Genomic DNA, 288,358 nt, shown 5'->3' on the forward strand with positions numbered 1-288,358 from the left:
GTACTTAAACTTGTAGTATAATTTTAAATAAAATTTTAAGATCTTAATTTTAATGAAAATAAAGTTAATGAACTGCAAACAAATCAAATGATTATGTTTGTAATTTTAGAGTAATGACAGATATGTTTGAGAAATTAAATTATTCCAAAAAGTATTGTAATTCAGTGTGGAATGTCAATAAACTGAAGTGTCAAGATGAATAAGTACAATAACAAAAACTATAGAAAAGAATATGTGATTAAGAAATGTGGAAAATAATGAGGGGAAAATAGATTGAACCAATGAGGTTGAATGATCAGCTAATAGAAAAATCTGAATCAATTTTACACCTTATTTCTAAATACATTATAGTAAATTAAAATTTTAAATATAAATATCAAATCATAAAAATGAAATTTTGAGAATAAAATTTCTGTTTAGTCAGTGAAAAAAAATGGCATATAAAGTCATACTCGCTATAGGAAAAGTTAAACTGAATGTCAACAGTGTTGTAACCGTTATTAAAAGGTGTAGAAATATTTACAATGAACAGAGTTCATTCAAGGAAAGGTGGGAGACAAGGGATACTTGAGTAAAGGATATTAGAGATAATTAATGAAGGAAGAATTTCATGTAGTAAATGTATAGAAAATCTGACTACCAAGAGTAGTAATTGAAAGACATTTTAATTCATTAAAATTAAAATCAGTTTTTCAACAAATAGATTTGGAAATATTTTTAGAAGTCCTTTTGTAAGTTTTTGAAGAGAAGAAGTCTCAACCATTGATGGAAGTTGTAAACAGAGTACAACATTTATGGGAGGCAATTTGAAAATACATGTCAGAATACATATTTCTTTCATGGCGATCAATAACAAAGACATAAACTGAAACATAAATATTTATGGACTAAATTCTTCTTCACCACATTAGAACTAAAATGGGACTAAGTTACATATATAATATACTATTAACTACACAAAACTATGTTAGAAAATGGTGGAAGGTTTTATAAATGGTAGTTAGTATTAATCATTCTTTATATGAATCAAAATATCCATAATAATTTGAATTTTTCTAGTGCATCATTTTATGTGTCTATTTTCTATTAGTATATGTTTATTGGTGCAATGTCTTTTTAAATATTTCCCCATTTTCACTGAGTTATTATTTTTATTCCTGGAACTTTAATTCTCTTTAATTCCTAAAGTTTAAATGTTGCTTATATTTTCTGAATAATTGCACATAGTGAGGTAATACTACACATCAATTAGAATGGCTATAATCAAAAAGAGTAACCATACCTTGTGTTAGGAAGATGTGGAGGAACTAGAACCCTTATACCCTAATCCTGCTAAAATAGTTTGACTTGCCGGTGCTGTGGTGTATGCCTGTAATACCATTGACTCAGGAGGCTGAGGCAGGAGAATTGCAAGTTAAAGGCCAGCCTCAACAACCTAAGACTCTATTGCAAAATTAAAAAGAAAAGGTCTGGGAATGTGACTCAGTAACAGAGTGCCCCTGGGTTCAATCCTCAGTACTGCATAAACAGTTACAAAACAACAGCAACAAAAACCTCATAAAACTACTTTGGAAAACAGTTTGGCACTTTCTTAAAATAATTACCATATTTGTCACACTATTGCTAGTATTTATCCAATAGGAGCAAATTTACATATGTATAAAACTTGAACATGAATGTTTATAAAAACTACTTATCAGAGACAAATCCTGAAAACAACCCAAATGTCCTTCAATGGATGAGTAGATAAACAAATTGTGGTAATTCCATATAGTAGATATACTTCTCAACAACAAACAGGAATGAACTACTTGCTAACAAGCAATGATGTGGCTATCTCTCAGAATATTTACACTGAGGGAAAATCCAGGTAAAAAGCATGCATATTTCATTATTCAACTTGTATACAATTTTTAAAGTAATCTGTAGAATTAGAAGAGGTGGACTGTGTGGTTGTGAGAAAGGGTGGGAAACAGGAATTATTCAGGGTCATGTGAATACTTCAAGGAGTGAAAGATATGTTCATCAAATTGATCCTGTTGACAGATTTACAAGCGTATTCATATGTCAAAACTTTTCAATATGTACATTTTACATATGTAAGTTTAATATGTCATTTATACTACAATAATGCTATTAAAATTCAAAAATATGTGTGTCTTATTTTTAAATGATTTTCTTTATTCCGGGATGCTATATGTGCCCAGTTTCTTGTAGCAATCACATATTTGATTAAGAGTTTCCAGCAAGGAACAGGTTCTAAAGGGGAAGTTCTTCATGAGACAGAACTTTACACAGAAGTCTTTACACAGAAGTGTTTCTGTGCAATTGGGCATAGTAAGAACATAGGGGCAAATAGGAAAGAGGCAGAACAAAGACAGAGGATAAACCAATAAAAACAAGGGTGAGCTGGAGACATGAGTCTGTAACAATCCACATACACTTGATACCAAGGTCAGTAATCTAAGACCCAAGAAATTCTCCTCATTTGGATCACCTACCAGAGGGCCTTGTTAGATTTTGGGGGAGAACCTAACATACCTTATTACACTGCGGTAACACAAGTGACACATCTATTCTGAGCTAGAGAATGAATTCATGTATTAAACAGAGACTTCTTAATGTCTTCTCCTCAAAAGAAGAAAATTCCCCATATTTGACTAAGAAAACATTATTCACATTATGTAAAAATGATTTTGCTGATGAAGTAGAATTGTGACTAGAAAGGAAGGCAAGTGAACACTTTCTTTTCCTACTGTGTATATAAAATAATTGCTCTTTGCAAAAGTAAAATCTCAATTTAGCGATAATGCATAGGGATTAAGATATTCTTTTTAATTGAATTTTTTATTTATACAATCATTGATGACAATTATAGAATTTCACAGCTGGAAACGGCCTCAGAGATCATTTAGTCCAACCTCATTTTATAGATTAGGTAACGGAGGACCAAGAGGTTAAGTAAATGGCCCAAAGTGGCAATCAATTAGTGACAGAATGGGGATTATTTAAGAGAATTTTAACTAGAACATGTTTTTTCTTTCAATTCTTCTGATTGAAAAATATCTCTGCCCAAAGTGTGTTCATCTCCTGAGATGATTTGGTATACAAGAATTTTGAACCTACGAGAAGTTTCTGTTTCCTATGTTTTCCTTCACTACTTCACTTAACTATCATTTATACACTATGTATTATGTGCTGGGCACTAATTAAATTCTGGTGATAAATAAACCAAAAGTGCAAATATCTCATAGTCTGCGAATTGATAGAAAGCACGTGCAATGAATGCTGTGATCATAGGACATGGAGTCTGAAATCAGATCACAGGGACATCTGCAGGGTGGAAAAAAGAAAAAAAAAAGGTTGTTACAAGTATTGCATTGATATAAATAAAACATTAATTAGGGACACACCTACGGCAAAACCTTGAGGAAAACAAGGAAATGATTATCATAAAATATAAGACAGCAGTTACCTCCAGGACAGAATAAGGAAGAGTAGTGACAGAAACTCATTCAATTAGATGTAATTATCTCATTCTGAAACATGGTGAACATATACATGTTTATTGCATTATTTAAAAATCATATATATATATATACATGTGTGTATATATATATATACATTATGTATATATACGTATATATATATATAACTTTTGGCTTAGATGCTATCTTTTATAGAGAAAAAATGTAATTGCTTCAGATGTATTGAAGTAAAATAAGAATGAGCGAAAAACACAGTCCCTCTCAATAAGGAAAGGTAAGAAAAGAGACCACAGTTTTTCAAGGGGCAAGAAAGGTAAAGAAAGGAAACACTAAAACTTATCTGTTTGTCAATATGATATAGAAAGTTGAAGACTGGAAATTAAAGATGAGAACAACATCAATAACTATAATTATGAAAAGTTCAGAATAAAAGGGTTGTTCTTAGGTATGGTTGCAGACACTTCTTTCTGTTCACACACACACACACACACACACACACACACATGGGGATGACTAAATTTGATTCAATAATAAGAATGAATGCTGGTATTTCAGGGTACTCTCCTCAGATGTCCATGATTCTCTTAGTAAAATAAAGAGATATGTTCCTGACTTGCCAAAAGCGTAAGGGCAGGAGGTAGTAAGAGAGTAATAGGAAAGCAGAATGAGTGGCAAATGAGAATGAGAAAGCAAATGGAGCAGAATTCTTAGAACCTGAAAAGGGTTGAATGTGTGAAAGTCTCAAATGGATAGAGAAAATACTATCAAAGTCTGTCTGAGGGGAAAAAATAAATGCAGAGTTGAGTACATTTTGCAGTCTTATGATTTTGTTTGGTTTGGTTCCTTAAGCAAAGGTAAGCAGTCTGGCAACAGAGGTTGGAAGATCAGGATACTTAGAATAACAGTGTCCTGAGGAGTTGACTGAGGGGTCAAAGAAACATAGGAGACAGGTCACACTTCTGACTTCATGTACAAAGTGGAGTTTCAATCAAGGAAAGAAAAGAGTGGAATGGATGAAGCCTCTTGGACCTTAATCTAAACCCACCAGGGTGGAACAGGTGCAGAGAATATGTTTAAAATGCAATAGTAAAATTTATTGTGAGTTGAACTACAAAGAGCAATTGAAAGGGGAAGGGGTGTAGGAGGTAGTGTGAACCATGAACAATGTTAAAAGAATGTGAGAAACTCAATTTGGATTCAAACAAAAGTCAAAAGGGGGTTTTCAAGAGCAGGTGTTAGATCCCAGCAGGAAGGCAGAGCACAGCTATAATCTGGTTGATGGCCCAGGAAATTTGGGGTGGGGGGGAATGGTCAGTATGCAGAAACAGGTCTGTAGGTGGAAAATAAGGGACCAATTAGTAGGTGAGTGTTTTGAAGCAACACTTTTGTACCTGCAGAAAGGGGTAGAAAGAAGAGAAAGGCTAAAAGGAAGTGACTTATTAATTAAACCTGTTCTGGAACTGGATCCCCTGGGGTAGGAATAAGTGTGACTGAATTCTACATCCTACAGCCTCTGGCTACAAAAGTAACAAAGAGTAAATATGTTCAGATCAGTGTCTTGAGCTTTTCAGAAGTTCTTTCCTAGCCAATCCCACAAAACCAAAGGCTGAATGTTTTCCCTGATAAGTGGATGATGATAGATAATGGGGTTGGGGGTGAGAGAAGAATACAGGAACTTTAGATTACCTAGAGGGAAATGAGAGGGCGGAGGGGAGAATAAAAAATGGTGGAAAGAGACTGACATCATTAGTCTATGTACAAGTTTGATTACATGAATGGTATGAATCTACATTATGCACAATCATAGAAATGAAAAGATGTACCCCATTTTTGTACAATGAATCAAAAGGCAGACTAAAAATCTAAAAAAAATTTAAATAAATAAATAAAAAATAAAATAGAAATCTAAAATTAAAGGGGGAAAAAAGTTCTTTTTTTAGGATGATCTGAGAAGTGGGGGATTATGGAAGTGTATTGAATGTGAATCAGTTCCATTAGTGAAGTTGGAACAGTAGAGAAAGAGAACTGATGTAGGCCCTGAGAAAAAGCACAACAGACAGGTTTTAGTAAAAAAGGTTAGCATCTGGTCTAGACGACTGGTAGAATGTAGGGCCAGCAGTCAGAGATTCTGTAGTTGTGAATGTAGTTTGTTCGTCTAGAGGTTTCAGACTAGTTTATTTCTCCGCCCTGATGGTACCAAATAATATATAGTCACCTGTATTTCTTCTTACAGATGAACTTCAGTACCATGGTCATTACTATCACATCATGACTTGACTTTCAAAGACTTGTGTTATTCTTTGGAAATCTAAAATATTCCCCAAAACATACTGGCACCAGTGCTGCTAAAACTTCTGTAGTATACAAAAGTGCCAAAGAAGGGAGGGAAAATCCCACATCTGATTAAAAAGTTCAAGTAACTTCACCCACAGACCATACTTAGAAGAAAACTGACAAACAAGAGTCACTGACATTGAGATAGTGGAATGTGGTCATTTGGGAAGGTTAAAATAGAAGACAACTTGTGGAAAAGATTTGTCATTTGAAAAAAATTTTGAAAAAAGTGATACTAAATGAATGTAGGAAAACTTAAAATAGAGAAATTAAAGGTATATATATTCACTTGAGAATTTTTTTCTGTATTAAAGTGTATTTTAAAGTTACTTCTAAATATTAAGGATTGAATCTTAAGGAGATATGGATCCTGCATCACTGCAAAATTTTCCACTATAAAGAACATTAGAGAAGAAGAAAGTCTATTGGTCACCATTTGGGGAAGAATTATTTAGAAAATTAGCAATAGGTTCTTAAACAAATTTCATCTTTAGGCAGTCTCACAGCATGAATGGTGAGTGCCTTGTTTATACAGTTCCAGTGTTTATTTTTATTTTAATGCTTTGGAATAAAACTTAGAACAATTTCCTCAGAAACCTAAACAAATTATACTAAGAATCCATGGTGCGGGTTTTCTTTTTTTTTAATTCTGTTTCATAGTCTAAAAGATGAATTAGTTATGTCACTAACACACTATTGGTAGCATCTTTCATTTTTGCCTTTTAAAGAGTATATATAAAATATTTGAAAACTTTCAAAATTATTTATAACTTCCTTACTACCGATATCAATTATAATCCACAAAAAAATTTCAAGGTAGTTTTTATTTTTTAGGCATAAAACTTCCATGAAAGTTTTTTGTATACTTTGTTTTACCCTATGAAATATTTTAATGAATTTTAACTGATTTATGTGCTTGAATAAATAATGCCACTTAATAGGAAATTATCTTAAAATATAAAAGTTCTTCAATCTACATAATTTTGAACTATGACTTTGGAATAAGTACATTTTGCAAAAATACCATTTTTCACTTTTAAGTTAGTCTTGCACACATACTTGCCTACGGGTGAACTAAACTTATCACTGTACAGTAGTTAAAAAAAGATAAAGCGATTCTTACTCACTTCGGATTTTTGTCTGTAGAATAAGAACTCATGGAAATAGAAGAGAATTATATGAGTCAGGTCCCCAACAAGAAACAGATGCTGCAGTCAAATCAGGATAATTCCACAAGCCACTCTAATATGGAACTATTTACAGAGATGGGAGTGTAGGGGAATCACAAAGCATAGTACACTGAGTCTGGTTCAAGTAGTAACTGTGAAGCTTCTGTACTCTGACCTAAGGGAGAAGGCAGGCAGTGATTACTGGACCACTGTAGAGAGAACCAAAAGAGCAAATACCCTGACTTCATTCTCTTCCCTGCCTCAGATCTTCCAAAGGTTCTTCCTGGGCCCAACACAAGGGCCCTATTGTTGCCATACAAACTGTTCATTTCCTCAGACAGAGAAAGGGGAGTGGAAGATATGAATAAAAAATACATAATTAAAATTTTTTTCTCTTGAACTACTATGCAAGGTGTTAAATCATAAAAATTATCAAATAACATTCTTAATTACAAACATCAAGTACCTGGTTGAATTATTTCTAATTTTAATTACCATGGTTGATATGGTACACAATCTGGCTGAACCCAAATCTCATCACTAGATCACAATTACAGAAGTTGCTGGGGTTTTATTCACTCACATATTCTCTCTCTCTCTCTCTCTCTCTCTCACACACACACACACACACACACACACACACACACACACCTTCACTCACACATATTTTTAAATTAATATATTCAACAGCTAGTTTCATCATTCATTCTTTCAATCATTAACATGCACTCTGCTAGACACTAGGGATTTAAAAGGAGGTCTCTGCTCTCCAGAAATTCACAATGTAATGAAAGAGACAATTTTAGCAAGTAATTAGAATATAATGTAAGTGAAAAGTGGTTAAAGACCTCAAAACTGGTAAGTCTTCACTAAAAGCTAACTTTTGACCTTAGGCTTGAAGAAAGAATTGCTCTAGAAAGGGAAGTGAAGTTATGCAAAAGCAAGAAGCAAGAGGGGCGGATATGTTTGGAAAATTACAAAGCACTCATATGGGCACAGTGAGAAAGAACACGAGATGCAGATGAGACACAGAGGATGAATCAGGACCAAATTATAAAGACCTTGTATGTTATGAAAATAGCTTGAATTTTGACCTTACGATAATGCTGTTGAAACTTTTTGCCAAAATAATAATAAAGAAACTGGAGTGTATTTTATTACCATTGGTCTGTCAGCAACATCTGCAGGAAAGAAAAAAATGAAGTCTTATACTTTATTGTGAATATTAATGAAAAATTTACATTCTATTCTTTTGTTTGTAATAACATGAAAGGGATGTTTTGATTTAGTTGCAAATGAGTAAAATGGATACTACGGGAAACTCAACCATGGTTTGTTGGGGTTTCTAAAATTCCCTTGCATAATCTAAGCATGCTCTTCCCAGGAAGTTTGAAAAGAAGATTTGATAAGTCCCATAAGGTAAGAAAGAGCCAACAGAAATTTAAATGCATATATAAATACATACAAAATAAAATTTCCCAGAAGGAAATACTTTGATCTTGCGGTGGGGGGGGGGGGCAAAATGGTATTTAAAAAGTAGAGAAACAACAGGGACAGTGATAATAGAGAAAAGAGTACTGGTTCCAGCAGGATCCAGTGTCTGGAAACTCTGGGAAAGGAAGAGAAAGAAGACAAAGTTTCAAGAATTCTATTTCGGACAATTGGTCTCAAGGGTGATGGAATTGTTGAAAACCAAGAACAAAATTTGGGAATAAAGACAGTGATTATAGTTTAGGGATATACTGAGTATATCTGAAGAGAAAGCCACACAAATGAGTAGCGCTTACAGAGGAATGACATAAAATGAGGTTTAGAGTTCCAAAAATAAAGTTTGGATTAAGGATTAAAAAATTAGCCACCCTGAAGTCAAACTGGAGCTCTCCAAGTGTTTTGTTTGCCTTTCCAGGTGTTAAAATACTTTTTTTCTGAATGAACATTTAAATATTTGGAGACCAATTTCAACTCTTCTTAACATACAATAGGTTCACAGGACCATGGATCAAGTTTCCACATGACAAATATCCCACTTACTAGAGGAAGTCTGCCCCCCTTTTTATTTGCTTTACTTCACTGACCATTAAAGGAGGCACAAATGCTTACTTCCATCTGTCTCACTCATGTGTATTATCTGGTAACCTGTTGATGTTTAAATTTGAAGTTGCTGGTCTAAGTGAATTTTAATGCATTTATAGTTAATGAAATCACTTCTAGGAAAATAAAAGAGGGGAGAAAAAAATGAGAAAAAAAAATGATAAGAAGAGAAAGAAAAGGCAAAGAGAGAAAAGGAGAGGAGAGTGGAGGAAATAAGAACAATGCTTTCCCTCAGTAACATTTAAGAATTTGAAGCAGAAAGTAGTACCAGGAAAGGATTGTAAAGATGGTCAAGTAAGTAAAAAACAAAACAAAACAAAAACAACAAAGAAACACCTGAGGTTGTGCTGTCATGAAAGCCAAGGGAGCTGAGATTTCTAATAAAAAATGAGAAATTCCATGTCATGAAAATTTAGTTCAAATGAATTTGGAATTTTGGAGATCACTTTGGTTTCATCTGGGGAAGGTTACAGTATAGTCAGGACAGTAGAAAATGAGGGAAAAGATACAAATAGTAATGAAATGCTTTTAGCCAGTGATTATTTGTACTTTTGGAAAAGTTTAGTTCACATGACAGAGTGCTCTAAAATTATTTTTAAATATTTCATAATTAAATGTTTAAAAAATATTAAAAACTAATATCCTAGATTGTAAATTTTTTCCTTAAAATTGAATGTACATAAATGTTATTTCCAGGATTCACATATCACAGTGAAAAATAGTTTGATGAAGGGAAAAATGATACAGACTTTATTTTGGAACATTACTCCAATACCAGGATAGGTGAAGACTAGGAATAATTGCTTCGAGACAAGGCTGTGATGACTTTTTGCTTTTACATGAGCTTGATACTGATTCCTCCCTATTTCAGAAGGAAAGAAATGTTAGTAAAACACGATGGATTATGACCATCTGATTTATCAAGTCATCTTCTCACCCAATTACTAACTCAAGAATCTGTGGAGCAGCAGGCAGACTGTTCCCAGCCAACGCCTTTCTTGTAGCCCACTTGTATCAGTTAGGTTATTGCAGAAAAGCTGAGATAGACTCAAAGGGAGTCTGTGACTGAAGAGAGTTCTCAGAAGAGACTGTTTTATAAAGATTTCAACAATTATAAAGGAAGCAATAAAAGCTGGTAAAGAAGTGTCCAAGGGCTCATGAAAGGCAGAAGCCCAGTCTGAGGCCTGAGTAAGGAAAGAGGAGGAGGATTCACAGAGCCCAGGGTAGCCATGTAATTGTAGGAAAAGGAACAGGAGAGGAGTTGTGGACTTCAGGACAGCAATAGCTAAAGCCAACATGAAACCAGACACCAAGTTTCTAAGGACACAAATATCTCAAGTCATTGTCCCCTTCTTTTCCAACTCCTGGCCATTATCTCCCATTCTCTAAACCCACCAAAAGATAAAGGAGATCAGTTGATGTAACAATAGAAATCAGCCTCCCTGAACACCAAGCAAGGTAAAGAAAGTGAAGCCAGAATTAAGGACAGGCAGTTAGTGTAGAAATAGGGGATCCGGCCAAATCAAGGAAATGAAGCCATGAAGCCATCTGCCTCTGGAAGTTGGAGACTTCCCCTGGAAGAATGGAATGTCGAGGATCTCCAGAGCCCATTGATTACCAAATTTACCTGCCTTTATCAAGGACTGCAAGCAAGGGGCTGCTAATTATTGCCCCCTGGGTCCTTACCTGCCTGAATCACCTTGGCCCTCCCCATGCCCATTGCTTCTCACTTTATGCAAAACTGGGCCTAGTCATGTAGGCAGGAAGGAGAGATAAGCAGCGGGGAGAGAACTGGAGAACAAAAGAGACCTTAACCTATAAAAGATGTAGCGTGTGCTCACTTCTTGGGACTTTAGAACATCAGCCATGGCCCCCTTCTCCCTCCCGGGAGGAGAAGTCTGTATTATTACTACTTTTAAATAAAACCTGCTTAATATGCTTACCTTGGCATGCTTCTCTAGTGTTCAAACTTCAACATTACAGGGAGCAGAACTTGTCACAGGTAAATGGCAGATTCCAAAGGACAGAGAAGCATTGTTAGCTGAAATGTATCTTCCTTCATCCTGGTGCCCTGGCGCCATATTACAGCATATTCTTTAAGCAAAAATGAGATGGATTTTCTATCCCGACAGCAGTCATGTCTCATTTTCTTTGTTACTGTTTGGGAGATCTCCACCTAATGTAAGCATGGCACTGTAGTAGTTTGTTTAGTTTGTTTGTTCTTATAGCATTCACCGGCTTTCCTTTTATGAGAGGATCTGCTGTTGCTTGTTGTCTCTGTGGAGAGTTGACTGTAAAAGCCAGAGCAACAGACCTTCCTCTTCCTGCTCTCTGCACAGTAAGCAAGTCTGTGTATCTACAGGGTTTGAATGAGATGTGTCCCCTCCCCAAGGCACTAAATTTGCAGAATTTACTCTAGACAGAGGACACCATGCTCATTTTCTTTGTAGTAGTAGCAGTCTGGACAGGTAATCTCTACTAAGAACACTTGTAATACTTCCTATACTTTTATTGCTGGGAAGTGCTTAGTTAAATCCATTCCACTAAACTAACCTTCCAGCTACTTTGTAATTATACAAGCTCAAAACTTCCCACAAAATTCTCAGGTTAGCTTCTGTTATTTGTACTCAAAAGCACCTAGTATGTATGAATTCTGCTTGCAGCATAAGTCACATGCTGGATGACACCAGATTTTCCCAAAGATTAGGTTTAGTCTTTCCTTGGCATCTGTAAATTGAATGTATCCCAGTTTGTCCTGTCGTCCTGATCCAGCAACTCTGTTCCCTTCTGAGTGACTCAATTAGGCTTCCTTTTGTGGTGGCTCTGTCTGCTCCCTTCCCTTGATTTTTTAATCAGTAGCTCTTTTAAAAAAAACTCAATCCTTTTCTTTGGAAATATTTTAGTGAATTCATTTAGATATGAAAAACCAGTAGAAAGAAGTTTGACATAAAAACCAATTAAATTTCAGATATCAGAGACCAGCAATTAGTTGAGATACTTGGTGAAGAGGAAGACCATCTTGGCTTAAAAGTCACAGCAGTTAGATGCCTAGCTATTCTGCTTACAAATTTCCATTCAAAGGAAGGTGGGGAAATAACATTTCACACTTGCCTACTGTGTCAACAGCTCTATGCTTGCCACTTTTTGAAACATCTCCTTTCATTCTCACATTAAGAGTTCAGAAAACTACCCAAAATCCTGGCTATTCAGTGACAAAGCTGGGAACTGAACCTGTGACTCCCACCCTCAGCTCCTGGCACACCACCACCCTGCCTAAAATAGACAACTACCTCTTTACAGATCTTGACACTAAAATATGAATGTGAGGGAATTAGTGGCAGCACTCAGTTCAGTGACAAAGGTACAAGAAACTATATGGCACCTCAAATTTCAAGAATAATTTTTGACAGCACAAGAGGCACTTTATTAAGAAGTCATGAATTTCATTGGGTTATGCTTGAAACATCTACAGTACTAGAAAACTATTTCTTAACATTACCATTTTATTTTCTGCAGTATTGATGGAAAGGAAATTGCATAATTTGCTCATGTGTCAGAGGTAGTCTTCTTGTTTACTGTTAATGATAATCAAAATATCTGACATTTAATAATGTTCTGGTAACACTTAAATCAAACTGATTATATTGGAAACCTAATAAACAGTAACTACGGAGTTTTTTAATATGCTTCTGGCTGTTGAAGTACTGCCAATCTGTAAAATATTTAAATTCCAAACCGCAAATGGATGTGTATTCGATTGTATAATCAAAATAGAGGAAATAAAAACACAGCTTTGAATGAGTACCCTTTTAACATGAAATTAAAGGAAAATAACTGAAAATCATAAAAATATGCTTCATTTGGGGATGTTAATTTTGGGGAATTAATATTGTTTCATGAACAAGATGAGTTTCTTCAATTTAATTGAATTCTTTTTGGTAATCGGGTTTCATAGGTGTGACTGGAAGCAGCTGCAAAAGCAAATCAAGTTTGTGCAGAAAGAATATTAATGGCATTCTGAAATTTTTTATTCCCAGGAGGAGAGTAAAACTTTAAGCTAAATACTTGAAAGAATACACATTTTACATGTTTCTTTTATTAGTTATGAGAGTTGCTTATTAATCAATGTTTAACAATGTAATTACAGCTGTTTTAGTCTCACCAGATAACACAGATTAATAAATGACCTGCAACTAGTGAAGTGTGTAGAAAGGGTAATGAATTCTTTCCATCAGCACATTAATTTATTAGTAATAAACAAAGACCATGATGAATTAGGAGAATTGTAGGGTTTCTGAATATTGAAATCACATTTCCAGATGAAAGCATTTAATCATTCAGTTTTCCTTCATTTATTTCTCTTCATGTCTGATAATGGGTTGGAATTTGCCTTTCTGGGCTGCATTAAGTAGTTCATCTAAAGCTCATCTCTTTTACTATTTGCAAGTTTACATTGATTCAACTTTTATTGTTATATATTAATTGTACCTAACATTAAAAGTAATATAACTTTGATTTTGACTAATCGAATCACTTAGAAGAGTTCCTTGATAGAGCTTAACAAAGCACTACTGGATTAGCCCTGTTTTTGTCAAAAGTGACTTGGTCTATTCCTGTTTGGTTCCTGTTTGAAAGTCCCAGCTGAAGCAAAGGAGAAGGAAAGAAATGCATATGTATTATTGTAAGTATTACCAAAATCAGACAATGAAGGGAAGTTATTAGTCATAAACATATCCACAATTAACATTGTATAATGTTGAAGAGTCATTTTATAAACATTTTCAATTCTAGTTTTCTTTGAACTTTTTGTGTTAAAGAGTTATTCAAATATGAGTATATAGCCTGTGGCATACAGGCATTACAATATGTTTATTTAGTCATCACCAATTTGGGGTGGGAGGGTGAAACAGTGAAGAAGGAACAATCTAAATCTGAATCACTAAATTAGAAAAGAAATTTTGCCTAAAATAAAATAATTAGAAGTATGTGATTCAGAATATTAAAATATACAGAAGTTACTTTTCTTAAAATCTATACATTTTAACTGTATTTTAAGCTGTGATTCTGAAAGAATGCTATAAATCCTTTTAAGAAATAGAATGAAGAGTAAGCTATAAGAAAGAATAGTAAAAGGATGAGAATTGGGAGGAAAAATTTTTTTTTATACTAACTTCTTGCTCAGGATGGAAATGAGCAGAGCAAGAAAATTATTCTCTTCTTATGAGAAAGGGTAAATTATAATTCTTTGAAGACCCTGAGGGTTGACACTGCCTCCTGTCTGTACCCACATATAGCTAGAAATATCTTTCTCATTCTAGTTCAAGTCTAACCTAGTTGTGCAAGGAAGTTTCTTCGCCCCTCCCCCTTTTCTATAAAAGAGGCAAATAAGCAGAGGGAGAACTGATCCCATATGATCAGGAAGTTACTTAGTGCATTTTCTCCATAACTTATAAGAAGAATGTTAAAAGTTTCTTTAAGACTGTAGAAAGCAGCCTATAATTGCTTTTAATGCAAAATTATTCTGAGTTCTTAGAGATTAAAATAATAATAAATGCATTCCTCCTGAAACAGTGCTAAGCCCAACTTGTAGTCTACAAGTCTTTTCCAAATTTTTGCAAAACAATCTCTTGAGTTTTCCTGGAAGCCCATGTTATACTCTATCACACTGTGCTACCTCTGCTCGTAACTTCACCCACTGGGACATTTGCATGTGTGATCCCTATGGTTTGCTTCATATAACAGCTCCTCAGTTATTTGTTAGAGGCTCATAGAATAGCTTATATTTTTCGTACTATAGTAGATGAAATAGCAGTTGCTGGTCTAAACGTACAGAATAGTGATGGGAAGGAGAATGTCTCTTTGGAGGCTTACAAAACTCACTGCCAATATAGCATCAAGCTGCAGATCCAATTCATTTTTCTCTTTGTCTGCCCAGCTGTGACACTTGAGCTCACCACAAATAGCAGGTTTAGTTTCTTGAGAAAACTAAGTATCCGAGAGGCCTATTGAACCATTAGTGTCAGAACAAGAACATTAAAATTCAAGTCTGTGAACATTTCCTGGTGTGGAGCACTTTGCGTCATAACAAAAGTCTGCTAGGCAGATCAGAGTATTAAAGAAGGAAAGGCATTTAATAAATATTCAAATATTGATCTGACAAGTAGTAGTGACAATCAGAGAGGTCAACAGGAGGAGGCCAAGCTTTATGAAGCACAGCCATATGCAGTGAGGCATGGTTGTGAATAAAATGCCAAAATAGTATGGGAGACAGAGCAGACTCTGATGCAGATTAAAGACACAGAATTTATTTATTTGTTCTTTCTTCACCTCATTCTTTTTTTTCTTTCATCAATTCTTTATCAAGAATTCTTGTCACCTCCATGTCTAAGATACCTCTATGTCTATGATTGTAAAGCATAAATAGCCAGGGATAGGATTAATTGGAGAAGGAATTCATTCAATGATGTATAAAAAATTTCTGACACTATAATCTCAACATTGGCTCTACAACATGTGCTAAAATAATTGATAATGAGACATTTTCATAGCACTCTGTTGTGATTAGTGTTTAGTTGTAAGTCACAAGATGTGTATTCAAAGGTTGCTTATGTCCCAGTGGAGAAGACTGTACCATTTTCCTTTAAATTGAGATAAGAATTAAGAAACAGTCTCAGTTGTTGGTTATTACGAGCTCCAAAGCAGAACACAGGAAGGAAAACTTTCTGTCTCTATCTCTCTGTTTTTCTCTCCAGAGACAGGGTAAATTTACAAGAATAATATCAATGTCTTATAGTTGTTCCTTGAGACGTTTGCAGTTCTAAATTCATCAATCACTTAAAAATCACATAGGGTGCTGGTTGCGGTGGTGCCCATACTTTCAGTGACTTAGGAGGCTGAGGCAAGAGGATCACAAATTTGAGGCAATTTAGCAAGGTCCTAAACAAATGAGTAAGACCCTGTCTCAAAACAAAAATGTCAAAAGGACTGGGAATGTGACTTAGTGGCTGAGTATCCCTGGATTCAATCCCCAGTACCAAAAAAAAAAAAAAAAAAAAAAAAAAAATCAGTGGAGTTAAACCAGTGATTATCTAGGGAAGAAAACAGTCAACTAGCAGTTAAATGATTTGGCTGCAGTTACAGAGCTGGAAAACGAAGTAGGGAATAGAACCCTGACATGTAGCTCTTGGGTTAACACTGAAGGTTTTTGGCCAAGGATGAAATTCATCCTTACTAATAACCAGGTAGAAGCTGGAATAACAGATCCATATAGAGAGCACTGCAATGTTCAGTTACAGAATCGAAGGGCATGAAATGCAGAAGATGAAGAGAGAAAAAAAAATTAAAATTTACATGCAAGTTAAACTAATTCTGAGGAATTCTAGAGCTATCATATGAAAACCTCTAGTTATTTATCTAAAGACAGTAGAGAATTTCTTAACACAAGGGAAAACATAGAAATTCTGGTAATCAGGAAAGAAGCAGCTTGGGAAATGGTAAAAAAAAGCAAGACTTTTGTATCATTTGTTTTTGAAAAATGACATGAAACTCACTGACAAATATTATTGGCCCACAGAAATTTGGTGAAAATTTTGAGACAGTTCACAGAAGCTAATAGTATTTAGGAGAGAAATGTGCCCAAAGCATCAAAAGGACCAATTTAGTAAATATAAAAGCATATGGCAAATCCAGTCTAGTTCTAGAGAAGTTGAATTCTAGATAACCACAGAAGAAATAGCAATGCTGAACAATGTTATTTAAACTACTCAAACAGGAACGCACTCCAATTTAATTTACGTATATGTCATAAGCCAGAATGTACACATAGCTCAATTCACTCACAAGTGTAGATTTAAAATAATTAAGTAAAATATTAACAAATTGACTAAAACAGTATAGTAAAGCATATTATCAAAGAAACAAATTTGTTGAGAGTGAGAAAATCGAAAAAATTAGAGCAAATAGTAATTTTATAGAAAGATGGGATCACTATACTAATAATACAGAAAATAGAGATTAAGAAAGGATTTGTTGCAAAGACATGGAAGGACATGAGATAATGATAAAAGGAGCTACTCATCAAGAAGCCATGACATTTGTAAGCATTGACGTAAATATATGAAGCAAATATTAGCAGAATTGAAAGGGGAAAGATTTAAAAACAATAATTAAATATATATATATATGTATATGTATATATGCATACACACACACACACACACACACACACACATATACTTATCACTCTACCCAGTGACAGCAAAATACATACTCTTTTCAAGTGTACATGGAACATTCTTTAGAATATGCCACATATTAGGACACAAGTCTTGATGCATTTAAAAAATAGATATCTTCTAATTTCTTCTTCAATCACAACAGGAAAGCAACTAAAAATCAAAAATGAAGGAAAATAAAAAATTCATAAATAAGTGGAAATTAATGCACATTATGTCCTTAAAGAACCAATGGATTGAGGAATAATACACAAGGAAAACTAGAGGAAAATTTCAAATGATAACCTAATATTATACCTAAAAATAATAGGAAAAGCAGGACAAACAAAACTAAAAGTTATCAGAAAGAGGCAAAGAGTAAAAGGGAAAGAAGAGATAAATAAAATAAAGATAGAAAAACAATCCAGAAAATCAAGAAACCAAAGTTTAAATTTTGGAAAGATCAACAAAATTGACAACCCTATCTACACTAAGAAAAACAGACACAAATAACTACAATCAGGAATAAAAATGATGATATTACTACTAACTTCACAAAAATAAAAAAGCCACATTACATGTGATACACAACCTTAAAAAAAATGGACAAATTCTAAGAAACACTCAAAGTACTAGAGAAGAAGAAAAATCTGAATATATGTACAGCAAGTAGAGATCAAATTAGTAATCAAAAACCTCCCAACAAGGAAAAGTCCAGGATTAGATGGCTTCGCTGGTGAACCCTACCAAATATTTAAAGAAGAATTAACATAATTCTTTCTCAAACTTGTTCAAAAAAATTAAAAGAGAAAGGAGCACTTTCTAACTCATTCTATGTGACCAACATTACTCTGATACTAAAACCAAACAAAGACATTTCAAGAAAAGGAAACTACAGATGAATGCTTCTGGTAAATATTGATGCAAAACTCCTCAACAAAATACTAGCAAATATAACTCAACAGCATATTAAAAGATTACATATCATCACCAAGTGGGATTTAACCGAATAAGGCAAGCGTGGGTCAACATAAGGAAATAAATCATTGTCATATATGAGACTAATAGAACAAAAGGAAAAAAGATATCATCATCTCAATTGATGCAGAAGAAAACATTTGGCAAAAATTAATACCATTTCTTGAGGACAAAAACCCAGAACACTAGAAATAAAAGAGAACTTTCTCAACATATTAAAGAGTATATATGAAAAACCTATAGTTAACATCATCAATTCAATGGTGAAGGACTCCAGGTTTTCTCTCTAAAATCAGAACCAAGACAAAAGGGCTCATTTTAATCACTGATAGTAAATAGTGTACTGCAAGTTTTAGCCAGAACAAGTAGGCACTGAAGAGAAATGAAAATCATCTACAGTGGGAATGAAGAAGTAAAATATCTCTTATTTACAGGTGATATAATCCTACACATAAAAAATTCCAAAGAATGCACACATAACATCCCACACAGAGCACAAGCACACACAAACCAATCCAGGCAAAAACAAAACAAAATAAAACAAAAACAAAATACACAACATTTAAAAAGAAGACTACGATTAGAGCTAATAAAAACCAGCAAAGTAACAGGGTACAAGATCAATGCACAAAAGATTTTTTTTTAAAAAGCAAAAACCTCAATTTGATTTACAACAGCATCCAAAACAATGAAATCCTAAAGAATAAATTTAATCAAGGAGGTCAAAGATTTGTACACTAAAAAACACAAAATATTGCTAAAAGGTCTTAGAGAAGACCTAAATAAATGGAAAAACAGCTTGTGTTCAGAGGTTGGAATAATTAATATTAAGATGACAATATTGTTCAAAAATGATCTATGTGTTCAAATCAGTCTCCATCAAAATTCCAAGTGTCTTTTTTGCAGAAGTGGAAAAGGCGGCTTAATTCACATGGAGGTACAAGGACTCTAAATAGCCAAAACAAAGTGGGAAACAAAACCAAAGTTGGAGCACACACACTTCCCACTTTCAAAGCTTATTATGAAACTACAGTGATAAAAACAGTGCAGTATTGGCATAAGGACAGCCATCTAGACAAGTGAAATAGAATCTAGAGTCAAAAAAATAAGCCCATACATAAGCAGCCTATTGATTCTAAAGAAGGGAGTCAATACCAAATAATGAACATTCACATTAAAGAGAATAAAGCTGAACTTCTACTCATACCATATACAAAGTAATTCAAAATATAATAATGGTCTAAATCTATTTTTCTTTTCCTTTTCTTTTGAGATAGGGTCTTGCTGTGTGGCCTAGGTTGGTCTCAAATTCTGAGACTCAAGCCATTCTTCTTCCTCAGTCTCCCAAATAATGATGGCTGCAGCACGTGCTACCTCACCTGGTTCTAACTATAAAATTCTTAAAAGAGAATACAAGAATACATCATTCTGACCTTGAATTTGACAATTTTTCTAACAGTGTGGTCTTAGAACTTTGTCAAACATACAATACTGAACATTAATTATTGAAAAACTGTTAAGGAAAATGGAATGATGGCAAATGGTGAGATAGAAGAGAAAAATTATTATTAACTGCTGTATAATGGCATTATAGGAAATAGAGTGAATGCCCAGAAAATTTAATAAAGCAGTATTTTAAGCTATATGATAATACAACTTATATCTGAAGAAGTGACAAAATCTGAGGCATTATATGGCAATTTCCTTTGCATTGAGAATAAGTCACGCATACTAATCAGAAATTTACACCAAACACCATAAGTCCTCCTAGGGATATGACATTAAAACAGTATTTTTTTCTCCAGATTGTCCACATAGTATACACAAAAGATCATTAGTTAATTAAATGCTGCTTTTTATCACAAGTACAAATCTCAGTATCTTTATCTTCTAAAGACAATGGTATTTTTATAGCATTTGCAGTTGTAATCAACCAAATCAATTTGAGTTCAAACAAGGAAATTAAAAATGACTCATAAACTGTGGGATCAGCAATATGAAGAGAGAAATGATTTTACAGGTCTCTCTTTGGAGGTTTAAACTGTTATAGGTTAAACCTTTTAAAGGCATGTAGCACAAAATTCTCTGGTCAACTGAGGATATATTTAAGTGCATATGTGTGTATATATACTTAAGAATATATGTATACATATCTATGTATGCATGAAAGTACATGACTTCTACCAAAACACAAGCCTCTGTAATAGGCTGAAAAGATCTTGTTCCATCAAGTTCTGACAGGCAATTCTTCTGGGAACATTAGCCTCACATATTTCCTTTTAAAATGTTCTCCTTGCAAGAAACTTCAGTCTTGTCATGGCAAACACAATGGAAGTTTGTCAGTAGCATCTGTCCATCCGTCCATCTTATATCTCAAGGAGGATTGAGTTATGAACTAGGAATGGGACTTAATGTAATTTTAAATAGCAGTATGTTTTCAACTTTGCAACTACTTTCATTTTTTTTTATTGTAAACAAATGGGATACATGTTGTTTCTCTATTTGTACATGGAGTCAAGGCATACCATTTGTGTAATCATAAATTTACATAGGGTAATGTAGTTTGATTCATTCTGTTATTTTTTTCCCATCCCCCCACCCCTCCCACCCCTCTTTTCCCTCTATACAGTCCTTCCTTCCTCCAATCTTACCACCCTCCTTATCCCTAACCCTAAACATAACCCTAACCCTAACGCTAACCCCTCCCACCCCCCATTATATATCCTCATCCGCTTATCAGCGAGATCATGCGTCCTTTAGTTTTTTGAGATTGGCTTATCTCACTTAGCATGATATTCTCCAATTTCATCCATTTGCCTGCAAATGCCATAATTTTATCATTCTTCATGGCAGAGTAATATTCCATTGTATATATATGCCACAGTTTCTTTATCCATTCATCAACTGAAGGGCATCCAGGTTGGTTCCACAATCTGCTATTGTGAATTGAGCAGCTATGAACATTGATGTGGCTGTATCTCTGTAGTATGCTGATTTTAAGTCCTTTGGGTAAGGGCCAAGGAGTGGGATAGCTGGGTCAAATGGTGGTTCCATTCCAAGCTTTCTGAGGAATCTCCATACTGCTTTCCAGAGTGGCTGCACTAATTTGCAACCCCACCAGCAATGTATGAGTGTACCTTTTTCCCCACATCCTCACCAAAATTATTGTTGCTTGTGATCTTGATAATCGCCATTCTAATTGGGGTGAGATGGAATCTTAGGGTGGTTTTGATTTGCATTTCTCTTATTACTAGAGATGTTGAACATTTTTTCATGTATCTGTTGATTGCTTGTACATCTTCTTCTGTGAAGTGTCTGTTCATTTCCTTAGCCCATTTGTTGATTGGATTATTTGTATTCTTGGTGTAGAGTGTTTTGAGTCCTTTATAGATTCTGGAAATTAGCGCTCTATCTGAAGTATGAGTGGCAAAGATATTCTCCCACTCTGTAGGCTCTCTCTTCACATTACTGAGAGTTTCCTTTGCTGAGAGAAAGCTTTTTAGTTTGAATCTTTCCCAGTTGTTGATTCTTGCTTTTATTTCTTGTGCTATGGGAGTCCTGTTGAGGGAGTCTGATGCTAAACCAACAAGGTGAAGATTTGGACCTACTTTTTCTTCTATAAGATGCAGGGTCTCTGGTCTGATTCCTAGGTCCTTGATCCATTTTGAGTTGAGGTTTGTGCAGGGTGAGAGATAGGGGTTTAATTTCATTCTGTTGCATATGGATTTCCAGTTTTCCCAGCACCATTTGTTGAAGAGGCTATCTTTTCTCCATTGCATATTTTTGACCCCTTTGTCTAGTATGAGAAAATTGTATTTATTTGGGTTTGTGTCCATGTCCTCTCTTCTGTACCATTGATCTACCTGTCTATTTTGCTATCAATACCATGCCGTTTTTGTTACTACTGCTTTGTAATAGAGTTGAAGATCTGGTATTGCGATATTCCCTGCTTCGCCCTTTCTACTGAGGATTGCTTTAGCTATTCTGGGTTTTTTATTCTTCCAGATGAATTTCATACTTGCTTGCTCTATTTCTGTAAGGTACATCATTGGGATTTTAATTGGAATTGCATTGAATCTGTCTAGCACTTTAGGTAGTATGGCCATTTTGACAATATTAATTCTGCCTATCCAAGAACATGGGAGATCTTTCCATCTTCTAAGGTTTTCTTGAATTTCTTTCTTTAGTGTTCTGTAGTTCTCATTGTAGAGGTCTTTCACCTCTTTTGTGAGATTGATTCCCAAGTATTTTATTTTTTTCGATGCTATTGTGAATGGGGTAGTTTTCCTAATTTCTCTTTCTGAAGATTCATCACTTATGTATGAAAATGCATTGGATTTATGAGCATTGATCTTGTAACCTGCTACTTTACTGAATTCACTTATGAGTTCTAAAAGTTTTCTGGTGGAATTTCCAGGTTCCTCTAAATATATAATCATGTCATCAGCGAACAGGGATAGTTTGAGTTCTTCTTTTCCAATTCGTATACCTTTAATTTCTTTGGTTTGTCTAATTGCTCTGGCTAGAGTTTCAAGGATGATGTTGAATAGAAACGGTGAAAGAGGGCATCCCTGCCTTGTTCCAGTTTTTAGGGTGAATGCTTTCAGTTTTTCACCATTTAGAATGATATTGGCCATGGACTTAGCGTAGATGGCCTTTACAGTGTTAAGGAATGGGTTATTTTTGTCTTCCTCTTTTTAAAAATATTTTGTTCCACATGTTGAAACTTATGATAAAGAGGCACATGGGTAAGAGTTTCTTTGGAGGATAATTTAAGCATTAAAGAGGTAAGCTAAATTTATATAGAAAGACATGTACACCCCTTAAACAGATGCCTGATTTTGGTCTTAAATATGTTCCTGTAGTAGTTTCATTTTAAAAACCATTTCTTAGTTCTTTCTATAGGTATTTTAGGCACTTACTATAACAACATGGCTACCTGCTTTGCAGAGACATTCTGTTTTTATTAAAAGAAAACCCCAAAACCAATTATATATACATACACATATATAGGATGCACACACACATAGCAAATATATATGTTGTATGTAATGTTTGAGTATGTATAAACATTTTTACGTCCATTATGAGGAAGATAGAGCAAGTTTCCACTCTCAAGTATCTTTTCTATAGGTAAAAAAGGAAAAATAGTTGAAAATATGTATTTTTTTAATTCATGAGGTCTTGGTATTGTCCCCATCTATTGCAACAGGACCCTTATCTCCTTACAATCACCTTTATGCACAATGATCACTGTGCTCAGTCCTGCAGCTGCTGATGGCACCCCTCACTTTTATTTTGTTTTTAATACATTTTATTGTTTTTATTACAAATAAATAGTTAATGTTAACATTAACCCAACAATCTTAGTTGTATAATTAGATATTTTTTATTACAATTATTAATGTATGTTTATTGTACTAATTATGAGTTTTGCTATCATATTTACATATATGCATATATTTATGCTGATCTTGCCCACTCTTCTATCCTCTTTCCCTCACCACTGTCAACCCTCCTGTTCTTCCTTCCCTTCCCAAATAGTCCCTCTTCTACTTCCAAGTAATCTGTTTTTGTTGTTGTTGTTGTTATTGTTTTCAGCTTCCACATATGAGGGAAAACCTGTGATATTTGTTTTTCTGTGGCTGGCTTATTTCACTTCACATCATGTCATCCAGTTCTATCCATTTTCCTACAAATGACATGATTTCATTCTCCTTGACTGAGTAATGATTAATTGTTCATATATAGCATATTTTCTTTATTCATTTATCTGCTGATGAGCACCTAAGCTGATTCCAAATCTTGGCTATTGTGAACATTGCCACAATAAACATGGGTATGCAGATATCTCTTCTGCATGCTGACTTCATTTCCTTCAGATAAATGCCCAGAAGTGGCATAACTGGATCATATGGTAGCTCCACTTTTTAGTTTTTGAGGGACCTCTGCACCTTTTTCCATAACGGCTATAGTAATGTCTATCTTCACTAACAGTGTACTAGGGTTTCTTTTTCTGCACATTTTCATCAGTGTTTGTTTTTGTTTGTTTGTTTAACAAGAGCTGTTCTCACCAGGATAGTTTTGATTTGCATTTCCCTGAAGGAAAAAGATATTGAGCATATTTTCACATATTTATTGTCTACTTGCATTTGGTCTTTTCAGAAATGTTCAATTCTTTTGTCCACTTTTGATTGGATTCCTTGTTCTTTTGTTTTTACATTCTTTGAGTACTCTACATATTTTGGATATTAACCCTGTACCATATGATAGTTGACAAAGACTTTCTCCCATTCTATAGATTGTCTCTTTACTCTGTTGATTGTTTTCTTTAATGTGTGGGAACTTTTTAATTTGAAGTAATCCCATTTGTCAATCCTTGTTTTTGCTTCCTGTTTTTTTAGTTTTACTCCAAAAATTATTGCTTATGCCAATATCTTGAAATGTTTTCCCAATTTTTCTTTTAATATTTTCAAGTTTAATGTCTTAAATTAGGGTCTTTGATCCATTTTAGTTGATTTTTGAACACGGTGAGAGATAAGGGTGTAGTTTCAGTCTTCTCTGTGTGGATATCCAGTTTTCCCAGCCCCATTTGTTGAAGAGCCTGTCTTTTCTTCAATGTAGGTTTTTGACATTTTTGAAGATGTTTGGATTTATATCTGGGTGTGTTATTCTATTTCATTGGTCTATATGTCTGTTTTTATGCCAGGACTGTGCTATTTTTATTATGATAGACCTGAAGCATATTTTGAAATCAGGTATTGTGATGCCTCCAGTGTTGCTCTTTTTTGTTCAGAATTTCTTTTGGAATTTTTTGCTTCAACATGAATTTCAGGATTTACCTCCTAGTTCTGTGAAGAATGCCATTGGTATTTTGATGGGAATTGCATTGAATCTGTAGCTCACTTTTGGTAGTATTATCATTTTAAGAACATTGATTCCCATAATTCATGAACATGGGAGATTTTTACACCTTCTAGTGTCTTTCATTCCTTTCTTTAGTGTTTTTATTTTTTTTAATTCTTAAAAATTTTTACAGACTGCATTTCGATTCATCGTACACAAATGAGGTACTTCATTTCATTTCTATGGTTGTGCATGATGTAGATTCATACCATTCATGTAATCATACATGTACATAGGATAAAGATGTCTGTCTCATTCCACCATTTTTCATATACCCCTCCCTCTCATTTCCCTCTACGTAATCTAAAGTTCATTTTAGAGGAATTTTACCTTCTTGGTAAAATTTATTGCTAGGCATTTTAATGTTTTTGAGGCTATTGTGAATATAATTGCTTTCCTGATTTCTCAGTAAGTTCATTATTAATGTACAGGAAAACTGACTTTTGTACATTGATTTTGTATCCTGCTACTTTGCTGAGTTTATTTATCAGTTCTAATAGTTTTTTGGTGGGGTCTTTGGATTTTCTAACTAGCATCCCTGACCTCTATTCGTAGATCCTGTTCTCATTCCTGTGTCTGCACATCAGAGGCTTTTCGTTTCTCCAGTTTCTCTGGGTGGTCTTATATCAGGTTCTAGGACTCTGTGTCTACAGCCTGAAAAACATCTTAAGCAGGATTAGTAACAGGAAAGTGGCCATTTTATTATTTGAATTCAAGAGCTTTGCAATGATACATTCTCTGGCTCCAGTTCATCCTAAAATGAGCTCCAAATCTTAAATTCCTTATATGATCCTATAGTTTCAACCCCTTTAAGATATGTTACTATCACTTTCCAATCTTTTTTTGTTTTGTTTTGTTTTTTGGTACTGGAGATTTAACCCAATGGTGCTTAACCACTGAGCAACATTCCCAGCATTTAAAAAAAAAAAAAAATTTATGTTAAGACAAGGTCTCACTAGGTTGCTTACAGCCTTAAGTTGCTGAGGCTGATTTTGAACCTGAAATACTTCTGCTTCAGCCTCCTGAGCCCTGGGATTTATAGGCATGTGTCACTACACCCACCTGACTTTCTAATTTTATGTGTGCCATAATATCTCAAAGCTTATCATGAAGTTGAAATTTTCATCTTTTGCTTCCATCCGTCCTTCAGACAGTAGAATCAACGACACAAAAAAGATTCTGACTCACCACAGAGTACCTATGTATGAGTATTTTTTTCACTTCCAAAAAACCTTTAATCTTAGGAAATAATGATATTCTATTCATAACTACACAGTGTATATTTGTGTAATCTTCAGCTATTGACAAATCTATGCCTTAGTTGCCTTTTTGGTACCATAAAAGTAATCATACAAATTAGCTTTGATAAAGTCATTAACAAACTTTATTGTGTAAAACTCAAGACCACTCTCTGTGCGACTCAAATTCTCACTGTGCTGACTGACCTCTTGTCAACATTTGGGAGAGCCAAGCATTTTTGAATTAAGTCAGAGTTCAGGCACAGAATCCAGTTAGCGTAAGGGAGAAAAAAAAAACACCTCATGTCAATCTAATGACGAACTGGTTGGGGACACTCCCTCACCACAGTACACATTCATTCAAAATTTGCATATATTTCCAAGGTATTCCTGAAGAACCAGTGCTCAAGGCAGTTTTACATGATTTACTTTAAATAAAGTGGGTTTTAGAGAATAGTTTCTTTATGTCCTTAGACCTAGGCCTTTATTCTAACACCTCATTTCTACGAAGAAAAGGTGGGGCTAGTGTACAGTGCCCATCTTGCTTCTGCTAGTGATGATTTTTTAAAAAAATTTACTAAGCATTTATAATGAGAACTTATCCTGTTTAATTCTGCCTATTTCCCTAGTAATTATCTTCTATATTTTAATATTTATAGCTCTCTTTAAAAATGAATATATATCCTCTGATATATTTTCCCTCCTTTGAATTTTATATATTAGCTATTCTAGTAATCTGCCAAGATTTGAATTGTTATTACTAATGGCACTGCCAAAAATCTTGCCTCCAGATAATCTAGACAAGAGAAAATGTCCTTGTCGAACATTTCTCTAGAAGTAACCCTAAAAACCTAATTATAAAGCACATGGTGAAAGTAATTGAAAACTATCTATTCATTTATTCAACTACCAAAAGCCTGATATGTATTTAAGCATTGATCTGGGCACCAGGAAAACAGAAATTTAAAATCCCCTGTACTCATAAGTCTCACATTCAAGTTTAGAGAGACAATGAACGTGGTAAGTGAAGGTATAATGTATTGAGTGGCTATAAAATCTGTTGAAAAGAAAAAAGGAATAGAGAAGTCCAGGTACAACTTTTAGAGGAAGAGACAATCCAATAGAACTGAAAGAGGTGACAAGGTCACAAATGCTGATACCAATCAAAATCCTGAGAGAAATAATGCCAAGTGCCACAACTTCTGAAAGATCGAAATTCCTAAATATAAAATCTCTATGTCTAAAATTCTCAAAATTACAGTCCTGAAAGGTTAAAATCCCAATGTTGAAATCTCCCAAAATACAGTTCTCAGAGGGAAACAAAAACACAAACAAAACAAAATCAAAACTATAAAAGAGGTATAGGAAGATGAATTCTGGAGAATAACTGGTGCATTTTCAGTTGTAGGAAGAATAGTTACATCATTTTAGGTGGAGTGAATATTAGAAACCTTGGCGCTTCAGTGCGTCTGTAAGGGTGTTTCCTGAAGAGATTAGTGAATCTGGTGGACCAGGCCGAAAATGAGTGTGAACGTATTATGAGGTAAGCCATGCCCTAAAAGAGAAAAGCTACTCTTCAACATGAGGCAAGATTTCAAAACATAGCATAAATGTTGGCCAGTTCTTATGGACTACCTTTAACCAATTGCCCACAATCTATCATTGTAATATACATTTTTATTTGTTGAATTTTTTTTCTTCGTTTCCCCCCACTACTTTAAATTGTTAGCTTTGTATTTTTACAATTCACTATGCTGTGTATTTCATAATCACATTTCCAATACTGGAGGTACGAATTTGCTAACTATTAGAGAATTCCAATTTATCTGATGTGTTTCTTACAAATTTTACTCTGTGAAGAGTGCATTATTACAATGTTGACCTTATTGTAAGCAACGTGCTTATATGTAAAATTGTAGTAACTTTCTCAGTAAGTGAAGAGATGTCTTCTCAAATACCTGCAATTCTCGAGAGATTAAACTTGCTTAAGATCTCTACTCCTTGGGTGACGACATTTGCAATGGTGACCCTTTAAATTCTTGAAGGATCTTGTCAAAAGAAGAGCTCTCTTTGGCTATACAGTATTTCTGATGACTGCAGTTATAAAGCTGTGTACACTTATTATCAATCACAGTGGTATGCATTTGTATATTTCTCTTTTTGTCCTATTTCTTTGTAAATAAGGTCTATTTGCTCAAAGCTGTTGCACCTATGGGACTGCCCTAAGTGGTTCTTTTTCTGAATATATGCATTTTATTATTGCCTATTTTATCATACAAAGTGATTTCTAAAGTGTTCTGTCATGTTTTGTGTTTTTCAAATAAATTCTTTTTAAAATGAAAATAAATGTCTTTTAAAGAATTTTAAATTTTTTTCAGAATTCCATTTTTAGGATTTTGTGCTTTGGGAATTTTAGACTTCAGAAATTTTAGACTTAAGGGATTTTAATCTTTCAGGATTATGGCATTCAGGATTGAGCATTTGGGGATTATGGCCAAACTTAAGGAATGATCTATGCAAATGTCTAGAGGAACTACATTCCTAGTGGAAGGGATTCAAACATCCTGAGGTAGAAGCAGGACTGTTTTGTTAGAAGAACTGAAACCAGCATGGTGAGAAAGGAGAGAATGGGCAAAATAGAGCAGGGGAAGTGTTGACAGCTTAGTGAGACTGTGTGAGCTGTTAATGAGCTTGACATTCACTCACAGGTGAGATGGGAGACACTGGAGTGTTCTAGAACAGGAACAATGCCTTCTACTCTGGCTGCATGGGCAGTGTTCCAGGCAAGGAGGGTTAACAGACTCATCCAACATCTAGGGGTTAGATAATGGATTTTAAACTTAAGTGCTGCATTTTACACCTAAATTTCTGAGTCACTAATATATAGAACATAATTTTTTGAAGTTCAGTTAGCAGTCACTTAGAAAATGAGGCCTGTCACTTTGAATGATCTTAGCAATCTTTTGAGACCTAACAGTGACATATTTTTTTAAGAAGCAAAACTACCCTTAAACTTTAGTGACCACAGTCCAGACTGACATCCTGGTTGTAACCTTTGAGGGACCCTGAACTAGTGGACCCAGCTAAGTTGTACTAGATTCCTGGACCACAGTAACCATGAGATAAAAAATGTTGGTTGTGTTAAGCAGCCTAAGTTTGGTACTAATTTGTTATGCAGTTATATATATAACTAATACAAGAACTTTCACAAAGTTTTGTGAGTATCTTATTATTCAAATTTAATTCCTTCAGCTTAAAATGCCTAAGGTCACTTCTGTTTCTTCAAATAAGTGTAACTTACACACTCCCCATTGTGCACTTTACAAATTCTCTTGCTGTCTGAAATCTCCTTTCCCCATAGCCTTTGTCTGACTAGCTATTATTTGCCACCCAACTTCAGTATAAAATACCAACTAAGGATGTTCTCTGTAGTCTGATTTATTGTTCTGAATATACTTACCTAAACACCTATCTCACTTAAAAAGCACAATCTGTTAATTGTGCATATTTCTGCCACATACTAAAATAAGTATGTTGAGGACCAATAGGGAAAATACTTCTTATGCAATTTTGCATACCAGTACCTAGCCTAAAGATAGCAGAATGTTTCTATAAAGTTAATGAATTGAGGAAAGGAAGGCATTAAAATAGAAAAGAATGAAGAAAGAAATGAAGGGAGGAAAAAAGTGCCAACTTAATTCTAAACCAGACATTTTTTCTATTATAGTATGATGATTGCAACATGATTCTCTAAAGCCACAGCCACTAGATTGTGATACTCTAAAATCTGATGTTAATGCATAGTCTGGTACCATGATATGGAAGAAGCATTGCTGGCTAAATATAAAAGAATGGACTAGAGTAGAAGCCCGAGCTGGAATGAGTTATATGGAGGCTTGCTAAGAGGAATACCCAGATCTGTATGTAATGAAAGTAGTTCAGAAAGGTAGGTGGCATATTGTCCAATGCATATTTTGACAGGAAAGAAATGGTACTGCATGAAAATGGTGGACTCAGATAAATTCAGGAAAAAAAAAAAAAAAAAAGAAAAAGAAAAAGAAAAAGGCAATGATTGTCAACAGATGGCAGGAAAAGTCAGGCATTGAAGAGCAGTTGACACCCAGTAGATGGCAGACAGTTCACACCAAGAGGGTGTATCAGCAAGTAGAGAGGCCTAAAGCATACAACTAATATCCTGGCAGGGTAGCCATTACAAGGATGTGGGTAACTGGAAATTCAGCTCTGAGGGCAGAAATAAAATAGGGAATTCAATACCAGTTTAGGAAAACCTAAGAGAGACCTTGATTTGAGAACTAAACTATGGTCTTCTGAGGATGTATGTACCGCATGTTCCTTGAACGTTGCCTTCCCAAGGCTAGGTTTAATTTGGATAGGAATAAGATGGAGACTGTTTGTCATCTAATGGGTACAGAGAAATATACGAAGCCTGTGAATCACATAGATCTTTAGAAACAATACATGGCATGGGTATGTGGTCAGGTAAGTATTCTTGGATCTATGTTTGAGATTCAAATCAGATATGCTTAAAGAAATAATTATGACATGATAAGCACTTACATTTAATATTGGAATAAACACCTTATAAAGGTGAACCCTGAAACAAATACATTTTGAATTAATAGTGTTACTAGAGAACTTATGTCATAAAATCTATAAAATGCATTATAATACATTTTGTGCAACAGTACAAAAAAGTACACTGTTACACTAAAATTTCATTTAGAACTTTAAAAGATCTTTTTACAAGATGTCTAACATTAAAATTTAATTTAATTAATGCTTTTATTTTCTGATTAAAATGGATTTTTAAGAATTAAAGTTGCTAAAAAATTAAAAAACTGGATATAGAACATTTTTTGTTAACATTTTTCATATTTTGAGGTGTTTGAATAGGCAGACTTCTAACATTTATTTTATACTTGTTACTTCTTTACTTTTCATTCAGAATCTTTCTTTACAACGGTGGTTTATAGCCTTGAGAACAAGTTTAAGTGATTGAGTCATAACATTAGTTATGCAAAATGGACACATCTATGAATTTTCTCAAATATGATGATTCACGGCATTTTCCAAAAAGCACCTGAAAGCATGCATTTATCATATCATTTTCAAACTTGGAAAATAATTGCATCCTCCAAAGTTTAACTCAAAGAAATATGCAAATATACGACTAATTGTTAAAGACAGATGTGATGAGTAGAGACAAATTAAATTGAGATCTAAGAAAACTCTCATAAGAGGTCCTGTCCTTCTTCATTGGAATACAACATGGTTTCTCCTTCCAGTGTACTTGTGAGATCAATAAATGTCTTTATGTTTTTCATCTGTCCTTAAAGGAGGCAAATTTTGTCTGTCTGTCATGTTATTTAAATTTTTCAGACTTGCCATCAAAACCTCCATGTTAAAAGACTGCTGAGAGAGTGACTAGCAGATATTAAAATATTTAATTAAAGGAAGATTGAACTCAGTCATATCATCATTGTAAAATCAACTAGAGAATGTTCCAGGCTACTTCTGTAGCTTTTTCTACAATAAGGTGTCTATGAAATCAAACAATGATAATAATAACCTCATAGAGTCTGAGATGGATTGAAAATTTTCATGAACTTTTCTATGTGAACTGAGTGGAAAGAGGGAAAAAGATAACAACTTTAGACAAGCCAGATGACAAAATCTTGATTGTACACTAAATCATCTTGTGACTTATGGCCAATAGAGTGATTAAGAAGATACTATTATTGTTGATAATGTCAAAATTAACACATAGAAGAACTGGCAGATTACCTTTTCCTGCTATGCACATGATCTGCTTCCTGTTTCTAAAAGGAAACATTGGTCACAAAGACAACCTGATGGGTGTTATGTCTCTTGAGTAAAGGGTATGCTTTATTTATTTGCTGATACTTCCAGTGTCTTTTTAAATACCTAGTAAATGCTTGAAAGTCCTATTTTTAAATTGAGGTCAGTAGTCTGAAATATTATGTTATTCAGATTCTGAATCCCTAAATGATTGACTCACATCATTAAGAAAAAATACAATTACTCATCTTTTTAAAGTTGGCTTGTTTGGAGGCAATCTAACATCTTTCTTCTGAGGCTTTTCCTCTCCTTAATTGTCTAAGAAACCCTGGGAACATACTGAGTACAAAGGGATCAGATTTCACATGTTCAGTCTAGTACTAACTTTCTTAAATTTTGTCACTGCCATACTGTATAACTTTTAAAAATTGCCTTCTGGTAATACTACCAGAAGGATAACTTCTTTTGTAGACCCCCTCCTCAGTGTAATGTAAGTCCACATATGATTCACAATAGTACAGATAGCTCTTTTCATTCATATTTGCATAATCAGCACAAGCACTATAGCTGGGTTGCTGTGTTTCAAAGGCCTTCAAGTCTTAGGCACATGTCTTCATTCAACAAAATTTAAGCTCAGAATTTTCCTTCCCTCAGAATGAGCACTTCTCTGAGTGTTCATCATTCCCAGCTCAGTGAGAATCACCCTCATCTTTTGGAGTTTCTAATATTGTAGAAACTCAAGTGGGATTGGGTCAGGGTTCTCTCTTCCTAGCAAGGTCCTTGTCTCTTAAATTTGTCTATTCTCCAGAGAGAAAAACTGCATTCCAAGTCAAGGGTGCTATAAGGTACCACCTTTGGTACTGCATAGAATTGTTCCCTGGAGATGATGCCAGTAGCTTTAAATTTTCAAAACAAGTAGGGGGCACCAGTCATGCATTTCTTTCTCCTTAAGTTAAATACTTCTAAATTACTATGATATCTAGAAACCCCTATTGCTTGAACTCTTAAAATGCTTTGAGATTATTCAGGCAATTTTGACATAATTTAATTTTTAGTATTAACTGGAGTAGGAGACTGGGATGAGAAGTGGTCTCTAAAATATTTCTCAAGATAGAGAGTTATGGGAAATTCAGAGGATGGATTCTTATAATGAACCAGTCCTAAGCTCACTCCATCCCTCCCTGGCCCTGTTTCCAGGATAAAATACTTTAGGATAAAGGTAGAGAGTTAGGAAGATAATACCTGAGATCTATCTGGAAATTCAGAATTATTCATATGTTTACTTAAAAAATTAAAAAGAACTTTTCTGAAACATGTTTTATCTTTTTAGGTGCCTTTGAGCCCATTCAGTTCTAGAATTAAGTGGTCATATCAATTTTTATACAGGTTTTTAACAGGTGAGCATAAATGCAGAGAGGATATGAAACTCGAAAGTATCAATGAGATTAAATATTGTATTTTCACAATATATACATACATATACATGTGTGCACACAAAGGCAATTCCATAATTAACTCATCCTTATTTAGTGTGCTCTTGATTGGCTGGGCCACCCAGAGGTCTGGCGCCCCCTGGTGGTCACTGAATCATCACCGATCTCTTGACACCTAAAAATTCACTGGATAAAGAATTGAAAAATTGGAAGACCAGAAACCATGAAAGCATGGAGAAGTAATTTGCATAATCTAAGCCAGGTCTTCTAATCGGCACCAGTGATTTACAGAAAAAGTAGTGTAGGTATTGGAAACAAAGAACCTTCTCAGGCAAAATCAGCTTTGAAAAAAAAATTAAGAGTACTAAATATATGTTAAGTGATTTTGAGTATCATAAGCTGCATTTCCCCACTCTTATTTATTTTAATATCAATCTAACAATAAAATTTGACTCAAAGTTGACATTTTAAGTGATCAAAAAATTTCAAAGACTTTGAAGAAAATTCTTACAATTTTGATAAAACTAATATTTTATTTATTTAAGCTATATTAAATTAACTCAACAATTGCAGTTGAAGAGTTATGACAATAATCTTTTGATCTTTGCCCATTTATCTGACCTCACAAAAGTGGGTGAAATTTCATAAAGACACAAAACACAGTCATGACTTTTTATTTGATTCCTGATTTCCAATTTCCTACACAGTCAGCTAAATCTGAAGCTGAGAAAAATAAGTATATCTTATTATAAGATATAGCTAAACTATATCTTTATATCTTTATCAGTTTAGATTGTATATAGTTTTTACATGAAATTACAAATAAATATTTTATATACAGTACATAAATCATACTAATGTAAATATGTAAATGATTTTTCTGCACAGTGGAAATATTGTTTACATTTTGACTGAAATCACAAGTACAGAACCCAATTTTCTATAATATCCATTAACTGAGTCATAATGTTTCTTTTCCGTTTATAATCAGTTTATTCTACACAATACTTTTCCTAATTCAGTTTAAATTACCCCTGTTTCTGTGATGAACTTGCATTTTCACATTTACCAGCTGTGAATACATTTGGACAGAAAATACAAAAGTAGTAGGTTCAGAAACAGCCCTTTGATTTCATTGCTGCTGTTGTTGTTAACTGTTTACTTTGAGAGCCTTGGATTTGGAACTTGCTGAAATTTCCAGTTGTTTCTTTACCCTCTAAAGGGATATTACTACACATACACACTCACATACAGAGACAGCCTGTTCTTTTATTTGAAAATCCATAGAACTTACTCCCTGAAGTTATTAACTGCTAAGTAACTATTCCTGTCATAAAATCATAGGATATTTTCTAGAGGTACACACATAGTATGGTAAATATTAGTGTTGTAATAAGTTAAAAGAAAATAACAGCTGTACCCTCATTTGGGATATATATCTTGAATTTGACCCCTTATATTTACATGTGTACAGTTATATATAATTAGTAGTAAAGGTACAGAAAAAAATGACACAAAGGACATATAAATTGGGAGAATCTTCCTTGCATCAGAAGACAGGCATTTTTCATCCTTCCAATGCATCTTTATGATAGATATTTTAAAGGAGGGGATATAAATTGAAATATTTAAGTTTCAGAATCTTTTTCCATTTTTTAAAAATTTTCTAACTGTATGTTGGCTTTATGAATTGCATTGTACTATGAATGCATAAAGACTAAAAATTGTTTTCAGAACTTCTGCTTTGGCTCACCTGTGTTGGTAGTATACAACATTTGGTATCACTCAAGAAAATGGATTATTTTCAATTCATTTTAAACATATACACTTTACTTTACTCAAATTTGTTCTAGAAATAATCTGCTTAAAACCTAGATATTAAGCTAAATAAAGTGGGTTTTTTTCAAATGATTTAAGAAATCCACTATTGTTATTTGAAACATTTTGCTATCATTTTTTATTTAGGTGACTTTATATAGAAATAGGTTTATACGTTTTACTGCTAGTCAAATACAGTCTAATATAAATTTGTATATTAAAACATGTTGTATAATACTGTATAATCTACAATCTATTCTTCATCTTTTTTTTATTCAAATGCTTTAACTTCCTTATAAATATACTGATACATTACAAAAGAAAGAAAGGAGTTTGGTAAACGTAAAACTGTACATTATTGTGCAGTTCTGCAGTGAGAATAATCTGGCACATGTACAGTTAATGAGAAGCTTCTTGTCTTTAAAAATAAAAGTGGGTCTGCACATGCCTCTGTGTCTGACAGAGAGGAGACACAACAAGGGGACTCCCACTACCACTTACACCCATTAGAGAAGAAAAGGATATTACTTGTTTTTCTGATTTTAATGGAAGAGTATTTGTATTCACATCACTGAGTATTAGTCATTCAATAGATGAAAGGAATATTTTAAACTTTAAAGGCTATCTTGGTGTCATTCTAAGAAGTGGGGATGAGACCCTAGGGGAAGTGTTCAAGTCCTAGAGAATTTATTTTGAATGTTAGAAGTGGTTTAATATTTGTAAGTTTGTGGTTCTGTGAGTTTTAAAGCCTGTGTGTAGAGATTTATGCCTTTAATTCTAATGTTTTAGCTTACAATTTTTACCCTATTTGGGTAAATTGTGCTTCATCTTCTAACAAGTGTGCTCTGCCTACATTGTTTTGTCTGTTTCCAAGATTACTCTATTAAGCAGTTTACATTTTCTATGCATCTTTCAAAGGGCATTTGGGATGCTTTTAGATACATTTTCTAAAATATTTAATAGGTGTAATGGCTAGGAATACGTAACATTTAAGAAATACAGACTCAAAGAGGTTAGAGAGGGAAATTTCATTTCTCTCCTCTGTAATTCAGTAGGCAAGTAAAAACTACAGGGACAATCTACCATAAAATAAAATAAAAATATCTGGGGACTGACGTCTCTGAAAAATCTTTAGTATACATATCAAAAATAACTCAGTTTAGTTAATATTTGTAAATATGTCAGATAGAAACAGTTTGGAGTCTTAGGCAGGATCAAACTTTGTGTCTATCACAAATAAAGGTAAATAATAAATGAATGAGAAATTTTTTAAAGGAAGTAAGTATAGGATAAGAAAGATGCTCATCTTAAACATATGATCAAATTACTCAGTGACCTTTGAAATTGATGATTTGGCAATTAAGGTTTTAAAGTTCTTTTTCTTATTATATTATCCACTTCTTTTATGCAAAGTGTCCAAAACTGTCTAATGGAAAACAGATTTCTCTAGGCAGTTATCCTTTCTGTTCGGTTTGGATGAATTCAAGAGGAAATGGTTACATTTTTATTCTTAGTTTTCTTTTGGAACATCATTATAGAATAATCACCGTACGATTACTGAAAACAGTAAATATTTGAGAAAAAGGAAGGTCTTGCTTTATGAATTTGATCTATGGCAGCTTTCTTTGAAATTAAGAATAATTTGTGCAGCGAAATGGGGAACGATCAAAGTGGAAGAATCCAAGAAAAACCTCAGAAAACGATAAAGATGTAAGAAAAATGATACGAATTCTGTGAAGATTCCTTTCTAATGTCCCACTTCAGTCAACCAAGTATTGTGAAATGATAGAGCGGAGATGAAGGGAAGCTTAAAACAAAAGACTTCCTTTCTTTATGCCTGTTTCTTTTGCCAAGGGTTGTTTCAAACTCTTTAAAACATTGTTTAAACATAATACATTTGATTACTTTTATTATTCCAGGGATGGTGTGTATGTGTGTGTGTTGGGGGTCGTGCTCAAAGTTGACTGCCCTTGGAGTAACAGAGAAAGAGAAGTCGTAACTTTTCAAAAATGGCAAAAACCAAAGTTACCCGACTCGCGGAGGTTGGAACAAAAAAGTAAGACACTTTACTTAAAGGCACAGCTCATTTCACTGTCCGGGCTCCACGCTTGGTAGCTGAGAGATGGCTGGCTTTGCGTCTGGTTTCTAAAGGACCGCGAGGAGCAGAGCTATGAAAAGGATTGTAAACTGGGAGCGTTATTCTAGGATTTATTCTGCTTCACAAAAGCTGCTGTTGCTAAAAGCAGAGCGCCCACAGTCGCACACCCCTCGGCTGCCATCCTCATCCTCCCTTTCCGAGCATCTAGCGCGAACAGAGCCAGAACCTGGAGGGAATCCTGGACCCGCAACCTGATTCCGCTCTGCGCCGATTGGCTCGTGTTTCGGACTCCGCCCCCGAGGTTGAGGCTGCCGTATCGCTGGGACCCGCCCCTCGGCCCTGGGAATCGCCACCTGGCAGGCCGGTTGTGCCTGCCACTCAGTCAGAGTGGCGGAGGCTCTCGGATCGGAGCCCCGCCTCCTCCCCCCTAATTGATATTATTGGAGTGTGGAGCAAGCGGCCGGTCTGCAGTCGGAGACTTGCAGGCAGCAAACACGGTGCGAACGAACAGGAGGGGGGAAAAATAAAAAAATCTAAACGTGGAGCAGCCGGCCTGGACCGAGAAGGGGAATCGATGCAAGGAGCGCAGTAATTATAATAGAAACCCACTTCGGAGCAGACAGCATTTTAAAAAGCTGCGACTCAAGATAACTGAAACCTAAAATAAAACCTGCTCATGCACCATGGTTTTTCAAACTCGGTACCCTTCATGGATTATTTTATGCTACATCTGGCTGCTCCGCTTTGCACACACAGGGGAAGCGCAGGCTGCGAAGGAAGGTAAGGCGATGGGAAAGCAAAGTTTGTTCTGACTTATTTATTTAGCTGTCTACCTGCACGAGCCGGCTCGTCCGCGGCGCTGCCGGCCGCGCCTCCGGCGCCGGTCGACCCTCCCCCGCCGGCTCCCCGCCCCCTCACCGCTCAGGCAGCTCCTGGAAGACTGGCAGGCAGCTAGCCACGATTACTCCGAGCCTTCTGCAGCCCCGCGCCTGGGGCGTTCTATCTGCTGGGAGCGAGATTTCGAGCACTGGCAGTTCGGAGGGCAGCAGCGGCTTCGGAGGGTGCAGGGGTGGGTTGAAAGGGACTGCCAGTGAGCTCATTCCCTAGGACCTCTGGCAGGTCACATCTCTCCCTTTACCCCTCTCCCTTCTCGCCGTGTTCGCCTCCTGTGGGAGCTGCGACCAGAGTTGGGTTGGAGACTGAGGAGCGCAGCTCCTAGCGTTCCGACCAGCCCTCTAGCGAGCGTCAGGAGCCTGGAGCATTCCCAGAGTGCCTGAGACTTTTGAGAGCTCGGAACATTCGGGTTACTAATGAAGTGCTCACTGCGTCGGTGGAGGCGGCGCGGGCCTGAGGTTGGCGCTTGGCCGTCCGCACGGAACAATAACGCCTGGAAGGTGAAGCGGGGCGCGTGCGCCCCGCGCTCGGCGGGCGGGGATGTCTCCATTCAGGGCGCTAAGCGCGCGGGGCCCAGTGTCCTTAGGGCAGCGGCAGCCCAGCGGGCACGGTAGTGCTGGGGAGGCAGAGGGGTGGGCTGGAGCTGTGCAATTTGTAATGAGATGCCGGCTGGGTGACTAGAAGTCTCCCATCATTTGACCCACAGTCCTGCAGTTAAGGAGTCCAAGGGACCAAGCCTTGGGGAAGATCCAGGGTTAGTTCTGGTTGGAAAGATCAGGTTTCATTTGGCCAGCTAGACACGCCTGTGTATAGTTATTATTATTTTTTTCTTCATCTTCTTTGAACCATTGACAAAAGGTAAAATACCTTTCGGTGCCTGTAGTTGGAGCTGAGGAAAAATAAATCCTGTCAGTGGAAGTGTCTTGCTTCTGATCAGTGTCACAACCCCCCACCCCATCTTCCAGGCCATATCCGTGTGCGATCTCTCTCTCTCTCTCTCTCTATATATATATATATATAAACAAAATACGAATAATTGCTTGTTTCTGAAATGTAAAGTGCAAGAATCTGTTGGATTTAGGTCATGGTGGTAATAAAAAGGGGAGTAGTATTGACCCTCGCTTCGTCTATTCCTGAAAATTGAGTGATTTAGACTGCTCTTTTTATTTTCTTCGTGCACCCCCTTCGTTCACTGAACACCCCCCCAACCCAGTGCCATATTCTACTCTTTCAAATAACTTGACCTTGTGACCCCAGTTTCCACATCTGCATTCTGCGTTGGCGCTGAACCCATTGAGAGAAAACCCTGCCTCTGAGCTGATAGTTACGTGTTTGCAAAGGGACAGACCTCTAATACAAATACGCAACCATACATCCCAAAAGTCACATTTCGATTCTCTTGATATTAGCGATCAGAAACATGCAGTCCTGCCACCTTGTCGCGATTCCTCCAGAGTAGCCGGACTGGAGGAAAAGTTTACATCGCCGCGGCAAAGACCAGCGCGCGAGCACACGCAGACTCCAGCAGGAGTTTGAGCTATAAATAACTGCATCACTAGGGGGAGAGGTTCCTGCAGCCAGAATGTCTCGCTCGCTCGCTTGGTTCTTCTGGGTGCAAATTACGTGGAGTGGATTCTGATTCCAGGAGCCTGAATTTTCTAAATGAAAGAGTGAGATGTTTTAGACAGGTGGAGGGAATTGCTCTATGGTGGGTGGTTGGTCAGTGCGCCTGACTTCTCCGTATCTATGCTCCCAGCGCTCAGTGGCGATCAAGAGCTGCCGTTCTGGGAGCAAACAAGCCCCAAGGTGGCCCGGGGCGTCGTGGCACCCAGGGGTAAGCGCCGAGAAGCGCCTCGAGGAAATATTCAGCTTCTAGGATGGTTGGAGGTGGCTGGAAAAAGAAAAGGGATCCCCTTCTTACACTTTCCCCACTCACTTTCTCTTGCGGAGGTCAGTTCCCGCTACTGGGAATGTAAGTCAGGGCGGGTATAAGTCAGAGTCTGACGTCTAGAAACGAAGTGAAGCTGCTCCTTTTCTTTTCTGTAAATGTAACCGTCACTGATCCCTCAGAGGAGACGCTTCCCGAATGTGTCTCTCCAGCTACCCGCTCTTTCTGGAGCAAGGGCACCACGGGCTCCCTGAAGTGCCAGGTCTGGCGAAAGCTTAATGGATGCTTGGCTCCGCGGGCGCGCAGGTCTCCAGCCCCCGCCCCGCCCCGCCAACGGCACCGCCCCGCCCCCGGCAAGCCACCGCTGCCCCGGCGGCCTTTGACTGGCTTGGTCTCCGCGTACCCGGCATCTTGCCTCTGTGCACTCGCCCACGCCGGCCTGCGCGGCAGGTTGGGGAGCTCAGGAGCCCTAGACCTGTGTCCCGCGTCTGGATCAGCTGCAGGGATGCGGCTCGGTGGCGAGAAGGGAGGATAGCACTCGGTACTCTCAGCAAAAGGGAAAAAGCGCGCACTTGTTTTTTTTTTTTTTTTTTTTTTTTTTTTTTCTGAGAGTGGACCGGGGGAAGTGATACACCGATCACTTGAGACTGCTTCTGATTAAAAACTCTGTGGTCGTTTTTTTATTTTGTTTTGATACGTTGGTTGCTCTCTTGTTTGTCATCACCGCCCTACTACGGTCCTTTGCTCCCACCACGGGGCTGATCTGAGGGGTGATGGAATGGCAGTGGCAGTAAACGATAATCTCAATGTTAATTTCATTCCCAGAAATCACCCAAGAAGGTCACCTGAATTTTGAATCCAGTTGTCTATTGTCAGTGCGGAAGCAGACAGTCTCAAAAGAAGAGTACCAGGAACCCACAGTTTCCTTGTGTTTCATTTCTCTTATTGAGGGCACGAATAACTTTAAATATGTCTTTTCACTTAATGTTCTAGTCCAACGATTTGTTGATGTTCCAAATGGAAATACAGATTGATATGTTGTAAGTGTGTGAATGTTTCCTAATTGAAAGGAAGTCAAATGTTTGTGGTTAAGGTTTTTTTTGTGACATAGACTCTTAAGTGTAAAATATTGAAACAAAAACTGATGTTTCTATGTCTTATCTTCAGTTACGGGAAATAACTGAGGAGTGCGAAGCAGTTGAACACATAATCAAGGGCTCCTTTGTTTTCTTAACACGTTTTCATTACCTTTCAAGTAGTACACATTTTCCCTCTAGTGACTGAGAATTGTTCAGTATTTAAAAGATCATTCAACTACATATTTTGAAGTCAAAATTTTAACGGTTTGCTAGGGTTAACGTTAACTGTATTTACATACCCAAAGATATATGTTCATATGATTTCTGCCCAAATTAATGCATTTACTAAAATGCAGTATTCAAATGAATATTTTTAAAGCACATAAACTTATGTAACTCCTAATTCAGTTTGATCCAAAGAGTTGTGCTTCATGACAATAATTGTCCAAAATGCAATAAAATATATCATATTGGAAGTAATGTGTATCAATGTACAATATTCTAATGCATTAAATTATGAATTCTATTTGCAATATTTATTATGCTTTTATAAATATTTTAATTGCATTCTGGCTTTTGGTAGCAAAAAGTGGAATACAGCTGGTTTTGGAAGTCAATTCAGAGTTTAGATATACCATTTTGAGAATTTGCTAATCCACCGAAATATTCAGAAATCTAAAAAAAATAGTGAAAGCTGATGTTTGATTAACTCAAAAATATGTCTTGTAGATATTAGTCAATTTGTTTTCCTCATAATATTGCTTAACAGTTTTTAATATCTATAGGTTCACTTTGGCAAGAGAGAAAATACTGAAAAGTTTTTTTTTCTTTTTTTAATAAACTCCAGTTCTCAAGAGGGAGTAGGAAATACAGTTGGCAGAATATTATAAATTAGTGACTGACTGAAGGGTAATATGGGAATTGCACCTTATTATATTCATGATGTTGTATTTGAGAAAGTTTGGAGAGTTCAATGGTTTACAAAACTAAAACATGTAATTGCTATACAGTCAGTGTATCAAATTTCAACTTTTTACTCTCACTTTTATGTTTTAAAATTTATCATAACATTTTAATTAAAGAATACCAAATAACATACTGGTATTTACTATTCCTTTTCCTTCAGAAAGTATATTTTTATAAAGTGACTATTCTTTGTGCTATTCATTTTTAAAAATAGTTATCTGAATATCATGTCATAAAGTGGTAATTATATAAAAATTAGATTCATCTTAAAAATGCTTATAGACATGTTCAAATTTTTCATGTAACATTTGGAAATAAAACTTTCTTTTTCAGTACTACTGCTGGATTCTAAAGCACAACAAACAGAGTTGGAATGGATTTCCTCTCCACCCAATGGGGTATGTACTTCTACTTACAAAATACCACTGTTTATTTTTTAAAGTAAGAAACAAAACCTCCCTCTGTTCCCCAGGGGAATTATTCACATTCTTATATTTAAGTGTTTTAATTCCAAACATGTTGTTCAATGTTTTGTTGTGTTATGAGACTCCAGTTCTTTGAATATACAAGACATACTTAGAACTTGGGGAAGTGGGGAAAATTATCCCTATAACCATAGCTTTTGAGTTCTTATTGTGAGTGGAATCATACTTCAGGGTCCAGGCTATAAATACTAGCTAATTATAGGGGACATTCCCTTCACAAACTCACTTAAACCTTTGTTTTTTGTTGCTGTTGTTGCTTTACACTTCTGTAGTATAATCACCAGGTATCTTGAGTGTAATTGCTTAAAAGGGTGTATAATCTCTTATACTCTTTAAAAATTAGTTTCAGCATCATTCGTAACATACTCTAAAATGTAACTAAAAATGTAGTATGCTTAACATTGAGGCATAAGATTTGCTGTAAAAATTCTCCTTATTTATATCATATGCTATCTGCTGTTATTAATCAATAGTAATGGCAGAATGACCACATTAGGGTAAAAATCTGCTGCAGTAAATGTAGCAATAAAAGTCTATCAGAACAGAAATAAACTTTAAAAGTGTTGACAGTTATTTTTCATGTATTTAGAGAAACATTATTTACGTTTTGTTAACTACCCGTGACTTCCAGCTTATTTTTAATTGTAGGATAGGGCACATTTTTCATCCCTTATTCAGGCAGAGTGCTCCAAGAAAAGTGAACCTACCCCAGTGTTACTTAAGTTTATCTTCACCACATGAGGAAATCTGGAATCAAAAAAACTTGAATTCTAAGAGAGAATATAAATTCTGTTAGATACTGCAAATAGAAGAATGAAAGTCTGAAAGGGACATTTCAGTACAAAAGCAATATTAAAATCAATATGTCATGAACTGAAAGTTAGTTTTAGGAATGCACAATGTGGACAATTTTAATCTGCCTAAAACATTCTAACTTTTCATTACATTAATTTTTGAGAAATTGCTTCAGATCACATTTTAGTCATCTGTAGTAGTCACAGTAAACTATGAAAAAGTGACAAATATTTTACAGATTACATATTGAAGTGCACTGAGTTTGAGGTATGAATGTAATACTTTCCCTGAAAGTGAAGTAATTTCCCTGAGTAAAATAATGTACATAATACAAAGATATTGATGATTAAAAATGAAACACTTTTCTTGCCAATGACAGATTTTGTTCATTTTCTACAATTCATCAATTAAAATAAACAGAGATAGAGCATGGTTTTATCTTTGTGAAGAAGTAAACTAATATATGATTGTAGTATGTCACACATGTAATCCACAAAATGATAAAATATGACTTTCAAAGTAATCTTGGTCTCAAATGGGTATTTTATCAGTACAGAGAACATTGAGCTAATAATTAAACATATATCACAGTATGAACCAATAGATATTATTAGAACATGAGGTTGACAATATTTTCCATATATGACAGATTTATTCATGTGATTAAATTGAAAACTGGACAGACATTGTTATTAACATGTTGAGAAAATATTTTACAAGCATGCTATAAAAACACTGGCTGTATTAAGATATCTTTCCCAATAGTGTCATTTGAGAAATGATTGCAGTTTTAGATCATAAAGCAAGAGTTGCATTAAATGTATTTATGTAGTCTCACTCTTTGTTACCTATATAACAGTTTTCTTGATCATTTCCCCTCAGAAATAAAAAGTTTTAAATAAAAATAAAAATTAAATGGGCTTCAAGGAAGTTAAATTAATTTTTTATGCATAGAATAAAAAGTTATTCTTGAGGTAGATACAGGAATTCTTGAAATGCATTGCCTCTTAATAATTAGCCTTGGTTTCTGCAAACTGAGGAATTGTCAAAAACACATTTATCTTTGAGGATTTTGCCTTTTTTGGTTGATTAAGATTACCAATTTTACTTCATTTGATAATTTCAATCTAATTGAGGGACCAAAATTGATTCATCCAAATCTATTAATTTTGTATATTTGGCTGAGTGCCAAACAGACTATAAGCAACTAACTGAAACAAAGGAAAAAAATGTGAGTACTGTTGACTAGTTCAACAAAATTTGTACTATGTGAAAGTGCAACATGAAAATTGGTTCTTTACTGTATTTGAATTTGAAGACCTTTGATAATACTAGCTTGTTACAATAAATTGTAGCTTATATTATAGAACTATTATGAGAAATTTCTAAATTGTAGTGCATTGCTAACTTGTCAGTTCTGTTAATTTTCGAACAACAGTTTTAAAAGAAGATAATAATATTATACAAAGCAATTAAATCGATAAATCTAATGTTTAACAAATAAAACTCATTATCAAATACTTTATTTTCCCATCTTTTCTTGAAACAATAGTTTAAATATTACATACTGATTTTGAACTTTCATACTATTATATTTTTATATTTGACTATTGATTTATATTTGAAACTAATGCAAGCAGATGTGTTTTAGTATTAAGGTATCATAGATGTAAAATAGGAAATTTCCCAATAAGAGTAAGAAAGATCAGAAACTATTCTTATTTTAGTCTTTTAAGGCTATTAGATAAAATGATTTCTTTACTACTGAGCAGTAGGTAATACTATATATGGTTCAACAATCTTTGAAATTGTTATTAAACAGCCTGTTCTTTTGTTTTTTGGTGAAAACACATAATATTGGTTGTAGTGTATATTGTGTCACAATATGAATAGACATTTTTAAACTTCTGATGTTTCCTGTCAGAAAGCACATTACTAAATGGGGTACCTCTTGCTGATTTGTCATGTCTATTGAATGTCTATTGAAAACAATTTTTATAAAGATGAATCACTTTTGAAACTACTTATTTATAGTTGTGTGGCTTTATGTACAATATTAAAGCAATACTTCATATATAAACAACTCTGTAAAAAGCTACTTCCTTATACCTCATTTTGAAAAGATCGTAATATATCTCGCATTATAAATAACATGTCATTGAATACTTTGTATATTTCACTACTCTTGGCATTTTCTCCCCCATGTTTTTGGGTAATCTCTAAGTTGTAATATAATATGGCCGCTTAAAATGTCAACTGAGTTTTCAGAAATTCTGCTATGCATCCAAGTGTATATGCTTTAAATGGTAATTTAAATAATTGTGAGTCTTAGTCTATAAAATTGTCATCTCAGTGAAGAATATAGATATAAGCAAACATGCAAAAAGAAATGCTAATACACTAGCAAACAGATATTAAACAAAATGAAATATTTATTGTATGTTCAAACAAAGCAAGCAACATAAGTGATGTTCCAAGCTGAAGTGGGAATCCTTCTTTCTCTGGTTTGCAGTGTTTGTTGGTATAAGAATCAGCATAACACTTTCAACGATCCACATTTGGGATATAGTATAAGATTCTTCATGCACTTTGAAAAGCAACATGTTATCATTCTTTTTTTTTTTTTTAACTGAATAACTGATGACCTTTCTTTAAAATTTTACAGTGGGAAGAAATTAGTGGTTTGGATGAGAATTATACTCCGATAAGAACATACCAGGTGTGCCAGGTCATGGAGCCCAACCAAAACAACTGGCTGCGGACTAACTGGATTTCGAAAGGCAATGCACAAAGGATTTTTGTAGAATTGAAATTCACTCTGAGGGATTGTAACAGTCTTCCTGGAGTACTGGGAACTTGCAAGGAAAACCTTTAATTTGTACTATTATGAAACAGACTACGATACTGGCAGGAATATAAGAGAAAACCTCTATGTAAAATAGACACCATTGCTGCAGATGAAAGTTTTACCCAAGGTGACCTTGGTGAAAGAAAGATGAAGCTTAACACTGAGGTGAGAGAGATTGGACCTTTGTCCAAAAGGGATTCTATCTTGCCTTTCAGGATGTAGGGGCTTGCATAGCTTTGGTTTCGGTCAAAGTATACTACAAGAAGTGCTGGTCCATTATTGAGAACTTAGCTATCTTTCCAGATACAGTGACTGGTTCAGAATTTTCCTCTTTAGTTGAGGTTCGAGGGACATGTGTCAGCAGTGCAGAGGAAGAGGCGGAAAACTCCCCCAGGATGCACTGCAGTGCAGAAGGAGAATGGTTAGTGCCCATTGGAAAATGTATCTGCAAAGCGGGCTACCAGCAAAAAGGGGACATGTGTGAACGTAAGTAATATGTGCTATTACAATTCTACTTTGAATTTTTTCCTGTTTCAAATGTCAGACATTTTAAGTAATAATAATTATTCAAACAAGTAAATCTGCTCTATCCCAGCTGTCGAATTCAGTAGATCTGACACAAAGTCACTGTTGAACTTAGCAAATGCCTACTGTGATATCTGCACTAATGATATGCAGTAAATATTGGTGATAATGATATTTGTTAATATAATTTAATTTGTCTGATATGGAACACAACAGTTGTACTTTGGGCTATGGAGTTTAAGAGAGGAGACCAGATAGGTGGGTTAGAATTAGGAGGATTAGGTGACATTAATCAGGATTTAATGAAATGTGATTCCTCCTATTTTTAAGGCCTTTTAGTAGTAGAAAATAGAAGTTTAAGAGGACTGCTAACAAGAGCTTTACAGATAAGCAGGGCATAAACTAATACATTTACAAACTTTAGAAATGTTTATTATAAATAACAAAGCTTTGACACAAAATCATCAAATTTCACTTTATAAGTCTGCATTTACTTCTGCCAAAGATGTAATTCTTTCCTGAACTAGATATTAAAATGAGTGCTCTTCTGATAAGTCAAGTTACAGTGGACCACATTTTTTGTGAAAGTGGGCCATAGTGAAGTTTTAGTTATCTGCATATCAGCTGAATGTTCTCTATTTTCAGACAATACTAGCATACGAATTATTAAATCTTTTCTTTCCTTTGAAAAACAAGATTTTCTCTTGTACAGCATTATGTGGTCAACTGATTGCTAGTATTTTCATTTTAAAACAACATCACATGAACCTTCCAAATTGATAGATATTGTTGTACATGTAGGTCCTGAAAAAATATCTTATTATAAAATTATATTACTTGAATTACTTATAACTTATAATACATAATATATCACCAAAAAAACTTTTGTATATTCTTTTGATCCTATGACAACAGCGTTTTAGGTAGTTAGAGGGGACTAGAGCTAATAATACCTATTATAACTGAATTTCTTGATAACTTATTATTTTCATCTACTATTCTATGTGCTTATCATATTAGCTTACTTAACAAGGTAGGTATGATTATCATGTCTATTTTAGAATGTAGAAAGTTGAATCTAGGAAGAATTAACTAACTTGCTTGGTGTTATATTCGTAATACTTGCCTTTTCTTACATTCAAAGTAAAGGCATTCTGACTCTGCAGCCTGGGCTTTTAGCAGCAATATTGCTACAGTTTTTATCACAAAATAAGAAGAGTCATAGTGAATGTTCTTTTATATTGCTGAAGTTAAACGTTTCACATGTATCATGTGGTGCCCCCATATACAACATAAAAATCATGTTATTTCCCCATAAATTTTTTATTCAGTAAAATACTCAAAGAAGAAATAACAATTTAAAAATATATTTAGATGTGTGATATTCAAAACAGTCATGTGTAGCTCTTTGCATTTTGGGAAGTGGCTACTCTGAATTCAGACATGTTGTAAATATGAATTGCAAACTTAATTTCAAAGGCATAGTACAAAATAGGATGTAAGATATGTCCTTAGTAATTTTTTAAAATGTTTGCTGCAAACTAAAGTCATATTTTAGATACATTGGGTTAAATTTAATATAATATCAAAATAAATTTCAACTGTTCTTTTTACTCTTTTTTAATGTAGCTACTAGGAATTCAGAAATGACACACATGGCTCACATTATATTTCTATTGGATTAACTTTTTTTGCTAGAGTAACTGCAAATATATTTTTCATACCATTTGAAGAGTTAAATTCTTTATTAAGATGGTGCTAAGTATAAAAAGTACTGTGGCTCAAAACTTGATTATTTACATCTTACATGACAATGTAAAGTGAACTCTGAGCAAAACAAATGGAGGTGCTATAGGTCAGGTCCCATAGAACAGCTTAGCAGCTTGAAGAAGCCGAACCTGTTTCCCACTGTCTTCTTTCTTGGTCCCTCACTAATTCAGTAGAAAATCCTGCAGGTCCTACAGTGTATGTAGAAATCACTGCTAGTAGGTAGAATGCTGTTGCACAGAGTATGTATAAAAATATATCCACAGAAGAAATTCTTTCTAGTGCACTACTCATTTCAGTGAAAGGCTTATTGATTAGAAATGATCAAGAGTTACTTGAAAGTGATAGTGGCTTTAACGGTAACTTTTATTTTGAATTTTTAAGAACACTACTACATTTTTGTTGTAAAAGCAGCCAGTTTCAATATTTTTCAGATCTTAGTTGATGTGGAAATGAAATTTTAAAATTTCACACATTTAAAAATGGGAAAAATAAGAACAGACATACATATAAAAGTACACAATTAAATTTGTCTAAGAAAGGAATAGGAACTAACATCCAAAGGTTTGCTGTTTTAAAATTTAAATATTGTGATGCAAATCATAATAATTTTTTGTTTCATTTTATGTAATTTAATTCAAATGAGTTCTACATTTATTTGCCAAGAAAAAGAAAACAGGAAGTGTTTGAGTTCTATACATCTAAATAGAAAATTTTTAATAAGAAAAAGGTTTTAACCACAGTAAACAGATATATTTACTATGCAAAAAATTTCCCAGTTTCTTCCAAATGAGCAAAATCATTTCTTTAAAAGTGGTACTGTTAAAATTGATTATTTTAGTTTTAAGAATTGAAACCACATTTGAATACCAAGATTATTGCAAGCAATATAAAGTACCTAAAAATAAACTAAAATTACTCCACTGTCATCGACATCAATGCTGCCTTGGAATAGATGGAATTTGGTGTTTATAGAGAGAGTCTATTTTAGAAAAAAAAATGATTATAGAAGGCAGGATGCCTCCTATTGTTCCTTATTGTGTGCATTGCTGTAAGTCAGGTAAATTGTTTATGACATAACTTTCTTGTTTTTAGACTTGGTGATGTTGACAAAGGAATTAAATACCTTAAACTTAACTATGGAACCATGTTCATTTGCAAAAGCACTTCTCTCCCTGGCATAATTCCAGTGCATTGCTGTAAGAGTGCTTGTCTCTGGATTCAATCCAGGCCTGCCTTTATAATATTCCTCCTGTTTCCTTTCAATGATTCTGTTAAGAGTTTGAAAACAAATCCAGTACCATATTGAGGAAAACTAATGTTTTGAGAGAGGATGCTGCTGAGTCCCTAGCCAAATGAGGGTGGTTAGTCACTTAAAGGCAAGTTTATCTGGGTACTTCCTGATGTGGTGACCCATTGTATGTTTGACAGAGGATAATATAAAATATGAGTAACAATGAAAACTGAGCACAATTTTAATCAGTTGATATAAGTGATTTTTTTTTTTTTTCATGAGCTTGAAAAAGAACTCAGTTTTAAAAGTCAGTCATTTCTCACATCTACTATTTGGAAAACTTCTAATTCTTAAATATAATGTTTTTATGAGGATACTTCTTTACAGTAATTTTAAAATATATAATTCCAGTTAGTAGGTTTTTATTGTCACAATTTATTTTGAAAAATTTACCCTTAAGTTGCAATGTGTAGTCAAACTAGCCAATACATTTTCCTAGATTAAAAACATGGTCCTTTTAAAAACAGAGCAGATTGTTATGTTTTACATGTACAGAAAAGTTTTGAGAGCACTAATAAATTGTATACTGAAATATATTTTAATTTTTTATAACTTCAGTTTAATTTTATTCAAATTAAAAAGAATGGTGTTTGCAGAAGTGTAGAGCTGACTATTATAACTTGAATTAGTGTAGGAAATTCACAGTCTGTGCTGAACAATCATGTTCATTTTCTCATTTAATACTTACCACATCATTAAAAGATAGAAAATTTTATGTTTTTCTCTCTTTTTCAATATATAAAGAAATCAAAGTTCGGAGATATTTATAAATGACACAATTAGATGAGAATTTAGAATCCTGATTATCAATTTGTCTTTTTTCCCCACCATACTATACTGCTGTGCTACAATTTGTTCTGGAATTCTACTAGTAGATCTTATTTACTAAACAATTAATGAAACATTATTTTTAAGTAGAGTAACCAAATGCTCAGTTTGCCTAGAATAATTGTTTTACTTGTTACCCTTGCCTCTTTTCACTTTCAAATGTGTTTTTTCTAATGATATGATAAATATAGGATCATTCTAACTGCAGAAAGTTAAGGATATAATGCAGTTTCATGCACATATTTCAGAACATAGAAATGTGAGTCACTGTCCACATTTATTGCTCAATTTTAAATTTTGTGAAAACTAAAACACAGAAATTTCCTTTTGGAGATTTCATGTATATAGATGTATAATGTTCATTATAAGAAATTTCGTTAATAGTCACTAATTATTTTCCATTAATAAGTTAGCAGTTCCATAACTATTTTAATAATGTAAAGCTATACACACATCACATATATAATTCTATAAATTAAAATATGCATTCAACCTAATAGCAGTAATAATATTTAAACTTATTTTGGAAATCATTATTTTTTATAGACAAGTAACATGTAAATTGTACCATCAATTTTCATGATAAAAATAAGTGTTTAAAATGCATAGTATTCATAATTAAATAACATTTACAGAAATGTAAGATAACTACATGGAATTGTGAGTTTTAAATAGAATTTCAAAATTTTTTCTCCACAACTTACCAAGTACATAAAGTAGGACAACTCTCTAAACTTTAATTTCTTTAAGTATAAAATGGGGCTAATAAAAATAGTACCTCCCTCACAGGGTTCTTGTCAGAATTGAATGAAATAATAACATGTTGAAACCCTAAGAATAGTATCTGGGACATAGCAAATAATCAATGAATACTTGCTGTTATTTTATTATTAATAATGCAACAAGGAGTTTGCTAAGAAATTTCATAGTAATGAATGAATGAATGTATATCTCATAGACTACAAATAGTTAAATATCCTTTAAACCTGAAATTTACCTGAGATATTTACTTAGGAGGACACTCAAATAAAAGAACTTCTGATCTAGGCTTTTTTCTCTCCAGCAATGTATATATCTTAAAATATTGGAAACAACTGGAATGTTTGAAGTTAAGGTGTATCACGTTAATTTAATTTAGTTCTTAAAATATCAATGCTGCCTGTCAATGATAGGAATTTTGAATTGTCTTAATAATATCAAATGAAAAAGAAAATAAACTTTTGCATATATTGATAGAGTCATGCATAATACACCCAGAGAAAAAATAAATGGGTCATTCATATAACAATGAATATATTAGGGTGAGATTGTGGGTGATCTTTCTTTCCTCTCAGAGATTTTAAAATATTGAGAAATTAATTTTTATCTTTCAAAATTTAATTTTTACTTATAAGTAACCTGATAGCCCATACAAATACAAGGTGAATTGTACCTTCAAAGTATGGGTTTTTAAAATTATGTTAGTTTCTGTATAAAGCAGGTAATGAAACTGCAGTAAATGGCAAGCATAGTTTAAACAATATAAAAGTGGAGAGTTTCAAGGCTTTTGATAGGATTTTATTCGTTTGATAGATTTTATTCATTTGATCATTAGTTATTAATACATAGCAAGCTCTATTTTAAGTACTTCCATGTATAATAAATTTAATCTTAGAGGAAGGTGTCACTACGTCATTTGGCCTAATATATATGCACTATCATTACACAAATATAAAGCACTACTTTAATTGAAATATTAATAAGAAACCTCAATAGTAAATAATAGCTTGCATACATCACCTGTATATGATATATATAAACTTTGTTTTCAATGTAAGGAAACCGAAGCATATGAAGATGGGTTAAGTACTGACTATCAGAGTGGCAGCCTCCTATTTTTGATCAAGGTGTTCTGGCTTCAGAATCCATAACCAGTTTCCTGGTTTTTTAATAGAGGAGCATTTTATCTATTGCAGATTTTTGGGAAAATGTAATTTCAGAATAGGCTAGAAAATCAGCAATACTAATCTGAGCATTTTCCTTCACTTATAATTATTTCAACATTTTTTGTCTCTGTCTTTCCTAACATTCTATTTCATCTGCTTTGTCATTTTCTTTCCTATTCTGGTTCTTTAAGTAGCACCCAGAATGCACTTTGTAAATCACAATATATATGAGATCCCTTGTTATTGAGAAAATGCCAGCTCTTAATTGTCCACAGAATTCCCCATTTTTTAGGTTAGCATTCACATCTTTTCATCTTGATCCGATGATCTCTTCTAACTTTCAGTCACATATTGTCCTTGAAGTCCTTGCTCCCCTGCCTGGCAGTGGTCTTGCTCTACCTTAAGCATATTTGTAGATATTTCTGGGATGCCCTATTATTTAACATTTGGCCTCTAAAACCAGGAAAGCTAATTAAATGCTATGCCTCTCATGTTCACTTACTGTACTGAAATCCTGCATCCTGAAAGAAGCTTCCCTGCTTTCTCTGTGGACTTCTCTAGACTGAATTTTGGTGGATAGGGTCAGTACCATTCTGTGTCTATACCATGCCTTGATTATTTTCTACACCTGTACTTTATCTTGTAGTGCCTTACAATACAAAGGGTAACTTAGGTTAAAAATTTAGACCTTTCAAATTAGATACTATTTATATCCAGTTTGACTAATTTTTCCCTTTTGATTAGTTGTTCTCTGCCCTCTCCCCATCGCAATAATGGCATGGTATTACATTTATTCATATGTACTTCCCTGATACACTGTGAGGCTTTGTAACACCCCAAACTTAGGCTTTCTACTGACACACCACGGTATCTAGTGTGGTTCCTTGAATGAATGACCTTAGTCTTCCAATAAATGTTTATCAGATTTCTTAATATTTACTCATAAATTACCCACTGAAAAGGCAAATATTTTCTTACTTGCAATTCCTGTCATTAACTTACTTCTGTACATGGCCATTCTCTAGGAGTCGTCTTAAACTTTGGGAGCACAAGAACTCTCCAATTGCGTTCATTTTCATTGTCACATAAAGGAGGGTGATGTGCTCTCAATACAAATATGGACAGCACGCTGATACAGATTTGAGAAATTATTTCTATGAAAATAATTGTTTGCCTTCATTGTCTGTTACCATTTCCTGTCTCTGCCGATTTTCTTCTTTCCAATTTCTCCATCTCCCTCCTCAAATGAAATAAGAGGTGTTTCACCTCTTATCATTGTATACGTCTTGGCAAACAGAGCCAAGAGTCTGAAAGCATTTTCTAAATCAAGGAGGTCTGGAGATGGTATTTATATTTCTTATATGGAAAAATAATTTTTCTTCTAAAATTATCTTGTTTTGGTTCTGAATTATGTATCATAAATATTTTAATTGCAAAACAAAAAATAGAAATAAATATAGAAATTATTCCCTAAACTAATATGATATTTTCTGAAAAGTAGAAAGTAGGTATGTTCCATTTTTTATCAGAATGCAATTCTAGTTTGAATTATACCTCTTTACCTTTATAATTTCCCCCACACTTCTTTAAATTATTCACATTCAGAAGCACAGAGTTGTGTTAAGGCATTTTTGAGTCAGTAATGGATATGGAGCAGTGTCATCCCCGTGGTCCAGGACCACTGACATCTATTCCAGAAGCATCTGCTGTTATCAGTTTCTTATGTACTTTGCAGAGATAGCTGCTCATATATTTTTTTTAAATGTGAGGAGATATAATTGTAATCTTTTTAAGTAGAATCATTCCACAATTTCCTTTTGAACTTTGTATGTGTCTTAACATTATCCTACTTTTTTTTTACTCATCTTCAGTTATCTTTTATGTACCCACAATACATTGAGTATGGTATCAATTAGTAAATAAAGAATAGAAAGAAGGAATAAATAAACCAATTGTCCACAGAATTCCCCATTTTTTAGGGTTAGCATTCACATCCTTTCATCTTGACACCGATGATCTCTTCTAACTTTCAGACACATATTGTCCTTGAAGTCCTTGCTCCCTGCCTGGCAGTGGTCTTGCTCTACCTTAAGCATATTTGTAGAACCAATAAAAGACAGGAGAAAATAAGGAAGGAAATGTGAATTAATGTGTCTGATTTAGTTTTCTTCAATTTATTTATTATATGATTTCGAACATTTCTAATTAAGCTAATATTAGAAAGTATATGGTCATTTTTTTATATTTCTAGTGGAAGCTTAAATTAGCTTCAATTCCTGCCAGGTAGTATATAATATAAATCAAATATTTTGGATTTAATTTGATTTTCTATATAATTTACAGAATTTTCTCTAAGATAATTATTAATAATCTGTAAAACATTTTATTACAATGATTTTATCTATATAAAAGTCTGAAATATAGCTGTATTATATGAAAATAATATTTTCATGAAGAAATTTGATTCAGCTATGTATGTGATATTTTTCTCTATGTGCCTAAAATATATGAATCATAGAGGAAGATTTCAGAAAATCATTTTATTTCAATTTTTTTCACATTTAAATAATTTAAAATTAATCATTGCTGCAAAATAACTCACACATTTAATTTATGGACTGGATTTATATCTTCATTAGGTCATTGATGTAAAGTCAATGTGTAATAAGTTAAGGTCACATACACATATAATTAAGGTTTATTTAAAATAATTCAACTTGGAGTTTAGATAAAATTAATGATTTATAGACTTTTATTTCATTTTCTACCAATGGTCTAAACTTTGTTAAAAGTAATTGAATCTGCATGTCACAGTGCAGTATTAGTCTCAAATGACAGCCTTTCTTTAGGAACCAAAATTTGGTTCATTCACCTTAAATTACTTACTTACTTTTTTCATTGTTGTTCTATAATTTACTGGTTGTTTTTAATTTTTAATTTTTGTTTGTCTAAAATTAGTCATACATGACACCAGAATGCATTTCTTTTCATTGTACATGAATGGAGCACAACTTTCCATTTCTCTGGTTGCACTCGATGTAGATTCATACCATTTGTGCTTACTTTTGACCATACTGTTTTCTCTTGTCTTCAAAGCATTAGGAAATAAAGCAGCTTTGAAAGGACACTCACTGTGCTTGCTCTATATCTTTGCCTCATGTGTCACCTAATTTAGCCCCTTACCTCTGGTCACATTCGTTCGCCTCAGACCTGTATTAAAGTCATTAGCACTGAATTATAGCTTTTCCTGGAAAACCCAGATCTGGAGAAGGGGAGTACCCCAGTACCATGGTGGTTTTATCAATAAAGTATAAGGTTCATCAGATATAATTTTAAGTGCATATCCTGCATTTAATATTTTTATAAAGTTGAATTATCAGTGATCTTTTATATTGGTATATGCTTCTCTACACTTTAAGAACATTAAAAAAACTGCATGAGGAATTAGAATAGAAGTGTAGAGGAGTAGAGTGTGTCTAAAGAATATGCTGTACTTACAGCTAATAGATGTAATAAAGTTTATTTTGAGAAAATAAGTGAAAGATTAGTAATCTCACTATATGACTTTATATTTACAGTGATTTATATAGTCTGTGTCTATTTTCTTAGTAGTTTACTATTATTATCTAAACTACTTCCCATCCAGGTAATTTTACCTAATGACATTAATTACATTAATTTAAATAATAGTTAAATGAATAAACCTAGCGGAGCTTTAGAAATCTTTCTTTTTATCTACTTTTAACAAACAGAAATAAATTATGTTGCATACTGTTCCTAATTAAGTTGATATTTTCCTATAACATAGTTTTATCCTTGAAAAGAGACAGAATGTAGGATTCACTACTTGCCCACTGAAATATCATGTATTCTTTATGACAAAGATACTTTATGGAATACATGTACTATTTAAGGATAGAGGTTTCTTACAAGACAATTAGAATCATAAATCTTGGAATGTGAGTGCACATCATTTAAGATAAATTAGAGGGTTTTATTTTTTATGGACTTTTATTTTTGTTTTAAATCAATGGGAGAAGTAAAATCCTCAAATGTAGTTCTAATAATTAATCAATGAGAGTTCCAAAATTAAAACCACAGCTTTCTTTTTCTGTTTTTTTTGTACTTCATCATCTCATGTCTACACAATAAAAATATACTTACACATATATATATATATGCCCATAAGCACACATATGTATATAAACATGTTTACATGCATGCATACATATAAATATTTATACATATGCACATACACAATCACACACACACTCAGCACATCCCTACACCCATCAAGAGGAAAAAACACACAAGTGGAAATTATGGAACAAGGAAACAAAATTTATTTTTCCCCTTGACCCATTTTTAAGTTTCTAAATTGCTGTGCACTAATGCCTCTATTTATAAGTTCTTAAACAGTTAAGATTTTCTTTTCTGTGGATGTCACAATTAATAATTACGAATAGGCTAAAAATTTCTGTAGAAAATTCTTGAATTATTACACATGTAAAAAAAAAAGAAAATAAAGCCACCACCATAATGTCTTTAAATTTGACTTCTCAAGCCGAAAATTTACAAACAACTTTTAATTGTGAAGTAACTGCTTCAAGGATTTCTTTGTCACATGTAATACTTGAAGACTGTGTCTTGGAAGAGAAGAAAAATAAATTTCACTTTTACTTATGCTGTATTTCTATAATAGTTTAGATCTGAAGAAGATGAATTTTAGCAATAAATATATGATTGTAGTATTATGGCAATTGTGTGTAAATAGGTTTATTTATTTATTTTTTAGTTTATTTGAAAATGAGAATAGTGGACATCTCTTACCTCTCAGACACCTAGGATTTGAGCAGGAACAGAAACTTTGCCATTGAACAGACAGTTTCTGACTAGAGTTCCACTGTGCATCTTTCAGATTTTAGCCTCTCAGCCCTTGGAATGGCAAATGGACAGTTCTGCAAATCCGTTTTACAAAACTAACTCTTAAATTTAGCACATGTTAAACATTCGGGGAGGGAGCTGTAGCTGGAAAGCATGGGCTCCAGGTTTATAGTGAGGTCATTATTCTCATTTGAAACAAGGAAAACTGGCAAGAACTTTTTTAAATTTCATTATAGGCCACAATTCTTTCTGTGCCTGAAGTTTATTTTCCCCCTATATTAATTATACAAATCAAATTTAGATTTCTGTGTTTCAATAAAGTATAAAATTACAAAATTTAAAAAGTCATGTATAGAACTGTGTTTTTTGGGGGGATGAGCATAACGATTTGATCATTTCTCTACTTTGAAAACTTCTCCAGTATGATAGAGTACTGCAACTCTAAATTCAAAGAACTGTCCTATGGACTTTCAGGATTATTAGGAGAATATCACTCCTTATGTACCTAGCCTTCTTTTTAATACAGCTTACCCATCACTAAGGTAGAATGGATTTCTTTTCCATTCCTGCTCCCTCTGGTTTGTTTGTTCATTCCTTCTTTCCTTCCTTCTTCTCTCCCTCCCTTAATCACTGCCTGCCTGCCTGCCTGCCTGCCTTCCTTCCTTCCTCTTCCTCCTTTTTTTTTCCTTATTATTTCTTTGCATCTTCTCTAATAGTGGTTTAGACTTTGGCAACTGCTTCTTCTATTACTTACACTATTCCTTGTTTAAAATTTTTAGGACATACCTTCTCATTTATTAAATGGATCAAAACAGTGAAAGTACATCTGCCTTTCCCATTCTGTATCTTTATTTATTGAAATGTAAGTTTTTAGCTGATAACATTTTACCTTTTTGCTCTCCTTATATGACAGCCATCTTACATGTTCAGTGTGATGCATATTAATAATCAAAAGAAGTAACTGAACATTTTTAATAATTGTTATTCTTTATCATTGCAAAGTTTTGATCTAATGATGACATGTATCTCTGTTTTAACTACCACACATTGCTTTATGTTTTCTAGTAGAACTTCTTTTTGGGGGGGTGGTACAAGAAATTGAATCCGGGGGTGCTTTGCCACTGAGCTACATCCCTGATTTTTTTTTTTTTTACTTTTTATTTTAAGTTAGGGTCTCCCTAAGTTGCTTAGGGTCTTGCTAAATTGATGAGGCTGGCCTAGAACTTGCAATCCTCCTGCCTCAGCCTCCCAAGTCACTGGGATTACAGACCTGTGCCAGTGCTCCCAGCTCCAGTAGAATTCTAATTAGGTATAATAAGAAATGTAATTTTGCCTCTTAAAAATCAATAGCAGTGTTCATGATTTACCAAACCTTGTGAAATTAAGCTTATAAAAGAGTTTAAAAAAGGAAGATGAAATGATAAATTTAAAAAAAATCACAATCACAATACTGTAATTTGAATTTTGAACTGGTTTGTAGATTTAAGTAAACCACACACTTAATCAGTGCTGAAGTTTATAGTCACTTTTGTAGTATTAGAACTGTGACTGTATAATCAGAATGACCATCCTTAATTTTTTAAAGGAACACAGTCAGTTGTGCATATGAGTGTTCAAAGTTCTTAAACCTTATTCTTTCAAAAATGTGTAACAGTTATATTACAGTATGCTTAAGCTGGAGGAAGAGAAATGGAAACTTATAAGAAGAAAGAATGTAGTAATAATTTAAAGTTTTTTTGCTGCTGGAAAGGAAGATTAGGGGTGATTGTGTAAGGAACAAGGTTAGAATACTAACACAACTTCTTCTGATCTTTAGTTTTTAAGGATTTTTCTATCATTGTGTACTCTGTTGCAAAGAAAGCAAACTACATTATATCCGTAATAGAGCATAAATATCCATGAGCCTTTAAGTACAGCTTATTTAAGCTTATATGATATAAGCAGAGACTAAGTTTAGGCTGACTTTTTGAAAATGAAACACTGATGTATATTAGAATTCACATTAAGTAAAGATGTTTTATTACACCCTGTTTATTTTTTTTCCTCCTTCTCCTTCCTTCTTGTTTCTTCTTTTTGGTATTTTATAATGTATATGATGAAAATAAAAAAAAAAAAGAAAGATGGAAACAAAAACCAGATCAACTCTTGCATGTGTAATCTACACCAAACGTAATGTACATTTTATTCATATAAACCTAAAGGGCATGGTTATTTATTATTCATTAATGTCAGTAGATAACTGATTGTCACTTGCCAGTCAGAGTTGACTTTGATAGAATGTGGCATTGATTGATGAACACATTTATGGAAATACACATTAGCAGACTGCTTAGGTCATTTGAACATGTACCATCCTGATCTCGAATTTGGGGTGAGGAATTTTCTTGCTCTTATTAAAACAAAAGTGTACGTAATGAATAACAACTGATTCTTACAAAATTTTAGGTTTTAGTGCCATAGTTATTTAAAAAATAAAATTTCATGAGTGCCTGATATATACATCTTAGAAGACTTTTGATTTGTTCTGTTTTGTCCAAAGAAAATTCTAAATTGATAGTTGTGCTGCAGATACTAACTTGAAATTATCAGAAATTTTCTTGAGGAAAAACTATTTACTCAGACAATAAAAAATGCTCTGTTGATGTACAGTCTATATGATGTTAAAAAAATGAAAGTAGCTATACTCCTGCATTGCTCTTTGCATGACTATAAGTATTGTATGTTTTCAGTGAGCTTACCCATCTCAGTAAGTGTACTTGTTTTAATTATAGTTGATATATTAAGAACAATGTGTTGGCTACAGAAATTTTAATTTATAATTGCTTTCAATCATAATTTGCTAATTTCCTCAACCTAAGTGAAATATGCAGAACTACATAATCTTTTAATCTAGGCTTAGTCACTTTTGTTTCATAGCAAAGGAAAATGATCACATTATATTCTGCCTACAATCTAATGAAAGAGTTAACATAAGTTAGAATTAGTATATTCTTATCTTTGTTTTTGTGAAATCTACTTTTATTTTTGCATTCCCCTTTTATAATGATGATTGGTATATATATACATGTTACTGGTTAACTGTGCAAATATTTTAGATCATATTTTGCATGGAATAAATAATTTTAACAATTATGTATCATAATGTTTTAGAGCTTCTGAATTATAAATTCATATATGATTCAAAATAGTAATTTTCTCTAAAATGTGTTATGTATAGATCTGTTTTTAAAAACTTGTAGTCTTTTGAGCATATGCATTTTTGAACATTGTATCAGTAGCAAATCTCCAACATATTAAGAGAGCTCATGGTCAACATTTGAAGGTAACGTGCTTGTTCTATCGTCTTTGTTCTAGATAGATCTTTGTTAGATATTCAATATTCTGTGTGCTTTTTATCACATGTTCAGCAACTACACAATAGGAAAATATGATTCTGAATATCATGTGGACTGTTTTTAGCTACATACATTAAAATATGTTTGTTGAAAACTTTATTTAAATGAATGGGGAAGCATTTTTCCCCTATATTCTGAATAGTTCTGTATAGTAGTTGTACACATATTAGTCATCAAAAGGGCATGGGAGGTTGAATTTTCCATTTAGAATTATACTCTGAGATTATTTCAGGGTTAATTTCAACAGATAAATGAGAAATCACTTTTATTAAAATGACATTGGGAAACTGAGCTGAATAGTTCAGCATTTTCTGGCTGACACGATATGTTTGCTGTCTGATTACATCCTTTCCAATAGGCAGCAGAGAAGCAATTACGGAAAAAAAAAAAAAAAAAGACATCTGTGCCAAGGTTTAGCTAGCCAAAAAGGGCAAGATCTTGTGTTTAAAAGGTAGAGAATCCAATCGATGAAAATGTCTGGATCTGTTAGCACCAATAAAGCTGAAGGCCACTGGGAAGCTCAGAGAGGGTCTTTTGTTGTAGAGATAGAAAGAGACCCTAACTATGACACTTTGTGGGGAGCAGGGTCAGCAAGGAAGATCATCCATCTTCTTCAGTGGCAGCTTTCTGTCAGATTCTAACTCTGTTTAGTGGAGGGACTAAGCCTCTACGTTGACACCCACTGATTCTCAGCCAAGTGTAAATGAAGCTAATATTCACTGACCTTATGCATAGCAAATGAAGCCCTCCCTGTCATTTGAGAAATAATGTTATCTGACACTTCAAAAAGTGAGTGATGGACAGAGAGAGAGAGAGAGAGAGAGGAGAGAGAGAGAGAGAGAGAGAGAATGTGTACCAGCAAGTTTTTCTGTGTTTTGGTCAAATAAGTGAGGATATATCCTTCAACCACTCCATATTTTCACTTGTTAATCACTGTAGCTACAGACTTACCAGTTTGACATAAATTTAACTTTGTAGTGTTTTCATCTACATGGAATGACATATTACATGACAAGCTTGGCCTTGCTGTAGAATAAGTTCTTGTTAAGCTTCCTCCAGTCTTTAAATTCAGTGTTTGGTCACAGAAAGAAAAGATTTAGTTTCCGCTAATAAAAGCTGTAACTTTTAAAGACAGTTCTGAGTTCCTTGTTTACATTCAAAACATAATGCAGAATATACTAATCTTAAAAAATGGATTGATCTTATTAAAGAGCAAGACAAAGTTTGTATTTTGTTTATAATTTTAAAGCAGGGTCTAAAAGGTCCTTTTCTTTCTATAGCAATGTCTGTTGCAATCTAACAATTGTTCTTCATCTCTAAATCAAAATTTTCATAGTTTATTCACTGAGGATAATAATTTTTTACTACATATTTCTTATTATGAAGGAATTTTCATTATTACTTTTTAAAAAAGTCTCACAAAACGAGGGTTAAATGCAGCAGAGTCCATAAATATCCATTACATTAATGATATAAAGTAGTTGCTGAGCAGTAAAGTCTTACCAACGACAAAAAAGAAAAATTGTTGTGGCAAATATGAAACAATGATTTCAAAGAATGTGTGGAATGTAAGGATTTGAGGAAAAGATAAGTTAAAGCATACCGTCACATTTTCAAAGAGTTTCATGGAAGGTGATTATCTGCCATGGTGGATTTCATGAGAATCACCAGAACAGATCTGCATCTAATTGACATCAATCATGTTTAAACTGAAAATAAACAGTTGTAAAATTTTTGGAAGCTGTCTATTGATTTTTGTTCACCTCATCACTCTTGTTTATTTGTACTTATTAAAGGATGTGAACATGTTTCTTGTTCTATTGAACTTAAAAAGACAGCATCTGATCCGTAAGATATTTTCTTCTCAATTCTTTTTTACAAGTAACTAAAATCACATGAGATCATGCACAAAGTTACCTCTTGGCATTATTCCTGAACCTAATCATACAAAGACACTAAACATGTGTTTAGTCAATTATTCGTATTTTTTGTCCACATTTTTTTCTGAGTCTAAGCACCCTGCTGAGTAAAATGATGCTCAAAGACCAAAGAGAGATTATCTGTGTCGACAGTAACTTCACTGAATTCTTTCATATCTTTCTCTCATCAGTTGTTTATCCTCTGCAGAATTTAACCATTATCTATATACCAAGTTTCAGAGTTGTGCCTTTGTTTATAAATTACATGCACTATCTGCACAAATAGATATTAAATTCTGTCAGTGGAGCAATTACTTTTGGAGCAGAATTCTGACAAATAATAACAAGTATTATTGCTAGTGGTGGTGTTGGTAGCAATGGACTAAATAGAGCTTGGTTTTCAAATCTTTTGAATTATAATAGCTGGTTTCTATAAAATCTTTGAGGTAAATCTAATGGACACAAACACATACAAATATATCTACTCCAGAAATGAGAAGTACCTCCTATTCTGGAGATAAGTATGGACGAGTGACTTACGTTGCATAAGTCTCCTCATAAAAACTTGGTGGAAAAGCTGTCTGATGCAAAGATATAGATATTTTGTGAATTTTTACATTACTTTGTCATGAATTTTTAAAAATTCTTCAGAAATTTCAATGAAAGTGTTTCCATAATGCACAGAAAAAAAAGAAAATTGGTTTAAAAAGCTATGGATTTTGCTTCATGGAATCACGGGTTAATGGATTTAGCCAGGTGTTTGAATCTACATTGAAAGACCAATTGTACTTTATGATCTGCAGAAGTCATATTAGATTAGTAACACTGAGGTTCAGAAACCAAAATATCATTTTATGCTGCTGTTAAGTAAGTTTCACCCTCTTTACCCTTAGAATTTACATAGTTCAGTCCAATTCAGTCCTGCTAACCCAGTGTAGGGTATTTTTATGCAAATCAATGTATTATGGTGTCTTAAAAACCTTCCAGAAACTTTAAAAAATTATTCCATGTGGAATCATTTCAACAGTGATGTTGTCTCATAGGACTTTTTGGTTTATTCTTAGATGCATTGTTTTGTATAGAGACATTTGAGCCTAAGAAGGTACTATTCATGTTCTGTTTTAACAATCATTGCACTACCGTACTTAATATTATTTGGTTCTATATTCACATGAACAATGATTTATATTTCATATTTTTAGGAACTAACAATGTCTTAAAGTGAGTTTTAAGAATCTTTAAATTTATTCAGACTATAGAATCAAAGCACATTATTCAGAGTTCATTGCAAGTATTGCCATAAATGATTATTAGTACAATGACATATTTTGTTCTAAGTAGCATTAATTTCTTGGGGCTGTATTAAGAGATTGCTCTCACTTATTTAGTAAATAAATGTATATAAATTTGAAATAATTATTCCCAATAAAGAATTTGATTCCACTTAGTTTTTAAGAAATAATTTAAGTAAATTTTATTTTACCTTTTATGTTTTTATATTTAAGCTGTCACCTGGAAAATATATGATATCAAAATATGTGATAAAGACATCATGTTTATTGTTTTTACAATAATAAATGATGGTTTATTGTCTAATAGATAGGGCTTGGCATGCTTTTATATTTAAATGTTAAAGTAATCATTTCACATTTAAGCCAAAATGAAAAGAAGCAAGTCTATTCCTTGGCAGGCAATTTCTATGCTAAGTGTATACTAAATGTTATTTTGTGTCTTCAAGGATAATTTATAAGAAAATAAGTTAAATAGTGTTCGGTTTCAAATGTGTTTTTGCTTTTCTGTTGAAAAAGTACAGAAAAAACGTGAGACAGATCCTTGGTAGTATAATCAATTGGAGAATCATAGAGTGAATAGTGACATTCCTAACTGAGACCCATAGAAGTTGTTGTCTTTTCCTTTGTCTGTCTGGAGGGAAAATAAACTAGAGTTCCAATATCTGTTCTGACTCCCCCCTCTCTTCTGTTTAAGGCAGCCAGGAAAAAGCACTGGTGACAACTGCAAAGGTAACCATTCCTTTGAGGGCAGGGTTGATTTTACTTTTGATTCTAACTGTGCTATAGGGGTCAAAGATTTCTGGAGAAGATTAACCTATGTTTGCTGTCAGGAAAAGTAGGAGATTTTCCCTTTCTATACCTGCAGATCTCTGAAGTCATGTGTAGATTGGAGTTTACTCTGTACTGCTTTGTCAGCATAGCTCTGGCTTTCTTTGACAGATGTAAAAGAATCCTGAGATGGGAGGAATTGAGCATAAAAATTGCCTTGTGTAGAGCAGTGGAACATAGCATAAAATTTTAAAAACTTTGTATTCTACCATATATATGTATGTGTGGATACATGTATATATGGTTATACCATTTTCTATTTAAGGAATTCAAGTCAAAAATCTGTCTGAATATATTCCAAAGTATCAACATTATGATGAATTAAAAACCAACTGCAGTTCAGATCTTAGATTTTCAGTTTTAGGGTTTCTGTTTCCAAAATCGTAAAGAGTTATGTTTTATTCTATTTTTAAAAAGTTGGAAGGTAAATTAGGAAGTAAGAGGTTAGTAAAGTAGATTATTTTATTCTGTTACCCTTATCTCTTTGCCAGTTAACAAAGGAAATAGTTAGCTTCCTCCTTTCATATTTGTTTCCTTCATCCTTCCTCCTTTCTTTCTCTCACTTACTTATATTAATAAATATAAGTAGGCAGTTCATAATCCATACAAGTATATTCATAAATATGTAGAGAGTTTGCTCAGGTTAATAGGCTCTGCAGTAAAGGCTTCTTACATGAAACTTTTTCCTTTGTGACTTGCCATTGTCCCTTGAGTTTGCCTGTTCAAACTGCTTCCCTTAGAGTCTCCTGTGTCCTCCCTATGAAGGAAGAATGCTGATAAAAAGAGTTCAATAAGCAACAGTTTTTCTTACTAAAACCATAAAACTGTTTTACCATCTGAATATGGGGAAGCATTTTCCAGTTTGCTTTTCCTCTGTTGCCAGTTGCCTGCTTTTGTTTACTTCTTATACATTGGTACCCTAGTAGAAGGTAAAGATGACACTGAAGTTTCCATGTACACTTTTATAATTATAATGACCTTTCTTCCTCCCAAGGTGAGATTCATGTTTAGGAATCTGTTTGAATCTCTGGAGAGCTGAACCCTGGTGCAGAATTCTGGAGGGATTGTTGTCAGTAGAGTAAACGCAATAGGGCTACAAGTACAGTTCAGCTAGATAGATATTTGTTGGCAATTTAAATCACACCAAAATGTAATGCATTTAACTGAGGAAAAATGATGAAAGTTACAGGAATATAATATATGAGGGATTAGGCATTCTTCAGTGGTGCATGGCGAGCAGAAGATCAAATACAATAATAATATTAGCATTATCAGTACTAAAAAGACTTAGGGAAGGGTGTTTATAAAAACAATTCAATATAAAAATGTTCAACAAACATTTCTTGAATGCTTTTGTTTATTGATACCTATGATATGTTTCTTGGGTAAAGGTAAGTTTACATGAATTTGTAGTTTGGCAAAGGCTCCTAAAATTAATGCTGTTTACAATACAATTAGCAATATGTTTTTAACATTTGAGAAGTTAAATTCTACCTTACAGTCTTCCCCTTTAAAATACCAAGCCAACAGAAAACTAGAAAGATTAGTACGAACACCCTAACATCTTCAGACTCTGTAATTGTTAAAAACTTGCCATATTTATGTAAATCACCCACCCCCTCTGTGTGTGTGTTTGCAGATGTGTGTTTAACCTTTTTCTTTTCTTTTTTTTTTTTTTTTTTTTTTTTCCTGGTTGAACCGGTGGACAGGTAACTGTCAGATATCCTGAGAGTTAATTTCTAAAGATTCTAATAATAAAAAATAGAATTCCAAAATAAAAGAATGTTAATACTATATTTCTAACTCAAGAAACTTAAAATCATTTAAATTTTATCTTATTTTATAGTCCTTATACAACTTCCTAGTTGTGTCAAACTCCTTTTATAGATTTTTTTTTTTCATAGTCCATGATCCAGTTAAGGTCTCATATTTGTTTTGTTGCCATATTTCTTTTCTTTCTTAATTTAGAATTTACCCTCACTTTTTTTTTTTTTAAGAATCCAGATCAGTTACCTCTTAGAATATGCCATGTTCTAGATTTGCCTGGCTGTCTGTCCTCATTGCCTTATTAGATTCAAGTTAAAATTCTTGGTGGATATAGACACAGTTGATGTGGTTTACTTTCCATGGCAGCATAGTACTTTGTCTCCATATTTTTAAAGCAGAGTTAGATAATTTGGTTCAAGTTAAGTATGCCATATTTCTCTATCACAAATTTACCAATGTTGCTGATATTTAGAGACACTAATTGATTTTATAGTTTCATGGCAATCTTTTACTCAGGTCTTTATCATCCATTAGTGTCAATTGGAAACACTTATTACATTGATAGGTACAAAATGTTCATTTTCTCTTTTCATATTCCTTTCACATGTAGTAGTTTATTTATTTATTTATTTTTTTTATTGTAAGAAAGAGGTTTTTTTTTCTTTCTTTCTTTAGTCCCAATTTTTTTCAATACAGCTATGGACTTATAGATAGTTCTTGAATAGAGCTATGGACTCATACTAATGAAAGTATAACTTTATAAAAAAAAACCTCACAACTAATTTATTTTCTACTTGATTAAGAATGAAATTGAATATTAATTATATTCACTTTTATGTCAAATCATAACTTTTCAGATTGAAATTCCAGTTGGTTTATTCCAATCTTGGTTTTATTATAAATTTTTCCTCTGAAGGGAAGTTTAATGCAACTTTATTTATAAGAATTGAATAGATATTTTATTTTCAGAGAACTTTTTGAATCATCTTTTAGAGTAACACCATTACTCTATTGAAGTAAATAAATAATGACTAAGACTATTTCTTCAGACTTGATATGGAAGTGCCAGGCTATCTACCATCTGTTTAGCTGTGTGAATGGGCTAGCTGCATAATCTCTGAAGGCCTTCATCTCCTCATTCTAAGGAGGGAAATAGTAACAGAATCCTCCTCCAGAAGTTTTCTGTGGATCAATGATAAACAGACAACTTGTATGTACACATACAGCTGTGTGCATGTGTACATACACACACGTACATTTGTATGTATGTGTACATACACACACATGTGTACATACATACACATACAGTTGTATTATGTGTACCTACAATGTAGCTCATAGACACTGGACAATAAATATGTATAAAAATGAGATGATGATTGTAAAGCATTTGACAGAATAAATGTTAGCTACAATTATTGTTATTCTAAAAATTGCTTTCTATGTTTGTACCTTAGTAAATGTGGCTGGCAATGATCCAGAAATCTTATTGATTTTTTTCCTCCATAAAAATCTCTAATCTATCCTATCTCTCTTCATCCTGCTGCCAATATTGTAGTTTAAGTCTTTGTTCTGTCTATCTTAGAGAATATCAATAGTCCTTCATTTGTTTGCATTTTATCTTGTTTCCCACCAGTATTTTTAATCACTCATGATTCACTTGTTTTAAAAATGCAAATTCAAAGATTCCTTTCTTTAAAATACAAAGATCTTCCTTAAGGTCTGATTGAAAATCATTTGTGACCTACCTCTGCTTATACTGTTGCCCACTATCCAATGATCCTGAATAATCTGAGATATACTAAATGTTTTATTTCCCTCTGTGATTGTTTCACAGTAAAATTTTCTGCCTCCATTGTCATCTCTTTCTAAGCTCATCTCCTACTCTGTTTGTTCCCTTTCCAATGAGTCCACAGTCATGCTTGCTAGATGGGTTTCCAATATGCATCAACTTTACTCTAACATGTCCCATTAGAATATAGGTTACTAGAATATAAAGAAAACATATCCTCTGCATTTAGTGCCTTCCTGACTAACCTACCAGAAGATCAATTAAACATATAAATGAACTTATTTAGTTCTATAAGGCAGGAAACAGAGAGTACATTTTCTTATCCAAAGTGCAACTGAGTGCCAGCAAGTAATTTTGATGATGACAATTTCATGATAGTAGGGATTCTTCTCAAAGCAATAAAATGTCCTTTTACTCTTGAAAAGAAAATTCCAACTTAAATCTTCACGAATAGGGAACTAAGACTATGAAAAATATCCACATGGCAAGATGTTTCAGACTCACAGCGTTCATAATATTAGGCTAAGTAAAAATGGAACCCTAAGGATTTGTATGTTTTTAAAGAAAAAGGTGAGAAAACTATACATGACATTGTTAATGTGGATCATCTGTAGCTGCTGCATTTTTTAGAAATTTTTTTCATGCTTTCTGCATTGATTATATATACTGCTACATATGCATTGAATGTATGAACATACCTATATCTACTTCTATCTATCAAATTCATTATGTATAATTTTAAAGTAAAAAAAGAACTGTAGGAGTAGAACATGACAAAATTAACACTATTTTCCTTGTTTTTCAGGATACAAGAACTATTTTTGGTTTTATTAAAACTATGGAATATCTTTACAGTTAATAAACACAGGGTTCTTTATTTTCAGGAACTTCTAGTATAAATTTAAAAATGCAGTCTGAATCAATTTAAAAAATGCATTACCATACATGTCAAGAGAAATTGGGGCTTTGGGGGGGTTTAACAGTTTGAAGCATTTCATTTTTATGATTTCTATCTAACTGCTTGATATTCTATCTAACTGCTTGCTCTATATTTTATATAGAAATAAACTATTTGAATGTGTTTTAACATATAAATAAATAAATCTGTGTATATGTGCATACATAATGTATTTTACTCTACTATATTACTAATCTTTGAGCCATAGCTGTACTAATAAGCCATTATACCTTTTCAATCAATTGCTGTGCATCATAGCAATGAATATCATTTATAGAATAAGCTGCAAATGAGTAGCATGGCTTCTAATAGTTTTATATATTAATTCCTCAAAGTTAAGTGTGTCTCTTTGTTTAAGGAAGTCATTGGTATATAATTACATATTAATTCCAAAAAGGAAACCAGATTAATTATATAGCTTAACTCTAAAAGGAAATGACTACATTGTTCCAGTCTTCTTCAATGCAAACTGAATCTTGCTATCTTGTTTATTATGTAGTATTTGTGTTTTTAGCACAACTAATTTTTTTTGTTCGTCAGATATTGCATATTCAAAATCTCTGGGTTTCTAAGCTTCATCAAAAATACAGTTTTTAACTTTCATGCCATTCGGTGGGTTTATTTTAAGGTACTCATACTAGACTATAGGAAATATTTTAGGGGAAAAATCATATGAGTTTTACAATAGCATCTAATTTAGAACAATTTTTTTAAGGATATATAAAATGTAACCTTTCAGCTCTGCTTAGTTCTGTGTGATTTTTGGTAGATCAGCCTTCTCTCCTTAGTAGATAACTATAATTTCAGGATCTCATTAGAAGATTCAGCAGCACAAGAAAACTTGTGATTGGCACATGAAATGGAAAAAACTACCAAGAGTCAGTGTTTTCCAATCACAACTGCTGTTGAACAGCATAAAGCTTCCACCACAAAAACCTCTCCCACTGGTCATCTTATCCCCAATTTATCTCCCAACTCATTATATGGGGAAAAAAAAGCCAGATAAATGAACAAAACTGTATTTTACATATTTTCTGTATACTTCAAATAGACTTTATATCTACCTCAAGTATAGGTATTTTAAATAACTGGATAGAAGATAAGTCAGGAAAAGGTAAATTGTATGTGGATTTCAATTGAGGAAATAAATTTCAGCCAGAGAAAAAATAAGGGAACCCAGCAGATAATGCATACATTAAGTTTTTATATACAGATGTGAGAGCTTACCAAGGCATACAGGCACAGTGACATGACAAGCAATGGTGGTCCACCAAGCTGGGGTTTGTATGAGAAGGATGGAGAGATACAGCTGGGAAAATAAATAATTTGGACTGAATTCTGCAGTGCTGTATTGTGGTAAGGAATAGTACTGCTGTTTGTAGTTATGGAAGAATCATCAAGGATTTCTAAGGAGGCACATAATCCAAGTGGAGCATCAGTGATAACTTTAAGGGGAGCTGAAGACTAGATTGGAGAAGGGAACAGACTGAAGGCAACAAAGCCTTTCAAAAAAATCTCTAGGTAAAGACTGGTGAAAATGGGAGGGAAGCAGGATGGTAGGGAATTGTTATTGAGGTAGAACTATTGTCCATAAAAACAAGATATGAAGGGTTACACATTGTGATTTTGAGCTTATCTTTTACTGTCTTTTTAAAGGAAACTTCACTTCAGCCAACTTTATTGAATCAATAAAGTTACTATTTTTGATTGTGCATGGTTTTATTATTTTGACAATGTCTTCTCTCTCTCTTCCTATAGTATTCACATATTGTTTGTTCATCAAAAGTCCAAATGTTACTTCTCCAGGAAGTCCTCTCTGATTTTCATGGTGAAAACTAGTATTTCTTGTCTTAGAAGCCCCAGAATACTTTACATGCATATTTTATATAAGAAATAAATTATTACCCAAGATATGATGTTTAAGTGATGAAACACAGGAGCTGAGGAATCAAACTCTAGGTTACAACATATACCAGTGATGATCTTGGTCAAGTTACAGTCTCACATAACTTCAGTTCTTCATTTTCATTTGGGACTCATGATAAAAAAAAAATTCATTGAGTAATATACAATATTATTATTAATACATATATACTGATGACTAACATTGCTGGCCAAAATCAGTGCTTGGTAAATATAAGTGTAATTATTAGGTATTTTGTAAGATGATATTTATATTACATAGAAGATTTATGGCAGTGGGGAATGATATCTCCTGTCAAATGATGAGCCAGTCTAATTGATCACTCCTTATGAAGGTGTCTTGAAATGGGATAAAACCTCATGATTGTGTGCAATGGACAAAAAGAAAAGAATAATTCCAAATACCCAGTTTCCCTAAGATCTCTTTGTTGGCCAGGACAGAAAATGTAGCAGTCTGAGCTTCTGTCATAGTGAGTGTTGCTATACGTAGTAACCAGAATTTTAGTGATAGATCTTGAGTGTGCTGGGACATTTTCAGAGACATGTTTGAAAATTGTAGTGATAGAAAAATCTGAGGAGATAAATTAGATTATATTCTGGTAGATCACAGATACAGGAGGATTCACGAGGATCACAAGTTAGGTCTCAATTTATCGCATTAACAGTGGTGAGTGCAAAGACCAAACTGGAGTGAACCAAGGAGAGGATGATAAAGTGGGAAGATGACTGGAATAATAGTTGGTGGGAACAGAAGAGAAATGACTAAGTAAACCTTGTTAGCAGAGTAAACAAAAGTTTAATTATTTGTATGACCCTTATAATAAGGGTTTTGTCCCTTTTGGAGGGCTGTCATAATAGAAGTTTTGAGAAGTTAATATTAAATAATTTTTCTATCTGAAGTTTCAGAAACTTATTTCATCAATAGAATATGGATAGGAGAATACCTACATCCATGAAATTCCTAGTAGTATTTAGAGCAACATTTGCAAACTCATTTGGGAAAATCATCACCAGCATTATAGTGAGAAAGGAACAAAATATAAGGCTGAGATCAAAGTGGGGAATTTCAGGTTTTGTGCCTGGGAAATGAAAAATTCTGATTGTTGATGATAGCTTAAATATTGTTTTGCTCATTGACAGATGGGAATGCTATTTTGTCTCTTCAAAACAAAGAGGAATTGAGGTGAAAGGGACACAGGTATAAGAAAAAGAAAAAGGGGCTGGAGATGTAGCTCAGTGGTGGAGTGATTGCCCAGCATGCTTGAAACCCTGGGTTTGATACTCAGCACTTCCCCCAACTCCCCAGCAAAAAAAAGAGTACTTTATTACAGAATTTCAGAATGTAATTATCTTTCCCCTAATTTATTAATTCATTGCTTTCAATAACCAACAACCAAAGATATAAAGTTTCTAAGCTTTGTAATTTGTGATTTAATTTGTGATTAATTTAATTTGCAATTAACTTGCTTATGTTTATTAATTATCTAGTTTTCAGAATTATTAAATACATGTGTTAATAATCACAGTATCAAAAGAAGCAGCTTGTTTGCATTATAGACTAACTGAAAGGTACTAGTTTTTAAGGACATATTTTGAAATAGAAATTTTTTTAAAAATCTGTAGTTTGTTTCAGAGAAGATGATAAATAAAACAGTATGAACTTTAGAAGGCATACTGAATTAGATCATACATGTTCCTCCACATTTCAGTTCTAGATTTTTGAAAATGACATATGCATTACTTACATATCTGATATCTTAAAATAATAATTTTTATTGCTTAATTTCCTTACAAGTTAAAATATATTGGAATTTTCTGTTTGCAATTGTGTTGTTGAGAATAGATGTACATGAAGCACTGAAAATAGATTTTTGTATAAAAATGTGATCCTTTGAGATGAATATACCTGTAATAACACTAAAATTTTTCAGAAAAATCTACTAGATACTGTTTCTAAGGATGACATCATTATTTTTAAAGAGGATCCTTTCTGAAAATTTTCAGGAAGCATTAATGGCAACTGAAGCAAATGAAAAGCAAATGGAAACAAGGCAGTCACCTTCTGGGAGCTTTGAATAGTTTCAGTGAAAAATTAAGGACCACCTGCCATGTTGAATTTCATAAGTATGAGTGATGCAGAGGTCCTTGCCAATGCATTCATGAATATGTGAAAAAAAGAGGGATTTTATATAGTAACACAAACCTTCAAATGGAGTTGAAAGACAAGGCTCTTCTTTACTGGGCGAAAGTTATCTGCTATATAGAAAGGCCTACTGAATGAAACATTTGTCCTCAAGGTCCTTTTAATCTGCTGTGAGGTTCTGCTTGTTACCTCACTTGGAATAATGTGCCAATTTTGTAAGGATAAAGAGAATTTTATCCTTTTTTCATTCCTTTAGCTTCTTGATGCAGCATTTCCTTGAATTTCACAGTACCTGCCTGTTTTTAGCAGCTCTAATTTCAGACTATCACTTTCCTGGACAAAAGTGTAAGAACTGATATTCTCATCGACTTGATGGAGAATATTCAAGAAATGCAATCCCAGTGAGAATGTCACTTACTAATGGATATTTCTTTCTGCAGGCATCTTGAAAAATTCTGTTACTATTCTCCCTCGCTAATACTCTTATTCAGTACAAAGACGGATTAAAATGTCTGTTATCCAGGGACATTTGCTAGTGTGGAAGCATGTTGCTTTTGTATTATGAGTGCTTATTGTTCACATCTCATGCTTTTAATAGTGTGAGTTAAACTATTTTCCTTCCACTAACAAAATATTTACTTTGTCCTGTGATAGTTTAGAACTGAAGAGCAAGAATTATGAGAGATTTAATTGGATTTGATCTGTTTTGCTTTTACTCTTTACTCCTCTAAGTTGAAGTTGAAAAGGGTTATGTGGAAATAATATTAGATTTTTTAATCTTGTTAAAATTGAAATCTGGTTTATAACTGGGATAAGGAATCCAGGTTCTTATCACTGGACAAAAGTGCTGCAGTTAGTATGGAGGACTGTTAAAATCAAGCAAACAAAATTTGTTTTTAATTGAGCTTTAAGCAAATTGTTATTGTGAAATTTGTTGATTATAACTAATCAATCATAAAAATATTGGTTGAAAAACTAGTAAAATTTTATAAAATTTTCAGATATCAGAACTTTGGTGTATGTCTAGGTTATACATTTAATTTAGTTATATACTGAAGTGAATTTTATTTAAGAGACTTAACCATCCAGGGTTCAAGACTCTTTAAAAGTCCTCTTCGCTTTCTTGGTATCTCATTGTAGTGATTAAGGTGACACTTATTCTGTTGCTATTATTAATAGCTACCTACTCCTTCACTCTTGAGAGGTCCTACTCCTTCACTCTTGAAAGGTCCTGTTTGGCTGTTATGGGGTCATCTTCCATTTAACTATTTTGGTGGGAAACAAATAGAAACTCTGATTTTCTGTCATTGAAAGAACAAAGCAATGACAATTTCATATTTTTTTTCTTTTGAAATTTGAAGTAAGGGACAGTGATATAAAAATGGATAATAAAAGTAATCTACCAACTTAAATCTAGATAGCACATTCTTAGATTGTTTAAAAGCTTTCTTGTTCACAGAATTATTTCAACAATATTACTTACCAAGCATATTAGATAGGGAACTTCAAAGAAAAACTAAATTTTTGATGAACAGGACTAATGTTCCTTCTAAAAATAGGTTTTGTTTATATTTAAATATTTTTAAAAATTGAGCCATAACCCATATTTATTTTGCTTTATTTGAACTGGGTTTCATCAACCTTGAGCATAGGAGAACAACTTATATCTACTTGGTAGTAAAGCAGGTTTTCTTATCAACTGTACTGTTGACATTTTGGGCAGGATAATTGTTTTGTTATGTTTGATATCTGCCTACTAGATGCCATTACCAGTCCCCTGGTTTATGATTATCAAAAACATTTCCAGACATTGCCAAATTCCTTTTTTTGGGGGGGGGGACAGAAAATGAATAATTAAAAATTAAAACCCTAGATGCAGAGATAGGAAAACTTTGTACTATATTAGGCCTTTGTGATTCCCATGTGCGTTATTTCTGTATTTTTTTTCTTATGGTAGTTTTTAACAAAATGTATAGCATCAGGATGATTTTTCTCCAATACTGTCAGAGTGGAAGTGCTAAGGTCTCTTTAACTGCTTGTTTCAAGAAGCAAAGACACCTAAGTAATAGGTCATAAGAACTTAAGATAGAAAATTACTATATGTTTTGAAGATTTGCTTCAAAAATGAAAGGAGAGAGTGCATGAGTTTTCCAGAATCTTTGACTTGGAGCTCAAGATTGAAGCATTAGTGTCCTTACATAGCCTCAGATATGGAACTTCAAGTTATTTGGTGCACATTTATGCATATAGTATAATTTATCTTTGTTCAAATATGTTGATATGGAAGAACTTGGATGTCTACTCTATAATAAAGAACATGATTTTCCAGAAAATCTGTAGTATATTTTCCTGTGTTATCATATGTTATGATTTGTGATATTCCTAAAGGATTCTTCTCAGTTGTTTCTTTGCAAACTACCAGTGTTGAATTAGTATGTGCAAATGAAACCACAAGGGGAATCTGTTCCCTGATTACTGGTGGTGATGGTAAGACATGTCTTCTTCAGCATGTCCTCTCTCCTTCTCTTTGTTTATCTTCAGGCTCATTTAGTAATGAAAAGGTGACCCACCCCCAACTATTACTATATACCTTCTCCCATATCCGTGTATCAAAAATCTTTCATGATGAAACTTTTGTGGACATACTGACTAAGAGAAATAACAATGGAGGAAACCCTAAATTATTATTGGTTTTTTTCCCTTATATGTTTATGAAGGAAGAAATTGGGAGCTTTCATTTTTCTTAGTTGTTCTTAGAAGAAAATGGTGAGATCTTATAAATATGTGTGGAAAGTAAAGTGATATCATATTGTGTGTGCATCTCTGTTAAGGAAAGCAAAGAAAAAGCATGAACTACCTTGAATTATAAATCATATTATCATAGAAATCCATTCTTTTTTCATTAATTTTTTTCAAGTATTTGATATATGACAGCTGCCTACAAGGTCCTAGAATTTTCCTTGGGCCTCCTAAAAACTTCTCTGACTTTTTATCAGTCTTCATTATTTTCTTTTATTTGAGCAATACATGGAAGTTACAGTCATATGTTTGTACTGTTTTCTTGCATTGTAGAGTAAAAGTACAGTTGTACCTCTAACAAAATAACATCGTAAATGTTATGGTTTGGATTTTTAATATCCCCTCCAAAATTCATGTATTAGGCAATGCAGGAATGTTTAGAGGTGAAATTATGAGATTATGAGAGATGTAACTGCCTCAGTGAATTCATCCATTTGAAGGATTAATAATTTGAATGGATTACCTAATGATAAATGTAATTGGGTGGAGTATGACTGGAAGAAGTTCATCTCTGGGGTCATGACCTGGTCTATATCTGTCCTTGGCCCCATGAGCCAAAGTAAACCTTTCTCTTTCTACATTGTTTGTGTCAGGTGTTTTGGTTATAGCAATGAAAAGCTGAATCAACAAAATAAGTTTACCCAGACCAAAACAATAGAAGGGAAAATAGGTTAACATTCAAATGATTTTTTAAAACGTGCTATTATCTTAAAGGATCCAATATACATTATTTCTTTAGTTGAATATATCAAAGATGTTTTAAAGTTGAAACTTACGTGCTTTTAGCTACATAGCTTATATTATGAGATAGTTACAGTTAAAGAAAATATTCACAAAATATTAAAGAATATTTCCAGAAATTTTTGCATGGTTTGAAGAAGCAGTGTTATTTTAATTTAAAAATATATTGTTCTTCACTATATTACAATAAGTGACTGATATAAAGTACTTACTGTATGCTGGAAACACAAGTTTTGAAATTTAGTTTTTATCTCAATCCTATTAAGAAACTATGTTATGCCCCTACTAAAGATGAGGAAACTCATGTAATTTCCTATTAGTGATTTAGCATTTGAAGTCATAATTTGAACTCAAAGTATTTGACATCAGCTTCATAGCCTGCAGCCTGTTGCAGTATCTTCTACTATTATGTAAAGGTTTTATGATTCATCAATATGACTTCTTATAGTTAGGTAAACAAAATTATAATCCACATAACTATACATAAAATACCAACAAGCTAGGTGATATAAAAGATTTGCTAATAAAACATGACACATTGCAGGAAGACTTCAAAGACATAAACTCCTGTAAAATGTAAAGAAAATACGTTTGACACTTTAAAATTTAATTGCAGAAATATGGTAACCTTTTTGCATGATTGCAGTGCAGGTGTAATGTACTCAACACGATAGATAGAATCATATCTATATTCTATCTCTAACTGTATAATGGGAGAAATGGGAAGATAAAGGTAGGGCTTAGTGATCAAAGCTGGAGTTCAGGTATGGCTTTACTAAGGAAGTGATATGATATGAAATTTAACCAAATATACCTATAATGACTTTCAGGAAATTCAATGCCACATAGCTTATCATTTAATGTAATCTTCTCTAGATTTCATGATGATTTTCTTAAAGATCTAGTTAAATATTTGTTGGAGTACTCCATGTCAGTTTGGTGAACTCTCTTTTGACTAGGAATTCAATACTCTTCTCTTATTAATTATTCTGATGTTTGATAAATTTATTTATTCTTATGCTGTTTCTCTGTGAAAGTTAATATAAGTATTTATAAAATACTAATATGTAGTGTGACAGAATTTATTCATTCATATACTAGTCTGATATTAAATGAGCTTTGATATTCTACAGAAATAACTTTGAAGATACTGGTGAATCCTGAGACCTAAAAATACCACGGATTTTCATACTGTGGTCTGATCTCTAATTAAATTGTTTCACATAACGCTATGTGATAATTTTATGTGGTAAACAGCTGGCAAATTAGTGAAACATCAAATTTCAGAAAATCAGTAATGTATGTTAATGGCAAGAATGATAATCTATTCCATATAATTTCCACAAATTATATTAAAAAAGAAATATGATTTAAATATACTACATGCAAGACTTCATCCTGTACCAAAGTACTAATTGAAGAAACTTAACTATGGGACTCACTATTTCTAATAAATCAAGCATTTTTTTTCATAGTTGAGACATGTTTGTTTTTCTGTTTACTTTTTTTTTTTTTTGGTAGTGAAACCGTTGGAACAGTTGTAGAAGAAAAGATAGTGAGAATTAGTGATCTGAGAATTTTCTCTTAATTTTGATTTTTTTGACTGTTCCTATCAAAGGGCCAATGTAGAAATTTCTATCATATTAAGAAAATTAGATATAATGAACTCTATAGAGAAAATGTCATTTCTGTTAGTTCATTTCTAAGCGATTTACATGTCGTAATATAGAAATCCAAATATAAATAAAAAGATGAGTGAAAGGAAGTCTGTTAGATTAGAGGAAGACCAATCGGGGAGGGGAAGAAGAATGAAAGGGAAAAGGGGAAGCAAAAAGGGGATCATGAACTGAAATTGATTTTCATGCATGTATGAGTTTTTTGAGATGCACTCAACTGCATAACTATAATGCCCTATTAAAAATATGTGAGTAAATATAAAATACATATATATTTTAATATATAGTTATGTGTCATGATTGCATGTTAAATAGAAATATATGTTTATACATTTATATATGTGTGTGTGTACATATATATATATAATATATATATATATAAGATCCTGATCTAATTGGACAATTGTTGTAAGACATATGCCCTAAATTGTAATTTTATATATTTTAATTTAGAGTACAGCAGAACATTTTGAGAATTCTCTGCTTTCTTTGCAATATAATTTTACTTGAAAGGGTAGTGGAAGAAGTAATTCAATAAAAAATTAATGAAATTGTCACATAGATATTACAGCAAGGTCAGTATATGAACTTGTTCAGCTATTTCATTTTTTATGGGAAAGTATGGTGTTTAACCAACCACATTAAATACCTCTTAGGCTATTAGAGCTACAGGCATCATTCTTCACAGTTAGATATGCAAAACATTTAATGAATGAACAGAAAACCAACTCCTTTGAATGTTCAGGCAAACTATTATACAGTTGAGAATATAATTCAAATGGAAAATGAGTAAAGCAAAGATATAATGGCGATAACAAGAGCAATACATCTTATATTGTATCTTCTGAATTCTAATTTTTGAAAAATTTTTATATCACTCAACACAATTTGTATGATAAGAGAAGAATTTCTGTCTGGGAAAATCAAAGAACTTTAAAGCCTTTATTGACACCATGTCTAGACATATTCCTCTAACATCTGTAGCTTGAAAAGGTTCACCTGCTAGCCTCTTACTTAAAGGACTACTAATTTAAACTACAAAATAATCACGTTGGAAAATGTCAAAAGAAATACTCATATCCTTACAAAGCTGGGACTCTCCCTGTTTAATTCTTGGCATTCAGCAAGGATTACCCTTAGCCTTGTCTTGCCTCAGGTATTATGTTCATTATGGTGACATGAAAGCACAATGGAAAATTTTAAGTGTCAGGTACCTTACTTTTCCACTGGTATTGGTACACATGCAAACTGTCTGCTTCACAAATTTTTATACAATGCTTGATTATCACTCAATTACACAGGACTAAACTGGTCACAATTGGCTTTTCTGTATTCTGTTTATTTAAACACATATACTGTTTCTCTTATCAGTCTTTTGTTGAACATTTACCCCCCAAAATATTTCAACTTAAACTGTGAAACAAATCTATTCTAAAAATATTGCTGGACCCATTCCACCTGGTGTCCACCTGTGACAGCATGTCTTCACAATCTGTCATCTGCTTTTCTTCTGTATGTTCTTAACCTCTTTGTTTGGGTACAATTTTTGAAGTGCCATTTTCCCTTATTTTATGCATTCTAGTTAGTAAAAATTGACATTTCCAAATCTTTAGTCAGTTTCTCGGATGATTTGGTACTATATAATTAGGATGACTTAATGCCCTATCAGTTCTCTATACATAATATTATTTTATAGCACTATTAGTGTAGAGATAAAATCAATCATTATATTCTAGTTTATCATTTTCTTTTTGAGAACTTTCAACACATTTTTCATTTGGAAATGTGCACATTTACATTATTATCCTTTTCTGTGAAAACATAATATTTCACTTCTAAATTCCCAATTATTTTAGATTCACATATATTTGTGTACATGTTAAGTCTAGTATTATGCAGTGCTTGCCATTACTTTTTCTGGATTTACTCTTAATGTTAAGGTACTTTATACTTTTGTCCCATTTTTGTTCAATTCAAGTTTTAGCTTGAAAAACATGAAAAAGTATAGGTGCATGTAAATAGTCTTTGACTCATAGTTTATCTTGCCCACGACATGGATCAGATGTCAAATAAATTAATTTATCTTGAAGATATATAAAATTAAAAGGGAAAACACAAATGCACAGAACAGCGTGTGGTTCTATACGTGAGTTTGTGCTCATAATAAAAGATGTAACAGCCCATTGTATTCATATTAATTTTTGTTTATAGTAATTGCTCTTAAATTTTGAAGAGAATCAGTAAGAAATAAATTGAGATGATTTTTATAAAAAAGGCATTAATTGTATTCTAGTGTTTTCTAATATAAATGTTAATTATAAAAATTTTTTAATAGCTGCCCGTATAATTACAAATGTGTATGGAAATTCTAGTTATCCTAAAACTAGGAAAAATATATGTATATATTTCAGTTTGGATAGGTCATATCTTTAAGGTAAAATGGTATTTTTTAAAGAATCCAGAGCATAAGAGAACTATTATTGCTTAGTGCTTTGGCTTGGAAAAGAACACTATGGTTTTATTATAACTAAAATTCACAATGTGGTTGTTTCCCTCTCTTGGACTTTCTTCTATGTTGAATGGAGCTGTCATTTATACATTTCTTTATGTTACTATATTGAGGATGCTGATGCAATCATGTTAGAAATCATCTAAAGCATTATTCTTAAATTGACTGTGCAATTGCCTGCCTATACAGTGTAGCAAGTAACTCTTCTAAGAGTGAAAGCCCATGAAATGTCTCTCCTAACTGATGTAGCCCAGGCTACACTGCCCACCAATGAAAATGGGCTGAATGGGCCACATCAATGCCATTATTGATTATCATGAAAAATTTAGACTTAGTGAATTACTTGTGTTAAGTAGAATGATATTGCAAAATGCACAATGCTGTCGAATGAATATTCTTCATTCTTTCATTCCATAAGTGTAGGTTAATCTATGGGGTACATGTTGTGTTAGGCAATAGGAATTCTTGGATATGTATGGCCCCAGGCCTTCAGGGGTTCATTGTGAGCTAGGAAAAAAAAAAAACAAAGAAATTTTTTAGCAGTATTAATGTCATCATTTTGGTATGTTTCACAGGGTAAAACTGTTCTCCTAAGTACCTTAGAAGGTCAGAAAAAATGGAGGATATAAAGCTTTTAACTGATATTTAATGGGAGAATTATTTATTGAAAAAAGAATGAAACTATGTGGAGTGTCTATTTACATTTCTAACACAACGACTTTTTCTGATAAATTTATAAAAAAAAAACATAATTAAGTGGTATTTAACAAGTACCTACATTGTCTTTTTGCAAAATACTGTTAATTCAAAGTGAATGCAATCTGCCTAGAGCTGTGTGAGATTATTTGTTTGGCATGAAAAAAAAATAACAATTATTTAACTAGTTGCTATTACTAAGTAGAAAGTGTGAGAGTCTAATCATAGGATATTAGTGTTTTGTTTCTAACAATTATATTTATGTCACAAGTTGTGCGTGTATGCCTCTGTGTGTGTGTGTTGCCTCTTTTCTTTTTTCTCTTCTTTTCTGTGGCCAGCTCCTTTTTTGAAAAAGAATGATTGACTTCAACAACATCATTTTTTGTAAGAATTTATTTTGCCTGTTATTACATTTCTAAGAATTAAGGATTGAGAATATCCTCATTGTCCTGATGCATCTTTTTTAAATGTCATGCTTCAGGGTAAACTGATTTCTTTATGATCTTGGAAAATTTTCCACTGACATAACAGAAATGATTATTTATCTCCCTACATGTTCAAACTGCCTTATACTGCTTCAGGGTTATTTGCTTCACAAGACTTAGTATTGATTCACATTTTATAACTGACTAAATAAGGCAAATGTAGTCTTCACAAAATAGCTAGAAAGATTGCTTTAACTTATGACTTTGTTTTAAACATTTTTTGAAACTGTTGTAGAAAATTGATGATGAGAACCATGTTGAATGACTTCGCAAAGTACAGCTCTTTATTTTATAAAATTAAGATAATCTTTCTTTTGACTTTGGATTCTGCACACATTTTTCTACAAATATGTAAACCTAAGTATATCGTGGGATGAAAACCAATCTTTGAGGAGTCACTCAGAAATTTGAATTGTTTGTACTGAGTTAAAAATATTTACTAAATATACCGAAATCTCAAACATTTGTGTATTTGTTGTATTTCTTGTTCAGTTGAAGTTTTTTGACTGAGACTAACCTGCCCTTGTACTTTGCTGTTGTTGGATCCACCAATAACCTCACTGAAAAACAGTCCAGTAACTGCCACAAATAGCTTTCCAGTTTAAATATAATTGGTTGATAATATGTTCCTACCCATACATCCTGCACATCTAACCTGTGCTGTGTAGTTTTCTCACTTCACATTGATGAGATGCTGCAGCTTTGGCAGGAAAGGTGACTTTAGAATCTATGTTCACCATTGAAATTGAGATAATTAGGCAGTTGTGAAAGATAAAAATTAAGCACAATATTTATAATTTATAGAAGTAATTTCCTTTGAATAGCAGGAATTTAGCCTGAGGTCATTCAACTAGTTATCCATACCATTTAACATTACTGATCAAAATGATAATGTAGTTTTTAGGCATTATTATATTGTTTTTTAGGTGATACCTTTTTAGTCCATTGCCTAGCACTGATAGATAGAAAAAGTTAGTTATGTGGTTAGTGGATGCTTCGTTTGGCTATATTTTGTTAATAATTAACTTGCCTTTCTACTACATATACATTTGGTTGTGGGAACATGGCTCAGAGGTTGTCAAGGGTAGAAATACTAGGGTAAGAGAAAAGATATTGCGTGAGAATTGACAGTGCAAAATAGTCATGATAGTTAACTATCAAGTACTTATTCTATGCTGGGCACTGTGCTATGTTCTTCTTTTAAGTATATACTCTAATTCACAACAATTTTAGGAGGTAATCTTATTCCTTTTTTCATTTTATATATGGGAAAACTTGATTCAGAACTTAAGAAAATTTACATAAGTGACACAGCCAGTAAATTCTAGAAGAGAAACCAAACTACTCATTTATAAAAAGAACAAGCTGTACTGCTTCATTGAAATTAGACCTTAATGCTATGATATTAGCCATGTTTATCACTCAAAATATGAATATTATCTTTTCAGAAATGTTTTTTAATAATTGTGTAAAAACAAGAGTACTGATATTTTAAAGATGAATATTCATTTGTAAATGTTGTTGTTTTTGTATGTAAAACCGATATTGAACTTTTAGTATATTTTCATAATGAATGAGTAATAAATTTTTCAAAATGTGATATTGTAAAGAATATTAGAAATATTTGAAAATAAGCTTGACAGTGGCATAAATTCTCCACTGTTTGAAATCTTCCTAATGCAATTGCAGTTTAAGAAACCTCTTCATAGCAGACTCCTCTTTATAATTGCATGTGCTCAAGATAGTTTTTTAGTACAACAAAATATTGCTGTCACAAATAATCCACTCTTGTAGTTACTAAAAATATGTAAAATAACATTTGAGTTTGCTAAGCTTGCTTCCCTTAAATTGTTTTTACAGATTTGCTCTAGATTTGCATTAGAAGTAGTATTAACTTTCTTTAAATTCTTTTCTAGTGCAGTTACTAATATCTGAGATTTCCTAGTAAATTCATTCTTAAAATATATATGGGAATTTTATATACATATTATATATTTTAGTGAAACACATGATTTTCACATGGTTTTAAAAACCCATGCTGGATCTTTTTCTACATGAGTCAAAATGAACATGCACATCTTTGAGAAACCCATCTATGCAGGATTTGACAACAGTGTTACAGGAGAGCTAGAGATGAATCCTAGGCAGAGGGAGAGGTAGCTGGCACTGTCAGAGATACCAGGCATTCAGGATGGCTCTTGAGGAACCTGCCCTTACACACTTGCTGAGGCACTATTGAAGGACTAAGTGGGTATATTGCATATTTGTTCATGGCCGTTTTGTGGGTTGAGTTGGAGTAATAGGATATATACACAGTTTAAAAAATAACTTTCTCTCTCTCTTTCTCTGTCTCTTTTCTTTTGCTTTCTGTACTGAGGATTGAACCCAAGGATACTGTACTACAAAGCTACATTCCCAATCCCGTGGTTTTTTTTTTTTTTTTTTTTAAAGTTAGAGTCGCGCTAAATTACTGAGGCTGGCCTCATCTTGTGATTCTCCCTCCTCAACCTCCTGAGTGCCTGGGATTCCAGGCGTGTGAGAGCTCTTCCAGCTTAAAGATAGCATTTCATTTAAAACAATCTTTGCATAGTTTAACAGTTACTTGAATGACTACTGTGTTACTGTTAAAACAACCTTTTTCAGATTGAAACAAATAACTATTTTGTCCTTAGTACTTTAGAGTTAATAACAAGGACAAAAGGAAATTGAAAGTCAGTGTGAATTTTATTCTATGAAGCGGTGGAGCAGATTTGAACACAAATTCTTTAAGTTAAAATTCACTTCTCTTTTTATATTTCACATTACTTCATAATCCCAGCCTAATATTTATAAAACAAAATACGCAGGACAAGAAAAGACAGGTAGAACTTGACGTCTTTTCCTCCTTTAAAAAAAATCTTTTCAACAGTAACATCAAAATTATGATAATGTTCTGGTAAAAGAAAGAGTGGTTTAACTCAGGCCTCAAGAATATTCTTAGCATATTCCAATTTGATAGTCTACATAATGCTTTTTTTATATCATTTTGTATTATAAATCTTAAAAATAAAACTTTTAAATGTTTCTTTTTGTATCTTTCATTTCCACCATGTATAATATCAATAAAAATTAACTACTTAATTAAGTAATGAAAATAAATAACAAATACATACACACAACACACATTTGTAATGCTCTGAAATGAAATTTTATTTTAGATTTTAAAATTCCCAAACTGTTTTCAGGAACTTGACTACCAAGTTTCACAACCTGCATGATTTCTAAGCTCTTAGAAGTAAGTTACAGGGTAATATGGATGGTGCCTTACAAACTATAATACAGTCATTACATCATGTTGTTTCTATCCTCCCTGCCTGCTGTTCATTCTCAATGTGAAAAATCATAGCATATCAGCGACAGGAGGTCTGGATTTTAGACGGACTTTTGTAATTATTCCCACTGGGGCACTGTCAATAGGATTAAAATACAGATTCTGGATCTGTCCATCCCAGATGAGGTCAGCACTTTGAGCAGTGGGAATACTATTTCTACAAGCTGTGCTCTCCAGTCTGCCTTATAGAAGCACAGATATTAACATGACAAAAATATTTGAAAACTCCTATGGAAACAGACTGGTTTTGCCTGAATTAAGTAAAATGTCCATCTGTAATAAATAAAACAACAGCATTCATTAGAATCCTCAACTATGTATGTATGTAGATTCTACAATAACATTAAAGCCCAGAAAGTTTCAATTACAGAACAATCCACTTATAGTTCATAATTAATAAACTCTTTGCAGCTGTAGAACTGTGGCCGGAAACATCTGCAAAGCCTCATTTTTTACACAGACATATATAATTCCTCCAGAAAAAGTTCAGTTGTGCTTAAATTCACAGGTCTGGAGTTTGAGTAAGACCCGAGGAAGCTGAGTCTCTTGTATTCAGTTAACTCATGGGGAAGGGAGAGTGGGAGTGGAATGGGTGAAGGAAACCACCCCTCTGACAAAGTAATATTCGTAAAAAGTAAGAATGTTTATGATCTAGCCAGATATTTAATTACAACTATTTTTATATAATGAATCAAAAATCTCTCCCAAATAAACGCTTAGTATTGATGAGAAGCTGTTTTTTTTTACATTATAAAACTATTATTCCTCAGATAAAAGATAAACTATTACTTATACAACTATAAAAATACACACCAAATTAATAGAAGAGTAATGACAATACACTGATATTGTTTCCAAGTTTTTAAATTAGTCACAGGTAATTTTTTACACCTAAATACAACTTTATAAAAATAGATCAATAGTATACATGTTAGAAAGATACAGTAATAGATAAGATTGCTATTTTCTTAATGTTTGTCTCCTTAAATGTCAGTTTTGAAGTAAAATTATTAATTGGACTTGTTATAAAAACTTTATTGAAATGTAATTCACATACCATAGAGTTCACCACTGAAGTGTACAATTTAATGGTTTTTAGTAGTCATAGAATTGTAGGACCATCACTGCAAATTGATTTTAGAAAATTGACATCACCCTGAAAATAAACCCTGTACTCTCTAACAGTTGCTTGCCAGTGTTCCTTACATATCCATCTCCCAGTAACCAACAATCTATGTTCTATCTGTATAAATTTGCCTATTCTGAATATTTCATATAAATGGAATTATACATAATGGACTCTTTGGTGATGAAATTCTTTTTTTGCAGTCTGTTATCAAGGTTTGTCTGTCCTCCTGTGTGTGGTTATGCATCTCCTTTGCATTGTTGAATAATAGTCATCCATTAGTTGATGGATATTTGGTTGTTTCCACTTTTTGTCTACTATGAATATTCCCGTGTGACATTTTGTGTGAATATATACTGTGATTTTTCTTATATATATCAAAAAGTGGGATTGCTGAGTCTTCTAAGAACAAGTTTGGGCCTTTTGAGGAAACTGTCAGTCATTTTCAAATTGGGTACACTAATTTACATTCCAACCAGTAGTGTAGGAACTCTCTAATTCCTCTTTATTCTCTCCAGTATTTGTTATTTGCTTTTATATTATATCCTACTAAATGTGGTTTTGGTTTGCACTTTCCTAATGGAAATGCTGAGATGTTGAGTGTCTTTTTATGTGCTAATTGACCATTTGTATATCTTTGTGGAGGAACACCTATTCAGATTCTTCACCTATTGCTGATTAGCTTATGAATGTATTTTAATTTTTGTGCTATTGTTGTTCTTAAATTTTTAATTTATCAAGTTTATTGATATTATCTCATTTTACCTTAAAGTTTCATGTTGCTGACATTTTATTATCATTCATCTTTAGAGACTGTCAGTTTTAAGAAAAGATGTGGCACCTCCAGGATGTTGATTCAGAACACCTGAACAATTTTTAAAATATGGAAATGTTCAGACCCTAGTAATAATTTAATGATTGTAATTGAGTCAAGGTAATTTTTTTTTTTTTTAAATGCCGGGGATTAAAACCAGGGACATTTAACCACTAGGCCACTTCCCCAGCTCTTTTTATTTTTATATTTTTATTTTGAGACATGGTCTGGCTAATTTACTGAGGCTGGTATGAACTTGCAATCTTCCTCTTTTAGCCTCCCAAGCTGCTAGGACTATAGGCATGCACCGCAGTGCCTGGGCAATAATGTCTTCTCAAGGATTCTCTGGTGTGCAGCTATGGAGAACAGCCAAGTAAGATATAGATAATCAGAGTCTTCATGTCCAGGATAATGTCAAGGATGTTGGTGATAAAAATTGGAGCTTAAGATTTTTAAAGTTGAGAGCCTGTTGAGGGTCAGCAAATCTTTCTGGGGGGACTGTAGAAGAAATCTATAGTTATGTAGATTTTCTAGGACAAGACTGTGGGAAGAGGATCATTAGAAATAATAATCACATAGGATATCCCCCAAGCTTACCCATATGAAATAGGCATGTCTGATTATATGCATCCCCATTTAGGAGGGATGATCAATGTTACCTAATTATGTATCCTAGAGGATTGAAAATTAGTGTGCCCCTTTTCAGATGGTCTTTAGAATGTTTAGTTAGAACACAGTTGTTGCAACAGTACCATGATTGGTCCACTGATGCCTCAAGCCTGAATAGATTCAGAGATCAAATAACTGTGGTTTTAATACTTGTTATGCATTGAAGGCAAGTGTGGAATATGTGATTGTTAGAAAGAAGAGTTTAATTGAAAATTATAATATAAAGTTTTAATATTGATTTTCTTACATATTTAAATATTTTTGTACTCAAAATTTTGGTGCAGTATTATTTTTCTTAGGTCCTTGATTTATAAATAGGATACTCTATTGCCTTTTGTGTAAAGAATTTAAATATTTAAATCCCAAATATTATTTGAATCAATTCAGTTTTATAAGGCAAGGTATTCTTAATTAGAAATAGTTTAATATAATGATTATAAGCTATTCCTATCACAGTAAAACTAGCAGATCTTGTAGTGTGCTGCAGTTAAATGTATTACATATATTAGAGTGGATGACATTGTTACTATTATACAGAAGTTTCATGTGTTTCCTAGATTCTCTCCCCACCCCTTTTTTGTGTTTTTTTTTTTCATTTAAAAAACAGAATAAGCAATACCTTGCTTACCATGTGAAATCTAAGATTACAGCTCATACCTTTAGGATAACAAATTTATTTTATGCATTAAGGCCCTAAAAACTGAAAGAACAGTCAAAAGACTAAATGTCAGGCCTTTGTGTTCACAAAGAAAGAGAGCATTCTATAGCAGGGGAGAGATTATTTTTTACAAAAGTAATTAAATATTTGAAACAAATTTCGTACATATCCTCAATTTTCATCAATATAGCACAATGTTAATATTAAAGCAATATGTAGATTTTAAAAAAATCAAAAAGCATCTAAAGGCAGGAAGTTGAAATGTTACATTTCTTATTGTACTTTACTGTAGTGAGTGGTACATGAATTAAAGATCGCTTCATGTGCAAGTGCTGTTGAGCAATTTGAGAAATGTAGCAAAGGATGAAAAGTTTGTAAGGCTGCTGTTGCACAATTCCTAGAAAGATTTTCTTATATACTTAATAATTATGTGTAAAGGGAATTTATCTTTGAGGTTTTGGAAGGCATTTACCTCTAAGGACTTTTTCCTAATACTTTCTGGAAAACCAGCTGCATTTATAGAGAAGAAATTGTCTGGATTTCCGTGAAGCCTTTTTGGGAGCAATTGGAGAGCTGATCTAGCGCTCTCTTATGTGTGTGACTCTCAGATATGCTGCTTCACCCAGTTTCTCTCATTGAGTACTGGCCTCTAGCTCTTTCATGTGGATATCTTATCACAGATTCTAATTTTAAGAGCATCTGTTTCTTCCTTCCCAAGATTTCTACCACCCAATTGCTCACTATTATCCTAAGAGACAGTTTTTGTCTTCACATGTTCTTGGCTTCACTCTTAACACCCCTGCTCCAAAGATTTTGTACTTATTTTTAATAACTCTAAATTGGTAGTTTCCTTAGAGGTTAAAATGAAAACTGGCTCGTTACAACTTATAATTTTCAATATTAACTCAACAGCAACAGAATATTACTTCAAAGAAAATGTTCAAGACTTTTATGGTATTGCCTTTGTCTATTTAATGATAACCACATATGTACTCCATAATTTTGCAGGCAATAATCAGTGCCAAAGTTCATAGTGGAATGGAGAATGCCTATTTAATATCTCTTCTTAAGGTGTGCTAGGATATTATTTTATAGTTTTCTAAGTTAAAGTAATAGATTTTAAATTAGTAGAAGTGCATGGTAAAAGATAATAAAGATCCATTGAAGATTATTCTAGAGTTAAAAAAACCCTTGATACCCATTAAATGAATGCCAAAATTTGACTCATTCTGCAGTGAATAGCTTACGGTTGTCAGTAGTCCTGTGTCCTAAATCCAATTTTAACCTATTCATGTGGAATTATTTGAAGAACTCAGGTTACTTTTTATTCAAATCTGTTTTCCCATCTATTAAAAGGGGAAGAGAATGTAATGTAACTTGAAAATTGAATGATAAGAGTTTTATATTTCTCAACATTAGGTGTCATATATATGGAATATGCATACACATATGTGTATAGATATTTTTGAAATCATTTAAGTTAAACATTAAATGAACTCCCTAATTTGAGGGGGAAATGGAGATTTGCCTTTATTAAGAGGTTTTATTCAATGATTCCACTGGAAAGCATTAGTTTGCTACATACTACTTGTGGAAACCTTTCCTAATAAATGTCATGTTGCCATTGCGGTTCTGACTCCCTGCTCCTGCTCCCTAAGCTCCCTAAAATGTAAATAAATACACATGTAGTCTCATTAAATACTGACAATGTATCTTTTCTCTTTTTCTCACTCTTTCTGTTCTGTGTCTGTCTCCTTTACATTCTCAAACCCTAAAATTTTAAGCCCCAGGTTGTAAGTAAAGCATTACTTTCTCCAATTTTTGGCTCGGGATCTTCGGTCTTTGAATATAGATAATGCATAAAATAAAATACTGGAGGTCTGGGGCTGTAGCTCAGTGGTGGAGCACTTGCCTCCCAGGTGCAGAGCACTGGGTTCGATCCTTAGCCCACATAAAAATAAATAAATAAAGATGCTCTGTCCTTCTACAACTAAAAAGTATTTTTAAAAGAGAAATCACCATTACAAAATAAAAGATACAGTGGATATTTAAAGAATAAAGATTTTTCATCTGGAGAAATCTAAGCTAAATCCTTTGTCCCTCTCCTGTTAACCATTCTCTAATGTAGCAAGATCCCATCTGCAGGTGTTATAGTTTTGTTATAGTATTTTATAATTAATCTCATTGTTTTCTTTGCATCTTAGATTTATAGTAATTGTTACTGAGAATATGTGAAAATGCACTATGCTTCTTTATCTAATGTGTTTGTGATTGCTATCCATTTGTATGAATTGAGAAGCCAACAAAAGGCATTTAGCAAAGTGGCTTCTGAGGACAGTACTGGATTATGCATTTACAATGAAGTGGTTGTAGTTCTGTATATCTATCTATGTATCCATGTATCTATCACATTATAACTTATGTCTAATTAAGTATCTCTAAGTTATATAATATTCCTGTAAAACAGTCTTCTTACAGCTTAAATAATGATTTTGAGCTCTCAAATATATTACAAGTATGCATTAATTATTCAACATGTGAGCAAAAGTAAAGAATGACTCAACATTTTTTCTGAAGATTGTGCCATCTCAATGAGATGAGATTTTTTCCTACTTCCTACCCTCTAAGAATGAAAATGTAATTAAGTTTTTGAATAACACCCAAGTAAAGGATATTAAATAAACTTTCAAACACTAAGTTAAAATTTAAAACGGAATTGTTAAAAAATATTCACTACCTCTTCTTTGTAGATATGTGTTATTAAGTTTCATAAACTGTGGAATGCCATCAATTAATAAAATAATAAAATATCAAAAATTTTCAATGTGATTATATTTAATTGAAGATAAACATAAATCTATAATATGCAGGGATATTAAATGGTGCATTGTTAGCTAATTGAATATCAGAATCTAAATAAATAAGAGCAGCTTCATTAGGAGATGACAGAAACATTAGTACCTCAGTTCACTGCTGAGAGCAGTTGCTGGGTCCATGTAACTGAACCCTTAAACTTTCTCAGCAAAGAGAAAGCGTCATCATCTCTCTAGCATGGATGACTCTCCCCATTTCTGGTGGTGTAGCCATCTGCTCTACATAGGATTTTGTTATTTTTTGTAACAAAAGATATGCACATGATGGAAAGAAGCCTACCTGACAACTTGCATGGTTCAAATTGTATCTCAAAGTTCTTGAGAAGGTGGGCACAGCTAGATCTGTCATATTTAGGTAAAAGATTTTACATCATCATTACTAATTTGTTAATTAAAATTTACTAATATTTTTCAACATGAGCCAATATAACACTTTAAAAAGTTAATTTACAACTACAGGAGACTAAGGAAATGTGAATGTGCTAGGGTAAATCAACAGTTAATTATTGCTGAAATCAAAGTTGAATTGGACTTAAATATCTAAAGTAAATATCCTAAGATTTTGTCTAAATAAATTATGCTAATATTCAGTTTTGCACTGTAGAATTTGGGTTATTGCCAACTAAAGGTGCAAGTTTACTATATTATTTTGTTTCTATTATTTTGTTTTAAGATTTATCATAACATTGAGTCATTGACATATACTAAAACATATCTTGAAAAACTTGTTTTTTACAAAACAAATTTGATACTTATTTGTGGCTAAATATTTCTATTTTATTTAAACAGTGTGTTTACTCATATGTTCCTGTTTTCACTTTCTCTTGCTCACCCAGCCTGTGGCCGTGGGTTCTACAAATCTTCCTCACAAGATCTTCAGTGCTCTCGTTGCCCAACCCACAGTTCCTCTGATCGAGAAGGCTCCTCCAGGTGTGAATGTGAAGATGGGTATTATAGGGCTCCATCTGATCCACCGTATGTTGCATGTACAAGTAAGTTCATGATGTGAAAGCAGCAAAGGGCTTCCAGAGCCCTTCCACTCAGTTGTACCATTGTGACATGATTGAGAAAGCTATTGAGTTTGTAAACAAAATTGTTCACTGTTCTTAAACATTCTGGAAACTTTTCATAAACATAGTTAAGTAATAATATAAAATAGGTATATCATATCATTTTCCATGTGATATTCATTTCTCCAAAATTAAAATGTTTTAATAACATTTTCACATGTATTTAATAGAATTCAGAAAATTAAAAGTTATTAGAGCCCTAAATGGATATGAAATGTGATTAAAATTAATGTTTTCTGAATTAAAATCATATTGCTAAATAGAGCAAATCTCACATTGGTGCTTCTATTAAGAATGTTTTAGAGGTCCAAATTCAAAGCCAGTACTGCACATTACTATAAATCATTCCTGAGCAAATTATGAATGAATAAATGTATTTTTTGTTATATGGCTAAAGGGAAACTATTTCTGAACAACTGCACAACTGTTTCTTTAGGTGCCTTAACTGTTCTTTTTTTAATTGCTTGGAAGAAAAATAGCTAAAGACTGTGGCAAAAGTACAAAGACAGTTGTTATCCTGTTTTCGTTTTGACATATTAAATGGAAAATAAATAAAGCCTCATGCCAAGTGAATTCAAGGAGGCTTTTATATAGCTTTTCTAGTAAAGGTAATGAAATGTTTATATGAAAGAAAGCATTTCAGCTAGTGTTCTCTTTGGTAATTAGGCCACTAACTTAATATCCCCACATAGAATTTGTCGTTCATTTTATTGTTTTTTTTTTTCTATTTTTGTTTATTTGTATTTTTTTTTTTTTTTTTTTTTTTTTTTTTTGGTTTCTAAAGGGCCTCCATCTGCACCACAGAACCTCATTTTCAACATCAACCAAACCACAGTTAGTTTGGAATGGAGTCCTCCTGCAGACAATGGGGGAAGGAACGATGTCACCTACAGAATACTGTGTAAGCGGTGCAGTTGGGAGCAGGGCGAGTGTGTGCCCTGTGGGAGTAACATTGGGTACATGCCCCAGCAGACTGGATTAGAGGATAACTACGTTACCGTCATGGACCTGCTAGCCCATGCCAATTACACCTTCGAAGTAGAAGCTGTGAATGGAGTTTCTGACCTGAGCCGATCCCAGAGGCTCTTTGCTGCTGTCAGTATCACCACTGGTCAAGCAGGTACGTGTTGTGTTTGTCTTTTCGGAAGGAATAATGTGTGTGACTGTATAAATAAGGTAGAGCTTGTGTATTTACTTAACACTGCTTGATTTCCCAGCTCTAATTATTTACACCTTGAACTTTTTTTCTCCTGTTGCCTATCAAGCCATTACTGTACTCATTAACACATCCCTAGATCTTGCCAGAGAAATAAAAGGGGATAAGTTGTAAACCAGTTGAGACTGCCGTTAAGTCAGACAACTTTGTTGAAAGGTCTAGAGAAAAGTGAAAATATTGGTCAGAATGAGGTGAGGGATGTTTCTCGAATTTTTACCTGTTGTGCATGGTACCTGCTCATAATCATAATCTACATGATAATTAGGAATAATGAAAGAGCTGGCTCGCTGACTTATATGATGTCAATAAGCACTATTTTACTGCACAGAATATGATCTTTGTAACATATGACAAGTCTGCATTTAAATATTCATGAGGAGATTTTAAGTTCCTCAGTAGGTTTGTGATTATATAAATGTCCATAATATTGGAATTAAGTACTTGGCAAATATAAGGGTTTCAAAAAATGATAATGATAATCATGAACTTGTAACTTAGTTTAAAGTAATTATTTATTTATTTTTTACTAGTGTTTGAGTTGTTCTCCCTAGTCATTCTTTGTTATGGTTAAGTAGTTTTAGGAAAATAATACTGGGAAGGAAATTTCAGAATCTGGAGACTTCTAATCTTCAGAAAATCATTAGTACTTCAGCAAGTTTCAGAAATAAGGCTATCTTAGTCTTTTGAAAAATTCTTGCAGCTGAAGAATGAGGCTCTGTAGCAGATGTAGCCCAGTGCTGTCTTACTGTCTTGAATAAAGTTGGACTTAGACTAGAGTACAGAGTTGTGTGAGCATGCTGGTTAGGCTTATCAAGAGGTCTTCTTGGTCTTTGGCTGTCTGTCTTAAAACATACAGTAATAGCCCAAATTCTTGGGAGAGGACTAATCTATTCTTCATTTCTATGCCAATTTTAACAAAATGTTGCCTCTTTAAATTACATCTGCAAAAAGAATACTGTGCATGTGTTCTCATGCACCCACGAGTGGGTTCTTATTCTAAAGGTTTCATTCTGACATTTATTTTAAAAGACTATTTCAAGTCTGATCTCCTGTGTAAGAGCAGATACATGAGATCAAACACAGAAACTTAAGACTTTAATAATGCGACAAAAGAAATAGCTGACTTAACTGATGTTTGACTTATTCATTTTGCCAACAATATTTGCACTCTTAATATTCTGTTAACATGCTTTCCTTAGTAGATATTTTCACCTGTGTTGAATTATATTGAAACTTGTCATCTAAAATTTATAGTGAGTGGGTTTGAAGCATTCTAGGTTTTTGACATTGACATTAGGGCTATCTTTTGGAAACATTGATAGGAACTATTGGGTCTATTTAGCTAGAATAAATTTGTTTTATTCCTATTAATATCAAGAAGTGATATTTTTGTATGTATGTATGTATGTATGTATGTACGTATGTTACTAGAGATTGAATATGCAGCATTGGGCCACTGAGCCACATCCCCCAGCCCTATTTTGTATTTTATTTAGAGACAAGATCTCACTGAGTTGCTTAGCACCTTGCTTTTGTTGAGGCTTGCTTTGAATTTGTGATCCTCCTGCCTCAGCCTCCTGAGCTGCTGTGATTACAGGTGTGTGACACCTTTCCCGGCTTATTTTTTATTTTTTAATATGACCTGAAGATATTGAACTGATACAACAAATAGAGTATGTAAAGTTGTATCCTTTGTTTTGGGTTTTTTTTCTTGTTCCTTAAGTATCTGCTGCTTAATTTTTTCTAGTTAATACAGCATGGGCTCAAAAGGTCATAGATTTTCCCCAACTTCTCATATCAAATATTTCCCAATAGTAAGGTTAACATCTTTGGGTGTTGATTCTCTGCTGAGTAGGAACAAACTTGGGTACAAATACATCACAGTGAAACCCATTATTCTGTATGATTAATATGCACTTGGAAAAGAACAAATTAGGTTTGGTGATTTTGGTCTTTTTTGTTTGTTTGTTTTTAATTTTGATTTGTGTTTTTTTGGGGGTGGTTGGTAATTTAAATGTGAAAAATTAGATTATGCAAATTGTACAGTTCTGTAAAGTAAAACATTTAATTTTGTCTTAAAATGAGTGAATTTTGTGCTTCATAACTTACAATTCAAAAAATAAGTAAACATGAAAAATATAAATTTATGAAAAGAAGAAATATAAAGTTTAAAAAGATAGGTATGTATTCTTATACTAAAATATTAATTAATGATTACTTAGTTTCTACTATCTCTCAAATGCTAAAACCCATGAATTTATACTGTTAACTTTCTACTTTGAAATAAAGCACATAAATAAGACAATAAATAATTTTATTATGTTTCTATTAGTACATTATGATTTTACATAATGATAATATTTAAAAGATTTTTAACAGAAAAAATTGGGATATATTTTTGATTGTCATTCTATTCCATTTGTATATTGCCTACTAACTCTGATATTTTTGCTCTTTATAAAAGGAGGGATGATTTGGAATTTTGTCCAAGTTTATGGCTATCCAGAAAAAACTGCATCATCCTTGAAATTCTCATTCTCCATGAAGCAAACAGCATTACTTTAACCTAGTTTATGTTGGTTGCTGTTGCTTTGATTATGAATTTAAAACTGGATCCTTGGTGATTCACTTCATCAGCAATCCACTGATGCCTACTATAAAAAGGTTTTTTAAGAGTATCTCCATGTGTTTGGGAAAAGTTAAGAGTAATAATGAAAAATAATTAGACAGTGCTTGAGACATACTGTGTACAGTATGTACTGTGTACAGTATGTACTGTGTACAGGAGGGAGAAGTTGATTGTGGTTGGCCTGTAAATAATAAGACTATTATTTGTCACCAGTTATCTTAAGACTGAGGTGCCTACTGAAATCAATACTTTTAAGTTTTCCATGAGTCTCATAGAGAAGCATACTATGTAAATATTCTTATTTACATAATTTACGTATTTACTTATCTGGTACATACGACTTACAGATTTGCTAAAACATAATTCTTTTTGACGTTGTTTTATTAGTAATTGTCACAGACATCAAGCCTATGTACATTGGAGTTACTTTTTAATCTATGTAAGTGAAGAGGAAATCAGATGCATTAGATTTCTGGTATTATGATCTTCATGCTTTCTTACATTCGAAGGCTCTCTTAAACAAATACATAAGAATAGTAATGACTACTTAAGTTGTTAAGGATTATTGAGTGTTACTTTTTATTTGCTTAGCCTTGGCTTTTTAAAGATAATCCGCTGCCTGCACTGTTTTTGAATTCCTGGGTTCAAGTGATCATCCTCTCTTAGCCTCCTGAGTATCTGAGGCTACAGGTTCTCACCTGGTGAATGCTACATTTAAAGACTAATTGAACCAACCATTTTAAGTATCAAGGGTGTGAACACCATCAGGGAATGCTGAGGATAGGAAAGCAAAGAATAGTCCTTCCTTATGAGTCCATATTGCAGCAGACATGCACTTACACAAGTAATAATACTAGCCTTGACTGTATGTAATACATATTGAGTGAACTAGAGAAACCCTGAAGATAGGTTTCTTTCTGTGGAGAAAGCGGAGTTACTCACAGAAGAAGATGCCAGTTGATCTCAAGTTTTAGGATGGATATACTTTTGCCATATGAAGGACAATAAGTCATACTCAGGATATTAGGAGAAACATGCCGTTCACCCAATTACAAGGTTGTAACTGCTACTGAAAATCTTCCACAGACTCAAGTACTGTAGCACACAAAAGGTTTGCAAAAGTATGAAACTTAATAAAAACAGATCACCTGAAAATTATTGCCTTTTTCTGTTATTTTGTCATTCACTTCACAATTACTTAAGCAGTTAAACTTTTTAAAAAATTGTTAGTAAATATGATGTAAAATTATACAATGTGATCTCTCCCCAGAGGAATTTAGGGGACTTTCAGTTATCCTTCACATCTGAACTGTGTTATGTTTATCTGTGTTACCACTATCTAGCCCAATTCTTTCCACATATACACTGTAAAAAGAATATTGTTTAATTAAAACCAATGGGAAACCTACTCATACACAATAAAAATTAAATGATTATAAAAGAGTGAAAGCTTTGGGACATTAATCTAAAGGACTTTTAGTTTGATGTTAGATGACATAATCACATGAATTTAGACAAGTTATTTCTCTTCGAACTTGAATTTTTCTCCCCATATCAATGGCATAATAGTATTTGACCCTACATATTATAAAAACTGTGACTCAGTAATGATTATAGTTATTAAACAAAAATGGGCATGTCATAGTATTATAATAATTATAATAGCAATAAAAAGTTACTATTTACTGAACATGTACTATGTCTCTGATACTTTTTAAATATAAATTGTACTTGAAATGAGTGTCAAAATTGAGTCACCTAAATTCTATGGCCTCAAGTAGTCTCCTAGACAATCAAGAGGCATAAGATAATACTTAAGACCTTGTCATACAACCATAACAAATGGACAAATAATGATACAATACCAATTATATCACTGTGCAATACAGATGTCACTGCAAAATATTAATCAACTGAGTAGAGTGTGTGCATATGCTATAATTTTTAATGGGATTAATAACTGCTAACAAGTTCTGAAAGCTTTGGGAAGGAATTGGGATGAAAACTTAAACTCCCTGAAATAGGATATGGATGGTTTCTCAGACTTGACTGTCCTAAAACCAAACACCTAGGTGAAGGTCCATGAACAGGAATTTCATTAAGAACACTTGGGATCAACATCATCAGCACAAAAGGAAGGAAAAAAGTCTGAGCAGAGGGGAAGTTGAGCTGTGCTGTAGTCTCATTGGAATCTTCCACCGTCTCTATGGGGGGGGTGCTTTCCACCTGTAATAAAATAACCTCTGTATTGTCCAGACATTGGTTGCAGGATTCCCTAGAAAGTGTGAGGTGTTATTTTTTACATTAAAAACATTCTAAAGGGGACAAGGAACAGAGGCCTGCTTTCTGGCAGCTATCTCAACACCTGGGCAAATAATTATTCTTTTCATCACCAAGAAGAATGTGTCCACCATATCCCAACATCATTACAGATAGTTACATCATGAAAAAGAATAAGGAGGACAAGGTTCAGGAAAGGAAGACAATGATATAAGCTGTATGAAATAAGCAGGTTTAGTGGGGGAGTTTATTTTTAGGAAATCAGACCTTTCTGATAGATAGTAGGGGAAAATCGGATGTTTTGGATAGGCAAGTGACATAATTGATCTGATTGAATTTTAACTTTTACATATCTTCCACAGCACCTTTGAAGTATTGTTTATAGCCATTTGTTTAAAAATGTTCTGCATAGATATAATTTCTGGACATTTTCTGGAAATATGAAACAACATCAGAAAATCTTCCATTATGATATGGACATTCTAATTCTCATCAGAGATCTAGTCTCTGTAGGAGGAAAAAAATCTTTTTTATTCCCTCATTATCAATTTTGTTGTATATGGATGAATGGTTTATATAGCATTCACCTATTATGCCATTATATTTTGGAGTAAATTTGTGAAGTTAAGACAAATTCTGATACTATTTAATAGAGTTGAGGTGAGAGTATGTGACTTTATAAGGGACACAGAGTAAATTATATAGTGATAATCCAGATTATTGCAATCAAGTCCACTGCTTACCTTCGAATTATTTAAAGTGTTTATGTAAATGTATCATAGACTGTTATCATAAAGAACTTAGTTCTATAATTTATTACATAGGGGATTTGCAAATTGATTCAGTCATCAGGAAAAAGAACTACTAAGTGAAAAGGAAACCTTCTAAGAAATATTATATTCTCAGGATATTAATAACAAATATAATTTCTGGGGGATAAGATTGGTAAACATTATATTTTACATCTGCTTACAATTTTATTGCCCTTCTAGAAACTTTAAAAATAGCCTTGCATATTTTAATTTGACTAATATCCTTATCCTTTTCAGTGCCCAGATCTGATTTCTCAGTTAAAATAAATATTTGTTTTAATGTTCCTTTTTCTTTGATTTGTAATGTTTATAAAATGTTCCAAATGAAATATAACCATAGTCATATGATATAACCTTATACACAAAATATAAAATTATACCCCAAAAGACAGTACCAAAAAGTCATTTCCTTTATTTGTCAGAAGTAGCTTCATTCACATGAATTAATGAGTCAACTGTGCCTATTTTTCTCATAAATTAACCCAGATCATCTCTTTTCAATGATTTAAAGTGAACACACATCAAGTTATGTGTCCTTTAAATAAAATGAATTTATTCCATTTCAGTTTGTATATTTTAACATTTCTTGGGCATTTATTAGCTTGATTTATTTTTTATGGAAATATGATATTAAGAAAATACATTTTCTTGTTTCAGGGCATTTACCGATTATATAAAGTAATATATAGCATGAGGATGTGTCAGTGGCAAAGTACTTGCCCAGCATTCATGAGGCCTTAAATTGAATCCCCAACACCAAAAAACAAAGCAAAACAACAAAAAGACTAAATAAATACATAAAATAATATTAAATTCAGCAATCTGCACAGGGTGAAACACTATATAATTTCTTTACCATTAAGTTAAAAATGATACACACACACACTCACACTTTATAGAAACAGTGTAACTATTATCCAAACATATATGTAAGCACACCTGTGCCATATGCAGCAGAAAAATCAGATAAGCTAATGATGTGGCAGGAGCCTACAGTGTACCCTTGGGAGGCTGAGGCAGCAGACACTTGAGTCCAGAAGTTTGAGACCAGGCTGAGAAACATAGTGATATCCCCTCTTTAAAGAAAGGAAAGAAAAAGTAAAGTCAATTGAATCTGATTCCTTTATCAGTAAACTGTTTAAAATATCCAGTTCTGTATTTGTAGTCAGTTTTTAAGCCTAAGGTTTCTGAAAGATCAGAAGTCTTGTTAATTTATGCCACTGGCCACAATATTTTAGTAATTCATATACTTTGGCTAACAAAGAGGAGTCTTAGAATTTATGAAATTAAATTCTTAAATACATAAGTATTTTTGTCGCACTAGTAATTTAAAAATATATATTTTGATTCACTTCTATTTTTTTATTCAGTAGATATTAGTCATTAAAACATATATTTGTAAAGAAAAATCTTTTAGTTACTACTTTTATAGAATTTAAGTAGAGGAAATACAGCCATGTTGGCATAAATACAAATAACCATTACCTACTGTTAGTTCATGCTATATGTTCCTAGAGTAACTATTGTATGTATTTATAGCATTCATCATGTACTGGTTGTGATATTTTTAGCTTCCCTGTTAAACATCACTTCCTAAGAATATAGTAGTATCTTTTTATTTTCTATTTTAGGATTATAACATATTGGGTCCAGGGTAGGTACTTTGGTCAATATTTATTGAAATTGAAATTCTTTGTATAGTATAACATGAAGATACTAAGATGATCTAGATTATTGTAGATAACATTAATTTAATTAAAATGATAAAGTGTTATTTAAATTATCCAATGAATATATAAGGTAATAACTTCAAATATAGAAATTTTGTGCATTGATTCTTGAAACCATATATATATTTAAAATATTAAACTGAGTTTTTACTCATATCTTGGCATTTAAAGAGAAATTTAGAACAACAAAAAAAGTGATCGTATAGAATATTAAAGATAAGTAAACTTTGTGAAAATTTTGTGATTATCCATATTTTCAAAAGTTGCTGAAGATAATTAATTTTGATCTTAAATGTGAACAAAGGCCAATATTGGAAATTCTTTTGAAAATGCCCAGGATACGTGGTGCCAACTTTTTATACATCATTTCAACATTTTGGTAGTTTTTGTAATTTGGTAAAGTTGTAGTTTTAATAATTTTGTAATTTTTGTAGTTGTGTGGCAGGTTGAGACTATAGTACATAATTGTGATATGATCTTTGTCAATTAAAATATATATGAGGGAATGTCTCTAAGCAAACTGCTCCCATCCTCACATCTTCATCTTTCTATCTCAACACCCATTCCTGAGTCTTAGTATCTTTCTGATTTCTCAAATCTACCCTATTCTTATAATGTAAATATTTTTAATATACTATTTATGCTTATGTTGGGCCGAGAGTAACTAGTGAATCTATATATCGTTCAGTAGAGTGTCTCCGTTTGGACATTTGCAAGAAACCTGTTGGATGTTCGAAGTAGCCCCTCACATTTTCAATTAATACCTCTGTATCTTTCTTATAATCATTTGCTCTCAAAATTGCTACTTTGTGAGTAATGATGTTTAAGTATCTGGGAAGCAAGAGTTACTTGGCAATAACCCAAATATATTACTATGTATGTAATTATGTCCTCCCCAAATCCAAATGTTGAAGGCCTAACCCCCATGTGACCATACTTGAACATTGGATCTATAAGGCAGTGATTAAAATTAGATGAGGACATTGCATGAGGCTCTGATCTGATAGTGTTAGTTGACCTGATATGATGATACACCAGAGTGCTGCATTCTCATTGTTTATCTCAGTTCTCCTACTGAGAGGCCAAATGAGCACACAGTCAGAAAACAGATACTTACTAGCCAGGAAGAGAGGCCTTTCTCAAAATTAAACACTGTTGGACCTTGTATTTGGGCTTCCAGCCTCCAGAACTGTAAGAAAATAAGAATTTTAAGGCAATCTGTGGTATGTTGTTATAGCAACTCATGCAGAGTAATATGACTATTCATCCTTGAAAAAAATTGCATTCCATCCTATTACATTGAGGGTAAGTATTTTCAATATGCCTGAGATAACTAAGGCATGCAAACTGTTTCCTATTGGACAAGGAGGGGGAGTTGTGTAAATTTTCTGTGTACCCATGATTTTGTTCCTTAAAAAAACTACTAAACTTGCTTAGTACCGTTCATTAGTAAGTGCAGGACTGACCAATATCAATGTTTTGCTTTCAATATCCAAGATAGGTTTTTGTTTAATAGAACTTATTTATTATCTAGTAAATTATAGAAGGTGCTGCATTGATGGTAGCAGAACATCCAGTACAAAATTAGTTATGCATTTTTGTCATTGAGTTTTCAAGCTTAAACAAGTTTGTCATATTCTTGGCAATTTTAATCTAGAAATTTGTACATATTTCTTAATAAGTCCTGTTTTTAAGATTGTAAAAGTTTCTAGTTCTGTACTTTTGAGACTTAAATTTATAACTTGCTAAATTTAAACTTCTTCTTTTAAGAAAATTCCAGGATCATTACACTGGACTAGTTCATAATGATGGAATTATGTAAAATAATTCTTCTAACATGTGTTGCCCTTAATAGAAGATCCTTCATTTGATACTGTGAATTTATTGGATAGAGATTGTAATAAAGTGAAATGCATTCACTAAAATAATATTTATAAAGAAATAACCAATTTATTTTTAAAGTAAAATTTAAGTGAGATACAGAAAAATTCTGTTTTAACTAAAATGCAACTGACCAAATCACTCACTCTTTACTTTTATGGGGAAAAATACAAAAAACAAGTTCATAGCAGACTTAAATAAAATATGTGAATCTTTTCAGGTTACAATCTTTGTTCAATGTATATTGAATCCATCCTCCTTTTCTGAAGATACTAAGCTATTATAAGTTATAAGAATAGCAAATATCTTATATGACAGGGTTACTATGCAAAATCTACAAATTAACATTTGTAGAAAGTTGCCAGTATGAGTTGAATCCAATTGTAATTTTAGTTTAATCTTTCTTTGACCAAAACCTGTGACTTAAGTTATTTGGTTCTGTTGTACAACAAGGTTTTGATCCATTAGAAATGAATCAGTTCTTATGTAGCAAACCATCATGCCCAAAAGCAGTATCACTGTGGAAACAAATATACAGTTTCAGAAAAATGTCATTTAAGAGCAAGAAATCAATAAACTGCATTTCAGAGAATGAAAAGCCAGTGGAAGATAATTTCATACATTATTTAATGTATAGACAAATACACATAATGTGATTGGTAATAATGATGATGATAATAATAAAAAAACTTGGGCACATAAATTTGAAATACACAATTTTCCCTCCAGTCCCAATTCCTGTGCACTGCTAACCTCAACCATGCACACCATTTTAAACCTTAAATCAGCTGAGGGACATTGCCTTGTGAAAAGGAGATAATCTTTAAATTGATAAGCGTTTAGTTGTTGTTCTGTTTTCAGTTACCAGTGTACTGAATAAGAGAGTAAGTGTTGATTATTTTATTCCTTGCTTTGTTGGTGATGAATTGAAGCAAATTTGATTCAGACAAGCAATCCGGTGGAATGATGCAGAGCTATCCAAAGAAAACATCTGTACTAATCCACCAATGCAGCAAATTAGAGCTACAAGGAAAAGACATTGATCCACAAGGATCATTAACACTTTTAACCAACTGATCCAAGTAATAGGGTAAAGGAGAGAACACTATCAAGATCTTGCATTTCATATCTGTCGATTACAACTGCAAAAGCCTGACTGTGACTTGTTTCAATTTCAACTCTTTTTTTATGACTTTGGTTCACTTTGCACTATTTGAAGGAAAGAACAGGATCAATTAAGAAGTAAAGACTGCGGGAAAAATTATCCAAATTTCCTGCACTTAATTTACAAAGAGATCAATCACAAAGCAAGAGATAATTGCTGCAACCCAACAAAATTAATCGGGGACAAGTCAGAGTGGATGATGTATGTTCTGTGACAAAGTACATGGCAGAGATGTACATACAGACCTGGAGCTGCTTGCCTTAAGATACAGTGACTAGAGAGGAGATTTGTGAAGAACAATTAGCATACCTTTAAAGTATGCAGTTCTTAATTATCCATAGCATGTTGACATCAGATAATTAGTGTTGCAATTTTTTAATAATATTTGGTCATTAACTTCAGCATATAGAAAGAGGCAAATCATAGAGCATAGCATTCATATTGGCAATTGTATATGATATTAAAAATAAACATACCGGGTGAGCCATGTCTTTATTGTACTATTCAAATGTTGCTAATACTGTTAAATTCAATGCCCATAATTCTAGTTATGTCATTTTATACTATATGTGATCTATTGTATTTATTGTATAGACATGTAGATAGACAGTAATAAGTATTTATATTTGACAGAAAGGTTTTGAGAAAACCATCTGTTAGGAGAGAGAAGAATACCAACAGCACATGACGAAGACCAAAATGGAATGGAGAGAACATGTTGGATAGGAGGGCTGTCACACTCACCAAAGAAGGAAAGTTTTCTGAGTCAGTTAATCAAAGAATCATTTATTACAGGAGGTTGTTGTTAGAATGAGGATAGGAGAAGAGTAGAGTGGATTTGAAAATTCAGAGCCATGAGAAATAGTTTAGAAAACCAGAGGTAGAAAATATCATAATAAAAATCCCATACTTGGAAACAAATCCTGCTGTGGCATATGTGGTTTAAGTGCTCAGTGTTGGCTGAAGTGAACTGTAATACATTACTCTTTATGCTGATTTCATACAACATTTATCAAACTGGTAAAGACTCTTAAGACCGAGAGTAAGTCTGAATTTTCGTTGGAAAAATTACTGCCTTTGTTCTTTTCTAATACATTATCATAACCTTGTTTTCTCCTTGTTTCGCTATCTCATCCTATTTTCTCACATGCCTGACGTCACCAAGAACCCAAATTTAGCCTCACATAAATTTCATTGTTAAGATCCTGATAATTTCAGAACTAGAGGTCATAACGAAAGGAAAGATTTTAATTCTATAATGATAAACTATGCATTTATAACATTTCTCCTAAGTTATCATTTAATATCATACTATAAAATCAACATACATCTCATAGTCTAAGTCTTTTTCTATATTGGAAATATACATATTTAAATAGTTTTTATTATGTTTTTAAATTTTATTTTCATGTCTTTTCCTGGTTTCTCTTTTTCTTTCTCCCAAATATTTTAAAATACACCGCATGCTATACACTCACCTCTTTAAACAACAGTAGAATTAGGTTAGGGAGGTAGCACAATAGTGGCATGCATACTTTATATTATGTGGGGACCTAGGTTTGATCCCCAGCATGCTCACGCACACACACACACACACACACACACACACACACACACACAAGCACACAAGTCGAAGAATCATCTAAAAGTTTGGAACCTCTATTCTTGCTATTTTCAGTATTTGTTAATACTTATATATTCTCTTTTATCTTTAATAGTTACATAAACAATGAACAGACATCCATGTTGCTATTTCAACAAACCCTGGATATTAATATAATTTGTAAATCACTTCTGGTGCACCTGCTGCATTAAAGCTGGTTTTAGGTTCCAAAGGACACTCACTAACTGACCTTCTGTAAACTGCTGTCTGACTACTTTGATGTTTCATTATTTCTTCAATCCAGGGTTGAAATGGTTGAATGAATTGTAATTATAGTATCCTGGTGACTCTCTTTCAGACCATTTTTCTGGACAAGCATCAGCTAATCTGACAAATCATGAGCAGTTTACTTTATAGTTCGATTGGGATTAAGTTACTAACTGGAACCTGCAGGAACATAAGAGCAGTGTCCCCTGATAAAATACATGGGATGTCTGCAACGCTTGTTTTTACTTTTAATCTGTAACCTTTAGGAATGGATAACTATAAGCAGATATTTCTTTGTCAGATGTATTCTTACACATTTACCTATTGCATTTCAAACACAAACCCAGTATATGAAATTTACCTGTTTAAAATCTGTAGTTCATGTTTACCAGTGATTTGTTTTTCTCACTTCTGAAGTTACCAGCATGTGGAAAGTACTATGTAAAATTTATTTTAATTTAAGTTTTATATATATTTCCTTATTAGAACTGCATTAAAGCATTTATAACTAGCCTTCAATTGCTGATAGGCAATGGTGAAAAACAGTTTTCCTACTATGATTATTTTTTGAAATATTTTATGTGATAATGGGATAGATGGATTGTTGAAGTTATTAGAATTTGAATTTTGTTCTTTTTCAACTTTAAATAAGAATTATACATTTTTAGAAAAGTTACTCAATTATTTGAGTGTTTATATTAGTGAATTAATCTTAAAGTTTGCCAAATAACAAAAATTTTCAACCTTTCTGCTCAAGTTACTATGATCTTTTCTAACAGCAGTTGTCTTTTTTATGAAAACCGTATGCCATCTACCAGATCAAATGGGTCTCCTGCTCAACATTAAATTTGTTCTTGTAGACAAGAAAACCGTTATGAGTGTTCTTTATAGAAGTCAGTAAAAGTAAGATGTGTTCATTAGTTAGAGCGGGAAAGCAAGTGAGCATGTAAAGCCATATTTTCCAATAACTATCATTTAATTGGACATTTTGTTTTATCTGTCTGCTCTTAGGTGTATAATAAACATATCCAAGAGAACTCAACATAGAAATTAGATTTAGTATCCCTCTGGGTAGCTGAAATTACTCTGCCATTGTTATAAAACATGGTTTTTTATTGTTCTTAGACTGTAAATAAATGTATTGACAGTAAAGAATTAACAACACATCCAGGAAGACTTTATTTAATAATGATGATGTAAAATACTTCTTGTGCCATTCGATTTATCTAATTTATAACTCTGTTTGATTGCCACAGCATGCCTTTCATCTGTAAGAATTGCCCCCTGGGGACCAGTCAACTTATTAATTCATCACTTGCCTTCTTTTATGGTTGCAATCCCCATTATACTGTGAGCAGAGTGATTCTCTGTTCTGAAAGCCGCTAGTCAACTGGTTCCAGTCCTGCTGACCTTTTGTTTGTAACCATGATCCTAATGGTTTTTTTCTATTGGCTTCTTTTTCTAATAGGTTACATTACAGTCTACCTTTTTGTCTTAAGGTATCTTGATGAGGATAGGCCAGCAAGAGTGAATTCCACACCCCAATTACAGAGCTTTATAAAGAGGAAAGACCTGCTTCAAGTTAACCTGTAGGCTTTTTTAAAATGCCTTTTGATTTATCTGTCACTTGATCCATCAGCAATGAATAATTTTCATGGAAGGTGCACTTTAATTACATTCCCATTTGACTTGCATTATCAACCCCTATCTAGGTAATTAATCTCACCAAGTATCCAATTTCGGCCTTTATTGCTGGCAGGCAGACCTCCTGAATTATGTGTGCTTGAATGGGTCTTGGGTCTTTTACATCAAGCAGACCCTGAAAGAGATCTGAGGCTTCCCAATCCTTGAACTGTGCCTTAGAATTTTTTTTTTCTTATATAATGTGAGTAAATTTAATGCAGGATCACAAGTGTACTTCATAACCAAAGAAACTTTTAGATTTTATAATCATGAAATTGATAAAACTGCATCACTTTTCCTTCTCGGTGTAGGCAATCTACATGTCATTTAGTATGTGAGGGATGTATGTTAACTTGCTAAGTGCAGATCTGTTTTAAGTTTTTCATAATTACCCTCTAAAATTCCCCATTTTTTTAAATGCAGGTTTTAAGATTTATATGAATTGATGTGAATATTTGGGTTGAAGTTCAAATATTAGATCAAAATTAGAAACACTTAAAATTATTTTTCTTCTTTACATTCTGTCTTCTACAACTTGAATATTCTGAATTAAAAAATACATCACCTTTTTCCTATCTTTGGATTTTGATCATTTCATTCCTTTATTTCCCACACAGATTAATGCATAAGATCAGTAATTTTACTGTGGTTTGTATATACACATACAATAAGTTTGAAATATATAACTTGCCTTTTCATTATGGTTTTGTTGTAATCTGGTACAAAACATGTATAAATGATTTACACTTTCAGACTTGGAAATTAAAATTATACTATGTGTGTTTGACTTCTGTACTCATAGGACATTTTGGAAACATGAAGAGTTTCTTGAAAATCAAATTAAAATACAGAGTAAACAAATTGCCTGTCTATATGAAAGTGATCTAAATATACAACATTATTTTAAGGCTTGGAAAACAGTTCAGGTATTATCAGGCCAACTAGGTTATAATGCTGTAATATATTTTTGGAAAATTTTAGCTGATGATACTGGAGAAAAGCATGAGCACTTTTCTTTTATCCCTCCTACACAGATACTCTGTCTCTTCCTGTAGTCCTACTCTGTCTCATGAACTCCTACTTGTATCTTCAGATTACAGTTGAATGTATAAGTATTCCACCATCAAACCAAACTCTGCACAGCAAAATCTAACTCAATTTTCTTTAAATTCTTAATGTTTAAATTGACCTTTAGTTTTTTTATGAAAATAACTGAACACATTTTAATGTTATATCTAAATGTAGAGTCCTAAAATATATAACATCAATAATTAATCACATATAGCATTTTTTCTAGTTAGTATCTTCCTGTTATTTTGAAATGAATATTCATTTTTTTACATCAGTTTAATTGCAAGATTATATAGGAACATTTTACTACCTTAAATGTTTCTAGAATGAAATGTGATAATTTAATACTACTTGTATTAAATAAGTAGATAATAATTGTTTACAAACCACATAGTATTTTAAATTAGAATTGAAATAGGCCAGGAAGATTCATTATTGAATATTTAACTATTGTTAATTCATCAGTAAAGTGAGTATGAAAAAAAAATGGATACACATGCGCACAAATGAACATTCAGATATGTTTGTCATGTTGTACAAATATCTATGAATTTTTATACTTTTTTAAAGAAATTTTCTCTATAAATATATTATTAACATATACTCCTTTAATAATTAGGCATATGTGCCAAATGAAAAGCTTATGCTCTTTAACTTCTATGTCCCTGTTAATCTCTTTTGGAACATCTGAATCTTGAAAGTTTGTCTGTTTCAGGACTTGTTATTATTCCCTATAAAATCATTTTAAATAAGAATTTAAAAGTATAGTTAATCTAATCTAATGTTTAGAAATTAAGGAATTGAAAATAAAATAAGAAAGATATCATCAGACAGTGAATCAATACAGTCTATTTTAGAATTTAAGGAATATTTGATATCTAGAAACATCCTACTTGAATTATTTTGCTTTCCTTCTATATATTCTTTTGACATAGTTGTTTTCTTAGTGTATTGACATAGCAAAAATGTGTTGCTCAGGCTGGGGATGTGGCTCAGTTGGTAAAGTGCTTACCTTGCAAGCACGAGGCTCTGGGTTCAATCCACAGCACCGCAAAAAAAAGAAAAAAAAAGAAAAAAAATGTGTTGCTTGGGCTATTTAACACAGTCAATATACATACTGAACTGAACTGAGCAGATTATTTTCCTACAGCAAAACAAAGTCAGTTTTTTTCTGTGGAATAATTTATCTAGAGAATAAGAGACCTAAAATACGTATCAGACAGTTTATGCACTGAATGTTGTTGTTTATCCCTCTAGAATTTGAAAAGTAAATTAAGTGATAAAAAAATTCCTTATGTGAATATATATGAAGATATATGTATATAAAATTTAACATTTATTTAACATAAAATTTAATTCTCTATATAATGTTTACAACATATACACATAGATGTATTTTTAGTTCTTTATCAGAGTACATAATCTGTTCCACCATTGCAGTCAATTTATATTGTATTTTGAGGGTTAGATTATATAAAATTGGAAGGTAATGATTATATAAGAATAACATTAGGAAATTCTGAAGATCAACAATCTGTAGTTACTTAAGTTTTTAAAAGATATTCTGTATCTATCTGCAGTAAACAATAAGAAAACAAAATGACCTATTTAGGGTTTTGATTACTATTTAACATCAGTAATAGTTGACAAGTTTGAGGAAATTTTAAATATTATGGTATACATTATGGAATATATTATGGTGTGTATATATATATATATATATATATATATACACACACACACACACATATATATATATATATTTGAATGGAAATATATATATGTATTTAAATCCCCTTACAGCCAAAATGGGTATGAGAAATATGATTTATTAGAATATCAATTTGGAGAAAAAGGTGAAGTTTGATGGTTCAGATGCGGCAAAGGATCAAAAGTAGAATATTCCACTTTCTAGTTCTGCAGATGCTGACTGTGTACCCAAAAAGTTTCTCCCATTTAATATATTTAATTGGTGTTTATTTTTCCTTTATCTCTTTCTCTGTTGGCCAGAAAGGAGCCTTAAAATACACACACACACACACACACACACACACACAATTTCTTTAATTACTTGAAATTATTAAATGAAAAAAGCAAGAATTAGGAAGCCAGTGTATGTAAAACACAAGATAAAAGAGGAAGGACAGCTCATGATTTCAAGTTTGCAGAGTAAACAGATGACAACAGGTTCTCACCATCCTTTATCTCAGAAAACTACTTTCTCACCTTTTGCATTTCTGTTGGAGGTACTCTCAGATGGAATTATTTTCAACATGACAATATTCTTGGCTTTTATGCTCTTTGTCTAGTTACCTCTCTTCTTTTCTCTCTCAGTAAATCAATCTTTCTCTCTCTCCCTTTTTTTCCCTTTCTCTCTGTTCTTTTCTTCCTGTTTCTTGGTAAGCAACTAGATGCAGAGGAAAAAGCAGGCTACAATATGAAACCATAGCGCTAATGTCACAAGAATCATATAAGTGGTGACAAAGGACAAGTTGTTCCCTGAGAATTTGTTTCTTTCCCTCTGGAGTGCTGCTGCTTTTTTCTTTCCATGATATTTACTTCCCTTTCTGAGGAACATCCAACTTAAGAACTACGTATTTTAAGATCAGTGATGAGGGTAACTATAGGTTTGTCTATGATGTTCTACTGTTTGATATGAAAAAAAAAAATAGACTGTTTTCTTTTCCCTGCCAGTAACAATAGGTTTGTCTATGATGTTCTACTGTTTGATATGAAAAAAAAAAAAATAGACTGTTTTCTTTTCCCTGCCAGTTCCCTATGAGAGATAGCTCTCAATTATCTACTGGATAAGTTTATACAAATCTGAATAAATTTATATTTCTTAAAAGAAAGAAGTTGTTTGAAAACAGATCTCACCCCAGCTCCAGACATTAAAAAAAAAAAAAAAAATCTCTCAAGTAAAACACAACACAAAGTCCAAACTGATTTTACATTTGTAAAGCTAACTTTTTCTAGGGGAATTGGTCAATGAACTACTCACAGAAAAAAAAAAAAAAAAAAGGGTCCATACTCCAAAGAATGAAAACGGAATCTTTTCTTATGACCTTGTTCACTCAGCGTGTAAATGCATTCACTTACTAAATAATCTTGTGATTCTGACCTTTTGGAAGTGATGTGCATTCACTGGAACCTTGCTTTTGATCACTGGTAATCTCTGACATTATTGAGCAACCTTATCCTCCAGGATCTTTCTCTAGTGTTCTGGGTCAGTCTCCCATGGGAGAAAAGTATGGGTTTGAATTGTGAATTTGAAAACAAAGCAGTATCACAGTCTCCTGTTGTTCAAATGCTTTCTGTGAAAAATCTCATGCGGTGAATGTGCCTTCAACCAAATGGGCGGAGCATCATCAGTTCCCTTTCAATTACTCAATTATACTTCACTTGTGTATCTCTTTTGTAACCACTTCCAACCCCAACACCTAATGGTGGCAAAAGATAAACAAACAGGTCGACCAATATAAGCCTCTTTGTTTTCCTGTTATTTTTATAGTGTTTTCTAAAAGGTATCCAATTTGTACTGCTCTAAATGTTCTCCTAATTTGTAGGAAAATTTTTAAGTTGGAAGAAGAATGCCTTTCAAGGAAGGAGTTACTCTTGGCTACTTGGGCAGAAGCTGGGGACCTGGTGTTGGGGTGAAATTGTTCACTCCTATTTTTATAAGGTGGAAAAGACTTTGAACAGCTGTATATTTGACTGCCTTCTAGACTTTCAAAGTGATGTACACACTACCTCCTAACAGCTTGTAACGTAAGGCATATGAATAGAATCTGTAACTTCCGTGGATATATTGTATACATGATGTTAACTAAAGAGAGTGTAAGGCATAGTTCTCTGGGCAGCCTTAAAAATCAAGCGCATTATTGCACATAAAGTTATGTGATAGTTGTATATAATTTTTCTTTCATGTTTATTTGGGTCTTTTAGTACTTGAAAAACTTAAGTTTTGGTACTCAATGCATAACATGAACTATTTTTTCCTTTTATAATTCTACATTAAAAAAAAAAAAAAAACTTCTAAAATATTTACATCATGCCAAACACTGTGGTTCAGGTCTCTAATCCAAGTAACTCAGGAGGCTGAGAAAGGAGGATCACAAGTATGAGGCCAACCTTAGCAACTTTGTGAGACCCTGTATCAAAATAAAACAAACAAACAAACAAAAAAGACTGGGAATGTAGGTCAGTGATAAAGTTCAATCCCCAGTAATAACAACAATGAAAATTAAATTATGATAAAACATCCATTTTTATTGAGTAGCAAGGATCATATTTGTGCATCTTTTTTTGATGTTACCGCAGCAAAGATAAATAATGTATCTCATATGCTATATACATGCTCATGTATCTATCCAACAATTTCTATATATTGTCAAGTAATGAATAAGGAAGAATCCATTGTGCTTGCTTTAAATGTTAATAATTTTTCCATTGCTAAATAAAAAATTCTCTTTTTAATATTTTCTAAATGCAATGAAAACAATTTAGCTTGTAGTTATTTATATTTTGGTAAGAAAATATTGTTATAAGAATTCAAAACTGTTAGTAGATTTTCAGTCTCCATTTTAATTGCTATAGATACATAGACATGAGATTTTAAAAAAGTATATAATTATTGCAAAGTCACCAATTATTGCTATTTAACTTACAGGACCAATAGATTTTTCCATCTTGCTCCTCTCATTTTTTTACTACTCTGTATCCTTTCTGCTTGTCTCCTTTACAAAGCACAGGTGCTTTGAAAAATACGATTATTTCACTGCTTATTAAAATTGCACTCCACTATGTCTTTAATGACACCCAGATCTTTAACAAATCCTTTGGAAATATAATGTAAATACCAATGAAACTATAAAATTTTAAAAAGAATTCATGGCTCAAGTTTGGTCAGGGTAAAAAGCTTATATTACAACTCTAGACAGATAATATATACCATATGTTAATGATTATGTTTTTCATTTTAATACTAAAAACAGAAGTAGGGAGAATTTTTACAATTTTTCTTGAGTGTCCCCATACATACTTAGAGGCAGAGAAATTGAGACTGGAGTTACACAAATGATCAAACCATTCAGTCCTGCCTTTTAACACTTTATTGACTCCTAGGAGTCAGACTTGGCTACAGTTTAGTGTGAAAAGTGTTATTGTTCAGAATGCAGGTAGAGAAGATAAGCAATTTGTGCAAGGTGATAAGTTTGTAAAGTGGTTTTGTAAGACTTCTGGTGAGGTTGGACAGGTCTTATGGCCCAGGTTATTTATCTTTACCTATCCTTGATTTTTATGGTTGTGTTCTCATATATCTGAGAAAAATGAACCAATTCTAATAAAATATGGAGATACTTAGGATGAAAATTTTAAATACGGGCTACATATCCAATCCATATTAGTATTGGTTTAAGTGTTAAGGTGAAGCATGCAAATATATTCATGGTTATCAGCAAATGAAATGGATTTGCATCACACTTTTAACCTTGGTGTTTGTGATTCTTTTCAGAATAGTCTCTTTATAGTGCATGCAAAAGTCACAGAGCATACAGATTTCTATGCAGAGTAGTAGAAATGATAACATCTTAATATGATTCTTTGGATATTTTTCTAATATTGTACATTAAGTTTTGCTCTCTAGGAGCTGGACAGTGTTTCAAATTTTAGGTATTGTATATGGAGGCTAGAAAATTATCTCTGGACATATAAACTTAATATAAATGGAATTATAAAATTAATTTCTATTCTTTTGATGAATTTCAACCAGCACTTTTGTGGGTTTTTTTCCATTTAATAGTTGAATTAGGATTCATAACACTGAAGGAAAATGCTATTGATAAGAAAACTAACAAAAAATAAATAACATTAACCAAAATGAATTTCTTTTCTTTGTGATAAAACTGTGAAAATAAGTAAGATCATTTTGAATCTTCACAGGTCTGAAAGGTCAAAATTATAACATTTTCATGTGTAAATTAATCCATGCACAGTTTACTTGCTTTAAATATTTGTCTTATCACATTGCTGACCATATCAGTTTATTGGAATATTTGAAGTTAAAAATATTCTGTATGGTCATTTTATTTACTTATATTGAAAATTTGAGGTACTTTCTGGAATATTTCTTGTTTTTGTCTTCATAACTGAAGATACATTAATAAGATATTCATAAAACCCATACTAAAGTTTATACAGACATTCTATTTCTCATCTCTCATGAGGTCCACTGAGCTCCACTCTGGTATACTTGATCTTAGTCAAAAGTATAAGAAGCAATTATAAATATATTTTGAATATATTTGAGAATATTTTAAACACTTATTTTATTAAAAATCTTTTAAAAATTCAAGCACCTAACAATGGCAGGTGTAGAATACTAGCACTATATATATTTCTTGAAAAAAAATAGATTAATGTTTTATTTCTATTGATTTGAACTATTGAGGTAAGGTGACCTGATGTTGTCTATTTGCCTTAAGGCAGAATTGTGTAACGAGAGCCTATTCCTTCACTTTTGACTGTGATGCTGCAGAACAGATAAAATGACATATTGGTTTACAATGTCCACTGAAATGTAGAAAATAATATATTTGAATATATCATTAATTGATGTACTCAACAGGTTGAATGACTGTTTGCTATACACATATGGATTACATTGAGGAAGTTATTGGTTGAGAAAGTAACACATTGCCTCAATTGTGTGTGTATTTCAAGTGAAGTATTCTTTGTCCTCTGTTATTCTGATTATTTCTTTAACTCTGTGATAATATTTTGAAAAATATTGTTCTGTGCATTTGAATTATATATAATGTTCATTTTAGAAGGTATCTCTGCTTCTTAGTACGTTGCATATGAAAAAAAAAAGGATCAAGGTCAACATTTTATTTAAAGGAACTCAGAAAATTCTTCTTATATTGGTTTTCTGCTGAAATTGTAATTTTCATCTTTCAGGAAGGTGTATGGTCAAGCGTTTCCAAATTTGGAAAGGGGTTAAAGATAAAATAACTGAGAAAAAAATACTATGGATTTAGATAGAAAGGATATCATTGAAGACCTTAAGAAAATATGGTTCATTGGAGTGGTGTGACTACATGTGTAAAAAATAAAACTAGGGAAAATCTGTTAGGCCATCTTAGTTCACTGCTTTTCCTAAAATACAGTGACATTCTAAATTTATTTATAGTATTGTGAATTACACATTCTTTGCAGTTATGCCTAAGCACTTACCAGTCTACTACATTCCCATGTTGCTTATTGAACTCTCCATCACCTGCAGGACTTTTCTCCAAATAGCACATTGCTTTATTGAAATTTTGACATGTATGCCTACACTTGATGGTAAACCTGAACAGATCTTAATGAAAGGCCACTTAATACTCTGTGTTGTGGCTAGGTATGTCTTTCTCCATGCAGCAAAGTTCTAAGATGAGGTGCATAGTGAGGAATCGCTGGCTGCTTGAAACATTTTAAGATGCCTTCTTAGCTGGTACACCCATGCTTACATGGAAGAGGGAAGAATAATTATCTTACCCTTGTGAAGATGTTATTGATTGCCTCAATTAAGAGCCACCTTCTTCCTGTGATCACCCTTTTAGGCATTGTTTTAAAATTTTTTAATCGTTATGTTTAACAGAGTATATTAACTGGGACATTAGTCTCTATCTCCTCTGAAGGTAGGATAAAAGGATAGATCAACTAACACTTTAGATAATAATTTACATTGCTTATTATTTAATTCATTAGTATCATTGCTCAGTATCTTCTGCTTCAAGTATAAGTCTTTTTTTCTTTTTTTTTCCCCTTTGGTACTGTAGATTAAACTCAGGGACATAACCACTGAGTCACATCCCCAGCCTTTTTATTTTTTTATTTTGAGACAGGGTCTCCCTAAGTTACTTAGAGCCTCACTACGTTACTGAGGCTAGCTTTTGAACTTGTGATCCTCCTGCCTCAGCCTTCCAAGTCACTGGGATTACAGACATGCAACACCATTCCCAGCAAGTCTTTGATTTTTCTAAATGACACTTCAGCTGTTAAGTGTAGTTGGAGAAAAGAACTGTGGTTTATCTTTCTAGTTGGACCACATTTTCATTGTATGAAATATACCATGCATAGAACAACATTAGTGTATCCATATTAAAATCAAAAAAATGTTCGAGATGACAAGATTGTGTGAGAATATCTATAAAGTCACTAAGTTTATTGAAACTCAACCATACCTTTTGTACATGAAATGTATGATTTAGGAGATGACCCCTTATTTAAAAAATCTACAAAGAATTGTTGTTTTGGAAATGTATTTGAAAAATCAAATATGTGAGGACTGATAGTTCTTGGTACAGCACTCACATTCTTTATTAGGCTCCAGTAAAATTCTTGGAAGGGTTGTTGGACCATATGCTGTTACTGTGTTAGCATGTCTAAAAATGACAAGTTTATTTCCATATTTTCATTAATATGGCTTATAATCTGACTTAGATGTTAATTGACAAAACCTTTCAAACTTTCATGTTTAAGGTAAAAACTAATGATTGGCAATTAGCATATTCTGGACTTCTGCTTAAAAGAGGTATTATAAATGTTTAGTAGCCAGTGTCTCAATCAGAATTTCAGAGACATGCTTTACCATTATTTCTTAGATGTGTATAACTCATGTCTTCACAACAGATGTGAAGAAAATATTCATTTAATATGAATATAAAAACTCCTAAATATAAATATTCCTGAAATATAAAATCCCTAAGGAAACAGAAGTGAAGTTACCAGGAATTTTAAGAAACAGCATTACTTCATTTCCTTGAGTTCCCTGAGGAGTTGGTTCCTCGTATATGTGTGGCAGTGAGAGTGCATCCTTATGATGTCATTGTTCAAGTCATTTTGATGATGAAAGATGAACATGGTTTTTATGACATTTTGGTTACTTTATTATACAAAATATGGCCTTGATTTGATCTTTCTTCTGTTCCTTTCTCAATATTTTCATCTTTAAATTAGAAAACTCAGACCTTTGCCTATTTTGTTGATTTTATCATATAGTCAGATTATTATTTGCCGTATATAGTATTCCTAAAGCACCTGCCATCTCTGATCCCTCTTTCCCCCAGTGAATTTTTCTCCTTATTGTTTAAGTTGTGTTCTTAGAGAGGGCATATTGAGTACACAGGAGTTTCATGAGTTTCTGTAATGAGACTATACTACTCCCCAGATTCAACAGTTTTCTTTTTAACCTTTAAAATTGCTATATCTCAGTAATCAATGTCCTAGGGGATTCTATCACACCAAACTGCTCCTAGTCAGCCAACACTTGAAAATCCATCAGTGAAACATTTTCCCTTAGAACTCTTATTCATTCTTGCATCATTCAAAACTATTTATTCATAATTCATAATTTCATACATTATTCTAGGTGCTGGGGAAATGCAGTAGATTAAAAAATCTATGTCCTGAAGAAGTTTCTAGCACAGGCGAAGTGGGAGTGGAACAGACAAAACTATGTTAAATATGTAAAGTAAAAAGATTAGATGCTGTTTTTTGACAAGTTATCTAAGAATGGCATGAACAGACTGTCTAGAGGGATTAAAGGTTTATAAAGTTAGGAAAGGTTCATGGAGGAGATGATGTTTGAATGAAGGCCTGCATGGCATATGAAAGCCAAGTGAAGGAAGGTTGTTCAAGATAGAAGAACACAGAAGGTCCTAATGAAAGAATCCATTTGGCATGTTCACTGGGAGATGGGCCTAACTGGCATGGCAGTGAAAGGAAAAAACAGAAGAGAATTGAAGTGGGGTTGTTGGGGTTGCAAAACATTGTGTTAGGCCTTGTAGGCTTTAGATGGGGATGGAAAGCCATTGGAAGGTTTGAACAGAGGAGAGACTTGAATCTACTTCCATTTTAGCAGTGTCACATGGCTGCTATGTTATAAATAGATATGAGGCTTAGGAGTGGAAGCAGGAGATTTGTCTTAGAGGATATTATAGTAATCTAGAAGAGAGTAGGAGGTGGTTTCCAGTAGGGTGGTTGCAGTGGAATGTCAAAGAAAGGTCAGTTTGGGATGCATTTTGAATATGCAGTCAACAAAGCTAACTGGCTGTTGGTGGTGTATGACAGAGAAAGACCAGGTGTGGTTTGGAGTATTTTAGTCTGCGAAAGTGAAAAGATGAAATCATTAGTAATTTAGAGTTAGAAGTTTGTGCGAGGGATAGGATTGAAGAAATTTAGGAACTCCATTTGGGCATGCTAAGTTTAGAGTGCCTCTAGCTGGTTACAGGTTACACCTGTCTATAGTTCATGCGCAACTTCTGGGTTAGTGATTTGAATCTGGAGTTCTCAGAGTAGATATGGAATTTAAGTATAAACTAAGTGAGATTTGAAAAAAGCAGGTTATGATCTGAGTGCTACTGGGTGATGAATAACACTCAAAAAAAAGGTGAAAATGAACAGCCAGTAAGACAGGAAGAAAAAAGGTAGAGACTAATGCTCCAAAAGCAAAGGAAGTATTTAAAGGAAAAGGCATTGATCTGTGTCCACTGTTGCTGACAGCCCTGAAAGGTAAGAAATAAGAACAGAATTTTGGTTGTCATCATCTCATTATGAGTCTCCTGGCCATCACACCATCTCATGTGTTTAGGCTGCACTAGTCTATAGACGAAGGGTGGCTGATGGTCAGCTCTGCTCCACAGATGTCACCTCCAACTGGGAGTATTGTGCCCGATTCTGGACACCCTGGGTGAAAAGCAATGCAGACACATATTTTAAGACATTGAGGAATGTGAGGAAACACACTTATGGAATTTGATGGAGGTTGGAAGAATGGGTTGGGTTAATTTAGAGAAAACTGAAGGAGTATAATTGTAACCATCCAAAAATTCTGCAGTTTCATAACTTAAGAAATTCTTTCTTATATTAAGTTGCACTCATTCATTTATTTAATAAATATTGATTGTGAGAGGCAAACTCTGTGCTAGCTGCTGGAGATGAAGTATTATGTATGCAAGATATGATTTATTATGTTAATCAGTAGATTTTTGGATTTTGGTGCCATAATGACATCCCAGGTCCTCTGGGCATTCCATAGTAGCAGGCAACTGGCTCATGGAAGCTAATGAGTATAAAAGAAATAATATAGTCTTACCTCAAGAATAAAAGAACAAACCATGTGTTAGTTTCAAAATCACTTTCTGTATTTGCTTCTACTTAAAAATTTCAGTGAATGACTGGAAATCATCACATGTGGATGATTGTAGATCACACTCTGGTCAGTTTTCTAAGTTCTAGTTGTGCTATTTGTTAGATATTGAGCTTTCATAAGAAACTGTCTCGCTCTATTTTATATCAGCAAAGCATTCACTTAAAAATTGCTCTTTCACATATTAAAGAGGACACTCTGTCATGTATTGTCATACTGAGATGCGGGTTTTGTTTTCACTCTTCTGTTAAATAAATATCGATTGAATGTCTGTGGTATGTCAGGTAATTTGCTCATGGCTGGAGATTAAGTGGTGAAATGAACATAGCCTTTCATGGACCCCAGACTGCGGAGAGAGACACAAATACCATTCTCTTTCCTTTTTACTTCTGCTTGTACTATAACATTAGTCTTGAATGTTCTTATGAGATTTTTATTATCTGAATCTGATCTATGAATAGAATTATCTGTTACATAGCTAGTGTTTGGTGAAAACATCAGGCAGTTTGTAAATCTAGAATCTTTGATAAATCTCACTGATGGCAAAGAGAGGATGTTGTGTCATTTCTTTCAGTAATCATAGTCATCAGCACTACATCCATCTTGAGCCAGAAGAGAAAATGAATAATTGTTTAATCGCATGTGTTTGATGATAACCATTTTTTTGGCAAATTCTTGGCAAATTCAATTCTCAAATTAAGCTAGTTTACTTCATTGATGTTCCCATGACTCAAACTCCTTTTTTTCCCTGACAATTAGATATATTTGGATTCTTCGAATTGTGTCTAAATAAATCTAAAATACTAAGTGCACCAGTAGATTCAAAACATTTTTTACTACAATCAAAATTGATTAATGTATATGTAATTATAGTGTTAAGGAAAGTAATAGTTCATTTTATTAAGATATTTTAAAAATTCTCATTTGGTTTGTCCATTTTTAAATTTTTTACCAAGGTACTTGTAGGTGTGGAGGGTAGGAAGCAATATAGTTGCAAAATGCATCCTTTTACCATTTTAAACAAAGTTTTCAGTTACAGAAACTTTTAGATAATTAATTCTAGTAGTAGTTATTTGAATTAATTAACCATTACTTGTTTTGTTTATTTTACCCTATAGCTCAGTGTCCTGACATTTGTTTTGATAAAGAGATAACTCTCTTTTTAGAAGGATAAGATGATGAACTTTTCACTCAAGAGAGTTTTGGTTATTAAAAGACAATACAGTAAGTGAGATAAAGTTGAAATTTCTATGATATAAAACCATTTAGGACTAATTCTTTCTAAATTCCATTGGTCCTCTGCTTTGAATTTAAAATTAACATTGAACCATATTTCATAACAAACATTTCCCTGTGTGCATATATCATTCCTGAAAATTCTTAATTTTTTAAGTTGCCAAGACATTAAAGCATATTTTGGTTTATACCAAAATATGGTTTGGAATATGTATTTATTTTTGCTTCTTCCTGGAGGAGGATAGAAAAGGAGGCTCAAAGGCGTTTCCCTATATTTGTCTGAAGTAAACCTCTATCTCTGTTCTCCATCTTTATCATTCTTCTCCCATTTATCCTAGTTTTAATAATACATACCCCCCAAATGAATGCCTTTTCCCAGAATTATTATGTATTAGTAGAGAATAGAGCAAGAAGTGGAAAGTCTCTGGGTAAAGGCTTGCACATATGACTTCTTCCTCCTAAAATATGAGATTCTTTTATATCTACTCTTGTTTGAGCACACAGAAACATTTTCCTTTATTTCCTAATGTCTTGATTTTTAAGAAATTTCAAAGTTCTGAGTGCATAGGTGATCTTAAAAAAATTAAGATTTATTTCTGTCTGTGTACCTTTTATTCACCATTGATTTCTTCTTTTCTTGATCATGTTTCTCAAATCTGAAAGAATGGACCTCCCTACATTTACCCCAACATACTCACATACATATTTATTAAAATGGAGTGACCAGTGTTACTTAGAGGTAGTGTACACAGTTCTGACAGGTGAAGTTCTTTGAAATTTTCCTTGTTATTCACTAAGGTGTTATGTGAGTTCTGTGGTTCTGTATTTGCCTCAAGGACAATCCTGCTGCATGCTTGTATTTCATGACTGTCATCTGCTCTTAATTTTCCCAGAACCTAAAAATGATTTGTTGATGATTCTTCCCCAATCTAGCATATCTAATAACAATTGAGGTTTATGGAATATTCCTTGGCACTACTTTAGATGTCTAATTTTCAGGTTGAAACTTAAAAAAAAATTACTTGAAATTTTCTTTGTCAGTCTGCACACTTGGAGCCCTAATTCAAAAGAGCCCTAATTCAAAAGTATCAAATAAATATTATCAGAATTTGATCACAAGCATATTTTATGAGAGTTAATATATAATATATATAATTTATATATATATTATATGTTATATATATATATGAAAAGGAAGTTATCCTGGGACCAACAATACAGATTTTTTTTTAAAATTTCTATTCATTAGTATTAATTTTGTGTAGTTTTTTTTCCCTAAGCAAACACATCAATATTTCTGCTTTAGGTGAAAAATCACAGAAATGTTTCTTGTGCTCAAAAGAGTTCATCTTCCCCTTTGTGGATGAATTAAGATAACTTATGTCCATTTAAAGTGGACCACTGATAATACTTGGAGGTAGTTTTGTATTTGTGATTAAATACATGTGAAATATGTGAGTGGAAGAACTCCTGGAGTTAAGATTTTAATATTTCAGTTGTAGATAACTCTCTTTGAAAACATAGCTTTTTATACAGATTTGGTGTGAAAATGTTTAGTTGAGCAGATGGAGATCCAGCTGGTAGAATATATGTTTGTCAGGGTATCTGGCATTTAGCTACATCCAAAAATGATATCAAACTGAAAGATGCTAAAGAGCAGCACTGTATGAAAGCCAGTGTGATCGGCTAAGGGTAGAGTGCTTTCTTTTTTGATTTCCTAACCCTGAAGGAATACATTTTAATACAGATGGAATTTTCAATTTTAAAAATAAAATATGAGAAAATGTAAATAAAATTGTCAAAAAGCTGCCTTTCCAAAATCTTGATGAAGTATGCCAGGGAAAACATGCTACTTTGTATATTGAAATTTAGTACCTAATGAATAGTATATATCTGTAATGTACAATAAACATGTACATTTCCTGGAACTTTATATTCCATATACTTAAGATCATTATTTTGGTTTCTTGAGCTAAACTGTGAGAAGTAGTGAATGATAATGAGTAGAGTGAGAGAAAGGAGGACTCCATCTCCATGTGTGGAAGAAGGACAAGAGCTCTAAATACAGAATTTTTTGCCCCGTGAGGCACCAGTATTTAAGCCCCCACTGAAATGAACAAAAGGTTAAGGAGGAAAAATAATTGTGTTTACCCCTGAGTTTTGGAGCTTATCAGACCAATCATCAAATCATACCAATTTGATCAGCTGCTATTATGTAGGAGCTCTACATCACATTAACATATTAATTCACAGAACTAGTAAAACATACTTGTGGTGGGATATGAAATGTCCCCTGAATCCTTTGACTTGCTTACTGCTGAGTGAAAGTATCTGTAGGTGACTTTTGGAGGGCTTGGATTTATTTCAACCACTAAATCCAAAGAGAGTTTTGATCCTGATTTGATTCAGTGACCTCATGAAGATGGGTTCTAAATTAAAGGTATAATCAAAATAAAATAATTGCTAATATGCCTCTACGATTCTACCATTGATATAACCGAAGCTAAATGCACTGCTTTAAAATATCCCCTACCAAAAACTTGGACTGTAAAAAGCTGTTCCTTAATGAACATAATTTAGTAAATTTAGACTTTAAAATCAATTAATGAAATGTGTAAATCTTAGTACTCTAATATATTTGGCAGAAAATCATTCCTTCAAAATAGTAAGTCTTTTGGCCTTCACAGAAACATTCATGTCTTATAGAACATTAAAAAAAAAAAAAGATTATAGACTAGCAATAGACTATAAATGATACTTGCTTTTGATTTTGTTATAAAGCATTATTGGAAGATTTCTTCTTAAATTTTAAAAAGAATACCAATATGATATTCCCTCTTTCCAAATATTCATCTTAAAATTTGCTTGCTCTATAATCCTTTCTTATGTATACATTATATACAACACATATTATAGATATATAATACAAATTACATGCATCGTAAAGTATAAATATATTTATATATTATGTCTTCATGTATTTGTGTGTATATATATAAAATGTGTAAGTGTATGCATCTGTACAGTGTGAAAACCTGTGTGTTTGATTTGTATCATACTGATTCCTATAAAAAATTCTTTGCATTCCTTATATCAATGAAACCTCACAGTACCCTGCAATGTTATTAATGTAAATTTATCCATTTTATACATAAGAAATAAAGATCCAGAGAATTTGAGAAATCCAAAGTTGTACAGAATCAAGACTCAAACCTCAAATCATATATTTACCTGAGTAACTGACCAATTACTCTAACAGATTACCGAGCAGCTAAGTGATCAGCGTTGAGGTTAATGTGGAGTTGTGTAGCCAATGGGAACCTGGAGAGGGAGTGACCTCTCTGAAGCAAGAAGTGGGCCTCACCTTTCTCAATGAAGACACTCACTTTTCTAGTGGGGCCAGATAGGCAAATCCCAAAAGGCAAATGAAAAATCTGGATTTTTCAGTGAAATCTTCAGATTTTACAATATTTGTCTAATAATTAAGCTTAAAAATAATCAGCATCTTCACAGTCTCAACCAGATCAATATACAGGATTTTGAAAAAAAAAAATCGTATATGGGCTCAGCCATTGCCAGACATTTACAAGTCAAGTTCCAAGTATAAACAGATTCTGATACAGAGATATGTATGTAGGCAGGAATTTTATTGGTGACTGCTCTTGGAATCAACAATTCAAACACTGTGATTAACATAGGCATCACTAACACATAATGTATAACTATTGCCCATTATTTGATTATCCCAGTATCTGTGTTTTATTCTCAAACTTCATTTTAGGTGCTTGTTTAACAAATGCAGATTCTAGGCTCACACTCAGGAAGTCCCCATTTTGTAGGTAAATAGGTGGCTCCAGTTATGTATATTTTTATATATATACAGGTGGATTCTAATGATTTTAATATGCATGACAGATATAGCAGTTTGAGATATATTGACTTAAAAGAGATACATAGAAATACACATTCTTCTCTTTTCTGCATGACATGGGTCATGTATCCCACAGCTTTTTTTCTCTTTTTCTTTTTTTTAACTCTTCCAATAACACTTGGCAAGTAAAACTTTACTGCCACAATTTTATTTGTTTATTGTTGCAGGAGACCAAAACACACAAATTATTTTGTGAACCAAGGGGCATTTTTAAGTAAAACTATTTTTTAGCTAATCAAAATAATTTTTAAAAACTTTTAAGTTACTAAACTCCTACCATCCAATTTCCCAACATTTTAATGCTGCCTCAGGAGTTAGCTAATTGCATTGGGCCATCTTCTCTCTAAAGCAACTAGCAAAGCTATGTAAGCTTTAAATATATTTTTCCAAATTATATTTTACAAATAATGCTTATGAAATTTCATATATTAAAAAAGCATAATAAATATATTATATATCTATCTCCTTCACCTTTAATTGCACATCTTACCTATGTCTAATAGCATTTTTTTAACTATGAAAGAGAATGGTTACTTCCATAGAAACTGTTTATTCTGGGTACCTTCTTAAATATATTTACTGAATATAGAAGGGAATTGTTTTTTCCCAAATGAAGTAAAATTGCGTTTCTAATCATTTTGTGCTAATGATTGTATTCTTTTAGAATAGCATGCATGTTTAGTCTCTGATCATTTTGCCTATCATTGTAATATAATGTTAATTTTAACAAATTCTCTTTTGGAATGAAAGAACTAATATGCTGAATCTTTATTCAAATTTTACTTACATATTAAGAATCTGTGCTAAGCTTTTGTTAAATGTTCAGAATATTCCAATAGGCTGAACTGTCTTAGTATTGAAATGTGACATCTATTAAAGCAATTTTGTGTAAAATAAAAACAGTAATGAAAACATAACATCAGATAGTTTCTGTGGTTTTAAAAGAAAGTTAATCGGTGAAATGGATTAGTAATCTCTCTTCTTTAAATGAGCAATCCATTACTATATATGCTAGAGATTCACCATTGGGTCACATCTTTAATGATCTTCCCTACATTTTTATTGCAACATTTCACCCAGTTTAATACTAAATATACAGTAAATATGTGCAAGTAAAAGGAAGCCTTAACATAGAAAATTTATTTTACATCTTAAAGGAATCATGGAGTGGGAGAGAGGAGAAAGCAGGAAAGTGCTCAAGAGTAATATTGGACAAATAATATTGTTAAGTTGTGTGCATTTATAAATACTAACAACAAATTTCATCATTATGTATAGCTATAATACACCAATAAAAATGTGGAAAGAAAAATATTTACACCTTATCACAGAAATTGAAAGAATTATAAAGTGAACGCTTTCTCTGCTTGATAGGTATTATTTTCTATTATATTTGTAATTTTCAGTTATTGGTTATTAAGGAGGTTATAATATTTTATTGTTTATATATATAGCCTCTCAGAAAATATAACCGAATCTCACCTCAGCATATTTACAATAGATGTGATCTGATCACTTTCTTTACTTGCACAGCTAACTAACTCCAGCATTTCTTGCCTGCATTACTGCAAAAATTCCTGTTATATCTCTGATCTTCTACCTTTGGTCACATAATATCTATTCTATATCCTTTATTAAAGCTTGGACTATTTCTGTCCTCTGCTCAGAAAGCCACTCATTGAGATTCTGCATCTCATTTACAGAAAGTGTGAAAGTTGGCCTGGCCTTATATGATCTGCTTTGTGTCCCACCTCCTTAATCTTTGTGGTCCCTTCTCTTGCCTTTCCTCCCTCATTACATATTCTAACCATGTCATTCTCTTTGCTGGTCCTTAAGACACACCAGAAACGCACCCACCTTCAGGCCTTTGTTCTAGTTATTCCCACTACTTCACAATTGTCTTCACCTGGCGTTACGGTTTAGATATGAAGTGTCCCCCAAAGACACATGTGTTGAAGGCTTGGTCCCCAGTGTAGCGACATTCAGAGGTGGTGGGGACGTGTTTGGATCATGACCTCAACAGTGGGTTAATCCACTGATAACTGTATTGACTGCTGGAGGGTGGTAGAAACCAAGCAGGTAGGGCATGGTTGGAGGAAGTAGGTCACTGGCAACTTGCCCAAGGAGACTGTTTTTGGCCCTGGCCTCTTCTTCACTGTGAACTTCCTGGCTGCTATGTACTGAGCAGCTTTTCTCTGCCACACCCATGGTGTTCTGCCTCCTCTCAGACCCTGAGCAATGGAACCAGCCAACCATTGACTGAAACCTCTGAAACTATAAGTAAATGTAAATCTCCTCCATTAACATTTTTATGTCAGTTGTTTTGGGCAAAGCAACAAAACACTAATTAACACACCTGGTTATCTTTTTGGTTTACTAATTTCTTTCAAAAAATAATCACCCTACATTCTCAATGAACTCTGTCCTGACAGCCTAACTTAATATGACAATTTGTAACAATATTCCAGACCCCCTTAAGGTACTCTGTTTCTTCTTTCTCACCATCTTCAATATGCAGTTTTCTTAGTAATGATTTATTGCATGTTTTCCTTCATGATCATGTTTGCTTCATTAGGACAGAGATGCTTCTTTTCCTTGATTTCTTTTCCTAACATTTATGATGTATGAAGCCCTTAATAAGTATTTGTTATTGAATTACAATTGAATTCTAACTTGTGACATTACTAGGAAGACAAATTATTAAATGTATATCATTTGTGTTTAAAGATGCAGTTCTGTTTTTAAACACAGCAAAGATAAATAAATTGAAACAAAAAAATTTGCTGTACCTATGGTAATAGGTCACCATTTTTTTTCTTAGTTATATTAATGGTTTCCTGATTCTAGAATTTTACATGTCTTTAAAATTAAAAAGAAAAACATATTTTTAAAAATAAGAGCTATCAAGTGACTGTGACCTGTTAAAGTTTTTTTTTTTTTTCTTTTTCACAAAAACTGCATGAAGTTTTAATAACAAATCTCATTATGGCATCATTGCTATAAGGGTATAACATAGACAACAAAGCAAAATGTAACAAAACAAAACCAAAAAACCAAAAAGACAGTAACTTTCATTTTTACTGTTTCTTAAAATTACATTTAAAACCTTTTAAGCAGAAAATACAATTAAAACATTAAGGACATCTTTTTAAATTAAATACACTTACCTTTATTAAAATGCACTATTTTTTTGCCTCATCTGCCTTCTTTTTTTTCTGGTGAAAATAACATTAAAAAAGTTGTATGACTGCAAATCTGAACTTAGATGCCATGAATTAGTGAACTCTTTGGCTTCAAAATCCTATTCCAAGTAGCATTTTCTATGCATATCTTTCACTTTCTCACCAAACAGATGGCAGCATAGTGGCAAGCTATGGAGACATGCAGGCCAATTTATTCTGCCATACACTGAAAACTGTGCTAGAATTTGTGGGCAAAATAAAAGCAAAAGAAGGAAACTGACACTCCTTAAGAGCCATATTATATATCAAGCGCTGTGTTAATGTTTTCATATACACTATTTCATTCAAGAAATCCTTGAATTAACAAGAAAGATATGTTAAGACTTAGGAGTACAGCATGCCTTATAAGTACAGATTTCTTTGGATAAGAGTAGTGCCTTTAGTGCGTTATTCATTTGAACTTGGACAGTGTGTGGAGGAAGTGTAGAGCATTCCAGATATAGAAAATGATTATGAAGGTGTAAATGAGAACTGTGGTTATTGGATGGCTATCTTTAAGGATGGTGAGGAGTTCCAACTCATATGTAACCTTATTAGATGTACCACTTCATCTCCTTCTGTAGTTAATGATTCTCCAAGGATTTCTAAGCCAGCTGTGATGGCAGCAGGAGCCAGTTCCACATACTACAGGTGCTAGACATGGTCAAGGATTTCCACTTTTGTAGCAGCTGAAGGAGTGAGGGGGCTGGTTTGAGTCAATATGGAAGAATGCAATTTAGCTGTTTTAATTTTTATAAAATTGGGTCTGCCCAAATAATTAACCACACAGTTAATATTTAAACTTGTGATTATTTATAATTCTGTGACCAAGTTTAAATGCAACTTAAGATTAAGTCTCTATATGACAAGATATCCTTAAAAGAAAGATCATAGTAGAATTAATCAATTTATGAATATTAAAAGAAAGTGACCTGAGAAATGTACCGGCATGTCCAAGGTGACTTATAATTCAAATATAAAATGTTCCAAGGACATCACAAATCTAGATCCTGTAAAATGCACTCTTCAGGTTAGTAGCTTTACTACTTGAACAGTTCTTCCCCCACCCCAGGCGAGTTAGAATTGCTACTTACATCGTGAATTCCTAGGACACACTTCTAAATATCAGATATAGGGAAATACAGATTCATTTTTACATTAATTTATAACATAATTGAAATAGTAAATCTTCTTTAAAATACTTGTAAAAGATTCAAAATCACTAAACTGCAGGGTTTCTGCAAGATTATTTTGTATCAACCCAGGAAAACAGACATCTTATAACTCAGAAATCCTCAAAATCATTTACCCCTAAGCTTGCTTTCAAACTAGCAGAAGGAAAAAAAGAGGAGAGAAGAGAAAAATTCAAAATGTTCAGAACAGTATCTTATGTTTAGAAGAATAGCCAGGGAGAAATGACCCTAGAAAACACAGCAGGTAGTTTTACTAAACATGAAGTATGAAAAACTTCATTCCAATTTAGGACTGTGGTCTCCTTATCCTCTTGTCAAGGCTAATTATTATTCTCCATCTGATTTCTAAATATTTTCAATATTTGTATACTTATATCACTTATACATTTACAAACCATACTTATAGAAAATGCATACAGTTAATCTGAAAAAAACATTCAATTTACATAATATAGAAACTCAATATCAACCAGATAGTCTTGAAAATATAAACTCCTTCTAAAATATAATCAGATGTAGTAAGAATTTATGCCTTAGGTTTTCTCACTCATTTTTTCATGTTAGTATAGAAATCGTGCAGTCGATATTTTATGTAAACGATTCATTGTATGTCACGTAAGCAGATTGCTCCTGATGTGTAGACATTTAAAAGTGTACAGTCTAGAAATTCTATAAACATAGTATGTAATTAATCACCAGCAATATTAGAACAATAGCTTCCAAGGTCTCTGAAGATATCTGCAGCTCCACAGAGAAAAACCTAAATATTTTCATGTTAATTCTTTAAGAGTAAATCCTAAGCTTATTGACATATTCAGCTAATAAAAATGAAAGACTTAGATTTACTTTTCAACATTAAGTTGTTAGAATATAAGAAATTAGACAGTATGCTGTTATTCTTAAACATAGATAAGCTGCTGTATATGCATTATTAAATACAAAAGATTTTTTTAAAATCAACTCCTGCCTGCCTTACCAATTAGTTTCTCAGAGTGAAGCTGGCTTCTTTTAATGATCTGGTGGCTTCAGTTTATTGTTAACTATGGCAACATAGAACCTTCCTTATGTTAGCATAACTAAATCATTTGCTTTCTTTAAGTTGTGCATTCTCATTATACCATTTGATCACTTGCAAAAACTGACTTACCTTACCTCTTATATGACTAAGAGGAACTTTAATTTCTATAACAGGACAAATGAAATTGATTTTTCCTAAACCATTAAATATGTATTTTAGGGTACACATTATAGAGGACCTAGTCCTACAGGAAGATTCATATAATAAAACATAAACTGTAATTTCCTAAAGAAAGTACCAGAAACTGAGAGTAAATGATTAGTGTTTTTATTGAAAGTAAAGAATACATTATGAAAAGCTTACAAGGATTCATAGCCATGAAATTTGTAAGACAAAACAATACTCCGTGGGTAAAAAGTAGGACAGGGAAAAATTGGCAGACAGTGAAGTTTTGATTTTAGAGTTTAGGATGGGTACTTTGAAAAGTCTCCAAAAGTCAGATTATTTATCTACAAGAGGAAAACTAGATTTCTATAGATTTTTGAAGTACCAGGAAAAAAAAAAAAAAGAGAGAAAGAAAAGAAAAAAGAAAGAAAACAACAACAAAAAAGGATTGATCATTGGTTTTCACAACCAGAGAAATTAGTCCAAACCAGAGTAAGCCATTATTTAAAAACAAAGTTTGTAGCCAGTGGTATATGGTGGTATATGCCTATAATCTTAGCAAGTGGAAAGACTGATGGAGGAAGATGGTAAGTTCAAAGCAAACCAGAGGTAACTTGGCAAGATCTTGGCTCAAAATAAAAAATAAATTGGATGAAGGATATTACTCAGTGGTTAAGTGCCCCTGAGTTCAATCCTCAGTACCAAAAAGAAATGAATAAGTAAGTAAAAGAGAAATTTGTAAATATTTTTATCATTTAGGATTTTTAAACATTAAGTATTTTCTCTTCAAGTTTTCCTTGAATTTGCATGATTTGAACCCTTTGAAGACAAAGATAGACCACAAAACTGTTGAATATTCCTATCATGATATTCTTTATTTTGTAAATTGGTTACACACCTTTGAGATAGTTGATGCATAGTTTAGAACAAATTGATCTGGTTTAATTTTGAATTTTCAATGTCTAAGAAATTCGGAATTTAATCAGAAACCTAACCCCATAAAAGAATTTAATATTCTATTTTATCAGAGTTTGAAAATATGTATACATTAATAAGCATTTAGTACATTTAACTTAAAATTATTATCAATCAGTTTTACTGTAAACTTTCAAATTTTAATTTATAAATATCATAGTGACTTGTAATATTTTAAGAAAAAATTGCAAACACCATTACAGTATGTATTACAAAGCTAAACTACACCATTACAATCTATATTATGAAGCTAAAATATTTAATAAAATCCATACATCAATTTTAGGTATTACTAGTTAAAATGTATGTATTCAGTTTTCTTATATGAATATGTTTTTTTTTAATCACCCCCATACTGGTTATGTTTTTCAGAATGAAGCCTTCTAATATGGTTTTCAAGTTTTGCTCTAAGTTAGGTCATGGCTGTGGGTCACATTCCTAAGATGAACTCGCATCTATGTTGGTTGAACTTAAATCTCTGTAAATGTTCAGTAGATGAACAATTAAAGGTCATGTGGTAAGTTAGGAGAGACATGTCCAGGCAGGCATGTCTGGGAAGTATCTGCCCCTTTACTGTCAACCATTCCTATATTACTTTGTTAAATATTCTACCCAAGACTGGGATTCTTCATCTCTAATGTAGGAATCACAATAGTAATTAGGATGATTATTATGCCAGGCAAATAGTAGGTAAATAGATAAATAATAGGTAAATTACATTTTAAATAATATATCATAAGGATATAATAGTGGAAATTGGTGTATTACCTATTTTTTTCCACATAATACTTTTCAAAAGAAAAAAATTCAATTTCTCAATATTTGTTCTCCAATATAACTCATTTTTTAATGATATAAAAATCTCAGATTATTTTATGTAATTTCCTTAGTGAAAAACAATATTTTCTTTGTGATATTTGGCTTAACCTCAGGAAAATATATGAACACAATATGATTGCTTCAATATGACTGCTTTTTAAAACAACAGAAATAACCTGCACTCCTGCTCATTGGGGTAGCTCTTCTAGCTATTGCTAAATGGAATTAATGTCTTATGGAAACAAGATGATGGAAGCAAATGGATGAAGGAAAATATAAAAAGGTTGATGGAATGGAAAATAATAGAGAAAAATCATGGAATGTAAGATGTAAGAAGAAAAGAAAGAGAGATGAAAGGAGTGATAGAGTAAAATAGAACTCAGAAGTAAGGAAAAGAAAACAATTTAAAATAAAGAAAGAAGAGAAAGATTATCCCTAAACTCCTCATTATTCCTGATGTTTTTGCTGCCATCTTTTATCTGACTGCTAGTTAGTGTCAGAATGCCCCAAATTTCCCTCTTTCCTAAACAAAGACTACCTTTCGTAGTCTGGTCCTCTTTCGTAACTATAACCTCGTTAAGGATGAACAACTTCTGATTGAACCATCACACTGCTTGTGCCATCTCTTTAAGGAATACTTGACATTGATAATTAATAACTTAAAAATAAAACTGTGTTTCTTGAAAATCAGAAGTCAGGGTTGAGGTTATAGTGTACTTGTAGGGCACTGGCTTAGCTTGCACAAGGCCCTATGTTCAATCCCCAGCAACAGAGCAAAACCAAATTAAAATAAAAAATAAAACAAAAACAATCAAATTGTATGAAAAATGTCTTGCAACTAGCTTAGCAATCTTAAAACATCATATTTGTAATTGCTTAAAAAGTGAATTATTTTATTCTGCTTAGGAAGTCATATTGAGTTTTGTTTGTATCTTGATTATATGAAATAAGAACATTTTTACTAAGTTTCTTTTATAATAACATTTAGAATTTTAGAAGCAATATATATTTACTATAAAAAAAGAGGAGAACTACACATGTAAACTACACATGTAAAATGTAATGAAAAGAATAATCACCATTAAAACTTTTCCTAATTTTCTCCACATAGTATCTTTGATTTTATACACTACTTTTCTCCAATGCCACATTATATAATTTTTCTCATGAAACAAGTTATTTCTTGAAAACATTACCATCAATGTATTTATAACATAGTGTGATACACACAACTGTTTGTAATTCCTTCCTTTTTTTATTTTTTTTATTTTTTTTAATGAATTTTAAAAATACCCTCAATATTTATTTATTTATTTATTTTTTTAATTTATTTTTTTATGTTTACATGGGGTAATGATGTTTATTTTTTTCCCTTCCCCCCCACCCCTCCCACCCTTTTCCCTTTATACAGTCCTTCTTTCCTTCATTCTTATTAAAGTCATACTTTTTACAAATTGGCATCTATTTCAGATACATTTACAGATATTTACTTACCCAGAGACAGTACTTATTGTTAAATTACTTTACAATGAAACTTATTTCATTATACATTGTAGTTAATTGTATGATGGAGACCACCTATAGGGTTTTTGTTTGTGTTTGTAACTTTATAAGACTACAGGGTGAAACACTGTATAAAAAAAATTGATGTCATCTCTTTGAGGCATTTTCCCATTGCTTATTTCTGCTTGATTTTCAAGGTGAAACTGAAAATTTACTTTTGGTTAGGTGGGGTACTACTTTCTGCATTGAGGCCATAAACAAAATTGATGTAAGCTTGACTTCTGACATAAGCCAAATAATTTATTATGAAATATATGAGCACCATGCAAATTCAATTCATTTAAATAATTTGTCTTTACTGAAGATTATCAAAAAGATATAGCCCATTTTAGTCTCAGGATTTTTAAATGTACTTATTAGATGACTGATAAAGCAATAACACAAAAAATTATTAAGAACCATGAATCAAAATTAAAATTATGAGAGTAATTAAAATCCATCTCCTACACAGTAATTTTCAATGCCCCTGATCTTTCTTTCTTTGATTGCCATTTAAAGAAGCAAAAATTGCTGAAAGGCACCTGTGCTGGTTCCATATTTTGCTGTTGTGAATTGTCAGGTGCCCATCAACAGATGAATGGATAAAGAAAATGGGGTATATGTATATAATGGATATTACTCAGTCACAAAGAAGAATGAAATTATGGCATTTGCTGGTAAATGGATGGAACTAGAGAACATCTTGCTAAGTAAAATGAGAGACTCAGAAAGTAAAGAGTTGAATATTCTCTCTCATATGCACAAGCTAAACCAGACTAACTGGGAAAAAACTTGTAGAGGGACCCATGAAAAACAAGGGAGATCAGGACTAAGGTTGTGGCTCAGTGGTGGAGCACGTACCTAGCACGTGTGAGTCACTGGGTTTGATCCTCAGCACCACATAAAAATGAATAAATAAAATGTATTTGTAAAAATAGGACAAATAATTTTGAAAGAACAGGCCCAAAACCAGATTATAAAATAAATAAATAAATAAATAAATAAATAAATAAATAAATAAATGACAGAGATCTGTGAATGGGATAGACAGGGAGGGCAGAGGGACAGGAAAAGGGAGGAATGGTGGAATGAAATTCACCAAATTATGCTATATACATAAATGAATATACCACAGTGAATTTTGCCTTTACATATATCCATACAGTAGCAATTAAAAAAAACCCAAAAAACTAAAAATGAATAGAAAGAAGACCAGAAGAATAGAGGAAGTAGAACAAGGGGAGGAAGGAGGAGGATAAAGAGAAGGATGGAGACTGAAGTGGAGCCAATTATTTTCCATGCATATATATCAATATGAGCCTCAGTATTATATATAACAATAATGCACTAATAAAAGCATAAAAAGAAACCTTCAAAAAAAAAAAACAAAAAATCTGAAAAAATGTTAATTTTACCTTAATGAAATTAACATAACATTTACTATGTTGTTTACTTAATTTTGCAACTATTCATGGTCTTTAACATAAAAAGTTATGTTAATGATTTTAATTGTCAGTCTCTATAAGAACATTGTTTTTATTTGTCACCTACATTAATGTCAAGAGTAAAACATCTTATCCTATAACATTTTATAATATTATTATAATAGGTACCTGCAAATGCATTTCACATATATTTTATTATACAAACTATATAGTATGAGATTTAAAAAATAGATTTCTTTTAACCTGCATATTTATTAAAGATATTTTAATTAGTGTTATTGTATAGCAGGTTATGTTTTTAATACTTAAATAAAAGTGATAAATTCCTTCTAAGGCATTGTTTTATATCTAGATTAGTTTTTCAATTACAGCATCATCATGATGAATGCAGAAAAATATGCTGGTTCAAAGAATATTGAGTATACTTTTATAATTATGAAATAAAGTAATTTGGTTCAGAGAATATTGAGAATACTTTTATAAATTTTATAACCATAATACTTTCTTATTGGCATTTTAAATGTTTTACATTACATTTAATAATTATATGTGTTTATATACAGAATTCATTTTTGAAATAGCCTGCATGGCAAGACAAATACAGAAATTATTTTATGTTACCTTTCAAGGAAAATAAATCTCTTGTGAATTTATTTGATAAACATACTTGAATTATTAATAAGTAATTATCAAACTCACATGGCCTTTCTTGTCTAATATGTTTAACTTGCTATAAACTTTATGATTAGATTTAATAGTGCATCGGATTCCTGATGTAGAGCAAAAATAATATATATATATTTTTTCCTTTCACTATTGAAATCTATTCCATAGCAGCCAGAGATGTGTTGAAGGGCCTCTGTGCTCTGATCATCAAGACTTAGAGAAAAGGTTCTAGTGTTTTGGCAAGAAAGGAAGGTGATGGTTAGAATCCTAGAGAGAATTTGACTTATTATGTAGCATGTCATTCAATAGAGCTTAAAACCTCAAAAGATTAAAAATAGTCAGCATTTCATTAGGTACAAAGAATATGCTTTCTGTTTGGACAGCGTCAGGTTTCTGGACTCTGATACTGTTGATACTGTTGGCTCATTCTCTTCACTGGCTGCTCTCCCAGCACACACCCTTTAGCAAGAACTCTGGAAAATGAGAGGATTCAGGATCACATTCTCTCTTTATTCTGATGGTGATGACATCTGAACAAAAATGCATAAATTCATAGTCATTGGGGGAAAGTTTTGATATTTAAGAACTAAGTAAAAGTTGTTTACTACTATCACTATTTTCAAGTAATAGAATGTGCTTTTGTTATTAGTAAGTCCACTTGGTTTCATCCAGGCTCAAATCACGTATGACTTATGTTTTTCCCAGAATGAATAGGACAAAAGGTGTTCACACAGCATTCAGGGGATGAAAAAAACAGTGATTCCAGTTGGCCTATGTAGCATGAGTGCATGCATAGTTACCATAATAGTTTTTTCACTGTCTGCTTCACTGCTTGACTTTGGTGATATAGAATTTAATTTGTATGAGTCAGCCTAAGTAGAGTACAAATAAACTTCATGCAGAATTGTATACTTTATAATGTCATATTAAGGAAGCCGTTTTTAAATTTTCATCAAGTAGATTGATCTTTTTAAAACTTGCCCTTTTGAAAAGAAAAAAAAAAGTGTGGGTTAGGTTAAATAGTCTGCTATTTTCCATAATACCCATTCCTAAAGAAAATGGAAATACTTAATAATTTGGTGCAGAGAAAGCTGGAAATTATTGTATAAAGTTTATTCAGATAAATGTTACACGAACCAGAAAAACTATGTATTACCTACACAGATTTAAAAGTTTATTATTTTGTATTTATTTATCCTAAATGGTGGGAGAACATTTTTTTGAACCAGAATTATGTGGTTATATCTACCATAATAAAAAAGATAAATTTTATATCTTAGTAGCAGATATTGGCACACTGATTGACTTTCTAACAGAAAATATAGTGAGTCTGATATGTGATCAATAAAATGATGTTATCCTTTTGTATTTTCTTCATAATAAAACGCAGATTTTGTATACTTGATACTTGACAAACTGATTCTATTTGTATTGGTTAAGTTTTAGTCTTTTGTTCAAATATATTATTTGGAATCATAATTTTATACATAGTAATCTTTTATTAAGTTTAAATGAGGATATAAGCAATTCTATATGTGCCGACTATGAAATAGTCTGGTATAATAAATTATAAGGTCTATTAAAATTATTTAGTCTAAATTTTATAAAATTTGTTCTTATGGTCATTATTATCCAAGAGAGCATTGATTTATTTTGCCTGATGAACCAAAACCTACTGTTCCCACAGTAGGCCATAGAATTAAACTGATATTTTAGTCTTATGGGAATGAAACTGAGGGCTGATGGTCACCTATTTTTGAAAATTTAGAGTATTTACATAGGATATATATCATTTACTTATATAATCACCTGATTTAAACTAAACTTGAAATTTAACTTCGAAGTCAGGGAAAGAGCGTGGCATGGTGGCACATGTCTGTAATCCCAGTGGTTCAGGAGGCTGAGGCAGGAGGATTGCAAGTTTAAAGTTAGCCTCTGAAACAAGGGCCTGAGCAACTTAGCAATACCTGTCTCAAAACAAAATTTAAAAAACAAAATGGGCTTGGGATGTGGCTCAGTGTTTAAGTGACCCTGGATTCAACCCCTGGTACCAAAAAAAAAGAAGAATAAGAAGGAAAAGAGTATTCAATTCAGTATAACACAGTTTATGTGAAATACCATGTCACTGTGGCACTGTGGGTCTTAGTTTTACTCTAAGTCTACTACTTAGATCATTTTTAAACCCATGGTACTACACCATGTACACATTTTAGAGGTTGACTATTTCAATACAAATCGTTTTCTTTAATTAAATCCATTTGGATATTTGATACATATATTCCTAAAATTTTTAATACTTTGTATAAATTTGCTACTTAGGAAATCACCTCAGAGTATTCTCTATATTTTCACTTCCATAGAAACTAAAATTGTAGTTCCTTCATCCCATTAAATGAGATAAACTGTGGGCTTTTCAGTAGAATTCCAACAATATCAACAAAATAAAGAATCATTCATATGGGATTCCTAGGAAAGTTTATTAAAGTACAGAAAAATTGTAGGCTGCTTCCAAAATCCTACAGTTAAATCTTATATTTTAAAAAATTGTTTTAGAGGTAGAGATTTATTTAGACTACTTTAGTTCAAATAAATATAATTCTTACATAATCATTTCCACATACCTTTTTCTTTTACATGAAATTATTAGAAGCGATTTCTACTTTTTTAGATGAAATAGATTGTATTCTGATATTCTATTGTGATACTCATTATACTGACCGAATTATTATAAAGCAAAAAGTTTCAAATAATAATTGAATATCTATTAATGATAATAGTAGTGACTGTATTAAATGCTGTTACATCTATGTGAACATTCAGGGTATATGAAAGCATGTTTTCTTTGAATCTTCTATTTCCTGCTGTAATTAAAGTTCACGAAGATGGATTAATGGACAATATCAACAATAGCAAACAAACCAAAATCTGTTCCCATGCATAAAGAAATAAATTAATTACCTAAGGTTTTCATTTGTTTGGGAGTTTAGTTTATATTATTTTTCACAATAACCTAAATATGTCTAGTAAGTCCAAATTAGCATTAAATTTTACTGAAGAATGAGAAACCACTCTCAGAATCTTTAGATATTGGTCACATAATTGCATGTGTTATGGTTTTTATGGTTACCAGAGCAGATTTTCTCTCTCACATGAACACTTTGGTTAAAATTGCCTGTGTGAATTTTAATGTTTATAGAAAAGAAAAATGAAGGAGTAGTGATTCCTTTTAAAAAGTGGTTTGTAAACATCTAGTATCAGGCATTATAAAAAGCTATGAAATTCTCTACAGCAGAACAGTTTCAGTCTCTCCTATCATTCCTTGGACTATTACTTGTACAATTTCTCTTTTCACTGTCATCACCTTTTAATGTTTTCTTTGCCTTTTATTGTTTTTCCTGGTCAATCAAATCTCTCCACCTCCTTTAAGGTTTAGTTCATCCTTTTCTTCTACATACTATTTCAATTGTGCATTAGTTCTACACCTGTGCATTTTATACCAGAAAGTAATTAAAATTATGAAAACACACACACATACACACACACACACACACACACACACACACACAGAATAAAATTACAGCTCTCTGTAGCTGACATTCTAGTGAGATGGGGAGAAAACAACTAAATTAATTAAACAATATTATATTTTAGAAGGTGATAAGAATGTGGGTAGGACTGGGGTGGTAGGCACAGGTTTGATTGACAATTTTAAGCAACATTGTGAGAGTTATGTTTAATCACATGGAGGAAGAAAGGAGCAAACTATGCATACCTAAAGGAAGAATGTCACAAGCAAACATAACACTGCATGGGAAACCATGAGGTTGTAGCATAGTGATGATCTCTCATGACAGTAAGGAACCCATTGCTGAAAATGCAAGGGAGAGAGAAGGAGGCAGTGAAGTGTCTGTTGTAGGAATTTGGGCTTTTCTAGTAAGGTAGTTGGGAAGCATCAGGGGGTTTCAACAGAGCAGTGACACAATCAGACTCTACAGCCATGATATTCATAAAACCTATCATTTTTATCTTATTTTCTGCACTTACTTCTGACTCTTCTAACTTGATTATATGCTCCTTTTAGTCGAGGCCATGAGATATAATCAATCATTTTATATCCCCCTGAGCATCTAGAATAATGTAGGTGGATAAAGTGGCATTTGGTAAAGAATCATTGATTTGGTTTGGGAGGAGAATGGATAAAATCAGCATTGCTAGCGGCATTGGCAGATCTTGAAATTTTTCTGTATGGATCTGTTAGTTTACCTTGTAAATACAAATAATCCATAGAAATTGCCCTTCTGTCTTTAACCTAGAACCAAGAATAAATCACAAACCTTCAAGCAACTCTCTTTTATCTTTCAAAATATGTAATTTGAGCAAGTACCCAAAATTTGGGACTGTGACCTAATGGCCCCTCCATCCTAAAATGCCTACTAGTCCTTTACACTCTTCCTGAGTCCGTGTTGTAATGAGAACATTTTCCAATTCTGCTTCATTTGAGTGCAGGGAAGCCTGTCTTAAACAACAGATGCAAAACCATCTTTCTCCTATTCATTTCTCAGACATTTATGTCTTGCAGCATGTGAGAAGCATATTAAGTGGTATTCAGGTAATAGAAGAAAGGTTTCTACAGATAATGCTTGACAATTCAATCAGAGAAATCAGGGGAACAATTTATGGGAAAACGTGGCTCATAGAAGAAAGGTGGAGTTTCTGTGGACATTTTTAGAATAAAAAGTATGACCTTTTGCCTTGATTTTTATATTACAAAAATAAAACTTCACCCCACATTTTTACAGAATCATAAAATCACTGATCTAATGATGAAATTTTACCTCTTACTAAAAGTTTTTATTTCAATTTAATTTAAAAATGCAGTGTGGATATATATGAACATGTCTATTTCTTTTTCATTTTGATATGGAGGAGTGTATGTTAATGTTTTTATACCTTAAGGTCATCTATCTGCTAGGTCTAAATTGCAGTCATTACCAACATTTTCTCAACCGAGTTTTATTTTTCCTCTTTAGTTCTTCTTCTCTATTAACGTATGGATTTTACTGGTTCATCTTTTTTCCTGTTTGTCCCACTCTCATTAGGATGTAAGATACTTGGAAGATCAACTTTACTGTATTCAAATGAAGGTGGGAGCAGGGTGGCATGTAGTGCCATCTCTTAAGGTCAGGAGAACAGGCTGATACTGTCTGTATTTGAAGATTGAATCAAAGGGGTTTGGTGATGATTCATTGGGTTGTAATAAGCTGAGAAGTGTTAAAACTCAGCATTTTCTGATCCATGTGACTGTGAAGATGAAGTTTCTATTGAGACGGTAGTAACTATAAGCAAAGCAGATTTGACTGTAGGCATCTGCAGTTACATTTCACATGTGATAAATGTGATCCAACTATTGATACCTAGGTAGTTCATGGCTTTGTGCTCTTTGATCCATTCTTCATGTTTCCTTTACTCAGCATGTAGTGTGGTACTTCACCCTGCAGGTATTATTTTCGAGGCTGCCTTCCAGCTGTTTATGCTGCTGTGACCCTTGACAAATGACAGACCCTTGAAGGTAGATGAGGGCATAAGGTCAAGCCACTTCTCTTCTTTCTCTGGTTTATGTGTGGTCTCCATTTGCAGCTACATCTCTTCCATGACTCCAAGTCCGTCTATACAGCCAATTGCTTCTCATTAATCCTTTCCCAGAAACCCTGCCTTCTCTCTTTTTCCTTCCAGTCTAAGGATGACAAAACATCTACTGTTGCCTGAGATTTGTCAACTGTTCTAGCATATGTAAAAAAAAAATCCATTAATTAACTTATCTGAATTTCAGATACATGTTTTTGGCATTAGATCTAGATTTAAACAGTTTACAAATAGAGATATCAGGTAAAACAGTCTGGATCTCAGATAATTTTATGTGCCAGAGCAGATGAAGAATCATGACAATCAGGATTCTAAAGGGAATGAGATGAAATGATAGGAAATCAGAAGGAGTTGGGAATTGTGACTATCAAAAGAGTAACAATGAAGTCAAAGCTATGACTTTCATGAGACTGAGTGGTTGAGATATTTGGAGACAAAAAACTGGAGAACCAGAGGTCAAGGAATCCAGTGGTCAGAGTTTAGTAAAATTATCTACCTGGACATTGACATTCATAAACATTATGACAAGAATAGAATGAGTAAAGATGTCAGTAAGCCAGGGGCTAAAATCTTCCAGGAATAAGAACTCATCTAGAGTCTGTGGATGACAACAGCTTGGAGGGATGGAAGTCACTTAAATCTCTTGCCATGAATATAGTAGCTATGAAGTTTTATGTCAAAATCAAGAAGTGGCATGGTTTTCAAGATTGTGGAAAAGAGAAGAAAGGGACAGAATTACCCCCTAATTCTGGCCCAGTGGTAGGAGAAACATGGAAGAATAAATAGGGCTAAGGAACAGGCTATATGAGTTCAGACATAAACTCAGTTTATGGATTTTAGAACAAGAGAGGTAGGGATGTTCTAATGAGAGGGTGAGGAGTTTGCTGATGACTGAAGACAGAGTGACACATTTCAATCTATTTTTAAATTATTACGTGGACTTTAGCTGGTATTCATTTAATAACTTGGAAGCTGATTTACACAAATTTTAATGTTTAATTATTAAATACTTATTTCCCAATTCATAAGATAGGTTTTTAAGGTAGAAAATATATTTTAGATTCTAAAATCTTCTGACTATATATTTAAATTCTGTGAGTTGCTTCTTCAACTCAAGGGTATATTCTTCTCCTTTATTAAAAGAAATTAATAAATTTTTAAAAGCAAACTTAAAATTTTGCTTATGTTTTGTGACTGAAGTGTCTAGATAAATTTGAAATATTTTAAAACTATATTATTTAAATACAAAGGTCATTTGAAGAGTTTTCATATTTTATTTGTTTTATAGTTAAAAAGCTACAAGTTATTGAAGTAATTTCACTAAAATATTACTAAACATGCAGGATTCTTAATTATTTGCATTGATTTATAATGATTATTCTTATTAAAACAGATGTTCAGAAATTCATAAAAATAGAGAAACTTGTAGGAAAATAACAATAGACCTAAATTCTGCAACATATATCCTCATATTTCTTTTTGTGTCCTCACTCTTTGCTATGCCTTTATTTTTGTTTTTATTTATTTTGACAAAACTGAGACCATATGTGTCCGATTTTTATTTAACAGTATCTTCTGTGTGTTGCTTGGACATTCCTAACCTCGCTCCAAGTGCATGATCTCAACAGTCATTCAGTTGTATTCTGCAGTTGTCCATTATTTATTTAAATATATCAGTGTTGTGTTGTAGATTGCCAATTGTCCTGGAGTAAAGATTGAACTGCCACGAGCCCTCACCAATTCTGAGCACTGACCTTTGTTTTCTAGCCTTGACCAAAGCGAATGGCAAAATAACATCTCATTTTAAAACCAATATTTCTTAATGCTTCTAATACTTCTAATAGTAAGGCCTAAGATTTTCATGTGCTCCCTGGCCATGCATATTTATGTGTGGAGTAGATCAGTGTGCCTTTTTAGGCCTTTTATCTAGTTTAAAAGTTGAGATACTCTGTTTACCAAATATTTTGCATCTGGAGATATAACTGAAGTGGTAGAGCACTTGCCTAGCATGTGAGACCCTCAGCACTGAAAAAAAAAATGTATAAAATCTTTGAATATTTCCATTTTTGTTTTATGTACATATATATGTTTATATATTACATATATACACAGATTTTTATACTTATCTTTCAGTTCTCGTTTTATATGTGCTAGTTTTTATGAGTCGTTTGCTTAATGGTTTTCAATATGATTTGAAAAGCCTTATCCATAACAATGTTAGGGAATACTTATTCATATGTTCTTTTATTATTAAGTGGTTTAAAATTTTTGTTAAAATTTTAATTAACCAAGAATTTATTTTGTGTATCATATCAAGATGTTTCTGTACCAACTAATCTTTTTAGTCTCTTTGATGCTGTTTACTGTGAAATGCATGCTTCCCACAGTCTTTTGAAATGCTAATATTTTTTCCAAGGCTATGTAGAGACTGAAGCTTATTTTTGGACTTTCTTATCTTATTAATTCTTCATTCCTTATTTTGTCTGGTAATAAGACATTGTCTTAGTTTTCATAGATTTAGGTGTTTATATTTTTTAATTCATATAAGGTAATTATAATTGTTTTTCTTAATTTTGCTAATTTTACTGAATCATTTATTTGAGAGCTGTATTTTAATTTCTCCTTGTTGAAATTTAAGAAAAAAAAAATCTTCTGGGCCAGGCACAGTGGCACACACATATAACCTCAGGAGGCTGAGGCAGGAGGATTGCAAGTTTGAGGCCAACCTCATCAACTTAGGGAGGACATAAGCAAGACCCTGTCTTATAATAAAAAATAAAAAGGGCTGAGAATATAGCTCAGTGGTAAAGTGCCCTTGGATTCAATCTCCAGTGCTAAAAAAATTAAAAAATCATCTTGGATTTGCATTTAGTTGTCATTTTATTAAAATTACAGATTAATTTGGATATAATTTGTAACTGCCCAACACTGAGTCTTCCCATCAAAGAACATAGTGTATTCCTGTACTTAATTAGCTATGTCTCTCTGCAGCCCAGTGAAGGACAATTGTTTTCTTCATGTAAGTCCTATTGATTTTGTACTTTTATTTTTAGGTGATTATTCTCAACAAATTTGTATGTTTGAAGGAAAATAAAATTGCTGGTGACTTTCACATTTGTAAGACTAAGTCTGAAATGTGAAACCCAATTTTGTAATTTATAGAATTTACAAATATGTGCTGTGCTTTAAAGATCATAAAATAATTCACCATAAATAATTGATAGTCCATTCTTTCTCAGTCAATTTATTCAGCTAAGGGCTTCAAATCACAGTGGTTTGGGTTTTTAAACCTTGCAACTAAAAAGCACCTAAAAGTGGGGATGTTCTCAGTATCTGTCTTTCGGGGTTTCTAATCCACGAATCAGAAAGGTATCGTCATTTGGCTGCCTAGTTAGGAGCGATTTGACATACTAGAAAACACTTTACCCATAACACAAGAAAACTGAATCCTACTCACTCTCGTGCCACGTTACCGTTCACCTGTGACATGCCACCTGACTTCTTGGAGTCTCAGTGTCCTCGGGCATCAAACTCAAACTGTTGAGAAGATATTTTAATTCACTGTATCCGCTCCCATTGTAGTCCCACTGTTGGTCCTTGTTGGATATACAGCAATCACAAGACAAAGTCCCTATCTTCACCTGATACAGACTCTTGTGTGCTGAGGGTGACTCTGAGTCTAATATCATGTCTGTATTACAAGCTGTGAAGAAGCCTGGGGAAGAATCAAAGCATTAGTTATAAACAAGGAAATTATTGTAATCACTTGAATTCAAGCATAACAAATTCTCTGATGTCAATTTTTTAAGGAACTTACTACGTATTTTAAACTGTACTTTTACAGTTTTATTTCATTCTGCTTCGCACAAGTCCATGCTAAAGTCTCACTAACCTTTCTGGTCCTCAGAATGCTCTTGAGTGTACAGGCTAAAATAACAACCATCTCACTGGTTTATTTTGAGGACTGAATGAGTTAATAATGTGAAAGTACTAATATGGCACCTCAAAGTTCTATGCTCAGTAAATGATAATTTTTATCCCCAAATACCCTATTTTTACTTTAATCAGAATTTTTTCATTATGAATTTTATCAGTCTTAATTCAATATCAAAATCACAATAGGTTGGGCTGGGGTTATAGATCAGTGTTAGGGTGTTTGTCTAGCATGTTTAAGGCCCTGGATTTAATCCCCAGTACTGCAAATAAAAATTTTTGAAAAAGAAAAAAGAAATATCACAGTGGGTTGAAAACAAAGAGACATAAGTAACAAGTAACAGAAGCAATGTCTATTTAATTGGATACTGTCCAATCAAACACCTCTTTAAAAAGAATCTCTCCTGTAACACATATCTAAAGCTGATGCTTGTTTAGTTGAGGACTAATTCTTTTCTTATCCAAACTAGGGATAATTTCACCTTTAATCAATGGAGAATTACATACAAAATATTATAATGGAAACAAGTTCTAACGAGTATTTTTGGCAGAGACATTTGCTGAAGTAGAAACTTCAGTGGCTTAAAAGGCAATTAGCTCAAGTCTTTGTAGTACAGCTTGGTGCAGACTTGGAGCTACAATATATATGGGCTTCAATTACTGAGTTTCTGTTTTTAGTAAATAGCTGCCCTGTAGGTCACTAAGTGCTATTTCTGACAAGGTTGTATATGAGAAAGCTTTTATTTTAATAACCAGTGGCAACTTGCACTTATAAAGAACCATCCATTTCTCGAAATTCTTCTTTGGTTCAGAACCACTAGACAGAATTGCAGTCAGCTTGGGGAAAGTAGGCCTGAACCAGTTATTAACAGAGGACTAAATTGAACATCAGAAAAGTTTTTGAATAGAGAAAGAGAACCAAAACTTACGAAATGTGGCTTGGGGTCTATGTGACTGTATTAAACAAAGAGAACTTAGTTAAAATTAACTCACAATAGCCTAAATACAAATCAGCTCACTTTTCAGAAAGAAAAATAAAGTATGCCTGGTCCTTGTGGAATCTACATTGTAGTTGCCACCTTTTAGAGTCATAGATTTAGTGATTTGGGGAGTTATTTAAATTCTTTTAACCTATTTTTATTGATAAATGGTGAAAATGCCTTCTCTTAAGATTGTTTTGAGGTTGAATTAGGAAATTATTTTGGATGACTTCTTCAGTGTAGCACATGGAAGTTGGGAAATAAAGTGTAACCAATAAATAAGCATAATTTTATTCTTTTTTTAAAGATTTTATTTTGTATGTCAAAGGAATACAACTTGATATTGTGGAATACATATAGATGGTAAATGTTTAGTATAGTGAAGCAAATTAACACATTCATCATTTCACACTTCCTCACCCCCTTTTTGTAGCAAGAGCAGGTTAAATATACTCATATAACAAGAATCCTAAATACAGTACAATTCTATTAACTATAATTCTCATATTGTGTATTAGGTGTCTTAACTTATTCATCCCACATATATGCTATGCTGTTTCTTCTGACCTACATTTATCCATTTCCTATCTCACCCTTGTCACTGCTATCCATATTTCTATTCTTTATTTTTTAGATTTCACATGTAAATACTATCATGCAATATTTTTCTCTCCGTGACTGACTTATTTCATTTAGGATAATATATTCCAGGTTTAACTATAATGTGGAAAATGGCAAAATCATATTCTATATATATTCCTGTATATGTATACACACAAACACACACACACACACACACACACACACACATACAGATATGTAGATTAAGACTCACGTGCCACCTAGACATTTCAGTCAGTCATGATCACTTGTGATGTTGATCCTATGAGATTATATTGGATCTAAAAAATTCCTATCATTTAGCATTGTTACTATACTTTTTCTACATTTAGGTATTCTTAGTTGTACAATATGTGCCTTTATGTCTTAGTTGTCCACAGCATATAATACTGTAACATAACATACAGATTTGTAACTTGGAGGCAAAATGTGCACTAGGCCATGTAACCTAATGTGTGGCAGCTTATACCATCCAGGTTTGTATTAAGTACACACATCATTTTCACACAACATATCTCTATTGTGTAAGTGACACATTTCTTTGTGTGTGTGTGTGTGTGTGTGTGTGTGTGGTGTTTACATCTGTGTGTAAGACTGTGCATGTACAACTTCATCAGTTAAGCAATCTTTTGAATTAAATAGCAAAGGGAAATGACTAGGAATAACTAAAACATTTTGAAGAAAATGATGTGATATAAAGCTATGGAATTTAGAAAATATCAGGAAATAGGTAAGTAGCACAGTACAACAGAATACTCAAATGTGGAAATATGACATATGATGGAGGTAATATGATTAAATCTTACTATAACATTTATTATAGTACATATAATAAATGAAAATAAATTCAGTAAAGACAATTTTGAAGATAATATCAAAGTCTATTGTGTGACTATTGGTAGAAGAAGGAATTCCCAGGAAACAAGCAAGTTCTAGAAGAAATATTTGATGAAATTGACCATAAAAATGAGAATATAATCTTCATAGTGGGAGAAAATATCATATGTATTTAACAAAAAAAGTAAACATAATACACATCTTTTTAGAAGAAATAGAAAACTAAATAGAAAACAACTTAATCAAATAAACAAACAGGAATGGGTAATCAGTCAATTAGGCGTAGAATACAAAATAGGAAATTTCATATATTTCTGATAAAACTCTAAATTTTTAAAACTGCTTAGGTTAACAACCCCTATCAAGACAAAATTTATCTTACAAATGAAATTTAAATACACAATTTCAAAATACTTCACCATATGATTTTTCTACAATCAATAAGTTATAATTGAAATTTCAAAGTTTTATAAATTTCTGGTAGAAAATTGAAATTTCCGGTAGAAAATGCAATGGGATATGTTTCTTTCCTTTTGTAGAATTGAGAAAAAAAAATCTTAACCTAATTTTTTCTAAAATTTTTACCTTGTCTCTATCTTTATCTCTCATCCCTCCGTTCCCCTGCTTTTCTCTTTCTCTCTTTCCCTCCTTTCTTTTCTTCTTAGTTTCAAAAAGTAATCACACAATCACACTGTAGAATTTGGAAGTTTTTTTCTCTTTAAAAAAATGTAAATTCAAACCCTTTAAATTATAAACTTTTAAAGAGATGACCATTAAACAATCTAATCTTGTTTTAAACAGATGTCATTTTTCAGAAAATAATAACATGCATACAAGTAAAGCAAATTTACTGATTGCATTCTACTTTCTGTAGCCCTCTGAAATATTGATTTATTATTAATACCATGCACAAATTCTTATCTATTAATATACTCACTGAAAAAGTTGGATTTAAACAGCGTATAAAATAATAGGTGTATTAATTTTGAAAGCTGATAAACAAGAATTAACATAGCCATAGCCATCATTTCCTATGATGATACACATTTTATTTATACATTTCTTTGAGGCAAAATCACTTCTACCTACAAATTTATAACATTGTCATCCTGTTTCTTTTAAATCGATATAGGTTAGAAAACATTTCCCTTAATGAGGATCAAACTAATTGTCCATGAAAATGATATATCTATCTAGCAAATTTTCTTCAATTCTAGGATATCACTAGTTCCATATGCATCAACTTTTGATATATAAAATGGATGGTCTTTACCACAATGACTGTTGCACTTACATTTAGACTCTCTTGACATATTGTCCCTGATAAAACTGCCCATTTACAGAGCAAGGAGAATCCTTACTACATGAAAAAAAAATTTACTTCAGTGTATCCCATTGGGAATCAATAGTTAAAACCCTAGCTATATTGTCATCTCCACATTCAAAATCATAGTGTATTAAGACTTTTTCCACAGCTAACATCCTTGAGGTTGACATCTTCTTGTGACTGAGTAGATAGCAGCAAGAAATTCAATTACAGCCAGTCGGCTCTGTCATTGCACCTGTCTGCTTGCACGGGAAATGATTTGTAAATTGGGCTTTATCTTTCCCATCCCATAAATCTCCTGTCCATAATTGACACTTGTCAGCATAGATGAATAGTGGGAGAAAGAAAACAGAAAGTAAATGAGTAGCCCACCTGGGAAAATGATGTCTTGTTGCCTTTGGGAATCATTTACAAACAGCAGTACCTACAGGCCAGAGTTTCTATCCACAAGCAGGTGGCAAACACTTTGCCATTGCAAAATACAATACCAGAGCTGAATCCTAACAAAGAAAAGACAAAGGAATGATAATAAATATATAACTTTTCTCATTGAATGTAGACATGCATTCCCAGGAAATTGAATCTTCTCTCCCCTGTTTGTGATGCTTGCATATTGCTGCTGCACATTTTTAAGTATCAGGTTGGTGTCTGACCTGTCAAAATGCATTCATGAGGCAAGCATTTTGGCTGTCTTGGGAGTTGATATTGTCACTTGTTACACAATTCAACATCAGTTCAAAGTTGTTTGATACCAATGTCGACAGATTGGTTTTTAAAAGACATAAAAATGATGATATTTTCTTTCAGATGTCAAAGGAGGAAACAGGGGATTTCATAAAGATGATCTTGGGAGCAAGTACTAACCATAAAAACATGACAGATAAACCTTCAAATCAAATTTTCCAAAACGGCTTATTTAACTTCACATCTCTTTCTGAAGTTTACCTCAAATAGTGGAACTCATATTTTAAAACAAATGAAAAGATTTCAGAATTTATTAATAACCGTTTCACATACCTAAGAATTATGAAAAATCTTTCTTAAACCAAAATGTTGACTATTTGAAATAATAAAAAAAACTGAATAAAGTTAAAGGACAGTATAATGAATATTTTTCAAACTGCATTATGAAATTTGAAAAAAAAACACTATATACATAAGTATGATTTCTACACCTGATTTTTTAAATAATTTAATACTTTAGTGTCATAATTTCACTATCTTTTAAATCATAAACTTTATATTGTGAAAAATTATTTTGTCATTTATTTGGAATTTTACAGGGTTATTTTTTATTCTATATGATGTGTAAATAGCTTCTAGTTAAAAGAATAACATCTTTCTCTCACATTCCTCTTTGCTTCTACCAAATCAGAATGAATAAATAAGAATGAATATTAAAGTTTCTATCTCCTCCAATATGAGAGAAGAAGATCAGAAATGGAACATGGTAGGAAGGACATGGCATTTATTTTGAATACTTCCCATCACTATCTTCTAATCTAGCTCCCATGGTTCAGTAGGTTGTTTGCCCATCTGGCTATTGTCCATAGAAGTTGTTAACATTATGTTATATTTATGCTATGAAATGAAAGTTTGTCCAGCAAAGTTAAGTTTCTTAACTGTAGGTTTTTGTTAGTGTAAAATAATTTATTTATGCCTGCTTTCTTATACTGGGCTCATAAGCACAGCAGGGAATTTCTTGGTTATTGATCTAAACAAAAGGTACTCATTGCATAATACTGAGGCACTTCCACAACCTTTTAACGGGTTAGCTTGGCCATGTGATAGCATAACTAAAGAATAACAACAAAACCCTTCCCAATACAAGGAGTGCTGCAGTTTTGCCTACCCATTAGCAATTTTACAATAAAAAGTATGTTTGATATTTTGTTCCAACTAGGATAAACATTCTCGATATAGATGTTTAAAATACTAAAGTAAAACTGAAAACTAGGTAGTGGTAGAATTGAAAATAGAGGTGAGTGCTTTTGTATTCACATGTGAAAACTTGTAAAACTTCTTGCCTGTCTCAATGTCATGAATCTTTCTGCTTCTTCCACAAACATGTATAAAGTACCTGCTCTGTGTTCACTACTGGGCAGAGTCCAGAAATGTAACCATAAATACAGTCTTGCCCCAGTGTGGAGGTCATGTTCTGGTAAGGGAGGAAGACATAAACAGGCAATTGCCCTAGTTGAGGAGGTCATACAAAGTACAAAACTCTGAGCTTTCAGTTCTCTTGAAGTTGTGAGAAAGGGTTTGCCAACAAGCTTGAGTGTAAAGATTTCCATGTAGAATACATTAAGTAACTAGAACCATGGATTCATAAAGTGGCATGACCAAGTAAAGATAAAAAGCATTATTTCCCTGTTAAGTAAACTCCAAAGCATTTTAAAATCCTAATATATAGATATGTGAAGGAAATAACAGGTAATTGATGCTGGAGAGTAAACAGTGGTCAACAGTATATCCAGGAGGGACTGGGGAAACTGTCTCTGTTGTGAATGTAGTTATTTATTATATGCTCACCAGGTTAAACACATCTCATGTTTTCTTGTTTAATGCTGTCAACAACCTGTCAGAGCTTGGTATTCTTGTTTCTATTTAAGAGATAAGAAAACTAATAAAAGAAATAATGGGTCCAAATCATACAATTTAAGGTATCCAACACTATAATTGTTAATTAGGAATTATTAAAGCACTTTAAGGCATCAGAATAACATGATGGTGTGGTTCATTTTAGAACAGTTATCATGGATGCTCTAAAGATGTATTAAGTTATGCTTTCAAATCACTTAAAAATATATCAGTCAGGAAAAAAGTTCAGGAAATGTTCCATTTTATAATTCATAACCAGCATTTACTGCAAAATATTTTATGTAGTATTATTATTACATGAGAGTTTGTATGCATAGTTTTACATTTTATGAAGCACTTGGTCAGGTTCTCTATTATCTCACAAAATGAAAATAAATTATTTAGGAAATCATAGTTATAAGAGTGTACTCTTATAATGTGCACCTCACCAGATGCCCAAGTGTATCTATCTCTGTGTACTTGAAATACTCAGGTCTTCAAATATATGGCATTTAAAATACTTATGTAAAGTTTTAAATTTTCAGTTTGCATTCAAATGAAATAATGTAAATGGACTAAATATAAATGCTTCTTGGTTTTTTAATGTCAATTTTGCACATTTATTCCTCCCTAAATGTCTTTCCTTTTAAGTAATGCATTTACTGAAAGATTGCCAATTGCTAAACATTTAAGTGACTTATGTTCCATATGTTTTCAAATTCTTTCAACACCCTTATAATTCCCATTTTACAGATGAAAAATATGTGACTCAGAGCAGTTTAGCAACTTGAGCAAGAAGCTAGAACTAATAAGAACAGTAATTAACATTTTCTGCATGATTTCAAGGTTTATGAAGAGACAAAGGGTCATCCTTAGCAATGCATATTCTTCCCTTCTGTTTACTATAATCAACTATATGCATATGAAACAATTCTCCATCATATATTTTGTTGCCATTGTTTAATTTCAAGTATGAGAAATAAAACTTAATCCAGATAGGTTTGAAATTTTCCTGCTGCCTCTGGTATCTAATGGAATTACAGAGTCTATGTTCATTACAAACATGGCATATATGAACATGCATGCAAATGTGTGTGTTTTCTTGACTAAGTGTTCTTCGTCACCTTATCTGAGGAAAATATATTGTTTGGTGTTCAATGTGGATCAAGGAGAAGCATCTAACATAGTTCTTGTTAAGTTTATTTTTTTTTAATAATTATCACTTGACACAAAAAATTGTATATATTTATGGGGTACCATGTAAGGTACATATTATAATGTTCAAATCAGGGTATAAATTCTATCTACTCATATATGTATTATTTGTGGTGAAAACTTTCAAAAATCTTTGTTCTAGCTTTTTGAAGTATATGGCACATTATTGTTATTTATAATCACCTTAGTTCTTATTTCATGAATGTATAGCCTAATAATCTGGCACCAGAAAACTATTACATATACATTTAAATAATATATTTTGCAACCTTTGTCAAATATTTTATTTGGTTGTATGATTATATGCTTAATGATAATTCTGTTTTGGCCTTAACTACAAAGCAAACAAAAATGCGTAAAACACTAGAATACTGCCAAATTCAGAAGTCTTTATGTTAAAATACTACATGAGGAAATTTCCGTTCAAAATAAATTCTTAATAAGTACTAACCATACAGAATATGCCTTTCATTTTTCATTTATATGCAACATTTTCTAAGCAAAATGTTACAGAATTGCTTTGTTTGCATCCAAGACAATTTAAAATAGAAATAAGTATAATGGAATTTTTCAGAGAATGGTGCCATTGGAAAAAATTTTATTACTGGACAAAATAGAAAATGCCCTCATTTTAAAGAGCAATTGAGCATTTGTTGGTCAGTGAGTTACAAATAGTAAATGAACATCTGCAGAGTAGTATTTGTAATATCAACTCTTGGGACTCATTTCAGTCTTACATTCATTGTATACAGGTGTGTGTTTTATGTTTTTGTTTTTCTGATGATGATAAAATGAAGATTAGATATGAATTAGGTACAGTTACCTTTCAATGAACCATTCATGTGACTTTTTGCCAGGCTACTCATCTTCAAATGCTAGGGCAGCAACATCCTGAAGAGCCTTGCTATGTCATTTAGTGAAATAAGGTTGATGTGTGAAATGTAGTGGAAAGTACTGATAGCTTACATTGCTTCATAGCTCAGGAAGCAAATACTGTTCTCAAGTTTTCGTGAGTGTCTGTGGATAGGTAACTGATTTAAGGCAAAAGAAATTTAAATTAACCTAAAACTAAAATTAAAATTAAAAGAAACAGAGGTGAGAGGTGGGAAAAGAAGGAAGACATTCTTTTTTTTTTTAATTCATTTTTATTGTAAATAAATGGTATACATCTTGTTTCTCAGTTTGTACATGAAGTAGAGACATACTGTTTTTTTTTTTGTAGTTTCACTTAATTTATTATATGGGAATATTCAGAGATATGCACAAAAAGTTACATTCAGTGTTCCTAATACCAACATTATTTAGAAGCCCAAAAACATGAAAACAATCTAGGTGTCATGCAGGTTAGATTAGTCAAATAAGATACAACAAATACTACATAGATATTATAAAACATATTTTCAAAGAATATTTTATGACATGGGAAATTCGTAAAAATATAAATTATCAAAAGTAGAGTACAAAATTCCACATACTCCATGACTCCAGTTTTGTTATAAAACAATAAAGATCACAAAACTATGAACTATCAGCATTGGTTGTAATTTGGTGGCAGAACTGGCTGATCTTAGTTCTTTTCTGTATTTTTCCTAAAAAAAGTTATTTTTGCTATGATTACGTTTTTATTTTTATTTTTTTATTTTTATTATTATTGTATACAAATGGGATACATGTTGTTTCTCTATTTGTACATGGAGTCAAGGCATACCATTTGTGTAATCATACCTTTACATAGGGCTATGATGTTTGATTCACTATTTTTTTCCCTTCCCCCCCACCCTTCCCACCCCTCTTTTCCCTCTGTACAGCCCTTCTTTCCTTCATTCTTACCACACTCCTTATCCTAAACCTTAAACCTAACCCTAAATCTAATGCTAACCCCTCCCACCCCCCAATATATGTCCTCATCTGCTTATCAGTGAGATCATTCTTCCTTTAGTTTTTTGAGATTGGCTTATCTCACTTAGCATGATATTCTCCAATTTCATCCATTTGCCTGCAAATGCCATAATTTTATCTTTCTTCATTGCGGAGTAATATTCCATTGTATATATATGCCACAGTTTCTTTATCCATTCATCAACTGAAGGGCATCTAGGTTGGTTCCACAATCTGGCTATGGTGAATTGAGCAGCAATGAACATTGATGTGGCTGTATCTCTGTAGTATGCTGATTTTAAGTCCTTTAGGTATAGGCCAAGGAGTGGGATAGCTGGGTCAAATGGTGGTTCCATTCCAAGCTTTCTGAGGAATCTCCACACTGCTTTCCAGAGTGGCTGCACTAATTTGCAATCCCACCAGCAATGTATGAGTGTTCCTTTTTCACCACATCCTCGCCAACACCCGTTGTTGCTTGTGTTCTTGATAATCGCCATTCTAATTGGGGTGAGATGAAATCTTAGGGTAGTTTTGATTTGCATTTCCCTTATTACTAGGGATGTGGAACATTTTTTCATATATCTGTTGATTGCTTGTACATCTTATTCTGTGGAGTGTCTGTTCATTTCCTTAGCCCATTTATTGATTGGATTATTTGTATTCTTGGTGTAGAGTTTTTTGAGTTCTTTATAGATTCTGGAAATTAGCGCTCTATCTGAAGTATGGTTGGCAAAGATATTCTCCCACTCTGTAGGCTCTCTCTTCACATTGCTGATAGTTTCCTTTGTTGAGAGAAAGCCTTTTAGTTTGAATCTATCCCACTTATTGATTCTTGCTTTTATTTCTTGTGCAATGGGAGTCCTGTTAAGGAAGTCTGATCCTAAGCCAACAAGTTGAAGATTTGGACCTACTTTTTCTTCTATAAGATGCAGGGTTCTCTGGTCTGATTCCGAGGTCCTTGATCCATTTTGAGTTGAGTTTTGTGTAGGGTGAGAGATAGGGGTTTAATTTCATTCTGTTGCATATGGTTTTCCAGTTTTCCCAGCACCATTTTCACCACTTCTATTCAACATCGTCCTTGAGACTCTAGCCAGAGCAATTAGACAAACCAAAGAAATTAAAGGGATACGAATTGGAAAAGAAGAACTCAAACTATCCCTGTTCGCTGACGACATGATTATATATTTAGAGGAACCTGGAAATTCCACCAGAAAACTTTTAGAACTCATAAGTGAATTCAGTAAAGTAACAGATTACAAGATCAATGCTCATAAATCCAATGCATTTTTATACATAAGTGATGAATCTTCAGAAAGAGAAATTACGAAAACTACCCCATTCACAATAGCATCAAAAAAATAAAATACTTGGGAATCAATCTCACAAAAGAGGTGAAAGACCTCTACAATGAGAACTACATAACACTAAAGAAAGAAATTAAAGAAAACCTTAGAAGATGGAAAGATCTCCCATGTTCCTGGATAGGCAGAATTAATATTGTCAAAATGGCCATACTACCTAAAGTGCTATACAGATTCAATGCAATTCCAATTAAAATTCCAATGATGTACCTTGCAGAAATAGAGCAATCAATTATGAAATTCATCTGGAAGAATAAAAAACCTAGAATAGCTAAAGCAATCCTAAGTAGCAAGAACGAAGCAGGGGGTATTGCAATACCAGATCTTCAACTCTACTACAAAGCAATAGTAACAAAAACGGCATGGTATTGGTACCAAAATAGACAGGTAGATCAATGGTACAGAATAGAGGACATGGACACAAACCCAAATAAATACAATTTTCTCATACTAGACAAAGGGTCCAAAAATATGCAATGGAGAAAAGATAGGAAGAAATTCTTTATATTGCAAAGGAAAATTTTAGATAATTTAAAGTTTTCAGATTTTATAACAAAATTTCTCTAATTTTCAGGAACTCAGTTCCTCAGAATTAGATGTACAAAATTATTCACAGAACTAAAGAAACTTCAAAAGCTGTTTCTCATATTTTGGGTCTCTATAGAGTGCTGAAAACATATTAGTCCCATACATGTATTGAACACAGTTCATTTTTATAAGACAGAAGTCAATACAATTTCTTGTCCCTCTTTATAAAGGAGAAATGTATTTGTCTAAGTATTGATTGTGTAATACTTTTCTGTAGTTACCACATTTGGGAATTCAGTAGCCACAGAATTACCAAATTATGTAGTCATAAATTGCTTTTGAACACAAATATGCATAAGTTTTTACATAAATGCCATGATATATCTGCATACACATATATGAAATGTTTAAGAGGAAGCCTTAGTTTAGATATTGTAAATGAAGAAATATGAGCATTTTATTACATGGAAAATTATTTAGAATAAATATTAAGATACACAATACATATAAATGTAGAATGCATTGATTTAGGTAAAAATGGTTTGTTCTTTCATAATTTGTGAATATTTTGTTTTCTACCCAAAATAGTTTTGAGGTCAAGGGAGTATAGTAAATGAAAACCCTTCATCATAATGACCATTTAAGTGAAAATTCAGGGGTATTGAAAATAGCATTTTTGATAAGCTGTGTTTTATTAACAAGTATACTGTGTATAACCAAAGATTTCATATGTTCTACTTGATCTTCAAATTTCTGGGCAGGTACAAATGTCATGAAAGAACTTGATTGAATTTAAAGTATTTGTTTAAAATAACATAAAAGAAAGCCTCAGAATACAGTTAGCATTATTTTAGGTACATTTTTAAAACTATCAGTTTAAAATTTGTGTAACTTACTAGTTTGAGTTTGCTGTTATCAAAATTTGTCTTTCTGATGTATTAAAAATCACTAAAAATTAAATTGCTGATATTCATTATTAACCTAACTAACCAAAAATACTTAGAACAATTTCTTTCCTTTTAAAAATTTGTGATGTTTGTCCCTTAGAGAATTGCAATAGCCATTGTAAGCACTAGTTAAAAATAAAAAGTCTGAGTTTTATTTTGTTTTTGTTTTTGCAGTTAAGGGGATTGAACCAGAGCCTTAGGCATGTCAGGCAAGTGCTTTAACCTTGAGCTACATCCCTAGTCCAAAAGGTATAATCTTAAGAGATATGTACAACTTTATAGAATTGTACAAAATAGTTTCATTTCTTTCCCTTGAGAAAATAACCTAGAACTTTAAAAAGTTTCTTTCCCATCCCAAATGAAAATATTAGATAAATGAGATTTGTTATTCATTCATTAAGCCAGAATTTAATGTGTGTTTAAAGGTGGGTGATGTGCTACACAGTGGTAATATTTTGGTCAGCAAACATGGCTACCTCCCACCTTCTTGGAATGCACAGTCTTGTGAGGAAATTTACTTTCATCAAATAATCATACAAACGAATGTCATTTTGCATGTTTAAAGTGCTACTAAGGGAGGTTTCCTGATTCCTGGGTGAATTTTACCTAGCTAGACAATTTAGAAAAGTTAGTTTAAAAAACAAGAACAAAAGCATAATGGCATTTCAACTTGGTATTCAAAGAAACTTGGCACTGTTAAGGAACAGAAAAGTGTGGGGGATGCACAGAACAAGGGATATTACACGTGGTGAGGCTGGAATGATAGTGGAATCAGATAATAAATTATGCTAAGGCTTATGGTTCTTATTCTAAAATTTATGGTGAATGGAATATTTTTAAACAGCTTACATTAGATATAATTAGCATACATTAAAATATATACATTTCAAATGTATAATTCAATGATTTTTAACAAATGTACTTAATTGTACCACCATCACCACTATCTAATATTAGAGCATTTCCATTATCCCAGTAAGATCTCTCATGAATTTTTATAGTTCCTGTTCCCACCCCTAGGGTTAGGAAACCACTATTCAGCTTCACATCTCTATAGAATGGCCTATTCTGGACATTTCTTATAAACAGATGCATTCAGTGCAGGTCTTATATATGTGGCTTCTTCTACTTCCCATAATGCTTTTTGAGGTATATCCATCCTGTAATGCATGGATTGTCCACTCATTTGTATTGATCTTGTAGTCTTGTATATATTTCACTCTATCTGTTCACCAGTTAATGAACTTTTGTATTGTTTCTACATTTTGACTATATGTATAACATTGCCTGTGTATTCATCTTCAAGTCATCAGGTGGACCTGTGTTTTTATTTTTTGTGGATACAAAACCAAGAGTCGAATTGATGTGTCATATAGCCATTTTACATCTAAAATTTTAGAAAATTTCTTTTCCAAACTGGCTTAACCATGAATTAGAGTTTTCCACATCCATGCCAACATTTGTTATTGTATATCTTTCTTATTAGTTATTCCAGTGGGTTTCAAGTGATATCTGAATGTGTGGTTTTGATTTCCCTAATAACTAATGAAGATGTGCATCTTTTCTTGTGACCTTGAGGGAATTTGACAGTTGATTAAGGAGAAGGGGCTTGCAAAGTGGACAAAAATATTAGATGACAGCTGAAAATCTAGAAGAAAGTATATCATGGAATCAGGGGAAAAGGGAAATAATGATTATTGATAATTATGTTACTGAAAATTTAAGAAAGGTAGGTTTCATCTGTACATCTTTCAGAATAGTAAGATGTAGTTATTTGTCATCTTGACAATAATTCACTTAATGGCATGAGATGGACTGAAGCCAGACTGGAGAAGGGTGAAGCTTAAATGACTTAAGATAGTGGAGAAAAGAAATCCAGACAAGTTTAGGTTTTTGTTTGTTTGTATTGTCATATTTGGCTGTAGAAGAAAGAAGTGAGATTCCCCAGAAGGAAATAAAAGATTATGAAACAATTTTATTTTCATGGAACAGGTTGAGTTCATTAAGACCTTTTTGGTAAAATCCACTGGACAGGAAGAGACTGGTTATGTAAAAGAGAAAAGACAATTTATAGTGCATTGAATTTATACATTTGTTTAATATTCATTAAGTCCCTAAAACATGCATAATGAATTTCTTACTAGTATTGTGAATCAATTTTACTTTTTTTACATGTATTTTTCAATTGTAAAATGACTTAATCAAGCAATGTTATTAGAAGTTGTTCTTTTTGTAAGTACTTTATTCATGTTAGTCAACACATTATTCGTGCCATCTAGTAAATGACTTAACTTATTGGAAATTAGTCTCAATCACCTAATGTGACTGGTTCAAGTATGACCTCTACCATATTCAAGTGTTCTACAATTACATGGTCCTACAGGGAAAAGATAACCTGAAATAACTCCCAGATGTGGCCAAACAAGGAAAAAATATTTCTCTCACCTTCCTTTTAAGCCTTGGCAGATGAAGGCTAAATAGTTCCATAAATATCCCTCCAAAATATTTCTTTTCGTCCATGATCTGGTGCCATCACTTAGGGAATGAGAATCAATCCCCCTGTTACTTCCTGTTCTAAATATAGAAAATAAATTAAACTAATGGGGAGGGGGTCAGGTTAAGTTCATAATCTCCCTCTTCCCTGCAATTGAAGGTAAGGATGGCAGATACTGCTAGTTTCCTTCCTAACATCCAGTGCTTTCTTTTTATATATTGTCATTTCTCTTTGAGTTGAGTGCAACAGTGCCCTCAACTTAGTTTTAAAAACTCATTTCTTAGCTCAGGAATGGGATGGATGAGCTGTAAACAGAAAACTGCCAGAGTTGACTGGAAAAATAATTTTTCCTACTTTACTTTAGGTCCTGAACATTTGTAATACCTCTTCCTTCACAATGCCTTCCTCCTGGATGGGATGGCCTTAGTGGCAGCAGAAGCAGCCTATTGCAACCATAAGAGAACAGCTGTGAGAATCAACTTTATAATCTTCAACTACTAAATGAACAAATTATATACCTATCTTTGGAATACTTTTTTTTTTTTGCATGAGAATAAACATCCTGTATTGCTATTTATTTAGGTTTTCTGAATTGCAGACAGACTAACTCAGAGAAAGGGAAACTTCATGAAATAAGTCCAGGAAATAAGCATTTCACACTCAGTAGATCATATTGTCCATTACAGTTCCTCAGCTCTCATGCTTTTAGCACAACAGCCGGAGAGACAAGTAAAAGGGTTCAGTTGTGTTCCAATTAAACTTTATATACAAAAACAGGTGGCTAGCAAGATTAGACCCATGGGCCATCAACTCCTGCTTTATCTGAGGAAAGGTGAAGCTGGGGATATTGTCTTCCTTGTTTTTATGTCCTAATTAATTATCAAGGTGAGTATTTGTGGCTGGAGAATATTTAATAGAAATGCAGTGAAAACTCCATATGTGGCAAGAGAAGGAAAGGAGGCAAGATTGAGCTGTTTCTGTCTCTAGCTAAGAGACACCATAAAGTTGAGAGGATTCAAGGTAATCTGAATTCTTGTATTGAAGCACCTGCATTTGATAGTAATAACAAACATATTTTATTCATTGTACTGTTTTTTTCTCTTTTGAATATGTAGTAGCTATTTTAGTCAGCTTTTTCGCTGCTGTGACTAAAGGACCTGACATGAGTAACTGTAGAGGAGGAGAAGTTTATTTGGAAGCTCATGGTTTCAGAGATCCCAGTCCATAGACAGCAGGCTCCATTCCTCAGAGCTAGAGGTGAGGGTGAACATCATGGCAGAAGAGTGTGGAAGAGGGAGGCAGTTCACGTGATGATCAGGAAGCAGAGAGAGAGACTTCACCCTCCAAAAACAAAATATATACTCCATACTATGCCCTCAATGAACCACTTCCTCCACTTACACCCCACCTGCCTCCAGTTACTGATCAGTTAATCACTGATGGGATAAATTCACAACTTAATCCTCTGAATCCTCTCACATTGTCTCACAAGTGAGCTTTTGGGGGACACCCCACATACAAATTATAACAGTAGTATTAAAACAGAACAGTTTTCAACACCTTTTCTGTGCAAATGTACAATATTTGAACAACATTCTGGGTCAAATTCATTTTTGGGGGCTAGTCTGGCAGTCTCTATCATATTGTTTCTTTGGTAAATGAAATTCAAGTTAGAAACAATAATAATGGATTAACTTTTGGAATAAAACTTACTCATAAATAGTAATTCTGCCTACTTGTAACTTTTCATCATAAGCCAGATATTCCCAGTGCATGAAAATAACTCCTGAGTATCAACTGGGGACTTCAGGAAGCTGAATTAATTTTCTTTTCATAATAAGATATTATATAGTACACCATATTGTACGATTGGTATCCTACAGGTTTCAGAAATTTAATGTAGTATTCACTTATGCCTAACCTTTACTTGGTAGTAGCTTATATATTTCAAGCAACAACTTTAAAATACGAAGTGTAAAGCTGGGGAAAATATATTTAGCAGACTATATGAAATGCTTAGATTCCAATAGACTTTTGTAACAAAGTAGTAAATCTTGATGGGTGTAGAGAACTTATTATTTAGCGTGCAAATTCATTAAGTTTATAAACTTTTAAGAAGAAATTCATTTAGAATACCTGGAGCAATTGAGATAACAGTTTTTAATCGCATATTTTAACTGAGATCTTAATGAGTCCATCTTCATTAGGTTCCCTTCCTTTTCTTCTCCTCCTCTTCCTGCTCTTCCTTGTTCAGTTACTCTTCTCCTCCTGTTCTTTTAAAATAATTTATCTTATAATAAGATGGAAAATTAAAATCAAATTAATTCTGACAAGCAGCAGACTGATGATTTGAATTAAAATAAGACAAAATAAAATGAGCAAACCACTAGTTAGGAATAATCTCTGCCACCCCCCCCAAAATTTTAGATGATAGTTTAAAGAGCAAAAAAGTAGGTAGGTTTGAATACATATCTGTGCTAGACCTAGAGAAAATATACTTTAAAAAATTCATAACAGAGTAGAAGAAACAAAGAATAGAAATAGAATACGTACAAAGAATAATGTAGAAAACATGAGATTACTGGTAGCCAAAATATAATGAAATTTGGGGCATTTTCTTCAACTATCAAGAACTTTTGGATGTAAATGATAAATAGTATAGTATGTAACTATCAAACATTTTTGTAGTAATTTGTGTCTTATATGAATTTTAACAAATATACATCACTCTGTAAACAGATGTATCCTCAGATATATAATATGAAATAGTGATTTTAAAAAAATCTTAAATGTATTTATTGATAGTAATTTGTAAATGCACATTATATATCTTTAGTACATCCATATGAACAAAATCACACATGTGAACAAAACCTAATGAAACTATACTGATTACTACTTGTGATGAATTCAGTTTTTATTCTATTTCATTCATTCTTTAAAATTTTTGGTTGCATTTCATTACATTGCTTTTGCAATAATGAAAAATGCTGGTGTAATGAATATTTGGGACGTTATGAATGGCAGTGCAGTTATACTGTAACACAGTCAGTATTTAGTAATGTATGTTTTAGTCAAACAGAAAAATATGATTTATTCAAAATGTGTATGATTAACACACTCCTATAAGGCAAACCTCACATCTCTCATTGATATGCTTCCCATTTACTCAGTCATTAATAATCAACCTGTATGTTGTTTAAATACCCACTTTACCATTCCTAAAAAGTAAACCAAATCTGTGAATTTCCACAGTATTGCAGGGCACAGTATGTGCTGGGCAGTATTTAAACTTAATATAGATATCTAGGAAGAGGAACTAATGAGCTTACTTAATCACATAATGATATATGTAAATTAATGTAAATATTACTGCATATTTATTATATAAAATTATTCATATTTTATGATATATATAATAGAATATAAATTAACCATATCTAAATGAAGATTACATTAATGCACATGCTGTAAGAAATTATACTTATACTTCATCAAATATAAAATAATTTAGAAGCATGTGTATATCATAGAAATTCACTATATAAGGAACTTAGCTCCAAACATTATAAATGAATGTAACCATACATAAATGTTTGGGCTAAATTAGCATCTCAAAAATTGTCTACCAGCATTACAATATTTTTGTGGTTGTGGTACAATATAATTCTCTTTTTATAAATAAAATTACTCTCTAAGGTCAGAGAAAATGTACACAACTGTTATTGCGATGGCATCCAAAAGGGGTCATTAATGCATGAGCACATATGTATGTGCATGTGCGCATGCGCCTGTGTGCATATATCTTATTTTATTTAAGGGTGCATTTCCGACTTTAAAGCAGGGAATGACAATGGGCATAGCTGCCCCATACTTTCTGGTAAGTCCTTACTGTAAATATTCCATTATTAAAGCCAGGCCACCGTCATGTAGTAGATGTTATAAATAAGATAACTTTTGGAATATTACAGCTGGAGCCAAATTACCTGATAGATGAAGTTTGAAGATAGTTTAAATAAATCACTCAAAATCTTAGTTCCATTAACAATGAAAAAAGAAGTTGCTTCATCTGTGTTTTTCACTACCTCGTATATTTATAACATTTTGAAAAGGATGTGTCTTGCTGGTCAGCTTCTCATTTCATTGATTTTATTTCCTTTTTTATAATGATATATCCCTTCTAAATGATTTAACATTAACATTTTACCTTTCTATCTAGCCAGTTTTATACATACATTGTACAAACTGATCATTTTCTGAAATAACTATTGAATAAAGACTGTCAATGTAATGTTTAGAAATCTAATATTGCCAGCATTCACTATCAAGTGTGTTTGAAATGATAGCATATGTTCTTTCCAAGCTTCAGAGGAATTGTTCTCAAAATCAGTTGTATATCAGATTTATCTGTACTACATTTGCAAAAAGGAATACCAATGCCTAAATGTGATCTTTATCAGAGGACTCTGGAATGGGTCCCATGAATCAGTAATATTAATGCAGACAAAATAAATACAGGATAATAATATACCAGTTTTGGAGAAAGTGTCACCATGTCCAGGGGTAGTTTAAGAATTTAGCAAGGATTTATACATTTAATTTCCATAGAAATTTATGAAGTGTGCACTCTGATTATCCCTATTTTAAAGCTGAGAAAATGGAGCATAGGAATGTTCATTTTCTTGCTGAAGGTCACACAGCAAGTAAGCAATGGATACCTTTGGGCCCATACTCTTTCCTGGATACTATACTCCTGCCTTTAAAGAACATCAGAATAAACTAAGGAGACAGGCATAACATAAATGAATACCATGCTATATAATACCATCACCAAAAAGAATTCTGTGTTAACTGAAATGGAGGAAAAATGATTCAAGGAGTTGTTATTTACTGTTGGAGGTCATTAAAGAGAAAATTATCAACTCAATCTTGGACTTGAGTCTGTTATTATCTGATGGACAGAAGGTTATCTCTTAGAGATTATAGATATGATGCCAACATTCCTAATAAGTAATTTAAATGTGTGGTTATACTAGTCAAACTTTGAATTACATTTTTTTTTCAAACAGGGAATTTTTTGTGTATTTGTGTTTTTACTGTCTCCCACGAATTTGATGGCACTTGGTTTATATTTTTTCTATGATATAGTTTTTGTTTTGCTTTCAAATTGTTTTGTAAATTTATGTTCTAACTTGTTTTCTGAATTATAAATCTTCCAGAAGATAGGAACTGAGACCTCATCATCTTTCTAATCCATAAAACTCTTTGTTTTTTACTATAATCAGTCATGAAAAACTTATATGTTAAAGTTATGAATGAAATCATAATCTATGATTTCTCATCAGAAATCTATAAGAATATCATTATAGTGATATTGCTTTCTGGGCATTTAGGTATAACAGTGAAGAACACTTAGGGCTACTACTAGAGTACTTTTAAATAACACTGCTACTCAAAATGCCAGGATATATAACAGATGAGCTGCTTATGTCAGAAAGAAAATCATGAAGCTGCAAATAAAAATAAATACTTCTTTCATTAAGAACTCTCACTAAGAGATTAATCAGCTGAGCAACACAAAAACATTCTTATTGAAGAGTGGTTGCTTTAGGGAAAGGTACCTTTGTAATTTGGGGACCAGATTGGGAGACAGTCTCATTTTTCCTCTTTTGTAATTTTTGAGAATTGTAGTATACATGTGCATTTGCCATTTTCAAAGTTTTTTTTTTTTTTTTTTTTTTTTTTTTTTTTTTTTAAATATCTGCTCAATTTATCCTCTTCTGGTGTCAGCAGGTTCTTGTACTTTGTCTACTCAGCAGATTCCTAAGGGTCTTTTCATCATTAAATCCCCAAACCTAACATTTTGGCACATCACAGATTCTCAGTAAATATTAAATAAACAAATGATCAGCTGCCTCCTTCTAGTATGTAATCTCAAGTGCCAGCACCTAGAATCATTGCAGTATAGTAAAATAAATAAATAAATAATAAAAAATAAATTTAAAAAAAGCTGGAAGTTTAGACTTTAGAACATGGATTGAATTCAACATTAACCCCTTTGTAAAAGGATACTTCATTTTTTTAAGGCTCAGCTTCTTTACCAATAAAATAGTACAATAGTATCTACTTCTTGTACCATTGTGGTATGGAAGAAAGCTCTAAGGAGACGACACAAACATACACACACATATACATATACATACATATATATGTGGAAATATATGTGAAATGTATTTATATGAAAATTTATACATGTGTGAAGAATTTTTGATACTCTTGATGATCTATAAAAATTTTCTACATATACTAACTGCCAAACAATTATTTGTGAAATAGTAAGTAAACTGTTTAGAAAAAAAGCACTGTCTATTGGCTGAAACAATAAGTAGCATGTACAACTCAATATCAGGGGCTCCTTATCCATTTTGAATTGCTATGTTAGATAATAATTTGCTTATTCCTCCGTGAATAGGGTAATGTGAATTGGACCTCTAGTTCTAGGAAGCTGCCTAATTTATATCTACAGTATCCAAATTTTTATTTATTTATTTTAATGACATTTAAGTTACAACTTAATTCTCTACCAACAGTTGCTTTCTCCACATCCCTCACCTCTGTGACTTTTAAAGCTATTTGTGTAGAGATTTTGCTGGGAAGTGCTACTCTTATAGTATTCAATTGAACGTGTAGACAGTTGGTTATTAATTAATAATCTAATGATAACAGAGAAGAAAATTTTTTCACAGAAAGATTTATTGTCAGACCATTGTTGTAATCATTGCTTTGAAGATCTGGACTTTCTTAGCAGATACAATAGTGGAGCAGTGACTTTTGTTGTTTCTGTTATTTGTTGTATTGCCCTATGTCTTAGCTTTTTTGCTGCTGTGATTAAATGACCCAACTAGCACAAATATAGAGGAGGAAGAGTTTATTTGAGGGCTCATGGTTTCAGAGGTCTCAGTTCATAAAAGGCCCAATCCATTCCTCAGGGCTCTTGGTGAGGCTGAACATCATGGCAGGAAAGGGTGGTGGACAGAAGCAGCTCATATCACGGTAAGCAGGAAACAGAGAAAGAGTCTCCATTCTCCAGATGCAAAATGTATACCCCAAAGCCATGCCCCAGTTCCAATCTTCTCCAGCCATACCCTACCATTTCAGTTACCACTCAGTCAATCCCATCAGGGTTTAATTCACTGATTAGGTTAATACTCTTGCAACTGAATCATTTCTCCTCTGAACCTTCTTGCATTGTCTCACACATGAGCTTATGGGAGACACCTCATATCCAAATCATAACACCCTACTGAAAACATATTGACTTAATTGCATGTATCCTTGACTAGGGCACCTATAAAGGATGCCTTTATTTTCCTGATTTGTCAGTTCAACATCATATTCCTTTTTTCATAGAACATTCAGATCTTATCTTTAGCTCTATTTAAGTTGTCACTTCAGTAACTATTCTTTGAATTTATTCTGAAACTCTTTCTATTATATACTCATTTATTGTATTATATATTTTATATTTTGAATAAAACATTATTATCATAATTGGTAGGTTAAGTAAGTAGCAGTGTAAATAATGTAATTTAATTTAGAAAAAAGGATGAAATTTTTCCCAGTTTTTTTTTCTACTAGCTATTACAGAATGAAATTTTCTTTTTTTGTAGCCACAAATCATGCTTCTCTCTAAACAGATAAATTGACAGACATCTACTGCAAATGGATCACTTCATCACTGCTACAAACTCAGTTGCTCCTAGTTCTTGTGCTTTTTTTCACTATATTTTATACTTATCATTTACAATATATTATTGACTCTCTTCTTCAAAACCTAGAAATTAAAGTTAAAATCATGTTAATGTTTTCATATGTATTTCTGCATATCCTAGAAATGGAATTGCTTGAGTATATGATACTACACTTGACCACATATACTTAAGGCCTTGTTTTTTGCTATTGAAATAATTATATATATTTTTATTTCTTTCTCCTGTATTGCAAAAATAAAACACCTGTTGGGAAAAGTAAAAAACCTAAAGGTCATGTATTATGAAATACTAAGTTCCTAATAATGAATATGTTTGTTATTTAAAAGGATGCTAAAAATAAATTCCATACCTAAAATGTCTAGCAAGGAAAGTGTTCAGTAAAAGACTATTATTCTATTATTATGAGACTTTGAGTTGATGGTTTTCCAAAGATGTCTTCATTTCCACTTTTTGTATTTATCTAATGGAAATTTAACAAATTTCAAAAGATTCAGTAACTTGACGTGCTTGCTGAAAGGTCATTTCATGTCCATTGACCCATCTTGCTTCATTGTATTGTTAAATAATGATATATTTTTCCTCTTCTTTTTTGCTGTGCTGGTGATTGAACCCAGGGCCTTGTGAATACAAGGCAAGCACTATACCAACTGAGCTATATCCGGAGCCCTCCTCTTCTTCTTTAACTGAAATTCAGGTAGAACATTCAAGTGTAGGGAAAATGATAACTAGTATAAATAAGTTACTTTTAAAAATCCCAGATCATTAAAGTTATGTCACATCAAAAACAAAATGTTTCTTTCTTATGAATGAATACTGTTTTGGTCTTAATTCATATCAAAATTATTTACATGTCATTTCTTTTTAAAAAAAACTTTTGTAGGTGGACAGCATGTCTCTATTTTGTTGTATTTTTTATGTGGCATTGAGAATCAAAACTAGTACCTCACACATGCTAGGCAAGTGCTTTGCCACTGAACTACAGCCCCAGCCCTACATGTTATTTCAATGTAAAATGTGATAGATCATGTTATTATAACACGAAATCATTAACCTTTTTTCATAGAATTCATAAAAATTTCAGTAGGTCTACTTTTTTTCTTTGCAATGTGTGTTAATTGTCTACTGCTGCTGTAAGAAATTACCTCAAAACTTATCAACTGCAGATAGGACTTACTATCTTACAGTTCTGTGGGCCAGAAGTTTGGGCACAGTGAGACTCAGCTGGATCCTCTTCTCACAGCCTCAGGAGTCTGAAATTCAATTGTTAGCTGGTCTGGACATTTTTATTTATTTTTATTTATGTATGAATGTATATATTTATTTTTGGTGGGGGCTGGTGTCTAAGAAAGAAACACTTCCACGCTCATTTTTTTTTTTTGGCAAAATGCATTTCCTCAGTAGGACTGAGGTCTCCATTTTCCTGCCTGTCAGCCCCAGCCAGTTTTTGATCCTCAAGGCTGCCTACATATTTTCTAGTGTTTCCCATGTGTCTCCTTCAGCAGTGATGGATTGAAGCCTTTCAGGACTTGAATCCCTCTGACTTTGATAGCATCTCTCTGACCTCAGCTAGAGAAATTTCCCTGCTCTTAAAGGTTTTTGTGGTTAGATTGAGCCCACTGGGAAAAAACCCACAATCATCTCATTATTTTAAGACCTATAACTTTTCTTGCATCTGTAGACTACCTTTGCCATGTAATTTACATATTCACATGTTTCCAAAATTAGGGTATGTGTGTCTTTGGGCTAGTCTGCCTCCTCCACCATTTTAAAATTATCTTTTTCCCCATTTCATATTAGAAAAACCTCCCATATATACAGGTGAGCTTAACATTTTAGGAAGGGAAAATGGAGCTCTTATAACTATATACTAAATTTAATTTAAATATAGCTTTGTATTTGGATTTTAATTGGAAATGATTAAGAGCAAAGATTGTGAGCGCTTCAAAGTTAAATATCTGTCAAGTGACTTATTGGTTCAGGTGTATACATAAACCCAACTTCCTTAATATCAATTTTTTTCTAATTCAAAATTTCATACTAAGAAAACAGTCTACAAATTTACTTTAATAACTTTCGTTCGATTTTTGGTTTCCTGTTTCATCATCTTTTTCAACTTTGTTGTTATGCTATTGATATTTGCCATGTTGAATGACAGAAACCATTTCTGAATCTCCTAAAATTTTATTTTATCTTCATTGTGCAGATTCCAAATATGATTAAGCATGTGTATCATGGCCAGGTGTGATGGCAAATACATGTAATCCCAGTGAGTCAGGAGGCTGAGGCAGAAGGACTGCAAGTTTGTGGACAGCCTCAACAACTTAGTGAGGTCCTAAGAAACCTAGGGAGAGATACTGTCTCAAAATTAAAAAAGTCAAAAGGGCTGGGGATGTGACTCAATGGTAAAGCAGCCCTGGATTAAATCCCCGGTACTTAAATAAATAAATGTGTTTATGGCTTAGTCTCTTTTATATTCTATTTATTTGTTATGTTCCCAGTAAGTCTTAAAGAGGTTTAAAGCCGAGATAGTTCCATCTATTTCTCTAGTTGAAATTAACTATCATATTTAAATATTTCTAATAATTTATGTGAAATTAACTACCATATTTCAATATTTCTAGTAACTGGTGAGAAATGAATCTGTGAATCATTTGTTAGACACCCACCTAAAAATATTATAACACCTTTTAGGTGTATAGTAATTGTTTTTCTACATTTTCTAATTCAAGGACTTTATTACTATTGATTACTATTTATTAGCTTCACATTAATTCCAATTGAAATAGACAATTTCATTTTTATAATTATAAATGTTATAATTTAATGTCATACCACCTAACTGGTTCTTAAATATGTATATAATTTAGCTGTATACATTTCTTTTTCAGAAATAACTTTGAGGTTATTAATTGAATATTTTGTGTAATAATAAGTGAATTATTAGTGAAATTGCTGCAGTGATGGATTTGGTATATCAACTAATATATTAATCATAAAAGTCATTGTGTTTTTACATTAGGATACCTTATGCCACTTAGATTTTACTTTAATATTTAAATTTATCTGTACATGATGGCCATGTAAGAATCTGTTGAGGTTAGAAATATTCTTGTTTACAATTTGTGACTTGTATATCCTTTAATGTTAAAGATACTTAGAAACAAGGGCAAGTATAATCAGTTTTTCTGTACCAAATCTTGCATTTCAAGGACATAAGACAAAGATTTCTCTCATCCTGCAATTCACTATTCTCAAGGGCCATGTGTACTTTTGTCTCTGACCCTCTAAAAATGTGTGACTGGATATAGTATAAGCAAGGGTTTAAAAGTAAAATAAACCATACCCCCCCCAAAAAAAAATCAGGAGTATATTCCCAGATACGGCTCCCTGTGAAAAAGAGAAAATGTGTTTCAGCACTGTGCACTGTGTGCTGTGCTATGAATTTCAAACTATTATACACTTCAAATATATTTTTAGGCACCCTTCTTTCCCCCAAATCCTCAATTACCATAATTTTATTGGTAAAAGTTCTTTCCCAGGATGAAATAATGAATGTAATTTTAGTGTGTAACGTGCACAAATCAAGTCTTATTTTATACTCAGCTCTTGCTTCCATGCACTAGAAACTAAATAAAGTAGGCTCAGACTCCACATCTCCTTCATATCTCAAAGAATTCAGTGTTCCTGCTTCTTTTGCTCTATGGTTTTGGGATAGAAACCAAGCAAAGATCTTACAGTTTACTTATACCAAAAATCACGTTAAGCAAGGTGCAGTATTTGAAAATGACCTGGAGACTTACACTTACTTCTCCCTTACCTGTTTCTCGCTAATTTTTTTTTTCTGATGGCACATTTAAGTCATGAACCGTGATGGGAGAGCAGCAGCTCTACTGGGTAGTGAAATGTACTGTCCTTGTAGCATTTTCTCCTGTGCTGCATTTTGTGTTTTTTAACCACAGATTTTTCTGAATGCCTTTATTAAGTGCATTAGAAATTATTTGTTAAGTGGAACTTCACCTGACGATTGGTTGGTTTTTTGTTTCCAAAGGCAGCATTCCCTTTAAGCATCCCACTCTGTGAGATAGATTAAACTTGTTCTGGTCAGACAGCGATCATGTTAGCAACCAGTTCTTCATTGCATAGGCTTGGATTTCACAAGTTGTGGCAAAAATAAGACTTCTTATTAGAAATGTGTTTCATTGAAGACATAGCTAAAATACATTTAGTCTGTAAACACAGTCTATTGAGTACTGTAGCGGCATCCCCTTTGAGGAAAGTTGTCCCACTTAATCTGCCTCGTTACTCTTTTTTTAGTAATCTGTGAGGAAATGGGAGTCATGAATCTTCCCCGTCCTTCCTTCAAAATTGCCTAGCCTGAAAGAAGTGAAAAATGTGTTTTCTAGACATTCATACAAGAAAATATTAAGTAGAAGAAACAAAATAAAGCCACAGGGATAAACATCAGAAGCTTGCTTAAATGGCTTCGGCCTCATATAATTGCTTTTCTGTCAGCAGGATTATTAACAATTTCGGACATCTGAAAATTAAATTAACAGCCTGAAAATATTTTACAGAATGAGATAGAGCATGATACATGAAACATAATGACCCCACTGAAATTCAGCCAAGCCAGCGCAGCTACTCATGTAGACAGAGAAGACAACTAGTTAATCATCACCGAGCAAATTAGACAGAGCAAATGAGCTTGCCACATTCCACAGCCTTAGCTACCAAGAAGACGATATGCCACTAATTAGAATGAAAGAACTCTAAGCATATTATTATCTGTATGGAAAGAGAAACCAAGAGTGTAGCTTTGAATTGCTCCTACCAAAGCCAGAAGCCTGGGTTACATAGTATACAGTACAAAGTGCACGTGTGAAAGTTCGTATGTGTATGTATGGTGTTCTTGCATATGTTTAACTTGGAGCACTTTTTTTATATCTTGACATCATGACATTTAAAATGTTTTCCCAATGTTAATTGATACTCTTTGAGAACAACAAACACTTGAAACGCAAAAGCATTTTGTAAAAGTGCGATCATCTCTTTAAAGAATAAAATAGCCATTTTGTATATCTTTTATTACTTAGTATTGTTATTTTTTTCTTTTGCAAAGTATATTGCTGTTGCATATGAAATAAATATTTGGACTTAGTTTATCACTGGAGATTAATCTGAAATCATATTTTCTAGCCTTAATTAGCATTCATTTGCTTAATTGTCATACTCAGCCCCATCATTTCCATTTTTCACTAACTTGAACAATGCTATCTTCTGCTGTTTGCACTTTAATTTAAATTTCTATTAAGGTTTATGAACAGTAATAAGGTCCTGTTTGAATATTCATTAGCTTCTGAATTGTGAGCTATGAAAAGGTGCTTTCTTTTACCTTAATGAAACTGGCACAGCATGGGACTGATCAGTTGTGACATTTGATTTGAGGCATCCAGTGAATTTTCTCATTGTTTATTGACACATCTTGTCCAAACAGCTCCCTCGCAAGTGAGCGGAGTAATGAAGGAGAGAGTTCTGCAGCGGAGTGTTGAGCTTTCCTGGCAGGAACCAGAGCATCCCAATGGAGTCATCACCGAGTATGAAATCAAGTATTACGAGAAAGTAAGTGCTAAGAGCAGCTGAAATGTACCACAGTGTGCGCTGTGTCTCATGTCATCCTACTGTTTTGTACACTGAAGTTGGTCATTATGCCAACAACTTGGAACTACTTCAAAATTTGTAGTTGATTTTAGCCATTTTTAATAACCATCTCCCCACGTCTCTGCTTTATCATTACATTCATGATTTTTGTGTTTATAAAGTTTCTGTTACAAAACTGATTGTTCCATTTGTAAACAACTTATTTTTTGGATTTTTGATATCACAGTCATTAGAGATATGATGTGTTAGTACAACAGAAACAACAAAGCCCAATACATTTTCCTTGGGTTTTTGTTTGTTTGTTTGTGTTTTGTTTATACAATTTGAAAAGTGTTTCTTCTGATATTTGTTTGGACTCTTAATGTTTATTGAATTTCTGTGATTCAGTGATTATATCATTAAATACTTTAATAATGTGGAAAAAATAAGAATATTTTCCATGAGATTATGTAGTAGTGTCCAGACTTAAGAATCAGATGATGTTATTTCACTCCTTTAAATTCTTCCTGAAGTGTATCTTATGTATGTTATGCCAATCATGTTTAACACCTCCCTTCATGAAGAATAGTGGGCTAGAACTCAAGACTGCCCTGTAATCTCCTTATAGCAGGTGAACTAGGCAAATAGTTGGGTATCTGAGTATATGAGTACATTTACTCCTGTAAAGAGAGAAAGAAACAAAAATATAAAAAAGACCTGTTCACAAATATCCATGCTCCACTTCACCAAATTAAAAAAAAAAAAAAACTGAATCAGGTTTTAAACATGGAAACAACTACTCTTGTTTCAGTAATCATAATAATAAATGTTGCTAGTATTGTCTTAACTAGTTAGCAGAAGTGCTGCACTAAACAAACCATTTTAACTGTGTAGACAGGATTTCTTAATAGTGACCTAAAGCTTTGGAAAACTTTGGGATTTAGTTGACTTGGTTAAATAAATTGCAGTATGCACAATGCCCTGATAATAAGTACACTTTTTTTCTTCAGAGGAAAAAAGTTTAAAAGGTTACAATTAATGTTTATACTATGTTTAAAATATTTTTCTTATTATTTACATTATGAAATCAGGTTTTCACGCTCGAATTTTCAATTTATATGCCTCATTTTTGTACCAGAGAATGTATTTTTTGTCCCAAAAAGAGTGGTTCAAAGGGGATCACTGGTTTTAATATTGTTTTTTTTAAAATCTGTTTTCTGATTAGCTCAAAAGTTGTAGTCCTTCGCGAAATTATATCAGATTTCAAATATAATAAAACACAGGTTTCAAGACTAAAGTTTCTTATAATGCAAATTTGAAATATTTTGCAAATAAATGTATTTAGTTAATTTTCATTTTGTATGCAAGAAATTATCTGTAAATTTGCAAATTTGGCAATTTTATCAAGACAGTAAAAGTATTACATTGTGCTATAATGTATGCAGGCATGTGATCTATACATCATGTTCCTCTAATACATTATGCCTAATTCTTTTATTTGAGATAAACATATAGACAATACCAACTATTATTTTTACAAAGGATTATAATGAAGATAATCACAGGTTAGTTGTACAAAATTGAGTATAAATATAAATTTATTTAAAGTTTTGTAAGTATCATTGTAAAGGTAAATCAAACCATAAGACTGACATATTCAGATTTCAATGAATAATTTTATTTCTGGGTAAAACTGAATGGGAGCATTTAGTATAGAATGAATAAAAACTGTCTAAAATTATATAATTTAAAGTATAACTTTTAAACTACTCACAAATAACTTAGAGTCACATCAAGGAAATTTTAAATTTTTATTCATCTAAGAATCATTTTGATGAGGTTTTCTATATGTGCAGATTTTTATATTTATTTCATTCTTAGGCTTATCATGTATGTGCATAAAATGTGTTTGATGCCTATGTGATAAAGAAGATAAAAAATGCTACTTTTTAAAATAAACTTCTCAAACCTCAGTTTTCAAAGGAAAGTAATTAAATTTAAAATTTTGTCAAACCATAAATCAAATGATATTTTACTTTCATATTGGTTATTTTAATTAAAAAATATTCCACTAAGTACTGTTAAAAACTATTTTGCAGAAGTGGCTTTGTTCTGTGAGAAATTAGGTTTTATTAAAAATAATTGATATGTCACCTAATGGTGGTTTGAACAGAATTTCTGGATTGAATAACTTTCTTAATTTCCGACATATGGCTTTTTGCTTCCTGCACAACATTGAGAAAAATGAAAAGAACTACATTATGACATGAAGAGTTCTAATAAACCATAGTTTTTATAGGTGTACTCACATTTTGATCAGTAGGGCTCTTGGTTATATTATGGTTCTTGCCATCATGCCCTATCCCAACAAAGCAAAAACCCAAACATCATAATTATTTCATTCATAAAAGTGTTTCTCTTTGAAAGGCATAGAACAAAGCAAACATTTTACATTTACGTTTTATGTTATTTTAAAAGCAATTCACTGATATAATATTCTGCACAGCACAATGTAGCCTCTATAAAAACAATACAGCAAATTGAAATAAATTGCAGAATTGGCTGTCAAATTATCAGGTTACATCCACAATTAAATATTCTCTATAAATATTGTTTCTAGGATCAAAGGGAAAGAACCTACTCGACTGTAAAAACCAAGTCCACTTCAGCCTCCATAAATAATCTGAAACCAGGAACAGTGTATGTTTTCCAGATTCGGGCTTTTACTGCTGCAGGTTATGGAAATTACAGTCCCAGACTTGATGTTGCTACGCTAGAGGAAGCTACAGGTAAAATGTTTGAAGGTAATTACAACCTTTGGTTTGAATTCTTACTCTTGATAACTCTCAGACTTATTTTTCCCAGTATCGAGGGTGATAATTTGCATCAAGATAATTTTTACATATAAAAATAAATACATATGCACATACATGCATACTTTATAAAGGTCATTTAGTATAATAATTTTTAGATTTCTAGGTTTTTTTCCCTGTAATGTTCAAACCTTATAATTTACTTTAGTTGCTTTAACATATACTGGATTTATTTATTTAAAAAGGTGAAGTTAGAATTAGAAACAGGGTTTTATACATTTTTTGTGTTGACACAAGATTTTTTCATAGACTTTGAAGTAATCATACTTCGTGTCCATCAAAGTTGCTCCTGCTGAAAAATCCCCAAATGAGGTCAGGATCTACATTGGGTTAGGCAAAAGAACCACTGCCAAGAGCCATGTTAATTTAAATACTTGTCATTTAGCAGTGATTTCAATCACTGGAGTTCAGAAAGAAGATCTTAGAACTTATATTTCTGTTATTTTCATTATTATTTCTTTCTCCATTTTTGTTATGAAATATTTCAAGGATACTAAAGAATATAAAGTATATAAGAATATAAAGGAGATAACTAGATGAATATCCCTGTATGCATCACTCAGTTTAAATATAGAACAGACCAATAATTTTGAAGCCCTTTATTGTGATTGATAATCTATAATGCAAAATAAAATTATAACAAAAACACGTGTATGTAACAAATAAGCAGATGTATCTTGAGGAGTGTGTCCCAATTAACTGTTAAGAGGGTAGGTTCAGAACACCTGACTACATTGCTGACTGCTCTTCAGGTGTTTTGAAGTCTGTGTGTGTTTCTGTACTGGGGAGTTCTTGACTCCTCGTATTACTGCTCAGGCACAAGATTCACCTCATCTCCTTGCCAATATATTGTACCTATAAAAATTCTAAACAAGAGAGAGTAGAAAAATGTAAGATTTTTCCTTAACTTTTAAGTTTAAAAGAACATATTAAATCCATACAGTTGTGATCAAAGAGTTACTTTGACTTCAGAGAAAGATTTTTTAGATGTTTTAAGAAAGAAATTATAAATAGCCTTTGCATTATTTAATGTTTGTAGAGTTTGCTAATAGCAGTCTTCTTTCAAAATATTTTTGTTACTTTTTTTTTTTTTTTTGGTACCAGGGATTGAACTCAGGGGGTACTTAATCACTCAGTCACATTCCCCAGCCCTTTTTATTTATTTATTTATTTTTATTTTGAGACAGAGTCTCACTAAGTTGCTCAGAACCTCACTAAGTTGCTAAGGTGGCCATCAAATTGTGATCCTCCTGCCTTGGCCTCCTTAGCCATGGGATTATAGGCATGTGCCATCATGCCCAGTCTTGTTACTTAGCCATGGGATTACAGGCATGTGCCATCATGCCCAGTCTTGTTACTTTTTTGATGAATCAATAACACTTATGACCACAAAAAATAAAATATATGTTGAAATCACTGTGAATATAAATCATTTTATAGAATTGTAGCTATATCTAGGCATCATAGAAAAATTTGTCACATAATTTGCTATGATGAGCTTAATGCTATTCTTTATTATCATTTTTAAATAGATTATATAAGAGCAGAAGTGAGCAGGGCACACACATCTGTAATCTCAGTTACTCAGGAGGCTGAGGCAGCAGGATCTCAAGTTCAAAACCAGCCTCAGCAAAAGTGAGGTGCTGAACAACTCATTTGAGGCCTTGTCTCTAAATAAAATACAAAAAAGGCAGGGGTTGTGGCTAAGTGGATGAGTACCCCTGAATTCAGTCCTGGATACCAAAAGAAAAATAGACCAAAAGTGGAAGTATCTAAGTTAAGTGCCCCCCAAATATTATGAAAGCATTTTAGGCAAGAATTTTAACATTTAAACATTTGAGTGGTTTATTGTTAAAATATACTACAGTAGTTTTCAACTACAGTCTCTTGCAGGCTAGTGGCTGGGTTTACATCTCACCTCAGCTATATCCATTTATAGAATTTAGGATGAACTATTTCTGTGCTATTTCTGTGCTGGGATAGCAGTACCCAACTCAAAGGGTATTCTGACAATTAAATAATTTAATATACACAAAGTGCCACATGTTGTGTCCAACCTGAAAGTTTTCACATGCCAGCTTTTATTATTTAGCACAGCCATTTTAAAACTTTCTGATCTCAGAAATATTTTAGCAGTTAAAAATATTGAGGACCTCCAAAAGAATTGTGTTCATATGAGTTTTAGCTATCACTACCTGCCACATTAAATATTAAAATGAAATATTTAAGAACAAAAGAAAGTGCAAATATTATCTTCCTATTATAGGAAAACAATTTTGACCTTGCAGATCCCACTGGTAAGTTCTCGAGGGGGGATCCTTAGGGATTCCTAGACAATCCTTTGGGAACCACTTATCTAGCACAAGATACTGTGTAAAGAATTGTGTATACACAGAGATGCAAGATCCAGTTGGCTCTCTCTGTTTAAAGCTTACTGAAAGACACAGAGAGTTTACAAATTCTGACTACACAGTTAAACTCTGGTAGAGTGTGTGGCCCTATATGATGAGCATGTCAAAGAGCAGTGGGGACTTACTGGATTAGGACATAGGGCAGGAGTGAAGATGCTTCCTTAGAGAAGTGACGTGAGCACTGTTTGAACAAGAAGTTAAACAGACTACTCAAAAGCACATACACACTAAAATGCCCTCCTATGTAGTGCCAACCGACTGCTTTTACAGTTTTTAGGCCATGATGTTCTGATTATAGCCTTTACAAATTACTTCTAAAATTTATTACCCATGAAATAGACGAAAACATTAGCCATAAATGTCAAGTATGGAAAGATTAAAGTCTGACTCTAACTGTATATAAATACATATAAATAAATATTCACAAATTCTGATTCATCAGTCATCTGAGTTCATTTTTCTCATGGAGCTCTGTTTCTGAAGCTAAGGGAAAAACTGAGCCTAAGACAAGCAGAGAATTAGACCCATGGGACATATTGATTGAATGGAAAGAATTTCTACACATATGTGTATAATCTTTTCCTTCCTTACTACTCCATTTTCCCTCTCTCTATATGTATCTAAATATGAATATATACAGATATATATGCAAATTAAAAACAAAAACGAACCAAACCAATGAAACAAAAATATTTGAAATCATCTTGTCTTTGTTATATGTTAACAGGCTAAAAATTAAAACTTGAAACCTTGAAAGTTTTTTTTTTTTTCCCCCAACTTCTGCTTAGTTCCCTTGGAGAGAAATCACTTGATGGTAAATTAGCAACTATATATTTAACTCCTTTGTTCAGAAACCATCAGACCAGCTATTTTTGCTGTTTTTCAGTGTAGAAAATACCTCTTGTTTACATGGATATACAGAATTAAAAATTAAATTGTCAAAAGGAAACACTCATGGATAAATAGAGAAAGGCCAATCTAAAAAAAAAAAAGATATAAAACAATACTAGTGCTATCTATTATGGCAAGTTAGACTCTGCCTACCCTAGAGACCCTGTCTCTTGCCACCAACTAGAGTAGTATTTTCCATCCTGCCTTAAAGATTAAAGCTGTTGATAGTTTCAGAAGTAAGCAAATTATATTAATTTGACTTCATGTATTATATATTTGTAACTGGATCATTTATTGGCATATATGTTTTCATTGTTTTATATGCCTGATGATTCTATCAAGTCTATAATAATATTGAAAATGTAATACTCTGGGGAAAATATGACAGTAGTAAATTACAATATAAGAAAACCTTGACTAGTCTGGAAAAATGGAAATGATAATATGAGTTACTTTGAAGTATTCTAGATCAGAGGCTGTTTTAAAGGACATGGAAACATGAACTCATTCCCATAGAGACTTTTAGAAAAATCCAACTGAGTGCATTAATGAGCATGGAAGAACCTTTTAGCATTGTACAGCAGGAAGTATTACAAATAATGATAAAATGTTTTTTAAAGTACTTGGCAAAAAGTTTTCTTTATGTAAGTAGGCTTGTTCCTCTCTAATCTTACAACTTATTTAAAATGCAAAAGCAAACATTTATTTAAAATTACATGATAGCATATAATGAATTTATTTAAAATTTGAAGTGAAACAAATAAGACAGGTATCTGTTATTTTATTTAACCTCTACATTCTTGCATGACGTTAAGTATTTCTGAGCCTCTTTCTTTTGTTTACAGCTACAGCTGTCTCCAGTGAGCAGAATCCTGTTATTATCATTGCTGTGGTAGCTGTGGCAGGAACCATCATTTTGGTGTTCATGGTGTTTGGCTTCATCATTGGAAGAAGGTAGAACATATAATTGTTCTAATATCTGACACAAAATATATAGATTTTTTAGTATTATATGATCACAGTAAATGCAAATTATTGTCTTATATAAAATCTTAACTCAATAAATTATTATTCTTCCAAGATCCAAACACAATAAGAGTTTGATTATTGCCTTCAGTTTAAGGGGAATGAGTTTTATAATTTCTATGGGATGAATTTTTGTTGGTTATTTGCATATTTACACATTTTTATAAAAATGTAGAAGATTCCTAAGGAAAGGTTTGCTCTTTAGATATTGAAATAAATGTCTGTGGAAACCATTTGAAAACTGTGAGTTTTATTGGCAAAGAAATAAAAAGCAAATGTGCATTCATTTATAAGTCTAAATCTATAAAGTTCCTGTTGCATTGTCTTACACTCAGACTCCATTTCCTGTGAGTTTTTAAAAATCCTGTGAATTGTCATATTATCGCTAAATGGACTTATATCTATGAAGAATTAGTTTTTGTTTTTAGTTATAATTCTAACTAGTATGTTGTTAAGTAATAAGGTACTTCATACTGAATGTTAAATATGTAAAGTAAAATAATTGATTACTGATTGTCACAAATTTGCTTTTTACTAGGCACTGTGGTTATAGCAAAGCTGACCAAGAAGGGGATGAAGAACTTTACTTTCATTGTAAGTGTTTGGCTTTTCTTTATTATTCTGTACCCCAATTAATAATATGCAAATCTCATTGTTAGTATCAGCATGAACAAATTCCTAATGCATCATGCTTGAAATTACACGAGTTTAAACTTTTGCTTTTAAGCATTTAAGATATTTAAAATGAAAAATCATGTGATGTGAATTCAAAACAGTAAAGTGTATTGACAAATGTGATATAATTGAAAGATATTCAGCTGCTTTTACATCACAATTTTTCCTTTTGTAAACTTTGCACAAGTATTTCTTAATATTCTAATAACAATTCATGAAATGTTCCCCGTCCTGATTTTCTGTCTAAAGAATATCACTTCAGTTAGGAGGACAGACCCTTTTTTTTTTTGCCCAATGAGTGATGCTACTATGAAAGATAAAGCTAAGGAAACTTTTTCTACTATGAGTTACTTATCACTCATAGATAAATCATAGGACATAAAGAGTACAATAGTATATTCAATCCTCTATATTTTCCTATTAATTTTGAGTTACCTGACTCTTAAAAATTCACATCAGAAGTCACATTCTGAAGAGAATCTCAGACCCAAAGACAGTGCCCAGCTGCATTGATCTTATTCTCATTGCAATGTGAATGGCAAATGAAAATGAGAGCTGAGCATAAAATAAAAGCCTAATAATCAAATTATTTCATTTCTGATAATTAATAATTCTTATCCAAACCCATTTTTCTATTTTTAATACTTGAAAATACTTAAAATCAATTTTACATATTCTTTGTTTTGTAAATATGCTTCTAAAATTTCTTATCATAAATAAATTTCCTATAAATTATATAAAATATCACTGTGCAATTGGTCACATTCTTATGTCAATATTGTAGAAGATTTTGTCATATGACTTCCTAAAGTCATAAGAATATCTAAGGATCAATCAAGAATTCCTAATCATTTTAGAATATCCTTGTGATTGTTTTCTTTAAAATTCAAATGAATATATGTGGTTTAAAGACACAAATCACAAATACTCTTTTTATCATTCCTAAATTTTTTCAGTGTGTTTTTGTTTGTTGAACCATATTACCTTGTCTTTAGATTTTGGAAGAGAGGTGGTTTTATGTAATATGGGTCCAAATTGTTTATGTATAGAATTCCAGTCAGTGAAGGCAGGAAGGACGTGTGGGATGTGACAGATGACTAAAGTAAAGGAGAGGTGGAGTTATCATGATTTTTAAACTTTAGGGCTCCTCACTTTCATGGACTCCTTTCACCACCCTGGGAGCCCTAGCACTTTTACATATATAATCACATATTCCTTTCTCAAAGAGAGTATCCCAGATCATACAGGGTTCCAAACTTATAAAACTTGAAGCTACTCCTGATTATAAGGGAGTACCTGTGACTCCACCACCCTCTTGGGATTATTCAATATGCTCCCACTGTGCCAGCTTCCTTTTGCTAATTCATCAGTAACTTTCTTGTGAAAAGCCTCAGTGAAGAGAGCACCATAGTTAGAATATAACTAAAAGATATACAAGAAAAATGGAAGTCACAGTTTTTCCAATTTCATGATAGCAGAGAATATTTTTAACACTTCCCCAGACAGAAAGAGGAGGATCAAAACTTGAATCCCTAAATTTTTATTTCTAGTGTGAAATGTATACAGTAGGTTAACATGAGACCATATTTCCTGGAATCCTTGATCCTCCCCACATGTGAATAATGTAAGGGCACAATTCTTTAAGATTATTATAATCAGTATGTCACTTTCTTTTATTTATTGAGTATATCTGAGACACCACAAAATTATCAAATATACAAATTTTTGTTAATTTGCTTTTAACTCATAGGTTAGTGTAGACATTAAATTGAAACATGACTTATCCAAAACAAATTGTATAGCCTTGTGTTTAATGGTTATCATTCAGTTTTAATATTTTGATGCCATTCACATTTTCATGTTTCACATCCAGTTTGTAATTAGAAAAAATATATAAGTGCATGTCTTAAGCCAACTTATAAAAGATGAGCTTGCTATAATATCAACAGTTTTCATCTCTGTGGCAAAGTATCTATGGTGGTTCAAAAGTATGTAACATTCATGAAAAATGTAAATAAGGTATTAAAACATAAAAAAAATCACACTTTTACATTAGGATAAGAACAGACCAGAATATTCAGAATTTTTTTTATTAAAACATCCATTTTTAAATGAATAATGAAAAATAAGAGCACTTAACCTGTCCTATCCTGGTAAATCTTTGATATTTTTCGAATCATGCTTTTACAAGGATATCTTTTCTTGTCATTTGATAAGAACCTGGCATTTCATTTTATTTTATTATTGTATCTAACATACCTCAAGTACAACACTGTGGTCACCCACTGTTTACAAGCTGGGGTTCTTTTATTCCCTCAGTACATGGACAATTTTCCTAGATGCTAAGACACTGGATTGAATTTTTACAGAAACTTGAAAGCAACCATTTAACTGGCTTTTAGAGCACTGAATTTAATAGAATGTCTAGCCATTTGTATCAGGTGCACTCAACTCTCAGTGGCCCCAAGTGCTACATTTAAAGATATAAACACAATGGAGGAGTTTAGTGAAGCAATTCCAATTTACATTTTGTTTCCTCCTACCATTTCTCCTAACAATGTCTTGGAATCCAAGCTGGGCAGCATTTCATGTTTTTATGCCAAAATAGCTTTGGCCTGTCAAAATGTTTTATGACAGCTTGAATAAAGAACCATAAAAGACCCATTTGAAATGCAGAAGGCTAACTCCAATCTAGCTCCCTTATCAAAAAAACAAAGCAAAAACAAACAAACAAGAACCAAAAACAAAACAAAACAAAAAAAAAAAAAAAAAAAAAACAATGAAAGAAAGAAAGAGAGAGCAAAAAGGGAGAAGATGGCTTTTTCTCCATCTGCCTGCCAATCTAGGAGGTTAACCTATTGTTTTCTTCCCTTCTCTCTTTTTCTCTTTCCCCCTCTTCCTGTACTCCTTCTTCTCTCTTTTCTCTTTCTATCCCCTCTCTCTTTTCTTTTTGTGTTGTTTTTTTTTTCATGTTCAGCTTTAGTAACAAATGAACATCTGTCAGTTTTATAAACTGCAACAATAATTGTTTAAGACAATCAATTTTGGATAAACAATCAACTACAGCAGAATAAACCAAGATTTTTAAATTCCATTTTCCTTTATACATTCTGCTTCCTTTTGTTTGTTATATGTTTATTTTTAAAATATAATTTTAATTTAATGTGATGGCATAAGCACAGTTAGGCTGCAGTGTAATATATGAAGAAATATATTGTTCTCCAAATAGTAAGATTTCTTGAAAAGATTGTTTGGTGGCTTTGTTAACAATAAAGACTTTTTGAGGATATAGTGTAATTTTTTTTCATTGCATTAATATAACCAAATATATGCCTATTTATCTTATCTTTGTCTTTAACCAAATGATTAGATTTGGAATACATTATTGTTAACTGAATTTGATATAAAGTTGACATAGCATTATCTGTTACCTGCATGCTTCTGGGTGCATTTTAAGAAGATTTTAACTTTTAAGATGAATCTATGTTGTTTGAATTTTGACTACCTTTTGTGAGGCATACTGGCTACCTCCTCATAGCAGTTAAGATCTTCCAAAGCCTTATAATTAAAAGGTCTTATAAACCATTCCTCTTTCGAATTGCTGTCATACTTGGTTAACAGATCCCAGGAATATTGTACATTTTCTAACTTTCCTCTGCACTTTGTACATCTGGCCTCTATTGCCTTTCAAGGTGAAGATGAAACTATGTCTTTAGAAGATTTCTCTTTGATTCTGTGATAGCGCTCCTTCATATCTTGTATTAATTTTGTGTATATGTCAACAGTGGTTGGTCTTTAAAAAAATAAATCAAAAGAATAAGTAAGATGTCTAAATGTTTTTTAATATTGCTGTCAGTGTAGTAGTCTACCTGTAAATGAAATGTCTTCTTTTCCCCATGTATTAATTTGATGGATTGACTGATTGATAGTTTTACAAATGTGTTTCCAAGTCCATTACAAACCTCAATATGGCTTGAACTATGCCATGATAGCAGTGAATTTAATTATACCTCAAGTCTGATAGGCATGTCAGAAATTTTGGTGGATGTCTTTTGTTGATTTACTGGAAAAGCTATTCAGTTAGGAACCTATGAGCTGGATCCTATGTTACCTATAGAAGCTTGCAGATAATACCTATACGCCAACAGACTGAAGTAGTCTGTTAAAACGGCTGTGAATCAGGTGATGTGGAAGCAAGTTCACTGTTCCAAGGAGCACTCTGCATAATGAAATTCCTGGGCTGACTGCACAATAAGTGCTTTGCTTCATCACAGTCATGCTTTCTTACATCATTACAGTTAAATTTCCAGGCACCAAAACCTACATTGACCCTGAAACCTATGAGGACCCAAATAGAGCTGTCCATCAATTCGCCAAGGAGCTAGATGCCTCCTGTATTAAAATTGAGCGTGTGATTGGTGCAGGTAAGGCTGTTGTAGCTTCCTTGTTCAGCTGTTCCATTTAGCCAAGATCGAAAGTCATACATCATAATGACAGGCAAATAATTATACCTCAAGTATAGAACTTTTGCATTTACCTGAGCTGTTGGAAGCATTGACGCTGTACTTATTTATAAAATCTTAAGGGAAAAATGTGAAAAAGAAGCATGTGGCACAGAGAATCTGTATACATCCTGTTTTCTGTTGGTTTTCTTAAGATATTGTTCTATCGTAAGCTATTTCATAATTCTGACCTGTTGTTAAGAAACAACTTAGTAATTTTTAAAAGTCAGAATTTTCCTGAATTTTGGTGGAATGTACATTTCCACTTACTTATAACCTTCTTGCAAAACCTTCATTTTTATCTTTTTTCTTGTATTTGTAATTATTAGCTATTGTACTATTCAAATTCCTTAAGGAAAATTAATGTATATGAATTGCTTAAAGAAAATATTATTTTCTATAATTGTTCAAAATTAATTATACATTTTTTGTATCCCAGTCTCTTAAATCTAAAACAGTGCACATAAAGTCCACACTTCTAAAGCATTAATAAATATTTGCTTCTCGTACTTTGTAAATATTAGGAATGTTGAGGATCCTCTAATGTGCCCTCTCTAGTAGGCAGACTAGGTTATATAGCATACTTCAAATCTAAATGCTTATTTGGAAGAAGGTTTAATAATTGAATTGAAAAGCAGTAACCTATGCAACAGATAGTTTAGAAAAGCTTTACTTCTATGAATGAAATGTATCTTTAAGTTTTAATTTCATTTTGCCATTCTTTTCATAAATTATTTCATTGTGTCTGAGAAATAGAATCACCTATTCATGGTAATGAATCCATTTTAACTTGCAAAACTTTTTTTGTAATTAAAAAATACTTTTAAAGAATTTAATTCATTTACTTTGAGAAAGGAAATGTTTCAGAATTAAAATACAACTGGGTATTCTGTTATTTCAGGAGAATTTGGCGAAGTCTGCAGTGGTCGTTTGAAGCTTCCAGGGAAAAGAGATGTAGCAGTAGCCATAAAAACCCTTAAAGTTGGTTACACAGAAAAACAAAGGAGAGACTTTTTATGTGAAGCAAGCATCATGGGGCAGTTTGACCACCCAAATGTTGTCCATTTGGAAGGAGTTGTTACAAGAGGTAGATATTGGTTATATTTTCAGTAATTGAAGAGCAATTACTATTAATTACCATTACTGTGTTCACAATAAAACATCAAATCATGGATATTTTATATATTCTAAGTGAGCAATTTTTTTGTTACTAATTAAAACAATTATTCTTTTATGCTACCACTTCAGAAACAATTGGGAAAAATTAATATAGGGTTCAAGTTGGAGAATACATCTTATATAAATAGATAGAATGAGTGAGAAATGCTTTTATTTAGTTTCAAAAGCCAAAAAAGTGAGAATTTAGTCTTTACATTTTATATAAAGTTTCATTTTCTTTGTGTTTCATTCACAAAGCAGGAGTCTGAAGTATATATTGACTTTTATTCATGTGGTTTAATCTTGTGAATCATGACCACTTTCTAAGCAGACACTGAATGACTTTTTAAACTTAGCAGCAGCACTAAAAATATTAGTAACAGTCACACTACCCATTCAGTCTCTCAAAAGAGCACCATGCGTTTTATTGGGGATAAAAGGGAATAACCCAAAAGTTTATGTGATGGCTTCTGAAATAACATTTTTTCCCTTTTATGTATTTTTTGATATTAGGAAAACCAGTCATGATTGTAATAGAGTTCATGGAAAATGGAGCCCTAGATGCATTTCTCAGGGTAAGTACCCAAATTATCCTCCCATTCAAAATATATTATGCATGTTGCCAATAAAACTTTATGAACTTTCTTTTACAATGTAAAATGCAAACAATATAAACCGAAAGAGGTCAGAAAATTGTCTTCAAAATGTTAATAATCAGAACTCTGTATTGGATTAAAATAAAATCTTTTGAATATTTACATAGTACAATGTTATTTTAAAAAGTTGTTTCCAAATATTAATACTGAAAGTATAGAGAATACCTTTAAACCTTGTAATCTGAACATATATTATAGAATACTATATGCAATTGTAAATGAAATACAGAGGAAATATAAAGAAAACTGAAAAGTGAGATAATTAGTTGAATTTGGCTCTGTGATCCTAACTCTGTTCTGTAGAAACATTTCTGTTGTATTGTTATGTGAAAACCAATCATAAAATGAACAATTATTAATATGGTTTTCAATTAATGGACTTTGATTTTTTGTGATAAATCCTAAATGAATAGACATGCAGATTTTTATTCTTGGAGGTTTTTCACCAAGAATACAAGCATGTTGACATTTTTCCAAACGGCAAAAAAGAAATAATCTAAAGAATAAGAGGTCATGTAAAGTTTCTTTTACATGGTTCTAGAATGACACAGTCAATCCAGAATTATAAACAATTAGAGGATCCAGAGAAATTGTAATTGTTGCATCATTATCATGGGCTCTCCGGAGCATCGAATAGGCAGTTCATCAGCTCAAAGCAGTATCCTGCATGCAACCTGCTTCTATTCAGTTGTAGAAATCTGTGGGTTACAAATACCTTAGGAACTAGTTGCAAAGGTTTCTCAAACTCATGTGCTGTGATGCTGTTGCCTGCAATGTTTCTATCAGCAGCAAAACAATGAATGAAATAAAAACAAATCAGTCTTTAAAATCATTTTCTACTGCTTAGTGTTTCTTCATTCTCAAATACTTAACCCTTTTCTTTTTGTTACTATTTGAAAAAAAAAAACTTATAGTTCATGTGTATTTATTTGTTAAAATATTTTTAGATTATTTATATAACTTTTGGCATGGGGAAAAACATGACTGTCAGAGGTAATATTTTTGTATATTTCATTTCCTAAATTTGACTTATAATTAGGGCATACACTTGGACTTGTATAATGTCAAGATATTGTTAGTTAATATTAAAATAACAAATTAATATAAATAATTAAATAGTGATCACACCTCTATCTCATTTTATTTGAATATCAATTAAATCAGCATGTGTTATATTTTTTCACAAGTGTCTATATTATATAGGAAATTAATGCTTTCCATTATACAACTGTAAAGGACAAGAAGGTAGACATCTTTAATGTTGACTTTTTTTCCCATCTTAAAATACATTTACTGGAATTTTATTTTGTCTTCCTCCAGAAACATGATGGGCAATTTACCGTCATTCAGTTAGTAGGAATGCTGAGAGGAATCGCTGCTGGAATGAGATATTTGGCTGATATGGGATATGTTCACAGGGACCTTGCAGCTCGCAATATTCTTGTCAACAGCAATCTTGTTTGTAAAGTGTCAGATTTTGGCCTGTCCCGGGTTATAGAGGATGATCCAGAAGCTGTCTATACAACTACTGTAAGGAAAAGTCTATCCCTGTCCTTTTTCATATTTGTAAGATTTTCTTAATATGAAAACAGTATTTTCTTCAAAACTAACAATAAGAAAGAGACAAAGTGACCTCTCAGCTTTTTATGGTATCTTATTTTTTTGTTGTTGTTTTGGAAAAATTATTGTTGTTATTACAGTCTACATATAAGCTAAGAAGGGAAGTCATAAGAGATAACACTGCTTAACTTCTGTTTGGATGTTCCTTTAAATAGAGTACAATTGCTGTGTATGGTGGCACATGCCTAGTAACTCGGGAGGCTGAGGCAGGTGAGATCAAGGCAAGCATCAGCAACTTAACCAAATCCTGTCTCAAACTTGAAGAGCAAAATAAAAAGGTCTGGGGATATAACTCAGTGATAAAAACACCCTGGGTTTAATCCACACACACACACACACATATATACATATGTATGTACATATATGCATATACGTAATTACGTAGAGCAATGTCTAGTTACTAGGTCATAGTTGAAGCAAAAATTTAAAAATATATTCATTTAAAATAAAGATTTCAAAAGAATCTTAACTATGCTAACTCATAAGTTTTGTGATATTAGAAAAAGGTAAATAGCTGGGCACAGTGGTGCACATCTGTAATCCCAGCAGTTTAGGAGGCTGAGGCAGGAGGATAACGAGTTCAAAGCCAGCCTCAGCAAATTAGCACGGCTCTAAGCAACTCGGTGAGACCCTGTCTCTAAAATAAAGTAAAAAAAAGGAGCTGGGTGTTTGGCTTAGTGGTTAAGTTCCCTGGGTTCAGTCTCCAGTATCAAAAAAGAAAGAAAGAAAAAAAAAAAGAAAGAAAGAAAGGAAAATATGTGAGGGTTTATATAAATACCCCATATTTCACTTCATTTTACTAGTAATGCTACTAATTTGTCATCGTCTTTTCATTAAACTCTTTTCCCAAAGACCACACGGACCATTAAGTACAGTTGCCTTAAAAATGAAAACTTGTAATGAGAGTCTAATATATAAAGATTAGTGACCTTAAATCCAAATAGATTCAAAATAGTTAAAACTGCCGCTGCTGAATATCTAACCAATATACAAATGTTTAACAGTAGCTTTTGGCATGACCATAAATGATTTATAAGTTATTATACATATTTAAAATGTCAACTTATTTTTATAACAGGGCGGAAAAATTCCAGTAAGGTGGACAGCACCTGAAGCCATCCAGTACCGGAAGTTCACATCAGCCAGTGATGTCTGGAGTTATGGAATAGTCATGTGGGAAGTTATGTCTTATGGAGAACGACCTTACTGGGACATGTCAAATCAAGATGTAGGTGTTACATCAGATAAACAAACAAAACCACTTAGTACATTAATAGTCATTATTATTAGAACACATAGGTAATGCCTAATTAAGAACTTTTTACAGAATTGTAAAAGTATGGTTACTTAGTTTTCCACAAATATTACCACAATAATTACCATTTAGTGGTTCTGTGAATTTTGGTTTTTGTTGTTAAGAATTCCACTGTTTCTTTTATTTCAATTCCATGGGCTTAATAGAACTGTAAAGCATACTTCTTCCTTAACGAAGGTAGTAATGCTGTGCTTGGGGAGCTATAGTGGAACAGCCACATAAGTAAAAATTGTTTGAGGAGAGGAAGGGAAGCAAGGCTGCATTTCATTTTGTCTTTGAAGCTTATCATTGGGTTTCCCTTAATGTTCTGAAAAAAAAATCTTTTAAAGTTATTATACACTTGTTCAATTAATAGTTTCATGATGTAATGTAGATTTTATGATCGATAATGGTGTTTCATAGTAACATTTTAGAATGTCATCACAATGACAACCTGGGAAATTCCTTTAAAAAAAATGTGAGTTATTCAGTGTGGATACCCTGTTACCAAGAGGGCATGCTAACACATAAAACATGCAGTTATCCTTTGAGAAAAGACATTGATGACCACCCATGGGGCATACATGTCACACCAAGAGATCATTTATAATTTTTTAAATGACATAGCATAAGTACAAATAAATATTTGGTTTTGTTAGGTCATACTTTCTAAAATTATCATTTTTGTAGGCCAAGAACATTAAAATATTAGCAGAGTCATACAGTTCAACATATTGAAAATGTGAGCAATTTTAGAGAAATACAGAGCAAATAAAAAATCTAAGAATGTTCCTGGATTGAGCTGAAAATCTGGTGAAGGCTTTGTTTATGGATGATAAGAGAAATATCTGAGGGAACATATTGAGAAGTCCAGAATCAAAGGTTTAAGGAGGTATATGGAGACCAACCAAATGTATTCACTTTCCTATAACAAAGATGTAGTTCCCTGGTGGAAATTAAAAAGATGATGTCTGGGTAGATTGATGAAAGGTTTCTTTGAAGGAGTTTGGGATTGATACAAGACAAGTTCTTAGAGACTAGTAAAAAACAAGAAGCACTTAAAGGGAAATGGCATTACCTTTTAGAAAAAGAACGATTAGCAATTTGGAGTTGATAATTCTTAAGGGATCATAAATATGAACAGCAATCAAGCTAAGTACAGCTAAAATTATTTTGCAAAAAGAGATTAAAATATTATATTAAATTGATATCATTTTTATATTTTAGAATTGCTCCTATCAATTTCTTATGATTCTTAAAACTTATTTTTAGACAGCAAAAGTAAGGTTGTCCCTGGGTTGTTGGTAAGTTGAATTTTGGTGGGGTTTCATCCAAATTTCTGCATTATGTGAAAGTTTATGCCTCAGAGTAGGAAGGTTTTAAATTAGTTAAACCTTTTGGTATTTTGAATTGAGTAATGACATGAAACTTTTTCTTGTTATGTTTTGTTTTGTTTTTATTTTTGTATTTCAAAGATAAAAGTCTAAATAATGAGTCCACTTGGCAGAAGCAAAGTTGTTAATATTTGACAGGTCTCAGTGTCAAAGATATCATAGACTGTCAAAATGTGGGCAAACAAATCCTTGGGGTAGAGAAAGAGAAATATTTACATTCCCCAGACACTCCATAGAGTTTCATTTCTTTTGACACCTTCCTTCTATACGAGATTCAAACATAAAAGGACTGACAGGAATATGAGATGTCTTAAATCCAAGGTTCACTTAACTTCTGAAAACAATGGAAGCAGTTAAGGAGGAAGAAGTAAATATCTCTAATTTTAATTTTTTAAAATTCCCTGGGTATTATTTCCTTGAAAAGGAACATAACTATAGAATTTTTATACCAAAATTTAATATATATTTTGTTGGCTAAATGAAATTGTAGTGAAGTTTAGTTCTGTCCTATTTAGCACCATTCTTTTTTTTCTTTTACTTTGAAGAATTATATTTTGAATTATATTTGGACACAGATTTGTTTAGTAGTAAGAGATTACCTACATGTTTCATTTTATATAGTGAAATTGATATTAATATTCTTCTTATTGAATAATATCCATTACATCATATTTACATTGTTAAAGTACTTTGTGAACAGACGTATGTTAATTTTCAATATACAAATGGATAAAAAATTGACAATTCAAATTAATTCTGGGATAAAATTTTCTAGATAATGTTTTTTTTACTTGGAGTCTCTGGTAAGAATTCATTGAGAGACTGAAGAGATCTGTGAACTCCATGGTATATGTTGGAAAAACCTGCGTATGTGAATATACTGTACTTTGGTGGGAGGAGGGAAGTTTGCCTGAGTCAGATTTTCAGATATATTCTGGGAGGAGGGGGAGATATATATATATATAATGTATATGTATATATATATACACACATATATATACACATATTAGCCTAATATATGTACATATACACAGACATACACATACATACATACACATTAGCCTAGAAGAATTTATTGAATGAACAAATTTACTTTGCAGTGTTAAAATTTAGTAGCTAGGTATTTGTCAAGGATTTTAAAGAACCCTCCAATTTGCTTTGCATTTTGAAAGATTTTTCATAAGTCACCGTGAAAACCAGAAACAAACTGATTGTTATATTTCTAAGGCTGAACACTGAGTAAAATGAGGTTTCGGTAATTGCAATGGAGAAATAGGAAAAGAGTGGTATAGAAGTGAGTCAGAGAGTTATCATAGGCAACCCAGGACAGCCCAGTGAATGCATGACCAGATCCACATCCAAAAGATTATCACTTGATTACCACCTGAATGAGCCCTCATTTTTATTTCCACATACCTATAACTTTCTTGAGTTTTAACTGCAATGGAAAGAGTTGAATTTAGATATTTGCCAATAAATTCAAGTACTTAAGCTTTCCAAATAAATTCAAACTTTTATCCTTTAGAAAACTCTACAGATAGTTTAGCTCTTTCCATTAATGCCCTTTCAAAAAGAATGCTTTATGTATGTAAATATGTTCAAACAAAATAAATATTGGGAAATTGATAATACTCCTTTGGCTATGATAGCAGCTTTTAATTGAATTAATGTGGATTAGTCCAAATAAAATTTTTACTTTGATCTTTAGAAGTATTGAAATTACATAGATTTTCTTTTGTTTACAGTATACAATGTTTTATTTTTCTTAAAGATAAAATAATCAATTGTTAATTTTATTGGTAGGTAGTCATTAGGATCAAAAATTTAAGCTTCCATAAATATATGCAACATAAAGATTATTACTTGAAGACATCCATTAAAATTCACTTAAGATCTTTGAAAATATAATGAACTTGTTACTAAATTTATTCTTAGCTAAATTGTGAGCTCTGAATTTTTCCTTTTAAAAATAATTATGGAGCCAGGTGTGGTAGTACATACCTTTAATCCCAGCAATTTGGGAGTTCGAGGTTGGAGGGTCAGAAGTTCCAGGCCAGTCTCAGAAACTTAGCAAGGCCCTAAGCAATATAGGGCCTTGTCTAAAAATAAAAAATTAAAAGTACTGGTGATTTAGCTCAGTGAGAAAGTGCCCCTGGGTTCAATCCCCAGGACCATACACACACACACACACACACAAATTGTATTTGATTTATGACTTTGTATATTTTCTATATTATAATGGAAACAAAAATGTGATTTTTGGGTAAAACTCTGACATAACACCATAAGTGGAGTCCAACACATTTTAATTGAAGAAAATGTGGATGGTGTATTATTGTGAGGTTAATGAAATGAAAATGAGCATTGAACAGAGGACAGAAGCCAATCACAAAATATCCCATTTTGAGTTATTACAAGCCCATTGTCATGGGGTCTCTCCATCCTCTATTTTTGTCTTAATTATAAGGGTCAGACTGTGATAATATGGAAACACTTCTCAGCAAGTAACTTTTGATTTATTTTTAAGTATTTGTTGATAGTATGTGCCAAAGGAGTGATCCCTGTTGTGTCCCAGAGGTCTTTTTAGAAAATGCCACTTGTACTTATCATTTCCCATTCCTCTGGGAACTATCTAGATATAGAATTGTTCATGAATATTTTTATTTCACTTTTATTAGAACAGTAAAAGCAAATCTGAAGACATATCCAAGGGGTTTCTGGTAATTTCACAAAAAGATGTTTTAAATGAATTCAGTGAATAATCACATAATCCTTCAAGTGGAGATTTTACCATTTTACCTGCATGCTTTGTTTCCCAGAATATTGTAGAAAGTTAGGTTTTCTTTTCCTAATTGGAAATAAAGAGCAGTTCATAACCACATGGGCTCTATTCAACCAGTGTACATCTAATTCTGTCTCCTTCACTAGCAGCTATATTATATTGTCCCTTTTATTTCCTTGTGCCACAGATTCTTTCTAGAATCATTATAATAATCACACTTATCTAACAAGGCTTTTTTAAAGATCAAGTGAGATAATTCCAGTTTAAAACCATACCAAGCACCTAATAAGTATTCCATAAATATTTATTCAGATTATTAGTTGTGTCTTTAACAGATCAGTTGTTCTTCTGGTAGACTAACCAAATAAAAACTGCCTGACATCCAAGTCCAGTTTGTGACCCTATTGGCCAATTTGTCCTCAAAGGGTACACCTTGGATTATGCCAAACTATTTTAAAAGTCAGTGGAGAGTCCCAGCAAGAATCTCTAGTGCTCTTCTGGTTGGGGACATGATCATCAATGGGAGCTTTAGGATACCAAATTCCAGGATATCACTTTCGGTTTTATATTCTTCTACTGTCCTTTGAAAATTTGTATCACACTCTGTCACTGAACATAGCTAGAACTATTGTTTTGTGCTAAGTTCATTGTTGTTTCTCTACTATAACAATAAGCTGTCTCAAATTTCTATAAAGAAATTGGACACCTACAGAGGTTGATTAAATCTTTGATTCCTGTAAGAGTCATCTGATGGTACTATACTTTTCATTCATTGACCCAAAAATAAGAATGCACTGTGTGCAAAGCCCTCAAGAATTCTAAATGTTATCACAAAAGCTTGAAACCCTGTAGAAGTGTCTATAGTAGGACCATGAAAAAATATTTCATTTTACATTTGAAAGATTATTTGGAGGGAAAGATCATTCCATGTGCATTATTTCTTTAAGGACACCTGAAGAAACTATAAGCAGAGAAAAAGATTGGGAGGTGGTGGAAAATAATGAGCATTAAAATGAGGTTCTGCAAATCAGAAGGATACTACATATGCTCAAATACAAGCAAACTCAAAATAAAAAGAAAGTCACTCTTTTTCTAATGGGAAAAAAAAATTCCCCAATTGCTTGTTATGTGGTCATTTTGAATACATAAAGTTTTACAAGTTATTTTATTTGTTAATGACTTGAACCACTATTTAAATCATTTAACCCAGCTTTCTAAACATACATTATATTTACTTTCATCTAAATTGTTTGATATATAGCAGTTTTGAACCCAAGTACACTATTGTTAGAGGAATATTATACAAAACCATATGAAGTGCTTTGCATGTAGAGCAGACTCTTAAAATATAGTTCCTCCTATACTTATATATTTGTGATCTTTTCAGAGTTATCATTTATGTGTATATGCTTGTGGAATAAATAGTTTTATACAGGGCTATTTGAAAGGAATATTTACAGTGATAGTCAACATTTGTAATTATGGGATCATAAATGGGAATTTTTTTAATTCTATCATATGAACTTCATTAGCCCTCAGTATTATTGCTAGTTAGTTCAGGTCACTTAAAGTTAAGGTAAATTCTCCATAATTATTGTTCAAATAAAATTCCTTACACCTATAATTTTAGATTTTGTGAAGACAACTATAGAACACTGACTACATCCCTCTTCAGGCAATGAAAAATATTTTCCTCATATTAAGCATATATTATATTTAGGAAGTTAGAAACATCAGAAAGTGTTAACTAATTGGCAATGCATGTAAGGGAAAGAAAGTTCTCAGCTCTTTGGAGTGACTGGGAGTGCTGATAATTGAAATAGGAAAAGATTGAAGAGAAGGTGATAAATTCAATTTTAAATTTAGAGTGACAGAGACCCTTGAAAAATCCAGATGTACTTGTCTTTTAAATCAATGGAAATACAGCCTGGTCACCAGGAGAGAGTTTGGGCTAAGATGTTATAACTAGAATACTTTTTAAAGATTACAATCTGTAAAGGTGTATCTACTTATCTTCTATACTTTATCAATTTGCACAGGGATATTTCTTAAATTCAAATGGAAATTTACCTTTCTTCACATGTATAAAAGATTTTCTCCAGAAATGATTAAAACCAGCTATATTACTCACTAAATCCTACAGTTTTGTTTTACATTTTAATGTGCTATTATTGAATGTAAGCATACATTTCATGGATCTGTTTCCCTAAATATATTAATGTCATTAACATTTTTTAAAACCAGATTTTTGTCTACTTTTGACCTTATTTTCTTCAAAAACTCAAAGCTACATATTATTTTGAGAAGGTAATTTTTCCTACATTTCTATTGCTATTGTATCATTATCAAAAGTTGTTATTTCCCCAGAATAATATTTTACTCTTTTATAAGCCCTTGTTTTTTGTGTTATCTTCTTATTGTGTTCTTTCCCCAGTTTTCATTAAACTCTTTCCCCAGCCACGCACCCTCCTCTGTGCTGATTTCCACGTGCTGGTGTGAGGCTGCTGACCTTGGAGTTAGGAAGAGAAGCCATCCCCTCTCATGAACCAGTGCAAACTATCTCCAGCACATCACTGTCTGACACTAGGCTTCATATTTTTTAAAAAGAATAGGGTGCTTGATAATATTTTCTGCCATAGTAATTCACATATTTTGATATTATTTTTAAAAGTATCATTTGAACTCATCAAAAAGTGAATCTTTTGGGCTCACATTTGGGTAACTCAGAATTTCCTTTTCCAGCTTGCAGAACTTTTTAATTTATAGGAAAATACATACATTCACAACTTTATACAAGTAAAATAGTTCCATAACATGTTCCCTTTTGAAAACCTCTGGGATGACATTAAAAATATTTCCATCTCTTGCACCCTGGGTGAACTTAATTGCTGCTCCCTATTGCTGAATTAAATAGGAAATGTCATCATATCCTTCCCTTCACAGATTCCTTAATAACAGGCTTAATGTTCATGCATGTTTTGGAAAAAACTAAGTCAGTCTTTTTCAAAGCAATGTGCCTCACTCTTCTAGGGATAAATCATTTTGCCTACCAAACAACTTATTTGATTATAATTGAACCTCAGTCAGTAATACATTTAATGTTCTTTTCACTATTAGGTTATAAAAGCAATAGAAGAAGGTTATCGCCTACCAGCACCCATGGACTGCCCAGCTGGTCTTCACCAGCTAATGCTGGATTGTTGGCAGAAGGAGCGTGCAGAAAGGCCAAAGTTTGAGCAGATAGTTGGAATTCTAGACAAAATGATTCGAAACCCAAATAGTCTGAAAACACCACTGGGAACTTGTAGTAGGTAAGAATACCTAAGGAAATGAATCTATATGAAATTCAAATATTCAAATAAGCTATTTTTCTCTTCAGTCCTACCCCAATAGCAGATTGACTTTTCCACTGACATGTAAATACATATTAAATGTCTTTCTTAGAAAAGTATCTTTGTGAAAAAATGGCATTTCATATTTTTAGGCCCAATATTATAATTTTATTTCTTTATTTCTTTTGCCTAATTTTTAGTTATACGCATATTGCTCATTTTATTATCTTGCTTTCAGTTATTTAATAAAATGGTTCTGTGAAGTTAAAATTGATAAAAGTAATTTGATAGATTATTTAAGAGGTATTCCCATTAAAAAGAGTCAGTTCATTTGGTTGGCTTGCTGCATTGTGACACTTATTAGCAGTTGCTCAGCTTCTGCTGCCAGGTAAACCTGATGTTTTGGTCTGTACTGTAGGAAGCTGAGCACCTGTGGAGGGAGGCACTGGAGCTCCCAAGGTGGTCACAGGGTGCACCTGTGCAGCAGATGCATCGTAGTTTTGATGGCACCCTTGTGACTGGAGCAAGTTTAAACAGCCAAATTTGCTTCCTTACTGCTGGTTACATTTGAAGAAGCAAATGAACATTTACTAACTAATTCCAAATACTGCAAGCTATACTTTTGTTTTTTGTGTTTTTGGTACTGAGGATGGAACCCAGAGGTGTTTTATCACTGAGCCATATCCCCAGCCCTTTTTATTTTTCCTTTTGAGACTGGGTCTCACTAAGTTGTTTAGGGCTGAGCTAAGTTCCTGATGCTGACCTCAAACTTGTGATCCTTCTGCCTCAGCTTCCCAAGTTCCTGGTATTACAGGTGTGTACTGCCACACCCACCATAAGCTGTATTTTTAAGAACATAGGAAAGACATATCATCCAGTAAAATTTAAATTCAGGAATTTATACTTACTGGATAACCTATATGTTTTAGGTTTTTATTATCATATCTGGTTATTATTATATACATCAATTAAAATGCTAACTTTATTCCTTCTTCTCTTATTCTTGTATAGGTTAAGTCATTCTTTTCTTTGGTAGTTCATGAGAATATTTGTTTTTCTGTTTTTTCTTATCAAGGCCAATAAGCCCTCTTCTGGATCAAAACACTCCTGACTTCACTACCTTTTGTTCAGTTGGAGAATGGCTACAAGCTATTAAGATGGAAAGATACAAAGATAACTTCACAGCAGCTGGTTACAACTCTCTAGAATCAGTGGCCAGGATGACTATTGAGTAAGTTCAAAATCCTTTTTAAAACTGTATTTAAGAATTGATTATGTACAAACCACACTTTCACACTTTCAGGTTACCTTCTTTATATGAAATACACAATCAAGGGGAAATAAAAACTTTCATTAAAGACACTAACTATATAAATAGGTCTTTATCTTTTTAACCCTTGCTGTAACCATTTTATTGTTGATAGTTACATATTCATTTTACAAATAATGAAGGTACGACTAAGACAATTTAAATATTTACCTAAATGACAACTATTTTGGCTCCATACCCAGTGTTCTTATACACCACCCAGTGAGACTTCCTTTTTCATTAACCACTTAATCATTTAGATTTCCATTTAGAAATTAATGAATTAATTTAAAAATTAAAATTAATTTAATAAAAATTCAAAATTTCATGCCCAATACCAATACATTAGAATGTATAAGATGATTATTTACTGAAAAGGTCAAAGGAAGCCTAATTAACTATCCTTGAGATTTTGAACTTTTTTTAAAACATTAGATTGATTCACTATTTTTCAACTAAAAAAATGACCTAACAAAACAGCTTTAAAAATTGCTATGAACTTGAAGTTAAAAGAACTAAGTGTGCACTTCATTATATGATCTTAGAAAATCTATTTACTCGTTCTGAATCTTGGTTTCCCTAAGTTTTACAGGTGATGCAGTTGCTCTTTATCAATATGTTTGAAAATGAGAAACAATGATCAAAATCCTATTCATGAGATCCTGTTTCAGTACTGCCTTGAGAAGGGTTGCAGATTCTCAGATGAGAAAATGACCAGCAATCAAATATTCTTTCTGATGTATGTCAGGAAATGGCACGAACATGAATTTAAGAATGTGAACATGATCTTGCTCCATTTTCTTCTAACCACTGTATGGCTGGACTTGACATATGCACCTTTGCATCCATAAAGTAATCAATGCCTCTGAAAAACTATGTTCCTGCTTTGAATTCTTAAGTATTCAAAGCCCCTGGTTTGAATACTTAAGTATTACACTATTGCAATATTTTAACTGCCCATAGATACCTAAACTTAACCTTTCTGACTATTGAGAAAGACAAAATTACATAAATAGTTAACTTAGTTCAAATCTGAGGTGTTATACAGTGGTAGTATTTAAGTGATAGTATTGCAGTATATTTTAAAATATTTTCTAACATATAATCAAATAATTGAAGTAAACATACAGCCAATAAATATGCTCAGAACTAACCACAGGATAATTCACCTACTTGTAAAATTTTACGTAGCCACTGATGCTTCCTCATATTTAAACTGGGTCTCAGAAATGTATCCATTTATACTACATCTTATTTTTTCCAACTAAAAATTTCAAATCCAATTAGGTTATAAAGTATAATATTTCAAATAACATTTCCTAACTGTACACATTAATAATAATTTTTAAAATTTTAATAATTTCTCATATAAAATTTTATATCTGTTCAAAAATAGCTCCCATGACAAATTGAGACCCTGAGTTAGCTAGGTTTTTACTAAGGAGAATGTTGATGCAGATTACCAATGTGCTCCATTTCAGGTATATGATCATAATACCCCACAGCAGTAAGTTAAGATCTGTTAGCCTAAGACAATTATATTATTTAAATAATTGATGACAGTTTAGAACCTTATAAGCTCTTTGCAAGGTACATGATAAAAAATATCTTTGTCTCTTTCAGGGATGTGATGAGTTTAGGGATCACACTGGTTGGTCATCAAAAGAAAATCATGAGCAGCATTCAGACTATGAGAGCACAAATGCTACATTTACATGGAACTGGCATTCAAGTGTGATAAGTAGTTCTCCCTATGTGGGAGTTTACAGACTGCAAGAGAACAGTACTGGCCTTCAGTATATGCATAGAATGCTGCTAGAAGACAATTGATGGACTGGGTCCTTCCTACAGTGAAGAGAAGATTTAAGAAGCACCTATAGACTTGAACTCCTAAGTGCCACCAGAATATATAAAAAGGGAATTTAGGATCCACCACTGGTGGCCAGGAAAACAGCAGTGACAATAAACAAAGTACTACCTGAAAAACATCCAAACACCTTGAGCTCTCTAACCTCCTTTTTATCTTATAGACTTTTTAAAATGTACATAAAGAATTTAAGAAAGAATATATTTGTCAAATAAAATCATGATCTTATTGTTAAAATCAACAAAATATTTTCCTTAAATATGTGATTTCAGACTTATTCCTTTTTTAAATCATTTGTGTTTATTCTTCACAAGGACTTTGTTTTAGAAAGTTGTTTATAGCTCTGGATCTTTTTAGTGTGAAATCTATGACACATTACTACACTGGGTACCTTTGAAAGAATCTCAAATTAAAAAGAAAACACATAGCATGATTGAAGTTATATCTTTGTCACAACATTGGTATCCTTTATATGCCATTTTATTATGTTTAATCAGTACTCTTTTGATATTATTTGCTGATTGGCAGGTAGTCCAGAAAAATGCAAGTTGCCAAGAGCTCTGATATTTTTTAAAAGAAGTTTTTTTGTAAAAATCAGACAACACACTAACTTTTCAATGAAAAAAGCAATAATGATCCATAAGTACTATAAGGCACTTTTAACAGATTGTTTATAGAGTGATTTTACTAGACAGAATTTAATAAAAATAACTCAAATTTTAGGTTTATGTCTATATAAAACAAAAGATGAGGCACTTCATCTAAAGAAGGTTGGTGAAGCCAAGTCTCTGAAAGCAAGAACTATCCAGTGTTATCTAAAATTTAATCTGAGCACATCAAGATTTTTTCAATCTTGTGACATTAGGAAATTTAGGAGAAGTAGTTGACGTCTATTTTATATTCTTTTCTGTTGAATGCAGTCCAAACATGAAAGGAAAGAATTAAGTTTTATATTAGAACTCTGAAGCATGATAAAGGGGGCAGTTCACAATTTTCACTGTTCAAAAACAAATTTGCTGCATAGAATATCACCACTGCAAGTAAAAAACAAAACAAAAAGTCTTTTATTTGTGAACACTGATGCAAGAAATGTGTTAAATGAAAGAACTCTTTTTACCCAAGAAGGAAGAGGTGAAGGATCTGGCTAAAAAGAAAAAAAAAAAAAAAAAAAAACTTTATTTATTAAACCATATTATTTGATTACTGTGTTAGAATTTCATAAGCAATAATTAAATGTGTCTTTATAGATATTTCAGGAATGTATACATATTGTGAGTAATGCTTTCAAAAGTTATGAAAATCATGAACTACCCCAGAATTGAACTGTTGTACTTCCAAAGAAAATTGGGCTGTTTATAATGATTTTAATAGAGAAAGATCCCAGGGATCGGTCATGATTGGTCTTGTTTGATAATGTGGACCTCCACAAACAAACAAATAACAGAAACAAAATCTGTAAATGTTCCTTTGTAAAACTTGTAAATTTTATTTATACTGTCTTGTTTTGTACACACATTTCTCTGTAGTGGGCTCTGAATACATTGAAAATGCACTATATTTTTCTATTTTACTTGCAGAGCATCACAAAAGAACAGGTATTTTCAGTGCTACATAATGTGTTTTCCCACATTTAGGACCAAAGATGGCTATAGAAAAACTCAAATGGATTGCTTCCCAAACCCCTCCCCACCCTTTTTTTTTTTTTTTTTTTCTTTTAGGTCACTGTACAGTGTTATTTGATATTTTAATTTATTTTTTAATTGACTAGAAAAATCATTTTAATTTCACTAAAATGTTTTTGTCCCTAAGGAAAAGTAATCTGTAAAAATAATTTTAATTAGCATAATACAGTCACCTAGATACTTCCATTTGTAATCTTTGTAATAGACTGTAAATATATTTTTGGAACTATAACACAATGTGCTTGAGGGTTATTTTTCAGTGTCTGCAGTGTATACAAGTGTTTATACTAAGTACAGCACTTTACAATTCTAATCAGTAGCATTGGCCTTTGTGAGAATGAGTGAGAGTTTGAGTGAGTGTTCTTAATTCCGTTTGGATTCTAGACTCACTAATAATGAAGTTCTTTTCTTGTTCATAGCTTAAGGTGCTTATTTTTTCTATTAAAATTAAATTAACAAAAAGCCATTCTAGAAATAGAAGACATAGTATGGTACACGCAAATGGTGTCTTTCCTGCTTTTTTCTAGCACTAGATTTATAGTTGAGTAGTCTTTCTTGAGTAGAAGGGCAGAATAAAAGTTTTTTTGAGTTTTTTTTCAAAAATAACTTTTTTCTTCAGCAATATACCTCATCTGCCTTAAATTTTTTACAGCTCTTTACAGGGAAAGGGGAGAAGGGATGGGAAAGACACACAGCACAATAGGAAGTGTATGATTACATCACTCTCTCTCGTTTGTAGGTTTCTTTTCCCAGTTGACATTATGATTTTGAAGTACATGTATGTGAAACAAATATTAGGAGAAAAAGAATTAACATTGTAATGCTGATTGTAATACTCTCTTCCAGAAAGAGACGAAATGGTATAATGATAAGAATGTACAACTTGCACCTTGAAGTCTTTTTTGATAAATTAGTGCTCAGGGGAGGAAAAGTAAAGAAAGCAACCGTCAAAAATAGAATTCCAAAATTATAAAAATGCAAAAGGAAATGGCCTCCTTGCTTTAATAGAGCCACCTTTTATAGAACACTGTTTTCACACTTGGTCTGTGTTTTGCATTCAGTACTGAAATAAAAGTAACTTTTATTACATCTGAATCTAAGGTTTTCTCAGCAATTGATCTGGGCCTTGTTTACTAAAACTGGTGGTTTATGCTTGTCAGAGCACTATTAGTTGAATCATATTGTATACTTATGTAATCTACATTAGCTAGTACTATTTAGGACTATATTTTAATTGCTCCTCTTATCTGTGTTTTTAAGACAATTAAAATGGTGTAATTCACCTCTCTTTTTTATTTAGGTAATGCTGATATTCTCCCTTTTGTTTCCTGAGTAGCCTAGAACTGTGCTACTCACTGATGTGCATGTTCAAATAAATTACTAATGTGTATTTTTTTGCTATATGTGGAGAAATCATGGGGAACTCGGGCGAGATGTGCTTTTTGTTGGTTGAATTTGTCCCTCCTTGCCTAAGAATTACTACAGGGGTCATCCTTTTATAAGGACAAACTGCTTTTGAACAGTGTCTTCAATGTATCAAGCACAAATAACTCTTTCTTCAACACGAATCATAAGTCTCTTTTTACCAGCTTAAAATAATAAACGAGTCTATTAGACAATGTAAAGAAAATCCTGTCTCCAATCATTGGTGGATTTCTTTATGTCCCTTATACGTTCTTTATTACCTTACACAATATCATGAGAAGAGTTTTGTAGAAATATCTGCTGTTGCCCATTCAGAATATGAATAAAAATTACTGTCCCTTGCTTCCCCTCATTCCCTTGCACAATGACTTAATTACTGTTAATTATTACAGAATAACAAGATCATGTCTTAAAGAGTCATACTATTGAACATTTTTAGCTAAAACCTTTTTTATTTATTCCTGAAACTACTACTATCAAGAATATTTCCATGAGAAAGAAAGTATTTTATCTCTGGACCCCGATTCAAACATTTGATGTAATAGAGCAACCTGGAGAGTTTTTGCACTAAGGACATTTGATGATGCAAGCGTGGAAAAAGTGATAAATCTGATTGTATGACTCAATAGCTTAACATTGACACTGAGCTATTATTTCAACTTGCACTTGAAGAAAACTAAGCACTCTCTAGAGTATCTCCATCTTAAACACTACAAATTCTTAACTAATATCAAACATGTTTCAAAAATGGTAATGGTAGTCAAAAGTCAGATGTGGTGCTATGACATTTGCGATGCTAATATTCAGGTTAGGCTGAACAAAAAGTCACATTATCTCTCCCTGAATCCCCTATGTTGGAGATCAAAGTAGAAATACACTCTACCACAGAGCTACATTCCCAATCCTGGAGCATTTGGAATCAAGGCCTACTTCTGCTTATCCGTGATATAAATGCTAATGAATTTCTGGGAGGTCAAAAATGCAAGGCACGGATGAAGAAGAGAAAATATGCAACATGTAATAACCCTTTTTTTATTTCACATGGTGATAATTTTATCATTTAGAACAGTGAGGGCTATGCCTGAAATAATTAAATAATCTCTTAAAATACTAGTTTAATAAATGGTACAAAAATATCCTATCCTCTTTTCCTTCAAAATTGCAAAGCCATTGTATACAAATATACCAGTTCTATTACTAAGTAAAAATTATGTTTTAATATTTATGGTAATCATCTAACAATTTTTTAAAGCACTTATCTCTTCCTTTTATGATTTTTGTAAATCATTAGCTGTAATGAAAACTCAGTATCAATTTTGAAGAAAGTTATTGAAAGGAAGACACAGGAATCAAATTGGTGATCAAATTCCCAAATGCAAAAATCACAGCTACCAATATTAACAGATGATAAAAGACAATGCTTGGTGCCTAGCAAATTTTCAAGGTGTCCTAAAGGAAACAATATTCTCTTGGCCTTGTGTTGATGTCCATGCAGTGTCCTTTGGCTAGCTGCTCTCACTAATGTCTAATGCATTTCAACATAGCTTGAAGATTATGGGCAGGAGAATAAAATATTTTAATAAGAACACTTCTGTGAGTCTCATTAGAGTTAAGTGCTGCAAGGGTTTTTTTTTTTTTTTTTTCCCAAGTTCAGTGATTAGATGTAATTAAATCTGTAATTAAACAATAAAAGACCTCTTCTGATTGACCTTGAGGTTCAAATAAATATAATTAATTGATCCAATTTAATTATTTAATTGGGACTATTGCAAAGTTTAGTAAGAACAATAAGTAAAGCTAGTCAAGTATTTTTGTAGGTAGGTAACAATAGAAGGGATTCCTTACGTATGGAAATATAGTAGGGGTTCTTAAATTTGACAATTTGGCAAAATAAAATATAAGTGTTGTCTATTATAAGACTTCATGATTAGCAAATGAACTCCATCACACATGACCTGTACTTGTTTTTTATTACTTCAAACGTAACTCTTTGTACTACTGAAGATTATTTTTGTTTCCCTTTTAAAACTCACAGTCTGTAATGAGATATATTTACAGATTTTGCATGTAAATGAAGTAAGTACAGTATGCTTTCCAATGTGTGATTAATCATAGTTTTTTCTTGAGGAAGAAACAGGCACATTGTTTTAAAGTAATGTTGGTTCTTGTTTAGCAAAGGGCAAACATGCTATTCAAGTCTCACCATTGCACTACATAACCAAAACTAAATAAAATGAATGATTAGACAAAATACTCTAGAGAAAAAAAGTGGAGAAAATTAAGCTACTTATGCAGAATTCATGTTTGTACAAATTCTGTGCTTTTAAAAATATTTCAGAATTTGCAGAATCGATACAAACAAGTCAAGAACACTTATAAAATGTGAAATGAATTTGAATACACTTATTACAATAATACCATAGACTCCAGAGCAAATTGCAACCGAATGTTCTAAGTTTAACCTGATATTCCTCTGTCAATATGTAGAGATATGCACTGTTTACATTAAATACCAGACTGAGATGAGGCCAGAATGTACTCTTCCCAGATGAAAGAAATACCTTCCTTCCGTTCTGACATTTGCAGGAGTGTATTCAGGATCTGCTGGGTAGAGATCTGTTGGCCGGGCCTTATAGTAATTCCATGTTTTCACTTAGATCCTTACCAGATGCACACTGTGCTACACATGTATTCACTGGAACTCAGTTTAATAGAAAAAATGATACTACAAACAGACATGCTTAGCTTCACCTGAGAAATAAACATAGGTTAATGCATGAATTACTGCATCTATTTCAGTAACTTCCCTCATAATAAAGAAATATCTGTTTAGTAAGGTTTGGTGTAGAACCAGTAGAACAAGTTGCAATGAAATCTCTTCTGACCTACTGACAAAACCAGCAAAGACCAAACAATATTATCCTTAAAATTTTGTAGAGGAGCAAATAATACTGTACATAAAAGACGGATGAACTTTAGGAATTCTTGAAAGTCATATAGGCGAAACAGCATGACAGAAGAGGTACTGAAAAGCTATTTGCAATTTTGACCAAAAAAATTTTGTGGTGAAATGAAGGACTCAAGGTCTGGCAACTGTGTCTGGATGTAAATTGAGTTCTCTATTTCTGAATCATTGTAACAGAATATACTTCTACATTGCAAACTTTTGCTGTCCCATTCCACAGTTCCTTACACTCTTCTAAATAGAAGCTATCCTCCTCTTCAACACATAATTATTTCTTCCATTTCTTCACTGAGGTAAGGAGCCAGAGTTAATTCTCTTCTCTGTGCTTTGCTTACACTGCTGGTGTTGTGATTATCCTACCATGCTCTCTTAGATTATTTGTGTGTTTCTCTCTTCCACCAGATCAAATGCTCTCAGAGGGCAGAAGTCAAATGCAATTCTTTGTTTTATGTCCTTGGAGACTGAGCAGTTTGTGGCACTCAGTAGACACTATAAATATTTTAAAATCCTTGAAGTGTAAATTAATTCAAAAATTTTTTTTTTTTTTTTTAAAGATAGTGACAATCAGGTGCTCTGAAGGATGAATGGGGTGCAGAGAAGGTGGTAGTGAAATGGGTGTTGAGGGAGAAAACTAATTTCAGGGCATGGATGGATGCTTCTATGATAGGCAGGGGCAGCAGGGATGCCCTGAGGGATTGAGAAGAGCAAGGAGATGTGGAAGGTGGAAGGAGCTGATTAGTAAACAAGACCAGGGTGTAGCAAATAGCAGTATCTTTCATTTGTTGAAAAGGAATGGGAGGTTTTACTGGTTGTAAATATCTGTGTAAGATTAAAGAATTTGAAAGCAAGAAGAAGAAATTGGACTTGTTGAGAGAAGTATTGAAAGGTTATTTACCATCTCTGATTCCATGAGACAAAGACATGGGGAGAATAATTTTTAAAGGAATTAAAATAGGCAGCAGTACGTAAACGTAAATGTGATTTTGACTATTTAAAAATTTTTTCCAGGGGCTAGGGCATGGCTCACTGGCCAAGAGCTTGCCTAGCACATATGAGGCACTGGGTTCAATCCTTAGCACCACCTAACAAATAAAATAAAGGCATTCTGTCCGTCTACAACTACAAAAAAATATTTTAAATTCTATCCAAAGAGAAATTTTTTTCTTCTTTCCTGATGAAAAATACTCTCATTCCAGTTCTTAAATTCAAGGCATGTTAAAAATTTGATATTTAAATAAAAGTATGATACAGGAGAATTTTGTGAGCCAGTCTAAGTGGACTTACCATTATGATGAAGCAAAATCAGCTGGTGGGTGACTGCAGAAGGTTTGAATGAATGAATAACAGACCATGTGGGATTCATTCCTATTGCTATTGCTACATATGGCACACAGCGAAAATGGTACCTGGAAAACAGGTGAAAATAGTACCTACCTTAAGGATTGTTAAATTTGTAAATTGATATTCAGGATGTACTTATCACAATATTAAGTGCTCAGATAGATGTTAGCTTTCATTATTTTTTAAGAAATGTTTTCATATGCATTTCTTCTGATTGATTTTATAAACAGTGGTGAACACACAAGAATTCTGAATCAATAATTCACCTATAAATTAAGTTTAAAGTATAAATTATATGTTTTGCTGTTTGTGGGACTGGAGATTTGACTCAGTGATAGAATGCTTGCTTAGCATATGTGAGGCACTGGGTTAGAAACCAGCACCACCACAAAAAAAAAAAAAAAAAGTTTTTGTCCCAAACTTCATTCTTATCTTTTACTTAACTTTTTGTTTATTTTTTAAATAACCATTAATCATATCAATCTGATAAGTACCAAAAGAATCAAAGAATCAAACTTCACTCATCTAGCTTAGCAACTACTAAATTCCTCAGATTTTTTATATAAAAAAAGAAATTTATTTTGAAAGCGAAACCCTACATTAATTAATTTATTTTTTTTTATTGTAAACAAATGGGATACATGTTGTTTCTGTTTGTACATGGCGTAAAGGCATACCATTTGTGTAATCATAAATTTACATAGGGTAATGTTGTTTGATTCATTCTGTTATTTTTTCCCTTCCCCCCCACCCCTCCCACCCCTCTTTTCCCTCTATACAGTCCTTCCTTCCTCCATTCTTGCCCCCCTCCCTAACCCTAACTCTAACCCTAACACTTACCCCTCCCACCCCCCATTATGTGTCATCATCTACTTATCAGCGATATCATTCGTCCTTTGGTTTTTTGAGATTGGCTTATCTTACTTAGCATGATATTCTCCAATTTCATCCATTTGCCTGCAAATGCCATAATTTTATTATTCTTTATGGCTGAGTAATATTCCATTGTATATATATACCACAGTTTCTTTATCCATTCATCAATTGAAGGACATGTAGGTTGGTTCCACAATCTGGCTATTGTGAACTGAGCAGCTATGAACATTGATGTGGCTGTATCTCTGTAATATGCTGATTTTAAGTCCTTTGGGTATAGGCCAAGGAGTGGAATAGTTGGGTCAAATGGTGGTTCCATTCCAAGTTTTCTAAGGAGTCTCCACACTGCTTTCCAGAGTGGCTGCACTAATTTGCAGCCCCACCAGCAATGTATGAGTGTACCTTTCTCCCCACATCCTCACCAACACCTATTGTTGCTTGTATTCTTGATAAACGCCATTCTAATTGGAGTGAGATGGAATCTTAGGGTGGTTTTGATTTGCATTTCTCTTATTACTAGAGATGTTGAACATTTTTCCATATGTTTGTTGATTGCTTGTAGATTTTCTTCTGTGAAGTGTCTATTCATTTCCTTAGCCCATTTGTCGATTGGATTATTTGCATTCTTGGTGTAGAGTTTTTTGAGTTCTTTTTAGATTCTGGAGATTAGAACTCTAGCCAGAGAAATTAGACAGACCAAAGAAATTAAAGGGATACGAATAGGAAAAGAAGAACTCAAACTATCCCTATTTGCTGATGATATGATTATATACTTAGAGGAACCAGGAAATTCCACCAGAAAACTTTTAGAACTCATAAGTGAATTCAGTAAAGTAGCGGGATATATGATCAATGCACATAAATCTAATGCATTTTTATACATAAGCAATGAATCTTCAGAAAGAGAAATTAGGAAAACTACCCCATTCACAATAGCATCGAAAAAAATAAAATACTTGGGAATCAATCTCACAAAAGAGGTGAAAGACCTCTACAATGAGAACTACAGAACACTAAGGAAGAAATTAAAGAAAACCTTAGAAAATGGAAAGATCTCCCATGTTCTTGGATAGGAAGAATTAATATTGTCAAAATGGCCATACTACCAAAAGTGCTATACAGATTCAATGCAATTCCAATTAAAATCCCAATGATGTACCTTACAAAAATAGAGCAAGCAATTATGAAATTCATCTGGAAGAATAAAAAACCCAGAATAGCTAAAGAAATCCTTGGCAGAAAGAGTGAAGCAGGGGGTATCGCAATATACCAGATCTTCAACTCTACTACAAAGCAATAGTAACAAAAACGGCATTGTATTGGTACCAAAATAGAAAGGTGGATCAATGGTACAGAATAGAAGACACAGACACAAACCCAAATAAATACAATTTTCTCATACTAGACAAAGGGGCCAAAAATATGCAATGGAGAAAAGATAGTGCTTGGAGAATTGGAAATCCATATGCAACAGAATGAAACTAAACCCATATCTCTCACCATGCACGAAACTAAACTCAAAGTGGATTAAGGACCTCTGAATCAGACCAGAGACCTTGCATCTTATGGACGAAAAAGTAGGTCCAGAGCTTCAACATGTCGGCTTAGGACCAGACTTCCTCAACAGGACTCCCATAGCACAAGAAATAAAAGCAAGAATCAATAACTGGGATAGATTCAAACTAAAAATTCCTCAGATTTTAGTTCTTCCTTATCTCTGGAATCTTCCACCATTCTCTTCCACTGCCTTTAGTTAGGTTTTCAACATCTCTCACCTAGATTAATGTAACATCTTCCAATTCTGTCTCTCTACCTCTGTTTTTATATATGACCTTCTGAACAATTCCTTTAACACATATACAATCAAGCTACTCCCAGCTTAAAGGACTGCAATGACTTTTCACTGACCAGAGAATCTCGCTCAATATTTAACAGAGCATCTACCATTGAGACCTTGCCTACATGTGATATTCACCCATTCTCCCCTTTTTTCCATATTCATGCTGGACTGAATTACTTTCATCTCCTCCAGCATACAAAGTCCTTTCATACTCCCTTGCATTATGAATTCTCTTGGGGGAGTAAACAAAATGTATCTTATTCCATGCCCCTTACTATCTACAAAGTCCAACTCAGTAAAAAAAAAAAAACTGGGGATGACTATGTTTATATCTCAAAACAGGACCAATGTGATTATATTTAAATTGATTCTTTTATTAGGAATATTATACTGAACAGAAGAGGAAAACACACAGTTTTTCTTCAATTTATAACTGATTCTACAATGTTATTTTTCTTCTCTTTCTGCATTAATGACTTGAAGAGATTTCTGGAAACTATAAGGTAAAAATATTGTTTTGTTAACATTGTAATTTACATTACAACATGAAATTGTATCTATAAGTTAATATGCTTGTTCATATTTTCTTTCATCAAAATATGTTTTAAATTTTATCCTTCACTGCTATTTATTAAAGCAGTATTTAACTGCTTTAACAACATTGTTCTGCCATCTTGTTAAGAAATTAGAAAATGGTCTTTCTATTTTATCATATACTAGTTTATACAGTTTTCTTTATCTGTCAATTATTTTGCCTGAATAGATGGGCAACATAGAGATTTTTCCAACTCATATTTGTGTTCTAAAGCCTGTTCTTGCACTTTGCACCTTGCAGACTCCTAATGAGAATATGTTGAGTGATTGAAATTCACTGGATAATCTAAGCCAGGGACTCTCATACTCTAGCAGTAGACACTAATTTAGTATGTAAAGACTCCTCTCCAGAACTGAGCCTTTTAATCACCCATCCTGCTGAAGTATATGTATCTCTTTCCAGTATAAAAGATTCCCATATGCTGCATTATGCCATTCCTCAATTATCCCTTGTCTTCAAAGACCTGAGAGATGCTCATCTGAAACTCCAGACTACGATATCACAATGATCAACATACTTCAGAGGAATACATAATCTGAATGACCTCAGCAATCAATGTTCACAAGATAATTTTTAATTGGTAATCACATTCAATTAATTGCCCAAAAACTTTTTGATTATGAAAAGATATATAACTTTATAATTACAAAATATCATTCTTACTATTAAAAATATGATCATTGCCATAATGTGTTTATGTTTCTTCCTATTTTTTCCAATAATCACACTAAATATGTATTCTCTTAACCACATGGCTATTTCTCTCATTTAGCAAGACATCTGATGGCCTTAACAACAAGACATTATCACACCCAATATTTAGTCTCTTTTCTTGCATTTAACATTATTAAAATACACACCTATGTGCTTTTTAAATTTATTTTTTTATGCACTATGTTAAATAGGCTAAATATATGCTGCTGTAATTCTCTATCTTTGTTCTCTGATCCCAAACCAGCAGCACACCCTGCTAACTGCCACAGTAGTGTTTTGGGGGAATCCAGGTTTACATCTACTGAATTTACACAGTATGCTAATGTAAACAATATCTGCTTCTAGAGACATGCCTTTAGTGATGATTTTGCCATCACTCAGGAATGAATATAACATATATTTCTTATTTTTATGTAAATATTGAACTTCCTCTTAAAGTAAAACAAAGTTTCTCTCTACATGAGTTATGACCAGAGAGTTATTATAAGAAAATTTCATTTTCATATACTCACCCAGAATTGTAAATAGTCTGATAAACAGTACTGCAGACAGTACATACACAATCAATAATTTTACTGAATGAATAATTACATAACTGCCTTTGATGTTAAACACTATATTTTAAGCACAAAAATGCAATACAGTCTTTCAGTAGGTAGTGTCTCAATTTTGACTATTAAGTTTTAACTATGATCATGATCATATATGAATTCATATAACTTTACATTCAAAGAAGAATCTTCACACAGAGAGGATAAGAACCACACAGAAAAGGAAGAAGTTAAAAGCTCTCAGAAGTACACCCATTTGTCCTGATTCTAACATTTAATGATTCCTTGACATTTGCAGACCAATTTAACTCCAGGAAACTCAACTTCCTTGTCCATCAGATTGGATATAAAAGTCCTTGCTTTTTTTTTTTTTCTTATAGTAGCTTTATAAAGAATATGTCAAATTAAACTGATGAGCTTTAAATAATAGAAAGCAAATGTAAAATAACATGATGATTTTATCTCTTTGTAAAGATGTTATCTTCTTGACAACTGACTTTTCATATGTTTCAGTTCATCCTCATCAATTCTAATCCAAGTATACAGGAAAAGATACTGACTCTTTCTTCTTTATTATTTTGCTATATTTATTGATGTTTAGGTTGACATTTCCTAACTTTGTTATGACTTTTCAAGCTTCTTGACATGGATGCTACATGGTTCAAGAATTGCCCTGTACCCTCTGCTTTCCTTTCACTTCAGTGACTTCCAGTCAAGCACAGGCTCAAGTTCAAGATTTTTCTTTTTAGTTACTAAAGCTTCCAGTGATCTTGCAATATATAACTTGCAAGGTCTCTTAAACCCATAAACTCTAAATCATGTCCTCTACTTTCCAAACTAAATACCATTTATCTGCTTGTATAGCCCACCTGGAGTTCCTTGGCCATCATGAATTCTGTGTGTTGGCCCCTAGGTTACAGTAGGTAGGTGTTATTTAGCACTTGTGGAAGCTGCATGAATTTAACAACTGTAACTTCTGCATGAATAAATTATGTTTGCTTGTTTGGTAGTGCTCCAGGGTATAGTAAATTTTGATTTCTCTATTTTAATCTTGTTTATATGCATATCTAATTATACTTGTTTATTTAGCACTGTGTGCAGAGTGTTAGGTAAGGTTATTATCGATGGTTTGCTCATCTTAAAATGTCAGCCATAGGACTAGAGTACAACATTTGAAGTAGAAACAACATGACTGAGGTTGGGTCAATATTGCTTTTAGGCTCTGTGTAATTTTAGAGATTTATAACTTTGATGTAAATATTCACTTCTGACTCAAGGATGGCAGGCTTTCTCTGACCCTTCTTATCAGGTTTTAGATTATTTAAGAATCATATAGGATGACTGGCATTTTCAAGACTTTTGTTTTATTGTTTATTCTTTGGGTTTTCAAGTGGCTCACTCCATTTAAAAAAAACAGCTCACTTCCAGTTTTTTGGTCATAATATAATGCAGGCAGGTAGAAATATTTATGTATATGTATAAATAATAATGCTTTAAAACTACTTAAAAATTTCTAGGCCTGAATAAATTTATAAATGCTATTGAGATTAAGGCACGATATTTCAAAACATTATTTAAATAAACTCTAACTCACCTGGTAGTTTCTCCATCATTGATTATAAAATTATAACTGCTATCATGTATAGATCCAAAAAGTCTTATATATGGTATATTGTGCTTGATTTTCATTTTGCTGTTTTGTATAATTTCAGGCTATGTGCCAGAAATTCTGGTTTCCAAACCTCACTTTTGCTTAGCAGGTTAGTTGCCTTTCTTTTCAATTTAATTTCACAAAATCTGGTGGGGAAAGGTGAGGGTAGTCCCTGTTTTCATTTCAGGTAGGTGTGTGTATGAAGTTGCTACCTTCATGGGAATCCAAGAAATGACAATTAAGTTTGAGCAAATTAAGTACCTACAAATATTTGAGTTTGGCTGGAAGAAAAAGTTAATAATGCTTGTGAAGAAGGAAGAAAATATTTGTCTCTGACTTCAAATTGCATTTCTATCAATTACCAGTAGTGGGACAATGGACTGCTCACACAATAACATTTTTCCTCTTTTACCTTGTTTATAAAATGGGAATGAAAATCCTACCTGTTTTATAAGGTTACTATTAAAGCTAAATACTGTATTGCACCACACAGTTCTCCCAGATTTTATGTCATTTTTTTTTTTCAAAATAGTGGTATGTAACCATTATGTTAAACTTTAAAAACAAATTGAGCCAGTATTACTGAAAAATCATTTATCACTAAACTATCTTTGGTGCAAAAATTAGGATTCATGGAATATTCGTGAATAGATGTTAAAATTGAATAGTTCAAATTCTCTTATATAATTTCTTTGTGACCGGTTAGAGAACATTTTTCCAGTTATTGATTTGTTCATTAAAATCAAAATATTACACTTGAGAAAATTTACAACAGTGTTTCAAAGTATAAACTTAGAAAATTTAATCTTTATTTCTGAAGATTCTGCATCGCTATCACTGGTTCATATCTGACACACCTTCCTAATGCAACTCATACAAGATGTGCTTACTGTGGTACTGCAATCTCACCCAGTCGGGCAAGGCAGCTTTCTGAAATGCGTTCGTGATGCGTGTGCACTGAGGATTCCAGGTTCTGGGCTCACAGTGCTGGAGTACATATGCACATCCATGTGCCACTGGTGAGTATGTTGAAGCAGAGGGAAGAATAGTATTATACCCTGTGAAGATCACGGATGAAAGGTTATAAATCAGTTTTCAGACTGAAAATATAAGGTGCAACGATTATGTGGTGGCGATGATTACTTAGCAAAATAACATAAGTTAACATAAATAAATCTCTTCTTAGAAGAGTACCTGGCTATTGCTACTTTTTTTGTTGTTGCGGGGTCGGGGCGGGGGTGCCGGGGATTTAACTTGGACCCTCGGACACTGAGCAACACCCACAGCTCTATTTTGTATTTTATTTAGAGACAGGGTCCCCTGAGTTGCTTAGTGCCTTGCTTTTGCTGTGGTTGACTTTGAACTCGAGATCCTCTTGTATTAGCCTCCTGAGCAGCTGGGATTACAGGTATTGCTACTTTTTAATCATTAAGCTCTGTAACTAAAGACTCCTCAATATTCATAAATTAAAAGGGGAGGAATCTATCTGAGGATGAAATGGTTGTTTTTAAGCATTCAAAAAGATACTCTGACAGCAACTTAAAAATGAAACATTTTTCTAGGCCTCTGATTATGGGAGAACAAATGATAGCAAATGTAGAGAACCCAGAAAACTTTTAGAGAACTAATAAAAGAAGACAGCTGAGTATCTGAATACAGCAGATTTACAGAGCTCAGCATAGGTTCCAGAGAGAGGAGAGAAAAACCTGTTTAGGCAGTGCCTAAGGGCACAGACATAAACTGGATTTCTCAAATTCCCTTCTAATCAGATGCAGATAAGATAACTGCACAGATAATGCAGTGATGTATACTTTGTTCATGGTGAAGAAGTGGTCACTCACTAAAAGTGACCTTGAGGAAACCTATTTTGTCACCTGTCAGTGGGGCTGAAAATACTGCTTCAAAGGACTTTCAGGAAAGAGAGAGACCCTAGCCTACTTCTGATAATATAACACAATATTTACTTTTCTCTCATTGACTGAAATAAATACTTGATAGGTGGACATGTAGGGTATACGTTTTTCTTTGTTTACCAGGGTCTGTCCCCAGTGGTAGAAATACTGGCAGCCGAGGCAGGCACAGTGATGACCACATTTCTTCAGTATACAAGAAACCCCAGCTGGTCTCTTTTTCCAAGGACACTGAGAGTAAATTATTTTTCAGTCTATGTACTTCCCCAGTGTCACCTTGCTAGTAAGGCACAGGATATAATTAGGATGCCAAATCTTTAAAGATGTAACAAAAAATTGTAGAATCACTCAGAATTAACAGTATGTTCTAAAACTCAGCTGACATCACAAATGTACAGAACTGAAGTAATTTTTTTTAAAAAGTCAAAGCAAAAGAGATAAAAACCACTTAGTCATTGAAGTAAAGATGAAATCAATAGAAGAATCAAAATGAGCTAAGAGTTGATGAGATAAGCACATGCATGGGAGAATTTAACTAACTGATTGGGGTGTTCCTGATCATGTATGATAATCTGGCATTTGAAACCATAATGCTACAAGCAGTATGGACAAGACAGTAATTTAACCGTTCCTCAAAACTCAGCGTAACTTAATACAGGAGAAATATAAGTTTAAGAAAAGTACCTAATAATTATTTTTATAACTTAATTTCCCCTTTTGCCCAAATGCCCCTTTTCACTACTATGACCTATTGAAAGTTAATTTTCAAGACAGTATACCTACAACCTGCCTTTCTAAAACAGCATCAGTTTACAAAATCTATTTCTTTCCTATTTTCTAATTAACTGTAAGCAGAATCATGAAAATTATAGAAAAACACAATCCTCCTCTATTTTATGTAGATATGCATTTCATATTTTGTTACCTATAGGGAAAACTCATATCTTGCCTTTATGGGAAGTTAATCATAAAATGTATTTGGATAACTAGGAAGAGATCTTCAGTCAAGCAATAAAAAGCAAGTCAAGAGAGTATCTATACCTATTCCTTGTGAGAGTGTTTTAAAATGGGAGCATGAATGTCTAGTTGGACTGTGGGCAGTCATTGAGGTAACAATTCTAGTCAGGCTAATGTCAAACTGGGCTAAATCCACATTTGAAATATTGTGAAAAGCTTGAAAGTTGTCTTTTAAATCCCAGCAGTGGGACTCCTTTGCGTTTACTAAGGAATTTGAAATCAAATATAGTCATGATTTTTATATTGTGGAATTCCAGTGGTGTACTCCTACTTTATTTGGCAGTATTTCCACTGATTTGTGAATCTCTTGGTCGTGAATGCTTTCTAATTTAGGAGGATAGTAGTTGAGACTTGCTTAAAATGATTTATTTTTTTAAATTTTAGTGACTGGAGGTGTGACTCAGAAGTAGGGAAACTGCCTACCACATGCAAGGGTCTGGTTTTGATCCCTAGTACCACAAAAATTAAGCAAAACAAAAATCATTTAGCGCCTTAACTATTTCTCTGGGAAAATTCAAACTGATTCATTTGTAGGAATACTAAGGAAGAAAAAATGAAGTTCAGTTTATTTTGTTTTTTAATTAAATAAAAACTATATAAGTAAATAACATAGTGTTAAGCAATAAGATCATCTTGAGAGAAATGCAGTTTCTATTTTTACTTCACATAACTTTGATGGTACTATGTAAAAGTGTTTTTGGTGTTTGTTTGCTTTGCAGTCCTGGAGATGAAACCTAGAACTTTGCTCATGCTAGGAAAATGCTCTACCACTGAACTACACCCCCAATCCATGAAAAAGCATTTCTAAATTGCTATCAGACTTTATAAATAAATACAAGCACAATCAGTCAAAACTCCTATGAAAACTACTACTTTCTTACACCATCATCAGATTGAAAATCATGTGTCAAAAACCTTGAGAAACTCTGGAATGTAAAACAAGAAATATTTTTTTTTCAAGGAAGAATAAATAGAAGAATAGCTTTCTTGTTTATATTTGAAAGCAAAGTTCCCAAGGTTTATTAAGTTTCATTGAATATTTTACATGAGTATCAATGTAAGGTCTAATTTTCTTAGGAGTGAACTCAACCCACTCACTGAAATTCTCTTTCTAACCCCACAACTACTAGCACCCATACCCTCTTGATTAGCCCTGATTATGCTGCCCACAAAGTTTAAAATCTTGCTGAACAATAGTATCTTATTTTATTACTACTACTTCCTACTTTACTTGAGCATTACTTCTTCAAAAGCCAAACTTTATGAAAAGAAGTCAACACTAAAGTGTTTCACCTAAATATTCACATTAGTGTAAAAATCTTCAGTTCGTAAAATGAGACCTGGGTCTAAGACTGAGGTTGCCAAGTAATACATACAGCAAGGATTCCCAAATTTGGCACATGTTGTAATCAACTGGGAGGTGTATTAAAAACATTAATGCCTTGCTCCCTCTACAAGCATTTTGATATCACTGGTCTGGGATACAATCCACATGTTGGGATTTTTTTTTTAAACCAGATAATTTTATTGTATAGCAAATTTGGGAACTGCTGACTTGGATTATAGATTTACAGGCTAAGGGAAGGCCTAAATAACATTCCTCTAACTCTACCCTCACTTAAAGGTAATTTTATAAATGACAATCAATTGCAAATCTCCTTTCTACACCCACCCCTCATAACCTCTGGAAAAATGAAACAGTTGCCTGTCTACCTCATGATTTTTCATAAAGTTTGAGGCATATCTACATGGAGGATTGTTCTGGAAAGGATATTCATCTTAATTATGTTAATACTCCTTAGTCAAAAAATGGGAAGTTGAGATCATTCTTCTGGATCAACAGAGATATGTTTATCTTTGCCATAAAATTGTTTTTTGGTAATCTGAATACATCCTTTGGGTTTGTAAAAATACATGAAATAACAGCATATTTCCCTGTGGGTTACTCTATACCATGTAAAATACTAGAGGCTAAGATTCTTTCTATTTTTCCAAATGTTATTATTTCAGAATTCTAAGTGATTCTGTGTAAGTGCACCAATTTAACTCTAGGACAGACATCTGCATCAGTCTCCCTCATGGAAAATATTGTAGGCCGTATCTCTTCAGTAAGATTTTCAAATAAATGGTCATTTGTCAGACATATGATAATAGTACTTGTAACATTTTTACAAGACAGAACACAGAAAACACTTAAGATTTATTTATATTGGATACTTGAGGTAAATGTGTTAGGTCCATTTTACATGAGACAAAATATTTAACTATTTCCAGAGATTTCATAAAACTGAACTGAATTTTTGTTATCTTACTTTTTAAATTAAATATTTTTCTTTAGAATATATATTTAATAATGCAAATTTATAAATTTGATTTATTTATATCAGGGGTTCTATATTGTATGTTTTCTTTCTTCAATATCAATTAAGCTTTGTTTTAAAATATATTTGAAAATGTAATAACAAAAACAATAACAATGTTCTGTCATTAGTAATACTGTTGTTAGTGATAAATGTAAACACAGTTACAGTGTATTGCCAGGAATATGCTAAACATGACAAGTGAATTATTTCAATTATATCTTGTAAAACTCATAAGTTGAAGATTTTTGTTATTCCAATTTCTAGATGTGGAAATGGGTTTAGAGTGATTAAAACATTTGCCCAGTTTACACGGAGGAAAAAACTGCAAAAGACCAGAATTCAAACCATAGCAAATTATTTTTACAATCTGTGCTTGATATAATATAGTGAAATTAACACTAGACCTCAACCAAGTGTGTCACATCTAAACATTCTGAAGAAAACAGGAATGCATAATTTTACTTTATTGCTAATTGGTGTCACTCACATGTAGTCTTTGTTTTGATATAATTTGAATTAACAATTAACAAAATCCAGAAACTTTTTTCAGAACAAATTCACATATACTTCAAACATGAAAGATTGTGCTTGAACCAACCATTTGTTCATAATTTATTGAGATTTTCTCTTAAAAATATATGAACCTTACCTATATTTACAGCAACACAATTTGAAATAGCCAAATTATGGACCCACCTAGTAGTCTGTCATTAGATGAATGGATAAAGAAAATGTGGTATATGTACACAGTGCTGTTTTACTCAGTCATAAAGAAAAGCAAAATTATTGCATTTGCAGGAAAATGGATAGAACTGGAGAATATCATGTGAAGTGATATTAGACTCAGAAAAACAAGTCATATTTTTTCTCTCATATGCAGAAGTTAGAAAAATAGGAAAGAAAAAGGAACTCGTGAAAGCAGAAGTGAGACCAGTATAGAACAAGGAACAGGGAAGGGCAGAGGGAGGTATAGGGAAGGGCAGAGGGAGGCACAGGGGAATGAAACAAACCAATTTATGCTATGTGTATGTTTGAATATATCACAATGAATCGCACTATTATGTATTATAATGTGTCAATGAAAAATCTTAAATATATGAATTTATGCATTTTAAAAAGTAGAATATATATTGAGCATATTGAACACTGTGCCAATTACATGCCTCCTTTTCCCTCCTATTATCTGACAGTCACACTAGGATCAGGGGCCAGTCATACAAAACTCAAATGACATAACCCATAATTGTTTCTTTTCAAAGATATCAAGGTATACCCCAAACAACCTTAAGATTTTTCTAGTAACTACCTTCATGTGGTGATATGTGTTCTCATGTTCTAAGTCAATGCCTAAAATTTGACAGTTCCTTTTGTAAATTTTAGCCATTTCATCATTGTGGACAGAAGTCAGCATGTTTCTTAGATAATTGTCCAACTAGCAAATTGTCTCTAGATTCTAAGGAGTTGACCCTTAAAAATTAATGCCCTTAATATTCAGTAGATTAAAACATAATGTAAGAAGTGTTGATAAACGCATATAGAACTATGAAAGTAAGAACTGTCCCCAACGAGGTTTCTGGGATAGTGATTTCATCCTGGGAGAAATGAACAGTAAAACACAATGACCCTGAAGTGCCTCTTTCCATTCCCATGAACTGGACCAAAAGAACAATGAATAAGTCTGCACCAAAGTACGTAGGTAAATATTACCTTGAAGCACACTGGCTTTCTATCCTGTATGCTGGGAATTAGGGCAAGTTTGCACATCTGGAGAGAGCTGTTTCTTGCATGTACACCAAGTTCCTTGGGATGAGATCATACGATGGGACAAAGCAAGCTAAGCTAATGATGCCCCCCATTCTGTAACCTAGTGACATAACCTATTAAACTCTCCTCCTTGTGGTAACTTACATGGAACAGAGCACCATGGAGAAGGAAATGCTCCTCCCTCCAGCTACCACTGCACAAAACCCCAAGGGAGACAGAGGTGGTATTTTCAGAGGCATCCTGGGAAACAGAGTTGCAACTGTTCAGTCCATTACCCCTGGACTTTCTGGTGAAGCCCCTGTTCAGTCTGTCACCACTGGATCTTCACCATTATCACTTTTTAGTAAATTTTACGTCTTATATCTCATCCCACACATGTTAGGAACACACAGGACATAGTGTGTCATTTTTTGATAAGAAAATAAAAAACATAAATTATATAGCTAAACTTTCATGAATACTACTAATACCATTGCATCATAGCTATAGGGAAGGCTAATTACTAGACTCAATATGTGGCTTATTATTTATCATGATGATTCTTTGTTGCAGATATAATCATTCTCATTCCACAGATGGGAAAGTCAAGTTCTAAAGAAGTTAAGTAACATATGAAAGCTATACAACCTTGGAGGCTGTGGCTGAGTCTGAAACATCACACTTTCCTGGGTACCACATTAAATGAAATTATTTGATTGTTTCTGCCTTACTTGTTCTAAATAGTCTATCACATGAGCAGGATATATATATATATATTTTTTTTTTTTCATTCCTTGAATCCTATAATAAATACTTTTCAGACCCATAATGTGTGAATGCCTTTTGTTCTCTTAAAAAAAAAGCAAATGAAAAAGTAATTTAAACCAGGAATCTTAGTTCACAGGTATAACCCCAGTGACTGAGACAGGGGTTCAAAGCTAAGCCTGGGCAATTTAGCAAGACCTTGTCTCAGAATGAAAGTAAAGAAATAAAAGTAGGCTGTGGATGTAACTCAGTGGTAGAGTGCTTCTTGGTTTTTGTCACTATAACCAAAATACCAGACAAGAACAACTTACAGAAGGAAAAGTCTGTTTGGGCTCAAGGTTTCAATTTCAAAGGTTTAGTTTGTGATCTGCAGTTTCATCACTCTGGGAGTGAGTTGAGGCAGAACATCCTGGACAAAGGACTCAGTGGAAGAAAACTCAGCTCTTGGTGGCTGGAAAGCAGAGAGAAAGATGGGAAGGGGCCACTGGGAAGATAAACCCTTCCAGAGAATGCCCCCTGTGACCTACCTCATTCACTCCCATCCTATCTGCTGGCAGTTACCACCCACTTAGTCCATTCAAACTAGGATGGACTAATTAGGTTACAGCTCTTATAATCTAATCATTCACCTCTGAATATTCCTGCACTAACACAGTAGCTTTGGGGAGACACCTCATATTCAAACCATAATACCAGCACCACAAAAATAAAATAATTCAGTTCAAAGTGATCTTTATTTCAGGGACATTCAGTGACAAGTTTTTTTTTTTTAAATAACTATTAAAATAATCATGAGACACTTTATCAGAATCTTGCAGTTCCTGTATTAGAGTATGGTTTCAAAATTTTGAAAGATATACTTTGGTAAAATTCAATAAATAATCTGAAAATATTTCAAAATGTTAATAAATAAAAAACTCTATATTCTAAATATATATTATACAAATTTTCTAACCTAGTTTTCAAGTGCTGTTGGTCATGACAATGCTTTTTTTAAAAAGAGCATAAATGGCATAAAATATGAAAAACAATTGCAAACAGCTTAAAATGAACCTTGGGAGTAGAAAAAAAAATAGAAATTTTACAATCATGAGTTACAAACACCCAAAATTAATTTTGTTAGTCCTCTAAAGTTGTAACATAATGCCTGGTTCTGTAAGTTTTTGTGATAATGATGCAAAAATGAAATTCTCAAGAAAAAACGATCCTAAAGTTATTTGGCTCTCCTACCCTACTTCCATTCTGCAGATTGGTCATACCTTTCAGATCTCACTGCTAGTTTTAAAGAAAATAATTGCCTAATTCATTACTTAAGAATTTAAGGAAGGGCGTAGATGCAAAAGTAGTATTAGCTAAGAGACAAGGCTTCTAATCTTACCTCGGGTCCCAATGAATTTGACAGTCTCTGTGAGTCTTAGTTTTTTCATCTCTCAAGGGAAGAATTGTAATCAGGCTAGTGGTTTGCAAATTATAGTAGGCATCACAACCAATAGGAGGACTTGTTAAAGCTAGATCCCCCCCCCCAACCCTGTTCCTGCTTCAATGGTTTTATGTCTGGATGGGGTATTGCTCTAGCTAACAAGTTTCTGAACAATGCTGGTTGGTTGGTGTAACCACCACACTTTGAGAACCACAGAATAAGATGATCTTTATTGTATCTAACATTCTGATTTTTCTGTTAAAATTTAAAACAATTCCCCAAATTTCCCTCCACCAACATACCTAATAATGAAATTTTTACGTTTTTATCACAAAAATAAGAGTGTAAACATGTTATATCCATAGATTGCAAGAACACTCATAAAGAGATTTTAGTCTTTCATAACACCTTTTTAGGAGAATGAAATCAGTACCTGACCTATTGTCTTTAGTCTATTGTTTTTGTGATTAACATTAAGAGAAATGAAGACCCAGAAATTAGTTTCCTCAAAAGCTCACTAATGAAAAAGACCCAAGGTTTGATCAAGTTCTTTTCTCTTGGTCACTAAATTACTCTTCATTTCAATGTTGCTTTAGAGTTGTGCTTGATATTATATCTTCTACTATGGAAACATTTTGAAATTATTTTGGTATCTCTCTATGCTCTAGACATGAATAGATTCAAATCTGAGTCATCACAACAATCTCAAGGTGCAATTTTTCTGGGTAATAGTGTGAACACAATATTACCAACAGTCAGAATAATTATTATCACAGCCCAACATAGTAGTTTGAATGTGTATCTGATGTGTCAGCTTTGATATGAGTTCTGGGTATACATATCAGTTCTATAATGCTTTTTTTTTTTTTTTTTCATTTCAAAGAGACAAGTTCAACAAGAGCTCTTTAGCAGTCATGAGGCTGGGACAAGGTTATACAGTTGCCTGATATCTCAGGCGCTCTCCTGTCACCCAGCTCTTACTGCAATACTTAGCAAATAATTGTCAGAAAAGAGGCAGAAGAGAAATTCAAGGGCAGGCTTATGTAGGAGAGGGTTACTCTCTTACAACAGCTGTGGCCTCAGGATGCTATGGTCAGTTTCCTAATGCCTGATCCAAATGAACCTTTCCAAATATGTAGGTGGGTATGAAAATATTATAAACTCTTTGCTTCTTTTTATAATCAATAAACAAATCATTGGCATCTGAATTTAGGCCATATTTTTCTGAAATAGGGAATACTGGAATAATTTAAGACATAGTTCATCAAGGCAAGAGTCTGTTTTGTTTTCTAGGGTTCTCAGGCAGGTATGAGACCTTCACTGATAAGGTCTTACATGCTGGGCAGCCTAACCAGCAGGGCAGGATGGTAAGCTGTGCTATTCTCCAAGGAAGTCAGCAAATAAGGAAGGCTTGTCCATGTAATAATGGTTTTATGTTATCCTTAACTTGACATTTCAGTACTCTACTCTGGATCCCAGGTACTTTTCCAGATTTTTTTCTTACAATTTGGTATCAGTGTTGTTTTTTTCTCATGTTTGACATAAAATTGTCCTCTTTTAGGAAATTGATGAGTTTTCTAATTATAATTAATGGTATAATAAACAATAAAAAATGAAAGTAAGAATTGTTTACTGCTGGTGATTTTAGCCATTAGGAAAGAGTTTGGGAGGGGGTACTCAGGTATTTAAATGCCTATCAATTACCAATAGATTATGTCCTCAGGATGATGGCAAGAATAGCAAAAGGCCAGGAATAATGACAGTTCTGCCCTTGTTGTTTGATGTCAGAATATGTTCCCACTAGATTATGATTATATGAGCAAAACTACAGTAAGGATTTTATGTAAATTTTACCACATTTTACCATAGTACAGAGCACACTTATACTGAACAAAGAACTGACAATCTTCTAATGCAAAACCCTTTGCTTTCCATTAATGTCTGTACTATATTAGTTGGGGAAATTGTTATGCATTTTGGTCAATCACATGTATGTTAAAAGGTAATTTATGGAGGGTAGCTCAATGGTAGAGCACTCATCTAGCATGTGCAGGGCCCTGTTTTTGATCCCCAGCACCAAAGTTTTAAAAAAGATAATTTAGCGATGTGTGTATATTTAAGTGCCTTTTATGGTTTTTACTGTACTAGGAAAATAATCCATATCTGAATAAGTACCTTTCCCATAATTTTGTGACTGTTCCTACAATTAATTTAAGAAGATATAGAAATTTAGTCTTTAAATTCAAATGAGTTGTATGGTTCAGAGCTCTTTGGGGAAGGTAAGATTTTGAATTAATAGACACAAATATATATGTGACTCCTCATGCAGAGTTTTCTACTGAGCAACTTTCATGGAGAGATATAGAGTGCAAGCTTAGGGACAGAGAATACCTCAGCTTGGGCCCATGAAGGATAAGTGTATATAGCAAGAGAAGCCCAATTTAGCAGACTCCAAGGTTTTCTTTAAACAGTTCCTCAGGGAGGAACCATGAATTAATGTCAATTACTCCCACCATTCATTTATTTTTTCATCCTCCTGGCTTAAGTCTCATTTACAGACAAATATCCACTTCTGTAACATGGGCTTCAATGTTGTATCTAAGAGCAAGGTCTTATGTACTTAAACTTTCAAATTTTATTTTATCATTTGAACCTCATCTACTCAGGTTTGCTTCACTCATGGTCTGTTTTTTGGGGGTGGTGAGGGTAGTACCAGGGATTGAACTGAAGGGCACTCAACCACTGAGCCACATAGCCTAGCGCTATTTTGTATTTTATTTAGAGACAGGGTTCCAATGAGTTGCTTATTGCCTTACTGTTGCTGAGGCTGACTTTGAATTTGCGATCCTCCTGCCTCAGTCTTCAAAGTTGCTGGGATTACGGGTGTGTGCCACCATGCCTATCCCAAGGTCTTTGGTTCTTGATACACTCGTTTTATTATTCCAAGCATGGCCCACTTTTTTTTGTTTGTTTGTTTGTTTAATATTTAGTTAGTTGAACAGTTTAATACTCTAATAAGAACCAAGGAACTCAACATTTTAAAGTCCTAACTATGAATCTGATTATATATTGGTCATTATTACTCATACTGATTTTTTCAAAGGTCAAATAAATAAGGCATTTAGTAATAAATAAACAAACTCTGATGACATGATAAAATATATTATAAGGGATAAATAGATTTTATTTTCTCCTTTGAAGATCTAACCTCTGCCTACTTTGTGTGATTCTGATGGTCTACAATCAAAAGTCTTCATGCAACTAGTCACAGGACTGTAAATGTAGCCCATGCATGACCAACCATAGCAAATTGTCCAACCTGCTACTGTGAGTGGACCAAGGGTCCATCTGCCCAAAGTGGGACAATCAAGATGCCACAAGCAAATGCAGTTTAGCAATTGCTAAACTGAGGTTTTTTATGCTCCTTAAGTTGTTACCAGTCTCTCCTCACCTGCTCCTGTCTGGTGAAGAAACTCTAGTTATAGAATAAAAAAGGCAAATATGACTAGAAAAGCAGAAATTATAGAGGAGAAAGGAAAGTTCGAAACATAAAATTTGAATCCCTTGATCACTAAGGCCATTTCTATCCTGGTTAAATGTAACAATAAATTCCTTTTGGTTTGTAAAGTAATTTGACTTGGATTTCTGTCAGTTTCCACTGCAAGATAAAATCATTTATGTTTAACCTAAATTTAATCTTCTAGGGTGAAGAGGTAATATATTCCAATTTTTTCAAGTTTTAACGTAAAACTAAACCATTTGGATTCATATCTCATGTATGTTACCTACTAGTTCTGATAATTTTCATACTCAGTTTATCTGTTTCTTGGTTTGAGACACATAATATAACATAATGGTACCTGTCTCCATGAATTTTTTAAGGATAAAATAAGTTTATTTATATAAAAAACTTCAAATGTGCTTGGAACATATTTAGTAATCAGTGAGTAACTACTAATGTTTCCCTTAAAACCATTTTTATAAAGGGTTTCTAGTATATCCTATGTTTTCCTCTTATAGAATTCAGCATAATAGGCCAGGTGTGGGGGCACATGCTCCTAATCCCAGTGACTTAGGATGTGGGGCAAAAAGATTGCAAGTTTCAAAGCCAGGCTAAACAATTTAGCAAGGCCCTAAGTAACTTAGCAAGACCATGTCTCAAAAAACAAAAACAACAACAAAAACAAAAACAAAAACAAAAAGGGCTGGGGATGTGACTCAGTGGTCAGTGGTTAAGTGCCCCTGGGTTTAAGCCTTGGCACCAAAAAGAAAAAAAAAAAAAAGATTTCAGTATAGTAGCAGTTACAGTAACACATCTGTTTGCATTTATGTAATAACTCTTTATTGAAAGCCTACTATGTACACAAAGGCACTCTTCTTAGTTGGGCTATAAAAAAGAATGAAATTTTACATAAACATTATACTTTATATTCAGGTGTTTGATGCAGTGTATTAGTTAGCTTTGTGTCACTTTGACCAAAAGACCTGACAAGAACAACTTAGAGGAAGAAAAGTTTATATTGGCTCATGGTTTCAGAGCTGTAGTCCATAATTGGCTGACTCCATTTCTCTGGGCCCAAGGTGAGGAAGCACATGGCAGAGGAGAGATGTGCAGCTCATGGTAGCCAGGAAGCAGAGAGAGCTCCATTCATGTGGGACAAAATATAAACCCCAAAGTCATATCCACATGTCCAGCTTCTTCCAGTTGCACCCTAACTGCCCAAGTTACCAACCAGTTAATCCATTCAAGTGGGTTAATCCATCAGTTAGGTTGCAGTTCTCATAATTGATCATTTCACCTCTGAACACTCTTGCATTGTTTCAAACATGAGCTTTTACAGTATACCCTATAGCCAAACCATAACATGTAGAGAACAAATAAAATTATTAAGAAAAATATATAGTTTGTTACATGTCAATAAATGACCGAAGAAAAATACAGTAGAAAAGGGGCAGAGATGTATAGGCTTCTTTAGGAGACCTGGATATATGGGTCAGTGTTATACAGAATAGTTGGGGAAAACCTCAGTGTGAAGGAATTATTTAATAAACCTCTTACTGGAAATAAAGGAGCAGGATATTCCAAACAGAGGAATTCCAGGCAAAGTAAGTATAGAGATTTGAGGTGGGAGCAAACATGACAAGTTTGAGGAGCAATATGGAACAGGTGATAGGAAACCTGAAAGGTAGTAGGGGATGCAGATTAAGCAGAACCTTCTGAACCATTGTAATAATTTCGATCTTCATTTTGAGTCGGATGATATGAGGAACTGGCGTGTTTGATCAGAGAAGTGTTGTGATCTGATGCACAGGTGTAGGGTTACTCAGCTTGCTCTATGCAGAGGAGAGACAGAGATGAACAAGTCAAAAGTTTTGTTATGGAAGGGCCCACACACAGCCTGACACCCTCTTTGTGCTCAGTTCAGAACATGTTGGCCAGGTTAAAATTACATTGTATGCAAATAATTTACAACACAACCAGTATGTCCTTGTTCCATCTGTAGTGAGTACATGCAAAATTGCTTTGGAACTGCATAGCTACATGTGTGTTAGTATCTTCCATCTATCCCACAGGTTTTTTTTTAATTTTTTACTATTTTTTTAAAATTCATACCCTACAGGGCAAGGATCAGGGATTTTTATTGGAGCAGAAAGTGGGATGCATGTGGCCACACAGTGTGCCTTGGCTCTGGGATGAATCTATCATAGGGGACAATGCAATGCAAGGAACTGGATCTTGTGTACTCTGTCTATCCATCTGCTGTAAATAAATACTGTAGCATTTGAGCCTGAGCAACCTCAACTTATCCTTTAGTGTGAGTGGCACTTATCTGCCTTTTGACCTTGGTTGCACTCATTTTATATTCTATGCTGTAACATTGTCTGACCACCCAGCGAAATAGGTATTATCCTGAAGGAAGATGAAGGATGTTGGGTCAGGTCATAGTGGTGGAGTTGGTAAGTACGTAATGGATGTATTTTGAAGGTTGGGACAACATAATTAACACTGCTTTGAACTAGGACAAAAAGTTTAAAAAAATAAAGGAGAAAATAAGAAAAAGAAAAGAAGAGAAAAGCTTAGCAAAAAGAGTGACACCAAGGACTGAGCCACTGGAAAAGAGAATGGCCCTAATGACAGATGGGGAAGATTGGAAGAGGAGCCAGTTTGGAACTAGGTAGAAATTGGTTTACCTTTGCAGATGTTAACCTTGTGGGGTCTTTAGATAACCAGATGGAGGAGTCGAAAATAGTTTATTCCTGGAGTCCAAATCAGAGGCTGAAACTACGTGATGAAGACACCAGTGTGTTGCCTGCAAGTAAAACCATGAAGCTGAATGAGATAACAAGGAAAGCGTGTGGATAAATAATTGGGCCAAGGACACACTGGAGATGCTCTAGCATCCGGAAAGTAGAGAAGTCCCCAAAGAAGAACAGGGAGGATCAATTCCTAAGGTAGGAAGGAAACCAGAAGGGTGTTGTCCTATCCTAGAACACATGGGCAAAGGAACTTGTTGTAGGAAGGAGTGATTAACCCTGTCAAATGTTCCTGATGGTCCAAATAAGAGGTGGACTGGGAATCAACCAGTGGGCTTGAGAGCAGCAGTTTCTGCATAGTGGTGAGATGAAGTATTTATTGGAGAGACTCAAGGGAGAATGGAAAGAAGAAATTGGAGACAGCGAGTATTGAGGTTAGACTTCTTCCTTGAAATTTCCATCTTAATCTTTTGGAAAGATTTACATGCTATTAGACATTTTACTAAATGTAAAACTTACATGGCAATTAATTTAATAAATTCCATCTTAACATCTAATGAAACATCTGTGCCTTTTTGTCTACTGTGATGATTGAGATGTATGGCATGCAATAAAATTATTAATAATGTTATCCTTTTGAATGTGAATCTACTCTTTGATTCACACCATTAAATAACCTAATCTATGAGCCAAAATGTCAATTGATACCTTGGACTGGATCCTAAGGATATTGGTGTGTAAAGAACATTCCTTAACTGGTTTATTTTTCTTCAGTATTAGTGCTAGCTTGGCTCATCTCAATGTCTGTAGTAAATTGCTTTCCACCCAGGAATTTGCAAATAATTTAGTTGGAGCATTTCTAACCATATGTATATATATTTTTTGTATTAAATTCTGGCCAGAATCCATCAGTTCTGGAACTGTATTGTTTTACAGATTTCGTGACTGGTTTGTCACAGAAAGTAGGACAAAATCCAATCCTTTTTCTTTGTTTCTGAATATTGGTTTTATTTGGCAATGCTGGTATTTCAATAGCATACAAGATGTCTGATGCTGGGTCATGGCTGAGACTGAGCCATTGTTGAGCATTTTTTATAACACATATTCATAATCCTGAGTCCAGTGTATCCCCAGACAGACCAGAAAAGGTTGTCTATTTATTCTGGGCAATGTGTTCCTAGCAACCTACTTGGTTTTAACTTCGGTACAAGCAGATGGATTTCAAAAAGATACACAAAACAAACCCTGCAATTTGGAAATGAATATTTACTTTATCTTCCCTTAACTGTTCAAGTATTGAATTTTTTCACTTACAGTAATTAGTAAGACTAGACAAAAATTTTGTGATTACATAGGTTATAAGAATTTTAACATGGATATTTTAAAATATAAATATTTGATAATCTCAAATTATTTGGCAATTTCATTATTTATTTTTGTGATTTCTAGAAGTAGTCATAGAATGCTTCAATACATATGTCATTATTCTGGTACAATGCTTTAAACTATCAGATTTAACTACTATGGCTTTAATCAAGGTATGTATCAAAAAATTATTGAATATTATGTGAAGAATGAAGAATAATTTATGTAGAATTCTACAGAAATCTCTATGACCTTCTCTATAAGTTTGCCAGGACTGCTATAATAAGTATTACAGTGTCTGGATGGCTTAAATAACATAAATTTATTTTCTCACATTCCTGAAAGCTAAGTGCTATATTGAAGTGCGGGCAACTTTGGTTTCTTCTGAGGCCTCTCTCCTGGGTTTGTAAATGGTCAACTTCTCCCTTTGTCTTTGCATGATCTTCCTTATGTTTCTCTAAGTCTATGCCCAGATTTCCTCTTCTTATAAGAACCCCAGCTGTATTAAATGAGGACTCTCACCCTAATGTATTCATTTTAACTTAGTTGCCTCTTAAATATCCCATTTCCCAGTACAGTGGCATTGTTAGATAATGAAGGTTAGGACTTCAGCATTTCAATATGGGGTGGATGGCAAAATTTGGTCCATCACATCTCCCATCACATCAGATAGCTTAAAATAATCCCTATCCATTAATCAATAAATAGATAAAGAACACATGGTGTGCGCATGATGGGACATTATTCAACCATAAAAAGAGGGACATTATATTTTTTGCAACAACATGGATGAACTTGGAGACATAATGCTAAATGAAATAAGGCAGTCATAGAAAGACAAATGCTACATATTATCACTTATATATAGGTGTTTTTAAAAAACAGCACACAAAGAGGTAAAAAGCAGAATGACCAGAGGTGAACTGGAGAGATGTTGATCAGAGAGTACAATGATTCAGTTCAACAGGAGGAATAGATCCTACATATTTGAGGTGATGGATATGTTAATTAACTGAACCCAATTATTCCACATTGTATACAAACATCAGAGAATCAGTTTGTGCCCCCCAAATAATTTGTCAGTGCCCAATAAAATATATAAATAAAGCATGCCTAGAGTAAGGATCTTTCAATCTATTTGCACAATGTATCCAAAAAATCGTTTTAACATACACACAATATTTGTGTATTTATTTTTATATTGGGACATCTGAAACAAACAAATGTGGACTATTTAAAATTAGCTTGATGATGAAATATACCATGCTTTCTATTTGTCATGACTTCACACTATAACCTAGTTTCTCAAGACAATATGAACTTGGAAAGAAGTCCCATTATTTCACTGTGAATATAATTTTGTTTTTATCTATCAGGTTAACTGCATGCACCACCGTGTGTTAGAGATGTCTGGTAGAGTAAAAATTTTTAATATTTCATTAAATAATTTAAAACAATCTTTTGAAAAAATTGCTGATAAGTTAGGGAAGAACTGTAAAAATACAGTGTACAAATATTTTATTTATTTATTTATTTTGCAGTGCCAGGGTTGAACCCAGTTGGCACTTTACTATGAGCTCCAACCCCAACCTATTTATTTATTTTTGACAGGGTCTTGTAAAGTTGTTGAGGCTGATCCCGAACTGAGATCCTTTTGCCTCAGCCTCCCCATTAGTGGAATTACAGGCATGTGCCACCACACTCAGCTCAAAATATTTTAATAATAAATTTACCAAGATTCTTTCTGAATAATGATGTGAAAACAAGTCTAATGAGTATAAACAATGGGAAATATGCATCAAAACGATAAGTGGAATATTGATAACTAAAGGCTCCAGGAAAGAAAAAGTAGACAAAACAAGCAAAATAAAAGGAAAGTCACACTGTAATTCAGTTTTTGTAGAAACCAACTTCCAGGTCCCAAATTTTAATGCTTAAATATTTTTAGAGACTCTGTCATTTGTGCTCTCTAGGAAGCAGATGCTGAGATGGAGTTAGTTGCTCAAGAGTTTGATTAGGGGATAATGGCTGAAAAAGAAAAGAAGAATGAAGCAAGATAGCAAAGAAAAACTTCAGACTTCAGTATAAGCAGTGTTGACACTGCAAAGACAGAGGTGGGGGCTGGATGTGGGCAGAAGCCAGACTGTGAGGGAAATACCTCAGATTGAGTTGCAAATCTGAAAATGTTTCCGACAACCCAACAGCAAGCTCCAGAGCAAAGATTGCCCTTAGAGGTGGCTCATGTTGGGCAGAAACATTCAGGCCATTGTACTCCCACCTGCTCATTCATTTGTTGGGAATGCAGCGCTAATACCCAGAGACTGTCATTTAACTGTATTCCTTGAAGCTTGATAGCAAGATGCTCCTCATGAGGATATCAGAAAGGTGCACCTCTATGCCTGTAGCACTCACAGAATTGGGAACAGCTGCTATGTCAAATTGGCTGGCTTTCCAGAGATCTCACAATGTAGGTCTCTTCTCTGCCCTCCTTGTTCTTTAGTGCCAGTGTTCTTAGTTTTATCAACAGACTTGTTTCAGAGAATTTTTTAAGACCCCTGACTAATTTGTGAATGCTGACTTCGTTAAAAAGTAGATTGTACAGTACAAAAATTGACATAATTGAGCATAGATTAACTACAAATTCTGCAAATTGCTAAGAGCAAATGGAGCAGTGAGGGTACCCTTCCATCCACTACCCACTTTTCAAATTTCTCATTGAGCCTCACCAATACATAGTTATCCCATACCAGCAGATTAAGGTTGCTAGTTCAAGTCTACAAGTATAGCAGAACCTAATTTCTTTATATCTTTCTTTTTCTTTATTTATGAAGCCATACTGCACACAGTTGAGAATTCTAACATTTCTTTCTGGTGTTCATTTGAAGAGTGGTAATCATCTGTGACAAGCAGTGAGGAGATAGGCCTAAGAGCGCAAATGGATCTGCAGACCTTTTGAAGCCAAGATTCAGAAAGGAAATTTGTTTGCCATATCTGCCAACTACTATTATCAGATGGAATGCAGATGATTATGGTAGTACTCTTTCAGTCCTAACTCAGGTGGCTCTTGATATAGCAACTTCATTATCATTTATTGAGGCCTCAAAACATGCCAGAGTCTTTTTCTATATTATTCTTACTTTTTCCCCAAAGAATCTTAGTATTATTTTTTCCATTTTGTAGATGGTACAATTGAGCCAAAGTAATTGATTATCTGGCATGTGGCAGGGCTGAGATTCAAATCCAGGTCTGATTCCAAGTTTCAATTTCTAACCAATAATTATTTTTCAAAATGAGAACTCACATTACTTGCTAAAATATTGTTACAAAAATAAAAAATGAATATTACATTTTTGTCCAAATGTAGGACATAAGAATGTTTGGATTTATTTTAGTTTTGTGATTTTTTTTCCTACCTCATTAATTTACTTCTTAGTTGCTCTGTGCAGCTACAATTTCTGTATATATTTCAAATACTCTTTCTTTATTGTTGTGGCATTGAGAACAGGTTTCTCATTAGTATTCTGGTGACAATGAGAGGAAGCTACCAAACAATTGCTATGAAGGAGGCAAGGCTATCATTATCAACTGAGCTTATGAGAACTGCCAGTCAATGCTGGTTGCTCATAGACTTTTCTTTCTTTTATTCTTTCTTTTAAAAAACAAGGAAAGTATTTATTAGAAACAGACTTGTTCTGCATGGTAACATGTTGAGAGCAATGGTAGGGTCTGGTGGGTTGAAACTAGAGTGGAGAACTTGGAGGAAATTTAGGGTGCATATCATGTCCAAAAAATGAACCTCTGAATCAAGTAAGGAAACAATTGACTATTTTCAGAGGAATCAAATTCTGCTTTCTCAAAATTACTCAATATTGTTTATGTTCATGTTCTTGCTCCATGTTCAAATATTTCTGGAGGACATTCTGATTTGAAACCCTAATAAGAACCACCATCTGTAGCCAGCTCAGCATGTGCCAGTGGGTATTCCTATGAGAGATGTAGATCTTCTTGTGCTGAGATATACACAATTTCCCCACATTGTGTAGTGAATGCTCTCATAGAACAAGGATCTTTGGCTTCCCTGACTCCTCAAGTGTGCTCTTGCTTCAAAAAGTGAGGATTTCCCATCCCATCCATTTGGAAATCTTCAAGGCAATCATCTTTAACTAGAATAAGGGTAGATTGAATTGACAGTTAACAGAGGGTGAATAAATCATTTCCCCAGAATGATTATCTTGAGTCATACAGAGAACTATATAATTTCTTGTGTATTCAGTGAAATGTATTTTAACTCATTTTTTCTGCCTTAGAATATAAGTTCTATGAAAGGAATAATGGAGTAGCTCTATATAGATCTATATTCTCAGAGCTGAGTTCATCACAGGTCATTGATAAATATGTGTTTATATGAATAGATGGGCTGAAGGAAAAATGTTTGTGTTGGTTGGTTGATTTATATTACTCACATGATACACTACATTGAAACCTCAAAAAAAATTTCTACAGGTTCATGTGAAGTTCCTTACCGCTAACTTGATTTTCTTCTATTTCAGTTTTTTGTCTTTATTCTTATTTTAATTTCTATCATGTAAAAATTATACATTTAATATTGCGGATACACAATAGTGTTATGAGATAAATATACATGTATAGTAGAAAATAATCAGTTTTGAATAACCCACTTTTCTAGATTCCTCCTGGTTCTTTCTTGTCCACCTGTGAATGTTTCTTTCTGTCATTATTTACATCTTCTCTGGCTCTGCCTGATCCTCAGACTCTTGCTTCATGAATTCTGGAAACACTCATTCCTGCCTGTTTCTCAACACTCTGACCTCTGCTTCTGGGATCTTCACTTTCCAGGATCTCCCAGTCCTTTTATTTTTAAAAGTTTAACTTTTAAGCTCAGTGACCAAACCAATGTTTCCCTGAATCAACCACTTTCCTGTCACTTCTCCTTCCCTAACCTTCATTTGTGCTCTTTAGGTGGAACTATGTCATGAACGCTGGGGATTTTCTTTGAAAGTAATGATGCTTGCTAATGTGAAATGCTTCTCTGGGAAGAGAGACTGACAGGTAGAGCACAACTAAAGAACTCTTGCCCAAGGTAGAAATGAAATGCAGTGTGGCTTTCCATTCTCTATACTTTGAAGATATGCTGTCATTCAGCAGTCGTATGGGTAGTATCCTGAGTGCATCAATAGACCAAGATCTGTGAGGAACAGAGGAGCACATTACTCACCCTTCAGTGAACTATAGAATGAGGAATGCCACTTTGTATATAAAATTACAGATTAAGATAACATGTTACAAGGTATATGTGAGTGCTGCCAATACAGCAGGAGTTTTAGAAGCAAGAGAATTATTAAGAATCCCAAACACCTAAAATAAATGCTTTACTTCTGAAGAGCTGTGATCATCTTGGTAGAGTTTTCATATGTTGATAACACCCAGTGAGACAGATTTTAAAACCATTTATATATCATATTTAGGAAGAGATAAAAGAAGGTGTGTCTTTTAAAATATGTGCATTAAGTTATATACCCTTCCATATGCAGAGTGTGGTGGCACATGCCTTAATCCTATTTTGGCCCATTTGTTCCCTTGCTTTTTCATTTTATTTGTGTGTCTACTCATCTAGCAGTGTGGATCTTAGGTGGGACAGTTCTACCCTGTGGACTTATAGAGTCTCTGAAGGTTTCCAGTACCTCACCATCTTGCTGAGAAACTGCCTATCTGCTTTCTAGGTTTCATGCCAAGGAGCAGCCAGGAAAGTGACCTTGTCTGTTCTGCTATCTGGAAAATCAATCCCAGCTATTTGGAAGGTTGAGACAGGAAGATTGCAAGTTGGAAGTTAGCCTGGGCAATTTAGTGAGACCCTGCCTTAAAATAAAAGTAAAGAAAGTGGGCCCAGGTATGTGACCCAGTGCTTTCCTGGAATGTGTGAGACACTAGAACCACAGAAAATTTACATTAAATTAAAAAAATTTTTAAAAAGAAGGGAGGATATAAGTACTGACACAGCCCTTGCCTAACTTGACTAGCATAGTCAAGGCCCTGAATTCAATAACTAGCATTGGGATGTATATACGTGTGTGTGTGTGTGTGTGTGTGTGTGTGTGTGTGTGTTGTGTGTGTGTGTATCTTCATATATATGCCTTTCCAACAATTTATTCTGCAGATATTTCCCCATATGTTTCCACATATATCTCACTGTAACATAAAAATCAAGGAAGGTAAATTTAAAATATTTTACCACTTTTTATTTTTAGCAGTACTTAATATGCAAATGTTGGTATAACCCAGACCATGAGTTGTGTGAATAATTCACAATTTTTCATTTTTTTCAAATTAGAGTGTTAACTTCCAGACTTCAAAGAATGTAGCCCTTTAGTCAATGATGTTGTCCAAGGGAGTAGAGAATTGAATCTGGAATAATCTTCCGGGTCTGTTATAATTTGAGATGTGGATGTAGTTCAGTTTCCAAGGCCCTAAAGAAATAATTTTTTCTGACAAAGTTTATCTCATGCTATGTAACAAGTAAACTTCAGTGATTTAAAACTCATTCTTAAATTTCATTGTTCCTGGGTTGACTGAGCAGTTCTTACTCAGGGTCTTGTATTGCAGGCAAAGAGTGACTGAGGTCTGTGTATCTGAAGGTTTAGCTGGGGCTGAACATCTCAGAGAAATCTCTCACTCACACGACTGGCAGTTTAGGCTGGCTTTGGCTGAGAGGTCCTCTCACACTGTTGAATGCACTGAACATAAGTAACTTTTGCATGTGGTCTTGAACTTTAGACAGCATGGCTGCTGGGTTTCAAAAGGGATTGTCCCAAGAGCAAGGGGTCTGAGAGCCTCAGATAGAACTGAAGACTTCTTATAGGTCTAGTCTCCAAAGGCCCCAAATGTCAGCTCCATTATATTCTGTTAGTTGAGCAAGTACTGGGATAGTCTATATTCACATTCTTATGTCCTTATCTTGACATGAGAAGCTCCATGTGTGTAGGGAACAAGACTACCAACCAGTCACTCACATTCCCATATGGTATTAGCACAAAGTTGAGGAATTCTTCAACTAAATCAAATTCAGGAGTGGTAGAGATTTCTCAAATTTAGTTCCTCTCAAATTGAGATCTGCAAACCAAGGGAGATGAATTACCTTCCTCCCTCACACGCACTATGCAATGCTGATGCAAGAACAGAATAAATGCATTAAATGATTCAGTATAAAAGGTGGGGCAATGTGGAACAGGATATAAATACCAGTCCCAGGTTTATAGCATTTCTGAAGTTCAGCCAGGCATATTTGGCCTTTGCCTTGACTCCAGCCCTGATTCTGTTTCCTAGGAGTGATTCTATATTCTAGGCTTTGCCCTCTGGACTTTTGGTTCATTTTTATAGTGTTCACAGTTTGCTTTCTTTTCTACAAGATTTTTTTTTCTTTGATTTCATTTTTTGAACTCTGCTCCCTTCTTACCCCAATCCAAGCTAGCACATAAAATTCCCTTACCAACTTGAAGAGTTTCTTATAAGTCATATTGTGGTTCATTCTATCAGAGGAGAGTTAGATGTGTAGATCTCTTAGATACAGGTTTCTTTTTTTCCTGAGAATCAAGGTGCTATAGGACACACCCTTGTGATACTAAACAGTTCTATTGTTTAGCAGAGTACTTAAAAGTCCTATCTCAAAAGTTCTCAGAAGCTTCACTGTTTATTTAGTAGTCTTTAATCATATTCTTAAATCTTTCTGAGTTTTTAAAAAAGGATCTTAGAGTTTTACATACACTTGACGTTATCTTTGCCCTAAGACAATTTTCCACTTTGAGAAACATTTAGTCTGGAAAGACTAGTTTGGGCCTTCTTTAATTTAACTTTAAACTCCTTACTCTGTCTCCCTACTTATTCATTTGCCACTTAAATTGTTCTGATAATCAAAGTTTTCACTTTCATCATTCTGCCTAGAAATGATGAAATGGTACATTCTTAGCAAAACACAGCAGGTGGGTGTATTCCTTTTACCTTGCCATCATAGGTGACAATGTTGCCAAACTTTCTTCTATTATATAAGTGAGTTCCTCTTCCCCAGCCCTGATAATAAAGTCCTTCCTTCTTTACTAGTAATCTTCTCAAGTCTCTTCTATCTTTTGATTGTTTTTTAATCCCAAGGAAATGTTGTTTTATATTTTTGTAAATAGGAGGAACTTGTTTAAAGGCATAACTTCTGCTTTGGTTTATTTTGTTACTGGAAAAAATACTTCATAGCTTTGTGACTTCTTAGCTGGGCATGGTGGTGCTCACTTGTAATCCCACTGACTGGAGGCTGAGGCAGGAGGAGCACAAGTTCAAGGCCAGCCTTGACAATTTAGCAAAAAATCCATTTCAAAATAAAAAGGACTGGAGGTATATCTATATCTATATCTACATATATCTATATCTGTATATAGATACACATGGGATACAGAGTGCCACTTGGTTCAATCCCTAGTACAATAAAACACTAACAAGAACAAGAACAAGGTAAGAGCTTGTTTGAGAGTTTTCTATTGATTGTGTGTTATTATCTGGTGAAACTAGGCTCAAAATGTACTTCCTAAATAGCCTCTTTACTCACCTGTCTGATCAATACTTCTTGGAATTTTTCTCTTTTTGCACATGGTGTTTCATCTCCCAGGGCTTAAAATGCTAAACTCTCAGTAGCACCACTTATTACATGACCTGTGGTTTCCTAGAGAAAGGAATTAGAATATCTCAGGTGAAATTAAGGACAATGTCTGGGACTGGTATATTATTGGTTGAGTTATGTAAGTCAGACTGTCACTAATTCCCACCCATGGTCAATGAAGTGGAGACTCAGAGTTTATTCATTTATTTATTTATGGTGCTGCAGATTGAACCCAGGGGTGCTTTACCACTGAGCTACATCCTCAGTCTTTTTTCTTTTTTATTTTGAGACTGGATCTTGCTAAATGTTTAGGTCCTCAATAGTTGCTAAGGCTGACCTCAAACTTGTCATCACCTTTTCTCAGTCTCTGGAGTCACTGAATTATAGGGGTGCACCACATTGGACAGTGTCTAATTTTCTGATGGGAATTGCAGCAGATGATTGGAAGATAGTGTTGTGAGCATGTTTGAAGGGTTCAGTCTGCCATTTTCTCTTTGGTGTTCCTGCCAAAACTTTCACTTGATAGCACTTCAAAACTGTATCCTACTACTTATCCACCCAGGCAATGGCATTCCCAAAAGTTGGTATTTTATTCAAATTGACATAAAATTAAATATTAATGTCAAAATGGCACTCATAATGTTTGATGAATAAAATTTAGCTGTTAAAAACAGGCCCTGGATTCCCTCAAAGATTAATAATCTTTAATTTCTCTCAAATATGATGGAACATTAGGAAAGCACAAGAATTATCAGATGTGATAAGTTCAAGTCTTTCCTTCACTTAACACATATAAAATGTCACCCTCAAATGCAAAAAGATATAGTTAGATGTTTCCGTATGAAAAGATCTACAAGTTTAAAAAATTTTTTTTAAAAAACTTGTACAAGGCGATCCAAGATGGCGGCCTAGAGGGAGACTGCACCCCCAGTCCCGCCAGAACCCAGGAGTTAAGAAGGGGAGGCACTGAGAGACTCGGACTGAAATAGAGCCACAGGTGAGTCTGCCCACTGGGTAAAGCTCGGCCCAGGTGGCAGGCCCAGATAGAGGTGGCTTATCGGAGCCGGGCAGGGCAGCTAGAGTCATCCACAGGCAGCCCTGCGCACTCCGGCGGTGGGCCCCGCCCACACAACCAGCTTCTCCAGGTTCTCGGAACGGAACTGGCCCGCTAGTGAGAGCCTTTCTGACCAGAACAAGCTCCGAGTCCCGGAGCCACTGCAGCGCAACGTACTCCGGCACACAGGCAGCTTCAGGGACCAGGATAGGCCAGCCAGAGACCTCCCCAAGTAGCCTGGACCCCTGCGATGGGAGGTGCCTTTCAAGTCTAGCTTCTTAGACCAGACCGCCCAGTGAGAGGTTTTCTACATAGAACCAGCCACAAGTCCCCGAACCAACGGAAAGCTTCGATCTGCAAGCAGCCTCTGGGATCAGGGCAGGGCAGCCAGAGACCTCTTCAGGCGGCTCTGCCCACTCCGGCTGCAGGCTCTCTTCACGGGGCGATCCAAGATGGCGGCCTAGAGGGAGACTGCACCCCCAGTCGCTACAGAACCCAGGAGTTAAGAAGGGGAGGCATTGAGAGACTCGGACTGAAATAGAGCCACAGGTGAGTCTGCCCACTGGGTAAAGCTCGGCCCGGGTGGCAGGCCCAGATAGAGGTGGCTTATCGGAGCTGGGCAGGGCAGCTAGAGTCTTCCCAAGGTAGCCTTCCACACTCCGGCAGTGGGCTCCTCCCACACAGCCAGCTGCACGGTGCAGGCCCACAGTGAGAGCATTTCCGCACAGAACCAGTTCCAAACCATGGAACCAGTAGGGGGCTAGGGGCAGTTTTCTTCGGATGCGCTGCTTTATCAGATTCCTCCAAGACATCAGGCTACTGAAGGCTGGGAGGTGATACACTGGAAATCTACTGGGACACTATAAGCCAATAGTGGAAAACTGCAATATCTCAGGGTCCCACTGACAGCTGACCAATATGAGAAAACAAGGGAAGAAAATGTCCCAAGCAAACCTAGATACTACATCAATAAAACCCAATGACAGCACAGCAGAAGAAATGTCAGAAAGGGAGTTCACAATGTACGTAATTAAAACGATCAGGGAAGCTAATGAGGAGATGAAAGAGCAAATGCAGGCATTGAAGGAGGAGATGAAAGAGCAAATGCAGGCATTAAATGATCGCACCAATCAACAGTTAAAAGAGCAAATACGGGAAGCAAGAGATCATTTCAATAAAGAGTTAGAGATACTGAAAAAAAACAAACTGAAATACTTGAAATGAAGGAAACAATAAACCAAGTTAAAAACTCCATAGAAAGCATAACCAATAGGATAGAACACCTGGAAGACAGAACCTCAGACATTGAAGACAAATTATTTAACCTTGAAAGTAAAGTTGGCCAAACAGAAAAGATGGTAAGAAATCATGAACAGAATCTACAAGAATTATGGGATATCATGAAAAGGCCAAATTTAAGAATTATTGGGATTGAGGAAGGCTTAGAGAAACAAACCAAAGGAATGAACAATCTATTCAATGAAATAATAACAGAAAATTTCCCAAATCTGAAGAATGAAATGGAAAACCAAGTACAAGAGGCTTATAGAACTCCAAACATACAAAATTACAACAGACCCACACCAAGGCACATTATTATGAAAATACCTAACATACAAAATAAAGACAGAATTTTAAAGGCCGCGAGAGAAAAGAATCAAATTACATTCAGAGGGAAACCAATAAGAATATCAGCAGATTTTTCAATCCAGACCCTAAAAGCTAGAAGGGCCTGGAACAACATATACCAAGCCCTGAAAGAAAATGGATGCCAACCAAGAATCTTATACCCAGCAAAACTTACCTTCAAATTTGACGATGAAATAAGATCCTTCCATGATAAACAAAAGCTAAAGGAATTTACAAAAAGAAAGTCAGCATTACAGAACATTCTCAGTAAAATATTCCATGAGGAAGAGATGAAAAACAACGATGCAAATCAGCAACAGGAGGCGCTAGCCTAAAGGAATAGCCAAATAAAGGAGAAACCAAATCATGTCAAAAAAATATGAGTCAATTGACTGGGAATACAAATCATATCACAATAATTACCCTGAATGTCAATGGCCTGAATTCATCAATCAAAAGACACAGACTGGCAGATTGGATTAAAAAGAAAAATCCAACAATATGCTGCCTGCAAGAGACTCATCTCATAGAAAGACATACCCATAGACTAAAGGTGAAAGGATGGGGAAAAACATACCATGCACACGGACACAGCAAAAAAGCTGGAGTATCCATCCTCATTTCAGATAATGTGAACTTCAAGCCAAAACTAGTCAGAAGGGATAAAGAAGGACATTACATGCTGCTTAAGGGAAGCATAAATCAGCAAGACGTAACAATCATAAATATCTATGCCCCGAACATTGGCTCATCCCCGTCCATCAAACAAATCCTTCTCAATTCCAGAAATCAAATAGACCACAACACAATAATACTAGGCGATTTTAACACACCTCTCTCACCACTGGATAGATCGTCCAAACAAAAACTGAATAAAGAAACTATAGATCTCAACAACACAACCAACAATTTAGACTTAACGGACATATATAGAATATACCATCCAACAAAGAACGAATACACTTTCTTCTCAGCAGCACATGGATCCTTCTCTAAAATAGACCATATTTTATGCCACAAAGCTACTGTTAGCAAATACAAGAAGATAGAGATACTACCTTGTACTCTATCAGATCATAATGGATTGAAATTAGAAATAAATGACAGAATAAAAAACAGAAACTTCTCCAATACCTGGAGATTAAATAATACACTATTATATGATGAATGGATAACAGAAGACATCAGGAGGGAAATAAAAAAATTCTTAGAAGTAAACGAGAACAAAGACACATCATATCAAAATCTCTGGGACACTATGAAAGCAGTACTTAGAGGAAGATTTATTTCATGGGGTGCATTCAAAAAAAGAAGTAGAAATCAACAAATAAACGACTTAACACTACAGCTCAAAGCCCTAGAAAAAGAAGAGCAGACCAATACCAAAAGTAGTAGAAGACAGGAAATAGTTAAAATCAGAGCCGAAATCAACGAAATCGAAACAAAAGAAACAATCGGAAAAATTAACAAAATAAATAGTTGGTTCTTTGAAAAAATAAATAAAATTGATAAACCCTTAGCCACACTAACAAAGAGAAAGAGGGAGAAAACTCAAATTACTAAAATTCGGAATGAACAAGGAAACATCACAACAGACACGAGTGAAATACAAAACATAATTAGAAGCTATTTCGAAAATCTATACTCCAACAAAACAGAAAACCTCGAAGACATCAACAAATTTCTAGAGACATATGAACTACCTAAACTGAACGAGGAGGACATACACAACTTCAATAAACCAATTTCAAGCAATGAAATAGAAGAGGTCATCAAAAACCTACCAACAAAGAAAAGTCCAGGACCAGATGGGTTCTCTGCCGAGTTCTACAAAACCTTTAAAGAAGAGCTCATTCCAATACTCCGCAAAGTATTCCATGAAATAGAAGAGGAGGGAACCCTCCCAAACTCGTTCTATGAAGCCAATATCACCCTGATACCTAAACCAGACAGAGACACATAGAGAAAAGAAAATTTCAGACCAATATCCTTAATGAACATCGACGCAAAAATTCTCAACAAAATTTTAGCAAATCGCATACAAATATATATTAAAAAGATAGTGCACCACGATCAAGTGGGTTTTATCCCAGGGATGCAAGGTTGGTTCAACATTCGGAAATCAATAAATGTCATTCACCATATCAACAGACTTAAAGTTAAGAATCACATGATTATTTCAATAGATGCAGAAAAAGCATTCGATAAAATAGAGCATCCCTTCATGCTCAAAACACTAGAAAAAATTGGGGTAGTGGGAACATTCCTTAACATTATAAGGGCAATCTACGCTAAGCCCATGGCTAATATCATTCTAAATGGTGAAAAACTGAAAGCGTTCCCCCTAAAAACTGGAACAAGGCAGGGATGCCCTCTTTCACCGCTTCTATTCAACATCGTCCTTGAGACTCTAGCCAGAGCAATCAGACAAACCAAAGAAATTAAAGGGATATGAATAGGAAAAGAAGAACTCAAACTATCCCTGTTCGCTGATGACATGATTATATAATTAGAGGAACCTGGAAATTCCACCAGAAAACTTTTAGAACTCATAAGTGAATTCAGTAAAGTAGCAGGTTACAAGATCAATGCTCATAAATCCAATGTATTTTTATACATAAGTGATGAATCTTCAGAAAGAGAAATTAGGAAAACTACCCCATTCACAATAGCTTCAAAAAAAATAAAATACTTGGGAATCAATCTCACAAAAGAGGTGAAAGACCTCTACAATGAGAACTACAGAACACTAAAGAAAGAAATTCAAGAAAACCTTAGAAGATGGAAAGATCTCCCATGTTCCTGGATAGGCAGAATTAATATCGTCAAAATGGCTATACTACCTAAAGTGCTATACAGATTCAATGCAATTCCAATTAAAATCCCAATGATGTACCTTGCAGAAATAGAGCAAGCAATTATGAAATTCATCTGGAAGAATAAAAAACCTAGAATAGCTAAAGCAAGCCTCAGTAGCAAGAGCGAAGCAGGGGGTATTGCAATACCAGATCTTCAACTCTACTACAAAGCAATAGTAACAAAAATGGCATGGTATTGGTACCAAAATAGACAGGTAGATCAATGGTACAGAATAGAGGACATGGACACAAACCCAAATAAATACAATTTTCTCATACTGGACAAAGGTTCCAAAAATATCCAATGGAGGAAAGATAGCCTCTTCAACAAATGGTGCTGGGAAAACTGGAAAACCATATGCAATAGAATGAAATTAAACCCCTATCTCTCACCCTACACAAAACTCAACTCAAAATGGATCAAGGACCTCGGAATCAGACCAGAGACCCTGCATCTTATAGAAGAAAAAGTAGGTCCAAATCTTCAACTTGTTGGCTTAGGATCAGACTTCCTTAACAGGACTCCCATAGCACAAGAAATAAAAGCAAGAATCAACAACTGGGATAGATTCAAACTAAAAAGCTTTCTCTCAGCAAAGGAAACTATCAGAAATGTGAAGAGAGAGCCTACGGAGTGGGAGAATATCTTTGCCATCCATACCTCAGATAGAGCGCTAATTTCCAGAATCTATAAAGAACTCAACAAACTCTACACGAAGAATACAAATAATCCAATCAACAAATGGTCTAAGGAAATGAACAGACACTTCACAGAAGAAGATGTACAAGCAATCAACAGATATATGAAAAAATATTCAACATCCCTAGTAATAAGGGAAATGCAAATCAAAACTACCCTAAGATTTCATCTCACCCCAATTAGAATGACGATTATCAAGAATACAAGCAACAATAGGTGTTGGCGAGGATGTGGTGAAAAAGGAACACTCATACATTGCTGGTGGGGTTGCAAATTAGTGCAGCCACTCTGGAAAGCAGTGTGGAGATTCCTCAGAAAGCTTGGAATAGAAACACCATTTGACCCAGCTATCCCACTCCTTGGCCTATACCCAAAGGACTTAAAATCAGCATACTACAGAGATACAGCCACATCAATGTTCATTGCTGCTCAATTCACCATAGCCAGATTGTGGAACCAACCTAGATGCCCTTCAGTTGATGAATGGATAAAGAAACTGTGGCACATTTATACAATGGAATATTACTCCGCAATGAAGAATGATAAAATTATGGCATTTGTAGGCAAATGGTCGAAATTGGAGAATATCATGCTAAGTGAGATAAGCCAATCTCAAAAAACTAAAGGACAAATGATCTCGCTGATAAGCGGATGAGGACATATAATGGGGGGTGGGAGGGGTTAGCATTAGGTTTAGGGTTAGGTTTAGGGTTAGGGATAAGGAGAGCGGTAAGAATGAAGGAAAGAAGGACTGTATAGAGGGAAAAGAGGGGTGGGAGGGGTGGAGGGGAAGGGAAAAAAAATAAACATCATTGCCCTATGTAAACGTATGATTACACAAATGGTATGCCTTGACTCTATGTACAAATAGAGAAACAACATGTATCCCATTTGTATACAATTAAAAAAAAATAAATATATATAAAAAAAAAAACTTGTACAAGTTAGTAGGGTACATTGTGGTAATTCACAAGTGTACAAGCATGTAATAATACAGTCAAGGTAATAAGTATTTCCTTGTCTTTAACCATGGATCATTTTCCATGTGTTGGGAATTTTATACTCTTCTGGTCATTTTGAAGTAAATCTTTCAGCTTTTCATCCTGTAGTACCCTACTGTGCTAATGAAAAACCAGAGGTGACTTCTCCAGTCTGGTTTTGGTGCCTCTTATTCAACTTGTTTCTGTTCTCCTTCCTCCCTGCCTTGTCCAGACCTTAATGACTGCTATTCCACTCCATTCTTCCTGCAAGATTGACTTGTTGGTCTCCACAAATGGGTAAGAACACATCGGGTATTTGTCTTTCTGTGCCTTATTTCACTTAACATAATGACTTCCAGTCCTGTCCATGTTGATGCAAATGACAAAATCTCTTTTCATGACTGAATAGAATTCCATTGTGTAAATATACAACATTTTCTTTTTTTTTTTTTAAATATATCCATTTTTCTTTATTGATTCATCCACTGAGGAGCATCTAGACTGATTTCATATTTTAGCTATCATGAATAGTGCTGCAGTAAATACATGAGTGCAGGTATCCTTCTGGTGTAATTATTTCATTTTCTTTGGAGATATACATCCAGTGGTAGAATTGCTGGACATAGTGTTTCATAGTGTTTTTTTTTTTTTTTTATGTACAATTTAGCCACCTGTATTTATTTCTGAAGAAACTTTAACAATCAAAAGATTGCCAAGGGCTGGGGATATAGCTCAGTTGGTAGAGTGCTTGCCTTGTGAGCACGAGTCCCTGGATTCAATCCCCAGCACCGCAAAAAAATAAATAAATAAAAAAGAAGATTGTCAAGTAATCTGTGAAATGCACACTATTCAGCATATATCTACATACATTATTGTAAGATCACATTATGATTTTTAATTTTTCTCAACTTGTAATGTTAAGAACCATTTATTTGAACCATGGTGTAAACTTGCCATAGGAAAAAAACACAATTTGGGGTTTAAAGAGGATATGACAATGAAGTAGATACAAATAATTTAACATTTCTCTCAGTTTAATCTATAATATTGATAATAATTTATAGTAATTAAAGAATCAAAGAAAATTTGTTTTAAGTTTTTGTCTTTTAATTTCACGGATCAATATCCATTCACACTTTCTCCAAAGTCTAAATAGATTTTACTGTTTTCCTTTATTTATTACTAGTTATTTCTGTATCCTAATATTATTTTGGATGACTTTCTTTTGAAAACTGCATTTTTTATATTATCTAAAGAAAATCAGGTGCACCTGTTTTAAGGGGTATTGGTATTTTCTTCTTTAGCATTGTCTACATTATAAGAATAATTAATATGTATGTGTGATTGTGCTAGACCATCTAGAAACAAACTTAAATTTTCTCATGTCAGTAGAATACCAGACTGTGGCAATTATGGGGAGAAAAACCTTGCACAGGATTCAGTAGCCTATAGGACCCACTGCCATTATAAGAGTAAGGGATCTGATAGTTCAGTAGATAGTGTAAGTGGAAGACACCTGGTTTAGAAAGCACAGTGCCAGAAATTGTATAGGTTATTTTGTTGAATTAGGATCATTAGATTTCCTTTTCCACCTCCTCTCCTTCTTTCTTTTTTTAACTTTTCTGAAAGTTTTAAAGTTTTTTTCTTCCTAATCTCTTTCAAAACAGCTATTACGTAAGGTATGTTCACACATAATATATTGCATCTATCTTTAAAAAGTTTGAAGAATTTGGCATTTGACACATGGTGAAATCATCACCACGATAAAAATAATGGAAGTTGCCTCACCACCAAAAGTTTTCTCATATATACTTTAAATCGCTCCGAAAGTCAACCTATCTTCCTTCTTCAGGCAACTGCTTATCTATTATTTGTTACTAAAGATTAATTCACATTTTCTAGCATTTCGTAAAAATAGAAACATATAGGATATATTCCTAGGTAGTATTTAAATGCAAATATACTACAATGCATTTCAAGAATATTGGAGTTATCCAGATTTGGGCCATTGCAAATAAAGCTGTAATATTCAGGAGTAGAATTACTAGATAATATGGTCAAAGTATGTTTAAACTTTTAAGGAAGTGTCAGGTTGTTTTCTAAAATATTTGTCACATTTAACATTCCCAACATCAATGTGTTATAGTTCTAAGAGCTTCACATCATTATCACTACTTAATGTGATCAGACAGCTGAATTTTACATATGCTGACAGTTCATTTAATTTTACCCAGAAAGTAATGAAGTTAAGTGTCTTTTTTGTACTTATTTGTCATTTATACCTCTTTTGTTGGTGAAGTATCTATTCAAATTTTTGGTCTAATTTATTTATTGGGAACTATTCTCATGGGTCAGTTTTGAACGTTCTTTATATTCTAGATTAAAGTCATTTTTCAGCTACACACATTATAAATGTTTACTCCCAGTCTGTGGCTTATCATTTTCTAAGAAGTGTCTTTTAAAAAGCAAAAGTTTTTAATTTTTATAAAGTACAATTTATCAACTTTTCCTTTATGCATTATGCTTTTTGGTGCCGTATATAAGAAATCCTTGTCATATTTTCCTTTAGAATTTTTATGATTTAGACTTTATCTCAAGGTTGGTGATAAGTTTTGAGTTAGATTTTTACAGAGTAAAATTATGTCTCAACCATCTTTGTATGTGACTTTCCAATTATTTTTTGGAAAACAATCCTCTTTCTGGTCACTTATTTCGAACTCCTCTCAAAAACCAGTTGTCCATATATGTAGGTCAAAATCATACCCTTTATCCAGTTCCATGTATCTGTTTGTCCATTTCTATGAGAAGATAATGTACTTTCTTGATGATTGTAGATTTATAGTTGTCTTAAAATCTGATAGTATTCCTATTCCAGCCTTGTTCTTTCTTCTCTTTTAAATTGTTTTGAATATTTAAAGTCTGTCTAAGCCAGTTTTTTCACTGGCAACACTAAAAAAACTGACAGAGCAATTAGAGGAGGAAACTTTTATTTGGGGGATCATGGTTTCAGAGGTTTCAGTCCACAGATGGCTGACTCTGTTGCTCTGGGTCTGAGGTGAAGCAGAACATCATGGTTAAAAGGGGTGGTGAAAAAAAGCAGCTTAGAACATGGAAGAAGGAAGCAAGCGGAGAGAGAGAGAGAGAGAGAGAGAGAGAGAGAGAGAGAGAGAGAGAGAGAGAGAGAGAGAGAGAGAGAGAGAGGAGAGACTACTCAATCACAGAGAAATACCCTGGAAGTACACCCCCAATGACCCACCTCCTCCAGCCATATCCTACCTACCTACAATTGCCACCCAGTTAATCACCATCAGGAGATTAATGCATTGATTCGGTTAAGGTTCTCATAACTCAATCCTTTCACATCTAAGCTTTCCTGCAATGTCACACACATGAGCCTTGGGCACCATATCATATGTAAACTATAACAAAGTCATTTGCATTTCCCTATGACATTTAGAATCAGCTTGTCCATTTCTTCCCATCTGTTGTCATTTTCCTTTAACATTTCTTGAACAGTAGGTCTTCTGGTTATGAATTCTTCAAATTTTTGTAAAATGGAACATGTCTTTAGTTTGTCTTCATTTTTGAAATTATTTCCACTGAATATTGAGTTGTAAGATGACAGGTTTTTTCTTTCATTTCTTTAAACTTAGCACTCTCTTTTCCTCTCACTGGCATTATTTAAATCATCTTGTTTTTCTCCATGGAATGTCATTTCTTCTCTAGATGCTTCTAAAATTTTCTTTTTATTGTTGTTTTCAAGCAATTTTATTATGGTTGCCTTAGTATTATGTGTGTGTGTGTGTGTGTGTGTGTGTGTGTGTGCATTTGCACATGTGTGTGTGCTTCAGTTTGTGTGTGAGTAGTTTGTATCAAATTTGGAAAATTTTGGTCATAATTTCTTTAAACATGTTTATTTCCATCTTCCTCTTTTTAGATTCATAAATAGTAGGTTTTCTGATGCCATTCACAGTTCACACTCAGTTTTGATCCATTCATTGTTAAATCCTATTTTGTCTCTGTTTTCCATTTTGGATAATGTGCTATTTCAGGTCACTATTTTTTTTTTTTTATTTATTTAGTTTTTTGGCACATGTGTGATATCTAATTTGCTATTAATCCTATCCAAATCATTTTTCATTTCAGATATTGTAGTTTTTGTTTGAAGAACTTTGAGTTTTTTAAAACCATCTATGTTTCTGCTTAGTTTTTAAAATATAAACATACAATTGTAATAGATATTTTAGTTGTAACCAACTAAAATACCTAGGACTACTGTCATAATATAATTTTTAATGTACCTGTTTATTTATTCTAACATCAGTTTTAGTTCTGGTTTGTTTTCACTTGATTAATTTTTCTCATTACTTATGCTATAGTCCTCTACCTTAGCATTCCTCATAGTTTCTGATTGAATGCCACACATTGTGGTCTTCATTTTGTACTGTTTGGGATATTTTTTGTGTTCCTCAAAATATATTTGAATTTTGTTCAACTTATTACATGGGAACATTCTAATCCTTTAATTCTTGATTTCAAGTTTTATGAAGAGAATCCAGACCTGTGTTTAATCTAGGTCTTACTTCTCTTCATGAGTGAAACAAACTTCTTTGAGCACCATACCCAATGCCCCATGAATCATGAGGTTTTCCAGTTTGACTGATACTTCTAGTCATAAATGAGAACTGCCAACTGTGCTCTCTGATACTTTTGTGTGATTCTTTACCTGATGTTGGGTATTTCCATCACTTAGATGTGATAATCAGTATGGCATAATCAAGAACTCTCCTTTTTAGGTATCCATTATTCTCTATCAATGCATCACTCTTTTGTTCAGTATTGTGTCCTATAATCTCTACTACCATGGTCTTCCATGACCCTCAACTTTGACTCTTCAATTTAGAGTTTGTCAGATTCTTTCTTGGTCCCCTTTCCTGAACTACAGCCTGGAAACTCTCAGGCAGAAAGCTGAGGAAATTATAAGGATAACCTCCTTTGTTTTCCATTTCTCAAGAATCCCCTTTACTTGTCTGATGTCCAGCATTTTGAAGTCTATTTTTTTCATTTCTGTTTGCTTGAGTAGAAATATACCTTTGCTCCCATTGTCACTTCATTTGAACTATAAATGGAAGTTCTGGATTTTTCTTTATTAAGTTAGAAAATTACACCCATTTTGAGCCAGTCTAGATGAAGTACAACTTTAAATTGAGATAACAAACAAATATAGCAAGCAAACAAACATACACCTAAAACTTTTCCAGTGTTTTTTCCTTATCTTTATTTAAAAAAAAATAATTTTATTAGTGCATTATACTTACACACAATACTGGGGTTCATTCTGACATAATATAATAAAATTTGTTCTATTTCAGTGCCCTGTCATCTCTTCCCTCTTTCCTCTTCCTGTTCCCCTTCCTTTCCTTTAGTAGTCTTCCTTATATTTATTCATTTATTATGTAATGGTGCTTTATAGATACATAAAGATGGAATTCACTGTGGTATATTCATATATGTACATAGTATAATTTGGTCAATTTAATTATGCAGTCCCTCCTTTTTCCCACCCCCTTTCCTTTCCATCATTTCCCCTCTTTTATTCCACTTATCTACCTTCTATTTTCACAGGAGCCCTATTTTTCTTTTTTTCCTTATTTCTTTCTAGTTTCTGTACATGAGTGAAAAATTTGACCTTTGACTTTCTGTGTCTGGCATATTTCATATAGCATGATTTTCTCCAGCTCCATTTATTTACCAACAAATGCCATAATTTTATTCTTCTTTATAGCTGATTACGATGCCATTGAGTATGTGTGTATGTATTTTTTTTTCTTTTTTGTATTTTGTTGTTGACAGACAGTTAAGTTGTTTCCATAACTTGATTGTTGTGAAATGTGCTGCTATAAACATTGATGTGCCTGTATCACTATAGCATGCTGATTGTAGTTCTTTTGGCTAAGGACCAAGAAGTGAGATAGCTGGGTCATGTGGTTGTTCCATTTCTAGTTTCTGGAGGAATCTCCATACTGTTTTTCAAAGTGGTTTTACAAATTTGCAGTCCCACCAACAGTGTATGAGTGTACCATTTTGCTCAAATCCTTACCAGCATTTATTATCATTTGTATTCTTGATGATTATCATGCTAACTGGAGTGAGGTAAAATCTCAGTGTTTTTTCATTTTGTATTTGATTTGCATTTCCATGATTTCTAGGAATATTGAATATTTTTTCATGTGTTTGTTGGCCATTTGTACTTATTCTTTTGAGAAATGTCTATTTGGTTATTTTACCTATTTATAGGTTGGATTATTGGGGGAGTTGAATTCTTTTTATATTCTGAATATTAATCCCCTATTGGTAGATTAGCTGACCAAGATTTTCTCCTATTCTATAGGCACAGTATTCACACTCAATTTTTTCCTGTGGTATGCCAAACCTTTTTAATTGATACCATCTTACTCGCTGATTTTTGCTTTTTTTTCTGGAGTTTTAGGTGTTTTTCTAATGAAATTGTTGTTTACACTGATATGTTGGTATGTTGAGTCAGTGTTTTTCTTCTACTAGTTGCAAAGTTTCTGGTCTAATTCCTAGGTTTTTGATCCACTTTGCATTGTCTTCTGTGCAGTGTGAAAGATAGGAATCTAGTTTCATTTTTCCACATATAAATATCCAATTTTCCCAGCACCATTTGTTTAAAAGACTCTTTTCTCCAACATATGTTTTGGCACCTTTGTTGAGTATCAGATGCCTGTGTTTATGAGCATTTGTTTCTGTGTCTTCCCTTCTATTACATTGGTCTTCATATCTGTTTTGATGCCAGTACCATGCTGTTTTGTTACCATAGCTCTGCAGAATGTCTCTAGCATCACTCTTCTGTGTTAGTATTACTTTGGTTAGTCCATCATTATTCCAAACAAATACTAGGACATTTTGTTGTTATTTATTTATTTATTTAGTTCTCTGAAAAATGTCATTGATATTTTGATGGGAATTGCATAAAATGTATTTAACACTTTTGGGAGTGTGTCCATTTCAACAATATTAATTCTACCTATCCAAGGATGTAGGAGGTTTTTCCATTTTCTTAGATCTTCAATTTCTTTCTTCAGTATTTTATAGTTCTCATTGTAGAGTTTTTTTTGCCTCCTCAGTAGATTTATTCTAGGTACTTTTTCCCCCAAGGTTATTGTGAATAGGATAGTTTTACTGATTTCTTCCTCAGCAGATTCATTGATGGAAAATAAGGAAGCTATTGATTTATGTATATTGATCTTGTATACTGCTACTTTGCTAAATTTGTTTACCAGGTCTGGAAGTCTTGTGGAGTTTGTTTTGTTTTCTTTTTTTTTGGAGGGGGAACAGTCTTATAGATAAAAAGCAAAAAGAAATAACCTTGGCAAACAGCAATAATTTGACTTCTTTTCCTATTTGTATCCCTTTAATTTTCTTTTCTTGCCTGATTGCTCTGACTAGAGTTTCAAGAAGTGTGTTGAGTAGAAGTGTTGAAACTGGATATCCTTGTCTTATTTCTGATTTTAGTGGAACTGCAGTTTAGAGGAAATTCATTTTTTTTCCATTCAGTCTGATGTTGTCCCTGAGTTTGTCACATATAGCATGTTGATGTTGAAGTAAATTTTCTCTATCCCTTGTTTCTTTAGCATTTTTAACTTGGGTGGGTGCTGGAACTTCTCAAGACTTTTTCTACATCTATTGAGATAATTGGGTGATTCCTGGCCTTAATTCTAAGTGATGATTTACATATATTGATTTGCACATATCGAACCAACCTTGTGTCTGCGAAGAAACCTACTTGATCATGGTGTACTATCTTCTCAGTGTGCTTTTGAATGTGGTTTGCCAATATTTTATTAAGAATTTTAATGTCTAGGTTAACCATTTTGAACATTTAACAGAGAGTCATGGACTATGTAAAGAGGAATGCCATCCATAATCCACTTAATTCTTGGAAGTCTTCTTTCTTCTTAGGTGGACCCCAGCCACTCCACCATAGAACTCTCCTCAGCCCCAGTCTATGGCAGCATCTCTTCCTCTTCTTGCCTGTTCTTCTCTCTCTTCTACCTATCTGATTTGATATCTCTACTTTCTAATATAAATCAATGCATATTTCCCAGTGTTCCTTAAGGTTTTCTCTCTACCCACTGCACAGATATACCATATATAGGCCTGCCTTCAAAAACCTAAAGGAAATTTCCTGATAAAGTAGTATGTGCATTCATACACACATATATATATATATATGTGTATATATATATATATGTATATATCCTTGGATATATATACATACACACACACACACACACACACACACACACACACACATTCATGCATTTGTGTGAGAGAGAAGACTGTGAACATACGTATGCTATCTTTTCTTTTATGACCAGCATATCTTCAATGTAGAAAAGTAATAGCCTTAATTAATTACTTTTATATTTGGACTACTTTCACAGCTATCTTATTCTGGTTTCCTGATTATTGAGATCTTTTCTAGCCTTCACATCTGTAAAGCATTAGATGACTTCTATTCCTGCTATGTGGTTCTGAGATCAGTTTTAGAGGACAGGAAATCTGGCGTGGCAGGAAGTATCTCTGTGTAGTCAGACAAGAAGGGAGGAGGGGCCCTGAAGAACCACCACATGTTTTCTCCTAGGAACCTTATCTTTTGAGAGGGAGACTGGTGTTCAGGGACAGCACAGCCCTTGGTTCAAAGGTCAGGCAAGAGTCAGTGGAAAAAAGTTTAACTTTACACCCTTGTGAGGGTCTGAAATAAATGTGCCTGGCCTAGTCTCTGACACTGAACTAAGTGGGATACAGTCCTCAGAATAACCCATCACACATACTGATGAGGCTGAGAAGTCTTTGTTGAGAAGAGCACCTGAGAAGGCCAACATTCCTCCCACAGGCTCCCTCACAGTACTTCATTTTGTTATCATATCTGTGCTGCATCCCTTCTATAAAAGAGAATCTTCAAACTAGAAATTGTAAAATGGTGTTAAGAATGAATTAAAACCAGACAAGGGAAGAGATAATATTATGTGTGATGATTAGGCAGCAATTAAATATTTTAAATTCATGTCTTTGGGCAAAAACAAATTAAATCCTGCTTTAGTGTAAAATTTTGTCCATTGATTCAGCAAATATTTATTGAGTTTCTATCAAGAAGCAGCACTGTTCAAAATGTGTGTTCATGTAGTAGGGAATAAAATAGGTCAAGGTCCTGCCTTTAAAATGCTTTGATTTGTAATTGTGACTCTAAGAGCATCACTACAATTAAAGATTGCTACTCTTTGAAATGTCAAATTCCTTCTTCATCTTCAAAAGGAAACGGCAGAATTTGGAAACTCTATACCTTGGATGACAACCTGAGAGCAAATGAGGAAATAGATTTGTATCTTTACAATGAGAAAAAAGGAACTACTTGATGCATGCCCAGTTAGACTAATCACAGCAACAGCTTTGCTTCATTTTGTCATTGAGTTGTTAGGTAAACCAGGAGAAGTTCTATGTACAAAAAGCATCTTGATTTCAAAAAGGCATTTCGCAGTATTTCCATATCATTTCAAGGGTATACACTGAGTAGAAGGGTATACACTGAGTAGAAGGGTATAAACTGACTGAATAAATCCTCCCTAAGCATCTTGATTTAATAGATGGATAACAAGTTGGAAGAGATTTGAATTTTTAGCTGATAAAAGTATGTCTTTTCCTAAGCTAACAGGGACTCTTGGTCTTAAAAAAATAATAGTGAAATATAGAAACAGGTCTAATGCAGAATAAAAACATCTACTTCATGGTGTGTTATGAATATGAAGCATTTCATGTGCTTGTCACTTAGAAGGATCACTCTAAATATACTAGGCTCAAGATATCAGCCTAGTTTCAACCTGCTCCTGAATAAATGCTTAAACAACATTATTACTAAACAAAATCATCTGCATACCATGATCAAAATTGGGTAATATCTGATGTACTAGTTTAAAAATGATCTACAACCACTCTCCATATATTGTATTATATAAAGTTATTTAAATTTTGAATTTGTATATACATCTATTTTATTGTTTTACTTTTTAAGTTTTCAGTTTTATCCATAGTTTTATTAGTGCATTATACTTATACATATTGGTGGAATTTTTTTCATATTTGTATATGCATGCAATGCAACAATATAATTTGACCAATATCATTTCCCAGTATTTCCCCTTTTGTGCCCTCCCTCACTCCCTCCACCTGGTCTCTTTCCTCTGCTCTGCTGAACTCCTGTCACTGCTCATTAGATTCCCCATATCTTTCTTTTCCTTCTTCCTGTTTAGCTTCCACATATGAGACTAAACCTAGGACCCTAGACTTTCTCAGTTTGGCTCAACATAATGTTCTCAAGTTTCATTCATTTTTCTGCAAATGACATAATTTCATCCTTCTTTAGGGTCGAGTAAAGCTCTATTGTGGATATACATCTATTTTAAAATATAGATAACTCTTTAACACATTTAATAATGAAATCTTATTAATTAAAGATAATAATTAATGAAATTTCAAAATACATAAGAAATTTGTTACAATACCTGTATTTCTCATAAAATAAAAGAAAAGTAATATTTAATGTTCTCACTATAATCTACATTTGCAGTTTATCTTTATTGGAGATTTTAATAACTGAATGATGTTCTTATAAAAATGTAAGTATACAGATACTCTTTCCAGCATTGTTTGAAATTGGAAAATTTTAAATAAAATTGCAAATTTAGAGGAGTGGTTCTGTGAATTACAGTAAATCTTTGCACTGAAATCAGATTTCCTAAAATAACCACCAGGAAGTGGACAGGTAAGGATGATGCAAAGCAATCTCAAGACAAACATGAAAAACACCACTCAGAACAAGGCAGTGTACTTCCAGGAATCTAAAAAAGATAGAAGGCAAAGCACACATGTACGTATGTGCATGTGTCTACCCACCAATGCATAGGAATAGGGACTAAAAAAGAGTGGCCAGTCTATTGAGAGCGGTCACCTCTTATGACTGAGAGGAAGTCAGTGGGGGAGAATTGAGTGGGCTATTTCTACTTTGTTCTGGCTACTCCTGTAGTGATCAAGTCTTTTTCACAAAAATGCCATCATGCATTTTTAGCATAAAATAATGAATAAAAATAGTACTGATATGACTTGTAGAGATTTAAAATAAAAGATTGCCAACACTTTAAATGATTGGTCATCTTCTCAAGCAGGTCTCGCTGTGCACCTAGCTAGCAGGAGAAAAATTGAAGACTCAAATTCAAACTGTAAAGCATTTGATTAAAAAGAATTATGAAATAATATTCTAAGGATAAAATTTTCTCTAAAAATCTCATTTGCCTATACAAAGAAGCAATTCTACCATTTGCAATTAGTCTTCTTTAAACAATAAGAGCAAATACAATTACCACAAATTCTTTTCTTCCATTTCAGAAGATCTAAACCAACACAATAAAAGGGAAGAATCATTAATTTTATTTTATATCATCATTCTAATTATTATGTGTGGATTGATTCTTAAAAAAGAGTGAGAACTCCTACTTTTGATAGCTATAAAAGGAACTCAGGCCTCAATGTGACTATGAGCCTCATGTTCTTCTCCTCCACCACCTTGGTCTTGTATTTTCTTTTCCTTTTCTCCTGCTCTTTCATTTCCTCTCCCTCAATTACCTCCTGCTCCTCTTTCTTCCAGTGGCAATTATTTCATTCCCTGAATTACCAAATTAGATTGTATTAGATTTATTTTCCTTTCACTTATATTTACTTAATCTGTATCATTGAAAAAAATGTAAATATTCTCCCCAGACAAATCTTTGAAGACACCATTATCAAGCTCAGTGTTCCCAGCAATATCTCAACCACTATTCTACCTTTATTCTTTTTCCATTTTGGACCCATAAAATATCAGAGACTGGTGGGTGTAAAATGAAAGTGCTGATGCCAATCAATTGTTCTACTTGAATTTAAACATGTTCCAGAGAGTTAATTGATCTTTTTTTAAGGCAACGACCTTGAGTTGCTAATGTCAAAAATGTCATCCTCTCCTCCTAAAGAGAACTGTTATCCTCTTGAACAGCTGGTAATTTTTATCTTGGCAAGCTATATATCCGTCTTTTCAAGAGTCTGTCTGTTTGGTCATAGTCACTTAAAGCACTTATTTTGTAAATGGAGGATGTTCTATTCTCTCAGAGGTGACATGCCACTATGTTCTTATTCCTTTCTAAATGTTGTAATGGGAAAAAAAGCCTTTCAATAAAATGCAGATCATATTCTTGGACTTGCACTGAATCAGAACTGTATCTTTCAACTTCAAGAAATCATTAACTATCACATAGGTTTCCTCATTTTGCCTGTTAAAAAGAAATAAACAAATATTTTAAAATGACATGGGACTGTGTGTGATAAGCAAATTCCTATTACAATTGCTGTGTTGCCACCCCTACTGCTCAACATGGAGAGGAACTGTTCCCATTTACTGGGTGTGGGATTTTTCCTTTTACAGTTTTCCAGATTGACAAAGTTTGCTAGCAACAATCTTTCCATGAACTCAAAATGACAGAGGAGAGAGAGCCTGTCTAGATACTTTTTTGCTAGTAACTTTTTTGCTTTAGTAGAGTTGTGTTGCAACTATGTGATTTTCTAAAAATCTTACTTACAATTCAGGAACAAATAAAAGACAGAAGCATGATTTGGTTCGGCATTGACCCCAAACCTTTGATACAAATCCAGAAGCAAAGAAGTGCTAAGCACAATGAAATTTAAGTTTTTGAACATCTCATTTAAGATCATAATTTAAATGAGATTAGAATAAACTGATGCTTTATTCACTTTCACAAAACAAATATATGATTGCTTACCCTGTTCTAGGCAGCATTCTATGTGGTGGAAATAGAGTTGAAGGAGAAGCAGGCAAAAGTTTTTGGCCTCATAGTATATATACTCGAGTGTATTGGGAACCAACCTGCTGAGTGTCAGAACTGCATAGTGTTTTCTAGTGATCCTCTTTGCACATCTCTGCTAATGTTCAGATATTAACTCTGAGACTCTGTAGAGATAATGGAAAATTACCAGAAATAATTATGGATTTTGGAAATATATGATTGTAATAAGTATACATATAAATATAAAAGTGAATGAAATGTTTTAAAATAAATTGGACATTCATGGTGTGGTAAGTACATAGCGTAATAGAGACTTGTTAGAATTTTCCTAAATTAAATTTTCTGCTATTCTTGAAGCACATTGAGAAAAGAAGTTGGCATGTAAAGCAATAGGGCTATAGTTCAGACTGAGAAGTTCATTAAAAAAATTAAAAATTTTGGTATCTTACATATTCATGTTAAAGGGTTCTGAGAAATATGATTATCTCAATTGTCATGGACACACCATGTGAGGTTTTCTCCTGAACTAAAATTTTGACATAGGCTAATACTATAATAGAAGCAATGATCTCTTGAGAATATATGTACAATTTGGCAATAGAGACTATTTTCTGAAAGTGAAACTCCTTTCATGAAGAAAGGATATCTGAAAGAATAGAAAGGGTGCTGCAGCTGAGGCAAATATCTAAACTTATCCCAGACATTCTTAGTAAGTAAGTTGACTCATAAAAAAATAGAAATTTAGAAATGGGATTTGAATACTTTTTCAACTTAAAGAGATTTATAGACATATGAGAAAAACTTTTTTTTTTTTTTTTTTTAGAAAGGAAAAAATCCTAAGTGCTTACAGCGACTGGTTAAGGAAATAGAAATATAACAAGCTGCCTACACTTTTACTAATGCTAGAAATCTTAGTCCACAGGAAATAGACAAATATAGAATAATATGACTGGTTGATTTCTAATATTTTTCATAGGGTCTCGATAATGTCCTATTCTGTGCCTTTTTTTTTTTTCTGACTGAATACAAAGATCCCCCACCCCTTCAAAATTTAACCACTGAAAGTACTAAAGAACAAAGAGGAAATGGAATTTGCTCACTCTACATGCTATGAATTTAAGCTAAAAGTATTTGTTAAGTAGCAATTCAGGTCATGCATACCTGCTATTATTTATATTATTTATATGCATTCATGGAAAATTTCTGCTTGAAACCTCAAAGGTTTTTGAGAAACCAGATAAAAGTATATCTATACTAAATCAGAACAAATTATATTCCATGCTCTTATAATTATGTCAAAATGAATCCTATCATCGCATGTAACTAAAAGGAACCAATGAAAAACCATAAAAATATATCTATAAGTTTCCCAAGAATAAGCTGCCAACTAAAGAAATTTCAGTATCCTAAAATGGACATGATCCTTCATATGTCATTTATGTGTTGGCCAATGGCCATGATAGACTAACACTGTTGCAGATCATTAGTCCATAACCAAGAATCATCAACCACACACAAAAAAGGTCAATATCATGAAAAAGGCATTTAAAATTCCATGGAATGGTTCATGGGCCAAGTTTAATATGCTAAGCACCTCATAAAGCACACTTAATTGACCAAATATTCAATAAAAAGGAGAAGCAATCTCATATAAAAGAGATCTATAAAATCATAAAAAAATCATGTATAGTTATATGTCAATAGACTTGAAAATGAACAGATTTTGGAGAAATCTGCAAAATTGACACCAAAAGAAAAAACAATTTTGAATAGATTGATAGTAAATTATAATGCTATTGAAAGGCATTCTTTTCAAACAGTTCTAGGCATAAAAATTATTTCAAGTAAATACTATCAAAATGGCAAGAACAGATTCTATTTGTCTTTCCCAACATGTTTCTTAAAATTAAATTGATATATTAAACTGAGCAAAGGGTCCAGTCATTTAATTATATGAATATTGCTTTAATCCTTAAACTACCAAAGAAACAAATCTATATGCAAATTTCAGAGTAATATAAGAATATGAACTTCACATTAGCTGATCAAAAAGTATAGGGTATTAACTAAATAATTCATTTCAATTAAGTAAATTTACCTTGAAATACAAGGATAATTAAATAAAAGAGTGTCTCTCAGTGTTTATCAAAATAATGATGGAAAAAAATCACATACTTTTATACATTCTCACTAGTCATTTGAAAAGTTTCAGCACTTATTTATGATACAGACTAATAGAAAGCAAGAATAGATAGGAAACTTCTTTACTTAATGAAAGTTGTCTCCCCAAATCTCAAAGTAAATGTATCAGAAAATTTAGAAATATTATCTTTAAAGTTTGGAAGAAGACGTAGATTCTTGGATGCCTATATTGAACAATTTACCATGGAAGGTCCTCATAAATATGTGATATGCTGTGTAGCATAGAGCAGATAACATTGTCATTATCTCAAGATAATTTGGTAATTAAAGAAAGAGAATAAACAGAAAAGCTTTTCAAACCAATAAAATAATTCAGCAAGTTTATTGGACTGGAAAAAGTAAGCGAAAATCATTACTATCTCCCACATCAGCAAATCCAGAAATAATATAAGAAAAGAAGACATCAAATGTTTTGCAATTAATCTAACAAATTTCTGTTAAATTATACAACATACAACTCATATAAATAGAGAATTATAGTATGATCATATATCAATAAACAAATTAAAATATTTTTGGAAGTGAGAAAGGATATTTAAAACAAATCATGAGATCTGAGAAATTAAAAATCTGGATTTATTTTTAATTTTAACTGCTATATGAAGACATAAGTTATACATATTAATGGAGGTATTATGTGAAGTTTGATACTTGTGTACCTTGCATAATGTTTAAATCACGTTAAACATATTTATTTCCTCAAATATTTATTATCTTTGTGGTGAAAACTCTCAAAATCCTTTCTCCTGGCTTTTTGAAATGTGCAATAAATAATTGTTATCTATAGTTGCCATGTTGTGGAATAATGCTTCAGAATATCTTGTTCCCGAATGTAATGCAGCACCCATTGATTGTTTTCCCATTCCCTAGTCCCACTGTTGCCAGCCTCTCACTATCACTTTGCACAGTTTCTATGAGACCTACTTTTTCAAATTTCACATGACTGAGATCATGTGTTCCTTGTCTTTCTGTGCCTGGCATATTTCACTAAACATAATGATCCACAATTCCATCCATGTTTTTGCAATTAAAGAATTTCATGCTCTTTTTCTGACTGAATAGTATGCCATTGTGCGTTTGTACCACATTTTCTCTATCTATTCATCAGTTGACAGAAACTTAGGTTGTGTCCATTCCTTGACTATTGTGAAAAGTGTTAAATTGAGTGCAGGAGTGCAGATGTCTCCTTGACCATGGTTGGATTTACTTTGGATATATACCAGTAGAGGAATCAGTGTATCATATGGTAGTTATGTTTTTAATTTTGGGGGAAACTTCACACTGTATTCCATAAGGGTTGTACTAAATTACATTCTCTCTTACAGTGTACAGGGGTTCTCTTTTCTTCATATCCTCATCAGGACTTTTTATCTTTAGTCTTTTTGATATTAACCTTTGTTACTGGGGTGAGGTCATACCTTATTGTGGTTTTGATTGGCGTATCTTGCATGATTAGTAATATTGGGCATTTCCACATGTACCTGTTAAACTTTTGTACGTCTTCTTTTGAGAAGTCTATTAGATTTATTGTCCATTTTTAAGATTTTTGTTTGTTTTGCTCTTCAGTTCCTAAAGTCCTTCATAGATTGCCAATACCAACTCTGTCAGATACACTCATAGCAAATTCTTTCTCCTATTATGTAGTTTGTCTTTGCATTCTGTTGAATATTTCCTTTGCTGTGCAGAAGCTTTTTAGTTTTATGTAATTCCAGATGTTTATTTTTGCTTTTGTTTCCTGTGCTTTGGGGTCTCTTCCAAAAACAAATCCTTGCCTAATCAAATGTCCTGAAGCATTTCCCCATTTCCCCTATGTTTTCTTCTAAAAGTTTCATAGTTTATAGTTTCACATTTATGTCTTTAAACAATTTTGAATTGGTCTTTATAACTGGTGAGAGAGAGAGAGAGAGTTCTAGTTTTGTTCTTCTGCATGTGAATATCCAATTTTCCTAGGACCATTTATTGAAAAGACTATTTTCCGATGTGTGTTCATTCCTTAGCACCTCTATTGAAAATCAGTTAGCTATAGATTTGTGAGTTTACTTTCAGGCTTTCTGTTCTGTTCTATTGGAATAATGTTTGTTTTTATGCCAATAACATGCTGTTTTGATTACTACAGCTTTATAGTATGTTGTGAAATCAGGTAGTGTGATGCCTCCCTTTGTTCCTTTTCCTCAAAATAACTCTGGCTATTTTTTCGGTTTGTTTGTTTTTGCTCTATACAAATTTTACAATTGTTTTTTTCTAATGCTGTGAAAAATTCCACTAGTATTTATTTTTTTTATTATTTCAGACTGCATGTTGATACATTGTACACAAATGGTGTACATCTTTTCCTTTGTATGGTTGTGCATGATGTAGATTCATACCATTCTTGTTATCATACATGTACATAGGGAAATGATGTCAGTCTCATTCTACCATCTTTCATTCCCCTGCCCCCTCCCCACTCTCATTTCTCTCTACATAATCCAAACTTCTTCCATTCCTCTCTTACCCCTTACCCCCTCACCCCCATTATGTATTATCCACTAGTATTTTAATGGGGATTGCATTGAATCTGTAGATTGTTTTGTGCAATATGGACATTTAAAAATTTTTAATCCCTCCAATCCATGAACATGTAATAGTTTCTTTTTCTTTTTTCTTTTTTTCTTTCTTTCTTTCTTTCTTTTTTTGTCTTCTTCAATTACTTTATCTATTTTTTTTCTTATTGTTAATATTTTCACCTCTTTGGTTAAATTCTTTTCTAAGTAAATGGGTAGCTATTGTAAATAGGAATGCTTTCTTGATTCCTTTTTCAGATAATTTTATTGGCATATAAAACACTATTTTTGTATGTTGGTTTTCTATCCTGCACTTTGATGAAATTTTTATTAGTTCTAATAAATTTTGGTGGACTGCAAGATCATATCATCTGCAAACAGTGAAAATTTGATTTCTTCTCTTCTAATTTCTTTTGTCAATTGTTCTGGTTAGGGCTTCCAGGACTATGCTGAATAAAAGTGGTGAAAATGAGCATCCTTATATTGTTGTAGTCCTTTAAAAGACTTTCAGATTTTGCTCATTCAGTATAATGTTAACTAGTTATAGAACTGGGGCTGTAGCTCAGTGGTACACTTCTTGCCTAGCATTTCTGAGGCCCTAGTTCAGTACTTAGCCAAAAATATTAAAATAACGAAAGGATGCATAAATAAATAAATAAATAAATAAATAAATAAAATGTTAGTTGTTGGCTTATAATAAATGGTTGTTAATATGTTGAGATATGTTCTTTCCAAGCCTAATTTGTACAGTGTTTTTATCACAAAGGGATGTTGAGTTTCATTTTCTGATTCAGCTGAGATGATCAATGGTTTTCCTTCTTCATTCTGCTGACATGGAGTATCATGTGTATTGATTTGTAAATATTGAAGTATGCTTCCATCCCTAATCACGGTGAACAATTTTTAGTGTACTATTGGATTTGGTCTACTAGTATTTTGTTGAGAATTTCTGTGTTTATGTTCACCATTCTGTTTTTTTGTGTGTGCTTGTTTGGTTTGATGAAAGGATATACTGGCCTTGCATAATAAATTTGGAAGAATTCTTTCCTATTTTATTTTTATGAATAATATATAGAAAACTAGTATTAGGGCTTTTTAAAAAATATATGGTAGAAATCAGCAGTGGAGTCATCTAGTTTCAGACTTTTCTTTGATGGAAGACTGTTTATTACTGTTTGAATTGTCCTACTTTTTTTTGATTTGTTTAGATTTTCTAGTTATTCATGATTTAGCCTTGGTAAAGTGTATATGTCTAGAAATTTGTTCTTGTCTTCTGGATTATCAAATTTATTAGTATATAGTTATTTCTAATAATCTCTATTGATGTTTTCTGCTTCTGTGGTGGCAGTTGTAATGTTTTCCTTTCCATCTCTGATTTTATTTGTATCACTCTTCTCTCTCCTTATCTTAGTTTAACTAAAGGTTTGTTTATTTTATCTTTTCAAAGAATCATGTTTTGTTTTTCCGTTCTTTTGTTTGTTTTTTAGTCTCTATTTCATTTCTGCTTTTTTCAAAAAAAAATTTTTATTTGTTCTAATTAGTTATTCTTCTCTGCTTTTATTGTTTCTTTCCTTGTACTGATTTGGAGTTTAGTTTGTTCTTGTTTTTCTAGATCTTGTGTGCAGTGATCAAGTTGAAAGCTTTCTACTTTTTTGCTGTTGGTCTTGATTGTTCTAAACGTCTCTTTTAGTGTTGCTTTTGCTGTATCCCATAGGATTTGCTATGTTCTGTCTCCATTTCCATTTGTTTCAATAAATTTTTAAATTTCATTTTTGATTTCTTCCTTCATCTATTGGTTGCTAAAAAGAAAATTGTTTATTTTCAAGTATTTGTTTAACTTCTGAAAATTTTCTTATTATCAATTTCTAGACTTATTGCATTTTTGGTGATATGCAACTTTTAAAATCCATTGTGACCTGCCTTGTGGATTATCATATTTACTTTCCTGGAGAACATTCCATGTCCTGACAAGAAAAATGCACATTCAGTAACCACTGTTCTGTAGATGTATGTTAGGTGCATTTGGGACAGTGCACAATTTAACTGGTGTTTCTGAGGGAGATGTATTTTCTCAACTTTTGTTTGGGGAAAATCTTTACCCCTCCTTAATTTTTAAAGTTGACTTTTTCTAGGTACAGTATTATCAGTTGACTGAACTTTTTTTCCTCTTCAGTCCTTAGAAAATCCCATGTTATTTCTTCTGGCTTGTAAACTTTCTCTTGGGAAGTTCACTTAAAGGCATTGGGTCCCCTTCTCCCATGTGTTAAATTTGTTTCTTTGCTCTTTCAGCCTTGAGAATCTACTCTTTAGCTTGGAACTGTGGGAACTTAACTACATGATTTCTTGGGTTTGACTTGGTTGAGTTAAACTTGATGATGATATTTGAACTTCTAATACTTGAATCTTGTATCCTTTGCTAGGTTTGAAGAGCTTTCTGTTATTATTTCTTTGAAAAAGAGGTTGCGGGATGGGTGGTGGGGAAAATCCTTTAACCAGCACAACTCACCCTAAGCTGGGATGAACCTAAGACTCAGACATAGGGACCTGCATAGTCTTAGGAGGAAGGTGGTGATACCCAGGCCCACGCCAAGGCTGGAACTGATGCAGCTGAAACTCCAATCTTTCGTGCAGGTCTCTGCCTGATGTGGGATCTGGTCTAGATGATTTGTGAGCTCTGGCCTGCACAAGGGGCTACTTGGTCTCCCTGCGGTAGGCCTGGCACTGGGTTCTGAGATAAAGCCCACTTCTCAGATTAACAAAAGTTATATAATCTGACATTATTATATGACATATTATATAATGTCACATTATTATTATTATTATTATTATTATTATTATGTGCTAGCAAGGCTATTGTGCACTGATACTCACACATTTCTGTTCATTGGAATCACTTAGAGAGCTTTAAAAATGCTGGTGGATACCTCCATCCCACTACTCTGATTTAATTGGTACAGGCTTTTGAAACTGTGCTTATGATTTACTTAGCCTTAAGCAGAGCAATATCATGTGGGATGTGCTATGTAATTTCAATTATTCAAAAGAATGTCAGAAGATTAGTTTGTGAATCTAGTGGGAAGACTAATACTAATATCTTGGAACTGAAAAAAATTGGGAAAATTTTATCAATAGTACAAAAGGTAAGAAAGGGTTTGAAGGACTCAACTTTATTTGATTGAAAGCTACATGTCATTGGAAGTGTTTAAACACAGTGTTCCTTGTTAACATTTACAGAAAAAATTCAGACTATTAGATCGTTGCTTATAATAAATGACCTTAAAAAAGTTCTTAGAAATATGATACTTGGAAAGGTAATTATAATACAAGCTGAATTTTTTTTTTCAGCTCTCCTCACCCATTCGTTTTGCTTCCAAGAATTCCTGATTCAAAAAAACAAAACAAAACAAGAAAACCACCACCAACACACACACACACACACACACACAAAAAAAACCAACCTTAGAACGTTTTGTTCCTATAGCATTTTATGGACTTCTAATTAAAGAATAAGACAGAATAGCAATATCACAGTGATCAGCTGACATGTAACAGAATCTTTCCCAACTTGGAATAGGGTGAAGACTTTCCTCCACCTCTGTGGCAACACTGGTATCAGTCCACTTGATTGGTATGATAATACTCTAGACTGGGTAGTTTATAAACAACCAAAATGTACCTCACAACTCTTGCGGCAGGAAAGCCCAAGATGAAGGCCTCGGTAAATTTAGTGTCTCTGGTGAAGGCGCTTTCCTTCATAGAAGGTATCTTGTATGTGTCCTCAGATAACTGAAGAGTCAAGTAAGTGCTTTTGGTAATCTTTTGTGAAGACATTAATCCCATTAATGAAGGTGGAGTCCTTATGATCTAATCAAGTCTTGGAGACACTGACTCTAAATACTATTGCTCTGGGGATTAGGTTTTACCATATGAATTTTGAGGGGAAACAAACTTTCTGTGTATGGAAATCTGGCTCCTGCATCCAAGGTCATTCTTATGGTAGTCTTTGGTTCTTTAGAATCTTGGAATTTTGGTCTCATGCAAATTTAAGGTTTGCTATTATTGCACCCTCCAAAGCCCTACATTTATGGTGCTTTATTTGTTTACTAAATTCTTGATGCTATATACTAATACTCTGTCTTAGGGTGTATCAAGAATGAAGTTGCCAAGGCAAATAATCATATACCATCACTCGAACTATTCTGGGACATAAAATAGGGCTAAGCACAGCATGATATATAAACAATTATATAAATAATGACTTTTTTACTTAATACATGGACAATTTCTTACAATATTGAATTAACAAAAAAGGTTATATTTCAATTCGCATGTATTCAGGTATATTAACATGTATAGTACATCATACAAATCAATGTTTAGTTTCACAATTTATTCCATAAGTTTACTTATGCAATTATTGGCAGGAGAAATAAGATATCATAACCATCAAAAAAATTCTTCAAGGTCTTGAACTAAGTTATTAATCTGTAGAAGATAGTGAAGTTGATTTGCTACTTCTATTGACTTTCTTGTATTTTATCAGCCTTAATATCTAGTTTTCATAAATTCCTGCTATTTTCAGTTTTAAAGAAATAAAGAGTAAGCATTCATTATCAATCGTGTGATAGGCATTGTGCAAAATACCAACATGAATAAACACCTCCATTAGATGGAAGAGATTAAAACTTTAGAGACTAAGTAATTTTCCCATGGTCAGATAGTGTATGACAGAATTATGATTTGAACCCAGAGCATTTGACTTTTACCATGGATATATGTGGTCTAAATAAACTTTAACATTAGTGGAATAGAAAGTTTTAATTTCCATGTCACATATGAAAATAACTAGGATGAGGCACATATCAAAGTAATTTAATTTTATGTGAAAGTATTTATTTTTTTTACTAAGTCAAAGGTTATTTTATTTTTAACTTCTTATTTTGAAATAATTATAGATTTACACAAAGTTGTACAAATAATATAGGAAAATCTCAAGTACTGTTCATTCTACTTCCCCCAAGAGATACATCATAATAAATATAGCTACTTAAAACCAGAAAATCTTTTTTTTCCATACATATATTTAGGGTAATAATGTGTGTCTCATTCTATTATCCTTCCCATTCCCACAGCCCCACTCCTTCACTCCCTCCCCTCTGCATAATCCAAAATTCCTTCATTCTTCCCTACCAACCCACCACTATTCAGTAACCACTTTTCAGAGAAAACATTTGGCCTTTAGTTTTTTGGGATTGGCTTATTTCACTTAGCATGATATTCTCTAGTTCCATCCATTTACCAGCAAATGCCATGATTTCATTCTTTAAGGGTGAGTAATATTCCATTGTATTTATGTACCATGTTTTCTTTATCCATTCATCTGTTGAAGGGCACCTAGGTTGGTTCCATAGTTTAGCTATTGTGAATTGAGCTGCTATGAACATTGATGTGGCTGCATCACTGTAGTATGCTGATTTTAAGTATAAACTGAGGCGTGGGATAGCTGAGTCAAACGGTGGTTCCATTCCAAGTTTTCTTAGTGTGAAAAGTACTTACTAGGGGAGTTTTTATTTGCTTTTGTGAATTAATCAGAAATTACATGTACCTAAAATCAAACACTAAAAGGCATTTATAGGACAGACCTCAAATTAGAATTTGTAATTAATTATATCTAGTGTAGATAAAATTTACCTGTACACATTCTTAAGAAAGGGGCATTGTACACAAAAACATATAACATTAAAAATATTTAAATTGGTAATGGTGGCATGCTCTTGTAGACTCAGCACTCAGAAGGACTGAGGGAGGAAGATCACTTGAGGACAGGAACTTAAGAACAGACTGGCAAACAAAGTGATACCTAGTCCCCCCCCCCCCCAAAAAAAAAAAAGTAATAGTTCAGACATTTCTCAAAATTAAATGATAATATCTAGTAATTCCAGATCAATGAGATTTAGTTTTATATATAATATATATAATATCTATTTTAATCAGTGCCTATGATTTTTATTGATTTTGGAGAGATGGGATGTTGACATTTCTTAAAATGTTTCAATTGTAGGTTATAATGAATTTTCATTTTCCTTTTAATAGGCATTTTTCTTAGTTGAAAGTAATGTCACAGTATTTCTTCATTTCAATTTTACGTTCAATTTTTAAGTCCAAGCACCTGAGATCAAAGTTGAAGCGTTGTGGAAAATAATATTCCTGCAAGATAGCCCCCGAAGAAAAATGGAGAGAAGAGTGACTTGGGAGGAGGGAGGGGAAACTAGCCAAGGAACAATGGGTGTTGGGGGAAAGGGGCAGATACTGAATGCTGGGCCATAAACCTTGACCCTCCCCCATGGCAAATTGTTCTAAATGGAGGCACAGCAAATGTCAATGGGCAAGATTTGGGTACTCATCCCTCTGGGTCTGGACTCCTATCTCCCCAGACAACAATGTTTCAACCTTTTTACAACTGCCCTCCTAGAGTTTTAAGATGTACAATAGCCCCTGACAGTCAAAACTGCACTTACGTGGCTTCCAATGATTACATCATTGTACCCTATAAAACCAAAATTCCCTCTGTAACTGACAGTCTTTTTCACATCAGGAAAATGGGCCTCAACAGCACCTGAATCCACGAAGGAATAAAGGCTTCTCTGAATCCATTGAGGTCTGCTTCCCGTCCTTTTGCGCTTACAAAGACTATGACTGTTTTTAAAGTGTAAGTCATACAGAAATTTTCAAATATGGAACATGTTCTTCCAACCATTTGGGGGATTCAGTCCTAAAGATAAGTAATAACTTACTGCAGCACTTGAACAAAATTACTAATGCCATTTCCAATGGTATCATTATGTTATACCCCGGACACCAAAAGCAATAGTTAGGGCTGAGGCACAGCATAGGTGCTTGTTCTTAGCTTGATCAAACAAGCTTAATTACGACCTCCAGATAAAGGTACTGCCATTAAGCCATTGAATTATCACAGATAAGACCAGTCTCCGTTACTGTCTGATGATAGATCACAGCTAACAGCAGCAAAGGAGTCAGCGCTCTCACTGCTAATCCTTGGGAGGTTTTGAATGGGCTGGTTCTCCTACTGTTTTGCATCTATTTATATTGCACTCAGAACCCCCAGATGGCCTCTGCTTATCTCCAGCTTTAGATAATTTATGCTTTTTGGTGTGTCACCTCGCTGCTGAAGCTGTTATCAGGAATGAGGAGGTTTAGGAAATCGGATCCACTGAAATGCTAATCCTCCTGCCAATTACTACACAAAAACAAGTTTTCTTCACTGATTTGCTTTTGTTTATTTGATACTGCAAATGTGGATTTTATGATTACAGTTTAGGACAATTGTTTAGCTCCAAAACAAAATAAGCATTTAATTTGACTAGCTTTCTCTTTTCACAAGAGTGGTTGGGCAATTTACCCTGATTCAAATGGCCAGATGGTTTCTTCTCTGTTTGTCACTGACTAAATAGATGTGTAAATATTTTTATTTTCACAGAGGGCTGGTCTTGAGAATTTGTTGAAGCCCCCCTCCAAGATGGGCTTCAAGATACACTCATCCTAATTTAGATTCCTCAATATGATGTAACTTCTATGTGAAGCAATTTCACATAGAAATATGATGCCTGTCTTGGAATTTCATTAAGATGAATTTTTTTTTAGCCCTTACTGCTGTCCAAGTTTTATGAAATCTTATCTCTGAGAATTTTATGAGGTTGTTTGACTAGTAGTTAAACGTATTACTTTTCAGTGATATGAAACATTTTCTAAATGAGGAACTAACAAACGCATACAATTCTCATGTGCCTATTAATATAGTATAATGAAAATTTTAAATGCAAGGTTATATTATACTTTTGAACAGGTATATCAAACTTAGGCCTAGCTACATTTTGCTATTTACTCTTTCTCAATAGGATCTCTAAGATTTTGAGATTTGGAAAGGATGAGGTCACCCAATTGTCATGATTGATCACCAATTATTCAAGTCTTCTTGTGTTGACTATGGATGCCAGTTATGGAGATAGTAATCTTCAGAGTGATAAGGGAAGCTACAAAATTAATTCAACCTTGAGATTCCATTACACTTAATGTCACCTAATAGAACATTTTATATTTTTAATCCTAGTTAAAGGCTTTCTCCCTAAGCTATTGCTGATGGCAGAAATGATGGAAAAGAAAAATATCTGACTTTATAACTTCTGCAATTTTTTTTCTCCTGTGGGTATATTTCAGTGCAAAGCACTTATGTAGGTGGCTTCTCAAATGGCTTCTTGATTCCTCTATAGAAATGCGAGGAAGATGTCTATATTTTAACTTGAAAATAAAATGTTAAAAAGACTGTCTCTTGTGTTAAAGTTTCTTCTCTAAAAGGACCTGTTTCTTTAAGAGACTTATTTTTATATTTTAAATGTAAATTTAGAAAACTTTCTTAACATTTTCTTCTAAACTATCACAATTAAAAAAAATCTGGAGTAGTAAACCATGCTATTCCAGGAACTACCTGAAGTTGAAGTTTAAGTGAGATTAAGTGATATACTTCATTGTTCGATATTTATTAGTATGCACATTCCTTTGAGATAGTAGGTTTTATCTTCATTTTATTTCTCTTCCATTTAGCATCATGATTTTGGATATCAATTTCAAATTTCCCAGATGCCAACAGACTCTCACTACAAAAATGCGCTTGTAGTTTCTAGTATCGAGGTCGATGGTAATATAATTCATTGATTATAATATAAATGCATAGGAATGATTAAGTAGAACTGCCAGTCTGCTTCCTTAAACCTGGGATGAAAGTTTTAAAGAGAAAAGCAAAAGCCTTCTTCAGTTTATGATACAACTAAATCCTGGTATGAACAGATAGTCATAATTACTTTGATTTTAGAAACAACAATATTTGCCACAAAATTTGTCTTTGATGAGCAAGGAAAAACTGGAAATCATGTGGCATTAAGGATTTAAAAAGTGTGTTTCTGTTTGTATGTTTTCATTCATCTCAATATATTTGATGTTTTTTAAACATTACAAAACACTTAGTAATTTTATGTATTACAGATCTTAGCACAGCACTGCATACCAGAGTCCTGGTGGATATCATTCCCATCACTGAACACACAAAACAAAACAAAAAATGCAAAAAAAAAAAATTACAAAATAAGCAAATGAAAATAGAATAATGTGCTTTCTTGCTGGTGATAATGATTATTTTTTACAGGAATTGAGAACAAAGATGATAAAGTTAAGTAAGCATGGAGGGACTACAGAATCCCATTTTTTGCAAGTTAGAAGACTGTTCTTAGTTCTTATCTGTTTGCTTGTTATTTGTAAAGGATCATTTTTCTGCGAACTGTGTCAATCCCCACCATCCTCCTCCTCTCTTGTGTTGGATTATTTTTCTTCTCTGATACCTTTCCCCTGTTTTCTATTCCCAGACATCTGGCTTTTCACAATGCCCAGCCTGGTTAACTTTTCACACATGGACCACATGGTAATGATGACTAAAAATGTTTTCACTATGAAATTTGTCCTTTATATAATAGCAAAACCATTAGTAAATGAAATAAAAATTGACCTTGATATAAGAGAAGCTAAGCATTTAAGGTTTTAAAATTATTTTTCTGAGAGAATTTGTTGCCCTCATGACCCAACCAAGCAAAAGTCACTGAACTTGCCTTAGATAAATCTCTATTAGCTGGGAAAAATGTAAAGAGGGAGAGATACAGAGACAGGGCAGAAGAGATGGAGAGAAGCCTATAAAGAGAAGAGAGTTGATCTGTAAAGGAAAAGCATGACATTTTAATATTTTATGTCATTATTTATTAATACACATGGCTACCTCCTTTGCAATTTTTCTCTGCCTCAACTTTGGATCCCTTTGGATGAGTGAAAGTATTATTAAGCCTCTTTATTGATTTCTCACTTTTTCAAATTCTTAGAACATTTCTATTTGAATTATAATATTTGGGACTAGTTATTATCTTGCCTTAGCATTCTTTTGCTATTTCATATATATAAATTTTATTTTCCCAAATAAACTCTGATGTCCTTCAGTAGGAAAACACTTTATCATTCTTTTATATATTCATTACCCTAAGACTACTGCTTGGCTCATAGATATAGGTGATCAATATATATTTATGGATTGATTGAGATGGGGAGAGATTATAGCTGAAGATCAACACAGAGCTGTTCAGAGGTGGTTTCCATAAGACATTCTGAAGTCTTAGGCTCAGCCATAATGTGTGTTGGTTTAAGGAGAGTCTGACAGAGATGAAAATAAACAGCATCTGATTTTTTTTGATAAGGCAAGTAACTCTACAGCAAGGCAGTTGGCAAATCACTGTGGAAATGTTTAGGCTCCATAGCTCCTTCAGTAAGGAGCACAATCTAAAGCAATCATAAGTACTTGAGATGATACAAATAGTTCTTGGATAGTATTTCTCTATAGGGAGTTTTCATGATAGTGCTATTTTTTTATCCAAAAATAGGTAACTATTAGGGTAGAAATTTATAAAACTACAGTTAGACCAAGGGAAACTGGGGGAATATTTTTGACCCTGGCCACGGAGTGAGGATTTTCATCATAAGCATTTGCCTGGTACTTTAGAATTTCAATAATCATAAAGTCAAACAAAATCAAATGACCACATGTTGTGGTTTGAGTTAAGCAAACAACTAAGGAAAACATGGAAATCACCAGATATCTATGTAAACTTATAGTTGGTTCCCTGGTTTATGCATGTGTATTCATGTGAGGTGTTGACCCTGTTTTATGAAAGCTTGCTGAGAAAAAAATATTGGCTTTAGGATTTTATTAGATTTTTTTTTCAAGGGAAAGAAGTCCAAACCTCTTATAAATCTTGCCAATCTCACTAAATCTGTGAAAAATATTAGAATACTCTAGAGCAAAGGTGAAAGCACTTGTGTTTATTTTTTCTCCTATTTTTCAGTAGGGAAATCTCAAAGGCAAAGACATTTTTGTTTCTCACATTAGTATTTGGTACATTGGTACAGAATCAGATCTGTTTCTCAGTAGATTCTGTTTCTCTTTCCCAATCCCTCCTCTATGTACTTGCAAGAGATACCTAATTAAAGAGCAACTTGGAATGGAGAAAAGGACAAAACATGCCATTGAAATTGAAGAGGTAACCTAAGAGAAATGGTGATGGGAAGATGTAGCTACTCCGAAATTTGGAGATGAAGTGAACTTTAGAAATCTGGTATTCTCATTCTATAATTAAATACATGGATGTCCCAATCTTTTCAATAAATGAAATGCGCATCACTAATTAATTAGTGATTAATATAGAACTACATCTCCCTATCCTAGCTTCTAGAGTTGAGCTTTTTCCCCTAACTCATGTTTTCTTTCTTTAAGTGATATGTATGAGAAAGGAAGGAAAAGTCACACTGTTTAAAACACCTTCCAGGCTTCTAAACGCCACCACAAACCCTAGATTTGCCTCTTATTGTCATTTCTGAGCGAAATTTTTCTGTCCAATATTCAAGACCTACATTTCACTAAAACTTAAAGAAAGTCTGGACAACAAGCTGCAAAGATAAACAAGAAATATTGATATCTGATTGAGTGACTACAGACTGGGAAAGTAAAACTAATGTTTGTTCATCCCTAATGAAATTGGAAACAGACTGTTGTGTATGCTTTGCAAATAGCCATGTAGAGGGCCTGTGTGTTGTTTATAACTTTGGCAAGCAGGTGTTTAGACCTGTTCTGGAGGCAGCCAAGGGAAGACATTATCCGGAAGGGAGAGTGATGCTGGCAGTGAAGGCCTGTCTGAGATCCAGAGTACAGTGAGTCACGTTCTACATGCTCTTGTGCTCTAAAAGCACATGGCAGTGAACTGAAAAGATGAAATTCTCTAATACAAAGAGCAAGGAGAACATGTAGAAAATTGCCCTGACAAGCTTGTGTGATAGCTTGGAAAGAAGCACATAGTAAAATCTTTGCACAGCATACCTAGTCCACTTGGGAGGAGATGGACTGTTACAAAGGACATTTGTACTCTTCTAAACTGAGTGAAGAACAGCTGATAGCAATATTTTAAATTTTCTATGTCTTAGATCTATGTGCTCAAGGGCAACAGAAAGTCAGAAGCTCACACTTACTCAACTTTTGTCCATTAACATATTGTGTTAGTTCATGTTTTTTCTTTTTTCTTTTTTTTTCTTTTTTTTGGTGGGCGGGTTGTTACTGGGGCACTCTATCACTGAGCCATATCCCCAGTCCTATTTTGTATTTTATTTATAGACAGGGTCTCACTGAGTTGCTTAGCACCTTGTTTTTGCTGAGACTGATTTTCAACTCATGATCCTCTTGTCTCAGCCTCTTGAGTCACTGGGATTACAGGCATTTGTCATGGCACCTGGCTTTCATGTTTCTTTTTGATCTTGATGGCAAATGCAGAGGGATGTGCAAAACAGTGCTGGGTCTTGCTGTACAGTGTTGTTAGCTGCACATGTATCCGTTTGTTGGAGTATAGCCAAGTAAAGCTCTGGACAGGAGAAAGATATGCCAATGTTCTTAATAAGTGTTTTTACTTTGGTAAATTCACAAAATTTTTTTTCAATTAACTGGCAATATGGAGGAAGCCTAATCAAATCTCAAAGGAAAGAACATCAAGAAAAAGAAAGTGTCCTTTTACCTCCTGCCTAACACATTTTTAAGACTGGTAGAAATTAAAATAGAAGCTATATGAGACCAACAGGAAAGGAGTCACTTGCTCATTCATTCATTTACTCATCTCTCTACCATCTGTTTGATGTTCTACACATGAGATCTCATTCTAAAGTAGATCTGGTAGGAGTCTAACATGAGTATTAAAAGATTTATGAAACATTTCATAGTTTTACATCCTTCACAGAAAAGACATGCAAAATAATGAAGATACAGGTTATATTTTCCTGTTAGGAGTACATTTTCCCCTACCACTCTAGAAGGAATCTAAGGGTTGTTTCAAAATACATCACTAAAAATGACAAGTGGCAGAAAGAGACATTAAATGAGCACCTGTAATGTTGTTTAGCTCCTCCTTTTGGCCCCTGACAGTCAAAAGGCCCCATCTGCCCCTTCCTTTCTTGCCTCACCTGTAGGAAAATTGATTAGAAGGCTCTCACATTCCTTGGTTGGGCCAGTGGGATGTTCAAATCACCAGGTCCTGCTTTTACTCAGGAGTTCTCATCCTGAACCCACCCACTACATGCAGTTAATCTCTTACTCCTTTGCACTCTCATGCACGCTCAAGGAGTTTTCACACTTGCTTGAGAACCACACTTTTCCCTCCAGAAGACCTCATTGGGTGAGTAAGCTTTTTCATATGGGGTGAAAATGTGGTGTCTATTTATTCATTATCTGAGCCAACTTTTTGGTGAGAGCTCATCCTCCCACCTCTTTGGGCCACCTACCATATTACCAAATATATGCAGTATCCACAGGGATAAAGCATAAATCATCAAATGTAATATTCACTACAACTTATGAAGTAGGAAAACCAAATATGAAGAAGAAAATTTCATGTGACCAAGTAAGTTGCAAAGCTTCTATTCATATTTGGATCTGACAATAACTCCACACTCTTTTTTCAACATGTATTGGATTGCTTTTAGCTTCAAGTATCAGAAAATCCAGTGTTTAAGTAATAAGGAATTGGGTAGTTCACACAAGAATGGAACCAACATTGTATGAGACACAAAGATTCCAATTAATAGGAAAGGCATTTAAAACCATATATCTATTTTTTTATCAGTGAGAACACATTTTCCAGAATTCACCAGATTTCCTAATCCTGGACTGGGATCACTTTTACAAGCCTCCATCAAATACTAGCGAGAGAATTGATAAAACCTTGACTAATGTATATTGCCAATGATTCACTTTGAGAAAAGTAGGAGTCCCCTACAATGAACATGGTGGGTGATCATTTGGAAAAAGTGGGGGAGCTGACACCAAGAGGAGAAAGAGATGACTCAGGTGTAGGCAGCAAACTGTACCCACCATTCCATCATATGCTGCCTTATTCTCTGTGTTCTGCTCATATAAACTCTAGTAGGCTAGCATACTATATATTTAACACATGTTGCTTTTTTCACATGGTATTCTTTACTAGTTTATATGTTCACAAGTTAAATAACAATAACAGCAGGAAGAAGCAACCTGAAGATGGACCAACCCTCTGCTCTCTGCTATTTGTTACATCTGAGCTTCATAGCTTCTGAGATTTTTGGTTACTAAGGATGGATGAAATTCTTAATTCCATTTAGGTCCCTCCACTGTAAACTACTCAGTTAATTAAAGAATGACTAGCTTGGCTTCATGGCACACACCTGTAATCCCAGAGTCTTGAGAGGCTGAAGCAGGAGGATGGCAAGCTCAAAGCTAGCCTCAGCAATTTAGTGAGCCCCTAAGCAATGTGGTGAGACCCTGATTCAAAATGACAAAAATAAACACATGCTGGGAATGTGGTTCAGTGGTTAAGCCCCTTTTGGTTAAATTCCTGGTGTCAAAAGAAAAAAAAAGAAAGAAGAAGAAGAAAGAAAGAAAGAAAGAAAGAAAGAAAGAAAGAAAGAAAGAAAGAAAGAGAGAAAGAAAGAAAGAGAAAGAAAGAAAAGAAAAGTGACAACTAAGACAAGTTGAATGGGGGAAGTAAGTGGTAGATTCCAGGAGGAGTTTGTGTTCGGGGACATGTGAACTCTTTAACAAAAGACAGTACATGATCACTGTACATTACCCTAGTCAACTTGACTCACTAAGGACCAGGCTAGAACTGGAGTCTTGGCTGAGACTGTGAGCATGTAGGGAGAACAGGGAAAAAAAAAAAAAAAAAAAAAAAAAAGGGACTTCTTTGGGTATCTCAGGAACAGGCTTATAGCTCACCAATAATTAAGTGGGACAGAGAAACCCTTTTACCTCCCATCTGCAAAAGAAGCCTACTCTAAATAAATTCCAACAAGTGAACTTAGCTCCTATGTACTGATAAAAAGTTAACTGTCCATTTACAAAAATAGAGCAGGCAGAGAGAGAAGAATCAAGTTAAAATTCATGATACTTGTTTTGAGACATAATGAGAAAATGAGCAACTGAAGTGTTTAAAACAAACAAACCAACAAACAAACCAGGAAGAAAAGGACACATTGGAGGATGTTCAAATGCAACACATACACACACACATTCATCAAATTCCTGATTTTGGAACTAACAACTCAAATAAAAGTGATGAATAGCTGTTCTTGAGACTTGAATTCATCATGGAATGGTATGAGTACGAGAAATATGTCAAAGCATGGAAAAGAAAGATAAAGAAAAATCATAATGGAAAACATGTAAGAATAGCTCTTAAAGGGGATTCAAAATGAGGAAAAATAGTAAAGGAGAGAAAAGTATTTACTTCTGGAAATAAAGTTTCCTGAACTCAGAAGATATTTGAGTCTGAAAACACAAAAAGCTGACCAAGATTCATGTTGATTTAATAAGAACATATACATAACCAAGTACATCCTTGTAAAATGTCTGAAGTCCAAAGATAAAAGAAAAAATACATTTCCAGCTCAAAAGAACAAGCCAGCAACATACAAAAATTAATCACATTGGCATATGCTTTTTGATGATAGATCTTAATAGAAGATCATTTGATACTCATGAGAAAAATGACAGCGTGCAAAGCATTTTGTACTCAGTCATAATCTAGTTAATATAAAAGGTTTTAAGTTGATCCCTTATAAAGAGAAAAGAAAAATATATAGATAGAGACATACACAGACTTAACATTCCATGTAGGAATACTATCTAAAAGATATACTTGATGAAAGATCATAAACAAAACCAATTTAACTATAGGAGAGATCACAAGACTTAGGATGAGGAAATAGTGGTGAGCAATAAAATTCAATATATATGAATTTGATGAATAAAAATAGGAAGACTTTTGAAACTTAAAGAACTTAATGCAAAATCAAGTCTAATCATGGCTTAATTACCAGCAAAAATGTGGGATATTGCACAGGTAGGAGAGAGAAAAGAAATTCGAAGATGCTCTAATGGTCTCATTGGTCAAAGAAGAAAAGAGACAGAGAAGTAAATGTATTCTAAGGGTTTTGTCCTATTGAGAGTTAGGGAGGATAAGTGGAATAAAAGTGAAGGATTGTGAGGGGAAGGAAAGATAAGGTCTTGGAATAACTAAGAGTAGAGATATGGTTTAATTTGTGATTAACTAAATTCGCACTCTCCTTTCTTCTCATTTTCTCTGGCTCCTAAAATAGGCAAAATAAATATATAAATTTGCAAGGGCTGCTATAACAAAGTACCCCAGACCAGGCAACTACAACAACAGAAATTTATTTTCTTACAATTCTGTAGATCAGAAGTCAAAGACCTTGGCATCAGCAGGCTGGCTTTTTCTGGTAAGCTCCCTTTCCTTGTGGATGGCCATCATCTTTTTGGTGTCTTCCCATGGTCTTTTGTCTGTCAGGTCTACATCCTCATCTCCTCTTTTATATTAGGAAACAAGTCATATTGAATTTAGTTCACTCTTATGACCCCATATTATGTTAATTAGTCCCTTGAAAGACCTATCTCCAAAAATAGAGTCACATTTTGAGTTACTAGGGAATAGGCTTTCAATGTATGTATTGTGGGAGCAAAATTTATCTCATAGCAATAAATAAGTGAAATAAAACTCTGACATCTTTCTGTGGGTTCTGAATTGTCTTGGGCATGAGTTGCTTCATTTATTATGGAAATCTCTGATTCCTCCATGAGTTCTTGCAGCCTTTGAAATACTGGTAGAACTAGAAATTCTACAGAAAGAAGAATTTTAAAATATCCTTTGAGTATGTAGGGCTATCAAATTTGAATCTCATTCTGGTATCTGTTTGGCAATCTATCCATTCATTTATCTACTTAAATTTGGAATCTTAAGAGATTGTACAGTGTAGTCCTTTCCCCCAGCTCTCTCAATACCTGTACCTGAAATATTCTCCTTTTTCAATTTGGGCAGCATGGACAATCTTCCATAGGTACTATCCCCTTGGGAAAGCAAGCAGAAGCTAGGAAAAATAAATCACTGGATGACTTAATGGATTTTGTAAAATGTTTTGCTGAAACATAATGCAGACACATAAATGGATTTTTCTTTATATATGACAAAATAATGCAGCTGAAAGCAATACTTTGTCTTGTTCTTTCTATCCTAATAAACAGGTGGTTAAAAGTATAGGTTGTGTTTTCTTTTTGTTTTTTGTTTCCTCTAAAACCCTAGTGTAATATATAAAACTCTACATTCTGGGGGACTAGGAATATGAAGTTTAAACTATAAATCATATAATACAGAAGACTAATGTGTAATGATATCAGAGATTTGGTTTCTAACCAGGAGGAGATAAAATTTCAACCACCAAGGAGGTGAGCAATGTGAATCACATAACAGTCCTTAATGAGTGGCTGTGGAAAGACTTTGTATCCTGCTTCCTCCAAGGACTTGAAATTCCATTAATGTCTACCGAAATTTTATATAAACCTCAGTGAAACCTGGGTGGCCTCAAGGCAAAAAGAACTGCCTGACCAGAATGCAATAGCCCTGTTACTGCAAGTCCCAAGGAAAAGTCCAATGTGGTGACTAAGGGACAGAGTATCAGGGACTGAGGAGGAAGTCACAGCAAATGGGTAGTGGGATAACCACAGAGAGTCCTCAGGAGAGGGCTGAGAAAAGGGAGATGCGGTGCATGGGTCATGTTTATACTTCAGCAAAGGCTATGCCAAGGACACAAGTTGACTTCTAATATCTGGAAGGATTTTTGTGCCGGAAATATGCATTGTTCACTGACATTAGTTTTTTGCCCCTTGGACCACTGGGAAATATTTCACTGTTCACTTGAAATTAGGTGTGGCAATTAGCTCTGTTTAGACAGTGAAATGTGACAATGGCTGGCTAATATGTGTCACTTGCGGGGAAGCATTTATTGCTGATGTATGAATCCTTATTTTTCTCTTTCCCTGCTATTGCAATTGCAGAAATAAGTTTAATGTCACTCTTCAGAAATGATGAAGGCTTTATCAACTGAAGGACAAGACTAGCAGCAAGACACCTGGCACAAAGCCATCTATTGACCCCCCTCTGCTATTTTAAGTGCTGTGAGTTTGGTCTAGCAGTGCCACCTAACCTGATTGATTCAACCAGCCATCTCTGTGCAGACAAAAATGTGACTCTCAGAAAAGACTATTGTCTCCTGATGCCAGGACAAAATAGTCCAGACAAATTTAATCAACTCAATGGACATGGGAAGACGAAGAAAGGGAAAGAACGTGTGAGAAACCACATTTAAAATAACTAGACAGAGTGCTAAGCCAGACACAACTCTGCTCATGAATTAGCAGTTTAAATTTCTCAAAATCAGCAGAAATGAAAACTACAGAACAAAGCTCATTAGGTTACAGGAAAAAAGGTCATCTTCATACAGTCTATTTTAAGAATTAATGTGACCATAAAGGTTGCAAGGTATGTACAGGAAATCATATTGTTTAATGGTAGAATCAAATTAACTTTTAACGATATGTTGATAAATATGCCCTGTGAACTATTAAGATCAAAATATTACACAGTGATACCGTTATGTTGACAGCACAGTGTACTCTCTGTCCTTAGATGATTTTTTAAGACAAAATGATAATCTTTGAACTGAGCCCCTTTATTCATACTCAGTGTATTATATTCAGAAATTGTTTAAAGCACCCACACACATGGGGAAGTAGAACTAAAAGTTGCCATATATATGTTTTTGTTTTGTTCTGATTTTTTATTTTAAGAAAAATGAATGAATACAGAAGTCTAAGTTTTGTAGATGATGGCATAGACTCAATGTGTTGGAAAATGGTAAAGAGTTAACCAGAAGTGGACTCACAATGAGCAACTGTACATGCAGAGGCTGGCATAAAACTCCAGTGACTATTCAAAATCTATGAGCATTGATATTGAGGTGGCAGGTACACTGAACTCTCTAGTAACTATATGCCTTTTGTCATCATTTGTCAAACAAGGATAAATAAGCAGGCACACTATTGCTATATTGACTGGCCACAGGGATATATAGAATTTTGTTGGTCATTTTATATTATAAATTCTAATAATTTTAATAAAAATATTTATTATAACAATGCATAAATTATACATTTTGATAACAAATTAATGATAACTATTGATTAAATATGTTATCATTAATTATATATTGTTTTAATCAATAAATTATAATTACTATTTTGTATATTGGTAAGTTGAAATCATTTCTATTTGACACTGATTTTACCATTTGTACATTCAAAATTTCAAGGTATTTTTAAATGACATTTTAGGAAAAATCCTAAAGAATGAATATTTTAAAAGTTGAGTTGTCAAAGCTACGGTTGGTTAAGAAACAAAGGTAGAGAGAATCTACTTTTAACTGAGTAAAAATATCATTGCTTACAGTCATGTAGTACTTATTACTGTACAATTTACTTGTTGCTTTCAAGTGTAAGTGTCCTGAAGCATGCATCTCACTTAATTTCCTAAACATAATACTCATATTATAGATATCCTATTTATGTTCAGAGAGTTAGAACTACTTCATTTAATAGTTAACTTTGGTATAAAATATTCACTACTTGAAAAGTAGTAAGTATGTATTCCTGTTATTTTTATATATTTATGTATTTTCACATATTTGATTAAAGCCAATCAATGTATGTGTGCATATCAGCTGTCAAGTGGGAAAGGAAGTTAACTTGTTCTTTGAGGTATGTTATCTTCATTGTCTATTTCATGGTTACTTGAATTATGATCGATTAACTCTATATTCCTACTCTGAATAAATAATTTAAAAAATTTAGGTGAGATTTTAAAAAGTTTCACAGTAAACTGATATTAGTATACAAGATCAGTGAACTCATCTCATTAAACAGGGTGTAGACCTGGTCCTGCTTTAATTTCTATGTGAATAGTTTGTTGCTTGATCTGTTTATTTATATTGACCGAAGAAAGACTAAAAAAAATTTAAAAACTGATTCTTCACTACACATAATTTGAGAAGAATTCTATATTTGTAAAGATGCATGGTAACCTTACATCAAGATAGTTTACTTTCAAAATTTTTACTTTTTGTTATTAACATTTGTTTAAATGATTCTTTAAACTAAACTGTGAATGATTACCAGAGCTAAACAAAATATCTATTTGCCTTATAAGTAATTTGCATATACTTGAATATGTTATCAGTGAACATATATATTTACACATGGAAGTTTTAACAATTAATATTCAATGTAATAAATATGACAAGAAAATATACTGAACTTATGTCAGGCTAAGTACTTTAAAATCACTATGGCATTTAATCCAAAATCCAGAAGTTAAGTACTATATTATCCGTTCAGTATCTAGGAGGTTGAATTACAGAAGAATTGTTACCCAAGGTCAACTATCTAGAAGGTGGTATTCCAGAGACTAGAGTTTTGGCTCAATAATATATAGGTTCATTATCACCTATCAGTTTTTCTTTAACTTTAGCATGTATGGTATTTACATGAAGAGTTTGTTAAAGTATTTCTGGTCCAGTAAACTGAAGATTTAGCATTTCGAGCAAGCTACCAGTGACATGGTCCCCAGCCGCCAACTCACGCTGTCATCCCACTAATCTCTGCTGAGAAGTGTCTAAGTGCTAGAGTGACCTGGCAGACTGGTGAGCAGTCCTTGACTGCAAGAAGCCCGCAATGCTAGTGTGAGTCTGAGGCAAGGTAAGCCAGTGCCAAGTCAAACCCGGGCATGCCAACCAGTCAACTTTAGGGGTTCACCCTGGGCAGGTATGGATGTATGTGCCACACAACACCAGAACCTGGTATTTATAATCTGCTGATCTCAACCTCCAACTTCCCCACTAGCAACAGGAAAACAGAAGTAGAGCAGACCTGAGTGGATTTGCAGGACTATCCCACAGTGTTAGTATGTTTTCAACTGACTAGCATAAATTTGGACAAACGTCATTGACCCAAGAGCTTATGAACCCCTAGACTAGCTCACTGAGGGGCAACCTTTCATTATGGCCGAGTTACCTTCTGTTCACACTTGAATAAATCCTACTCTTACACTCACTCATCCTCAGTTATGAATTTCATTCTTCAAATTTATGAAACAAGAACCCAGAAAGAAGAAATCAAAAGTGAGATGCTGGGGTCTGCTGCAACAATGGGGGACACAGCCCATCATTAAGAGTTGCAGCATGGTCCTCAACTGCAGAGGTACAGCTTATATAGACCTCACTTGCCTGCAGTAACAGAGAAACTCCTGTTTCACCAGAATATGCTTGATGTTGTGTACTATGCATTGTGGGAAGACTTCCAACATTCAAAAGGGAGCATTACAGAATCCTGTGGCAGGAAAACACTCAGCTGTATGAGTACATTTCTCTTCTTCCCCTATATGTCATCCACATCAAAGGATGATGAGACCAGCTCATGATACCTGGAATAAAAAGCACAAAATTGAACTTCCTGTGAAAGATCTATGCTGCCCAGGCACGGTCTTTCTGAGAAGAACAGAAAAAGGATGCCTTATGGGCTTGGCAGAGCATGGAGTTCTGGGATTGGTAAATATTCAAAAGTACAAGCATGTTGATATCATCTGTTACCATGGCTATAGAAAACAGTCTTCTAAACTTATGGGAATATTTTATTCTCAACACAAAACCTGATATACAAATATACTTCCGCCAAATTCAATTATGATCTTCATGCCACTGTTCCCAATTTGTGCAAAT

The 288,358-nt window shown here is 33.3% G+C and overlaps 1 protein-coding gene across 1 annotated transcript; it reads left to right on the forward strand.

The window, feature by feature from the left end:
• Positions 1-38,071: 38,071 nt before the first annotated feature.
• Epha7 (EPH receptor A7) lies at positions 38,072-204,235 on the forward strand. Its single transcript, XM_047558628.1, is given in 20 exon segments — positions 38,072-38,366; positions 42,747-42,811; positions 46,359-46,559; positions 46,561-46,624; positions 46,627-46,728; positions 46,731-47,027; positions 93,034-93,189; positions 94,052-94,387; positions 174,617-174,741; positions 177,380-177,563; positions 181,780-181,888; positions 182,499-182,554; positions 186,934-187,059; positions 188,039-188,224; positions 188,809-188,870; positions 190,272-190,481; positions 191,650-191,799; positions 199,159-199,352; positions 200,449-200,604; positions 202,306-204,235. Coding segments are annotated over 20 exon segments (2,991 nt in total). The 5' UTR covers positions 38,072-38,269; the 3' UTR covers positions 202,421-204,235.
• The last annotated feature ends 84,123 nt before the right edge of the window (positions 204,236-288,358 follow it).

This window comes from Sciurus carolinensis, chromosome 7 (assembly GCF_902686445.1).
Source record: "Sciurus carolinensis chromosome 7, mSciCar1.2, whole genome shotgun sequence".
Classification (NCBI taxonomy): domain Eukaryota; kingdom Metazoa; phylum Chordata; class Mammalia; order Rodentia; family Sciuridae; genus Sciurus; species Sciurus carolinensis.